Raw genomic sequence first — 288,358 nt, forward strand, 5'->3', positions numbered from 1 at the left:
AAACGAGAGTTACCCTGTTTGGAAACATAGCACGTAGTAAATGAGTGTTCATATTATCAGTCAAATGGTTCAAATGGCTCTGAGCACTATGGGACTCAACTGCTGAGGTCATTAGTCCCCTAGAACTTAGAACTAGTTAAACCTAACTAACCTAAGGACATCACAAACATCCATGCCCGAGGCAGGATTCGAACCTGCGACCGTAGCGGTCTTGCGGTTCCAGACTGCAGCGCCTTTAACCGCACGGCCACTTCGGCCGGCTATTATCAGTCCTTTGGTACTCAAAATTCGAAAGGCACACAGCAAGTCTGCCCTAAGCCCGGAACACAAGAATGGCAGCATCCATAAACCTCACCACTGACGAAGCGTTTTGAAAAATACAGGATGTTTCGAAAAGAATATATGTATTACAAAGTATTATTTAGTCCAAACTATCGATCACTGCGCCTTGGTTCAGCTATTGGAGAAACGAATGCATAGTCTAGTTCATGTTAATAGCCGCTACATGTCAGTGGTCTCCTGTTTTCTTTGGTAAGCTTGATATGTTTAAAATGGCTACTCCACAGCTGAAATCATTTTGAGTTCTAGAGTTTGCGAAGTGCAGTTCCGTGATTACAGTGCAAAGACGTGATGTGTGTGTAAAGGAAACAGTCCTGGCCGCCCTCGTGTTCTCTAGGTAAATGTTGGACGAATTCAAACTGCTCTCCAACGCAGTCTCTCAAAATCAACTCGTCATGCCAGTCGGGAGTTACAACTGCGTACAACAACAATTTGTCGTGTTTTGAGACGTCAGTTGGTTATGAAGCAGTACAAGTGACAGCTGTTACAAGATCTGCGTCCTGTTGACTAACGCAAACGCGTGGCATTTTGTAACGACATTCTCGACACTATTGATAATGATAACACTTTCGCACAACGAATCGTGTTCAGTGATTAAGCGACCTTCCATGTTAGTGGTCAGGTAAACAAAGAGAATGTTCGAAATTGCGGCCATAGAACCCGCATACAGCCACTGAACGAGATTCGCCCAAAGTCAATGTGTTTTATGTGATATGCGGATCATCTGTTTACGGCCAGTTCTTCTGTGATGGAAACACGGTTAACGGTCAGTATTATGTCACTATCTTACAAAACTGGTTGTTTCTGAGACTGCACGAAGACAACTTCACTTTTCAACAACACAGGGCACCCACTGGCTGGAGTCGCCAAGTACGTGAATATCTGAATGAAACTCTACCGAACCGTTGGATTGGACATCAAGGAGCTGGCGAGTTAGCATGTCCCAGCTGGGCTCCACAGTCACCGGGTCGGATTTGACACCCTCTGACTTCTTCCTGTGGGGTTTCGTTAAAGACAACGTGTATGTACGACCACTCCAACAGATCATGGAAAAGTTGATGAACCGAATCCGTACTGCTGTAACATCAGTGACGAAGGACATGCTTGCCCAAATATGGGAGGAATTTGAGTATCGAAGTGCTACTGTTCGTGTCACTGATGGAGGACATATTGAACTTCTTTAATCTGAACTTGAGAGGTTTGTTAATATGAGTGTAAATTTCATATTTGTATTTCGTAAGGTTTAATAAATATATGCACTCGAAATAAATATATTCTTTTTGAAACACCCTGTAACGTCGAAATGAGAATGTCTTGGTAAAATTAGTTTTATTCGGTTCCGTAATGTGAAAATTGCCAACATAATATCACACGCCAATGAGGGAAACATAGCATCTGAAATTAAAGAGAAAACGAGATCAGTACAGGAGGCAGAGGGCCGCCTCGTGCAGGGCAGCCACCTGTCGCCAGACACCCCTGCTGTGCTCGCGGGCCGAGACTGCCTTCCAGATCCATCGCTTACTTCACGCGTCGCTGTATTTCAAAACACGCCACTTCACTGAAGGCGAAGCCCGTCCTATCACTGGCGACCCAGCGTCCCCGATCCGTGACCCGGAAAATCAGCGTCTTCATTTTTTCCTCAGAGGAAGTCACTCACCAATGAAGTTCGCGAATTGCTTTGACTCAGACTCTGCATCTGCGGGTGAAAGATTTTCCTTCTTCTACGAAAAGCAAAGAATCCCTGAACGAGGAGAAAATCTTTTAAAAAATCACTTCTCCAGCATCTGTATTACAAGGCTAGCAATTCTCGCCGCTTTCATTTTATTAAGTCCATTCAATTTTTAGTACTTAAATTTATATTACACAAATCTGTTATTTAATAACAATTTTGAATATTTTCCGTGGAATTGTCTCCATGTTACGAAATACACACTTTTGTCCTGCAGACTTATGATAGGCTTAATTTCTACAAATATAATTTCATACAAATTATAAGCTACAAGTTTAGTGTGATTGAAAACAGCTCATTACACCAATATAAGTGACAACAGGATCAATTTTTTTAATAATCATTACACTAAATCATCTTGTTACTTTCATTCCACCTGAACCAAAATCACATGGACTCTACAGGAGAAAGCAAACAGACGACTGCCTCGAGCATCAGCCACGTCGTACAGTTAGGCATATCCTTTGGTGGAATCCTCATACGGCAGTCAGTTGGTTTCACTTTTCAAGGACAGAATAGCAGCAGATGCGTAGGACGAACAGCCCTGTACTTCTGCTCATGGATTTGAAATCAGGATTCAAGATACCAGTTTGCCTCGTTCCTTGTACTTTTGCAGATATTTTCTCCCTCACTGAAAGCGCAACTGAGGCAGATTTGATCACACTGGCAAAAGTATAATAACAATTTGTGCCTTCCAAGACGTATTGAAAAGAAATGTGACAAGTGTGAACGAATGTGGGAGAGCGTGTTTCACGGCCAATGTGCGGACGAAACAGCAACCAGACATTCTAGGCCTTATGCTGCCGTAAATCTAGAAGCAAAGGTTGCAAGAATCTATTGGTAATATCTGGACATAGAGATGGGACAGATATCAGATTCTGTACTTGCGTTCTGTTATATGTGCAACTTTTAAATGCTCATAATTTTGATCAATGTAAACAGTATTAACTGAAGCTTGGACACAATCACTTTAAGGTTGATTTGGACGATTTTTCTGCACTTGCTTCTTTTTATCCTTTTTATCGTTCGCTGCACAGTCGGTGGTTGCGCATATTTCCGGAGAAATGGTGCTGATTTCTTGGATTTTATCGTCAAATGGACTTCAGACAACTTTGCTCATACGTGTTGTGCAGTGTCTCTCGTATCCCGATATATCGCGCCTCGTCGCACTTTCCAGTTCTGAGCACAAAACGAACACGTACTGATGGCTAAAACAACAGACACATGCTCCAAGTGAGGAGTGTGTGCTGTAATTTGATTTCATTATGCTGAGGGATTCAGCCTGATTTCATGCGGCCCATGAGAAACAGCCGTGACGTGTGATATCAAGGAGTGGCAGTCATGCGAGATATTTGAAGCAGGATGTTCATGATGCAGGTAGTCAGGGAAAGAAGCGAATGTCAGCTGATGTTCTTGTTCACTGATTGGATAAGGCGATTCGAGAAAATTGACCGTAAGGGACAGTTCAGAACAAGCGAAGAGGAACGCTGTCTTTAGGCAATGTTCCTTTTCATGAGAATGCCCATCAGCACACTACAGCTGCTATGAAGACGCTCGTGCAGAGTTTCAAATAGGAAGTCTTTGGTCTCCCTCCACAACAGCCTCGATTTTGCTTTTCCACTGACGGCAGTGTGGGGCTGTGTCGGATGCCTCCCTGAAGTCAAAGAAAACGTCACCAACCTGGCCACCGGTGTATACACCGTCCTGGGCCTCACGGAAGAACACAGAGAGCTGAGTATTGCAGGATCTCTATATATGGAATCCATGTTGATTTTTATAGAGCAGGTTTCTGTGAGCGTAATACATATTCCATAATTCTTGGTTGATGTCAACGATACAGGCGTATCATATTTACCTCGGTCTTATGAACCTTCTTCGAAATGAAAATGCCCTGCGCTTCTTTTCAGTCGCTAGCTACTCTTGGTTGCTCCATGCGACCTACGATAAACAGCTCGTCCTTGTTCAGGTCTCAGCGATGTTCTTCATCTTCCTGCCATTGCCGTGTTATCTTCAAAAGATAACATGAGGCAAGGGAACCTTCAGATAGTCAGTTCTGATCTAACGAAAAAATTCGAATGTAAGGAAGGAGAAGAACACATCTAAATCCGGAACATGAAAGCATTTGGAACATCTTCCCCAAACCCTACCAATGACAACGCCGTTTAAAACAGGATAATGGCGTATGAGCTGATAAAACTCGTTTATTCACTTGAATATGATCGATCTAACGTGAAAATTATCAACATAATGTTGCACGCAGTTTAAAACGGCTGGACGAGAAAGTTTCAGGCCTGGGTCTAGGGGAGACAGCAATTTCACTGGGCGCCCAGCCATATTCTTGAAGAAAAAAATCATCCACCGCATGTTGTTTATCGATCATTCATATGATTTTGAAACGCATACGAGTTGTTTCTTGAACATTTTTGAACAATTTCTGAATTGATTTCTAAACGAATAATACACTCCTGGAAATTGAAATAAGAACACCGTGAATTCATTGTCCCAGGAAGGGGAAACTTTATTGACACATTCCGGGGGTCAGATACATCACATGATCACACTGACAGAACCACAGGCACATAGACACAGGCAACAGAGCATGCACAATGTCGGCACTAGTACAGTGTATATCCACCTTTCGCAGCAATGCAGGCTGCTATTCTCCCATGGAGACGATCGTAGAGATGCTGGATGTAGTCCTGTGGAACGGCTTGCCATGCCATTTCCACCTGGCTCCTCAGTTGGACCAGCGTTCGTGCTGGACGTGCAGACCGCGTGAGACGACGCATCATCCAGTCCCAAACATGCTCAATGGGGGACAGATCCGGAGATCTTGCTGGCCAGGGTAGTTGACTTACACCTTCTAGAGCACGTTGGGTGGCACGGGATACATGCGGACGTGCATTGTCCTGTTGGAACAGCAAGTTCCCTTGCCGGTCTAGGAATGGTAGAACGATGGGTTCGATGACGGTTTGGATGTACCGTGCACTATTCAGTGTCCCCTCGACGATCACCAGTGGTGTACGGCCAGTGTAGGAGATCGCTCCCCACACCATGATGCCGGGTGTTGGCCCAGTGTGCCTCTGTCGTATGCAGTCCTGATTGTGGCGCTCACCTGCACGGCGCCAAACACGTATACGACCATCATTGGCACCAAGGCAGAAGCGACTCTCATCGCTGAAGACGACACGTCTCCATTCTTCCCTCCATTCACGCCTGTCGCGACACCACTGGAGGCGGGCCGCACGATGTTGGGGCGTGAGCGGAAGACGGCCTAACGGTGTGCGGGACCGTAGCCCAGCTTCATGGAGACGGTTGCGAATGGTCCTCGCCGATACCCCAGGAGCAATAGTGTCCCTAATTTGCTGGGAAGTGGCGGTGCGGTCCCCTACGGCACTGCGTAGGATCCTACGGTCTTGGCGTGCATCCGTGCGTCGCTGCGGTCCGGACCCAGGTCGACGGGCACGTGCACCTTCCGCCGACCACTGGCGACAACATCGATGTACTGTGGAGACCTCACGCCCCACGTGTTGAGCAATTCGGCGGTACGTCCACCCGGCCTCCCGCATGCCCACTATACGCCCTCGCTCAAAGTCCGTCAACTGAACATACGGTTCACGTCCACGCTGTCGCGGCATGCTACCAGTGTTAAAGACTGCGATGGAGCTCCGTATGCCACGGCAAACTGGCTGACACTGACGGCGGCGGTGCACAAATGCTGCGCAGCTAGCGCCATTCGACGGCCAACACCGCGGTTCCTGGTGTGCCCGCTGTGCCGTGCATGTGATCCTTGCTTGTACAGCCCTCTCGTAGTGTCCGGAGCAAGTATGGTGGGTCTGACACACCGGTGTCAATGTGTTCTTTTTTGCATTTCCAGGAGTGTAAGTTTTTTCTAATGCATGCATAGTTTACGTGGTGTGTCTGCCAGGGAAATCCCTTCGCGTGTAGAAACAAAAAAAAAAAAAAGGGGTAGTGCTATACGAGCTGAGCCGAATAAACCCGAACGGATGAATGCCGATCACTGTTTGTTTATGTGGTTGATTGGGTGTGCGAATGATCAGCGTTGTTATTATTACCAGAGAAATTCATAAAGTCAGACTATCAGGTTGGAAAGATCACATATTATGTTCTGGGTGTATCCAAGAAAAGGAAATTTTGACAGAAAGTGTTTGCCAAATCGCTACGTTACCAGTTGTTACTGCCGGTTAGTAGCCGCATTAAGTTCTGTTCTCGACAAAGTGCGGGAAACGCGTCGTACGAACACGCAATGACACCTAACCGGCGAATAAAAGCGGGATAACTGAACCTGTGCTGCTGGCAGGGTTACTGAAATTAACCAGAGATTAAGTTTAGACAGTGGCAGCAATAGTTGTGGTGAAAAGATTATGTGTTAGAACGAGGAAGGAGAAGAAACGGGGACACCTCACAAATTATAAGGAAGAATTTGACGATTCCAAAATTGTATGAAAATTTCGGTACTACTCCTTGTCGATCTCATGCTTGAGGAAGTGGAGCGTATGAACGAAATGTGAAACTATTTCTTAATATAAGATTTCTTCCAGAATGAGATTTTCACTCTGCAGCGGAGTGTGCGCTGATATGAAACTTCCTGGCAGATTAAAACTGTGTGCCCGACCGAGACTCGAACTCAGATGCAAGTGCTCTACCAACTGAGCTACCGAAGCACGACTCACGCCCGGTACTCACAGTTTTACTTCTGCCAGTTCGAGTCTCGGTCTCGGTCGGGCACACAGTTTTAATCTGCCAGGAAGTTTCATAAGACTTCTTGCTTGTAGTAGGCCATAATAGCCATTTGATATTAGTACTTCATGAGTTATCTTCTGCTGTGTTATTTATTTAAATGAAGTACACAGAAATGACCATTTATGCAAAAACAGTGTCACTTATCAGGTGTGTTACAAATGCTGCAATATAAGAAAGGCCCATTTCCTTTTATTTAGCAGACAGTGGGGAAATAGATGTAATCAAATCGAGAAACCACACCGGTCTTGGGTAATATTTGTATTAACACAGCTTTTTCAGTATCAGACAGCAATACTTTCATTTTTCATGTAGCAAAACATTTGACGGACTTTGATGTGGTAATGGATTGTTCCACAAATATGCAATCACGGAGTGTAAAGCTGTAGCGAGATTAGTGACAAAAAAAGTGCCGGGACATTCGGATTGAAGAAATGTGTACTCTCTTGATTGTCTCTTGTTTTTACTGGTTTTATGTTTCCTATATTTAACTTTGTGTCACATTAATGAGAAAGTTATTAACAAGTAGATTGTCTGCAGATGAATGCTCTCATTTTCCGTCTTGTAAAGTCATCAGAGGACCAAAACGAATTGTAAAATGATTCAGATAAGATATCTGTATGGTGCGAAAAGTGGCAGTTGACCCTGACTAAAGAAAAGTGTGAAGTAACTCACATGAGTACTAAGAGAAATCAGTTAAATTTCGGGGGTCATAAATCACTCAAATCTGAAGGCTGTAAATTCAACTAAATACTGAGGGATTACAATAACAAATAACCTAAATTGGAACGATGACGCAGATAATATTGTCGGTAGAGCAAACCAAAGACTGCGATTCATCGGCAGAACACTTAGAAGGTGCAACAGGTCTACTAAAGAGACTGCTTACACCACGCTTGTCCGCCCTATTCTGGAGTATTGTTGTGCGGTGTGGGATCCGCATCAGGTGGGACTGACAGATGACATCGAAAAAGTACAAAGAAGGGCAGCTCGTTTTGTATTACCGTGAAATAGGGGAGATAGTGCCACAGACATGATACGTGAATTGGAGTATTAAACATTAAAACAAAGGAGATCTTCTCATGAAATTTCTATCACCAGTTTTCTCCTCCGATTGCGAAAGCATTCTTTTGGCACCCACCTACATAGGTAGAACTGATCATCACGATAAAATAAGATAAATCAGGACTTGCACAGAAAACTTTAAGTTCTCGTTTTTCCTGCGCGCCATTCGAGAGTGGAACGGTAGAGAGACAGCTTGAAGGTGGCCCAATGCACTCTCTGCCAGGCAATGTAGTGCGATTAGCAGAGTAACCATGAAGATGTAGATGTAGGCAACAAAGAGTGCAAATTTTCTGAAGAGTTCTTATTCTCCATGTCACAAATAACGCAACCAAGTATTAATTGGGAGATTTTTTTAAAGAGGGTTAGGATGTCAAATCGGTCGACTATGAGCAGGAGAGGCACCAGAACACTTTTCAACTTCCACTGTCCTGAATATACTCTTGATGGCTTCCAATGTAAAATATACACATTTGAATTGCATAGAGCGAAAGACAGCGTCGTGCGAGAGAAGACTGCTGTGTGAAGAGGCGTGGCACTGCACTTTGGCAGACTTAAGACCGAATAACAAGCCTTACATATCCTCGAACGTATATGTTTCATATTTCGAACTCATCAGAAAGATGCACGCTGAAAAATAAACACATGTTGAAACCTTCCCGTCTCCTCTATGCCTCTTTCGTTAATGATAACCTTCCCTTTTACAATAACCTATGTAACCTTCCCTTAGGGTTTCTACCTCTTGCTTAATAATAACAAATGAAATCTTCCCTTTGAAATTTATTCTCTTTCTCAATCTTCGCATACAAATTTAATTGCTGCTTATTAAAAGTGATTTTCTGATTATTTCGACGAAACATGGAATGTGTCGTCGTCGTGGCTCTCAGGCATTACCGGCAATAACCCAAAACTGTTCCTTACCTTTTTTACTGTTACTGGATCGCCATCTCATTCCTACATCGAACTGCGACATGAATATACTTACTTCGTTTTACTATACTGTATTACCTGTTGGTGGGCTGTCATAATAAGTGGGTGTATTTATTACCAAAGCTGACGTTATTCTTTAATAGCAAAGCTGACGTTATTCTATAATTAATTTGACTGAAGTTACGTAATTCATAGTTACACTTTTTCTTGACAACAATAAAATTTTTGCAAAGTTTTATGTTGATAGTTTTTGGGATGGATTGTAATCAGTAATGCAACATTGCTGGCAAAAATTAATTATATTCTGAAAACGCTTCAAATATTTACTGTTGGTAATGAAATGATTTCACAAACGTTCAAATGGGACTTACTTTTTACAATAATCTTACAACTAGCATTGCGCAATCATACCTTCAGTAGTCTTGAGTTTCGCAAAGAATTAATTCAATAATATTAGTTCCTCTTATTATAATAGTTAGCCGATGTCTCTGTACATCTGTTTATAATCTCTTGTAAATGATAGCTGGTGGCTGGCAGGCATACTACTCCTCTCAACCTCTCGCTTCAGACCTGCTACCGACTCGCTTCACTTTTCGCTCACTACTGACTTCCTACGAACGCTAAACTGCGGTCTCTTCTGCCAACAATGCTTTCTGGTGCAGACAATCCCTGCTACCTCTACAAAATGTATCAATGCGCGGTCTTTCCCGCTCTTTTCTTAAAATGTATCCATACGCCGTTTCTCCCGCCCTTTTTAAAATTATATCAACAATACTTTGATGCAGATATTCCCTGCTACCACAATTATTTCCAACATGACAAATATTAATTATACCTACTTAATCCTATTAATAAAATATAAACATATTTCATAAACTGTGATTTGACAATAGACAATAGAAATATACACGTCTTACAATGTTTCAAAAATCGATTTTTTTTAAATTTTTTGTGTCCTATCGCAAACAGACGATGGGTTGGGGGGAGGGTAGATGCCACTATCAAGTTTTTGCTCCAGTTGGGAAATATCGTCGACCTGGGTCTGGCAAACAAAAAGAAGAAACGAGTGCAGTACAAGGCGGATGAGCCGCTACGTCCTTGCAGCTCTCGTCATGTTGCACGGCTGCGAACTGGAACTGCCTCTCCGGTGCACTGCGCACGCGTCCGCCTTATCGGAGTGACGTAGGAAGAAGTCGATTTAAGGAAGGCGAGGCGCCCCATATCGCTAGCGAACCACTGCCCCAGACCGCTAACAGTCGCTATCAACGTTTATTTGCTTATTTTTTCGTGAGAAGTAATTGCCCACCAGTGCAGTTGAGCAACAGACAAACAGCGTAATTGTGGACCAATGATTTGTTGACTGTTCTTCCAAGAACGGGTCTGCGGAGGAGGAAAAGGATGTACAGAGGACTTCTGTTTGCATAATTTATGAAATGTTCAATGCACAGGTTCACGTAAAATTATTTCACCGGTTTACTTATACATGCTGTATCTGAAAGAATAATCCGATTTGGCAAGTCTACATTTTTGAATACTGACCCTATGACTTACCTTAGAAGGTAGGTCGAGGACAGATAAATCTACGTTTCTAACATATGTAGACTTAGAGAAAGCTTTAGACAGTGTTGCTGGAATTTTTTCCTTCAAATTTTGAAGGTGGCAGAGGCCAAATACAGGGAGCGAAAGGCTATTTTCAATTTTTAAAGAAAGCAGATGGCAGTTATAAGAGTTAAGGGGCATAAAAGGAAAGCAATAGTTTGGGAAGGGAGTGAGACAGGGTTGTAGCCTGTCCCTGATGTTATTCAATCTGTATATTGAGCAAGTAGTAAAGGAGAGAAAAGAAAAATTTGGAGTTGGAATTAAAATTCATGGAGTAGAGATTTGCCAATGACATTGCAGTTCAGTCAGAGACAGTAAAGGACATGGAAGTGTAGTTTAACGGAATGAACAGTGTCTTGAAAGGAGGAAAAGCAAAAAGAGGATAATTGAATGTTGTCGAATTGAATCAGATGATGTTGAGGGACTTAGACTAGGAATGAGACACAAAGTACTAGATGTGTATTGCTATTTGGGAAGTAAAATAACTCATGATGGTAGAAGTCGAGAGTATGTAAAATGTAGACTGCCTGTGGCAAGGAAAGCGTTTCTGAAGAAGAGAAATTTGTTAACATCGAGTATAGATTTAAGCGTCAGGAAGTCTTTTATGAAAGTGTTTATGTGGAGCCATATATGGTAGTGAAACATGGGCGATAATTAGTTTAGAGAAGGAGAGAATAGAAGCTTTGGAAATGTGAAATGTGGTGCTACAGAAGAATGCTGAAGATTAGATGGGTAGATCAATTAAACTAATGAGGAGGTACTGAAGACAATTGGGAATTTGTGGCACAACTTGACTAGAAGAAGAGATCGGTCGGTAGGACGTGTTCTGAGGCATCAAGGGATCACCAGTTTAGTGTTGGAGGGCAGCGTGGAGGGCAAAAACCATAGAGGATAACCAAGACATGAATACACTAAACAGATTCATAAGGATGTATTTTTCAGTTGTTACTTGAAGAAGTTTGTGCAGTATAAAGTAGAATGGAGAGCTGCATCCAACCAGTCTCTGGACTGAAGACCACAACAAGAACAACATTTTTGAAACTAATGTACATATACGAGGGTCGTTCAATAAGTAAAGCCCCACGTTATTTGTCTCAGAACATATTTACTGTTTAGAGTCAGAATTAGGTGACAATATACATCAACATGTCTTGTCCATGTGCTATGTTTCTACGTAGACTCCATCACGATCAATGGCCTTACGCCAATGTTGTGGAAGTGCATTTATTCCCTGTACGCGTAGTCCTGTTTTCACTGCATCACTGACACTCTCGTCGTCTTCGAAGTGTGTTCCCCATAGAGAATCTTCAAGTGGCCCAAAGAGATGGAAGGCCGAGGTTACCACGCCTGGACTGTAGTACGGATGATGAAGTGATGTCCCACCTAAGTTGCCCACATGTTCACGTGTTCTCTGCTTTTTGTGCGGGTGTGCATTATTGTGTTGGAGCAATATTTCTGCCGGATTCTTGTCTGATCGAACACGTCGGAAACGGATCTTGAGTTTGTTCAGAGTCTTTACGTATGCCTCTGAATTAATGGTTGACCGTCTAGGCATCACATCCATGAGAATGACGTCATTACAATCCCAGAAGACTGTCACCATGACTTTTCTGGCAGTGGGCATTGTCCTGAATTTCTTCTTTTGTGGTGAACGAGGATGATGCCACTCCATGGACTGACTTTTTGTTTCTGGCGCAAAGTGGCGCACCCAGCCTTCGTCCCCAGTAACGATCCGTGACAGAAAGGCCTCTCTGTCGGTCTCAAGACGCTCCAACAATTCAGATGAAAAGACCTTGCTTTGAGTCTTGTGGTCCGCTGTGAGCACTCGTGGAACCCATCGTGAGCGCCTCTTTCAATATCCCAGAGTCTCGATCACTGCAGACGCACTTCCATTGCTGACCGACAACTGTAGAGCCAATTGTCGAGTTGTGATGCGTCGGTCGGCACGAATAATGGCATCCGCACTATTCAGCATGTCCGGAGCAGTGGCTGTGGCAGGGCGTCCCGAGTGTGGCTGACCATGGAGCTCTGTTTTTGCATTTCCTGAGGCTGTAACCTTCTTTATCCATCGCCCAACTATACACCTATCAACTGCAGAATTGCCATACACTGCACACAAACGCTTATGGATGTTCACCACGTGTCTTTTTCTGCAAACAAGAATTCAATAAAAGCATGCTGCTTGTAACATGAGTCGTATGTAGATGCCATTTAGATGCTGTACTAAGGCTGCGACATCCGCCACAACTTCATCGGTACACTGAACAAACACAAAATGTGATGCAGCAACAAGGACGTTTGTTTACTTATATTAATGGCTTTTTTAAAAAAAGTGGGGCATTACTTACTGAACTACAATGTTACGAGGTGCATTCAAGTTCTAAGGCCTCCGATTTTTTTTTCTCCGGACTGGCAAGAGATAGAAACATGCGCATTGTTTTAAAATGAGGCTGCGTTCATTGTCAATACGTCCCAGAGATGGCAGCACTGTACGGCAGATGGAATTTTACCGCCAGCGGCGAAAATGAGAACTGTTTTAAATACTTAAAATGGCGACGTTTCCCTTACTTGAACAGTGTGCAATCATTCGTTTTCTGAATTTGCGTGGTGTGAAACCAATTGAAATTCATCGACAGTAGAAGGAGACATGTGGTGATGGAGTTACGGATGTGTCAAAAGTGCGTTCGTGGGTGTGACAGTTTAATGAAGGCAGAACATCGTGTGACAACAAACTGAAACAACCTCGGGCTCACACAAGCCAGTCTGACGACACGATCGAGAAAGTGGGGAGAATTATTTTGGGGGATCGCAGAATGACTGTTGAACAGATCGCCTCCAGAGTTGTCATTTCTGTGGGTTCTGTGTACAAAATCCTGCACGACGACCTGAAAATGCGAAAAGTGTCACCCAGGTGGGTACCACGAATGCTGACAGACGACCACATGGCTGCCCGTGTGGCACGTTGCCGAGCAATGTTGACGCACAACGACAGCATGAATGGGACTTTCTTTTCATCGGTTGTGACAATGAATGAGACGTGGATGCCATTTTTCAATCCAGAAACAAAGCGCCTGTCAGCTCAATGGAAGCACACAGATTCACCGCCACCAAAAATTTTCGGGTAGCCGCCAGTGCTAAAAAAATTATGGTGCCCACGTTCTGGGACAGCGAGGGCGTAATCCTTACCCATTGCGTTCCGAAGGGCACTACGGTAACAGGTGCATCCTACGAAAATGTTTTGAAGAACAAATTCCTTCCTGCACTGCAACAAAAACGTCCGGGAAGGGCTGTGCGTGTGCTGTTTCACCAAGCCAACGCACCCGCACATCGAGCTAACGTTACGCAACAGTTTCTTCGTGATAACAACTTTGAAGTGATTCCTCGTGCTCCCTACTCACCTGACCTGGCTCCTATTGACTTTTGGCTTTTTCCAACAATGAAAGACACTCTCTGTGGTCGCACATTCACCAGCCGTGCTGCTATTGCCTCAGCTATTTTCCAGTGGTCAAAACAGACTCCTAAAGAAGCCTTCGCCGCTGCCATGGAATCATGGCGTCAGCGTTGTGAAAAATGTGTACGTCTGCAGGGCGATTACGTCGAGAAGTAACGCCAGTTTCATCGATTTCGGGTGAGTAGTTAATTAGAAAAAAAATCGGAGGCCTTAGAACTTGAATGCACCTTGTACAATGAATATTCTTTTTTAATTAACAGGGTACTCACAAATTCTTTTCTTCATACCTTTTCTTAGGTGTTCATTTTACACCCCTTAGGTGAATGGTGTATGTCAATCCGGTATTCAAACTGTTCCACACTACAGCGAGCATGTCTTGAGTTACAGCTTCCACAGCTGCAGTTATGCGATGTCTCAGTTCATCCACTGTTGTTGATAACCGAGGCACTTAGTCTATTATAAATCCCCAGAAGAAATATCACATACAATCAGGTTCGGTGACCTTCGAGGGCTGTAATTTGTTGCTGAATCATATGGTCCATCGCGACCAGTCCATCGTTCGGTGATTCTTTGATTTAAAAATTCCCGCACTTTAGGATGCCAGTGTAGCAGTGCCCCATCCTGTTGGTTAATGAGGTCGTTTGAATATGGGGTACGGAACAACCACATGAAGTTGTACAACATGAGAGGAATTCTCCAAAATTGTATGTGTTTTGTGTAGTTTCACAGGAAAATGTGTACAGTCCATTTTTCTCTGCCGAGAACACTGTTAACTCAAGCACGTATCTCGACAGGCTTCAGAACTTTCTTTTCCTACAGTTTGAGACTGTTTAGGATGAAAGGGAGGGATGTTACAAGTCACTATTGGTGTTTTTATTATTTATTTTCATTGGTGGAAACCGGACAGCCTACCAGAATTCGATAACAGCCATGTCTGCGGGTATATAACAAACAATGTTTTGTCATTCAGTAGTAAACAAAAACATGCTGAAGAAGGTGGCTTACAACAGGAACGGAAACGTCAGTAGTTTTATGCATATTGACAATGCGGTCACAAACCCACAAAAATTTTGTTGAATGTGACCATGGCCGCGAAAGCCTACGTTTATAAATGTACCTGAGTACAGGCGTACGTGGAAGGTGGAACTACGAGTGCACTGGGTGTGTAATGTTTGGAGCCGAGTGGAAGGCCTAAACCAGAGGCTCAGACGATTCTGCGGAGATCTGGGGTGCAAATTTCCCGACCTCCGCTATCGGGTGGAGAAATGTGGGGTCCCCCTGAATAGGTCAGGCGTGCACTACACGCCGGTAGCGGCTACAAGGGTAGCGGAATACGTGTGGAGTGCACATGGGGGTTTTTTAGCTTAGAGAATCGCCTCCCTAGGCCCGACAAGACGCATCCTGAGACGCGGCAAGGTAGGTGTAGGCAAAATGCAACAGGGAATAACAATACTAATCTGCTAATAGTAAACTGCAGGAGCGTCTATAGAAAGGTCCCAGAACTGCTCTCATTAATAAACGGTCACAACGCCCATATAGTACTAGGGACAGAAAGTTGGCTGAAACCAGACGTAAACAGTAATGAAATCCTAAACTCAGATTGGAATGTATACCGCAGAGACAGGCTGAACAGTGAAGGGGGAGGCGTGTTTATAGCGATAAGAAGTGCAATAGTATCGAAGGAAATTGACGGAGATCCGAAATGTGAAGTAATTTGGGTGAAGGTCACGGTTAAAGCAGGCTCAGACATGGTAATTGGATGTCTGTATAGGCCCCCTGGCTCACCAGCTGTTGTGGCTGAGCACCTGAAGGATAATTTGGAAAATATTTCGAGTAGATTTCCCCACCATGTTATAGTTCTGGGTGGAGATTTTAATTTGCCGGATATAGACTGGGAGACTCAAACGTTCATAACGGGTGGCAGGGACAAAGAATCCAGTGAAATTTTTTTATGTGCTTTACCTGAAAACTACCTTGAGCAGTTAAACAGAGAACCGACTCGTGGCGATAACATATTAGACCTTCTGGTGACAAACAGACCCGAACTATTTGAAAAAGTTAACGCAGAACAGGGAATCAGCGATCATAAAGCGGTTACGGCATCGATGATTTCAGCCGTAAATAGGAATATTAAAAAGGATAGGAAGATTTTACTGTTTAGAAAAAGTGACAAAAAGCAGATTTCAGAGGACCTGTTGGCTCAACACAAAAGTTTTGTCTCAAGTACAGATAGTGTTGAGGATCAGGTGACAAAGTTCAAAACCGTCGTACATTATGCGTTAGATGAGTATGTGCCAAGCAAGATCGTAAGAGATGGAAAAGAGCCACCGTGGTATAACAACCGAGTTAGAAAACTGCTGCGGAAGCAAAGGGAACTTCACAGCAAACATAAACATAGCCAAAGCCTTGCAGACAAACAAGAATTACGTGAAGCGAAATGTAGTGTGTGGAGAGCTATGCGAGAGGCGTTCAATGAATTCGAAAGTAAAGTTCTATGTACTGACTTGGCAGAAAATCCTTAGAAATTTTGGTCTTATGTCAAAGCGGTAGGTGGATCAAAACGTCCAGACACTCTGTGACCAAAATGGTACTGAAACAGAGGATGACAGACCAAAGGCCGAAATACTAAATGTCTTTTTCCAAAGTTATTTCACAGAGAAAGATTGCACTGCAGTTCTAGATTGTCGCACAGATGACAAAATGGTAGATATCGAAATAGACGACAGAGGAATAGAGACACAATTAAAATCGCTCAAAAGAGGAAAGGCCTCTGGACCTGATGGGATACCAGTTCAATTTTAGACACAGTACGCGAAGGAACTTACCCCCCTTCTTGCAGCGGTGTACCGCAGGTCTCTAGAAGAGCGTAGCGTTCCAAAGGATTGGAAAAGGGCACAGGTTATCCCCGTTTTCAAGAAGGGACGTCGAACAGATGTGCAGAACTATAGACCTATATCTCTAACGTCGATCAGTTGTAGAATTTTGGAACACGTATTATGTTCGAGCATAATGACTTTTCTGGAGACTAGAAATCTACTCTGTAGGAATCAGCATGGGTTTCGAAAAAGACGGCCATGTGAAACCCAGCTTGCGCTATTCGTCCACGAGACTCAGAGGGCCATAGACACGGGTTCACAGGTAGATGCCGTGTTTCTTGACTTCTGCAAGGCGTTCGATACAGTTCCCCACAGTCGTTTAATGAACGAAGTAAGAGCATATGGACTATCAGACCAATTGTGTGATTGGATTGAGGAGTTCCTAGATAACAGGACGCAGCATGTTATTCTCAATGGAGAGAAGTCTTCCGAAGTAAGAGTGATTTCAGGTGTGCCGCAGGGGAGTGTCATAGGACCGTTGCTATTCACAATATACATAAATGACCTGGTGGATGACATCGGAAGTTCACTGAGGCTTTTTGCAGATGATGCTGTGGTGTATCGAGAGGTTGTAACAATGGAAAATTGTACTGAAATGCAGGAGGATCTGCAGCGAATTGACGCATGGTGCAGGGAATGGCAATTGAATCTCAATGTAGACAAGTGTAATGTGCTGCGAATACACAGAAAGATAGATCCTTTATCATTTAGCTACAAAATAGCAGGTCAGCAACTGGAAGCAGTTAATACCATAAATTATCTGGGAGTACGCATTAGGAGTGATTTAAAATGGAATGATCATATAATGTTGATCGTCGGTAAAGCAGATGCCAGACTGAGATTCATTGGAAGAATCCTAAGGAAATGCAATTCGAAAACAAAGGAAGTAGGGTACAGTACGCTTGTTCGCCCACTGCTTGAATACTGCTCAGCAGTGTGGGATCCGTACCAGATAGGGTTGATACAAGACATAGAGAAGATCCAACGGAGAGCAGCGCGCTTCGTTACAGGATCATTTAGTAATCGCGAAAGCGTTACGGAGATGATAGATAAACTCCAGTGGAAGACTCTGCAGGAGAGACGCTCAGTAGCTCGGTACGGGCTTTTGTCAAAGTTTCGAGAACATACCTTCACCGAAGAGTCAAGCAGTATATTGCTCCCTCCTACGTATATCTCGCGAAGAGACCATGAGGATAAAATCAGAGAGATTAGAGCCCACACAGAGGCATACCGACAATCCTTCTTTCCACGAACAATATGAGACTGGAATAGAAGGCAGAACCGATAGGGGTACTGAAGGTACCCTCCTCCACACACCGTCAGGTGGCTTGCGGAGTATGGATGTAGATGTAGATGTAGATGTAATGGAGGTGGATTGAAAACGTAGCTTTGTAAACAGATGGCGGATAAGCAAATGAATATAACGGGAAAAAAATCTTGAGGACACCATTACAGAAAGACTAGGAGAAGTAGGAGGAGGTGTGATAAGAGATACTATACTGGGATAACAATTTCACAGATCTGTGGAAGTCCTAAACTCGAAACAATGAACCTAGCGTAGACGTACATTACTTCTGAATTATTGAGGTGCGTGGGAGAGCCAGATATGACCAAATTATTCCACGTGGAGAGCAGGACAAATGAGGCAGGCAAAATATCCTCAGACTTCGGATATAATGCAATAAATGCAATACTAAAGAAAGCAGGTGATGGTGTGAATACTATGGAACCATCAGCATGGCTGCAAGATATGACATGATTATCTTCTGAAGAGAAGGCCACCTCGGGAAATATCAGTCTGGATTCCTGAGAAATGCTGGAAAACGTAACTTCAATAGAGGCAGCGAATCTATTTGAAAGTGCACACCGTTTTGTATGCAATGAGCACAGGACGGTAGGTCGATGTCGGGACGTGATAAATTGGCAAAAAGGTCCTATCGTGTTTGTACTTGCCTCTGTCCGTACTTTGAACGAAGCTGGTTCATTTGTACATAGGTATGCAAGAGGAATGGTACATTACACGGAGCCACGCATTAAGGCGCAAGGACAGTGCTCGTAACAAGGTCCTAACTGACAGGGACCCAACAAGAGGACCACACGTCAGTGGCAGTCGGTTTCACAGCCGACAGGAGTTGCTATTGTCAGTTAATACGCACCATTCTCAAAAAGTTTCCCAGAGAACATAGAGAAGGGAACCGCACAGAGAGGACAGTTGGAATCTGACACTTGACAGTAAAGACGTTTCACAGAGCAGCACTCACGACTGTACACCTCCTGTGGGCCAGCGACCACAGCGATCGGGCAGCAGCTGCCTGGGGCCGTGCAGTGTGCTCAGGCGTCTCGCCGTTTGGCCTCTTGTCAAACGATGCGTAATGTCCGTCCAGTCAACCGACGGCGCAAGGTGTGGAGGATGCAGAAGAGAGGGCAACACTGTGTTGAAATAAACACCTTGCTTTTGTTCACATTAAAATGAATTACTGGGACCACGATATACACACATTAAAAAAAATGTTGTGTCACCTCGGTTCCGAGAGTTCCGCATCCTATAGAGAAAATTGGAGTAAACATCAACATAAACAACATTTCCGGCCTTTTTATAGCTCATGAAAACCACACAATGCATGTTGTACCACCATACAGCGAGACCTTCGGAGGTGATGGTCCTGATTGCTGTACACATCTGTACGTCTAATACCCAGTAGCACGTCGTCTTGCATTGATGCATGCGTGTATTCGCCGTGGTATGTTATCTACAAGTTCACCAGCGCACTGTAGGTCCAATTTGTGCCAATCCTCAACGCCAATTCGGCGTAGATCCCTCAGAGTGGTTGGTGAGTCACGTCGCCCATAAACATCCCTTTTCAATCTATCCCATGCGTGTGCGATAGGGTTCATGTCTGGAGAACATGCTGGGCACTCTAGACAAGCTATGTCGTTATCCTGAAGGAAGTCGTTCACAAAATGTCTACGATGGGGGCGCGAATTGTCGTCCATCAAGACAGATGCCTCACCAATACGCTGCCGATATGGTTGTACTATCGGTCGGAGGATGGCATTCACATATCGTACAGCTGTTACGGGGCCTTCCATGACCGCCAGCGTCGTACGTCGGCCGCACATAATGCCACCCCAAAATAGCAGGGAATCTCCAACTTGCTGCACTCGCTGCACATTGTGTCTAAGGCGATCAGCCTGACCGCATTGCCTCCAGCCACGTCTCCGATGATTGTCTGGTTGAAGGCATATGGCCGGCCGCTGTGACCGAACTGTTCTAGGCACTTCAGTCTGCAACCGCGCTGGTGCTACGGTCGCAGATTCGAATCCTGCCTCGGGCATGGATGTGTGTGATGTCCTTAGGTTAGTTAGGTTTAAGTAGTTCTAAGTCTAGGGGACTGATGACCTCAGATGTTAAGTCACATAGTGCTTAGAGCCATTTGAACCATTTGAAGGCATATGCGAGACTCGTCGATGAAGAGAACGTGATGCCAGTCCTGAACAGTCCATTCGGTCCACCTGTACTGCACTGCATGATGTCGTGGTTGGAAAAAATGGATCTACTATGGACATCGGTAGTGTAGTTGCGCATCATGTAGCCTATTGCACACAGTTTCAGTTGTAACAGGACGTCCTGTGGCTGCACAAAAAGTATTATTCAACATGGTGGCGTTGCTGTCAGGGAACTTCCAGACGATAATCGATAAATAGCGGTCATCCACTACAATTCTTCAGGTTAAGGGGGGAAAGCACATTAGGAGGCTGTTTGACACTGATTGTTTGGAACTTTGTTTCGGGTGGGAAGAATTAATTACAATTTAATCAAATTTTGACACCTTTTAATTCATATTTCGAATCGTTTTTGTGATTTTTTAAAATAATTTCAGTCAAACTTAAGAAAGTTACGCAGTGATGTCCGCTGAAGGTTGTGAGTGTAGTTCTCCAAATGTGTGCAGTGCAGCCATTCCGATTTTCATCTGAAATCAGGAAGGTTTTGATTTTACATTAATAACTTATTTTATAAGAATATGAAGCTCAGTGCAGATGAAAATAATGAATATTAAAATGTCTGCAGGCGTTGGAACAATTTACTTCGATTTTCAGTATTATTTTCTTATTATGCAAAGAAAAATACCCTTAAAATCATGATATCATCTCACACGTTGGTTCATATATTTCGTAAAGAATCATAATATCAGTTTTCATAATGATCGTTTTTGTACTTTTTGAGTGAGACTGCACGCAAATGTGAAAAAAGTCATATCGAGCTGAACTCGTTTGAAAGATTAATTATCGGAAACTAGAAAATCAAGGAAGTTAACATTAACGTAAAATGCTTACCGATTAATCTGCGATTCCAGCAGACTATAGTAATCCTTCTTCTTCCTCATAGGCTTCGTTTTGCGCTTGCAGCGCCCCTTTCCGACCTTTCCGACTTTGCTTTGACTCCAATGCAGTAAGCGTAAAATCCGATAACCCGATAAAAATACAGTGGATTCACAGTCACATCTTCACGCGTTGAACAGTCGAGTTCTTCTCGCATTAGCACTTCGAGCTTTGTTGTTAGCACTCTGTTTATCGTCTTGCTGGTTCTCGAGGAACTTTCTGTCATGCGGCTTACTACGGCGTTCTTTACAAATGGTCGCCTTTCGGATGCGAATACATTTTTGTCTCAGTTACAAAGACACTCATTGATGGCTGAGATAGAACTGACTCCAAGTAAGGTACAGCGACGATGTAGCGAAATATAACCGAAATAATCCCTCGTGCTGATGCCTCTATTACCTTCTGTACCATTATTTGAAAAGAAAGATACAAAGGTGGAGTTCCGTTTCAAGGCCACGTCAGTGTACAAAGCGCCTGTGTGGTTGAGGCGGTCAGGACTACCTGAGCCTGCACCCCAGGTGCACTCGGTTCTGTGCTCATAAGCTCTAAACGAAGGCGAATTTCGCTTTGAGAGTATTCTTGGATAGTTGAGTTAACGATTTATGCAGTTGAACCTCCTAATGTGGTTTCTCCCTCAATATCAACAAGAATCGCGACGTTATCTTGAAAACAATCGTTGTCCAAATATCACTTTTTCTTCTGTATCTTCGTGGTAAATATAATGTCGGAATTCCCATCTTGCAAGATGACAACAGCCGTGATTACAGGGCTGCACGGACCGTTCCCAGTTTGGCGCACCCACTGGCACTTTATCTCGCACCGAATGGCTGCATAACGCGGCCACGCCAGGGACTGAGCCCCACCTCGAGGTCACACAGAGAACTCCACGTGGACACAGAGGAACACAGAGGTGACCAACACGGAAAGCATGCCATGATGTGCTAGAGAGATACAACACCAAGAAGAAGCGCTTCTCGACTTTTGGAAAGATCAATGTGTAATTCTTTTATTTAATATAGATAAGGACAAAGGACAGGTAAGAGGAAAGGCACTTTATTTCAATTTCTGTAATAATGCAACAACTTTATTCTTGCTACAGTTTAGAGCACCTTTCACCCATACTGACACAGACTACGACTCATTTCTTTTGTGACGGTTCCTGGTCCTAACAACTATTGGCATTGTAAACACGTAGTAAGATGTAGCGATGTCTCTGTTGTACACAAATCTGGAATATCCGATGAGGAATAATTTCTCGACTTTTGAAAGAGTCTGCTTTAGGTCCTCGTACTATATCCATAGTAACTCAGCCATTGCCGTGTTGTGCGGCATCATTCTTTGTAAGCGTAAAATTTAGTACACATCCTCAGAACAGTGAAGGGTCATGCAAAATCGCTTGTCCACCTTCACAAATCGTTGTTTAATGGGGAAACCAAATTAGGAAGTTCAAAAAATCCGATTGTTTAATACTATAAAGAGTTAGCTTAAATATCCATGAATATACTGTCAAAATTTCAAAGCGAAGTTCGCATTCTTTTAGATTTTATGACCATAAAACAAAAGCGAATTCTTCCAACATATGAAGATTTATCAAGGGATAAATTACTAGAGACATGTTTCCAGGGCTCCCGGGTGTCCAGCCGGATGCGATCTTTAAAGTCCCACGAAATGTCGGTGAATAGCCTTTCCGCCATCATCAGATGGTGGAAAGGTTATTCGCCGAAATATCGTGGGACTTCAACAATCGCATCTGGCTGGACACCCGAGAGCCCTGGAAACAACACATATGCCGGGAAAGCCTCCGACCACATACTGGAGAGATGTTTACTGACCACACACAAAATGCGAATAAAAGGTTTAATTCCACTATTTGGCTATTAGTTCCTAAACATTTACACTCCGGATTAAAAGTCGAGTTGACATCGTTTTAGCAGCGGGCTTATTCAACGAAGGAAATTCATCCCTTCTGATGGTCAAAAATGGGGAAGAAATTGTACAAAACACACAAAGCTTCAATTATGCCGAACAAATGGATAACTGTTCGAAATGTGAATGAAAAGACGTCTAAAGTTGCTTAAATTCTAATTGATTTTTCCCACAAAAAAAAAATCACAAAAAATCTGTGTCAAACAGCCTCGTCATGTGGTTTCGCCCCCCTTAATCATATGATTATCGACAGCTTTATACACTTTGAGGTGCGAACCCCTTCTCCTCCTATAGGAAGGCTATAAGAAAGGCCAAGGACTATTTGGAACAGCTTGTCAAACGTAGCAGTCAGGATCTACTCAATCTTATGATTTTACTGACGTTGCGTCAGCACGAGTGGCTGGTATTGTCAAAGCTTCACCCTCCATTGCCGGTGGTGAACTGGAGCCGAGCTCGCGGCCGCAGACTATATGTGCCTGGCGCGCCAACGCCCGAGGGCTTCTCTGCTGTCATTTCCGGTGTGGTTCTCCTCTTGCTGTCTGCGACGGTCGTTCGCTCCAGTACAGGAAGCCAGGATCCGTTTACCTTAAGGCTTTCCTCTTTCTTGTTGAAGCTATTCCCGTGTTTTTGTATTTCCACAGCTTCTCTGAACAAGCGGGTGTGATAGTACTCCTCTATAGCCACAACTCCCGTGTCGGTGAATTTTATTACGTGGTCGATCTCACTCAGCGCGTGGTCTGCCACAACTGATTTGTCAATCTGCCCCAACCTGCAATATCGCTTATGTTGTTTGATGCTGGTGTTGATTGATCGTCCAGTCATTCCGCATGTGCATGGTATTCAGTATATTCCCGACATTGTAAGTGGGTCCCTTTTCCCCTTTGCCGATCTAAGACTTTGATCTTCCTTGTGCTTTTCAAAGATGACTTTACGCCGCGTCTGTGCAATATACGGCCGATTCTGTCCGTTCTCTGAGAACAATACGCCGAGTGTTTGGCTCTGTTACACTTCTAATATAAATTGTGGAGTATCAGTTGCCCCTCAGAACACTTTCCATACGTTGTATTTCGCGTCTGAGGTGATGCGGCTCACATATTCGTCCTTCTGGCGTTACGAACGTATTAATCATACCTCTTTACTGGCTCGGGTGGTGGTTTGATAGTTTGTGCACAAACTCACCACCGGCAATGGAGAGTGAAGCTTTGACAATGTAAGCCACTCGTGCTGGTGAAACGTCAGTCAAATCATCAGAAGAACCCGAGACAGAAGCCAATAGGTAGTTTGTCTAAAAATCTAGTCATCAATCATATCGCTGGACCGGGCCCATTGTCATGGCTGGACGTAGTGTTGACCACAAGTGCGAGGCGCTTCCTGAGAGAGAACTATTTTTAGTCCGACGTGCGTATCTCGGAGAAGGAGAGAGAAAGGCCACTAAATGAACCCCTCGTGGTGGGCAAGTACGTCGCTGTGAGAATTCAGTGGGCTGAGGCCGGGAATGCACACCATATGATGTGGCGCACATGGCTTTGTGCTAGCAAGCGGCTCCAGCCACTCTGTTCCGCGATTGCTCATCTCAGTCTCTGCAATTTCGGTGTTCATGCAGTGACTGGAAGGAGGGACCGTATTTTGCGGTGAAACGTATTAGAAAGACCGAGTGCATCATCTTCCATTACGGTGCCAGTATGGCCACTGGGTGACACAATACGCGACTTGAATTCACTTACTGGGTTTGCGTAAGAGCAAGATTTCTTAGTGCTTCGACTAGGATCATCTGGCAGAAATACTTCGAACGCCAGACCTATCCAAGGGTTATCGTTGTCGGCGCGGAGGCGGGAGGGCGAAGGAGTGGGGGAGAGAGGGGGTCTCGAGGAAAACTGCGGACAGAGTGGGTGGGAGGCGGCAGCCCAGTCCAGGACAAGAGGCGAGTCTCGCCGCCGACCCACCACTGCACTGGCAGCCGCGACGCCCGACGTGTCTGGTGAGTCTCTACGTACTCCTTCCATCAACGTACGGTAGGTAGATACTGTGCGTCTAACTTCCCTCAGTTTGGCTGTCTCCTCTTCTCAGTGTTATCCACACTTAAAAGCGGATGCTATGAAAACGGGGGCCGGCCGAAGTGGCCGTGCTGTTCTAGGCTCTGCAGTCTGGAACGGCGCCACCGCTACGGTCGCAGGTTCGAATCCTGCCTCGGGCACGGATGTGTATGATGTCCTTAGGTTAGTTAGGTTTAACTAGTTCTAAGTTCTAGGGGACTAATGACCTCACAAGTTGAGTCCCACAGTGCTCAGAGCCATTTGAACCATTTTTTTGAAAACGGGGGAAAGCTAAAGTGAGACCGGGGTGTTTCTCTCTTTTCTCAATTATTTTCCGCGACCTCTAGGGCGACAATTCTTATTACGAACTGTTGTAATGGCTCACGTCAGATATGAAAGTTACTAATTACTGTGTCTTACAGCATAATTTGCCTGTTTGTGCTACTAGCAGTGGTTATTATTGTTACATGTTCCATGGTTTTGAAACAGGTTCTGGAACGAAAGTTGCTTTTGATATAAATAACAACTAAGGCAGGCGAAAGTTTCGCAATGAAACTCTCACTGTACAACGGAGTGTGCGCGGATATGAAAGTTCCTGCTGGGCCGAGACTCGAATTCGAAACCTTTGCTCTTCGCGGGCAAGTGCTCTACCAAGTTTGGAAGGTAGGAGACGAGGTATTGACAGAAGTGAAGCTGTAACGAGAGGTCGTGAGTCGTGTTTGGATAGCTCAGTCGGTAGAGCACTTGAAAAGCAAAGGTCCGAGTTCGAGTCTCGGCCCAGCACACAGTTTTAATCTGCCAGGACGTTTCAGAAATTAACATATTGCGCCTGTATTGGGTTTTCTTGCGTCCGTCGGCCGTCGTAATTTATTTTGTTATTTATTACACAGATTGATTGGTAATGGTGATTGTTGCCGACTTACGTGGTGGGCCTTGATCAAAACGATATTTCATTCAATTTTGAGTTACAGTTAAATGCTTTTCTGAAGTTCTCTTTTTTAACAATATTAATCTTCAGTGGAAATTATTTGTTACGTTAATGAACGTTAGCCGGCCGGGGTGGCCGAGCGGTTCTAGGCGCTAAAGTGTGGAACCGCGCGACCGCGAATCTGCCTCGGACATGGATGTGAGTGATGACCTTAGGTTAGTTAGGTTTAAGTAGTTCTAAGTTCTAGGCGACTGATGACCTCAGAAGTTGAGTCGCATAGTGCTCAGAGCCATTTGAACCAACCAACGAACGTTAGAGTCGCTGAATCTTAAAACATGCGCGTTTAAGTTGAACAATGGAATAAACTTTTCATATTGATTTCCTCGGCTAGTCAGTTTACTTTAAAGCAAAAATTCCTTAATTATTAATTAGAACTGCGGCCCACACACGCGCGAGAATATTCCTTCTTACCTCCGTTAACCATTGCATTGCAGTCGCAGTCCTGGCTCTGGCTCTCGGCTGTGATACTGAAAATAGGAATCTTAAAGCTACGTATTTTCTGCAACGTCGGGCGATAGTGGAGTAAAAGATATATTATGTTAATAGCTGGCGAGTTTTTCGCTTCCGCTAATTTTTAAAAGTTAACATAGTCACGTAATGGCGTCGTTGGCTGCGATTGTTCCACTGTAAATTACTCGAATGCACGTTAATTCAAAGGAAGGCGGACATGAAATCGGGATCACCTCTTACAAATTAAAAGTGAACAATAATATTAAATCAATATATTATCTGCTTATTTAGTACAAACATGCTTACATTTGCCAGCACTCGCAAGATGTCCGTCTACACGCAACCAAGACAAGAGAAGAAGTAAAGACGACTAAAAAATTAACAAAAGAGCGTATCTTGTCGTCTCTTTAGATCATTTTCTTATATTTGTTTGCCCTCGAAACTTACACGGAGAAATTATTATAATACGGATACATGAGAAAAATGTATGTTCGCCTAAGTGGCTGGTGTCTACTTATTATTCAATTTTTAAATTTCTCTTCTTTATAAATACTGTTTTTCAAGTCTTTTCTTATTATTTCACTGGGGACGCTATGGATTGTTACCACTGAATAAGTAACCAGCGTTGCTATGGCAGAGTTGGACACAGTAATACGTCGACCCCACATGGTAAATAGGTTCCTTATTAGGGAATTATTTATTATAGTAGGTACCTACTACAAAGATGTGACTCTAATAAACTGTTCTTCATAATTTTTGGTTTCACGTCGCAATAAATGGTGCTTTGTTTTCTCCACATTTTCCCCATCCTCAAAATTAGTAGGAATTGACGCTTAGCTCAGGTACTGGGTACGCACTTGGTAACAGCAGTTATGCTACTTAGCGACTACGGTAGGTCGACCATTATCTCTAGAATGCAAGGAAGGACTGGAAACTGTACCTCTGAATGTTGATAAACCGAGAAACGAATATGAGTATGTTACACTGTGTCCACAACACTCGTGATCACTCCGCTATGCATGTGGTGAACAGGCATGTGAGCCGACTTTAGCATTTGTGTGTTGTTGTAGTAATGGTGGTAGTAGTAGTAGTAGCAGTAGTAGTAGTAATAACAGTTTTTTATTACTAAATCACTTTTTACAGTCATATTGAACAAGTCTTGTTATTACTATTTAAGAACGACAAATTAAGGTAATTCGCATATAGAGACATTCGCAGGCTTATACGTCTAGAATGGCAAGAGTGCGACAAATAGTTTACCTAGCATTTACCTGAGATATTTAGCGATACCAAGAAAATCTAAATTAGATGGGCGGATGAAGAGTGGAGCATCCACCCTCCCGAATACAAGGCCAGTCTCTTTAAGACAGTGCTACCTCATTCTGTTTATCTCTTGCGTACAATACTTCAAGTGGCAGGGAGCTAGGTTGGAGGGATAAGGTGCTGGTGCCCAAATGAAACAATCTAGACACAATACGAATTCATCAAACTCGATAACTTGAAAAATTACAGAGGTCCGTCATTAAAGAATTTTGCATGTTACATGAGCCACAGCCTATCAAACGTTAACCAAATTTCACTGTACTAATTACGCTAAGGTCGTCAAGCAAGACTACTCACACTTCAAAGATCAACAACAGCGGTTGCTTCGAACTTAACACCGAGTGACGCATTCAGTTAAATTCAAACAGAATCAAATAATAGGTCAAAAAAATGAAAGACTCAATAAGTGAAATTAAATGTGTATGAGGCTTGTAGTCCAATAAATTCTTAGCACACTAACCAATGGCAAAAGATTTACTAGTTACATAGACAACAAAACCAAAATGTCTTCTTGAACAATATGGAGACGCTCTATACAAGCAAAATCTGAAATAAGAGCTGCTTATACTCATTAGATTTTCCAACACAATTGTTCAAGGAATCTGACATGATTTAAAATTTACAGTCCTCGGTCCGAGAGACAGTTTGAAGTTACAAATCAGTACCGAAAATCATGATAAGTCACTCAGTTCAAACTGGCGACCTATTGGCTCAATTTATTATTTAACACATCAAACGGGCACTCTAAAAGGCGACTAGTCTCTACAGTAATTAATCTTGGGTCCAGAACACAACGAAACAGTTTGCTAATGTAGAGATTAAGACAGTGGACCAATAATTATACCTGTTGTCACACACGCCAGCACTGTGTGGAACAAATTTTTACGCTCTCTCAGATTCAGCAACTTAGGTCACCAAACATCCGCACCAAGCCAATGGTCTACCTTGGTCCGCTTAAAAAAACTTCGTCGTAACTGCAACGTGTTGTTGTTGTGGTCATCATTACAAAGATTGGTCTGTTGCAGCTCTCCATGCTACTCTACCCCGTGCAAGGTTCTTCATCTCCAAGTATCTACTGCATCTGACATCCGCCGAATCTGCTTAGTGTATTCATCTCTTGGTCTACCTCTAAGATTTTTACCCTCCACGCTGTCCTCCAATACTAAGTTCATGATCCCTTGATGCCTCCGAACATGTCCTACCACCGATCCCTTCTGCTGGTCTAGCTATGCCACAAATTCCTCTTCTCCCCAATCGTATTCAGTACTTCCTCATTAGTTACATAATGTACCATCTAATCCTCAGCATTCTTCTGTAGGACCGCATTTCGAAAGCTTCTATTCTCTGCTTGTGTAAACTATTTATCGTCCATGTTTCGCTTTCATACATGGCTACACTCCATACAAATAATTTCAGAAATGTCTTCCTGACACTTAAATTTATACTCGATGTTAACAAATTTCTCTTCTTCAGAAATGCTTTCCTTGCCATTGCCAGTCTACATTTTATATCCTCTCCTACCATCATAAGTTATTTTGCTCCTCAAACAGCAAAACTCATCCACTACTTTAAGCTTCTCATTTCTTAATCTAATTCCCTCAGCATCACGTCATTTAATTCAACTACATTCCATTATCCTCGTTTTGCTTTACTTGATGTTCATCCTATATCATCCTTTGAAGACACTGTCCATTCAGTTCAACTGCTCTTGCATGTCCTCTGCTGACTCACACAGAATTACAGTGCCAACAGCAATCGTCAAAGTTTTTATTTCTTCTCCGTGGTTTTTAATTCCTACTCTGAATTTATCTTTTGTTTTCTTTACTGCTTGCTCAATGTACAGATTGAATAACATTGGGGTTAGGCTGCAATCCTGTCTCACTTCTTTCCCAACCACTCCTTGCCTTTCATGCCCCTTAACTCTTATAACTGCCAACTGGTTTCTATACAAATTGTAAATAGCCTTTCGCTCCCTGTATTTGACAACTGCCACCATCAGAATTTAAAAGAGACTTCCAGTCAACATTGTCAAAAGCCATCTCTAAGTCTACAAATGCTAGAAACGTAGGCCAGTATTGCCTCACGTGTTCCAACATTTCTACGGAATCCAGCTGATTGTCCCCGAGGTCGGCTTAACCACTTTTTCCATTCGTCTGTAAAGAGTTCGTGTCAGTATTTTGTAGCCGTGACGTATTAAACTGATAGTTCCGTTATTTTGACACGTGTCAACACCTGCTTTCCTTGGGATTGGAATTATTATATTCCTTTTGAAGTCTGAGGGTTCTTCACGTGTCTCACACATCTTGCTCACCAGATGGTAGAGTTTTGTCAGTGCTGACTCACCCAAGGCTGTCAGTAGTTCCAATGGCAAGTTGTCTACTCCCGGGGCCTTGATTCGATGTAGGTTTTTCAGTGCTCTGTCAAGTTCTTCATGCAGTATCATATCTCCCATTTCATATTCATTTACGTCCTCTTCCATTTCCTTAATAATGCCCTCAAGCACATCGCCCTTGTGTAGACCCTCTACATAGTCTCGCCACCTCTCGACCTTGCCTTCTTTGCTTAGAATTGATTTCGATTTGAGCTCTTGATATTCATTCAGATTCACCTTTTCTCCAAAGGTCTCTTTAATTTTCCTGTAGGCGGTATCTATCTTACCCCTAGTGATGTATACCTCTAAATACGCACATTTGTCCTGTAGCCATCACTGCTTAGCCATTTTTCACTTCCTGTTCTGGCGTTAGTAACTTGCTTATTTTGTATAAGAAATAGTAGTAAATAATAATAGTGATGCTGTCACTGTTGGTTGGTAATATTTACTGGCAAAATAAAACCTAACACTAGATTGCGTACTTACATCTGTCAGGAGACGTACTGATTGATTACGCGAAGGGGTTTTCTTAATTGACCTTTTGACCTGGATTGCCTTCACGCTATCAGAATCTTCGATGAAAATACCTAAGGGACCTATGTGAATATAAAAATGGAAATGAAAGCAAATTAGTCGAATTTCGTAAGAGAAAGCTTAGCAGATCCGAAGTTGAACACATTAGTGGTCTCCCATATACAATCGAGACACTGCGATAGAGAGCGAACCTGTACAAAGCTCATATACAATTTGAACATCATTTTTGTTTAGTGTAAGAAAAGAATAAGAAGAAAATTACTGCATTGTAAATATTAATATATCTTTAACAAATTGGCTTGAAACTTCTAGAGTCTGACAAGTACAGAATAAGTACATAACTTACATCTGATATTTCTTTTGTACATGGCGCAGTCCAATAATCGCTGCTTTGTCAGTCCGTTCCTTCTTAAAATTAAATGTCCTTGCGTGCGCGTAAGTACATTATATCTTCACCCGCGTTACCGAAGCGTTTGTTCGTCGTTTCACGTAGTTTTTACATAAGATAAAAATGCAATTGGTAGTAATGCTATGTAGTACGTCTTAACATGTCGGCGACCAAATGTACAAGGGTAATGAAGTCTCTAGATTATTTCTTAACAAAACATAGATTGTTCTTTCTTCTGTTTCGCTGCTTATTGTATCACGCACTGCGGCAATGATTTTAAATATCTGCGCCCAGCGTATCATAGTGTTTATTTAGAGTATTTAAACGCTGGACGCGCGTCTTGGTATAGGCGCACATTATAAAAAATATTTCTTATCTCTTGCGCTGTGATGCTTTGCCTCTTTACGAACTACTGCTCGTTGGCTGTCCTTTTCTTTTATGAGAAATACCTCATCTGAAAAGTAACTGAAATCCATTAATATTACATTGCTTCCCGAGTGAGGAGCATGACTCAAAAAAAAAAAAAAAAAAAAAAAAAAAAAAAAAAAAAAAAAAAGTGGTTCAAATGGCTCTGAGCACTACGGGACTTAACTTCTAAGGTCATCAGTCCCCTAGAACTTAGAACTACTTAAACTTAATTAACCTAAGGTCATCACTCACATCCATGTCCGAGGCAGGATTCGCGGTAGCGCGGTTCCACACTTTTGCGCCTAGAACCGCTCGGCCACCCCGCCCGGCGCGATGACTCCGTCAAGATCATCGCGATTCACGCGTAGTCGTCATATTATTGCTCTCGTGAATCAAGTTAGTATTACTTGCTACAATTCTTTACAATAGATTTCATATATGACATCAGACAAAGTGGTTGACATACAGAATAACAGTTGAATATATTCCTACGAATGAAACTGATGGTAAATTGTTCATGGAGTAATTATATGACAATTGAGCCGTACTCGTTGTAATGAATTATACAAGGATAAAAAATGTTCATTTCTTGGTAAGAGACAATGAAGTTAGGATAAAGATACACATACATGGATACATTATATATGGCATAATAAACATTAAAAAATAACAAAGAAATAAATTATTTGATTTCGCAGAAAGTCTGTGTGCAGTGTGCACTCCTGGAAAAATATATTACAAACAACTGACATTCTTGTTTTACAGTGACATTTACAGGAATATTTTTGTCGTGGTCTTGACGAAGATTTGTTGCGGTAAACTATTAGCACTTTACTGATTTGCAGCTTTCATGACCTGCAAAAAAATATTTCACTACACTTGGGTAGGTATGACTTGCACTGAGAGTGGTAGAACTTCGGGTATATATGGTAGCACTGCACTTGAGTGAGGGAAATTGATTGCTCTTTCATAGTGGAGGATATGCCGGGCATCACTTTGACTATGGAGGTTGAAGTGGTTGTCTGTATGTGATGGTGCGTTGGAAATACGTCGTGGATCAAGAACTGAAAGACTGGTTCTGCAAGGTGTTGAGCCGTTTGGTGGCGGGCTCTATTTCACTTGACACATGTTCGAGCTTCCATTCATGTTCTCGCACATGAAAAATACAGAGAAAATCTGTATTAGAGTGTGCTTACTTATTAAGAACTTAGTCTAAAAGAAAAGTGGATTAGGTAAGGATAACAATAATGCTTATGTACATAAGGTCTCATTCTCTTGGGAGTGCTTAGTTCTCGCATTTATTTATTTTTCTGGTTTTAATTGGGTCGACAAGATTTCCTTATTACTTGGCCTGGTCTATAAATCCGGCAGCAATTGTCAAAGTCGAGTTTGAGGCATTTCAGATTAGTGACTTGGTGATTTTATAAGGTATATAAGTGCTCAACTCATGGTTTTATCAGATTTTATATTGAAAGTATTTGAAACACATTTGGCGCCCGCGCTCGTTGTGCAAAGGAAAGTGGATTGTTGAGTGCGCAGCGTACTCTGTGTCACGTCCATTTGTCATAGTCACGTGACAGTAACTTGACGGCATCACAACGCTAGCAGCAGTGTTCCGAGAGAGGCGGAACGTTTGGTCTCTACTAGCCGTGTCGTGAGTTTTTACAGTTTTTCATCGAGTCGGAATTACGGCAGCGGCCAGACGCGGCGACACCCGCAGCTGTGTCGAAGGATGTGTCCGTGGAAAGGCGTAAATAAATCGGTTACGGTACGTACAACACTCGCTCACTGGCTCAGTTCGGCTTTCTACATCGTGGTACAAGTACTTATAACACTACTTCACACGTGGAATTCCACACGTGTCCGTGTAGTTATCACCTTTTCAGTTCACACGTTGTTATTATTTCGTGTCCACATGTATTTGGTCGCCATGTTAAAGTTCACCCGCACCCGTTTTATACGTGTCCGTTTATTGCTTGTCCATAGTCGGTTCACACGCAGCAGCATATATGTTTCCATTAGTTGATGATTGCATAATTACTAAAAAGTAGAGTTAACATTCGGTATACATATTGTGTCTAAAAATTATTTACAAAGGGAAAATAGTCTATGTCACTTCAAAACCTGACGAATAACGTGTCTCTTATTCATGATTTGTGCTTCCAAGGCACTTTAGGTTCACACCTTGTTCGAAATCTTGTTATTCTTTTCTTTTTACAATAACCACTTTTTCCTCAAGTTCAGCTCTTTTATTTTATCTGTGTTAATTACGTCGTTAGTTTGAAGACATAGTCAATGTGACTTCGTTTACGGTATGAACGGTTCATGTTCAAGTTTCTATTAGGGAAATTGGGAAGCTTAGTGTTCTCTGTCGTGCAATTGCACGTAACAATCGTTAATTGAATTCACGGTTCTCGGAGAATATACATAGCCTGTCAACAACTAAAGTGTCACGACCATCCATACGTTCAGTCTGTAGGTATCAAGCATGCAATCAGTCCGTAAAATTCACTTCTCTTCTGGGTAAGGTAGGAAGATAAGGATACTGATTAGAGGAAAACACAATAGACTTTTATGGGGTGAAGAGATCTGAAGAAAAAATTTTAATGACGTATGAAATGAGCCGAACATAAATTGTGTATTATCACCCTAGTTTTCCATGACAAGTAGTAAGCGTAATTAAATCGATACGGTAGTCTCAGTAGTGTGTGATTCAGCTCTCCAAGCATTTCTCTATACATATCTAAAATTACTTACACCATGCATTAGCAGCGAACAGAATCTGTTGGCTATCTTTTGTTCTGGTACTAAATTAGTTTATTTATAAGTGATCTTTGCAAGTATTTCAGCTGCACTGTGCATTAAAATTCTTATGAGCGGTGCAGTTTCCTCCGTACTGCAATAAAAGTAATTGAGTTGCGCACTTCTTTCCTGCTACCTGGATCGTTATTGATTTATCTGACTCTCGTATGCTAAGCTGCTGTCTGTGTCAACTGCTTTTCACAGGTGTTCTCATAAAAATTGTTGTCAAACACTCCTTATACATAACATAACATTTACCTCATAAGAGTTAACGACCTTAATAAACTTTTATTTACGAGCAATCATTCTTGTACGAATGATCATTTTCATTTATTTCATTGAAGTGGAGAGAGCTCTGCTGTACCTAAAACTAGTGGTAGCAGGTGGCACTTAGCACGTCCGTGCTATATTATTCATTTGTCAGCTCTTTGGCTGTGGCCGTTCATGACTCAATTAACTTAAAACTTACATGGAAAGCTAATCTCGCTTTCCTACAATAAACGTATTTTATTTCAGATGCTCACATGAATTACTTCTCTTGTGGAGGCAGATCGACATGGTGTTGTCCTGTGCATTGCTCTCATCTATGCTTATACTTCACACATAAACTGACTATATATATATATATTCATATGTAAGCAGCTTAGCTTAGCAAAGATCTTCAATGATTGACTCGGTATTTCTCTAAGTCTGCGTGATGAAACTATAGTTTTACTCGTCCACACACAGGGCACAGGGTCAGCTAATAGATAGCAACCAATGTGCGGCTTTCTTAGTATGATAAATGGTCCTTTATACAAGTGCTGCAACTTGCGATTCTTATGATAAGTCAAAACTGGTATGAAGTCGGTCTTTAATAGCACTCGTTCATTTACATGATACAACAAGACTTTGGTAATGTGTTTGTCGTGCGCCTTTTTTCGTAGGTTGGCATAAGTGGTTAAAGATATGAGAGCTTGTCTTAACTTGTCGTCTAATGTTACTTCAGGGTGTTGTAATTTTGTTCCGCAGCTTCCCCGTGGAGACATAAAGAAGCTGCTAATGGTTTTCCGACTTGGGTGGAGTTGAAATGTCAGTTATTTTCACTTGATTAGTATTTTGTGTCATACCAGGCTGAAAATTTGCGTTCGTGTCCCATGTGAACTGTGCATCACTGAATTGCATGTCATTTGACATCGCGTTTGATGCTTGTTTCGCCTGCGTGTGAAAAATGGTCGAATTTACTTTGCTATTATGATTGGCGGTAATAAGAAAATCATGCGACGGATTGTCCTGATTATTGTTCCTGAACTGTTGGTTAAGTTGGTGAGGAAATGTCGCATTTTGAGGCTGTAAAGAATTCATTTGATGTGATGGAGTGAAGCGACTTGGCTGACTGTACTGTTGTTTTCCCTTGTGACAGTTTCCATTATATTTCCTGTTGTTCGGATGCTGGTTATTACTTTTGTGATTCATTGGTTAATTGCCGTACTGTCGCTGTGTGTTTTGAGAATTCGGGTTATATCTATTCTGATTTCGATATTTACTATATGGTTTTCGATTGCAGCGGTTGAAATTATTATGATTGCTGTAACGCTGAGCGTTTGGTTATCCCGTGTTATGCTGGTACGACATTCCGTTGACACAGTTTGCTACGTGCTGTTGCGAAGCGGGCGGTCCATTATTGTAATTATTCCACGCCCTCGCACGCACGTCCTCATAGCTCATATCCAAATTGTCAAGAACGGAAAGAAAGGCTTTTTGGTCCTCTTCACTAACTCATTTTTTCCTTATTGACAGAGCAAGTTTTGACTTGTTTAAGATCATGATGACATCTTGGGTTGAGATGGGCGTGTCCCAATACTGAATTTTACGTAGATATGTTTCGAAATAACGCCTCAAACCGACTCCCTTGGTGTTGAAAGGTTCGGCTGCGTAGACCTCCTTTCGGAGTCTTTGTTGTATACCAGAACTCCAGAATTTATTAAAAAAATGTCTTTTGAACTCTGCGTAGGTGTGTCATTTGTCTATAATTTTAGTTCCCCAAACTGATACTTCGCCATGTACATACCCTAATAAAATGTATTCACTATCTGTCGTTCCATGATTCTGGAAAAGCACCTGTGAATGATTTTAAAAATACCACGCGATGTATATTTAGTTTTTTAGGTATAAAAGGCTGGAAAACTCTGTGTTTCAGCACACTCTCATCGCGCAGTAGTTCAAAGAGTGTCAGTTGATCGGTATGACTACGTCACGTTGAAGCTTTATGGCGCGTATTATTTACAGTCGATGAGAACTGTACTTGATACTCGGGATATTGACGAGTTTCTTGTTCTGGCGGTAGTGAATAATCGCTTTGATTGTCACCTTGCAGTTCTACAATTTACCTTTTCAGCTGATCTATGTCATTGGTCAGCCTGTGCTTCCATTCCCGAAGATCGTGGCTCAACGCTCGTCTGATTTCTCCTAATTCACTCTTTAAACTGTCAGCAGAAGTACTGGGAGCGGTTAGGATTTCTACTATGGCAGATTTAACTTCAGCCTTTAGATCATATTGTACAATACTCTCAATCTACTGATCCTTAGATTGTATCCACTTTCCAAATTCCTTATTAAGTGTAGTGGTTACTCCTGCAGTGACATATTCGATCCTTTTGTCAATATTGACATCGGATATTCGCTGAGCAAGGTTTTCTACTCGCTCGCCAATGTGGCTGACACCTTCTGTCAATTGGCCTACTATCTTTGAATCATGACTGTAATGCTTTAAAGAGTCACTCGCTGTTGATTTACACACATAGACTTGTGTCTGCAAATCTGTAAAGTCTCTACCAATATTGGTATCGGCGGATTCCACCATGGAACCAACACTGCCAGTTTTTGCATGTACGCTTGAGTTTGGCTCGCTTGCGTAAGCAGTAGTAATGGCTTTAATTTTTTCCTCCATGGTGTCATTCCAACTTTTGATTTGTGTTTGCATGTCGGTAATAAGAGAATTTATAAAGGTCATTCGCGCTTGAGTGTCCTCTATCTTCAATTCTAAACTGTTGAACCTGCTGTGTACAGCTCTGTTCTGCTCCTGTAATCTGGCATATCATATACAAGTAAGTTCTTCTGTACACACAACAATTATGCTGAAACTGCCCGGCAGATTAAAACTGTGTGCGGGACCGAGACTCGAACTCGAAACCTTTGCCTTTCGCTGGCAAGTGCTCTACCATCTGAGCTACCCAAGCAGTACTCACGCCGCGTCCTCACAGCTTTACTTCTGCCAGTAACTCGTCTCCTACCTTCCAAACTTTACAGAAGTCGTCCAAATCAATCTGTGTGATAAGAACGTTTTCAAGCATATCGTGATATGTACTTCTTGTAACAGAATTATCGGCACCGTACACCTTTTCCCGTGATACTGCACAAAACACATTCAATTTTGGACAGTCCCTCTTGTTGACCAATTTCATGTGGCTGTTCCGTACCCCATATTCTCACATTATGACGGTCCACCTTCCCATTTACATGGAATGTTGCCTCGTCACTAAACACTAAGCGTGGCAGAAAACTGTCATCCTCCATCTTGCCAAGAACGAATTCCAGAACTCCACACGTTGCCGTTTGTCACCTTCACGAGAAGCTTGCAGTAACTGAATTTTGTACGATTTCGTATGTAAACGTCTACGCAACACACGCCAGACGAACATCGGAGGCATGTTGAGCTGTCTAGCTGCACGGCGAACGGATTATGCGGACTCCTTGTGGATCTATGGCGGATGCGCTCGACGTCTGTGTGAGACACTCGGCGACGGCCCGGCGATTTCCCTTTACACACGCAACCTGTTTCTTGGAATTGTTCATCCCGTTGTCTAACGCTCGGTGCTATAGGATGATACACACAAAAGTCGCGCTGAACGGTTATTACTGACCTGCAGTCCCCAAAACATAGAACACAAAGCGCTTTCTGTTTTCCCGACGCCATTTTTACTAGAACTGAAGTGGGCGCACACTGTTGCTACCTAGCTGAAACCGTGTAAAACCCGAGAGTTTGCTCTTTCCACAAGTAAGCTGTTCGTACACACATGTGAAATAACTTAACAATCACGATAGTTTTGCAAGCGGATGACACATTTTCTTAGAGCACAGTTTCCGCCAGCACCACGCTCGGAAGTACCCGCTGGCGTGTCTCTAGCCGCCTGAGGCTCGTCTAGCCGGCTAACGACACTGCTGTAGGCGAGACACAGCCCCGTCCTTCTCTCCCTCTGCATACCAGATCACCACGTATTGACATACACAATGGTTTCATTTGAAAAAGCGAAGTTGATCGCCGTCTCCTACAACTAATATGAGTATTACAAGGGACTAAACGTCGCTCATACAGCAGTTTCTCAGAATTAATCAAGTGCAAATATCGTAACAATCTCTTAAATGGTTTCGACAGTATTTGTCTTAAACAGTGCAGCTGATCAGTCAGTATACATGGTGGTTCCTGAACATACTCAAATATTTTAATATGTTATTCTACAACTAAAACTAAAGAAAAAGTTCATACAAACATCGGTCCGCAAATGTTTAGTTACGGAGTTACGGCTGTAAGGTGTCAGCCAAATCCAACACCTTCCATGAAAACCCTGACATGGTAAGCAAATCCAGTAGTATGTCACATAGCTCCGAATAAATCGTGACATTAAATTAACCAAAGTAATACGAGTAACGAGTGAGCAAATGGAATACCACAGACTAACACAAGAATGCCTAAATGCATGTCATACCTTCCCACCGTGAGACAGACGCAGTTCCGAGGGGAGAAACGAGAACAGAAGCCGAGAGCAGAACCGTGTTAAGCTAGAAGGCCCTACGATAAGGGACACCCACGTCGCCAGCTAACCGCTAGGACCACACCACCCACAAGTTTTAGCGTGAGACTTTTCCGCGTCTCTGTTACGTCAGGACCACCCCCCAGCCCGTGTTAAAAGATAGAACACTCCAGAAGAACAGTATAGATCTTACGATACCAGAAAAAGGACCACACCAGCTGCAAGTTTTAGAGTGAGACTTTTTTGCGTCTCTGTTACGTTGCAATCTTTTAAAACATTGCCCCACCACGAAAAGCATAACGTTTCTCATTGGATGGACAGAATTTTTGTAGGTGGAGCTTAAGGTTAACATTGAGACCCTGATTGGTCAGATGAAAAGACAGCCAGATAGTTTTTTTTTAAACCAACTTCGGTAAATTGTAGTAAGGAGAAGTTAGGACGAGAGTTGCTTCCGAGACGGCGAGGTGAGCGGAGCTGTGCTGCCGCCGCCCCCTGACGAACACCAACAAGGTAATGAACGCACACGATGCCGAATAACAGCGCATAAAGCTTCACTCAGAACTGCAGAAATCTCATCTGTTACACCCCCTTTTTTGCGTAATACTAGTGTCGATCGTCAATTAAAGCTCATGGTGTTCACATTTGCCACTTGAAGTAAAAATCTGAAACGCGATGATTTTTCTGTTATATAGTTATTGAGAAGCCACATCAGCCACTGTAATTTACGACAAGTTAGATAAGTAATTAAAGATAATTGAGTGTCACTGTAGACGATTTTGATAGTTTTATCTTTTATGAAACTTAATTTAAACCTAGATTATAGATGTGATATGGCATAGGTCATCCTTCGATCCATTGTAGAACTTGCAAACCCATTCAGGGAATATTCGTTCACATTTTTGTTGAACGCAGTTGGTTTTTATCATCCTGTATTAAAACATTTCCTTTTATCAATAGTGCAATTTATAAAAAATGTCTTGTGAGTAGAATAAAATTTCCAAAGGTAAACTTAACTGCTTTTTCGACGTTATTTTACCAGCTAACTAAAAATAGGAAAGCCTTGAACCCCTTCCACTAAATTTAGTTAGTATTAAGATTCTTTTACCGATAATGCAGTGGAGCTGACGCTGAAATCATTAAGTATTTGGTTATATCATCGCTAGTCTCACTGAACTCTTCTGAATTCTACATGTCATGTGTGGTCTGGCGTCTCCTTACCAGTAACAGGTCCCAGGTTCAAATTAGTCAATTCCCTAAAAAACACGCTCAGAGCGTCGTTGCGCGAAAGTGGTAGGGAGACATGACTTAGAACAAACAGACCCCACGCAGAATGTTAGACGGCTAATAAAGGATTTTGACTGAAATTTAGCATCTTCACTAATACGAAGCCATCGCAAAACTGTAAAAGTAAAGCATGATTTCCATTTACTTCGTTGTCATTGATCTGGTGAATGTAATAAAAAATTTTCCCAAATCGTGTAATTGGCGAGACGTACTTACAATTCCTTCAAGAAGAAAATCCCCGCTTGCTCGAAGATGTTCCACTTGCTACGCGATCGCAAAGGTGTTTTCAACAGGACGGCGCGCCTCCACATTTCGCCAACCCGTCACTACACATTTAAATGAACATTTTCGCCATAAATGGATTGGTCGAGGTGCTACACGTCTGTGGCCACTCAGAACGCCCGATTTAACACCAATGAATATTTTGGTTTGGAGATGGGTGGAAGACATAGTTTATGAGGACATAGTCAAAACACGTGAGGCAATACTTGCTCGCGTTATGAATGCAATCGGCAAAATTAAGAACAACCCTGTGAAACTGAAACGAGCAACAAAATCAGTTCATACATGTGTTGCTAAATTCATTGAACTCAGTGGACACGTTTTTGAATATTTATTGTGAATGTATTGTGAAACTGTATGCCCACTGTACAACTTCCTTAACACTGAGCTTTGTTTTATCCGCTGTAACATGAAATCACGTGTGATATAGTATTAATAAAAGCAGATTATCTGACAAATTCATACAGTTTCAGTTAATGTTATTAGCATCATTATTTCAAAATTAAATTCTCTACAACTTCTGCTGAAAACTTTGTGCAGTCGCCTCGAATTTAAAAAACATATTGGGCCAAGTAATAAATAAAAAATTTTACGAAATTACTTCTTTGCTTCTCTGGATGTTCTGAAAAACTACTGCAGATACACGTCTGGAGCATCTCTTATTAGTTTCACCAGATGAATAACAAGAAGATAAATGGAAATCGTGCTTTACTGTAACCTCGTACAGTTTTGCGATGGCTTCATATTACCGACATTGGTAAATTTCAGGGAAAATCTTTCACTAGCCGTAACTCCGTAGATGAACATTTGCGGACCTGTGTTTACACGAACTTTTTTCTTTAGTTTTCCTTGTAGAATAACATATTGAAATATTTGCATACCTTCGTGAATCACCCTGTATATTCGGAACAACAGAATGACATCCATCTTGTAAAATGGTGTAGTTCAGATTAATTTACGCTTCTTTATTTACTATACAGGTAGTTGCAAAAAATTGTGTTTTGTGATTACACTTGTTTGTAAAATTTCAGGTTCTTCAGCAGACTGCAAGTTCGGTGAAGTTATTTTGAGGGAAAAGTTTTTTACTTGGCCCGACATCTGCGACCTTCCGTGATGTTCCGCAGAAACGCTAGTTGGTTCATCCGCATTTTTGTGGCGGTGGTCATATGTAGTGGCTACAGTCGCCCAGTTTCCGTTACAGGTAAAAATTATGTTTTTTTCGATTCCTATGAGGCTGGGTATGATAATGGACAGCAATTTTTTGTGAAGTAATGAAGTAAATGTTTAAGTTTTACACGGAGATCTTTACGAATTTATTTTCCGGAATCGTATACCGAAGTCTCTGGACATGGTTTAACAGCCGACAACTCAGGTAAGTGTTTCATCCGTTACTCATGGTCCAAGTGGTTCTTTTGGTGCTAGTTTATTTAATCACGGTAGCTTTATATCTGGTTTGAGATGTCCTCGCCGGCGCCGTGGGGAGACGAGCGTGTGCAAGCTTCCCTCTAGCTGCCTGCGCCACCTGTTCCCTGCTTGTCTTATTCAAACACACTAGAATAGTGGCCTACTTGAATATATCGAGGTTCTATTTTTAGAACAGCGAGAGAAGATATAAAATAAATATACATCATTTGTTCAGAAATCTCTCTCGTCCAAGGGTCGCACAGACTTGTATTCAGTACTGTTCGTTGCTCCTGCATGATAGGCAGTACGTACGTCAGACGCTATTGCTATGCAAGTAGCATAACTGGCAGAGTCGGGCGAGACCCATCCGTGGTACACACAGGCGTGAACTTGTTGGGGTAACTGCTTCGGGTCACAGGGCAGTCATAAGAATACTGCGAGGGAACTGCCCAACATCGTTGGGTATCAGTGTATCATTGCCTTTGGTACTGTAGAAAGCTCCAGTTGGAATGCCGTTTGGTCATCATGTTGCGTAGACCGGGTGATTTTTACGACTGTGTACAGACTCTATCGATTGATCGGTGAGGGGATATGGAAGAAAATTTCTACCGAACTTATGTCCGGAAATGCATAGTTTCCACACTAGAAACCATTTATTCAGTCATACACTGTTACTAAGACTGCAGTCTAATACTCGCTGTACCGCGTAGCCACAGTTACAGTATGTACTGGAAATGCTTTCCATGTGCCTGGACGCATGCGTGCATACGCGCCGTACCGTGCTCTGTATCACACGCTCACACCAGCCAGGCTGCATACGAACAGCGTCAAAGGCAGGATGAATACGCTGCTCCAGTGTCTCCACATCTGGAATAGGCTACGCGTGCACGATACTTCTGAGGTGGCCCCATAACCATATGTTTCTATCTCCTGCTGTCGCTTCTACGCGGTGTGCATGATCTGTCCCCACTGATCCACTTGGCTGTCATCAGCTTCTACAGGAAGTACATGATGTGTCACTACTCATCCACTTGGCTGTCAGCAACTGGTTCAGGAAGTACATGATCCACTTGGCTGTCAGCAGTTTCTGCAGGAAATACATGATGGATAACACATATCCTAGAATCGTGGTTGCCTGGTGAACAAATCAATGACAGAACTGTTCCCTATGTGGGAAGTCTGTCGCTAGTACGCCCTGCACACACTGTAAGTGATAACGGTAGCAACAGTCGTCATGGAGAATGTCCCACACGCTCGTCTGGCTTACCCTGTACAGGCCAGTCCACTGCCTGCTACTGAGATGGTGGTCGCCTTCCACAGTGCTGATTACATTTTCTTCCAACTCTAGTGTCTGATCATTTCGGGTACGTCCTTCACGATTTCCTGCATCCTAGGTCATGATGTGCGATAAACAGTACCACCCTCTATGAGGATATCATGCATACTGTAACTGTAGCTGCATGATATTACACTGCAGCTTCTGTAACAAAGTATGATTGAATAAATGGTCTCTGGCATACGGATCGTGCATTTCTGGGCATCATCAGACATTTTTTGTTCCTTATCCTCTCATTGTTCAATCACTAGAGGTTGTACATAGTTGAAAAAATCATCTTGAATATTCCATAGGCCCTTAAGGTGATAAATCTAATCTGTCTGTGTAACGTATCGGTAAAATTTTCGCAATGGTTTACTTAGCTGTGTTATGTTCCACACCGTAACTTTTTTTTTAGAGACATACTGATGTTACAGATTTCATCTTGGACATGCAAGTTCAAAATGTGACACTAAGCCAGCTGAATTGGAGAATCCCGCAGTTCCCATGGCTATTTACTCATAATTTCGTATACAAACTGACTTCCTCTATTTCCTTCGTGTCCAAGTAAAATCAGATATGACAGATAAATTCTCCTCTAAGAGTCACGTCCTAAAACTTCACATCAAGTTTAAACATATTTCGTGTTAACTGTATTTAAATCCTGCTTGAGTTGTAATATATTCCGTTTTCGTGCGCCATGTAGCATCAGATACGTATTTTGTGCTGTAACATCAGCTGCGATCAACATTTATCCTCCATAAAAATTATCGGAGTAGCAGCCTCATTCAAAGAAACATTTATCCAATCTTTAATTGTGTATCAAAGTGAATAGACGTAACTTTTTTAAAATTTTCATAAGTTACCAGTGATGTGTAGTACGTCTGTCGCATAAAATCAGTGTTTCTGTAGCGCTTGTTGTAAGTAACATGTATCCCATTGTCTGCATTTACTGTAAACTAACGATAATTTTCGTTTGGTTTTCGACTACAACCTCTAAAAATCTTACGAGATTAGTAGCGTTTATAGAAGATGCTACTTCACTATAAAGGAAACATCAATTTGCGTACGGACTGCTTCAGATCTTAACGGTAACTTGCTGTATTTGGAGCTTAACTGGCCCAGAACATAAGAAAGGATCTGCAGGCTTACTTCAATGATACTTGTTTACTGTTCTGTAAAACATTACACCAGCCACACTGCAGCCCCACTGTGCACACCGTCCTCGAACGTGGGAAGAGTTAGCTGACGTTCGTAAGTTACGATCAGTCGCCTGGAAGCTGCTGTATATGGGTGTCTCTGGAGAGTTACCAGCAGTGATGTATCAGATATACCACAGATACCTGTTACTATCTCCTGCTGTCGCTTCTACACGGAGTACATGATCTGTCCCCACTGATCCACTTGGCTGTCATCAGCTTCTACAGGAAGTACATGGTCCACTTGGCTGTCAGCAGTTTCTGCAGGAAATACATGATCTGTCACCGCCCATCCACTTGGCTGTAAGCGGTCTGTCAGTGGTAGGACTAGGCTGCATGGACAGTAGAGCGGGGACCAGGGAGGACCCAGCACGCGGTACCAATCACCCTAACCAACAAATAGGAGGTGCAGGCTTCCACTGAAATCGAAATTGAGTCACTGAGACTAACTTCAGCTTTTGAATAATATGGTATGTGCAGTGTCAAGAAGAGGCAAACACGAAAGGATAGCATCTGTTAACACTAGGGAGTTCAAATGTACGGCAAGTGAATGTATCCGTTAGGGAAATGCAAGAAACGATGCGAGGGAACACTAAGTGTACCCACTGTCCGTGGCTGGAAGCCTTATTCAGCCTGCCGAAGAGGTCACTCCGTCAACTGCTGAGGGAACGTGGTGCTACCGGCAGCTGACCGCGCTCTGCGGCCACACTGGATCATTCAACTGTCAGAGAAGGTTGAGAATGGTGGTCTCACTCATCTAATTTCAGTGAGACAATTTGCTGCAGTGCAAAACTGGTCGTGCCCCCCACGTTCTGAATCGAATGTAACTTCTGACTCAGAGTTCGAAGGTTCTGTGACAAAGCAGCCTGGAATTTCTTGGACTTGCGTCAAGGGGTTGAGAACTCTATGGACACCATAAATGGGTCAGGTGTTTGGTACACATCAGAGGCTGCTGCTCAGGTAGCTGTTTGGCTGCGGAGTGGACACAACGGTTTTCAGATTAGACTACTCTTCATCCAGTCCAGGTAACGGTAGGGACCAGAAAGTGTCAGTAATAGTTCCAAAGAAGAGTCACATACTGGCGAGAGTATTACAATTCAAGTGATTAACTTCTGAAGCACTGATAACAATGTGCCAGGGTTTGAATCTGGCCCAGTAGAGCTCACATAATACCCGGTACAGAAAGCTGGTGGAAATGCGGAACTGACAGCAGCGAGATACTGATAAAAATTTCAGCGTGTATCGAAAATATACATGGAGATAGTAGGGCATTTGTCCCAGGTCACAAACAAATTGTACCAACCAAAACAGAAACATAAACTGCATGTGAGGCTGTCTGGGAAAGACTCAGTATCATCGGTGGGCAATAATTTGGAATCAGGTCCCTCTGTCTACTTCTAGATCTACTCCAGATGCAACCAAAAATTATAGAGAAAACCGAAGCACTGTTACATAAGTTTCCAAGTCACACTCTCATTGTTGAAGTAGATGTTAATTGTGCAACAACCGACTGAGAAAATGACAAAGAGGTGGGGATGACAAGACGTCTGGTGAAACACCTCTAAATGAGTTGTCTGAGAATTACCTAAAACAGACTGTTTGGGAACCCACTAGTGATATTGGATCCGATAGTTTCAAAATGACCATACCTCTTTGAGGAAGCTCACACAGAAACTAGTATCAATGACCATGAAGCAACAATGATTTGCAACGTACAAATGGCAACTAAAACAAGTTGCAGAATACATATATGTTCAGCAAACCAGATATAGGAGCTCTGTCCGGCACACAGTTTTAATCTGCCAGGAAGTTTTAATCTGTCAGGAAGTTATATACAGAAGCAGTTGTGACCTATTTGAATACAAAACTCAAAATATTAAACTCTGGAGAAAAACATGTAGAAAAATTGTGGTTCAGGTTTACAAGAACAGTCAGCTGTGCACTTTGTACGTATGTAGAGCAGTTCATGATAAGAGGGACACTCCACAGTCTGGAGTCATTTTAAAGAAACATCTAAAGAAAAAGAGATAACTGGTCAATGAATGCTAGGCAAAACGTGGGGCTACATGTAGGAAGATGCTAAATGAGATGTATTTGGCTGATGAAAGAGAATTTCGTCTAACCTACTCAGACTACCGACTCGCAGATAGGCACAACAAAAGGACTCTCATAATTAAAGCTTTTGGTCATTAAAGCTGCAGTCAACAATAGAAAACAAGCACACACACACACACACACATATGCACTCACGCAAACGCAACTCACACACATGACTGCACTCTCAGGCAACTGAAACCACACTGCAAGCAGCAGCAACATTGCATGATGATAGGAGCCACAGGGTGGGGGTAAAGATGAGGTTGGAGTGGGGAGGGTAGGTGTAGTATGTGGGGGTGGCGGACGGTGAAGTGCTGCATGTTAGATGGTGGTAAGAGGATAAGTGGGGAGGAGAAGGGAAGTATCAGTAAAGGAGATAAATAGAAAGACTGTCTTTGGTGGTGAAATGATGGTTATGTAGTGATGGAATGGGAATAGGGTAGGAACTGGATGGGTGAGGACAGTGACTGACAAAGGTTCCCACAACCCGCCTGGCGTCCTCCTTTGCTAGTCACTGTTCTCAGCCATCCAGCAAGGTGTCCTGTTCCCACCCCAGCGCTACACAGACGTCATTCCACCACCACCAACCCCATATTTATTTCTCTACGTTTCTGCTACTTCCCCTCCCTACCCACCTCTCCACTGCCCTCTGTCTAACTTGTAGCACTTCACTGTCCACCACCCCACCATCCTGCTGCTCCCCTCCCTGCCACAGCCTCCTCCTTTCCCCACACCCAGTCACCACTCCCACCACTTACTCGTGCTGCTGCTCACAATGTGGTTTCAGTTGCCTGAGACTTCAGTCGTGTGTGTGAGTTGCGTGCGTGCGTTCTTGTGTGTGTGTGTGTGTGTGTGTGTGTGTGTGTGCATGTCTACTGTTGACGAAGGCCTTATTGGACAAAAGCTTTAATTCTGAGAGTTTTTTGTCGTGCCTGTCTGCAACTCAGCATTTCCGCTCTATGGTGAGTTGCAACTTTCCTTTTCGTAATATTGTTACGTTCCATCCTGGATTTATCATAATTTGACTCCTACTAAGAATACTGTAACAGAATAGGAAGGATCTCTCACAAAACCTAGAAAATTCCGGTATTACGTAAAGCTGGTACCAAAGTTAGTGTCAGACACTTGTGAACTGGGTAATGACAGCAATTATGAGTAGCAAATCAAAATCAGAAATTCCGAATGAGAATCTTAAAATGTTTCTCTAGAAATGGTACTGTGGGGTACTGCTCCAATTTGTGACGGTGACAGATATAGATGTAGAATTAGTGTCACTAATGTTGGGAAACAGCTGAGATTTAACAAGGCTCCAGAGCGTGATGGAATCTCTATCAGACCCTCCACCGAACTTGCACCTGAGTTAGCCCCTCTCCTAACGAAAATCTATTGTAAATCTCTAGCACAAATAAAAGTGCCCAGTAGTTGGAAGAAGTTCGAGGAGACACACATCTAGTAGAAGAGCATCAGGAGTCATTCACAAAACTACCGTGAAATATCCTTGCCATCCATTTGTTATAGGATTCTTGAACATATTCTCAGCTCAAACGTAATGAGATTCCTGGAATAGAAGGACCTCATTGCCAATCAGTACAGATTTGGAAAACTGTCACATTTCCTTCATGACATCGTTAAAGCCCTAGTCAAGACAGTAAGGTAAATGCAGTAATTTAGGATTTTCGATACAATCATTTGACTCACTACCACAACCACATTTATTATCAAAAGTAAGATTACATGGGGTATGATACGAAATTTGTGAGTTAACTGATGATTTATTTGGTAGGGAGGACTCAGCATGTTACCTTCAATGTAGTGAAATTGGTGTGAACAATGTAAGTGTATTGGGACTCGCAGTTTCTGTTGTATATTAATGGTCTTGCAGCAATTTAATGGTTTTAGAATTTTCACGGATGATGCAGTTGTCTATAATGATGTACTATCTGAAGAATTCTGCACAAACATTGAGTAGGATCTTGACTAAAAATTATACTCACCAATGAAAGAGTACAGCTGGTACCAGTTAATTCATACAGATCTCTGGGCGTTACAATTTGGGACATGAAACGGAACGATCATGTGCTCTCAATTGGAGATAAGACAGGTGGAAGGCTTTGGTTCATTGGTAGAATACTAGGGTGATGGAATCAGTCCACAGACATGACTGTTTACAATTGTCTCATCTGACGATGCCAAGAATATTGCCCTAGTGTGTGGGAGCTGTATCAAATAGGACTGGCAGCAGGTAGTGTAAAGATGTAGAGAAGAGCAACAAGAACAGTCAATGCTTCTTTGTCCATGAAGAAACTGAGCTGGCACACTTTGAAGATAGACGGATACTATTTCGAAAAAGCCTACTTTGGAAATTTCAAGAAGCTGCTTTACACCTTGAATCTAGGAATATACTACAACCCACCACATATCTCTCTCACGGGTGTGGTGAGAATGAAATTAGCAGACTTACGGGACGCACACAGGCAATTTAAACAATCATACCCAAGCTCCATATGTGAGTGGAATGTGAAGAAGCCCTGATAACTGATACAGTAAGAAGTACCCTCTGCCTGGCACTTCAGAGCGGTTTGCAGAGTATGGATGCAGATGTATACGTAGATTAACAGAGTTGATGGGGTTATCGAACAGAAACTGTATGATTTGTGTTTGAGAAATAACTTCCCTTTTTCTTAAGCATCTAAACTCAGTGGATAGTGACTTAAATTAAGAGGTGTATTGTATGTAAGATCTCCGTTTGACTATTCGCACTATACACGTTCTTATAAGTCCTTTGGTAGTTGTAACGTAGTTATCGTAGAGGAGGTGCATATAGTCTGAGGTCCCCCAGAGTTTCACACCTTTCGCTAGCCACACCTTCACGATGGTAGTAATTCTCAGTTAACCTCACAGATCACTGATCCTTTTGACACTGTCCTGGTCATACTGCCACCCTAACAGCTTCATTCTTGACACCAATGCAGCTGACCATTAGCAGCAGAAGAGCGGCCCACTATTACTAAAAGGTGACCAACTGACAACCTCAGCTGCAGACAGGTGTTGTTATACCCCAATGTGGACAGCTGAAAATGTGTGCCCCGACCAGGTCCACATTGAGTTATAACAACAACACCTGTCGGCAGCTGAGGTTGTCAGTTAGTCATCATTTATTTCAGTGAAAAGCTGCACGGTTATCAACAGTAACTGTTCTTTCGAGAACAAGTTACTGTCTTCGTATATATTACTAAAAGGCTGTGTGCCAACTCTCTAATACTGTCCCAGACTGTGAGGTACCGGGTTCAGATCCCTTTCTGCTGTTGGCACAGTGCAGAAATGCAGAGAACACTCGCAGTGTCATCCCTCGACGCCTCCTACCCTCCCCCCCATCCCCCCCATCCCCCCATCCCCCCGCCCCCTCCCACGGCACAGTTGCGCGGTCGAGTGTCTACAGGGTGAGTCACTAACTATTGCCACCAAGAAAAACTTGAAAAGTATGACAAGACCTGAAAAGGTTGTGGGAGAAAAACTGCATGGGCCAAGGGGGGCCGTAATGTGACGTTGGTTTTTTATTGCTAGGTGGGGTCGTGTCAGAGATATGAAGGTCTACTTTGTTTTTTTAAATAACATGCAACAGTTGGGTACTTATTGAGACGAATCCAATGATGTGTAACAGGAAGTTCTTTGAAGGTCAACGAGGGTCACAAAGGTGGCATGAACATCGATTTACAGAAGGTGTTCGAATTTCTCCAACCTTCTTATCATGGACTGAGTAGTACTCCTTATCACATCGGCACTTATCAAAGCATCAGCTCTGACATTTCTCTCTTGCATATCTCAGGTGTAGTTGCGACGTCTTTATAAACAGTGTCTTTTATGAAACCCCATAAGAAAAAATCCAGAGGTGTCAGGTCTGGCGAATGACCCGACAACGACACATCTCCTCCACGTCCAATCCAACAATTTGGGAATTGTCTCGGCAACTCATTTCTAGACATCAGCGAAAAATGTGCTGGACACCCATCGTGTTGTTACCACAATCTGTTCCTCGTTCCTAAAGGTATTTCTTCCAAAAACAGACCTAATGTTTCTTGCAGGAATGTGGTGTACTTCCTACCATTAAGATTTCCTTCGATAAAATAGGGGCAATCTGACTTTCAATAATCCCTACAAAAGAATGGCCCTGACTAACGATAACCTATACCTTTTATGAATCACTTAACTCACAAAAATTTTCGTTATTAGAACTACTGCAATACAGCGTGCACCAATACTGCCAGCTGAATAAAAGATTCTAACTACTGAAGGCACTAACTACTGATAGGCATAGTTAGCAAATGAAAGATTTTGATGGAGAACAATGTATTTACCTTAATAGTGTTCAAAAGTCATAATATATATATATATATATATCAGTTCATGACATCCAATCTTACAAATTTACTCTCTCTGATGGACACACGTCCAGATCATCCGCTGTCAAAACTCCCCACATCCACCACTGCTGGCGGCTCACCTCCAACTGCGCAACGCTACACGCTGTTAACAGCCAACTGCCCAACACTACAATAGCAACTATTCCAACAATGCCAACCAGCCACAGACTTCACACAGCACAGCCAGTGATTTTCATACAGAGCGCTACATAGCGTTACCAACATAAAAACCTAAATAGCCTACTTACATAGTTGACACTATAAGTATTCAGTCAGGCCAAGTTTTGACATACTCCACATATTTTTCATACAAGGATAGTTGATGTTCTATTAAAGTGTAGTTGCCAAGAAAATATTTGAAGTATTCAACTTAAAGATTGTTCATATTAAAATCTTAGTGCGGTGTAACAGTTATCTGTAAAAACTATGATAATTCATAGCAGTGACTGGTTAGCAGGCTTGAAAGGCAAGCTTAATGTTGATTGTGCAGGTCTGAAGTTAAAGTGTTTATAATGTCATGTATAGATATTTAATAGTGTTTCTCATATCGTGTTGTGACTAAAATGTACAACCTTCATCTGAGTCTATGGCTAGAGGACAAATGTAAGGATGGAGAGGCTTATCTCACTAGGGGTAAGATAGATACTGCCTACAGGAAAATTAAAGAGACCTTTGGAGAAAAGAGAACCACTTGTATGAATCTCAAGAGCTCAGATGGAAACCCAGTTCTAAGCTATGAAGGGAAGGGAGAAAGGTGGAAGGGGTATATAGAGGATCTATACAAAGGCGATGTACTTGAGGGCAATGTTATAGAAACGGAAGAGGATGTAGATGAAGATGAAATGGGACATATCATACTGCGTGAAAAGTTTGATAGAGCACTGAAAGACCTGAGTCGAAACAATGCCCTGGGAGGAGACAACGTTCCATTAGAACTACTGACGGCCTTGGGAGAGCCATTCCTGACAAAACTCCACCATCTGGTGAGCAAAATGTATGAGACGGGCGAAATACCCTCAGACTTCAAGAAGAATATAATAATTCCAATCCCAAAGAAAGCAGATGTTGACAGATGTGAGAATTGCCGAACCATCAGTTTAATAAGTCACGGCTGCAAAATACTAATGCGAATTCTTTACAGACGAATGGAAAAACTGGTAGAAGCCGACCTCGGAGATCAGTTTGGATTCCGTAGAAATATGGGAACACGTGAGGCATTACTGCCCCTACGACTTATTTTAGAAGCCAGATTAATAATTCTACATCTACATCTACATCTACATTGATACTCCGCAAGCCACCCAACGGTGTGTGGCGGAGGGCACTTTACGTGCCACTGTCATTACCTCCCTTTCCTGTTCCAGTCGCGTATGGTTCGCGGGAAGAACGACTGTCTGAAAGCCTCCGTGCGCGCTCTAATCTCTCTAATTTTACATTCGTGATCTCCTCGGGAGGTATAAGTAGGGGGAAGCAATATATTCGATACCTCATCCAGAAACGCACCCTCTCGAAACCTGGCGAGCAAGCTACACCGCGATGCAGAGCGCCTCTCTTGCAGAGTCTGCCACTTGAGTTTATTAAACATCTCCGTAACGCTATCACGGTTACCAAATAACCCGGTGACAAAACGCGCCGCTCTTCTTTGGATCTTCTCTATCTCCTCCGTCAACCCGACCTGGTACGGATCCCACACTGATGAGCAATACTCAAGTATAGGTCGAACGAGTGTTTTGTAAGCCACCTAACCTACGTTTCCAGCATTTGTAGGCTTAGATAAGGCTTTTGACAATGTTGACTGGAATACTCTCTTTCAAATCCTGAAGGTGGCAGGTGTAAAATACAGGGAGCGAAAGTCTTTTTACAATTTGTACAGGAACCAGATGGCAGTTATAAGAGTCGAGGGACACGAAAGGGAAGCAGTGGTTGCGAAGGGAGTGAGACAAGGTTGCAGCCTCTCCCCGATGCTATTCAATCTGTATATTGAGCAAGCAGTAAAAGAATCAAAAGAAAAATTCGGAGTAGGTAATAAAATCCATGGAGAAGAAATAAAAACTTTAAAATTCGCCGATGACATTGTAATTCTTTCAGAGACAGCAAAGGACTTGGAAGAGCAATTGAACGGAATGGACAGTGTCTTGAAAGGAGGATATAAGATGAACATCAACTAAGGCAAAACGAGGATAATGGAATGTAGTCGAAATACGTCGGGTGATCCTGAGGGAATTAGATTGGGAAATGAGACACTTAGAGTAGTATAGGAGTTTTGCTATTTCGGGAGCAAAATAACATGATGGTCGAAGTAGAGAGGATATAAAATGTAGACTGGCAATGGCAAGGAAATCGTTTCTGAAGAAGAGAAATTTGTTAACATCGAGTATAGATTTAAGTGTCAGGAAGTCGTTTCTGAAAGTATTTGTATGCAGTGTAGCCATCTATGGAAGTGAAATATGGACGATAAATAGTTTGGTCAAGAAGAGAATAGAAGCTTTCGAAATGTGGTGCTACAGAAGAATGCTGAAGATTAGATGGATAGATCACATAACTAATGGGGAGGTACTGAATAGAATTGGGGAGAAGAGGAGTTTGTGGCACAACTTGACTAGAAGAAGGGATCGGTTGGTAGGACATGTGCTGAGGCATCAAGGGATCACCAATTTAGTATTTGAGGGCAGAGTGGAGGGTAAAAATCGTAGAGGGAGACCAAGAGATGAATACACTAAGCAGATTCAGAAGGATGTAGGCTGCAGTACGTACTGGGAGATGAAGAAGCGTTCACAGGATAGAGTAGCATGGAGAGCTGCATCAAACCAGTCTCAGGACTGAAGACCACAACAACAACAACGATGTCTCAGTGTGTGTCCTATCAGCAGATCCCTTCTTTTAATTAGATTGTGCCACCAGTATCGGTTCTCTCCATTTCTATTCGTACTTCCTCATTGATTATGTGTTGTGGAACAGTGGGGCTCTGTGTGAGCGATGTGCGGTTGGAGAAGCAAAGTTTGCTAAGAAATTCCCAGACGTCACTCGCACAATAAAAGTACCTAAGGGCCACTTTAAAACTGGGTTTGAGGAATATTACAAGGGGGGAATATAAGTAGTATGTTAACGTCGGCCTCGACTGTTCTGTCCGCGCTATGACACGTCGGACACTGTTGGCTCTGTAAAAAAAACTTGGCACATTGAAAGTAAATGATTAACACAAATTTAGCGTAATTGACACTATAATTACCAACTTGGACGTAACGTACATATAACATGGTAACACTTACGTCAATAACAACGACAGAGCTTGAGTGGTTTGAAAAGTTTACAAATCATGTAGAAATGTCCATTCATTAACCACTCTGCGTTTTTCACATATGCTAGTCCCACATGGAACAAAATGACAGTATGTATCTGTAGGGTTTAACAAATTACAAGTCTAATAATGACCCCTATGTAATGGTGCTTCCGTATTACACAGGAGATGAAAAGAGACTGATATCGTTCGGCAGTGGTCGATGGGTTGCGCGCTTGTTTCTTTTAGTATTCAACTGTCTTCAGAGTCTGTCTTTAATATCGATGTTTTTACTTGCGCGCTGAGTTAGTCTATAGTTTCTTAGGCACGTCAGTGGTGCTAGATTCATTTCTCCTTGTACATCGTCAAAACACAACATTACTATGCGTAGTTAAATATTATACATTGGTACATAAATGGCTCTTGGCCTCTTTCATTACTCAGATCAGTGTTTTGTGTGACGAGATGTGGCAGTGTGAAAATACATCTCATCGTCTCCCATGTGGAGAACGAGAACAACTGGATTCACGTGATCCATGCGTAATTCCAGTGACGTAGTTGCACACAGTACATTCATTCATCTAAATTGTCAAAATCACACTCTTGAATTAATTAACATAACATACACATCATAATATCCACAATATTTATCAAATAAGTGAATAGAAGTGTTTATGCCTTGAACTTAAAATCCATTGTTTTCGCACTGTTATGTTTCAGTTCATTGTGGTCGGTACCACGGTTATTTGTGTTCGTCTGTCTATGCACAGGCGGTGACCTTCATTCTTTAAAAGTAACTGTACGACATATTGATCTAGCTTCCATATTACTAAATTTAATAAATTCAGTCCTGCTGAAAAGAGAGAAATTTATAATCAAACATGAAAATCAAACGTAGATTGCTTATACACTAATCATTGTCTGTACATTTGTACGATGTTTTAGTTAGTTCAGGGGTTTTGTCTCTTTTGTAGATTTTTTTGTCAATTGCACGGTATTTGCTTATCGCTTAAATTTACACTAATAAATTTTCATGTTGCACACGGACACAAAACACTTTGACGTTCTTCGCCGTGAGTTGTCGATGGTAGTTTGTGGTCTTGTCTCACCGCACCTTGACTGGTTACGTGGGCAAGAGAAGGACCTTGAGAAGCTAGCGTCTCATTATGTTAAATGTTCGTCCATGTAGATATATGACCGTGATTTGTGTTCCTTTTGGTGCGTATTTTTTCTCATGAAACAATAAAGAAAACCTGAGTTAGTTTATGCTTAACACTAAGCTTATATCACTAATAGGGTACGGGGTAAGAATGTGAACATCAGATTTACAAAGTTAACATTAGTACTCGCCCACTTCATTTATACATTGTTATCTTATTTCCGCCGAGATGACTATACCAGCCCACCGTTGTGGCCGAGCGGTTCTAGGCGCTTCAGTGCACAGCCGCGTTTCTGCTACGGTCGCAGGTTCGAATCCTGCCTCCGGAATGGATGTGTGTGATGTCTTTAGGTTAGTTACGTTTAAGTAGTTCTAAGTCTAGGGTACTGATGACCTCGGATGTTAAGTCCCATAGTTCTCAGAGCCATTTCTTTGACTATACCACTGTTCGTGTTTAGCGTGCACTCAATATTTGACATAAGTCTTTAGTTTGGATGCATTTATTGTTATACAGGTCTCTATGTTCGGGGAAATGTCCATGTACATATTTTGAATTGCGCTGGACACGCGGCTGTTAAAGTCAATCAGCTAGCATTCTCAGAGGTGCATATCTTTAAAGGTGGAAACTTTCATTTTGAACAGGCGTGGTCGCATTATCCCGTCTTCCTGCGCTCTGTAGTATTCGCTTCGCGCGGTGATCCGCATGTATTTAAGCTGGGCGTGTCAAGGGACAAATGACTGATAAATTCCGTGCGTGTTTCCGTCAGGGTCACATGGTACGTTGCCTTGTTTTCCTTCTTATCGCTCAGTCCACGTGGTTCATTATCTCACTTGCCTCTGGAGTTTCTTTTATCATCCGCACGTCTATATCTGTCGATACATGCGGTGGTTACGAATAATTACTCTCTCTCCATCGCGTCGCGCCTACTGTTCCTTCGTCTGACATCTAACATAATCCATCATGTAGAATGTCTGAAGCCGGCTCACCGGCTACGTCCTTCCTTTGTATTCAAATAAAACCTCAATATAAATCGTCATCCACGGCCAGCAGTCGCGTAGGACTTCATCTTCTTAATAAAAGACTTAAAACTAATCGCATAATTTCTCCTGTAAATCTGGTCGGCGATTTTCCTTAGTAATTTTCTTTTCTTATTTCCTGTTTTCTGTGCGGCAGTGTTTTGACTCATGGATTCATTCTTCTTCTTGTCTTTCAGCGGTCTTTTTGTAGATGTGATCGGCAAAATCTTCCTCAATGGTCGTTATTATTTTCTTGGCTCGAAGCATACTTCTTAATGTACTAATGGTGGTACAGATCTTTTATTCTTCCAGACAGGGGATCGAATATGAGATACCAACCATTGTGTCGTTTGGGCAAAATTATGTACGTACCCTCGCACAAGTACCTCCACTTTTTATTTAGACGGTACAGTAATGAAGGTTTGCAATGCGTCCTCACTAGTACTTTTTGATTAAGTTTGTAGTCTACCACTTTCCCGTTCTTCTTATCGCGTGCTCTCTTTCTGATATTCGCATGGACAGTATGTGAAATCATAGCCTGTTTGAGTTTTACATCGAGTTCTTCTTCATCGCTCTGAAGTTTAGGTATAGGATCGTTCCACTCGTTGTGTTCCCTTTGATTCGACAGTAGTTCTGGTGGCGTGTAACCGGTTGACATCTGGGGCCGGTTGTCGACTATCTGCTCCAACGGGGTTACAAATTCCACCCATTTTGTTTGGCGTGTCGAAATTTATGTGCGGATGAATCGGTTGAATTCCTTAAATACGCGTTCTGTCAAGTTTGACTGTGGTTTGAATTTCGAAATCAAAATTTTCTTGATGTTGTTCCTTGCGAGAAAACCTCTCCATTGTTTGCCGATAAAGTTCGAGGTATTTTCTGGAAGTATGGCCTCCGGTTTGCCGAAACGTGGGAAGTAATCCTGCTCTATTCTTCTTGTAGTCGGCTGCGTGTCTGACGACTTCGTCGCGTACGTATACGTTTTGTAAACAGATGTAGAAGTGCCACAAGGTATTTCGCACCTATTCTTACTGTCGGGAGTGGTCCTTCGAGATCTATACTTACTACGTGCCCTGGTTTCTGGGTTAATGTGGGGTTTAATGGCAAAGCATTAGACAGATTAAATGGCTTGGTTTTCTGGCATTCTAGACAACTTTTTAGGAGTTTGTGTACCCTTTTTCCTTGCATATTAGGAACGTAGCAGTACATCGATATTTTCTTCTTGCATTTTATAGGATCAAAGTGTCCCCAGGACAGGTGGGTATACCATAACAAATGTTCCACATAGGCATGGGGTATACACACGCACCTTCTTCCTGTTTCTGTTGTCCGATGAACTAATACTCCTTCAAGTAATTTGTAAAATTTCGTTAACCGGTGTTGAGGTTCAAATGGTTCAAATGGCTCTGAGCACTATGGGACTTAACATCTGAGGTCGTAAGTCCCCTAGAACTTAGAACTACTTAAACCTAACCAACCTAAGGACATCACACACATCCATGCCCGAGGCAGGATTCGAACCTGCGACCGTAGCGGTCGCGCGGTTCCAGACTGAAGCTCCTAGAACCGCTCGGCCACTACGGCCGGCTAACCGGTGTTGAGGATTTATCTTAAGTATTCCCTTTACTTTATTCCATTTTCTGTCGGCGTCATGCAAGGTCTTCGTTTGCACAGCTGTAGGTAGTAGTCTCAGTAAATCGGGTCTTCCATTAACGATATCTGTCCGTTCCGTAATTTTCCCTCAAATTCACAGTTTTCGGGCATTCCCTCCGGCATGCGTGATAGGACATCGGCTATGACGTTGTCGGAATAACCTTTTATTTTTCGACCATAAATATAATAACTGAATCTCCGAAATGCCCATACGACGGTTAAACCTTCCAATTCCGTTACTCAGTAATTTCGCTCACACTTCGTCAATACGCGAATCGCGAAACTGATAATTCTGATTTTCTTCTCTCCGTTTACTTGTTCTTCTTGGAAGAGACAAGCGCCTAGACCCTGAAAGGAAGCGTCGCAAGATATACAGAAGTCTTCATCTAAATTTGGATGGTTCAAGATATCACTAAAGAGTAATGCTTCTTTTATCTCCTCGAAAGCTCGTTTACACTCTTCCGTCCAATTCCACGGAACGTTCTTTTCCAACAGGTTGTGTAATGACGGGTGGTTAAGGCATTGTCTGGATAGAAAACGCCGAAAGAATGACACCATGCCAATGAACCCTTTAAGCTGACGTTTCGTGGTGGGCGTAGGAAAGTTTTCTATAGCTGAAAGTTTCTTGGGATCCGGTCGAATTCCTTCTGAAGATAACACGTGGCCTCAGAATTTGATCTCTTGTATCCCGAATTTTGACTTCCTGAGGCTGGCAGTAATTCCGTTGTCCGTGAACCCTCTGAACACTTTCTCGATCAGCTGGATGTGGTTTTCCCATGAAGTGGTGGCAATTAGCAAGTCATCGACGTAAACCGCACTACGTCTAAAATTTCTGTTTTCAGGCCTCCCGCAAACCGGTGATATTATTTTATTAATGTTGCTAACGTCCAGTACCAACCTTACGCTGACATCTTCCTTCATAACAGGAACTATGGGGCTGCAGTAGGGTGAAACAGAGTTTTACTATAATGTTACACTTGATCATTTATCTTATCCCGTCTCTAACAACTGACATTTTGGATTGCCAAACCGCATAAGTGGTTCAAATGGTTCAAATGGCTCTGAGCACTATGGGACTTAACATCTGAGGTCATCAGTCCCCTAGAACTTAGAACTACTTAAACCGAACTAACCTAAGGACATCACACACATCCATGCCCGAGGCAGGAGTCGAACCTGCGACCGTAGCGGTCACGCGGTTCGAGACTGAAGCGCCTAGAACCGCTCGGCCACACTGGCCGGCGCATAGGTGGTCTTGCAGTACGTACCTTGGGGAAGGATCATGTCGAACTCGAAGCCTCTTATTATTCTTGGCTTGGTAGAAAATACGGGTGAATATCTCATTAAAAGATGGAGTAAATCCTGCTGCTGGGCGTCTGTTAGTTCACGTTCTTCCATGGTTTTGCGAATTATTTCTTCTTGAGCCGGTATTTGCTCGTATTCTTCACAATCAGCAACGTGTTGGCTGAAATACAACAGGTGATCGCTGCGTACTTTACCCTTTCGGTACAGTCGGCGCATCAAAACATGCATTGTCGATCCGCTACTCCTATCTTGTCACGCAAATGTTGAACCGTGATTGCTTTGTCGTTGACCGTCAGCTTGCATGTTCCGTTATAAATATCAGTTACTGCTCTTGTCTTGCGGAGAAACTCCACACCGAATATGCAAGGAATGGATAGATTTTTCACGATTAAGCACACACATGCAATTGTCGATGATTCTGTTCGGACTGGATTACTCTTTGAATTATCGAACCGACAGCACTGGTGACTGTACAGCCTTGAACAGGTAAAGTGGGTACTTTGATTATGGCAGGTACTTTTCTGAAAACACATATTGACATTGAATTCACGTTCGCACCTGTATCAATAATTATTATGATGGGTACATCAGCGATATACAGGGTGTTACAAAAAGGTACGACCAAACTTTCAGGAAACATTCCTCACACACGAAGAAAGAAAATATGTTATGTGGACATGTGTCCAGAAACGCTTACTTTCCATGTTAGAGCTCATTTTATTACTTCTCTTCAAATCCCATTAATCACGGAATGGAAACACACAGCAACAGAACGTACCAGCCTGACTTCAAACACTTTGTTACAGGAAACGTTCAAAATATCCTCCGTCGCGTGGAATCGCTGATGCGCTGATGCAGCCCTGGAGAATGGCGTATTGTATCACAGCCGTCCACAATACGAGCACGATGAGTCTCTACATTTGGTACCGGGGTTGTGTTGACAAGAGCTTTCAAATGCCCCCATATATGAAAGTCAAGAAGGTTGAGGTCAGGAGAGCGTGGAGGCCATGGAATTGATCCGTCTCTACCAATCCATCGGTCACCGAATCTGTTGTTGAGAAGCGTACGAACACTTCAACTGAAATGTGCAGGAACTCCATCGTGCATGAACCACATGTTGTGTCGTACTTGTAAAGGCACATGTTCTAGCAGCACAGGTAGAGTATCCCGTATGAAATCATGATAACGTTCTGCATTGAGCGTAGGTGGAGGAACGAAACTAAAATGAGCTCTAACATGGAAATTAAGCATTTCTGGACACATGTCCACATAACGTCTTTTCTTTATTTGTGTGTGAGAAATGTTTCCTGAAAGTTTGGCCGTACCTTTTTGTAACATCCTATATATATATCTGCGCAGAAGCTTCTACTCGGTCTTCCCATAAGTCTTCTGTTGGTTTAGTCACCTTTTCTCCGATTAATTGTTCACGTATATCTGAGCATAGCGCATGAGATTTATTGACTCCGACATGAAGTCGTTCCCTGTGCATTCCGCAGCCAACCCACGGAGGCCTGGACCAGCTGCTTCCAGTTTTCCGCTTCCCTTTGTGCCGAGCTGATACCGTTTCATGTAGCGCTCCTGCTATTGTCTTCAGTTATCGTCACGGTGGAGCTTGAATACCGTGTTTCCGTTGGTACGAATCCCGGCTGGTTGCAAAAATTGTAGTTCGGCGGCGGCCTGACTTGTGTGTAGAATATGGTCGGACTGTATGTTTCACGCGGCTTCAGATTTTGTTTAAACTGTTGCTGATATTTTGCATTCGTTGCTTGCTGTGGTGGTGCATTTTGTTGGTATTGCATGACTTGGTTCTGCTACTGAAAACTGTTATGATTTCGCGACCCATTTTGGTAGCCTTCATTGTTTTGTTCGCCGTATCGGCTCCCACCGTAGCTCTTACGTTGGTAACCGTTGCCGTATCTACTTCGTTTGTAGCCATTTCCATAATTTTCGGATTGTCGTTACAAATGGGATCGAGTCTGTAATTATTGTTACGTCTGTACCGCTGGTTGCCATTCCCATAGTTGCCATTGTTCTTTCCGTCGCTTGACTGCCAGTTAGCGTTTACCTGTTGGCTGCCGTGTATTTCGGCGGCCGGTGCGCGTGGCGTCTGATATCCGTAGTTGTGGTTGTCCTGAACACGCGCGTCTTTATAGATGAGGTCAAAACTGTCCAACACGGATAAGAACATCTCCTGGTCTCCCTTATCGATATGGGCAATTTCGGCTTGAGAATCATCATTACATCTTTAGTGGTGATTGGTGTATCCCAAGAGCGAATCTTCCTCAAGTACTTCTCAAAATACCTCCTTAGCCTCACAAATTTGGCATGAAAAGCTTCAGCATTACTCACTTCTTTCCGAAGTCTCTGCCATACTCCTGAGCTCCAAAACTAATGCAAAAATTGGTGTTCGAATTCGGCATAGGTATGACATCTATCGACCATCTCTGTTCCCCATAACGCATTTTCTTCTTGAATGAATCCGGTAAAAAACTGTATGCTTTGGCTGTGTGACCAACTTTCTGGAAATACGGCAGAAAATTCTTTTAAAAATACGAGATGGTGAATGTTTCTTTTCCCTGGTATGAATATTTGAAAGATTCTATGCTTCAATATGCACTCTTCTTTCAATAGATTCCCGAGGCGATACTTGAGCTATTTGTTCCGGCTGTAAAGGTCGGTAGTCCTGCTTCGGTACTGATCGTGCGGAAGTTTGTTGCTGGCGGTCGAAATATTCCGTCGAGTTGTTTACGGTTGGTAATTCGATTTGGGTTTCCCCATGTGCGTTATTGTTTTGGAGGTCATTTAAGCGGTGTAGCATTGTCTCAATTTGACCCTCAAGTTTGCGTTTCCACTCTTGTAAATCTCCCATGAAGACATGTCAAATGTGTCTTAACTCGCTACAGACTGTGTCTCCTGAACTTCCGGGAGCAGCTAAGACTTCTAACGTGGCTGATTTTACGGTGTCTTTGAGCTCGTTCGTTACCTTGTCGGAAATTTCTCTGTCTTTGGTCTCCACCCAATCTTCGTATCTCTTATTCAGTTCCGTGGTGTACGTGTCTAAGCCATGCTTTATTTTACTTTCAAGTATTCAACTTAGACATGTCATCTGACAATTCTGTCATTTTATCGCCTATTTTCTTGATATTATCTTCAAGCTTGTTGACCTTTCCTGACACTACCTCGTAGTTTTTCAGCGTCTTCGCCGCCTCAGACTGGCAAGCGGTTACTTGAAGCTGAAGTTGGTTGGCGATTGATTTTATGCCATTTTCCAGCTTCACAATTTGATCTACCACTGTGGAAATGTTATTATCTATTTTTGCACGTACGTCGGTTTTAAACGAATCTACTTCACGTTTGAGACCTTCTTTTAATTCGTCCTTTACCGAATCTCTCTTGGGTTCCACTGTACCAAATTTGGTTTTCATAATACCCTTTACTGAGTCAATTTCTGTCCTTACTGTAACCATTTGTGATCCGAGTTTACCAGTAACCGATTTTAATTGGGCCTTCAAATTACTATTCATTGAGTCAAGTTTAGTTCGTACATCTGCCTTTAAGTTACTTCCCATAGAATAGAATTCAGTTTCCAGGTCCGATTTTAAGTTGGAGAACAACAAGGCTGGTTCCTCACCCCTATCCTCCTCTTCGTGTTGCCTTTCCTTCTCATCACGTTCCCGTTTTTCTCTCTGGCACATTTCAGTACACATGTCAAGTTTATCCGAGTGACTCATCTGAGATGTTTGTCCGAATCTTAGCTCACGCTCCTTGTCCTCTATATTTAACACGCCTTGCCGAGACTCCAGGCGATTAGAAATTACACGCGAGCGGACGTGGTATGTACCAGCGTTGGTTTCGGGAAGTTCAACTGCGGAATTATCCACTCGCTTGTCTTCTGCCGTGTTTGCAACCAAAGATTTCGCGATAGACCAACTGGTAATACTTTTAGATACACTACTGTACTGCTCATACGGGGTATCTATCTCTGAGTTACTAAAACAGTCATTGTCACTGGCGGCAATGGAAACTGAATAGCACGACACAAAAGAGACGATTTGGATTCCACTAAATGTAAACAATTGAAGACAACGGCGCCGTCCCCCACCAACGCTCTGTTTCCACATCTTGGATTTGAATGACAAGAATGACTACAAGAGAACATATACAGACAACTACAGTCAAACAATAAATATTTTGAACTTCAACAAAATCGACTTTAAAAATTTCAAAGAAAGGTTTTTAAGATAACTAATCTGAATAAATTTTCGAAATGAAGCGGGGTTTGGCGGGAAAGCTGGATTTTAAATGAGCGCAGCACTTGAATGCCAGAAAATGCACTACAGAAGCAGGGTTTTCACAAACACAAAAAGGATTCTACTCACTTTGCGTTGTCTTGAAACAGCGACTCGTAACTGTAATTACGGATACCAGTTGTATTTTATCGTTCTGTTGGTAGTCACCAGAATATGATCCACGTCGGGTCCCACATGATATTAAAAACAAGAGGATCAGCTATGATTTTGATTCATGTCGCTGTTTGGGCGCCACATGTGATGTAAGGAATTATTATTAGTATTATTATTATTATTAAGCATCAGACGGAGGAGGGGAAGCAACATATACTTGCGTGCCTCCCGTTCCCGTTTAGAAAATGCCGCGTACCATTGTGGAACAGTGAGGCTTTGTGCGGTTGGAGAAGCAAAGTTTGCTAAGAAATTCACACACGTCACTCGCACTAAAAAGTACCTAAGGGCCACTTTAAAACTGAGTTTGAGGAATATTGCAAGGGGGGAATATAAGCAGTATGTTAACGTCGGCCTCAACTGTTCTGTCTGCACAATGACACGTCGGACACTGTTGGCTCTGTAAAAAAAACTTGGCACATAGAAAGTAAATGATTAAGCAAACACAGATTTAGAGTAATTGACACTATATTTACGAACTTGGACTTAACGTACATATAACATGTTAACACTTACGTCAATAACAATGACAGAACTTGAGTGGTTTGAAAAGTTTACAAATCATGTAGAAATGTCCATTCATTAACCACTCTGCGTTTTTCACACATGCTAGTCCCACATGCAACAAAATGACAGCATTTATCTATGGGGTTTAACAAATTACAAGTTTAATAAAGAAGCCCATGTAATGGTGCGTCTTTATTATACAGGAGATAAAAAGAGACTGATATCGTCCGGCAGTGGACGATGGGTTGCGCGCTTCTTTTTCTTTAATATTCAAAAGTCTTCAGAGTATGTCTTTAATATCGATGTTTTACATGCTCGATGAGTTAGTCTATAGTTTCTTAGAAGCGTCAGCGGTGCTGGCTTCATTTCTCCTTGTAAATCGTCAAAATACATCATTACAATGCATAATTTAATTTATAAATTGGCAAATAAATGACTCTTGGCCTCTTTCATTACTCAAATCAGTGTTTTGTGTGATGAGATGTGGTGGTGTGGAAATACATCTCACACCACAAGCTTCTATGCTGTTCATGTCTAAACTCTTTATCGCCCACGTTTCACTTCCATACATGGCTACACTCAATACAAATACTTTCAGGAAAGACTTCCTTAGACTTAAACCTATACTAGTTGTTAACAAATTTCTCTTCTTCAGAAATGCTCTTCTGGCCATTTCCAGTTTACATTTTATATCATCTCCGTTTCGACCATCATCAGTTGTTTTGCTGCGCAAATAGCAAAACGCATCAACTACTTTAAGTGGCTCATTTCGGAATGTAATTCCCTCAGCATCACCTGATTTAATTCGACTAAATTCCATTACCCTCGTTTCGCTTTTGTGACTTTCATCTCATATCATTCTTTCGAGACACAGTCCATTCTGTTCTATTGCTCTTCCTACTCGTTTGCTTTGTCTGACAGAATTACAGCGTCATAGGTAAACCTCAAAGTTTTTATTTCTCCTTTCTTGACTTTCTTTCCTCATACAAATTTTTCTCTGTTTTCATTTATTGATTGCTCAAAATAGAGATTGAATAAAATCGGGTATAGGCTAGAAACTTGTCTCACTCCCTTCTCAATCCCTGCTTCCCTTTTGAGCAAGGATAGAAAATGTTTCAAGGACACTATTTTCCAACAAGTAAGCTGATCGAAGAACCTCTTGTAGAAGTTAGTATTGCTCCACAGTTAATAATTGTTCACTTGTAATAATCATTTGGTGTCTGCCTTAATATATAAGTGTTGTTGTGAGCCACTTGTTGCAAAAACGGTTAGTATCCTTTTGTGTTGTTCAAGCAAAACTTCTGTTACATTGCTTGATAAATTGTGCTAATCCTTGGTGTCTTATTTCCAAAACATAATTTCAGTACCAAGTCAAGTCGATCCCAATAGTGAACTCCCTTTATGAACCATGCTCACTTTTCATACCACTTTTCCTAATTAGGCTGGCGACCGTTTCCTTGCGTGTAATCGTAGTTTACTTTATTATTAATAGAACTGGGATTCTAGTCTCGTTTATTCTGTTATTGCCTCCTTTCAATAGGAATGCTTAGAGAAACGAAAATAGTCACATACCTTGACCATTAGACACAGTCACGGTCAAATTGAAATCCTTTGTCAGGAGGAACATTGGGGTATATTACTAATTGAGAAAAAACCGCTAGTGTTATGAACCTTAGGCTGCCTCTATAATCGTGTAGATATTTCTGACGTTTTCGTCACTGGGCGAACCAGTGCGTAAGCAGGTGTGGCGATTCGTGCAAGGCGACGGTTCCACCTTGCTTAAAATGCTCTGGTCAGCGCTCAGTTTCAGATAGGCGATGTGTGGTATATCTCCATCCACAAGTGCTACAACGTACAAGGGCCTACGCCACGTCGGGAAGGGTAACTGGTAGCTCACAGTACACACACTCAGATTGTGTACGACAGCCTCCCATTCCACTAATATGCCCGGATATTCCGCCACTAACTCCAAAGTTTGCGGCATAACCGCCCATCGCTAAACAAAACTATTCCACAAGGCCGTCACCACCGCCACTGGCATCCCAGTTGGAAAGAGACAGCCACCTCCCACTTTACAAATACGGCCCATACGACAATTCTTAGACAACATATGTGTATGGAGATAAACTGCGATTAATTTACTTATAATCAGTTATTCAAAATGACAGTCACAATCGCATTATTTATTTTGCCGCCAACCGATTTCAACTCGCGTTAGGGTCATCTTCAGGGCAATTTACACCATTTGGTCGCTTGCCGCCAACCAGGTCGAAACCGGTTGGCGGCAAAATAAATTGTGACTGTCATTTTGAATAATTGACTCAATGACAATGATTAACGCTCCTCCCAACTCCTGGCGGCTATAACAGGATTTAGGGTACAACAATGGAATGCGCTATCTGCGCTCACCAACGAAGATGTACTCACACAAGACCTTTGGATGTAGAAAACGACACTGGCAACCATCTCTGATACAAGTTCTCAATCTGACACTGCAGCCCCCTTTGGGGATATCAGGTATACTGAAAAGACAGGGAGAGAGACCGAGAAGGAGCTGCGCTCTTCACCAGTGGTGTGCTGTGCCACACACCAGTACTGAAGTACCACGACGCTATCGCAGCTTTCAAGCGGTAGCGGTCAGGTTCTCGTCTGCAGTTGGTCGAATCACTATTGTGACTGTCGGCTGTGGTATATTTCCACCGACGAGTCATATGCATTGCACAGCAGCTGGAACCTCCTGTTACTGGGTCAGCGACCCTCAGCCGCCTACCTTGCTTTCTATTCCCTCGTTGCTTGCACAGACTGCTATTCTCATCCTGTGGGATCGAGTCACGACGCTCTTCTTGTATCAGTGTTCACACAGATCCCTGTAATGGTCAACAGGTCACGTCTGAAATGGCTCGTCCTGAAGGCGGATTGGTCATGGTACTGTGCAGTAATGTATGCACCATTTCCCTCGTTCCCCAGCGAGAAGTCACCGCATGTAAGGTATATTATCAGATTAGAATAGTGGTTAAAAAAACCAGGAAAAGCTCCCACAGACGCAATACGGATTTTCTAAGCGAGAAGTCACAGCATATAAGGTATATTATCAGCTTAGAATGGTGGTTAGAAAACCAAGAAAAGCTCCCCCAGACGCAATATCGATTTTCTTAGGGTAGAAGTATTGTTGACAACTTCACATCCAGTGCAATGGACACTGAAAAAATCTTTCTGACTTGCAAGTACCTTATGGCTTAATTTCTTGATTTTTCAGGAGCTTATGACTGTACTACTGCTGCACCTCGCACTTTTACGAATTATCTATGATTTACTAGCCTGTTGTACCGTTTAATTCAGTGACCAGAAAGAAGTGTCATATGGGCCTCATGTGACGTCTTGTGGCAATCCCCAGGATGCGATAATGAGTCCCTTACTATACACACTTTATGTCGCCGACCTGAAGACTACTTATCCCCAACGCCAAAGTTCTTCAGTACGTGGATGATATTTGTATCTACACCCATTCACCATGTCACTAACAAGAACAAGTGTTCTGCGAATTCTACATTCAATCGCATTTCATTCTCTTCATCGACAACTTCATGGCAACAGATTGGTTACAGTTCTCTGAACATCATCTACAGAAAGTGTAAAGTGGTGTGGTGTACCTACGCTGAATTGTGTTAAAAGATAAACATCGTTTTAAACCACGGGCAAGCCAGTCTTTGCAAAGTGTACTAATCGTCAGTTCAAGTTCCACGCTAACTAAGGAAAAAAAACGGATAAAAACTGCCCTCTTGCTACATTAACGTTTGATGCGTGTTTCTCAAGACCTGCGTCGTTGGCCTCTGTTTTACTGATTTGCATCTAAGTACACTCAAGTAAGTTGAGTTCCGAAGATAAGCTGCTTCCGCAAATACTGGAACACATTCCACTGAAAACAAAGCAATGAGTGTGGTACCAACACGACGGATGTCCCTCCCATTTTGGACGCACACTGAAGAGCCAAAGAGACTGGTACACGTGCCCATTATCGCGTCGTATGATGACGCAGAAGTGCCGCAACACAACAGAGTAGGCAATCGACTGATGTCTGAACTAATGTTGGAGGGAACAGACACCATGAAACCTGCAGGGCTGTCCATACGAGAGGGTGGGGATTTCTTCTGAACAGCACGTTGCAAGGAATCTCACATATGCTCTATAATGTTCATGTCTGGGGAGTTTGGTGGCCAGCGGTAGTGTTTCAACTTAGAAGAGTGTTCCTGGAGGCACTCTGTAGCAATTATGGACGTGTGGGATGTCGCATTGTCCTGCTGGAACTGCCCCAGTCCGTCGGATCGCACAATGGTTGTGAATGGACGCAGGTGATGTTAAGTACGTGTCACCCGTGAAAGTCGTATCTAGACGTATCGCAGGTCACATATAACTCCAGCTGCACACAGCACACACCATTACAGAGCGTCCACCAGCTTGTACTGTCCCCCACTGACATGCACGGTCCGTGGACTCACCCGGTTGTACCCGTACCCATCCGTCCGCTCAATACTACGAGGGCCGTTCAGAAAGTAACCTCCGGTTGATTTAAAAAAATACACCAAGTTAAATAAAAATATTTTAATATATACATCTTACAACTACATCTTTGCACTATTTTTCTACATAGTCTCCATAGCGATTGAGGCACTTATCGTATCTCTTCACAAGCTTTGAAATTCCTTCTGTATAAAAATCACCCGCTTGTGCCTGGAGCCAGCCTGTGACCGCATCTTTGAGCTCTTCGTCGTCGTCAAACCGCTGTGACCCGAGCCATTTCTTCAAATGCATGAAGAGGTGATAATCACTTGGCGCCAGGTGTGGGCTGTTAGGTGGAGGGCTGATAACGTCCCACTTGAAGGACTCAAGAAGGGCCGTTGTTCTGCGAGCAGAGTGAGGATGGGCGTTGTCGTGCAAAAAAACGATACCGGAAGTCAGCATACCACGGCGTTTGTTCTGTATAGCCCGTCGTAACTTTTTTATTGTTTCACAGTACACGTCTTGATTAATGGTCGTACCACGTTCCATGAATTCAACCAACAACACCCCTTTGGCATCCCAAAACACCGTTGCCATCAGTTTTCTGGCAGAAAAATCTTGCGAGGCTTTTCTTGGTTTGATAGGCGAATTTGAATGTGCCCACATCTTTGATTGTTCTTTTGTCTCAGGGTTCACGTACTTAATCCAGGTTTCGTCACCGGTCACGATTCTGTTTAACAATGGTTCTCCTTCGTCCTCATAACGTGACAGAAAGTCTAATGCAGAGGCCATTCTTTGAGTTTTGTGGTGGTCGGTAAGAATTTTGGGCACCCATCGTGCACAGAACTTACGGTAACCCAATCTTGCTGTCACTATCTTGTACAAGAGAGTCTTAGAAATCTGTGGAAAACCAGTAGACAACTCCGACATTGAGAAACGTCGATTTTCACGAACTTTTGCATCAACTGTCTGAACGAGTTCGTCAGTCACCAATGATGGTCTACCACTCCTCTCTTCATCATGAACGTTTTCTCGTCCACTTTTAAATAAACGTACCCATTCACGGACAACTCCTTCACTCATAACTCTTGGTCCGTACACGGCACAAAGCTCATGACGAATAGCTGCTGCAGAATATCCTTTGGCTGTAAAAAACCTTATGACAGCACGCGCTTCACATTTGGCGGGGTTTTCTATTGCAGCACACATTTCAAACTGCCACAAAAACTAAACTAGCGCAGGTACGACGTTCACTCGACCACGGCCTGATGCCAACTGACCTGTTGAGTGCGTGAACGCACAGATGGCGTCGCTACTCCCCCCACAACCCGCACTGTGACCAATCGGAGGTTACTTTCTGAACCGCCCTCGTATTTTAAAAGAGAATCGTCCGACACGGCAACATGTTTCCGGTCATCAACGACCCCAAGAGAGGCGTAAGGTTCGTGTCAGGCAGTCATCAAGGGTACACGAGTGGGCCTTCGACTGTAAACCCCCTGTCGATGATGTTTCTTTGAATGGTTCGCACACTGACACTTGTTGAGGACCCAGCATTGATCTGCAGCAATTTGCGGAAGGATTGCACTTCTGTCACGTTGAACGATTCTCTTCAGTCGTCGTTGGTTCCATTCTTCCAGCCACATCGATGGCTTCGACGTGATGTTTTACCGGATTCCTGATATTCACGGTACACTCGTGAAATGGTCTTAAGGGAAAATCCCCACTTCATCGCTGCCTCGGAGATGCTGTGTCCCATCGGTTGTGCGCCGACTATAACACCACTTTCAAACTCACTTAAATCTTGATAACCTGCCATTGTAGCAGCAGTAAACGACCTAACAACTGCGCCAGACACGTGTTGTCTCATATGGGCGCTGCCGATCGCAGTGCCGTGTTCTGCCTGTTTGGATGTCTCAGTATTTGAATACGCATGCCTATGACAGGTTTCTTTACTCATCAATGAATAATGACACACATTCCTAAGAGGATATTTGGAGAGCATCGGAACGGTAGCTCAGGAAACGGAGATTGGCCTGCGCACCCACCGAACTTCTATACATTTATCCGTGGCGAAAATTAGAGCGAAACGTCTGTGATGAAACACCGACAACTCCCGAAAATATGAAATGCTTAATGACATGGATCCATATTGCCGTTAACTCCAGATGAAATTCTACCTGCGGTATTGTTTCTCCAGAATCACTTTATTACGTGTAGTAGCGATCAAGGCGTTTCTTAGCAGCTTCTCCCTGTATAGAGGAGATATCCCAGTTCATCACGCCCGACCAAGTTACCTGCGTCGACGGACTGCCCATGCGTTCGCCTGCATGGTGCACGGAAACGCGAAGCTCCCTTTGATCGTTCATGAGTCCACTTTCTCCCCTGTCGGTTCGCACCAAAAAAGTATATTTTGTTGTGTTTTGTTGCCAATTACGGCAGAATAAATTTCCTAGAGACTCTCAAAGCTCTCTACCAGAAGAGTTTGTCTTGCAAACTCTCTGCACAACTCCTTTGAATAAGCTGGTGGGATTGCTAAAGGTCTGCAAGAAAGAATGTGGACTGTAGTTACCACACTGATAGGGGAGGAAGAATGGGGAAGATACCTTCAAGTCCGTCGAGAACCAGTAATTTCTGCAACTACGTAGAACTCTATTGCTGTTGTCGCATGTGGTAGCTTAATGTGGCTCGAGTTGTGCAACCTTCGACTATTAGTGAATTATGTGTTCCATCATGCCAAAACACCTTAAAAACGAGCAGCGGATGCATTCATAAATCTGACAGAATGGCGATTGCAAAGCACTTTCGTAATAAGCATTTGGAGGGACGAGATTATAGGAAAGGTGGTGCACATATGTGGCTATTCATCGAACTAGCTCTCCATACCCGAAAACGGCGGTTCAGCTTTAGGTAACCTGATTCATGCGCATATTCAACTGCTTCCGTGGCACATATTACAAAAACAATAAAACTCCACACAAGAACTGTAATATGTATATGAATGTTTCTTTACTACTCGATCATATGCGATTAAACTTTGCAGATTTGTTGTGTGTCAACAAACGGAGATTTCTGGATTGTATTAAAGTTGTCGAAGGAAAATCTAGAAACTGGAAGTGTCGAGAAAAAAACACGCCAAGAAAAAACGTGAGCAATTAATGAAAAAAATTAAGCAAACATTTTAACAGCAATAACAGACATTGGAAATGTAACTAAGAGGCATCTCGGAAGCTGCCAACTTTCAACTGAATGCAAGTGGGAGAAGGCGAAAACGCTATCCGTGCGTGCCGGTACGTCAACACTGAGGCGTTACCATAGACATGTACTCAAATTTTATTGTCGAATAGGTGGTGCACGTGTCCTTTTAACATATTTGTGTGTGTCACATTCTTCAGCGGCAGTTCTTGCGTTTCCGTATGTATGAAGTATGTGAAGTGACTTAAACACAGATATAGACATTTCTGTTCGTGTGTGAGGTAGCAAGTGGTGTTAATTATAAACTTCAAACTACAACTCAGAATAACACAACTGACACAATTTTCTCTTCTTTTGACAAACTAATTGTAATAGTTTCCACGAAGCAATACTTTCACTATCAAGCGAACCAGATGATGCAGTCGTTAGCAAATTTTCTTATTCAGGAAGATGAAGATTTCGAATCTGCACATCCAGATTTAAGTTTTCGTGATTACCTTGTCGCTTCTGGAAAATACTGGAGTGGTTCCTTTGAAAGGGAACTGCCGGATTCCTTCCCCGTCATTGAAACATTCCGACCGTGTGCTCTGTCTCTAGTGACCTAGATCTCGACGGGTTTGAGCCCCAATTTCCTCCCTTTCTCCTTTAAATCAGTTACGCCATCTTTACAACGAGCTGTTGGTCAATATAGACCTCCAGCACGGAAGAAAAAGGCATCACGAACCGCAGAAACAAACGAGCAACGTGAAGTAAGACTGGAAAGCGGTCGACTACGCGTTTTTCGATTCAGACGAGCACTGCATACCGATCTATATCTTGGTGCATTACACTGTGGCGCTAATTATTATTTGAGGCATTACACAGGTGGGGTTATTGTAAAAACTGATAATTAAACTTGCAGTGCTCTCTAAAATGAAACACCAGCAATGCACTGAGCAGGTGGATAAGAGAAATAGACGAAATTACATTCATCACCCTCAAAATTATCAACGTTAGTACCAGGTGACATAAACCTATTGAATATTTGTATGCAGAAATGGCCACTCAGATTATTTTAACATATTCACATGCAGCCATTCATGGGACGAAGTAAAAGAACTCAGGTTCACTGCAGGGTCATCAAATGAATGCCATAATATATTCTGCGCCTGACTTTATACAAACATTAGTACAATTCACGTTTCCAAATGACATTACCCGGTGCAACATGTATCATGTGTGAAAATTCTATCACAACATTCAAAATACAAGGGAAAATTTATCATCTTACAGGATCTCTACTGGCCTAGACAAATAAAGATACAAATTATTTCGAATTTACTTCATGGCAAACACTCATGAATATCTTTGTTAACGTTCTCAGTTCAGTATAGGTGCTGAAGGAGAAATTGTCACTGCATTACAAATTTTATTCGATCTACAAACGAATTAAAACTATAGTTCATATCTGGCCTTGAATGAATGCCTGCTGATGCTACAAAGTTGTAGCTAGAGCTGGCGGAACACCTGTCAGCCAACGCGAAACAGAAGACATAACTCCAACAATTAATGAAATAATGACAGTTACAGCTGGTGCAGAGTTAAACTCGCATGTTCGCAGAGAATTTAACTAACTTGATGTAATTCTTCTTCGCAGATATGGCGATGTTCATCGAGTATCCAAATCTCATCCCTCATACGAAGGATTGCAGTATTGGCCTGTATTTTGACGAAGAGAACATGGATGTCTTCACGACATTAAACTAAGAAATTCAGAGAGTGTTAAGGAAACAAATAGGGAAATTAGACCTACGAATGATTATTCACATCAATTGATGATTCGTGAAAAAGCCGAAAATCAGATCTTGAAATGTCGACAATTGTTCCAATACTACATTCGATTAAATTTAACCAAACGGCGTTCCAGATATAGTCTGTCGGTAAACTGAAGAGCGAACGAGCGAGTCCCCACTCTACCAACCCAGCTACGTCACAGGGCGCTTCTACAGGCTGTTTCACAACGTAGTACCGGCCATGCCGTGGCGCGCGCTTTAAATCTGTGGCGACGCGGTGTACAAAATTACGTCTCAGCTGCGTTCATTTTTATACAACAAATGCATTAAGACCATAAGGAATACAAAAAACGATATCTTCTTCCGATACACAACATTACAGTGTAAATATTATTAACATAAGAACGGAAGTCAGTATTAGACTACAAACATAGAACCGAATGGTTGTTCATGTGAATGTATGTTCCGCTATTGCTATTCGTAAAACGAACCCCATCAGTCTGTAGAATTTAAGGCTTGTTCTTATTTTGTGTTTCTACTAAAAGGTTTTCTTTGAAGCGCTGCATTGAAACTTAACAACTCTTGCAACACCAAGAGTGTTTAAAAAGTAAGCAGAAATTTATAATTTTGTGTGTTGTGTTAGTCCGACTTGCACTGTCTTTGTAAACATGCCTCAAAAGTATGTGTACAATGTTGAGCATACTGGGTATTTACTGTGTTTTCAGCTTTCAGAAAGGTTACATGTGTTTCGGTAGCATCAACCATTATTAGTTTTGTATAAAAATAAATTAGAGAATCTGTATTAAATTTGTTTATAAGAATAGAATAAAGTGTATGAAACTTTTGGAAATGGTAAATATTGCTGTGACACTGTTATGAGTAAACGAAGGCAGACAAGTGGTATAAACGTTTCAAAGCAGACTTTAAAGGACAGCGGTTTTACAAGCATGGATGAGAATAAAAATGCACAGTTAAGAGATGTATAAACTGTCCCGAAGAAAGAGCTCCTGAAGTGTTTTGGAAATTGGAAAATGCACTGGGATAACTGTATAGCATGTATTGGGGAATATTTTGAAGAGGATAACATTGCTGTAGATTAACAAATGAAGTTCTTACCGAATAATAAAAATGAATATGTGGACGCACCTCGAATGTCAAGATTTTTGCCCAGAAGTCCAGAATCGGTGTACATGTTTCGAATGAAATTTCAGCAGGGTTTAGAATAGCTATTGCGCACATGTTTTGAGTAGTATGTGTTAGAATCAGGCGAATAGTGACCGAGATACAGATTTAGTCTTCCATAAGCATCAACGGTTTTGTGTGATTTTGAAACTGTTTATAACAATGGCTTTCCTCCCAAAATTATTAGTTTTTCCTTCGTGGCGATTCCACTAAACGAAAAGCAGCTTATTTTTCCGTTCCTAACTTATGTGTCCTACTGGGTGAGGCTGACGTTCGCATAGATTGCAGCCCTTTAATTGGAACTGGTAATGTTAGCCAACAGTTCTTTTTGGGCGGCCTCTTTAATACAGGCTGTAATAACATTAGAGACGATCGAACGCTCGTTACTCCACAAATACCTCTCTTCCTCGTATTCTGCACATTTTCTTCCAATGCTAGACGATTATCCATCACTTCTGGACATCGAAGTACATCAGTAAGCATACAAAGTTAACTCACTGATACTAACAACTAAGATCTCACAAACAGAAACGACGTATACCACCGCACGCCGATCTACACCGATAGACAGGTAACGGGCAACTGATTTTGGGTGCCCCTGTAGGCCGGTGTCGGCGTTCTTCCAGGAAGGCCACTTCCCCAACCAAAAGCGCTGCTCGCCCTTGAGTTTACAGACTATAGTTCCCTTATTTACGTCACTCAGTTGTTAATTATGTCAACGGAATGCCAATGAGCTAGGAAAAACAGTTATATTAGTGACAAGGCTTTCCACAGCACAAGAATGATACACGCAAGTTACAATGACATTTGTTTGCACAAATGGCCACTCAGGTTATTTTAACGTATTCACATGCAACCATTCATGGGGTGAAGCAAAACAACTAAGGTTCACTGGAGAGTCATCAGCTGAATCTCATATTATTTTCTGCGCCTGATTTAATACAAGCATTGAAATTCCGAATAATTTTCTTTGCCGATCATCATGGTTTTCGAGAGACACGCTGCTGGATGTATTTCGTTGAGCGGCAAAGTAGAGGAGTATCATACGAATACATTTCGATTTTATTGACCACAAAATCCAGGCCAGTTCAACCTCATCAGCAGAAGCACAAATACCAGAAATCGACATTGACCCATATCTAATGGAAGTCTTAAACAAAAACACGATTCATAGTCCATATGACTTCTGCAACACCGGTTATCCTTACACGCCCGTCGGGAAATGCAGGAAAAGTAACGAAAGGTGACTGTCGGCGAGACCACACCTGACAATGACGGATACCAATTTTGTCGTCGAACATTGACTAAAGATACCAGACATTCGATCACTTTAAAACTATGAAACAATAATACTGAAGTAGTTAATAATTAGGATATACTACATTGAACGTCGTCCTCGAAAACGTACAAGTCTCACACCAACAGCGAGTAGCGAATTTGTCAAAATGGATCATTTACATTTGCGAACCAGGCTACAAAAGGAGTGATAGGGAAGTGGAAAGCATATATCAATAAAATCGACCAATGTTAACTGGTACCCTGTAGCAGTGAAGCTGTATGGTGCATTTTTTTTTTCTCCTCCAAGCCACGATTGACATAATTTTTCCTTTGACAGTTCACATTCAAAATCGACAGAGCGTGTCTTTCACATACAGAAAATGCAGTGCAGTGGCATTGTCACCACCTTGAACTGTGTTACCTGCATTTTTTTCACTGTGCATGGCCGTTACTTTTGATAAGACGCAATTTTACTCTCACGTCGCAACTTACTACACATGGAAAATGTTAAATCCAGCCTAGTCGTCAAATACTGCTTTCTCAGATCGCTTGGCAACACTCAGACAAATCGTATTCATGAGTTTTATTACAATAGGAAAAGATAACAAAACTTTGTCAATTATACAGATGCGTCGCAAGCAAAGGGCGACATGTAAAATAAGCAACGATCTTCAGTATAAACGCCGACTGCTGTGGACGAATGGTTCTAGGCGCTTCAGTCCGGAACCGCGCTGATGCTACGGTCGTAGGTTGGAATCCTGCCTCGTGCATGGATGTGTGCGATGTCCTTAGATTATTTAGGTTTAAGTAGTTCTAAGTCAAGGGACTGACCTGAGATGTAAGTCCCATAGTTCTCAGAGCCACCTGAACCATTTTTTTTCAGTATAAACAATCCTAAGTTGCTGATGTGCAAGTGCCTAACCTCCAAGCTGCTGTAGAACTCGCTGACCTAGAAGCTACCACTCAACTGGGCCGCGACCAGTCGGGCGCGGCGCTAATGTCGTCTTCGCGTAGGGGCCGCCGCTCTTGCGTTGTCATCCTGGAGAAGCGTCGGCCAGCGTGTGATTGTCCGACGTCTTCTCACAGCCATCTCCTCTCTTCGTTCACGACTGGTATACCGGCGCTTGACTGTAGCAGAAAACATCAACGAACAAGTTGCAACGTCGGCAACAACATAGAACAGTTGCAGCCATCCTAGTTTGTAGTCGTCCAACGGTTTAGGCCGCTTGTATACTGGTCACCCAAACAATGCAAAATGCTTCTGTTTACGGTTACTGTTAATCAGCGTACGTAGACCGATATCCTTCCAACAACTAAGCAGAGAAAACGGTGAGGTAGGCTATGTTTCACTTATTTTGGAGCTCTTAAGGAATATAATCGCCTTTAAAACGAGGCACATAGGGACACTTCACTCTGGGATGCAGCGAATGTTGCTCAACCATAGCAAAAACACACCTTATCTGCAGCAAAGTTCACGCCATGCTTAACCGGAATCGTGGGTCATTTTGGACACGCCGGCAACAATAAAACCGTCAAACAACGGAAACGCATGGAGTTTGCTTCGTGCGCCAACCCCCCCCCCCCCCTTCCTTAGTTTACTCAAAGAAACGCCAATTTTAGAAGAATACCCGCTTTTGAAACCCCGTGCCACAAAACAATCGCGCACTGCGCTTCCTTGACGTAGTGAGCGCTATGGAGAAATGGGGCTGCACAAAATAGCTGTGCCCTGGGGCGGGGTGTCTACCCCCACCCTCACTACGTGTGCAACGGAAGTGAGTGCAGTCTTGCCAACCGTTGCGGAATTCCGCTAAGCGTATTGGAGGTTTTTGGCCTTCGTTGCGTAGCGGCGAAATTCTGAAATTGTTAAAAATGTAGCGGAATTCAGCTTTCTTTGGCGAAATGTAAAACCCTCGTAAATTTTCACTGCCAAGTACAAAACATGTAATATATGCACGGGAATGCAGGTACTTTCTCCATGATGACAGACATTAAAAGTGAAAGACTTACTAAGCTACTCGCAGAAACGTTAAGTGACTTGTTGAAAGTATGACTAGACATCCAAAACAAGAACCATTATTGATCATCATTATCTTTCGTACGTAATTACGGAGGGACATTTCCGTAAGTTTGAAAAACGTATCAATTATTATCTGAGAACTGAAGGTGATCAAAATATTGCTGCATCAACAAATTCATACAATTCACTGTGATTTTCATAAACATTGAAACGTTTCACACACACAATGCTAAAAAAATAAACCCTCGTAAATTAACTCCTTACGCCTTAGTCAGTTCAGATTCCATATAAAGAGGAAAATTCCCTGTCGGATCAAACTACAATTACTATATTAACAGCAACTATTTCAATGAAGCACGATATTCAGGTCCAGCACTGGACATTGTCGTCCTAGCTGTCGCTGATCGTTAAATGCCCCAACTGCAAAGATACGGAATATATTTGTTTATAGCTTAAATTATTTATTTAGCATGTATATCGTCAGGAATTATGTAGACTATATCATAAATTACATTTGAAACTGTAGTGGAATTTGGATGTGCTTATAGCGGAATTAACTTATTTTTGGCTGGCAACATTGAACGGAATAAATCCAGTGTGTTCTGTAGCTTCCCCTTGGGCAGTCACAATTAGAGTGATGAAGTTTCGGGCGTAGTATGTTAAGCCAGCTTAAACTGTGCGTGCGTGTGTTTAGTTGTTAAAAGAGTCGCGTTTGAAAAAAAAGAAACTATGAAATGGACAAGTCAGAGTTCCCTTCTGTTTTTTTTTTCTAAAAAAGAGACACAGAATTCTGACGCACTGTCTCGAAAGAGAGTGGCATGTCACCACGTGATGCGGAATCTCAGCATGAAGAAGCGGGACCATCCAGGAAAACTGAGGATGAACCAAAGAAAGGTGAGTCTCCTATTTACCATTATAAAAAGGGTTATATGATTTTGAGCCGCAGTTTTGCCAAAATTAAGAAGAACCTTCTAGTTTAACATTTAATTACAAATGAACAAACCGGCCTATCGCAAAATACGTTATACCGATTTTTTCAGTTTAATTCTGCGTTAGGATATTATATGAGAGAATTTGGTAATAATGTTTAATAACTATTTTCTACTTATATTTATAGTAACAATTGCCTGGATTATGGGCGTTTTCCCTAGGCACTACTCACTTCAAAACTCTTGAAACGTGTTAGTCTCATCTTAATGAAATTTCATGTGGTTACAGGCACATGTATTGGCAGAGTAAATCTCAACTTGAGGAATTATTCAATCACTTATTGAAAGTTTCTTATAATTTTTCTAAAATAAGTTTTCCATGGACAATATAAACATAGAAAGCGTGTGATTGTTTTGGAGCTCTCTTTTTGTGGTACCTAATCTAGAAACTACAATCACTGAGACTGTACAGTGTGATATAATTTTATGAAGTTTAATAATGAATAATAGTTGCAACTTTGTCCCTGTTGAAGTGGTTTCTTTGCCAGCAAAAATGGTGGACGGTTCATTGGCTGAAAAGTAAATGTGACAAAAAGTGGCGGATAAAAAAATTTTGCACCCCTGGTGGTGCAACTAGTTTGTGAAAAACCTATTAGCAAGTTAGTAGCAAGACGTAAAAGGCTAAATATAATACTTTAAATTAAAGTAATTAATGTTTATTTTTAAATTAACTTACGACCTGAAGTTGCAGCATAATGCCAAAGTGTCACAATTTAAATACAAAGACTAATATATTAATATTATTGCTTATTATAAATGATTAATAATGATATTCAAAAATATATAATTACCTCCAATGTTAGCTTAGAATTAGTTGCTTTTTCATAAATAAATACCTCAACAGCTACAATACATATGTTTTATTTAAAGACGCTTGCATCAGTTAATGTTTCTCTACAGTTATACCCGCATGTTATATGGATGCTATCGTATTTGTGGATTTTTAAATTTCTGCTTGATTGACTATTGGCGTTAATAGCAAAATCTTTTTATGTGGTGGGGCGAAGACAGGTTTACCTTCCTAAATGATAGCGTTACACCCCCCCCCCCCCCCCATGTAAAAGCTGTAGGTACGTTCCTGTCTCAGTACATTGTGAGGTGCACCAGGAACCGGGACCTCGCTGCTTGAAATTTACTGAAAGTCCAATGTGACCCACGATTGCAGATAAGGGCCTCTTTTAGTCAGTGTATATTGAATTATTTTGTGGGTTTCAGGGTCTTTGTTCCGAGAATGCAGCAGAGTGTCACTGAAAAAGAAATCTGTGAACTGTTATTAGGCGAAAAATATTCAGATACAGAACCTTTAAGCGATTTTGAACCTTGAGATTAAGAGAACATAAGTGCCCATGGACCTTGCCGTTGGTGGGGAGGCTTGCGTGCCTCAGCGATACAGATAGCCGTACCGTAGGTACAACCACAACGGAGGGGTATCTGTTGAGAGGCCAGACAAACGTGTGGTTACTCAAGAGGGGCAGCAGCCTTTTCAGTAGTTGCAAGGGCAACAGTCTGGATGATTGACTGATCTGGCCTTGTAACAATAACCAAAACGGCCTTGCTGTGCTGGTACTGCGAACGGCTGAAAGCAAGGGGAAACTACGGCCGTAATTTTTCCCGAGGGCATGCAGCTTTACTGTATGATTAAATGATGATGGCGTCCTCTTGGGTAAAATATTCCGGAGGTAAAATAGTCCCCCATTCGGATCTCCGGGCGGGGACTACTCAAGAGGATGTCGTTATCAGGAGAAAGAAAACTGGCGTTCTACGGATCGGAACGTGGAATGTCAGGTCCCTTAATCGGGCAGGTAGGTTAGAAAATTGGAAATGGATAAGTTAAAGTTAGATATAGTGGGAATTAGTGAAGTTCGGTGGCAGGAGGAACAAGACTTCTGGTCAGGTGATTACAGGGTTATAAACACAAAGTCAAATAGGGGTAATGCAGGAGTAGGTTTAATAATGAATAGGAAAATAGGAACGCGGGTAAGCTACTACAAACAGCTTAGTGAACGCATTATTGTGGCCAAGATAGATACGAAGCCCACACCTACTACAGTAGTACAAGTTTATATGCCAACTAGCTCTGCAGATGACGAAGAAATTGAAGAAATGTATGATGAAATAAAAGAAATTATTCAGATAGTGAAGGGAGACGAAAATTTAATAGTCATGGGTGACTGGAATTCGAGTGTAGGAAAAGGGAGAGAAGGAAGTGTATAGGTGAATATGGATTGGGGCTAAGAAATGAAAGAGGAAGCCGCCTGGTAGAATTTTGCACAGAGCACAACTTAATCATAGCTAACACTTGGTTTAAGAATCATGATACAAGGTTGTATACATGGAAGAACCCTGGAGATACTAAAAGGTATCAGATAAATTATATAATGGTAAGACAGAGATTTAGGAACCAGGTTTTAAATTGTAAGACATTTCCAGGGGCAGATGAGGACTCTGACCACAATCTATTGGTTATGACCTGTAGACTAAAACTGAAGAAACTGCAAAAAGGTGGGAATTTAAGGAGATGGGACCTGGATAAACTGAAAGAACCAGAGATTGTACAGAGTTTCAGGGAGAGCATAAGGGAACAATTGACAGGAATGGGGGAAAGAAATACTGTAGAAGAAGAATGGGTAGCTTTGAGGGATGAAGTAGTGAAGGCAGCAGAGGATCAAGTAGGTAAAAAGACGAGGGCTAGTAGAAATTCTTGGGTAACAGAAGAAATATTGAATTTAATTGATGAAAGGAGAAAATATAAAAATGCAGTAAACGAAGCAGGCAAGAAGGAATACAAACGTCTCAAAAATGAGATCGACAGGAAGTGCAAAATGGCTAAGCATGGATGGCTAGAGGACAAATGTAAGGATGTAGAGGCTTATCTCACTAGGGGTAAGATAGATACTGCCTACAGGAAAATTAAAGAGACCTTTGGAGATAAGAGAACCACTTGTATGAACATCAAGAGCTCTGATGGAATCCCAGTTCTAAGGAAAGAAGGGAAAGCAGAAAGGTGGAAGGAGTATATAGAGGGTCTATACAAGGGCGATGTACTTGAGGACAATATTATGGAAATGGAAGAGGATGTAGATGAAGATGAAATGGGAGATACGATACTGCGTGATGAGTTTGACAGAGCACTGAACGACCTGAGTCGAAACAAGGCCCCCGGAGTAGACAACATTCCATTGGAACTACTGACGGCCTTTGGAGAGCCAGTCCTGACAAAACTCTATCATCTGGTGAGCAAGATGTATGAAACAGGCGAAATACCCTCAGACTTCAAGAAGAATATAATAATTCCAATCCCAAAGAAAGCAGGTGTTGACAGATGTGAGAATTACCGAACAATCAGTTTAATAAGCCACAGCTGCAAAATACTAACACGAATTCTTTACAGACGAATGGAAAAACTAGTAGAAGCCGACCTCAGGGATGATCAGTTTGGATTCCGTAGAAATACTGGAACACGTGAGGCAATACTGACCTTACGACTTATCTTATAAGAAAGATTAAGGAAAGGCAAACCTACGTTTCTAGCATTTGCAGACTTAGAGAAAGCTTTTGACAATGTTGACTGGAATACTCTCTTTCAAATTCTAAAGGTGGCAGGGGTAAAATACAGGGAGCGAAAGGCTATTTACAATTTGTACAGAAACCAGATGGCAGTTATAAGAGTCGAGGGACATGAAAGGGAAGCAGTGGTTGGGAAGGGAGTAAGACAGGGTTGTAGCCTCTCCCCGATGTTATTTAATCTGTATATTGAGCAAGCATTAAAGGAAACAAAAGAAAACTTCGGAGTAGGTATTAAAATCCATGGAGAAGAAATAAAAACTTTGAGATTCGCCGATGACATTGCAATTCTGTCAGAGACAGCAAAGGACTTGGAAGAGCAGTTGAACGGAATGGATGGTGTCTTGAAGGGAGGATATAAGATGAACATCAACAAAGGAAAAACGAGGATAATGGAATGTAGTCGAATTAAGTCGGGTGATGTTGAGGGTATTAGATTAGGAAATAAGACACTTAAAGTAGTAAAGGAGTTTTGCTATTTGGGGAGCAAAATAAGTGATGATGGTCGAAGTAGAGAGGATATAAAATGTAAACTGGCAATGGCAAGGAAAGCGTTTCTGAAGAAGAGAAATTTGTTAACATCGAGTATAAATTTAAGTGTCAGGAAGTCATTTCTGAAAGTATTTGTATGGAGTGTAGCCATGTATGGAAGTGAAACATGGACGGTAAATAGTTTGGACAAGAAGAGAATAGAAGCTTTCGAAATGTGGTGCTGCAGAAGAATGCTGATGATTAGATGGGTAGATCACATAACTAATGAGGAGGTACTGAATAGGATTGGGGAGAAGAGGAGTTTGTGGCACAACTTGACCAGAAGAAGGGATCGGTTGGTAGGACATGTTCTGAGGCATCAAGGGATCACCAATTTAGTATTGGAGGGCAGCGTGGAGGGTAAAAATCGTAGGGGGAGACCAAGAGATGAATACACTAAGCAGATTCAGAAGGATGTAGGTTGCAGTAGGTACTGGGAGATGATGAGGCTTGCACAGGATAGAATAGCATGGAGAGCTGCATCAAACCAGTCTCAGGACTGAAGACCACAACAACAACAACAAGTGATGATGACATAAGTGACGATGAAAATACATAACAAGAAACTGCTTCTCATTCAAGTAATTCATAGTCTGGTGATTCAGTAGAGAGAGTTAGCCGGCTCTCAAGTAGTTCATATTTTTGAGGTAAAAATCGATTAAAGTGGTCTACCCATCCACCAGCTAGGTCCAGAGCAGAGGTCACATCATCATCACTCACCTGCCTGGTCTCATCGATACAGTTCCTGAAAAACGCATCATGTCACCAATTCAATCACGGCAGTTGCTGATATCAGATGAAATGATCGCACATATTTGCACTCACACTAATCAGAAAATAGCAGAATATTCAGAAAAGTATTAAACTAATTCGACTTTCACTAACAATGTGAGTGTTATGGAAATGAAAGCGTTCTTTGGGTTGTTACTGTTATCAGGTGTATTGAAATCTGACCATGAAGACATACAGGGTTTATGGGCAACTGCTGGAACAAGCCGAGATATATTCAGAATAACGATGTCGGTGAAGCGATTTATGTTCCTGTTATCAGCTTTGAGATTTCAAGATATGAATTCTAGGGAAGAAAGAAGAACTAATGAACGCGCTACTCTCACTCCAAAATACTTAGAGTATTTGACAGTTGATGAATTGCTTTGCTCTTTTAGAGGGAAATGTTTTTTCAGGGTTTATATGAACTCGAAGTCTGCTAAATATGGCATCAAGCTAAATATGGCATCAAGATTAAGTGCCTTTGCGAGGCTAAAACACATATTATTTATGTGGTCATAAAACCGACAGCAAACAATCACAAAACTGTGACACATGTTTTAAATTCATCTGCAAATGGCATGCAGGAAAAGAAGTGTTGTGTACCAAGTGTCATTCTTCGTTCATGTACTGATATAGATAAATTTGGACAGTTCCATGTTTCGTTTTCATTATTTTTGTTTCTGACTGATGGCATGTAGAGTCGTTATTATGTTAAGTGAATGTTATGAAAAACCCCATAGTGTATCTAGGTTTTTTGATATAAGCCTTTTTTGTAATCATATAGCATTCCAAAGTAACATACTAAAAATCTCATAAAACATGAAACATAGGTCTTAAAGCTAGACAAATAATACAATGTAAAATTTTTACTCAATAAAAGTTTATTTATATTTGAAATAAAATTTATTTTAATACAATCATTATGTATTGTCATATGAATTATATCTTTTATGGAGATCATGTTGAATTTTTATTTAAGGGTCCATTTGGACCCACGATTATAGTTATGTTCGATAAAATATTGCTTCCAAGGTTAACATCCATGCATTCTAATAATCAAAATCCGAACATTCGATTCACGCCAAACCTCTATAATGAGGTACTGGTTTCGATGGACGACGTATGCTTATCAGTCCCTAACAAACTATTGGGAATGGCTGCCGCGAATCGAGCCTCAAAAACGGTTTCCTTCACAAAAATATGACGTTGACTAATTAGCACATTTGTTGAAACGAATGTTCTGGGATTGGTTCCAGAACAACGTATAGGCTATGACACAACCATGCAGACAGTTACAAGTCAATGTCGTTGATAGTATATCCTACATGCCCCAGGAGGCAAAATCAGAACGTTGTCATTTCATTTATTTTGAAAAACATATGGTCGGAATAAAGTCGCACCCTTGCAGCTACGTCATCTGGAACTGCAGCAACTCCTTTCGATAGTGGCCAAACATCACATTCAGCAACAAAACTACTGTCGACTGTTCAGTCACTGTGATATCTTGTAGGGGATCCGTGATGCCACGAACACTGATGCTAGTATCCGATGCCCAGGTTGATAGTAGACAGGAGTCGATTGTCAAGCGCTGCAGTAGGCAGTGGGACTAGTGTCGAGTGCGGAGTAGTACTGGAGAATATCGAGTGAGAAGTGGTGCTGGAAAGACGGACAAGAATGGTGGTCGCATAAAATTCACCAGAGTATGACGAGTGAGCACGTCCCCCTGATTGTCGTGGGGTTGACCCTCACTAATACCGATTTGCGAGTGATATGGAATAGAAAGTGACAAGTGCCGAATTACGTGTTTCGCGTCAACCGCGTCGGCCAGCAACAACCATGGATTGCAGTGAGGATTGTTGTGAATGTTAACCATCAGCATTGGGTGTGACGAAGTACTGAAAATCAACAACCAATAAAAAGATATAACTGTGATTAGACGTGTAAGGCGAAGGTAGCAACTGCCTCAGCATTTGTGTGTTAGTAGGAAATATATATATCAGTTTGTACATCACAACCTTTGTGGTCCTTAATAATAGACAAACTTTCTATCATTTCCACTACTCAATCTCAGAACAGCCGCACTCGGTTGAAATACCCCCAAAACCAACAGAAAACCGATAGCCTTTCTTCCATTAAGCACATGGTCATATAATCGTAATAATTTACTGTTTGGCGGCTTCGGTAAATTACACAAAATCCAATAAGGCATTTTAATCGGGGGTGTTTCATTTTGGCTCCCGTAAAAAGTACAGTTGCAATCTTCGGATCCGATCAATGATTTATTAAGACCCATTTTTTGTTTCAGTGGAAAGACATTTGCAATTATCGGACGATTTTAGTGCAAGAATAATTCGGTATTGTCGTTACCGTGACAAAAATTATAGTGTTCCAACTAGAAACAGTGTAATGTAACGTATTTATGGTGAAATTAGAAATCACGGGAACGAAACACATTATTTAGACAATACAGTGCAAAAGTGACTGAGAAACAGTAAACAGTTTGTTTTTACGAGTTGAAATGACAAGAGAAGTGTTAATAAATAATGTACTGAAGTATGGACACGAAAACCAGCGTGAATTACTATAAAATTCGTTCTCTAAGAAAAGGCGCGTTTGTGCATAATAGCGAGTGAACCAGCCAAAATTCCTTTACAAGAGTATCAGGAACATGTTTTCAAGTGACTTTGTATCCGAAATTGTTTTTTGAATGGGGTAAATCCCTCAATTTGATGTGGACTGATAAACTGTTACTGCATTCGCGAGTGTTGTCTCTGGCGTAATTGTTGGATGACGTCACCCAGAGTGTGAGCGGCTAACGAAAGCATCTGAAGCAGTGAAGAGGTTCAACACGCCGCGACATCAAGGATTTAGACAGCGGAGATGTACCACATTGACCAGTGACTACAGCAGATCCAAGTGGCTGAAGTAGAAACAACGACGACGCGGAGTTCGACATCTAGTGGCGTACCCCGGAAGTACACGACGCCTGCGCCACCTACCCGCCGATGAACAAAATACGTGACAACAGCTCCATCCCGTCGCCAACCACCGAACTACGAGACTGCGTCAGCGCGATACGCCGCGAGCTTCGCTTTGCACATGGAACCACACCAGCTACAACGACGCTTCGCCTGACAGCCGCCGCTCCGGAGGAGCCAACGCCAACACGACTAGTAGCGCGACTTCAAACGTGAAGACATCGCGACTTCGACAAGCGTCGAGGGGTGAGTGAGGACGAGTTGCTGGCGCGAGACTAATTAATATTGCACTATCTTCAGAGCGTGGAAGGGACTTCAAAATAAATTTGACAATTGCAGAAATTATAAGAACAATATTTTTTAACATTTTTTTGCAGATTTTCTCTGAAGCCTGGTATGCTAATATGCGCTTGTGTTCATCCTGTACAGCGCAGAATGGTGCCTCATTTGCATTATTTATTGTAAACTACATATTTATATGTCTTATAAGTTGTGTGTATGTTACTTCGAGATTTTGTGTAAAAATGCAGTCATTGCTGTTTGATGTGGATAGGCTTCTGTAATTTATGGTGTTCAATGGAGAGGTCTATTTTGTCGGTCTGCATTAACCTAATACAGTGAAGGATTATTTCGTTATTAGCTAATTAGTAACTGTTTGGGTTACTTGGAGGTTATTTTAATTTTATTTTATTTCTCTTTCTTGTCTGTGCATAGTGAATAGTTAGAATGGATCCTGAATTGAAAGAAACGGTTGTGGAGGAGGTACTTAGAAGAATGGAGATAGGGCAGGAGGACAAGGATGAGTCAGAAATTGGTAGTAGTGGAATGTCAATGGACAGCCCATTGGGTCTTTCAACCAGTTACCCTGAGACAACAGTAAAAACAATTAGAAAGGAACTGAGTCATGAGGATGGAGAATCGCAGTCAGTAATACTTAAGGTGCTCCAAGAAATCGACAAGCATATGGGAGAGATGCTCCAAGAAATCAACAAACGAATAGAAGGGATGTCCAAAGGAAGTAAAGAAACCAACAAATGTATAGAAGAAATGTCCAAACGAAATGAAGAAATTAAGATAGAGTACAAAGAAAGCAAGAAAAGTATAGCAGAGATGTCCCAAGAAAACCAAGAAAACTTAAGGAAAGGACTGCAGAAACTCCAGGAACAGATGAGAATAACTCTTCAGGAGAGAGATGACAAGCTACAGGTGAAGATAGATAAACTCCAAGAAGGGATGAACGATATGAGAGTAGAGATAATCGGAAAAGCTGAGGGAGATGAGAAGGATGTCAAAACTAAATTGGAAGGGAGAATGCGAGAAATGGAAGCATATCATAACCAACGGATTGAAGATGTGATGCAAATTCAACAGCAGTGCCAAGTGAATATTGGTAAATTGGGAGTTTGGCAAGTGAAATTGGACGAGGCTGTGGAGCATGTAGTCACAAATGAGATCAAACAGCTGTAGGAGGGAGTCCAACAGCTAGAAACTAAAACCAAAGAGATTGATAGGAAGATAAATAGTGCCACCGTAACAGTAGGAGAGAGCAAGTTCGTTACATTAGTAAATGCTGATAATAGGTATACCCAGACCAACATGGGGCAAAAATACAAACCCAAAGGGGCATTACATCCAATGATATTTACTAAGTGGTTACGAGGAGTTTTCCCAGCACATTTACGAGATTCAGATAAAATTCAGTTCGCAATAGGCAGAATGGAAGGTGAAGCTTTCACCGGGGGAGTAAGGAAGAAAGAAGACGTTACCAGCTACAGTCAATTTGAGGAAGAATTTTTAAAGAATACTGACCCAAAAGTCACCAATGTGCGACACTTGATGATTTACTGCATCGCAAGTCCCTTAATATTTGGAGAGGTATCTTGAGAGAATTTGCTGAGCATCTATGGGAGTTGAATGAAACATTGGAGCAGCCATTGAATGACGACATAATGATATCAGCAATTAAAAGGAGGTTAAGTCGTAGGATGCAAGAAAACTTATCTGGAAGCCTGATTAAAGATAAAGATACTTTAATGGAAGTATTGGAGCAATTAGAAACTATTCGTTCACAGGAAAACAATCAGATATGTGATCAGAACCAAGGTGCAAATAATTACCGTCAAAATCAACTTAATGGCCCACCGAATTACAGAAGTAGAGGTGGAGGTAATGGACATATGAACCATGGCAATGGTCGACAGTTTTACCACAATCATGGGAGAGATTATGATGATAATGACAGGAATTATGAGAGGGGAGAAGATAGACGAAGGGATCATGAGGTACGAATTGAAGAAAGTTAGTTGTAGGGAACCAGCAACTCTTTTGCTGGTATACCAAGTGGCGATTGGTACACTCCCAGCCAGGTGAGACTTCATTTCTCATTTCAAGTTTCAGTCCTCTACCATCTTTCTCTATCCCTAGATTGAGAAAGTTAAAGTATAGTACTTAGAATAGGTAGTGGTCATCCAAATAATACAGTCAGGAACCATATAGCAAATTTATAGTTCACTCATATATGGACAAGTAGTTAAGGTGTAGGGAGCCAGCAACTCCTTTTCTGATATACCAAGTGGTGACTGGTACACTCCCAGCTGGGTGAGACTTTATTTCTCATTTCAAGTTTCACTTCTCTACCATCTTTCTCTATCCTTAGGTTAAGAAAGTTAGTGTACAATAGTTAGGATTGGTAGTGGTCATCCAAGTAATTAAGTCAGAAACCACATAGCAGATTTATAGTTGACTTAAAATAAGGATAAGTAGTTACTGTTCATGTAGAGTATGAGATGTCAAAGAATCAATAAGTCAAAAATCAGCTTAGTGTCAGTACGTTGCAAAATTATTAGTTCCAGAAGTAATAAAATGAGAACTAGATCAGAGAGCTAACGTTTATAAAATGTGCTGGGAAGCTAATTGGTCCAACAAGAGTTTGTGTAATCTTACAGAGTTGTTTTATGCGGCATGAAAAGGTCAAACAATTGTAAGAGAATTGAAGTAATGTATCAGCTTGTAAGTAGATGAACATATAAAGAAACAAATACATGAGGAAATAGTTGTTGAATAAATGATGTGAAATATTATGTACAGAGAGACTATGGAGTAGTATTTTTATGCAGTTATTGCAGCGAATATGGAGGATTGATGTAGGTTGAAGATATATATTTATTTGCAGTTGAAGTTGCTGTGAATTTGAGGGAGTTATGTGTAATGAAGTGTATTGAGTATGAGATGTTTGAAGTATTGAAGTATATGGAGGATTGATGTAGGTTGAAGACATATATTTATTTGTAGTTGAAGTTGCTATTAAGTTGAGGGAGTTATGTATAATGAAGTGTATTGAGTATGAGATGTTTGAAGTATTGAAGTACGTCATTTAGCACATGACAACATCAGTTTGCAAGTTACTTGTAGGTATACATGTTGATCTAAAGTGTGCTGATAAAACAGAAAGTGTAACTCATGAGTAATGATTAATTCATGTATCCAATTAGCTATCAGAGTCAATTATGGTTGTGCTTAGGTCAAGCTTTAGAAGCAGAAGTCTGGCACTGTGTAATGAATAATAAATATCCATATAGCAGATTTGAATTAATGTCAATATAACCGGAAATATTGTACCTCTCATGTAAGCTTTAGTGATAACAATTCACATATGGCAGTAATGTTTGGCAAAATGAAATGATCAGTAATTTAAAATTTTTCATTGGGTGACCACCTTAGTTATGGCGATGCAAATAGTTGTGTAAGACATATTTAGTGGTATAATGGAGCATTTAATATTATTGAATCTGTAGAGGTATGAGGAATTGTAAAATAATTGCATAAGTCAAGGTGTAAATGCTATATTTTCTTTTGATATTCAATTTTGCTTGTGTTAAAGACTCAAATGAATAAGTTGTGAATTTCTTCCCTAAGTTTGATGTGTGTTGCCCAAGTGAGTTATAAGTTAGAGTGATAGTAGTATGGACGGCAGGAACCCTGCTAAAAAGGACGGCATACCAAAAGGGTAGCTGGCATTCAACCTGTTTGTTTTCTTGTCTTTGCTGTAGTTAGTTATAAGAGATTAACCAGTAACAAATATGTAGTTAATGGCCCAGACAAACCTTTGAAAATGAAGATTTTTGGTAATTGAATGTAAGACAGTTTTCGAAAAATATTTACCATGCTATGTTAATTAAGATATATTGATGTTGTATAATGTTTCTGTAGGGGCAGTTTGCTACCAAAGTCAATAGGGTATTATTTGTGATACGATGTAATATTCAGTGTTTGAACCAGAACTTAAATGTTCCTCATTTTCATTTATATGCTATGTGATAATTTTTCCTATTATTCTTTTCCCCTGTGGCTACAAAGAAGGTTTTTAGGGCGGGGATGCAAGGGATCCGTGATCCCACGAACATTGATGCTACTATCCGAGACCCAGGTTGATAGTAGACAGGAGTCGATTGTCAAGCACTGCAGTAGGCAGTGAGACTAGTGTCGAGTGCGGAGTAGTACTGGAGAATATCGAGTGAGAAGTGGTGCTGGAAAGACAGACAAGAATGGTGGTCGAGTAAAATTCACCGGAGTATGACGAGTGAGCACGTCTCCGTGATCGTCGTGGGGTTGACCCTCACTAATACCGATTCGCGAGTGATATGAAACAGAAAGTGACAAGTGCCGAATTACGTGTTTCGCGTCAACCGCGTCGGCCAGCTACAACCATGGATTGCAGTGAGGATCGTTGTGAATGTTAACCATCAGCATTGGGTGTGACGAAGTACTGAAAATCAACAACCAATAAAAAGATATAACTGTGATTAGACGTGTAAGGCGAATGTAGCAACTGCCTCAGCATTTGTGTGTTAGTACGATATATATATATCAGTTTGTACATCACAGCCTTTGTGGTCCTTAATAATAGACAAACTTTCTATCATTTCCACTATTCAATCTCAGAAGAGCTGCACTCGTTTGAAATACCCCCGAAACCAACAGAAAAAGCAGTAGCCTTACTTCCGTTAAGCACACGGTCATATAATCGTAATAATTAACTGTTTGGCAGCTTCGGTAAATTACACAAAATCCAATAAGGAATTTTAATCGGGGGTGTTTGAATCTCCATTGAGGAGGGGGTTAGGTTAGTGGAGGTAGGCCAAATGTACAATCCTACACCATATGGTGGGTACTCTGGGTCCTGCCATCTTGATTGACATCACGGCCCCCATCTTGGATGATGTCACGGTGTCGATCTCTGCTGGCGACGATATGAACTAAGTCAGTTGGAGTCCAGACTCAGTGGCGCACGCACTTGTTTGAAACTGGTTAAATAATAAAGACAAGTACATTTTTCCCACAATTTTAATAGATGTGACGAATTATCATGTTGGAATTTGAACTTCCCGCCATTTCCTGGGGGAGGGGTGGTTGGGTTAGTGGAGGTAGCCCAATTGAACTTCTTCCCGCCAAAATCCGCCATCTTGGATAACGTCATCATGGCGCTCTCAGGTGGCAACGATATCATCTATACCAGTTGTGCTCTAGAGCTCGTGGCGAACACACATGCTAGAAAGTGGTTAAATAATAAAGAGAAATTCCTTTTTCCCACCATTTTTCCTGGTGTGACGCATTATCCTGCTGGTATTTGAATTTCGCGCCAATTTTTTTTTCTGGAGGGTTAGGTTAGTGGAGGTAGCCAAATTGACCTATCTTCCTGCCAAAATTCTAACTTCCCGCCAAAATCCGCCATCTTGGATGATGTCATGCACTGTTGCCAAGTCTACAGGCCACCATCTTGGATGACGACATGGCTGCCATCTTCGATACATCTGGCATAATGGAAAGTGTGGCCACAGCAGCCTTGGTTCTCTACTGCCCTGATACATTTGGACACGACTCTTGACAGGTGACACGTACATAAGCTTCCTGTCTGATCACCTGCATCCATTCGTGTCCATTGTACATTCCAACGGACTTGGGCAATTCCAGAAGGACAATACAACACCCCACGCGTCCAGAATTGCTACGGAGTGGCTCCAGGAACACTCTTCTGAGTTTAAACACTTCCACTGGTCACCACACTCCCCAGACATGAACATTATTGAGCATAAGTGAGATTTCTTGCAACGTGCTGCTCAGAAGAAATCTGCACCCCTTCGTACTCCTGCGGATTTATGTACAGCCCTGCAGGATTCATAGTGTCAGTTACCTCCAGCACTACTTCAGACAGTAGTCGAGTCCATGCCACGTCGTGTTGCGGCACTTCTGCATGCTGACGGGGCCCTACACGAAATTTCCTTGGTTCTTCAGTGTATATAACATTCAAATGCTTAGTGTGTGTAATTAGTTATACGTGCAGATCATTCACCTTCCTACATGTAGACATAATGTAGACATACATTGTGTAATGTGTATAACTGCAGATATCTCTACTGGTGACTGAGAACAGTATACTAAACAATATTATATCAGTACTTGCGCCATTTGCAGACTAATAATTACGGCTGTTAGTGGTCATACGTTTTAGATGGGTTATTATTCGCAAGTACAAATGACACAAGCAAGCCATTGAAAGTGTACTTTTCTATGGGCAGAAGATCAGGTATTGAAGGGTGGATGCGTAGAGGCAAAATGAAAGTCTATAGTGACAGGAGTAGTCCATTTTTACGTACAATTATGACGGTGAAGTACACAAGATATATAAAAAAACTGAAAAATGTATATATGGTTGCTAAATCCTTAAGTGCATATACAATTTAAGTTAATCTTATTAAACTTTATTTCGTGTGTCAAAAATCTTTAATTTTTGTGTCAGAAAAATCTGATAAAAAACAAATGTAATATGCATAAAGGAGAGACATCTTTCGTTATTCAGGAAAGAGACCAGATATTATAGATAAACCGTAGAGTATTAACAAAATGCACACAGCAGTATAATGTTCACTGACGAAAGAGAGACACTGGAGCAATCGACTGTTCTCTGTTGACCACACAGGGGCAGAAACGAAAGTAGGAGAAGAATTGTGAAAGCATCACGGTTTTTGAGTATCGAGGAACAGGGTGTGTAGTCTCCAGACGGACTTGCATTTAGAGCAAAACATCTTTCCAACTCTGATTCCTTGGCCACCAAGTTGTCTTGGCGTGGAATACGAGGACCACGGTGAGGTACAGCTATCTGTCCTCAGCAGGGAGCAGCCTCAACGACAACAACATTTAATGTGTAAGCACTGTAAGTTGTGTGTGGATAGATGTACAAAGAGACATAACCAACGAAATGTTTGACAGAACACAAAATATAAACATTTCCTTGTGGTTACAAGTGTGTGAAAGGAAAAGCCAACAGCCAATGCACAAAAGATGTGTATGTGAGTACGCAGTGATTCTGTATACCTGCTTCAATATTGCCTATATGTGAAAGGGAAGTCCATGGTGTAAGCTGTTCTGAATCAGCAGCTTAAATGTCCAAACGCCACCTCTATTAACCCTTTAGCGACAGGTAGATGCGAGTGCATATTTCGTCCAAGCTATCCCTTTCCATGATGTTAGACCTGGCGCACGGCTCAGCTCCAGAAACAGGTGTTCCTCCTGCGGCAGTGCGTGTCTGCGGCCAATCACTGGCACTGAAGACAGTTGACAGTGATCAAGGAACAGCGACAGGTCATACATAAAGCACGCCAGTGGCGAGACGCAATCAATACATCCACTGCACGATTAACAACAGTGAAGTCATTGACGACAGTGCCACTAAAGCAGTTATTAAACACGTTTTCGGAAACTAATTCACCAAAGAAGACGAAGTAAATATTTCTGAAGTCCGATAAAGAACGACTGCCTAGATGAGAAACATAGAAGTAGAGACATCCACGGTATAGCATAGCAGGTTAAATCACTTAATAAACGCAAGGCCTCCGGTCCACATTGTATCCCACTCAGGTTCCTTTCCGATTATGCTGATGCTGTAGCTCCATATTTAGGAATTATATACAACTGACTGCTCACTGAAAGTTCCGTACCTAAATTCTGGAAAATTGCTCAAGTCACACCAATACCCAAAAATGGAAGTAGGAATAATCCGCCGAATTCCAGACCCACATCAATAACGTCGATTTGCAGTAGGGGAACATACACTGTGTTCGAACATTATGAATTACCTCGAAGAAAACGATTTATTGACACATAGACATCACGGATGCAGAATACATCGTTGTTGTAAAACACAACTACCTCTTTATACTCATCAAGTGATGAGTGCTATCGACAGGGGATGTCAAACTGATTCCAAATTTTTAGATTTCCAGATGACTTTCGACGCCGTTCCTCACATGCGTCTTCTAACCAAACTGCATGAATATGGAAAATCGCCTCAGTTGTGCGACTGGCTTCGTGATTTCCTCTTAGTAAGATCACAGTCCATAGTAATAGACGGAAGGTCATCGAGTAAAACAGAAGCAATATCCTGCGTTCTCCAAGGAAGTGTTATAGGCCATCTGTTGTTGCCGAGCGGGGTAGCCGCGCGATCTTGGGCGTCTTGTCACGCTCCGTGTGACTCCCCCCGTCGGAGGTTCGAGTCCTCCATCGGGCATGGGTCTATGTGTCGTCCTTAGCGTAAGTTAGTTTATGTTAGATTAAATAGCGTGTAAGCTTAGGGACGGATGACCTCAGCAGTTTGGTCCCATAAGACCTTACCACAAATTTCCAAATTGTTCCTGAACAATATTAACGACATAAGAGACAATCTGAGTAGCCCTCTCAGATTGTTTGTAAATGATGCTGTTATTTACCGTCTTGTTAAGTCATCAGATGACCATAACGAACAGCAAAATGATTTAGATAAGATATCTGTATGGTGCGAAAAGTGGCAATTGAAGCTGAATAAAGAAAAGAGTGAAGTTATTCACATGAGTCTTAAAAGAAATCCAAAGAAATTTTGATTACGCGATAAGTCACACTTAAAATTAAGGCTGTAAATCCAACTAAATAATTGGGGATTACAATTACAAATAACCTAAATTGGAACGATCACGTATATAATTTTTTGCTTAGAGCCAACCAAAGACTGCATTTCATTGGCAGAACGCTTAAAAGCTCCAACAGCTTTACTAAAGGGACTGCTTACACCAGACTTGTCCGTCATATTCTGGAGTATTGCTGTGCAGTGTGGGATCCCCATCGGGAGGGACTGATGGACGACATAACAGTACTGCGCTCGTTTTTCATTCATAATTGACTCTTGTCTTCCAAAGCTGAAAAAAAAGTCTTTGTCTAAGGTGAAAGACGTAAGAGCAATACACTGGCGTATGTTTACGATTATTTGGTTTATTACGGAAAGGCAAGCCTACGTTTCTAGCATTTGTAGACTTAGAGAAAGATTCTGACAATGTTGACTGGAATACTCTCTTTCAAATTCTGAAGGCGACAAGGGTCAAACACAGCGAGTGAATGGCTATTTACAATTTGTGCAGAAACCAGATGGCAGTTATAGCAGCCGAGGGGCATGAAAGGAAAACAGTGGTTGAGAATGGAGTCAGACATGGTTGTAGCCCATCCCCAACGTCATTCAGTCTATGTACTGAGGAAGCAGTAAAAAAAGCAAAAGAAAAGTTCAGACTAGGAATTTAAATCCGAGGAAGAAATAAAAGCTTTGAGGTTTGCCAATGACATTGGAATTCCCTCAGAGAGAGCATAGGACCTGGAAGAGCAGTCGAATGGAACGGACAGTGTCTTCAAAGGAGGATAAAAGATGAACTTAAACAAAAGCGAAACGATGATAATGGGAAGTAGTCGAATTAAATCAGGTGAGCCTGAGGGGATTAGATTAGCAAACGAGGCACTTAAAGTAGTAGATGACTTTTGCTATTTGGGGAGCAAATTAACTGATGATGGTGGAAGTAGAGAGGGTGTAAAATGTAGACTGGCAATGACAAGGAAAGCGTTTCAAAAGAAGAGAAATTTGTTAACGTCGAGTGTAGTTTTAAATGTCAGGAAGTCGTTTCTGAAAGAATTTTTATGGCGTGTAGCTGTGTATGGATGTGAAACATGTACGATAAATAGTTTATACAAGAAGAGAATAGAATTTTTCGAAATGTGGTGCTACAGAAGGATGCTGAAGATTAAATGGGTATACCACGTAACTAATCTGGAGGTACTGAATAGAATTGGGGAGAAGAGAAATTTGTGGCAAAAATTGATTAGAAGAAGGGATCTGTTCGTCTGCCTTTTTTTGAGGCATCAAGGTATCACCAGTTCAGTATTGGAGAGCAGCGTGGAGGGAGACCAAGATATGCATACATTAAGTAGATAGCCGTAGGTACTTTGAGATGAAGGAGCTTACATAGGATAGAGCAGCATCAAACCAGTCTCAGAACTGAAGACCACAGCAACAACAACAACCACAACAACATTTTTACGATAGAAATCAGGAAGGAAAGTTATTCATACAGGGTGACAATTCAAGACTGAAATTTTCACACTGCAGCAGAGTGTGCGCTGATATGAAACTTTCTGGCATATCAAAAGGGTGTGCCGGACAGAGACAAGAACTAAAGACCTTTGCCTTTTGCGGGCAAGTGCTCAACTATCTGAGCCACCCAAGCAGGACTCACGTCCCCTCCTCTGGGCTTCAGTTCTACCAGTACCTCGTCTCCTACCTTCCAAACTTCACATAAGCTCTTCTGCGAATCTTGCAAGGCTAGCACTCCAAAAAAGAAAGGATATTGCGGTGACATAGCTTAGGCACAGCCTGGAGGAATGTTTGCAGACTGAAATTTTCACTCTGCAGCGGAGTGTACGCTGATATGAAACTTCCTGGCAGTAGTGCTAGTGAAGTTTGGAAGGCAGGAGACGAGGTACTGGCAGAACTGAAGCCCAGAGGACGGGACGTGAGTCGTGGTTGGGTAGCCCAGTCGACAGAGCAGTTGCCCGCAAAAGGCAAAGGTCCTGAGTTCGAGTCTCGATCCGGCACACAGTTTTAGTCTGCCAGGAAGTTTGAGGGTGACAATTATTGACCTACATGAAATGAAATCGTCATAGCTTCTGAACGGTTTGCTTTATGACGTTCAAATTGCACCGTTGGCTGCGGGGGATGATGGGAATTAGTTTGCGTATGCACGTGCGCCTTGTTGTTGTCGGCTATGTGCACGAGAAAACGTCACGGTACAGCGTACCTGAACATATACCACTTGTGAAGGCCTAATACACGAGCAATAACAGCCCAAATGCGGCTCAAAGGAAGTGGTGCCACCGAGATCAAGATGAAGACAACCGGTCCGCGTGTGCTAATAATCAAGAATATGATTCGCAAGTTTGAGAGAACGGGTAGCTTTCGTGCTGACAGTGTTCGCAATGTCGGTGGACCGAAACGGATGGAAACGCCTGAAAACATCAAGACGACAAGCGCTGTGTTTCAAACCAGCCCCAGGAAATCTATCAGACGAGCTGCACAACAGCTGGGAATAAACTGGGAGGCACTGCGACGTATAGTTGTTGAAGACCTGCATCTTTTCCCATACAAAATTCAAACTACTCAGCCATTAAGCCCGAGGGCCATGGAACAGCAGTTTTGTTTCGCCTACACTCTTGTCTCCAGAATTGACGAACAGGACTTTGATGTGAATATGGTTTCGTTTCGCCCCTAAGCCCACATTTATTTGGATGGGTTCGTCAATAAGTGAAATTGGCGCATTTGGTGGACTGAGACTGCGCATTCGGTGATCGAGAAGTCTCTTCACCCTCAACGGGTGACTGTGTGGTGTGCAGTCTCCAGTCACGGAATAATCAGTGCAATATTCTTTTGATGACTACCGAACGGTACATAAAGGTTTTGGAAGATGATATCATCACGATTATCCAAAATTACCCTCATTTCGATAAGATGTGATTCATATTGCTCGACCCCTTCGAAGCAGGGAATTGTTTGATGTACTGGAGGAGAATTCTGGGGACCGCATTCTGGCTCTGGTGTACCCAGGAGGCACGGGCATTGGCCTCGATTGGCCTCCAGGTTCTCTGGATCTGAATACATCGACTTCTTTCGGTGGGGCTATATTAAGGTCAAGGTGTAAAGCAATAGCCCAGAGACTATTGCTGACCTGAAAACAGCCATTCAGGAGGTCATCGCCAGCATCGATTTTCCGACACTTCAGCGGATCACGCAGAATTTCGCTATTCATCTGCGCCACCTCATCGCCAATGACGGCAGGCACATCGAAGATGTCATAACCTTAATCCGAATTTATGTAGTGACGTTTACATTTTGAATAAATTGTAACACGCCAAACTTTGTAACTAATTAACATTGTTTTTATTCTTCTTTATATACAGTCAGCAAGAAAAATGTATGCACACCATAAGGAACGAAAACTATTACTTATGTGTTTATTTTACAATTAATAATTCATCACATATGTTGTACAACTTTCAGCTTAGCATACGGTTACTTTAAGTGTTAAAATGTTTAGAGTCGGCGGCTATACACATAGCAGAATGACGAGCGGTCGTTAAAAGTCTCTAAGCACTATGGTACTTAACATCTGATGGCATTACTCCCTTAGACTTAGAACTACTTAAACCTAACTAACCTAAGGACATCCCACATATCCTTGCCGGAGGCAGGATTCGAACCTGCGACTGTAGCATGAGCGCGATTCCGGACTGAAGCGCCTAGAACCGTTCGGCCAAAGCTTCCGGCTCGTCGCAACTATGTCAGTCACTGTTACAGTGGAGAATGCTGCACATGTCGCTGTACTCTCCTGGCGAAGTTCTTCCAGCGTGTGAAGTTCCTCCAGCCCCTCAAGAAAAAGTCCGTAGGTGTTAGATCTGGCGACCGTGGAGGGAACTCAATGGGTCTTCTTCATCCAGTCCAATGCCCCAGCCGCAGGACACGATGGGAATTAGAATGGCCATCGAACACCCCATGTTGTTGTTGGCCACTTTTATTTGTATGGATTCGTTAGTAAGTGAAATTGGCACGGTTGGGGGACTGAGAGTCAGTATTTGGCGATCGAGATGTCACTTCACCCTCAATGGGAGACTGTGTGGTGTGCAATGTCCACTCATGGATTATCCAAATTCACCCTGGAGGTGCACTTTTGGGACCATTCTGGTTCTCATGCACACAGAGGCCACTAGCATGGGCCTAGATTGTATTCACTTTCAGATAAAACAGCTATGCCATGCATACCTGCTCTATTCTCCTGTATTACTACATGTAACACTTCTCCCCCTTCCTAAGTACCTGTTCGTTGAATAGATTAAAGGTAATTGTTTATAGTACACCACCCAGCCGGACTCATTTGTGAACATGCGTAGAACCTGAGTGCACTCCAATGGAAGTCTTCTCTTTTATTATACAGCTTCCACATAACATATCACTCTCTATGCCTATTCCTACTCTCTCCTGTATCTCAAACTTTATTTGGCCATTTTACATCATGAGACGTTTCCTGTATACCTACCAAAGCTATGTATTTACAATTTCAAATTAAGTTTAATGATATTACTCCTTCTTGGATTCTTCGTTTTTTTCCAAATCCAAACTGACATTCTGATTATCGTGTGTCAACTGTTCGTAGACAGTGGAAGCCTTTATTTGATAAGGCATTCACAACTAAGCTAAGACTTCGGTAATTTTCGTATTTTAAGACATTCCTCCTTTAAGGACAAATATCGTATAATGCTTTTTCCAAAATCTGAGGGCAAATTCCCCTGTTTCTATATGTTGCGCTAGGGAGTATATAACAGATTTCTAATTCCAATTCTTCCACATTCGACAAATTCAGCTAGAATGTTGTCTTCCCCAGGGCTTTCTTGTTTCTCGGATTTTCAGAGCTAGCTGATAGAAAATAAGTGCAATAAATAATAGTAATTTAAAATGTCAATTAAAGGATCAACCTGACCGTCTAACGTAGTAACTGGAACTGTGACTATTTTCAGCGCTAACAACAGCTTGTAATGAAGAACTTACACCAACAAAGGTCAGTTATCAGTACCATCTGCAACAATTTGGTAGGGTGTCATCAATTATCAAATGACGTAAAAAATGTGGGTTGAAAATATGGCATATTCTCTATGACTGGCCCTGACATATCCCCCTACAGTAATGGCTCCCAACCTTTCTGAGACTATTATCCCAGAGTGCAAACAGACACTAGCTAGAGCTCCACCTCCCCCACCCCACCCCCCTTCCCGCCCAAACACACACACTAAGTCATCGTCTTTAGCAATTAACTAAACTCCACTAAGAAGAATATTTCCTTTGAAAATTTTTATTTTGAAGGTGATGAAAGGTAAATGATACTTAGCTTTTGTAGACGTTTTATTAAACCTCAGACTAATGTGTCAATTATACAATTGGTACTTCTTATTTGTAATGATGTAGCCATTCTCATTGTGTCTAAGACTACTCAAAAATGGAAGTTAGCTAACTGTCTGCAGTGAAGTTATGCAGTTGTTACAAAACTTGTTTCCTCTACAGCACTTCTCTCTCTATTGACACTTGTGTCACCCTCACCCTGCACCTTTACTTAAATTCAGTCAAGTGAAAATTCGTGCACTCTACTTACTGTTCTGTATCACTTGATTGCTGGACTCCTTACTTCTGCAGTGTCAGAAACCGAACGATTTTAACTTGCCGACGCTTTGAGTCTGACTAGGTGCCACAAATAATAATAAAAATAAAGTACTGTACACATCTTACACTACAATAGTAGCCACTGCATAGTAAGTGTTGAGTTGAAGTTTAATATTTTTTCATTTATTATTATGAAGTGAGTGATGACGAAATATCTGGTCATTTGCTACAAATTTTTATGAGATATTTAAATATATGTGATCTATATGTCTCGATTTCTCCATCATGGTACAAAGTGAAAACTATTGCGTGCAGCAGGAGGATTATGTATGGAAGATGAAGTTCATATATTCGTTTGACAAGCTGTAGCATGCACCACATTATGTCATTCATTACTTCTATAATTTAAAAATAAAAATTAATTAATGTTAACTTATGTAATAACTATTACATTGTTGTGAAATAGTAATGATAAACATGATCTTTTAGAAATAATTTAGTATTGTGAGCGAAACACAGTTGGACACAGTTGTTTGTACCCCACATAAAATTTAATTTTATCCACTGGGGGAGGGGGGGGGAGGGGGCCGTTATGCCACTACCCTACAAAATATTGGGTGTTGTCATGTCGGAATATGTGAGAAGTTGCCAGCAAGCTATGCCCGCCACCTCTATATCATGTTTCTAGAAAGTCATTCCAGACTGTGACATCAGTTAGTTGATCCCCTGTATCAGTTCCTGGAGAGAAACATGCTGAGCTAGCGGTTAGGGGCAGAGGGATACAGATTTCAGACATAAAATATCATTGTTTTCTTACATAAGTGCAGAAATTGGGACTGTGTGTTGAATAAAATATGCTCTTAGTTTTATGCTAGATCTCCATTTTGATACTTTGAGCAAGTAATTGTACAGAGAGACAAATGATAGGAGGCCTGTATTCCTTCCGTGGCATTTTTTACAACCAAATGGGGAAGTTTTAAGAGGAGATGTAATAGATTTTCAAAAGTATTATTTCCTTCATCTACACACTTTAATCTATGTTGTGTGTGAATTTTATCCTGATGGAAGCTTTATAAATGCCTTTAAATTGATAAAATGATTAACTCTGCACTGGCAGCCACTCCTACCTTTTACTTTGGGAAACTGTGTTCCAGAATCCCTCACAGTGGGACGAGTTCAGGAGGCTGAGGAGGCCACGGCCGTGGATCTGGGTGCCCTGCTGGACGCCGGGGACGGCGCTGTGGTGACTCTGCTGGCCGGGGACACGCGGCTTGTGGCTCACAGGGCTGTCTTGGCCGCCAGGAGTCCCGTGTTTGCGGACATGTTCCGTCGCGTCACTGTAGAGGGCAGCAGCAGCCAGCTCGTACTCTCGGACACAGAGGGTCCTGTGCTGCGCCAGGTGCTGGCATACCTCTACACCCTGCAGGTGCCCCAGCTGCCCAGCATGGCCCCACAACTGCTGGTCGCCGCCGACATATACGGCCTGTCGGTACTGAAAGCGCACTGTGAGCAACAGGTGGTCGCCCAGCTGTCTGTCGAGACTGCGGCAGTCGCAGGTGTTATCGCGATTAGGCATTCCGCCAACAGGCTGAAGCAAGCTGCCGTCGCGTTCATAAAGGCCCACTTGCTCCATGTGATGGCGACCCAGGGCTGGGCTGAGGCTGTAGTCAACGACCCACAAACCGTTGTGGAGTTGACTCATCTGATTGCAGAGACACCGACAGACACCAGGTAAGCGTGAGACAAGTTACAATTCTACGCTACACAACGATAAGTGTGTGTACTGCCAGGCCTACAATGTCCACCACAAAGTTTAATTAGATGTGCATGTGCAGTAAAATACACTACTACTGATATCCATTTTCTTGTATACACTATGTGATCAAATGTATCCAGACACCTGGCTGAATATGACCTAGAAATTCCATGAAGCCCTCCATCGGTAATGCTGGAATTCAGTGTGGTGCTGGTCCACCCTTAGCCTTGACCTCAGCTTCCACTCTCGCAGCCACAAGTTCAATCAGGTGCTGGATGATTTGTTGGGGAATGGCAGCTCATTCTACGAGGAGTGTTGCACTGAAGAGAGGTATCGATGTTGGTCGGTGAGACCTTGCACGAAGCTGGCGTTCCAATATATCCCAGATGTGTTCTGTAGCGTTCAGATCAGGACTCTGTGCGGGCCAGTCCTTCACAAAGACATTACTGTCATGCAACCACTCGGCCACAGCCCATGCATTATGAAAAGATGCTCTTTCATGTTGAAAGATGTAATCGCCATCCCCGAACTGCTCTTGAACGGTTGGAAACAAGAAGGCGCTTAAAACATGAATGTAGGACTGTGCTGTGATAGTTCCACGCAAAACATAAAGGGGTGCAAGCACCTTCCATGACAAATACGGCCATATCATAAAATTTTACTGTTGCCACTACACATGCTGGCAGAGAGCGTTCACAGGGCATTCGCCATACCCACACATTGCCATCCGATTGGCACATTGTGTACCATGATTAGTCACACCACACAACGTTTTTCCACTGTTCAATCGTCCAATGCTTACGCTTCTTACACCAGGCGAGGCGTCATTTGACATTTACCATCGTGATGTGTGGCTTAAGAACACCCGCTCGACCATGAAATCCTAGTATTGTCACCTCCCGTCTAAATGTCATTGTACTTGTAGTGGATACCGATGCAGTTCCGATTTACCGTGTGATGTTCTGGATAGATGTGTGCCTATTACAGATTACGACCCTCTTCAACTGTCAGCAGTCTCTGTCATTCAACAGATGAGGTCGGCCTGTACTCTTTTGTGCTGTATGTGTCCCTTCACGTTTCCACTTCGCTATCACATCGGACCTACGCATGTTTAGGAGTGTGGAAATCTCGCGTACAGACGTATGACAAGTGAGACATCAATCACCTGACCACATTCGAAGTCCGTCAGTTCCGTGGAGCGCCCCATTCTGCTGTATCACGGTGTGTAATGTCCACTGAGGGCGCCAATTTGGAGTACCTCGCAGTAGGTATCAGCACAATGTACCTAATATGAAAAATGAATGTTTCTGGGGGTGTCCAGATACGTTTGGTCACATAATGCATGTCACACAAATACCGGCGTTGTCTGCATTGGATTGTCACACACTAACTGAATAGCTTGTCTAAATGCTCTCAAAGAACACGCATGCTCGAAGTAAGCCAACATAAAGACATTGTACTTCGCAACTAAGCAGGTTGAATGCCACAAACAAGTGCCGATGTCGAACATTTCAAATATGGTATCTCGTAAACGACTCGTACTTGGATCCTGCAACAAACACCACTGACATTCTGAACTACGCTACTCTTCGTTTGTTAACGTCAATAGGAGTAGGTCTAATTAGAAAAGTGTATCTTGTCACAACAAATACACTTCCTAAGTATTAGTACAATCTATGGATTGGCTAACTATACGAGCTCCAGACTACCAATCCACTGTATGAAAACAGCAGATGAATAGCACTTTCAATACCCGCAATATTTCTGGAGCAAGCATTAGGTGATTTACCCAATATATTGGCAAAATAGTAAAATTTCTTCCATACTGACACTCTAGCCTGGATCCTGGAAGTTGTTAAGGCCACTGCTCGCATAAAGTGGGAAATCCAGGTTCGGGTCACAGTCTGGCACCAATCTTCTAATGTCACCAGTAAATTGTAGAGTGAGAATCTCATCGTATTTTAAACTGCAAACACTTTTCTTATGCTAAATACAGCTGTGAACTGCAGCAGGGTCTGTACCTTCAGACATGCATCCTTGTCTGAAGGACATGCCATGGGAGGTTTTTAAACACAGGCACTGTAAGTAGTATTCATATGCCCAGGCAGAGGTCATGGCAACAATAAGTAAGTTTCTTCCTGAGTGAGAGTTACAGTGATTGTCCTACAGCAAGACATGGAAACTCGCGGTGATATGTGGAGTTTTAGGTCGGTCACTGAAGCATCCTCGCATAGACGAGGTTGTTCGGCGATCATACTTGCACATTGAGAAATTCAGATTCTAGTCCAGGTCTGAGATCAAGCTTTTGACATCACCAGTAAACTGTACAGTTGGAGTCTCATCGTATTCACGATTGTGAATACGTTTCTTGTTCTTCACGCAGCTGTAGCTCAAGCAGTACTTGTTTCTTAAAACATGCATGGATGTCTGAAGGCCATTTCACAGTAGAGCCATAAACACAGACACTGGAAATAGAAATAGCACTTTCTGATGGCTCACGATGCTTTCGTTGAATTCTAATAACATTTTCATCAAATTTTTGTTGGCAGATAAGTTAGCAAGAAGAGAATCATGCCATAGCCAAGATTTCCATAGCTACGTGGATTATTTAGGTCTTATTTTCAGTCAACATTTCTATTGAATTGCATGTGTACAACAAGCTGTTATTTACGTTAGCTCCTGAAATGTTTGAAGAAAAAGGAAAATTAGCTGTGGCCACTGCAGGTTACGTTCTAGTGATGGACACAATGATGGACTGCTCAGATCACAGACAGACACCACACTGACATGTGCTGGTGGCAGCTAGGGAAAGCCCACTCTGTTCTCTGTGGTGTACATGCTACCCTAAACCTCTTCCTTCAAAGTACCCTCTGTTCTCGTTTGTTGTATCCCCTGCTTCTGGGAATGAGATACCTATAAATGGCGTTATACTGTGTAAAGTGAAGGTGAAGAAGCGGAGCAGGTCTATCGCTCCTTACCAGGACCAGGGAAACATCTACAGTATGTGGCGAAAAGTATCCGGACTCCCCATAAAACATACGTTTTTCATATTAGGTGCATTGCGCTACCACCTACTGCCAGGTACTCCATATTAGTGACCTCAGTTGTCATTAGACATCGTGAGAGAGCACAATGGGGCGCTTCGCGGAACTCATGGACTTCGAACGTGGTCAGGTGATTGGGTGTCACTTGTGTCATACATGTGTGCGCGAGATTTCCATACTCCTACACATCCCTAGGTCACTGTCTCCGATGTGATAGTGAAGTGGGTACGTGAAGAGACACGTACAGCAGAGAAGCATACAGGCCAACCTCGTCTGTTGACCGACACAGACCGTAGACAGTTGAAGAGGGTCTTAATGTGTGATAGGCAGACATCTATCCATATGATCACATAGGAATTCCAAACTGCATCACGATCCACTGCAAGTAGAATGGCAGTTAGACGGGAGGTGACAGAACTCGGATTTCATGGTCGTGTGGCTGCTAATAGGCCACACATCATACCAGTAAATGCAAACAATGTCTCGCTTGGTTTAAGGAGAGTAAACATTGTACGACTGAACCGTGGAAAAACGTTGTGTGGAGTGACGAATCACGGTACACAATGTTGCCATCCGATGGCAGGGAGTGGGTGTGGCGAATGCTTAGTGAACGTCATCTGCCAGTGTGTGTAGTGCCAACAGTAAACTTCGGAGGTATCAAACACCTGTTCTTAATGCACGGCCTGAGGCGGAGTGGTTACACCTCAGTAACATCCCTGTAATGGACTGGCCTGCACAGAGCGCTGACCTGAATCCTACAGAACTTCTTGTGATGTTTTGGAACACCAACATCGTGCCAGGCCTTGCCGATTGACAAAGATACCTCTCCTCAGTGCACCACTCCGTGAAGTATGGGCTGGCATTCCCCAAGAAACCTTCCGGCACCTGATTCAACGTATGTCTGCGAGAGTAGGAGCTGTCATCAAGGCTAATGGTCGGCCGACACCATATTGTATTCTAGCATTACCTACAGAGGGCGCCACGAACTTGTAATTCAGTTTCAGCCAGGTGTTTGGATACTTTTGATCACATAGTGTATCTTAGAATGCTGCAGCACAGTTCGAGGTGTGCAGCAACGTATTTTAAATTCCCTATTCGTGACGTTTCCATTCTGTAAATCCTGAAATCTTCGTTGTAGTGGAGTAGTCAGTCACATTAGTCGCTACACCCATATCAGTACAACAGTTTTGTGTGTTTTGTATCTCCCTTTTACTTTCTAGATATATATGTGGGATTCGCTGACAATTTCTGTAACAAAATTCATCAACTCTAACGAACTATTCGAGGGGAATTAGAAAAAACGTTTTTGAAGTTTACTAAGCTCTAGGGAAAATGTCATTCTCAATCGGAACATATATGGAAAATTTCTCTTAAAGAAGGTGATATAAAAACATAATTCTTGAACACCACATGACCACCTCAGAAGAAAGGCGACAGGGTTTCACAACAGCTCTGCCGCTTCAGGCAGTTCCGCATAATTCTCTGTCTTCCTTCACATTTCCTTCCCACTTCTAGTCTGTGGTTTCTCGTGATATTGCCATACTTCAGTGCACTCCCTTGTGCAACACAAGAAGGAAGGCGCTTTTTTGTGTGAAAACTCCGTACTTGGCTCTTAGAGGAGGGTCTGTCAAATATCAACTGACCATTCTTTGCTTAATTTTCCCTGTGGCTTTTGTAAATATTAGTCTTGCAGTGTTTTCTTCTGGTAGAACTTAGTGTTTTCCTTTTCTGACCTGTTCCAATTATTGGTCCATCCCCAACCACGTGAAAATGAAAGAGATCTTTATATCTTTCTATTCCATTTTATGATCACATTATAAATACTCACTATAATGCTACTGACTAGTAATTACTTTTATTTTTAGATATAGCTGAATATTTATGCACCACTTATTGAGCTGCTTCAAAAACTGGAATTCATATCCTTCACATAATAATCCTTACATTCAATGATTCATTTCTCATTTACTTTTATTGTTACAGAAGTGTATTCCATAATTATAAACGAAAATCAATGTTTGAATGAAAATGCTTATCGCCACAGCCATGTTTTCAAGATGCCTATTATTTACACATTAACCTTAAATATGTAATTCTATCTGAATTATTTAGAAGTAAAGTTGGGAAATCCACTTCTTAACTTAAATAGCGTGCATGTCACAAGACCTAACCAGTATCTTCTTCATTGCCTCAAGCTATGTACACTATTGCATTGTACCTATTCATCTGCTTACCATGACAACCAGTTCACACACAAGTATCCATCCACGTTACGTGCATAGACATGAAGCCTCTCTTCTTATGTCAATCGTAAATTCATCGTCCAGTTTCTTCGTGAGAAATCACAAACGTTAACCAACACACTCACCCACACAGACACACACAGAAAAACACACATACACACACAACTACAAGAGCCAAAAGTAGAAACTGCCACATCTTCAGTAACATAGTTCTCATTTGATACACGTATCTCCAAACAGTTACTGCCATTGAACACCGCTGCTACATGTAGCATTGTTTGCAGAGCTCTGGAAATGCTTGTCTTTTTCCGTGACAACACTTACTTCATAAGCACCACTTGTAAATTGCACGTCGTCCAAACACCAACCAGAACTTTTTCACTCGTTATCACACTATATACAAATTTCCATCATCTGGCATATGTAGCATAGTTACTTTGACTGTGCATTGCACTTATATTTACATTATTATGCACTAATATAACACGCACACACACACACACAGTAATCACAGTCTGATGAATATCATTACACTGAACACAGTAAAGAAACAAAATTCTTGATTTCAGTGAGTGACAACCTGTGATCAGCCCTTAGGTGTAAATATATATTATATAATTAATGTGTCTGCTTATTTTACTGATCATACTCATAGACTCGTTCAGCCTCCCAGTCAGGTACCATTCAACGTTCACCTGTTCCGTGTGAGTAGTCATTGGCCAGTGTGAATCAAATAAATCTTTTGGCCGAAGTTTCAATTCTGGGATAAAGGTTTTAATGGAAGTTAAATTTTTACTGCAGTAGCTTCGTAATATGACAAATACTGTGCTACATTTTTCTCTGAATTTCCTTCCCCGGTCATTTCAGAAGTATCTGTCATCATATTTACTGTATGTTCCCCCTACCGCCCAGTCTGTAGCATATGACCTACGAACACCATCTGATGGACGTAGTAGCCAATTAAGTACATTTAAAAGTTTTGCCAATCTAACTTCTGAGTGACTGTAACTTGGTATGTTAAACTGCTAGTATGAGGAACTCAAGAGAAGCAGCGTGTAAACTGATTGTCTCACTAGTCAGTCATTTATCTTAATGGGTTAGTGGAGCCACTGTTGCCTTTGGCTGTATTGGTCCCATTATCTGTGGATGGATAGCTGCCCTGTGGTCCCTGTGTGAATACATGTATCGAAACAGTCTACATCGGAACTGTGGGCCAGCCACTGGACACAGCAGGACCAACCCCTAATATACAGCCACACAGTGAGCACAGCGACTGAGGCCGGACCGTCACAGCTGTGCAGACCACAGGTGCCCACTCAGCCCCCGTCTGTGGCATGTCGTGAGTTCTGTCACTACATAAGCATATCTTTAAACAAATTAGAGGAGGGTGGCGTTAGCGAAGTGTTATGGTGAAAAAATCGAATTTTAGTTTCTAAAAAGCAGAGATGGTGATGGTTAACAGTAAACTTATTGTGTTAATCGGAATCGACATCTTTCTTTGGATTCAGAGAGAAAATGGCGTTCACTTTCGAGATTTAATATCAGGACTTTGACTTTCCACTTATTAATCTGGACTGACGGTGTAGATTATTTTTATGCTAAATGTTCATTCAGTGTAGTAGTATGGGGATTGTTTCCTAAGCTAAAATTCTTTTCCAGAGTTTCTATATATATTAATGCAGCGGATGGAGCATCTAGTTTCAGTGTTGGTTATTTCATCATCATCATTTATTACTGATTATGCCTTTCAGCGTTCAGTCCCCTTATAAAATTCCTCCACGATCCCCTATTCAGTGCTAACATTTGTGCCTCTTCTGATGTTAAACCTATTACTTCAAAATCGTTCTTAACCGAATCCGAGTAACTTCTCCTTGGTCTGCCCCGACTCCTCCTACCATCTACTGCTAAACCCATGAGTAACCTTGCTTCTCCCATGCGTGTAACATGACCCCACCATCTAAGCCTGTTCGCCCTGACAGTTACATCTATAGAGTTCATTCCCAGTTTTTCTTTGATTTCCTCATTGTGGACACCCTCCTGCCATTGTTCCCATCTACTAGTACCTGCACTCATGCTAGCTACTTTCATATCCATAACCTCAGCCTTGTTGATAAGGTAACCTGAATCCACCCAGCTTTCGCTCCCATACAACAAAGTTGGTCGAGAGATTGAACGGTGCACAGATAACTTAGTCTTGGTACTGACTTCCTTATTGCAGAAAATGTTGGTTATTTATCTCCCAAATTAATCTTGAAGGGAATGGATGTGGAAGTAGGTTGGTGGTGCATTGCTATATGAGTATCATACATGAACATAAATTTATGGACTTTATCAGCTGCAAAAGAGAAAGGTAGAGTCTGGAGAAAGTGAAGCATGTAAGACTAGAAAGATAACTTCCACGTAAGAGTATGATGTAATGTTTAAATATACAGTGCATCAACAAGAACTGAAGTATTCGGAAGGGCTGACGAAACGAAAAGATACTTCACATGTTGATACAGTATGTGACATTATATCAGTCATTGAAAAATCGAGTCAAATTTACACAGAACTTAGTGGTATGAACCCATTTATAGTTCGGCATTGCAACCACACTTACCGGGAACATGCGTTGGTTCTGTTGGGAAGTAAATCTTAAAGTCATTTTATCCTCTCCTGAGGGAAAGTGGGCCATAATCGTTGCAACTCGTCCTTGATATCGCTGTTACTAGCACTGCGATGGGTTGACACCCGACATGTTAGATCTGGATGTCTTTCGGGACATGGGGGTATTTCAACATCAGGCAGACAATTTATGGAGATACATCCCATGTGTGGGTGAGCATTTTCCTGTTGATTGTTGATGTCACAATACTGTTGCATGAGAGGTAGCAAACAGGGACATGTGATGGCAGTGGCATACCATTGTGCCAACAGCGTCCTCAGTCACTATGAGTCTTGAGCTGAGGTCATCCCCAGCGGATCCACATACCATGACCCCAGAAGTAACACTGCTGCATGTCTCCAGAAAACAGAAAGAATGCGACCAAGGTCGCCGCCATAGTGCCTGACGATACTCATCTGGGCCAGTACAAAATGTGATTCATTGCTGTAATGCCAGTAGTCTATGCATTATATTCACAGCACCACTCCAGTAGTAGCCTTTTCTGTGTTGGTAGTAATGACAGCTACACGTGGCTGAATAATTCCATAGTCCATCTGCTAGTGGCCTCTGACACCAATGCAGGGACGAAGACATGCTCTTGGTCTTAGGTACTGTGAAGAAAACAATACATTACTACGATTGGCTGGTCCAATAACAAAAGTGTTAAGGGAGTTGACCACTTGTGTATCTAAGAAGATTAGAAAAATGAGTGAAATACAAGTGATACACTCTGATCGGTTGCAATGCTGTCTCGAGGCAGTAAAATATTGCCGGACATGATGGCGTGGCCAATCTGGCTCCAAACCTAGAGAGACCTTAGATACTTCTGTTAGTACAGTGTGGAGCAAATGAAAGTAGCCTGGGAGGTTGGATACGATTGCACGTGAATATATGCATATAGCCACACCCTGTGACATGCACGCCATGTGATCCTCCACGTGATCCACATCAGTCCAGATTGTAGTGCGGGCTGTGCCAGTGTGAGTGGAGCAGAGCAAAGGGGGCGATGGTACTCGCAGTGGAGCAGCAGGCGTTCGTTGTGAAAAGTTATGTGAGAACGAAGTCGTGGAAACGGTGTGGTCATTTGTTTTCTGCGAAATTTAGTGGTGTTAAAGTGTGAGCAACGAGTACCATGCAACGCTTAATCCGAAATTGATGTCAAACAGGATCTGTTTTGAACCAGCAAAAAAAAAAAAATGCCTTAACTCCCCAGCACACTACAAAACATGGCTGCAGTGCGCCAGAAAATGTTTCAGAGACCTACCAAATCAATCCAACACCTGTCACAAGACACCAGGATATCACACTAATTATGCAGACCTGCATATTCAGGGTGGTCCATTGATTGACTGGGCCAAATATCTCAAGAAATAAGCGTCAAATGAAAAACTTATCTAGCTTGAAGGGGGAAACCAGATGGCGCTATGGTTGGTCCGCTAGATGGCTCTGCTATAGGTCAAACGGATATCAACTGCGTGTTTTTTAAATAGGAACCCCCATTTTTTATTACATATTCCAGTAGTACGTAAAGCAATATGAACGTTTTAGTTAGGCCACTTTTTTCACTTTGTGATAGATAGCGCTGTAATGGTCACAGACATATGGCTCACAATTTTAGATGAACAGTTCGCAACAGGTAGTTTTTTTAAATTAAAATACAGAACGTAAGTACGTTTAAACATTCTATTGCGGTTGCTCCAATGCGATACATGTACCTTTGTGAACTAATCATTACTGAAAACGCATGCTGTCACAGCATGATTACCTGTAAATACCACATTAATGCAATAAATGCTCAAAATGATGTCCGTCAACCTCAATGCATTTCGCAATACGTGTAACGACATTCCTCTCAACAGCGAGTAGTTCGCCTTCCGAAATGTTTGCACATGCATTGACAATGCGCTGACGCATGTTGTCAGGCGTTGTCGGTGGATCACGATAAAAAATATCCATCAACTTTTCCCACAGAAAGAAATCCGGGGACGTCACATCCGGTGAATGTGCGGGCCATGGTATAGTGCTTCGACGATCAATCCACCTGTCATGAAATATACTATTCAATACCGCTTCAACCGTACGCGAGCTATGTGCCAGACATCCATAATGTTGGAAGTACATCGACATTCTATAATGCAGTGAAACATCTTGTAGTATCATCCCGTAATTTCTCTTGTGCCCAGTGGCAGAACTGTACAAGACGTTCAAAGTCGTCGCCATGCAATTTCTGGTGGACAGAAATATGGAAAGGGTGCAATCGATATTGATGTAGCATTCTCAACACCGACGTTTTAGAGATTCCCGATTCTCGTGCAATTCGTCTCCTACTGATTTGCGGATTAGCCGCGACAGCAGCTAAAACATCTACTTGGGCATCATCATTTGTTGCAGGTCATGGTTCACGTTTCACATGTGGCTGAACACTTTCGTTAAATAACGTAGGCTAACTATCCGGCGAACGGTCCGGACACTTGGATAATTTCGTCCAGGATACCGAGCAGGATTCATAGCACACGCCCATTTGGCATTTTGATCACAATAGCCATATATCAACAAGATATCGACCATTTCCGCAATTCGCAAACGGTCCATTTTAAGATGGGTAATGCGTGACGAAGCAAATACCGTCCGCACTGGCGGAATGTTACGTGATACCACGTACTTGTACGTTTGTGACTATTACAGCCTCATCTATCACAAAACGAAAAAAGTCGTCCACCTAAAACATTGATATTTCTTTATGTACTACACTAATATGTAATAAAAGATGTAGGTTCCTATTTAAAAATACCCAGTTGATATCCGTTTGACCTATGGCAGCGCCATCTAACGGGCCAACCATAGCACCATCTGGTTTCCCCAGTTCAAGCTAGACGAGTATCTCTCTTTGTAGTGTTTCCGTTTGATGCTTATTTCGTGAGATATTTGGCCTGATCACTATCGATGGACCACCCTGTATATCCCTATCGGATGTCTGTTGGTCATGCATTAAAACCAGCAGATGTTCCTAAGCACCTCCACATTTGTGAATGTCCATTCACTGAGATAACAATGAATGGCTTGGACATGGATCTTTCCTTTATGCCTGATGGAGACTAATTTCAGCTGAAAGTTACGTCAACTAACAGAATCACAGGTCCTGGGTAGCAGAGAGTCAGCAGAACTTCCACGAAACACCTTTGCACGATCATAAGGTTGGATTTTGGTGTGCAATGTCTGCACGCAGCATTACTGGTTTCACCTTCTTCAATCAGCTGTTGACTTTGGCCTATCACATTGCCAACATTTTGGAGCTATTTGTGGAAGCTTTAATGGAGTTACTTCCAAGAAGATGGAGCAACTGGTCATACAGCAAGCCAAACCTTTGATCACAGGTACACAATTTCATGATTTACAGTTGTTAGCCTATGTCAGCCTGGTTGGGGCCCTACCTGGCCATCTTTGTCACCTGATCTGTCAGTGTGTTATGACACTGCACGAGAGCCCTCAACAGCAGAGTCAATCACAACAACCCTCACAGTCATCAAGAACTGCAGCAGAACACTCCACATGAGACTGCAGCAATTCAAGCATCCAACCTTCGATCCGCCTTCAGCATCCTACCGACCAGGGCCCAAAAGCATCAAAAGATGAATGGTGGTCATTTTCAACAGCTGATATAGTCATCTTAGTGCTGCATTTACTTTCCTGTGTTGTATTGCTTTGTACTATAGAACTCTAATCTCTGGCTGCTTTTATTTGACCCCACCTTCTAATAAATTGCGTGTGTATGTGTGTCCACCTTAGATTACGGTACATGGAAAGAGCAAAGCTATACAAGGCAGTAAGCTAGTAACCTTTCTATCTGAGGCAGAAAATATAATGTTATCTTTTGTAACTGCAGTATAAGTATTTGTATTAGTGTTAATATTAGTAACAAATGTCAGTAGTAACATAGTAGTAACAGTAGTAGTTGTAGATTCTAGAGAAAATTCATGGTGATGCAGTATTAATAGAGGCTTTCAATAGTTGTAAGAGTTATATTGTTTATTACTGCAATTACAGTATCAGTTCTCATTGTGGTGTTAATAGCAATATGTAAAATGAAATAGCAAAATTGGGCAAGATGATTTGAAATAACGAATGCCACTATGTAGAGCACCACATCGATATCCATATGAATGTTGGAGCATACTAGTAGACAGAAATAAGGATAGTGAAAATCTTATATTGTAGACATACCATATTATAATGTTCAAAATAAGAAAGAAATAAGAGTTATTACAAGCTTGACATATTTGAGGTACCTAGTAGTTTCCCGAGAGCATGGCAGATGATGTCCTGAGGTGGTACTGTATACCAAAACCAGTAACCAGTAGACTAAATGAAAACTGCTACTAAGGACTAAAACATAAACACTCATCAGCCAGAACATTATAATCACCTATGTAATACCTGATATGTCCACCTTTGCAACGGAAAGCAGCAGTGACGCATCATGGTCTGGAAGGGAATTGGCGCCACACTGCCCACACAAGGCACCTAATTCCCAATAATTCCTCACCAGGGGAATGAGCTCTTACGCCACGTCGAGACACATCCCAGATGTGTTCGATCGCATTCCCATCTGGTGAGTTGTGGGACCAGCACATTAATTGAAACTCGCCACTCTGTTCCTCGAAATACTCCATCACTTCCATTCCTTGTGATATGGTGCATTACCTGGTTGAAAAACGCCACTGCCATCGGGAAACATGATCCTCATGAAGAGGAGTACGTGGTCTGAAACAAGTGTATATTACTTGTTGGCCATCATGGTGCCTTGAACAATCTCTACTGGACCTATGTATGTCAAGGTGAATTTCCCTAGAGCACATTGGAAAAAGCGCCAGTTTCTCTCGGTCCCACAGCATAGGTGTCCAGGAGCTGCTAATGTGCCCATTTTAGTCATAGTTGCTGATGTCATGATGTTAACATTAACAAATGTATGGGTTGTCAGCTGCAGAGGCACACTGTTAGGAGTCTTGAGGGCACTGTGTGTTCAGACACACTTGTAGCCTGCACCGTCTGTCGCGTTCTACCAGTCTGCCCGGCCTACAACATTCGAGAATGTAATTAGGGATGGCCACCCAACCCCATGACGTCTGGACATAGTTTCACCTTGGTTTCGCCATATGTCGAAGGCAATCACCACAGCGCTCCTCGAATACTCAACAAATCGTGCATTCCGAAATGCTCGTGATAAGCGTTCAGGTCATCATAAAATTCCCTCCTTCAAACTGGGACATACAGCATACCTTCCCCATCTACAGATGGACAGCACATTTGCTGATCCTACATCGACTGTGCATGCGTCTGACTAGCAGTCATTCCTCGTGAAGTGACGCTGCTATTGCCAGTACACATTTAATCGATGATAGGCAGGTGATAATAATGTTCTGGCTAATGAGTCTGTTATTTATAAATTGCAATGATCGCTGTTCCACCCAACAGGGTATTGCAAAAATGACATAAATATACAAATAAACCAATAAATGAATCTCTGAACCATGGTGCAGGATAACACATTGCTGATAAAAGACCATTATTTGGTCTCAGATGGTAGGCACAGTTGTAAAGGGATCACTGTGAGCCCAGTATGCAATATGGCATTCTTCCCTTGTCTTGACCAGACATGATAGACTGTAACCTTGACAACGATAATGCCTGCCCTCGTGGTCATGTGCAACTCAACTGTAACATCTAAATGCCCCAAAATCTTATTGCTGCACAATTATACCAGACACGCAACTGGAGATCAAGAGTAGAGCAGCTTCCAAATTATAACAGTTGCAGGTAACACATGCGTAGAAAGTGTCTCTGTATCCTTCACAAGTATCACACAACATCTGACACTGTTCATGGGCATTATATAAACGTGCTGTGGTGTCTGGTCTACCTGTCATGGAGATTTGAGACCCTGATCAGTTACATTGCAGCTGATGTTGCGTTTGTGTAAGAAGCCAGAATGACATCTCACCGTTTTTTCGGTATGCTTCAATTTATCTGTCACACATCGCATTATTAATTCTGAAACAGTGACTTGTAACAGTACACTTGTTTCAATCGGTGTCTTCACTCTTCTTTGGATTCACAGACTGAATAGCGTTCAGTTTTGAATTTGAATGTGACACCTTTTATTTCACAGATAAGAGAGACATCAGCAACTACCGACCTGTTTCACAGCTTCTATCATTTACCTACATTTTTGAGAAGGCGATGTATTGTAGAAGATTATCACATCTTGGCAACAATAATATTGTCACCAAATCACAGTTTGCCTTTCAGAAGGGGTGCTCTACTGAGAATGCCATTTAAATGTTCGCACACCAGATAGTACAAGCATTAAATAACAAAACAGCACCGGTGGGTATTTTCTGTGACCTATCCAAGGCATTTGATGGTGTAAATAATAATATACTGCTAGATAAATTTTGTAGGGTTGATGGTGTAGTCAACCAATGCATCTTATCACATCTAACCAAAAGGTTTCAAAAAGCTGTATTTAGTAGTAACTCAACCAACAGAATTCAGGGACATAATTCTGACTGGGTTGAAATCACATATGGGGTTTCCCAAGGCTCAATCTTAGGTCTACTACTGTTTCTCATATATGTTAATGATCTACGATCTAATGTACAGCAAGCAGAATTAGTTCTTTTTGCAGATGAGAACAGTATTGTTATCACTCTCAGTACTCATACAGAACTGGAAGAAATGTAAACAAAGTTCTCAAAAGTATCATTGTTTGGTTTTCTGCAAATTGTCTCACCCTGAATTTCACAAAGACACATTATATACAGTTCTGCACCTCTGGGGGTACTGCATCTGTGATAAGTGTAACACATGGTGGTGAAGTAATACATAAGGTGGAAACTTTTAAAATTCTTAGGTGTCCATATTGATGAGAATTTTAATTGGAAAAACATAAATTTGGGAACTGCTAAAAAAACTTTGTTTCGCTACATTTTTACTTAGAATCATAGCAAATTTTGAAAAGAGATAAATCAGTAAGTTGACATATTTTGCTTCTTTTCATTCAGCAATGTCATATGGAATAATGTTCTGGGGTGATTCGTCTTTAAGAAAGAAGGTCTTCATTGCCCAAAAACGAGTTGTAACAATAATATGTGGCACTCACGCGCGATCGTCTTGTAGCCATCTGATTAAGGAGTTGGGCCTACTGACTACCGCTTCACAGTATATTTATTCCCTCATGAAACTTGTTGTAAACAATCTACTACAGTTCAAAAGGAACCATGAAGTACATGATCACAATAATAGAAGAAAAAATTACATTCATTACTGAACATTAAGGTTTTCTTTAGGTTGCCATTAAGGTTTGAACAAAAAATTTTGAACACTTACCCTGTGATATAAAATGTTTAACAGACAGTATGGTAAAATTTGGAAATAAACTGAAAAAGTTTCTGCTTGAGAACTCCTTCTACTCTGTAGAAGACTTTCTATGTTTGTAATATGTAAAAAGTTATGGATGGGAACTGATAACTCAATCTGTATTTCTTGTTACCATTTTGGGGGAAAAGAATAGTAATTGTATGGTGATGTTAAGAGTAGAAATAGATGTATAAATTAACTGGCAATTTTCATCTAAAATGACTCATTCGACCACATGACGATCTATCGTGCAATTTTATGCAAGGAACATAAAAGTAAGCAACAAGCGTTTCTTTCTATTCACCGTAAGTGGGCGAAATTCACTTAAACATCTGAAAATTCGGTAACTGTCTTCTATTGTACCTCATTCGTTTCATATTATGCAACATTTATCAACGACATTGTGCCTTGTAGACATACTGTATTTGGCTATTTTGTCACCTCCTTGTGAGGCATTAAAATACCAACATACAGAAAAAACTCGCAGAGGAGCCATTACTCGGCAATGGCATACGAGCACTCTTTTTTAAGGCTCATGGAAGTCTAACAACTTGATGGAACAGTAAAGTGACAAGAATTAATCCCTACATGTTATATGTGTACTTCTAGTATTCATAGATCAACTTTTTCATTATACCATAAATACCTTATGCCTCAGTTGTCTTTGATAGCGAGTAGCGAGCGGCGAGACGAAAATGACGTCCCTTGTGACGGTAGTCTTCTTGGCAAAGGAGCAGTTCGGCGCTTTCGAGTTTCTCTCGCTGTTCACAGACATGGAGGTCGACCCCAGTTTTCGGCGCGGCATTCGCCTCACCCAGTGGTGACCCCCGATGCAGCCGCCGGGCTGTCTGCCGTTTACCCAGGGGGCGACGCGATGCCTGGGGTGGCTGGCGACTTAAGGCCAGTTCCCACTAGGGCTGCCGCGCGTCAAAACCGCGCGTCAGCGGCGTGGTTGCCATGGAAATGGCGTCAGCGGCAAGGCGCGGCAGGCTCTGCGTCGCGGTTTGACCATGTCGAACCGCTTCCGCTGCCGCGTGCCGCGCTCCAGGTGCGCGCCGCCAATCATAGAACGCGCTGAGCGTGACGTCAGGTACGGACCCCCGGGCCACACGAACTTTCGCCGAACCGCTGGCGCGGACGCGGCGGCAGCTATGAAATACTTATCATCCGATTCCAAGGAAACTATTCGGTAGAAAAATTTGATTCTTGGGCATGTTACAGCTTGATATCTTCTCTCGATAAAGGACCGAATTTCTTTTCGTTATTCGCCGTGGTTACTTGCTGTATCGCATTTACGTAAACCTTTACACGAAATTTGAATGAGTGTGCAGAGGTAAACACGCATTGCGTGGACTTTGCGTACAGTTCATTTTAGGTAATACATTATTGCGTATGAAATTTAGTCAACATATCGAAATTGTTTTCAAAGCTGAGAGCAGAACGTTAGCTATCACCGTTCTCGAGATATTGGATGATATGTCGGCGGACGGGCTGTGCGGTGACCGCGCGCAGGTCGCTCGCGACGCGACCGATACTTCGTCCTTCTCGTCGTAAACCATGTGGTTGTATCAACTGCAAATTTCGTAAACGGTTCAAGAAATCGAAACGTGTTTTTTTGCAAACGATAACTTGTAAAAACTCATGTATTTCGTCGCATGATAAATATCCAAAATCTGTTTAACTACCAAGATATGAAAGAAACTACAGTTTTTTCGGAAGGGATAGATTAATTTTTTTAAACAGCATTTAATAGCATGTGTATTGAGAAGTTAAACCGAAACTAATTTGCTGGTATGTCATAAGATGTAATTTGCTAATTACCTACAGCTATTGATTATTTCCTTTGGACGTAGCAAACGTTTTTTTCTTTATCCAGTGTACTTTATTGGTTCAAGACGCGTTTCGCCTTTTACTTTAAGGCATCTTCGGTGGAATCTAGAATGATTCAGTTTTGTTTTGATATGTGATACTTGCAGATTATAAAACAGTTCACATCTATTTTTACGTGAATAACTGATTACTCTGAACGGAATGGACAGTGTCTTGAAAGGAGGATATAAGATGAACATCAACAAAAGCAAATCGAGGATAATGGAATGTAGTCGAATTAAGTCGGGTGATGCTGATGGAAATTAGATGGAATAGATTAGGAAATGAGACACTTAAGGTAGTAAAGGAGTTTTGCTATTTGGGGAGCAAAATAACTGACGATGGTCGAAGTAGAGAGGATATAAAAGTAGACTGGCAATGGCAAGGAAAGCGTTTCTGAAGAAGAAAAATTTGTTAACATCGAGTATAAATTTAAATGTCAGGAAGTCGTTTCTGAAAGTACTTGTATGGAGTGTAGCCATGTATGAAAGTGAAACGTGGACGATAAATAGTTTAGACAAGAAGAGAATAGAAGCTTTCGAAATGTGGTGCTACAGAAGAATGCTGAAGATTAGATGGGTAGATCACATAACTAATGAGGAGATATTGAATAGAATTGGGGAGAAGAGAAGTTTGTGGGACAACTTGACTAGAAGAAGGGATCGGTTGGTAGGACATGTTCTGAGACATCGAGGGATCACCAATTTAGTATTGGAGGGCAGCGTGGAGGGTAAAACTCGTAGAGGGAGACCAACAGATAAATACACTAAGCAGATTCAGAAGGATGTAGGCTGCAGTAGGTACTGAGAGATGAAGAAGCTTGCACAGGATGGAGTAGCATGGAGAGCTGCATCAAACCAGTATCAGGACTGAAGACCACAACAACAACAACTGATTACTTACAGTGAATCGAGTTTTTGGCGGACATCTACGTTTCCCCTGACCTGGTCACATGCTGGAGGTTGAACTAAAACTTAGATTATGGAACATAAGCACATTTTCATATTCGCTCTTTTTTCTTCTGTCACTTGCTGTAGACATTTTACCGAAAACACTGATTTGAAGTCATAACTACAGTGTGTTCACCTCATGTCCCTTCCAGTTTGGTTTGTTTATGTGCATGTTGCCAATCTAAAGAATTATATGCTGAAAACTAATGTTTGTTTATTTCTGTCCTCCTTAAATCTTTATGTGTGTGTGGCTAGCCAGTGATAGTTATTGAAATAATGATTCAGTTTTGTTTTGATATGTGATACTTGCAGATTATAAAACAGTTCACATCTATTTTTACGTGAATAACTGATTACTCTGAACGGAATGGACAGTGTCTTGAAAGGAGGATATAAGATGAACATCAACAAAAGCAAATCGAGGATAATGGAATGTAGTCGAATTAAGTCGGGTGATGCTGATGGAAATTAGATGGAATAGATTAGGAAATGAGACACTTAAGGTAGTAAAGGAGTTTTGCTATTTGGGGAGCAAAATAACTGACGATGGTCGAAGTAGAGAGGATATAAAAGTAGACTGGCAATGGCAAGGAAAGCGTTTCTGAAGAAGAAAAATTTGTTAACATCGAGTATAAATTTAAATGTCAGGAAGTCGTTTCTGAAAGTACTTGTATGGAGTGTAGCCATGTATGGAAGTGAAACGTGGACGATAAATAGTTTAGACAAGAAGAGAATAGAAGCTTTCGAAATGTGGTGCTACAGAAGAATGCTGAAGATTAGATGGGTAGATCACATAACTAATGAGGAGATATTGAATAGAATTGGGGAGAAGAGAAGTTTGTGGGACAACTTGACTAGAAGAAGGGATCGGTTGGTAGGACATGTTCTGAGACATCGAGGGATCACCAATTTAGTATTGGAGGGCAGCGTGGAGGGTAAAACTCGTAGAGGGAGACCAACAGATAAATACACTAAGCAGATTCAGAAGGATGTAGGCTGCAGTAGGTACTGAGAGATGAAGAAGCTTGCACAGGATGGAGTAGCATGGAGAGCTGCATCAAACCAGTATCAGGACTGAAGACCACAACAACAACAACTGATTACTTACAGTGAATCGAGTTTTTGGCGGACATCTACGTTTCCCCTGACCTGGTCACATGCTGGAGGTTGAACTAAAACTTAGATTATGGAACATAAGCACATTTTCATATTCGCTCTTTTTTCTTCTGTCACTTGCTGTAGACATTTTACCGAAAACACTGATTTGAAGTCATAACTACAGTGTGTTCACCTCATGTCCCTTCCAGTTTGGTTTGTTTATGTGCATGTTGCCAATCTAAAGAATTATATGCTGAAAACTAATGTTTGTTCATTTCTGTCCTCCTTAAATCTTTATGTGTGTGTGGCTAGCCAGTGATAGTTATTGAAAGTTGAAAGAGAATGCAGTAGTTGTCAGACAGCGGTTGAAAGATTTGGTGTTCAGCTGATTTCAGTTCTGGTTTAAATGTTTCGTAGAGAAGTGCATGGAATAGTAAATTCACTGCTTACATTAATCGATAAAACAGCAGAATAGCATTTCAACAGATGATTATTATCAGAATACTATCACCCAACCCCTTTGTCCTCACTCTTTGACGCCTCATGATATGTCCTGTCAACGTACCCCTCTTGTAGTCAAAGTTGTGCCGTAATTTCCTCTTCCTCTTCCTGTTCTAATTCCGTTCCTCTTCTTTAGTTACACGATCCTCATATCTAATCTTCAGCATTCTTATTGATCACCACATTTTGAAAGCGTCCATTGTCTTCTTGACAGAACTGTTCATAGCCCAGGTTTCACTTACATACAAGGCTGCACTCCACACAAATACCTTTGTAAAATTGTACCCAATCATTAGAATTTATATTCGATGTGAACAAAGTTTCTTTTTCAGAACGCTTTTGTTGCTATTCACAGTCTTCATTTTATATCCTCTCTACTTCTGCCTTCTCAATTACTGCTTCCCTTGCAAGTCATTAAAGTCTTAGAAATGCAGTTTCGTTTCTGTACAAGTTGTAGATAATCTTGTGGCCCTATGTTTTAGAGCTTCAAAGAATGTTTTAATTAAGATTGTCAAAATCTTTCTCTAAACATGCAAATGCTATAAACACAGTTTCGCAGTTCTTCAGTGTGTCTACTTAACTAAGTGGTAGGATCAGTATTGCCTTGCGTGTTCAGACATTTCACAGGAATCTAACATTGTGCTTATGTTAGTTTGTACAATCCCTCCCCCTCTCCTCTCTACATATTCCTTCCACTTTCTAGCCTTCTCTTATTTGCTTAGTTCTGGCTTGCCAGATGAGTCCTTGGCAGTTGCTTCTCCTTTGAGCAAAGTTTTCTTTGTTCTTTCTCATTTTCATTCCCCTGTTTTCCAAGTGCAAAATCGCGTTGCAATTTTGGACTTTCTGTCAACGTCATGTTTAGACATTTCTATTTCCCATGGCCTACTTTATTTGCTGCATTTTTATATATTTCCCTCGTGTCAAATTTAATATATCACGTTTTATCTAACGATTTCTACTGTACCTTCTTCCCGTTCACATACTCTGCTGCATTCACCACTTTTTCTCTCAAAGATATCCATTCGTATTCTAGCGGATTCTTTTCTCTGTTTCAGTCAGTTGTTGCATTACGGTAACTTTAAGATTATCGAAAAACTGTGGGTCTTGACTTATTCAAGTTCCATTTCCTTAATTTGCTACCGTTTACTGTCTCTTTAGTTGTAAACCACAGCTCGTAACCAATAAATTATTGTAGGTTTGCGTCTGCACCAGGAAATATCTTATAATTTAAAATCTGGTTTCGAAAACTTTGTTCCAAGTATGTATTATTCTTTCATGATTCTTAAGCAAGGTCCTGGCGATGATTACATTATGCTCTGTGCTAAATTCTCTCAGGTGGCTTCCACTTTCATCCCTTCCCCCAAGCCTTTGTGTTTTTAGTGCTTTCCTGTACCTGCTACCATATCACATTTTAAATTTTTGTCTTGCTTAACTATCTGAATAATCTCTTTTATCGTACATTGTTTCAATATGTTAGGGGATAGTGAACAATCATGAACGGTAGTCATGACATCTGTTTATGTTGAAATGAGAAAACATGACTAATGAAATATGTGAAAGAGTACATTGTACAGAAAATGAAAAATTGGTATGTCTTCACCCAACTTCGTCTTTCCTTCATGTAGGTGTAAGATATCGTTATTCAAACACACCGGTCGTTTCGGTGGGTCCCAGCCCGTACCTCAGTGGCTGTCCGTCATTGGCTACCGCTAGCGTCTGCCGCTTCCAGGTGGGAACGCCAATTCCGCGAGCCGCCGCGTCAACGCGGAAAACGCTTGCCGCTGCCGTTGCCGCACGCCGCGCTGCCGCGCTGTAGTGGGAACCGGCCTTTAGGCTGTCGTCATCGTGGCCCCAGGGCGGAAATGGAGCCATTCCCCATGTGCTATCGCGTTACGAGAGCGTTGCGGTCCCTGTGTTGTTTTGGGCCATCAGTAATGTTGCACAACATCATATCACTGGCATAATTCATCCCCTTCTTGATTTATATCCCATTTCTTCGTGTTCTCGGTTTATTTTCGCATCATTCTGACAGACAACAGAGACGAAAGAACCCAAAGAGATTTTTAGATACCTATCTCCTATTTCTTCCCCCTATAGTCGGATTCCTGTCTCCTAAGCGGGTAGGGAGTCAAAAATTTAAAAAAAAATCGAGTTTTCGAAAATATGTCTCTTTTGTAATCTTTCTGAAAAGTTTGATGTATAAAACATATATATTTCAGTGATTATAAGGCACGCTATCTGGTCTTGTGTGTACCCAGAGTAAGCGCTACACCCCTTACCACAGACGTCTGCTGTCATACATACGTGTATTTCGCTGTGTAAAATTCGAATATTTATATTTGCGCCAGAGATGGTCATACGTGTAACAAAAGACTATTGACATAGAAGAAACGTGTTGATGGCGGCACCCAAACCCCAATGAAAGCTTTAATCAATGTGCATGGAAAAGATTGCCAAAAACCAATTTTTGTGTGGAAGAGATGTACTTGCTGTTGGTGTTTATGATGCAGTTTCCTTTTTTTATGATAGTGTGTAAAGCCGGATATGTATTTTAGAGAAAATGGGAATCAAGGGCAAAGTGAACTGCATCAAAGCTTTATATGCAATAAACACAGAGCGTGTAGTGAAAGAACATAAATCATTTTTGGAAGTGATAAATTCGGAATGAGTGAATCATAGGAGTGTGGAAAAGACGAAAACTGATTTACAAATTGGAAAAAAAACCTCTTTATGGTGCTGGACAGTTCTAAAAGATGCCAAATGCAGCCAGAAGCTTTAATGGCCATTTTCTGCAAAACACAAATCTTTGTTCTCAGGTACATGTAACACCCAAAATAAATATGCCATTCCTTTTCCAACGTGGTATCCTTATTAAACACAAACTCCTTAATGCAAAACTCTAGAATTTTCCATCTCTATTAAAAACTGTGGTAAAGTTTGACATAATTAATTATAAAATTTGAGTTTTTTTCTAAACATGAAGTTTAAAATGTAACAGGTCATTCATTTTCTTGAAATTGAAATAAATTCTAGAATTTCATACACCTTTATGTATGGATTGTATACTGCAAAGTTCATCGAAGAATCTCTCTTACTTATGAAGAAAAGTGTACCTATAGCAAAAAATGCAACCAATAGTAAGTGAAAAAATTATAAAATTTCACATGTAAAAATAATTTATTTACCTATGTTTTATGAACTTCCACTGTTATGATTGTGAATCCCGGTCATGCAGACAAAAATTCTATGAATTCATTTGTAAAAATATAGACAGTAGAATTTAGTATCTTGTGGTGCCTCTTCTGCTCCAAGTCGGTCCGTTTGACGTCCAACCCCCTTAACATACGAGCTACAAACACCATCTCATGACGGTAGTACCACATTAAGTGCATTTAAGGGTTACTGTCATTCAAATTTCTTAGTGATTTATGCTGTTGTATATTGAAATTATGTTGACCAATGGGTGTTGTAAGCACAGTTGTTGAGCTTTGCACGCATCTTATATTTATTTTGTACCAAATACTGTGTAATATGCTAGGCTACAGGTATGAGAAAATGAGGAGAAGGAAGAAGTATGATTACCTGAATGCTGTCATTCGTCTTACGCGGGCCACTACTGTCGTTGGCAGTGTGTGTTCTATTATCTGTGTGTGGACAGTACCTCAGATGTACAGTCTGTGGTAATCTGACCACTGGATTCGATGTGAAAACCCTTTTTGAGGCAGTGTTCCTCCTGTGCAGCACGCCAAGCGCTGGAGAGAGCAGGACCGGCCCCTCCTCGCAGCCGCACAGTGGCCACAGCGACGACGGCCGGAGCCCAGCCACAGCTGTGCCCCCCACCTGTCCCCAGACGACTCCCCAGCCTGATGACGTCGCCATCTCTCTCCTGCGGTGAGTTCAGTCACTTTATGTGTAGACTGTCCACAATCACAGTGCGACATGTTGGGCAGTTAGCCAAGTGATAAAGTCAAGAAATCGAATGTCGCTATTTTACGTTTTTGACGAAGCGGAAGTTGTAGGTCAGGTATAAAGTTCTTCCTTTCCTTAATTGTGACGTTCGACGAGGCAAGGATATAAGGGGATCTATACACCCTTCTACAGGTTTGTTGCATGACTCCTTTTCAGTTCCTAAGACAGCTGACTTGCGTAAGATAACACTAAATATTTCCCCAAAAATAACGACTTTGCTGGTGTGTTGGGATCAATTTCAGTTTTCAGCGAAATCTCTGCCTAGTAACCTCGCAGAAAGCCCTAAGATATTCTGGTAATACATTAAGCACACTAGTGGAAAGAAGCAGTCAATAACCTTCACTGAGTGATAACGATGGTGAAGTCACTGGTGACAGTGCCACAAAAGCAGAGTTATTGTTCATAGTTTTCCGAAACGTCTTGACCAAATAAGAAGAAATAAATATTCCTGAATTCCTATCAAGAATAACTTCAAAGTGAGACACATAGAAGCAGATTCCTATCAGAATATGCTGTCACAAAAGTTCCATATTTAGCAATTACATACATCAGCTCGCTCACAGAAAGATCCGCACCTAAAGACTGGAAAATTTTTCTTGTCACACCAATACCCAAAAGGGGAAATACGAGTAATACGCTGAATTACTGGCTCATATCACTAACGTCGATTTACAGTAGGGTTTTGGAACATATGCTGTGTCTGAACATTATGAATTACCTCGAAGAAAACGATTTATTGACACATTATCAGCAAGGGCTTATAAAATATCATTCGTGTGGAACATAACTAGGTCTTTATACTTGTGAAGTCATGAGTGCTATCGACAGGGGATGTCAAAATGATTCCATATTTTTAGATTTACAGAAGCCTTTCGACACATTTCCTCAAAAGCGTCTCCTAGCTAAACTGCGTGCTTATTGAATATTGCCTCAGTTGCACGACTGGATTCGTGATTTACTGTCAGAAACACATCGAGTAAAACAGATGTAATATTCGGCGTTCCCCAAGGAATTGTTACAGGTCCTCTATCGTTCCTGGTCTATATTAGTGGCAATTGACCCTGAACAAAGAAAAGTATGAAGTTATTCACACGAGCACTAAAAGAAATCCACAAAATTTCGATTACGCGATAAGTGTCACGAACCTGAAGGCTGTAAATTCAATTAAGTACTTAGGGACTACAATTACAAATGACCTACACTGGACCGATCACGTAGATATTGTTGTGCGTAGAGCAAACGAAAGACTGCGAATCATTGGCAGAACACTTAAAAGGTGGAACACGTCTGCTAAAGAGGCTGCTTACACCACTCTTGTCCATCCTATTTTGGAGTACTGCTGTGCGGTATGGGATCCGTATCAGGTGGGACTGACGGATGACACCGAAAAAGTTTAAAGAAGCGCAGCTCATTTTTTATTACCGCGAAGTAGTGGAGATAGTGCCACGGACATGATAAGTGAATTGGATTGACAACCATTGAAACAAAAGCGATTTTCATTGCGATGGGATCCTATCATTAAATTCAACTACCAGTTTCCTTCCTCCGATTGCGAAAACATTCTGTTGGCACCCACCTAAATAGGGAGAAATGATCATCACGATATAATAAGAGATCTCGCACAGAAAAATTTAAGTACTCAATGTTCCCGCGCCTCGTTTAAGAGCGGAACGGTAGAGACACAGCTTGGTGGTGGTTCATTGAACCCTCCGCCAGGCGCTTTATTGTGAGTAATGTCGTAGACGTAGACGTACATGGTTTCCTATCTCATGAATTACCCATGTAGGGAAGAACCCTTCACTTGCATTTCCACGATTATTCTCCCAACGGCATAATGAGAAATTCTCTCACAGGGTGTCTGGTAACACCGTAGCTGGGGGAGTTTAATGAGTTGAGATCCGTGGCTTATCCTACTACGAGAGACGTATGTGACAACGTCTATTGGCAGATTTTGGAAATCATTCGTGGCAACATGAGCTTATACGAAAGTGGAAGTCGGACCTGTCGGTGTCCAAGTGATAAAGGCGGCTATTTTGGATCAATAAATATCAGGACAATCCTATTGTGTGGGCATGGTTGAGTGGAGATGGACACAGTAGCCATATGTCGCCAGCTGTAAAACTTTCTGTAGCTCAGGGAGTTTTACAGGCGAAGTGACAGAAGTTTCAGCGTAAATTCGTCATCACTTCACTTTTCTTCTTTGAAATCATTGATCTATAGTGGTAGTCACCGATATTTTACTGTCGCTTTGTGAAATAGAAACCCTATCTGATAGTGAACTGATATTGTTGCAAGACACAGTTCAGTTGATGCCTGAATTCAACAGGCCCAAAAGTGGCCATTCAGAGTATTCAATGTGCCTTTACAATTAATCAGAGCAGAATCCAACAAGTTATTGGGCAATAGAGGAGTCTGTACCTATTCAGGAGAAAACACGGAACCCGACCAGGTATTTTAACAATGACAATGGGATCAGTAATGTTTCAGTGGACTTAAGAAAACTTATTCTCTCCCAGTGATTCAAGGATTTCGGGCTTTAATTACCTATTATGGTCAGCCACAGATGTGGCCAAATCATTTACTCGAGTGGTCCACAAATTGAGCAAATACTTCTCAGAATACTTTTCCCAGTCTAAAAGCTTTATGCACACAGGCAGTCAACAAAACTTCATCCATGGGTCTGATAATATAGAAAGCTGCAGAGAATGTACGCTGAAATTTTATAATATTGAGAGCCTGATAGGTATTTACCCAATTTGTTGTATACAAATAGCATCAGACATTTGATATAAGAAGCCAACCAACGAGAAGTAAGTGTAACAGGAAAGACTAAAGATAGAGAGTACCTCGAAGAATACTTTGTAGATAAACCAGAAACTCATCAATGTAAGATGATGCAGCATAATCAAAAATAATTAATGTCTATGATCTCAGGCAAAGTCTGTAAATTATGTTACACGTACTAGATATAAAATTAGCAGATTATCAGTAGAAAAGGAGCTGAAAAAAAATTAGAAAATAAAATATTGTTGTTGAATAAGAGACAAGACATGGAATGGGAAAAATATTTCTGCATAAAAAGACTAATACAAAAAGAGGAGATAGCTGGCTAAAATGCGACAGAGAAACATAAGCATGAGGAAATAAACTATCAAGAGCAGGAAATGAAACATATTAAGACAATACTCGATAATGGAGTGAAAAGTTTGTTGAGAGTGAGTTAAGAAAACCAGCCTGGAGAGCAGATCGTGCGTAACATGGTAGTAATGTGAGTAACAATGTACAGGGCGAAAGAGAGCCAAAGCTTCCTTTTTTCTTCGGCATCAGACGTCTGTGGTGACTAGTAAGAGGTCCTACATAAATATAGGCTTTGGAAGACTAAAAGCAAGAACAGCTTTAAACAAAAATAGTTTACAGTTATAAATACACGGATTTAAGAGAATCACAAAACCAAAAATTTTTTATATAGAACAGTGAAACGTCGGGAATAGATTTGCCGGGGTAACATATTTAACTGATTAACATTGCAGGATCGCAAGTTAATGTAAGTGCGAGATAAGCCACTGGACACGTGAAATGCTGGAGCACTGCCAAAAGGTCGAATGCAGGCATGCAAACATGTATGGATTGTGTTGCTCAAGTATCAGATATCAGTATTTAAAATGGAGTTGGATGCCTGATGCAGCTGGTTGGTCAGTACAGGGACGGTTAATGCTGTTGGTGAATGGTGCTGGAGTTACTATATGATGATGTCCCATATCTGCTCGACTGGAAACAGACCTGATGATGGAGAATGCCAAGAGCCTTGTCAACACTCTATAGAGCATGTTGGGTTACAAGAGCGGTAAGTGAGCGAGCGTTATCCTGTTGAAAATCTACCCCTGGAATCCTGTTCGTTAATGGCAGCAGAACGGGTCGAATCACCAGGTTGAAACAGACAAGGTGTGTGGGATAACCATGAGAATGTTCCTGCTGTCATACGAAATCGCACCACAGACCATAACTCCAGGTGTAGGTCCAGTGTGTTAACACACAGAAAGGCTGGTTGTAGGCCCCCAACTGGCCTAATCAAAACATGGCCATTACTGGCACCGAGGCTGGTGGTTTGGGATCAGTGAAACGCATGCTACAGGGCATCTGGTTCGGAGCTGTCTTTAAAGTAACCGATTTGTAAGAGTTCATTGTGTTACTTGGTGATAACTGCTGCTCAGACTGCTGCTGGAGATGTATTACAATGCGCCAGAGTAATACGCAGAACAGGATGGTCTTCCCTCTCAGTAGTGTCACGTGGCCGTCTGCAACCCAGTCTTCTTGCGACCGGATATTCTTCTAATCACCGCCGCCATCAGGCATGTATAGTGGGTACATTACTGTGAAATATTTCTACATCACGGAAGGAACAACCAGAATCTCGTAGCCCTAGTACAGACTTCGCTTAGTCTCTATGAGATATTATTAACAGCGTCTTTGTCGTCTCAAAGGCATTTTTGTCCTACATCAACTCACTGCGTACAAACTCAAAGGTAACTAACGCTCAAGCCCGTTACAGCGTGTTTTTAAAGCAAGCCTGATTGGCTTCCTTGTAGTGGTGCTACTCTTGAGCAACTGCATTGAAATTTGAGTCATCATCAACATCATCATCATTTATTGATTATGCCTTTCAGCGTTCAGTCTGGAGCCTAGCCCCTTTATAAAATTCCTCCATGATCCCCTATTCAGTGCTAACGTTGGTGCCTCTTCTGATGTTAAACCTATTACTTCAAAATCATTCTTAACCGAATCCAGGTACCTTCTCCTTGGTCTACCCCGACTCCTCCTACCCTCTACTGCTGAACCCATGAGTCTCTTGGGTAACCTTGCTTCTCCCACGCATATAACATAACCCCACCATCTAAGCCTGTTCGCCCTGACTGCTACATCTATAGAGTTCATTTCCAGTTTTTCTTTGATTTCCTCATTGTGGACACCCTCCTGCCATTGTTCCCATCTACTAGTACCTGCAATCATCCTAGCTACTTTCATATCCGTAACCTCAACCTTGTTGATAATGTAACCTGAATCCACCCAGCTTTCGCTCCCATACAGCAAGGTTGGTCGCAAAATTGAGCGGTGCACAGATAACTTAGTCTTGGTACTGACTTCCTTCTTACAGAAGAGAGTAGATCGTAGCTGAGCGCTCACTGCATTAGCTTTGCTACACCTCGCTTCCAGTTCTTTCACTATGTTGCCATCCTGTGAGGATATGCATCCTAAGTACTTGAAACCGTCCACCTGTTCTAACTTCGTTCCTCCTATTTGGCACTCAATCCGTTTATATTTCTTTCCCACTGACATTACTTTCGTTTTGGAGATGCTAATCTTCATACCATAGTATTTACATTTCTGATCTAGCTCTGAAATATTACTCTGCAAACTTTCAATTGAATCTTCCATCACAACTAAGTCATCCGCATATGCAAGACTGCTTATTTTGTGTTCACATATCTTAATCTCACCCAGCCAGTCTATTGTTTTCAACATATGATCCATAAATAATATGAACAACAGTGGAGACAGGCTGCAGCCTTGTCTTACCCCTGAAACTACTCTGAACCATGAACTCAATTTACCGTCAACTCTAACTGCTGCCTGACTATCCATGTAAAGACCTATAATTGCTTGCAAAAGTTTGCCTCCTATTCCATAATCTCGTAGAACAGACAATAACTTCCTCCTAGGAACCCGGTCATATGCCTTTTCTAGATCTATAAAGCATAGATACAATTCCCTGTTCCACTCATAACACTTCTCCATTATTTGCCACAAGCTAAAGATCTGGTCCTGACAACCTCTAAGAGGCCGAAACCCACACAGATTTTCATCCAGTTGGTCCTCAACTAATACTCGCACTTTCCTTTCAACAATACCTGAGAAGATTTTAGCCACAACGCTGATTAAAGAGATACCTCTGTAGTTGTTACAATCTTTTCTGTTTCCATGTTTAAAGATAGGTGTGATTACTGCTTTTGTCCAGTCTGATGGAACCTGTCCCGACTCCCAGGCCATTTCAATTATCCTGTGCAGCCATTTAAGACCTTACATTCCACCCCAGCTGCTTTATTGCACTGCAATCTATTGACCATTTTCTCCACTCCCTCAAATGTGATGCTATTTCCATCATCATTCCTATCCCGTTCTACCTCGAAATCTGAAACATTACTGATCGTATTTTCACCTACATTGAGCAACTCTTCAAAATATTCCCTCCATCTGCCCAAGGCATCCACAGGATTCACCAGCAGTTTTCCTGACCTGTCCAAAATACTTGTCATTTCCTTCTTACCTCCCTTTCGAAGACTGCTAATTACACTCCAGAATGGTTTTCCAGCAGCTTGACCCATAGTCTCCACCCTGTTTCCAAAGTCTTCCCAAGATTACTTCTTGGATGCTGCAATTATCTGTTTGGCTTTGTTTCTTTCTTTGAAATTTGAAAATACATAATATTCCAGATTTAGAAACACTCCTACCAACTTTCGTTTATGTCGCACTGCTTCTTCTTGGTGCTGTACTATCTCGAAAGTAAAAGACGTTGTTAACAATGTTACCAAAATCTCAAAAAGTTCTTGAACGACATACTTCACATTTCTATACGTTACTCTAATAAACGTTGGGACAGTGTCTGCTTTTATATACCAATGGCTTAGGAGTGCGCCATTGACTAGTGGTCAAAATTTTCTGTGTCCCAGGTTCTAGCACAGGCACTGCTTAACCTCTGAACAAAAATTAACAGCAGTGTCAGCAAAGACGACCAGCATAAGAAGTCGCCAATTTCCTGACAAAGGCCTTGTCAAATAGGGTGGAGGAACGACAGAGCTTCATGGCACTCCTTTCCCTTGGGGTGGGAAACTGTCCTTAAAAGGGTGAAGAGTCAGTAATGATCAATGACGCGAGGATGCAGGAGGCAATGGAATCGAATAAATTAAAACCACATAACGTGTATCCATAGGACATACGTCGTTAACAGGGAAACTGTCTTGATACAATCTGCATTGAGAAAAGATTCCGGACAAGTTACCCTTTTGGATCTCTGGGAGTGGACTACCAAGTTCGAAGTGACAACGGAAAAGAGACGGAATAATTTACGAAGGGCTAACCTTCTACGACTTGGAGCTTTGAATTCAGAAGTTTGATCGTAATTAGAAAGCTAGGGAGTCTTAAAACGGAAGTGCAAAGGCCCCAGTCGAGATACGGTGGGGGGGGGGGGGGGGTCATTGGAGTGAAACAGAAGAAGGCTAAGGATTTGTCATAAGACACATTGGGGTAAATCAACAGCAGCAGAAAATGCTGTAATGGGAGTAGGATTCATTATGTATAAGAAGTAGGAGAGAGAGTGGGCTACTGTGAATAGCTCTATGGCAGAGTTTTTCTCACCAGATTCGAAATCAAACGAACGCCAACAACGATAGTTCAGGTAAACATGGTAACGACACAAGCAAAATGAGAAAAGAGAGGAAGTATGCAACTGAAATGCAGTTGCAGGGGAAAGAAAATAAGAAAGAGTCATGGGGTATATGGGCTTGGCATAGGGATGAGAGGGGTGAAAGTCTAATTGATTTCTGCATTGAAATTGAGATGGTAATAACAAATACTCTGTTCAGCAAACATGTGAGGAAAAAATAAGCTTGGAAAAGACCCAGAGACACTGGAAGATTCCAGCTGGATTACATCATAGTGAGACAGAGATTCCGAAATCAGATAATGGGATGTAAGGTGTACCCAGATGTAAACATAGATTTAGTAATTATGAAGAGTAGAGTGAGGTTTAAGAGAGTCGACCAGAAGAATCAGTGTAAAAGGATAGCATACTGCAGTACTGAGAAATGAAACTTAAAGTTTACCAACGATATGGTTATTGCGGTAAGGACATCGACAAGGCAAGCTGTGAATGATGTCATCAATCTCATGTGGAGGCAATAACACCATTTCTCCCGCAGAGCTACTCGCAAGTCTTATGGAATTGTTGGTGGATGCTTATGTGATGCAACCCATCTCACTACTACATATATTTCGTATGCATACTATAAACAATTTACAATAAATCCACACATTATAGAATAATTTGTCCTCTATGAAATTTACAATAATGCAATTCTAATTTATAAAATAAAATTCATGGAAACCTATATACAATATAATAAAATTTTATACAGTCTTTGTTTCACATGTCATTCTTCCAGAAGTCCACATCTGCCCTCACTACTTCGGTGCATGTCATCAGGTCTTGGGCCGTGCACGCTCTTGGGTGGTTTACTAACGGACATCGTCTGGATGCTCCCACATGGACACAAAGCACTTTCACTAATTCCCCACTTGTGCAGATTTCTGTTACATCTGTCTATTCCTGAACGTAGCCTGTTCACGGTTTTCCATCTCTCCCACTCAAGTTCCGCACCTGATGGCAGCACTTCCTCAGAATCGTGTGCATGTTCTTGTTGTTCCTGCCACAGTCTTTTTCTAGAAGTTTTTGGTGAACCTGTGAGTGGTTGGGTTGAGTGGAGAAAACTACTTCTTGACGTAAGGCATTTAGGTAACATTTGGTACCCATGGAGCGGATGACGTTGATTTTGAACCTGTTTTGTTCGTTCAATTCTGCTCTGTATTGAACGTCGGACATTTGGCAGAGCAATTCCTGACAAGGATTGTAGGTGTTCTACTCTTGTTGGCTTAAGACATCCAGTAATATGTCTACACATCAGGTTCAGGACAGTGTCCTGCTTGTTTGTGTGGCATCATTGCTCCCAAGCAGGACTTGCAAACTCAGCAGCAGAGTAACAGTGTAATGTCTCTTGCAGCGGTCTCTCCACGATATTTTCAGAAATTTTATAAATTATATAACTCAGTACATATCTCGAAATATCTCTTCTTATCTTACCGATTATCAATGCAAAGTAGTTTCAACCCCCATTATTCCTTGGAGCGTCCATTTACTCCATGGAATAGCTTCTCTGCTATCTATGTTTTCTCTTATGAAAAGAATAGGGACTTCTTGCCGATTAGTCGTAAAAGAAGGATCTATATGTATGTATTGTTGAGCGAGTCGCCATCTTGATGAGATTCTGTATGGGAAGGAGTTTAATACATGAACTAAACTAAGTGTGTTTGAGTATTATTTAACGGATTATTATTATTGACAGTGTCTACTACGCCGTGTTGCACGGGATCAGTGGGGAACATCTGATTTACACTGGACGAACCTGCCGTTTTGAATGCTCAAGATATCCAGTTACTTCAAATAAATAGGCTAACACGGTCTTACCAGCAGATCTCCGGTCTTCCCCCTGTGATCACCGAAAAATAATAATTATTACAAATGTTTCCAGGAGATCGACTGACAATTTTCGTCGCACCGAGACTTCGAAATTGCTTCACTGCCTTATGGAATTTAAGCTTAATTTAATCAGGACAGAACAGTATTGAACTATGTGAATGTGATAAGCCTGCTTTGTCAATGAAAATTCCCTTAATATACGCATGTTTTTACTATCCTGATCAGTGAAGCTAAATCAGGCCGGTGTGAGAGAGGTTCTTTAAATTTAAGAAATATTAAAACAGAGTGCCATTGCGGTGGTGCGTAAAACTTTTGGATTAGCTCGACATTTTGATGTTGTCAGCTTGCCAAGTAGCTTATTCCGTGATTGGATTTCTGCCTTGCTCTTCTCAATATACCTCTTGAATAACAGTGTCCTATTAAGAGTAACTCCCAAGTACACAGGGAGAGGACAGTGTTTTAATCTTGTGTCATTCCACCAAACATTCAGTTCTTGCTTCGTCTCTCTGTTGTTAAGATAGAATAGGCAAGTTTGGGTCCTACTTGGATTGGGTTTCAACTGGTTTTCTTTGTAATAGTTGGTAAGATTTTCCAGGTTCTCAGCTAGTATTTCCTCAATATCCTTGTAGTTTTATGCCTGAGCTGCTATTGCCCTATCATCAGCATAAATAAAAGATCTTGACCAGGGACTAATAGGCTGGTCATTTGTATAAATATTGAATAACCTGGTGGCAAGAACACTGCCCTGGGGAAGCCAATCTTTTTGTAGTCACCATCTGCTCTTGTTACCTTGGAACTCAACAAAATACCTTCCATTAAATAGAACTGATTTGAGTACAGAAGTGAATTGAGGGCTTTTTGTTGTTTCTTGCACTTTTGCAATGAGATTTCTGAGACTGATGGTATCATATGCTTCCATAAAATCTATAAACACCATTCCTGTAGTTCGTCTTTTCTCAAGCCCATCTCCAGTATAGTGGGTTAGGCTGAGAGCTTGACTGGTACAAGATTTACCAGGTCAAAATCCTGCTTGCTCTTTTATTAGGGTGCCCTCAATCAGCTCATTGAATCTGTTTAGTATCAAACAGTTGGTATGTTGTGCACAACAGAGAGATTGGCCGATAACTCTTAGGATCTTCTTGGTCCTTACCAGGCTTAAGAATTGCAGTTATTTTTGCCTGTCTGCAGATTTCAGGAATTCATCCATTTGCCCAACAGCAGTTCATAAACTCCAACAGCCACAATTTAGAGCCGACACCAAGACGTATCATCTGTTCATTTTTAATATGCGGCCTTCCCAGTCTTTAAACTTTTGACTGCTTCTTTCAGTTCTGATATTGTAAATGTATGACCGAGTGTATCATTATTTTCTTTATGGAAAGCATCTAGTCTACTCGCATGCCCTTTCTTCAGTCTGTGTTTCGCTTTACCGTTTTTCAGCTACTGGAAGGCTATTTGGTTTGCTGTACTGCCAACAAAGCCTGGTGTACCTGTAGGTATACCACCTAATTTTTGAGCAGTCTCCACATTCCGACTACTGTGAGTTATGTTAATGCTTTCTACAGTGTGTTACCACTTCTGTCTTCTATTTTCAATCATTGTTGTTATGACTTCTTCTCCGTTGTTCATGGGGAGAATTGGTTGGCGTCATAGAGACCACAATACGTTTCGTATTTCTCTTTTGTCTCTTCGCTGTAGCCTTGAATGTACGATTTTCTACATCTTCTCGTATACTCTGCCGTGCAGAGTAAAAACAAACTCCCTGAAGTTTTCTGGTAGAGGTGTGTATCCGTGACATGCTCTATGGGATTCAAATTGGGAGGTCGAGCATACCATCCCAGATGTGCAATATCTTCAATTTCCAAGAAACCTTCAATCAGCTGATCTCTATGAGGCGTACCTTTATCGTCCATCAATACGAAGTGTAGGCCACAGCACCTCGCAACGACGGCATATGAGGTTCCAAGATCTCGTCACGATACCATACCATACAATGTCATGAAGAGGTGTTCAGGTAGTCCACGTAATCGCTGAGCATACCATTAAAGAACCTCCCTGATTTCAGTCTCTTTTGCACGATATTTGGGTCACGAAATCCTGTTCCACGTTCCCTCCATATGAAAATCCGTCGAGAAACACACTCCACACCATTTTGATACTCACGTGTGAAGATAACATTTGCCCACTGTTCGGCCATTCGGTGGGATGTTGACGACTTCACTCTACACATTTCTTTCTGTGAAGTGTCAGAGGTACATAAATAACGAGCCCCTGACAACAAGTGGCACTCTGGTGAGATCTTCTGTATAACGTTTGCCTAAATACAACACACCCACTGCATCCTGCAAGGTGAGGTGCCAGTTGCCGTGCAGTAGTAAGGCAGTGCCGTGTTGCCCTTTTAACCAAATAACGGTCCTCCCTTTCCCGTATCATACGTGGTCTGCCCTCGTCTTCGAGATACAGTTTCCGTCTCTACAAACAGTCGCCACATCAGATAAACAACAGTGCGATTCACATTAAGCCATCGGGCCACATCAGGTTGTGACTGTCCTCCTCCCATTCTTCCAATAGCCCTCCACTGCGGAGAGCCTGGGATGCGTCTTCTCTGTATTATACTGCGCCATCTGTGACTGTGTCTACAGCGATTGCGAATGTGGAAGTACCCAGCAAACACTACCCCATTGCTAGCTGCGCTGACTTCGTCGTGGGCGTGGTTATCCGTTGACTGGAATGCTAACTTCCGTGTAGAACACGGTTGTGCAGACATCTGTTGACAGTTTGCATGATTACATCGTGAATTGGCCACAGGACGAAAAATCGCAGTTAGAAGCTTTAATTTTGGACACCAGTGTATTGCGGTAACCTTCTTGACTTTTAGGGACTCATCACAGTTCTGCTTCTGCCATAGTGTTTCGTCCTCAGACGTGCGTGTTTGGAGATATTTGTAAGTATTCTCCGTTTGTTGCAGGGATCCTTCTGGAGGAGAGAAGGGCAAGATGCTGATTGCGGCAGCTAAGGAGGGGTCAGTGAGCAATGTGCGAGCGTTGCTGACAGAGGGGGCGGACGTGGAGGCGATGGACGAGAACCAGCACAACGCACTGGTCTGGGCAGCAGCCAGGGGACACGTGGAGGTGGCGAGGCTTCTACTGGAGAAAGGAGCTGATGTCAACGCCAGAGACCGCTGGCGGAACACGCCTCTGCATCATGCTGCATGGAATAACAAGGCGGCTGTGGTGCGGCTGCTGGCGGCATCTTCTGCCGACTGCAACGCCAGGGATAGCAGTGGGGACACACCACTGCACGATGCGGCACGGCGTGGACAAGCAGACGCGGCGACTGCGCTACTGGAGGCAGGGGCCGACAGGGAAGTCAGGAATAACGATGGGGACACGCCGCTGGCGCTAGCCGAGTGGAACAACCACCAGCGGCTCGTAGACATCCTACGATCAAGCTAAATATAGTGCAAACGACTCTGGAGTAAAATAAAAACAGCCTTCTATGCGATCTTTGTTACTTATAAAATAAAGAATACAGAAAAGTTTATCCTCCAGTCTTGGTTTGCACCCTAATTTACGTAGTACATACAACGACGCAAGTACCATAACACCAAGAGTGTTTATGGACTACCATAAGTTCAAAGAGGGACTCTCCTTTTGGTGAAAATTCAAAACAAACCGAATAATTCTCTATTACTAATGAACACCAGTTTTCTACAATATTTTCTTACTGAAAAATAATTTTTAGACGCATGTTTGGTGCTATGTGGAATTTATATAAAACTCTTATGAATTTCCTTATATCTAGATTGCCGACACATAAGCTCTGTACTTAAAATACATCTTCATTTGAGATCTTTCACTGAATTTACTTCTGTACCTAATGTGCTGACAGTCGAGCAACTTCTGTCTGCAGTTAAAAATTGGTGTTATTACCAGTACTTAAGACACATTAGTTCCGATTCCAGACTGAATTTTGTTGTATACTGTCAAGCCGTCGAATACCGGCGGCCTAGGAAACCTCCTTCTCGGATCACTAGACAATACTTCTAGCAAATAGTAATAAAGAGTTTTATTACGAAATGAATCAATGACATTACTTAACTCTGACAATAACACAGAAGTGCTGCAAACAAAGGGCGACATGCAAGAAAGAAATCTCTTCAGTATAAACAATTCCTAAGTCACTGGTCTTGATGTGACTAATCTCTGCTGTAGAAGTGGCCGCGACAAGTTGGGCGTGGCGCTCATGTTCTCTTCCCCTGAAGGCCGCAGCTGTCGCGTTGTGGTCCTAGATAGAGGTCGGTCAGCGTGATATTGGGTGACGTCTTCTTCACAACCCTGTCTGCTCTATCGTTCCCGACTGGGTGCCGGCGCTCGACTTTACGCCATAACATTCCTCCCCCCAAAACGACGGACCTTCGTCGTATAAGGAGCGCGACAACGGGAGGGAAGGCAGGAGTGTGGAGGCAGCGGTGGACTGGAAACTGTGGCTGCAGCGGACGTCAGGCTTCCAGTTGTAGCCCGCCATCTGGTCTGCGCTCAGGTGCAAACGTCCCCCGGAAAACGCACAGAAGGGCAAGCATCCAACTCCTGAGACCCATAACCAGATGGAGAAGCCGCAAGCTGCTGCGGCGTTGGCGGGTCCAGCTCCTTGGGTAGGACGAGAGGAGGAAGCGACGCCTCCGTCTCCACAGGGTCGTCCCGCGGTGTCGTGACGACACCCTTTGACAGCTGTTGTGGCCACAGCGTCCTCGGGATCTGTGAATCTGGACGATGTTTAAAAAAGAATCACACTTGTCCAGTCTACACTTTAGTCCTGCATCAGGTAACACCCAAAGCACGCAAACTTGCAGTGTGTTCTTCAGGTGTACGAACTGCTACAACGATATCGTCTAAATAGTTTGAACAGTTTGGCACTTGAGCAGTCAGCTGTTCCTAATAACATTGGAAAACATCATGTGTGGAAGCACTGCCACTAGGCAAACGCAAATATTTAAACAAGCACAAATGAGTATTCACTATACACACTTTTCGAGTTCTTCATCGAGCGTTATTTGAAGACGCGCATCACACAAATCAATTTTTGAAGAGTAGCGACCAGCGCCTAATCTATCAAAGAGATCCTATGAGCGAGGTAAGGAGTAAGTATGAATCAGTTTGTGGGTTGACCATGCACTTGAAGTCGAAGCAGAGGCGAATGCGACCTGAAAGTTTGGAAGAAAAACCAATGGGAACAATAGCTCCGGTAGGTTGCAATTCTTTATTTCCAGCGGCTATTTCGTCCAGTAATGCAATAGAAACAGTTCTAGCCTGGTAAAATTTCGGTTGACCATAGAAATTCATAGTAGACCAATATGTGGAACAAAACTGTTAGCCTTGCCTAAACGTTCAGAAAAGAGTTAAGGGAATTCTTTTAGCAAAATAGCTACACTGTCTTTAGCATTGAATGCATTGAATGCCAGCACATTTTACTGAATTTGAAAGCCAAACAAATCAAATGAGTCAAGGCCAAATAAGTTCTCACAATCGCATGATTGTAGCACACTGAAAGTTAAAGTTCGCGAATGTGAGCGACACATGACAGGCAAAGTACATTTACTGAGAACAGGAATGTCTTGTCTGTTGTAAGCCATCAGGTACATGCTAGGTGTATACAGTATGAAACGTCCCCTTTTGAACAATTATACAAGACTGTACTTATCCTGACACACAATATTTTTAGCGCAACGCAATCTGACTTTCAATAATCCCTACAAAAGAATGGCCCTGACATACAATATCCTATACCTTTCACAAATCACTTACCTCACAAAAATCTTCGTTACTCGAACTACTGCAATACAGTGAGCGCCACTACTGCCAGCTAAATAAAAAATTCAAACTACTGAAGGCACTAACTACAGATAGACATAGTTAGCAAATGAAAGATTTTGTTAGAGAACAAACAATGTATTTACCTTAATAGTGTTCAAAGGTCATAATATATATAGCAGTTCATGACATCCAGTCTTACAAATGTATTGTCTCTGTCCAGATCATCCGCTCTCAAAAATCTGCCATCTCACTTCCCCACATCCACCACTGCTGGCGGCTCACCTCCAACTGCGCAACGCTACGCGCTGTTAACATCCAGCTGCCCAACACTACAATGGCGAGTATTCCAACAATTCCAACCAGCCACAGACTTCACACAGCACAGCCAGTGATTTTCATACAGAGCGCTACGTGGCGTTACCAATAAGAAAACCTAAACAACCTACTTACAACAGGCGTGGGGAACCTAAAGGTTACGATTCAGCGATGTTACTGAGACACTTGTGTACAACTGAAATTTCACATGTTTTCTACTAATGTGCAAATGAACAATAAGTTTTCCCACAAACTTTTTGTGCCCACTGAAGAAACTGCACTGAAGAAACTGTTCGCTTGCTAGTTATGCTGATGCCTCCAGCAGGCTTTGACTAGACTGCATTGATTACATGGGCCTTGTGACTACAATTTCGTTTGTGTTTGTTCTGTTGCATACATACGGATTGTACACGACCTTTCTTTCCCAAGCATAACACTGTGCTTGTCTAGACAGGCAGTCTTGGCGTGTGTGAGTAGCACCAAGGGCATGACTTAACTCTGTTTACAGCATTTCTTCATTATAAATGAACATGTTACATCGCCAGGATTCAAAAAATCGACAGGCAAGGTAGAGTTCGCGTTATTGTGGCTATCAATTGTCTGATAACTCGCCAGACGTCCTTCGGTGAAGCGCACACAATCGTGTCTTCCTCTATGTCTATCAGGTCGCAATTCTTGCGTGTTGGCGAATTTCTCAGATGGATTTCATGTTTTGCTGTGGTTGCTACTTTCCTGTTTACCGCCCTGTGCTAGTAGTTTGCACAGTTGTTGGTACGGGAGGGCTGCTGATATTTATCCAAATGACCTTCTGGCCGTAGTGCAGCTCTTTTGAACAGTCACATTTCTGCTTTTGCTTCCCAATAAATTCCACATATATGTTCCTAACTTCTACCATATTCGATGGGTGAACTCTGTTTCGAGTATACCTGAGTTCAAATGAAAATTGTGCACAATGATAAAAGCCATTGGGGATGTGCTCTACATCTAGGGTTGGATTCAAGACAGTTGGAGTAATTTCGTCTGGTAAGTGGGACGTGAGGATCGTGGGTGTCTTCTTCCATAGCATCGGTGAGATTTTATCCCCCAGGTTTCCAGCGGAAATAGTCAACATGTCAAACTTTACCTTGAAAATGTTACCAAGAGTTACAAAATGACCCAAAGCTGTGACAAATATTGCTGCTGTTTCACGTTTTACTGGTAAAACCTGTGCCACACAGTTGACTTCAGAGACCATGCACATATCTGCAGAGTCTGGCTTTTGGATGTCGTCGAGTCTTCTCGCGCTATGTTCTCCGATGCTAGCTGGAACGCTGTGAAGGATTTTCCTAGAGTTTGCTGCAGTAGCACGATTGATATCAGACCTGTAGTCAATATCCTAAATTTTCGTATGGGCAACCACATTGAGGTCTCGTCTGTTTTGCAAAAATATTCCACACCCCACTTTCATGATGCATGATTTTATGTTGATTAGCTTCGCACTTGATGCAAGTTCAAATTTGCTGATGACCTCCAATACCTTCTCCCAGTCGCTTTCGCCAGTGATCACAAGACCCACATCACCTGCTATGTAAAGGGTACAGAAAATTATGTGGCAGATGCATTGTCTCAATGCTATTGATGAGGTAGCCAAGGAATGAAATGAAGATGGAACTTTACAAAATAATTACATGAAGGAAGTTTCAGGCAAAAAAGAAAACTGAACAAATTTACAAAAACATGAGGTACCACCAAAATGAGAATTCGACTTCTATGGAAGTAAATTTTGATAACATACAGTATTCCCAGATTAAGAAACATTCCAAAATTCTTAAAAATATCTTTTACATAAGGAATGAGTTCATTACTGACGAATGGAGGGTGTGTTGGTCTAGCCAATTTGATACAGATGCCAGATTATTTTCGCTTAGTGTCGGACCACAGTGAGCCAATGTACCGTCTAGATAACCTGGCTAATGTTATAGTGATTGCCAATAGTGCGAGTAGAAAGGTCACTGAATGTATTAGGTCTTGTGACATCTGCCAGAGAGCTAAGCTGAGCAGTGCTGCAGTTAACATCTCGCTAACAGCAGCTCATCATTATGGCTAATATTCTTCGAGTTTTGCGGCCAGGGGAGGTTAAGAGCGTTATTTATGGACCTTGGGTGCTGTATTTGGTGATACTAACATCATGGCTTGCTTTTTGGACCTGTAAAAATAAAATTCCGACGCCAAGGTCTGCAGCAGAGTGAGGCCAACAGTACTGCTATGACTACACCGCCGCCATGTTAACAGCCGCTGCAAATTATGCCACCAGTGCCACCTGCCTTCGACGAAATTGTTATATATGGCAGTCTGTAAATGGGCCAAGTATTTGTGAAATATGGTTGATTCTAACAATAATCATGGTGCTGCTAAAAGCTCCACCTCACACCCATGATTATCCCAAATTAAAAACCAATTCGGTGTGTCCTAACTTATGACAGAGACGTATTTGGCAGCTGTAAAAGTAGTTGTGATTGCTTTCTAATTTGTGGAGTTATAGTGTTGATAGTTCAGTTTTTTATTTTGAGAAATATTCCATTTCCAGTGCATTTTTACATCTATCTGCTGTCATTTCCTTAAATAATTTGCCTTTCCTGACCAGCTGCCCGAGAATATTAAAGTTCTTAGTTAAAAGATAAGTAATATGGCTTTGAAGTCAAAAAAGATTATTAATTGTTGCATTTATGCACTTTGATCATAATTACGAAGTTTTATCACTGTTCATTTCACGAGAAAGTGTCTGAACTAGATTTTAAAGTTGTGTTGGCATTTGCACAGCCAAATATATTTTGAGTATGTTAAAAGACTGCTTATCAAAGCACATTTGTTATTTAGAGAGCTACGTTTTGATTGTGCTTCACTTAATAAATATTGATGAGAATACTTACCATTTCCCATACATACATGTGAAGTTTTGTTAATAAGCATGGTTCTTCAAACCACAAAAGTTTAAGGGTCCTCATGTTGTAAGCTAATTAGTTAATGAAGCAAAGTAAAGGCTCCTTCACAGCCAATGCAGTTAGATTTGCATTCTGTTCAATTGCTTCAGACTGAGCTTAAAAAATAAATACTTCCTGTGTTAGCTGTTCTAATTCAAGTTGGTTAATGCACAGGCATACAGAGCCTGTACTAAGCAATGATGTTATATATTATGACTTTAAGAACCCTTCATTTAAATCAGAATCATTTAGTACTGCTATTAGTTTCATGTGTGTTGGTGATTGATTCTATGAACTGCTGCATCTAGTTCATTTAAGGTACATGTTGTTGAGAGGCATGTGTTACTGTTTGCTATCTTATTAGCCATTTGTTTGTCTGACTTCCAAGTTATTACTACATTTATCTGCAAGGTTTTGGTTACTGTGTTGCACTGTGAACAGATATAAAGAAAGAATTTGTGTGTGTGTGTGTGTGTGTGTCAAGGAAGGTTGGGTTAGCCTTAGTAACAGCCTTCTGCTTTATTATATTGTTTGATAGAAGAATGCCTAATTAGGCTGGTGACCAATATTAATACATAATGTTACTGCTTGCTTTTGTGCTGGGAGGACGTCTGTTCCTGACCCCACCTGTTTACTGTTGGTTATACTCTACTGGTGTGTTTCTGAAAAGAATCCCAGCCTGATTGTTCTGTTCTCACTAGGTTACCTCACAGCCACAACTTTCTCAAAAATTCCTCACAGATGTTTAACGTTAGCATCGCTCGCCATTTAAGGTCGTCGGTGTTACTGTTACAAGCGCTCCCTGTGGAGGAGCCCTCCTGCATCATTCCGCCACATGTTCTCGATGGTGGACTTGCTGCAAGGCTATACCTTGTATTCTGTGACATTTGCATGACTGCTTCTGTGTCTCAGCGTTTTCGGCTCTTAGGGAGGGAGGCGGAGGTATAGATGGTAAAGACGTTTCTAGCTGGAGTACATCACAACCAGACACACCTTCCGAAATCAGGCATTGAATTGTAAAGTGTACCAAGGAACCGATTTGCAGTCAGATCAAAATTTAGTTATGATGAGGAGTGAAGTGAATTTTAAGAGAATTGTCATGAGGAATCAATGTGTAAATAAATGGATACTGAAGTGCTGAGTAATGGAATGGAAATTTGAATTTCTATGAAGTTCTAGATAATGCGATAATGAATGCCATAGCTGGTAGTTCAGGCATACAGTGGTTGACGTCTCCGAAAATGTCAATAACGAAAGTTTGAGAAATAAATGTAGGTACAAGGAGAGGAACTCTGAAGAAATATTTGTAACAATATAATGAGAAGGAAAGTTGGCAGTCACCATATGGTGGACATGCTGAGTTGTTGATAGGCACAACAAAAAGACTCTCACAATTGAAGCTTTCGTCCATAGGCCTTCATCAACAATAGATACACGCATGCGCGCGCGCACACACACACACACACACACACACACACACACACACACATGGGCAAACGTAATTCACACACATGACTGCAGTCTCAGGCAACTGAAATCGTTTGAAATGTTTGACGAAAAGGAAAAGGACAAGGCAGGAATACAGCATTATGGGTTACTAAGAAATGAAATCAGTAGAAATTTGAGGGACGTAAAAGCAGAATGACTGCACGAAGAATCAGAAGAAATGAACGTAGGAAGCACACATTCGCCACATGAGAAAGTCGGAACAACCTTCAGTGAAACTAAATGCGCAAGTGTCAACAAGAGTTCGAAAGGAATTCCTCTGTTAAACGTGCAGGGGAAAACAGATGGCAGAAAACGGTACGTTAGAGACCTCTATAAGTGGGAGGAACTATCTGAAGACATAAGAAAAAATGAAAGCTTAATTGGAAAACGTGGGGGACTGTCTGTTAGAGTCACATTTTAACACCGCTACAGGAAAGTTGCATACAAACAAGCCAAAATGGTCAGTTAATGTTCCTTCGGAACTTACGTGACCATTGGGAACATGGCAATCAGATGAGTATTCACATTGGTCTTTATAATCCATGAGACATGAGTTATAACAACGGACTTGCAGAAAAGGATAATCCAAACATTCTGGAAGCGCGCAAGGCCAAATTACTGACAAGAATGGTAACAACATACAGGAGAATGGAAGACAAAGCTGAGGACCTGTTTGAGTACGCTAAATTTGGAGCAAAGGATCCAGGGCGGCCGAGCTGACCTTCGACTTGATAGAGGAAGAAATGAATAAGAAAAATCAAGAGATCTTTATTGGATTTGTAAATCTTTAAATGACGACCGACAATGTGAAACAGTGAAAATGTACGAATTTTTTCTTTAAAAATAGATATGAGACAAAGGGAGAAGCAGGTAACATAGTATGTACAATAATCAACAAGAACTGGTACTCTGATGAAAGATGGTGAAAGACAGGGATGCAGGTAGTCTCCACAGATGTTCAGACTGAACACTGAAGGATGGATGGTGGAATTGAAGAATCTTCCAGGAATTTAATTTAAATTGAAAGTGAATAGGACTATGTTGGTAAAATTCACTGGTGATATTTCTTTGTTCACTGGAAGTGAGAATGAGTTGGTGAATGTAATGAACAGTGCAATGAGCACCGAATTAGGATTAATGAACTGAAGAAAGAGGAAAGTATTGGGGAGTGGCAGAAATAACATGGTGGCAAAGTTTACTTCAGAATTAAGAACCACAAAGTAGACGAATTATATTTATTTTAATTCTTCTACCCATGAAGCCATTTCACGCTAAGGGACAAAGCATGGTTGTTGTATGGAGTAAAGTAGCATAGAAAAACAGGAATTTCCTCACAAAACAAAGTTACTAATACCAAAGATGCCTTAATTTGTGGAAGACAAATCTGAATGTACGATTGCAGCACAGTAGTGCATGAAAATGACTCGTGGATTACGGGGAAAACAGGACGGGAATTGGGGAATTCTAAATGCGATGCTATAGGAGGATGTTGAAATTAGGTGAAACTATAAAAGAGGAACTCTGGAACGTCTGTGCTGAATAGGTGAGGACGGTGATATGCGGGAAACTGTGACAAGTACAAGCATCTGGGTAATAGGTTACATGTAAAGGCATCAGGGAATAACTGCCATGGTGCTAGAGGTAGCTGGAGAGTGTAGGAGTGTAGGAGACTGTTGGGCAAGACAGAGACAGGAATGTGTACCACAAATGATTGTGGACTTTGACGTAACAGCCAGTCCCAGTAACCACACATATGCAAAGCAAAAGCTCTGCCCGCTGTAGATGATGTTTCTGTCAGTTTGAGCAACAGGTTTAGAGGGCCATGAGCACCAAAATTACAGAGGGGCGATCAAGGTGGTCCACACACTGACAAGTTGAGGCTCTGCTGACGTTTGCTTCTGTTTGGTGCTTGGCGAGTATATTTCTTTTTACTAGCAGAAATGTCATGGCAAATTATTGGGTTATTTCTCCTCTCTCAATCCTGCCAAGCACCCGAAATGGTCTCCTAAATGTATGTTTGCCTGACCCCTACTAGACCATTCCAATACATCTCTTGTGATGCAGCGTGTTTCACATTCAGTGCACTCATACTCTCTCCCTGCGACTAGATTTTCTGTGTACGGCATTGTCTGAATTATTGTTGGCATCGGTTTGCTGATTTTAATCAGATTAATCACTGAACTGTTGACAATAAATCACTATTTCCCCTACCAACCTGTTCTTAATTAACCCCTCTCTCATGATACTACGACCTGATCCTGTGGATACCACCCTATTATTCATCTGACTGTATGTTCTGATTTTATTTCCACTTCACTTTGATGAACCTAACTAAATTTAGACTGAGAATTTACACTTTAATGGGGGAACTCACCCCATGTGAGAGACAGCAACAAGTGACTGGCGGGATGCACCGGCATTGGTGGTGGCGGTGGGCCTACACACACAAACACAAACACACACACAAACCCAGAACACAAGCTGACAACAAGAGTAGCTGTCCAGATAGTGCAAACGACTTGCCAGTGACAATCACATCAAGTTGTACCATGCGAGTGGTTTGTGCCTATTTGTATGTAGCCCACAGAACGTAACTGTCTTGCAATTCGTCTGCTCCCTTTTCTATATTGTCTTTTACTATATATAATAAACGTCCTAGGATTGGGTGGATACGAATCCATGATGTCTGGCACCCGAAACCAAACAGTATGGAGCAAACAATGTGCTTCAGGTACAGGCATTTGTATGAGTGTCTATCTTTATAACTGTTATAATAGTAACAGATAGTAAAATGGTAAGGACAAGTGATATTTCGAAACTTCGAAAAGTATCATATTAACACATCGAGCGACTAAGAAAATTTCTTATTCAACAACAAGTTTTGAAATGTATATGATCTCTGGGACATCATATTCAGGAAAAATCTCAAGACATTTGGCCTAACATGTGCTGTCATTACTGAATTGTCCACTGTGGGATTTGCTCATCAGTACAATGAAAATGGTACGCAGAGCAGCACCTCCATGAGGTAAATGAACTACTGGATGAAGCCATAGGAGGAGGAATGAAAGTCGATTTGGGAAACATTAGTCATTATACCCAGAGAATAACAGAGGAATAACAAAGCTATGGAAGACTAGCATAAAAACCAAGCAGAATGGTTACATAACATTCCTTTGGAACTTATACGATGCTTGCAGAAGGTTGCAATGAAACGACTGTTCAACTTCATCTGTACCATCTCTGACATTAGAGATAAACCAGCAGCCTTCCCAAAAAATATCATCTGTACACTTGAGATACGAGGAAGGACCGGTAAATGCAAAAGCTTTTGCACAATGAGCTAAACAGCGAATGAATTAGAATTTCTGGCAAGATTAATATGTAGAAGAACGGGAGGAAAAACTGAGGATCACTTAGAGAACGAAAAGATTGTATTTAACAAAGGTAAAGGCTTCAGAAAGGTAGATCTGATCTTGCATTTGATAAGGGAAGCAAGGCGTAAGGAATATCAATGGAACCTTCATTGGATTAGCCCACCTTCAAAAAGATTGACAATGTAAAATAATGTGGCACGTGAAATTCTAAAAATACAAATTTTATAGAAGACAGGAAGATTATATACGTAACTGAATGTACAATAACCAACACAGAACAGTAAAAAATTTAAAAAAGTAATACGACTAAAAAGTGGCAATACAGGGATTCAGTTAGTCTCCCCAGTTATTCAAACTTAACATCAAGGAATCGTTTGTGGAACTGAATAAACTTCACAGGAATTAAATTAAAACTGAGGGAGAAGGTATTGCATTAATAAAATTCACTGGTGATATTACCATGTTCACCAAAAGTGAAGAAGTATTACCAGAGCTGTTGAATGCAGTGAACAGTTGGATGAGCACAGAATTGTGATTTAAACAAAGAAAGATGAAAGTATTGCAGAGCAGTGGAACAGCTCAGTGACAAACTTATTAAAATTAGAGACCACAACGTAAAGGAATTTAAATGATTCTGCTATCTGGGAAGCAAATTTACACAAAAAGACAAAGCCAGGTTGTTACAAGAAGTAAAGTAACACAGGAAAACATCTTTTTAGGAAAAATTGGGGCTTCTGGTACCAAAGATAGGCCTCGATCTGGTGACGAAATATGTGAGAATGTACATTCGGAGCACAGTATTGTATGAAAGTTAATCATGGGTTATGGGAGATACAGGAAGAGAACTGGAGCATTCATAATGGGGATGTTGAGAATAAGGTGAACTGAATAAAGGAACTGCAGAAGTTCTCTGCAGGATCTATGATACTGGTAGTACATGGAAAACTGTGAAAAGAAGGGGCTGCATAATAGGATACATGTGTAGACATTAGGAAATAAATGCCATGAAAGCAGTAGAGAGTAAAACCTGTAGAGGGAGACAATGATTGGATTATATCCAACAAATAACTGAAAACTTTGGATGCAAATACTGCTCTGGGGTAAAGAGGCTGCCCCTGCACCCCTCTTCCCAGCAATAAATGATGTGATCTCAGCACTCTAAATGTGTTGACAGAGAGAAATGTGATCTACTGTAGGCTGAGTTTCTGTTAATCATGCCTGTTGTTACTTTTTTCACCATTGTTTTAGGGCACAAAACAGCTAACGTCACAACCGCCCATTCTGTGGCTCAGTGAAGGGTAAAAACAGGAATATAAATCAGCAGCAATGGGAGCAAAACTGGAGGAGGGGCACTGAAAACGGAAAGATATCTCAGAAAAGTGCTACTGAAGTGGGATTGTTTTCCCAGAAACGAGCTTCAAAAGACGAATCTCACCTCACTAACACTTATAAACGCAAGGACGCCATCAGCTGAGCGTGCATCATCTTCTAAAATGGGAGAATATCAGGCGACAGCTGTAAACAGGCATATAGCGGATTAAAATAGGGGCACTCAAGTAAATGGTGTCCCTTGAGAGCAGTGGGGACAGAGCAGGGGAGAGTCGCCACTTAGAAACATGTCGATGGCTAAAAAGACAGTGCTGGAGACTAGTTTTAAAATATTCTCCTCCCGACAACGAGGCCGGGATGATGATGTCCAAGCACAGGGAAGAAGGTTTGTGTCCCAATATTTATTATCCAGATGTACAGAGCAATGTGTGTGTGTGTGTGTGTGTGTGTGTGTGCGTGTGTGTGTGTGTGTGTGTGCCATAAAAGAGCAACACGATGACATAACACGTTCTGTATATCGGCAAAGGGAACCATGCGAACAGCGGGCCGAGGAAGAGAGACAGCAGCCTTTGCTTCTGTATCGGCTCCCTCGTTTCCACACATACCAACATGCCCTGGGATCCAGAAGAATGCCACAGAGATGCCACCTAAGTGGTGTATGTGTAGGCAGTCCTGAATCCAGTGGACCAGTGGGTGGATGGGATAGAGAGATGGTCGGGAAGCCAAAATCTAATAGGGGTGTTGTCAATAATATAGACATTCCCAACACCAAAGGTGGTCTTGGAGCCGTCAGTGTAAATAAATGTGGCATCCTCCATTTGTGCAAACAGAGCAGCAAATGCCCAGCAATAAACAGTTGGGGGGTGCTAACCTTGGGAAGGTGAGAAACGTCACGGAGAAGGCAGGTCCGAGGGAGAAGCCAGGGTGGTGTGTAGCAGTTGACAGAAGCAGATTCCCGGTGGTAGTAGAGAGGAAGGGCTGTCAGCATACCCTAAATCCAAGGAGGGTTCGAAAGAAAGGGCATGAGTCATATGAGCAGGCACAGAAGATAGACGACTAGCATAACGACTCAGAAGGACAGCTCTCCAACTGAACAGTGGAGTGTCAGCAGTCTAAGCGTAAAGGCTCTCCATGGGGCTAGTGTAAAAAACTCGAGATGTTAAACGCTGTGGTCGTGCGGTAGCGTTCTCGCTTCCCACGCCCGGGTCCCCGGGTTCGATTCCCGGCGGGGTCAGGGATTTTCTCTGCCTCGTGATGGCTGGGTGTTGTGTGATGTCCTTAGGTTAGTTAGATTAAGTAGTTCTAAGTTCTAGGGGACTGATGACCTAAGATGTTAAGTCCCATAGTGCTCAGAGCCATTTTTTTTTAAACGCTGTCCACAGTGGTGGACAGAATGTAGACGCTGAAGAAAAGACACTCATGTAGAGACGTAAACTACGCTTTTATAATCCAATTTCGAGCGCACTAAGGCGCGATCTGGGCAGAGGAGGAACACTGTCTGCTCCCCAGTAGATACCACTCAGAACATGGAGCGTGTTGAGCGATCGGAGATAGTGAGCCGAAAGATTTGAAACGTCGGAAGAACAGCTCACTTTCAAACATGTCCCAAGAATTTGGCGACGTCAGTGAACGGAAGGCCTACAGAGCCTATGTGTAGGGAACGTACATAAAACTTCGTACGACTCCAAAAATTTACACAGACGATCTTACTGGAAGCCAGTGTAGATGCTTTATGAGTGGAGGTGATCGATATATCCTTGAAGATGAGGTCGGAAAAGGCTGGTCCATTGAGAGCTGTAGTAGACTGCAAAATCATCGACCAAAAGGGAGCCTGAGACATCGGGAAGGAGGCAATCCATAACTGGGTCTATGGCGATGGCAAAAAGTACAACACTTAGCATGGAGCCCTGGGGCACCCTGTGTTCTTGGGAGAAAGTACGGAGTAGTGTTCACACGCACCTTAAATGTACGCTCTGTCATAAATTAACGAATGAAAAGGGGTTGCCAACCACGAAAGCCCAAGAGAACGGTGTGCGGATTACGTCTGCCCCCTCCAGATCAAAAAATACAGCTACAATTTGGCGTTTCCTGAGGAAATTGTACATGATATAAGTGGGGAGAGCAACAAGATGATCAAGGACAGAACGATGCTGTCGGAAACCGCATTGGTCAGTTGTTAAAAGGCTTCGGGATTCCAGCCACCACCCTAAATGCCAATTTACCATAGGCTCCAAAACATTACAAACCGTACGTGTGAGAGAGATTAGGCGATAGCTGGAGGGGAGATGTTTGTCCTTTCCCGGTTTTGCAACAGGAATGACGATTGCTTCCCGCCATCTTATGGGAAAGTTACTGTTGACCTTAAGTCAGTTACAAAGGCGAAGGAGGTATCATAACTAGGATATGATAGGTGCAGCAACATTTGGACGTGGATATCATCCAATCCCAGTGCAGAAGAGCGAGAGGGGGAGAGTGAATGTCTGAGTTCCAGCATAGGAAAAACGGCGTTATAGCTTTCACGACTTTGAGAGGAAAAAGCAAGAGGTCGCTCTTCAGCTAATCGTTTCTTCGGCAGAAATGCTGGTGGGTAACTAGAAGGGCTCAAAATCTCAGCAAAGTGTCGACCCAATGAGTTATGCATTGCGAGTGGGTCCACTAAGGAATCCTGCATTACAGTTAGCCCAGATGTCAGGGAGAGCTTGACGTGCTGGTTATCAGTCGGATTCGACTCCAAACAATTGATGTGGGAGTGTAGGTATTAAAGGCGCTACTAAAGAAGTCCCAGCTTGCCTTCTTGGTATTGCATGTGATGTGACAACATTGCACATGTAACTGCTTATGGCAGATACAGTTGGCCAACATAGGATGATGGTGGAAAACGCGAAGAGCATGTCACTGCACACGTACTGCGTCACAGCACGCTTCGTTCCGCCAAGGAACCGGGGGCTCATGGGCAATGGGGTGGTATAAGGTACTGAACGTTTCATGGCTGTAAGAATAAATTTCGTAACGTGAGTGACCTGATCGTCAATGCTATGAAATTTATGGTCATCAAATGTTGCTAGAGAGGAGAGAAGTGTCCAATGGCCTTGGGAAGACTTCCAGCGCCTTAGGCACATAGATGGCACTTGTGGCTGTCATCGAAGGACACATGGAAAATGGTGACTCAAGCATGTATCAGCAGCGAACCATTCAAGGTCAAAATGAGAGTAGGTTGACGTGGAGGCAGACAAAAATGTGGGTTCCCCAGTGCTGAGGCAAACGCTTGGTGGAAGAGGTCAATCAATAGGGAGCATCTCGGATAAGGACACAGAGATCCCCAAAGTGGCTGGTCAGCTTTGAAGTCCCTTACCAGCAAGTAGGGGGGTGGGGGCTGACCAAGGAGATGAAGCAGATCGGGTATTGCCACTGCTGTGGACGATGAGATGTATATGGTACAAACAGAGAAGGGAAAGATGTACAGCGCCAGCGCCAGATTGGAAGGAAGTGTAAGTGAAATGGGTGCTCCTGGATAGTATCATAAGTCCCCTGTGTGCCAGAACACCAGCAACAGAGAGGAGATCAAACCAGACTGATTGGAAATGAGGGAAGGCATATTGCAAAGGATAATTGACATATGGTGGACGAAAAAAGGAAAAATCTCACTATGGTAGTCGTAAGCTTAGCGACCACTGAGAGCTGGTGGCCAATGAGATGGAATGGCATTTAGTCAGAGGCAGAAGATCCTGACGCATACATTGTAGCTCTTGCCGCCACTAATCAGGTTGTTGATCGGCCACCAGCTTTGCATCTCTGAGAACACAGAAGCTGGCAGAGGGCGGATATCGCTGGGTGGCGCTGTAGAAGAGACATGCCATGGCAGAGGAATTGTGTTACTTACGAGCCTACTTTGAAGCAGGATTTTGAGATGAAGGAGTAGTAGATGATTGTGAGGTCTGGCTACATAAAAAGTCTTCGAGTAGGCTCTTTTTGGAAGTCCAGGCGTCCGATTTTGGGGTCCATGATTTAGCAGGAGCCGATGAAGGTTAAGCTCTGACGACAGTGGCGCTAAAGGTGAGATCGCAAGTCTGCATGGCTACCTCCTTAGTAGGTGGAGGAGAGGTGAGGATCCTCTGAGAGAGCAATGGGCTTACTACTGGCGAATAACACATTTTCCTTCACTCAGGTTTCCCAAATAATTCGTTCATTTTTAAAAATAGGACGTTCTCTAGAAGAAGCAGCGTGGTGGCCCATACAGATGAGGCAATGAGGGGATAGTGGTGGACAATCACCCTCATGGGCATCTCTACCACAGGTAACGCATTTGGCCATATTGGAACATGACTGGCTGGAACGATTAAACCTCTGATACCGACAGAAACGCGTAGGATTGGGGGTGTAAGGGCGAACTGAAATTATCTCATATCCCGCTACAATGTTCAATGAAAGATGAACTCTGTCAAACGTCAGGAAGAGAGTGTGGGTTGGTACCAATTACTTCTCAATCCATTTCATTACTCAATGTACGGCCGTTCCTCCCTGATCACACAGGTAATTTTGAATGTCCTCATTTGATAATCCATCGAGTGATCTTGTATAAACCACACTGCGGGTTGAGTTTAAAGCATGGTGAGCCACCCAGACAGGGAATGCCTGCAACAGTGTAGTTCGAAGCAATTTTTTGCCTGTTTCTAAGAACAAGGCACCATTTCGTAACTGGAACCAAGACTTCACAGGATCTGCAGTTGTGTCGACACCTTTCTGAATAATGAAATTGTTTACTGTTGAGTAGTCTTGACCGTCATACCGAGAAACAACTAGGAACTTTGGCACTGATTGAAGAATTTTCTATGGCTGAGAGACATCCAGCTTTCTCTTGTGGACAGAAATTGTTGAAGTAGAAGGAACAATTGCGGAAATATCCCCCACGATTACTGGCGTCTCCGATGACGTGCTCCTTCCTAGTGGGGGCCCTCTCTGAGGGCACTTCCGCCGTAATGATTGTCCACACCTCAGTTCACACCTCCCAAGAAACGGACGGAGGGAACAATCGGCAAGTTTGGAAGGTACCAGCTCAAGTAATCACCCCTCCCTGGGTCTGGCCTTTACCAGGTGGTACGTATGTGTCTTACTTGTCTACCCGAGGTGGGGAATTACGCGTCACCCCGTCACTGGCTACGTATGAGAACGCGTGGGTTTGTCTTCAGATGCACAGGGAGGAAAGAAAGAAAAAGGGATGAACAAAGATCAGGAAAGAAAGTAAAATTTCTCAAACGCCGCAGCGGAGAAGGTAAAGGGAAGAATCAGCGAAAGAGAAGGATAAAGTAAGGATAGAGACTTTACATTATAGAGATGAGAAAAGAGAAACCACTTCATTCGTTCAAAAGTGTCAGTCTCCGGATGTAGGCGCAAAACCTAAAACAAGGAGGAGAAGGGGAGAAGGAGAAGTTGCAGGGAAGAGGCGAGGGGGGGGGGGGGAAGGAATGGGGACTGGAAGGGACATGAAAAGGGAAGGTATGCAGACTGGAAAGGAAAGAGGGGTGCACCAGCTCGGGGTCCAGTGCTTGCCACGAACGTATCCATAAAAGAGTTGTGGACCCCCTGGAGGGGCTGTGGTTGCTTGGACTACCTGTTATACAATGGTGCAATCAACGTGGTCCAGATCCTGAAGAGGTTAGGCAGTACAGACCTTCTCCTCTGACTATTGCTTTTGTTTTGATTCTTGAATAGTTTAATTCTTGTTACTAGCACAAATTTAATCAAGAACTCTAGGATTATTTCTTCTTTCTCATTTCTACCAACGACCCTAAATTGTCTCAAACCTACATTTACTCTTCTGCCTGCTACAGCATTCCTACACCCCATAATTTTTAAATGTTTACATCCTTTTAAATACAGAGTTACAGCTCTCATACTCTCTTTGACTCGATTTTCTGTGTTTGACGTTGGCTTACACATCTGAGTTAATGTTGGTTGCTTTACTGATGGTGATGGGAGTAAATCACTGAAATGTTCACAACAGATCACTCTTTTCCCTACCAACGTATTACAATGTTATTTCTCTTATGATACAAGTCCCTGGTTCTCTGGATACCATCCCATTATTCATCTTCCCTTACGTTTCACCTTACTGATTCCCTTTTAATCTAGAATGAGCCATTACATTTCATTTTTTTTATTTTTGCACCTTTTCCACAATGTAGAGCTAATGTGTAAAGGGGGGGGGGGGGGTTACTCACCACAGGATGGCAGGGACAGTGGCTTCTTCAGGTGGAGGAGACGTGGGCAGTGCGGCCGCAGCAGGTGTCTGGCGGGGTGCGCCGCCAGTGGTGGCAGTGGTGGTGGTGGTGGCGGTGGCGGTGGCGGTGGGCCTCAGCTGCGTAGCGGCTGGTGCGCTGCAGTACAGAAAGAGGCAGAGTGTGAGCTGGCTGGCGTGTCCTCGTGGGGACCTGGGGGTGGCTCACGGTAGCCAGCACTGCTGAGGGACCGTCCACACACTGGCAGACGAGACGCGCCGAACACGGGGATAGCGCTCTACTTAATAAAAATGAATTACCAGTAAGCTAATAACAATCAGTCGCACCATCTGAGCTCCCCACATCAGTCACTCACAGCACCATCCAACAGGTAGTTCAAACCCAGGTGCCGCCAGAAGGTACATACAACAGCCAACACTTGCACAAAACGTAATTACAGAGTTACGGGACAGGTCACTTCAGGTACCATCACCCTCAAAACTATCCGAACGGACTGAATTCCACTGCATCTAATTTGTAGGCACCCACATAGTGTTACTGTCTTGCAGTCCCTCTGATCTCTCTTTGGTACAGCCATTTCACTCTACAAAATGGTTACTATAGGCACCACTTGAAAAAACGGATCTGCAACACTGTGAGTCCACAATGAGACTATCACGATAATGTGAATATTACGGAACATTTTATAATTAGAAGAGTCTTCAGCGCTTATAAACTCTATTTATTTAAATAAATGACATTTTAGAAACTAAGTTTCAACTTTAAATAACATGACGAAAACTTTTGTACTAGTCTAGCATCCACAACTCCAATCTAGCAACTGTTCTAACTAAGTACGAAAGCTCTTAAATATTGTATCAGCCGCAGGTAAGCCTGTGTGTGCATGTTGAAATGACGTAGCATAAAGTTGTGTGTTCGTTGAGGATTCAACCCAGCACCTAATAGGACTGTTAACTAAGCACAATAATACGTAATATACCAAATATTTCGCTGGTAGCGAGATGACAATCTGAAATGTTGAGACAAAGAATTTTTTTCCTCTCCTGGGATTTGAATCCTACTCCTATCATTGTTTTCTAGCACCAAATACACGATAAACATCTGCTTAGTTCACCTGTAACGAGATGTGCACATGTCTGAAGTGGAAATAACTACGAAAAGTTCTGTGTGGGGTGGGAATCTAAGCCTGCACGCAGCAACGTTCTTGACTGCACACAAGGAGACGTTGATTAACGAATTATTTTGCCAGTTGCTGGGAGTGACATGTTCTAACCTGAAATGATGGCTTGAAAGGTTTTCTGTGTGACGGAGTATAAAACAACACCAATGGTCGTCCCAGACAAGAGACGCAGAGGCGATAAAAATCATAATTACTTTCCTCCTTTAGTTTGATGTGCACATACTACAGTTTCAAATGACACAATGAAAATCTTCGCAGCCAACCACGATTACAACAGATGGTAATTACTACGTACATACCTCTGGGAAGCATTTCTTAGCTCAAAAGACCTTCATTACACCAGATGCGTACTGTTACATTCTCAGGGCTCACATTAGCCTTTAATTGACATTTTTTCTCAGGACCAACATTTTCTTTTTATAAAGCCAAGGCCCAATGGTTCAAATGTCCACCAGGCCATCCTGATTTACGTTTTCCTTTATTTCCTTAAATCGATCAACAGAAATGCTGAGACTTTTCCTTTGAAAGGGCATTATCGATTTCCTTCCCCACATTTGGGATCTGTAGATTCTGCTTAGTCTTTCAAGGTCTTGCAATCGATGGACGTTTAACCCTAAATTACTTTTCTTCTTTCTTCCTCAACATTTCCCATTTAATTCAACTGTCACACGAAAGTTGATTGGTGGCTTGCCAATAATCGATTGGGCTATACTGATAAACCATCACATGAAAGCAATCCTATCGAAATGGGAAAACTATTTTCCGATGTGATTTCTTCGACACATTTACCACATACATGCACAAAATAATTCGTGTACTGCCGGCCGTTGTGGACGAGCGGTTCTAGGCGCTTCAGTCTGGAACCGCGCGACCACTACGGTCGCAGGTTCGAATCCTGCCTCGGGCATGGATGTGTGTGATGTCCTTAGGTTAGTTAGATTTAAGTATTTCTAAGTTCTAGGGGACTGATGACCTCCGAAGTTAAGTCCCATAGTGCTCAGGGCCATTTGAATTTGAATTCGTGTACCGTTGTCGATTGCGTAAACAACAATCCTTATTACCTTCAAAAATAATTCATCACTTCAAGAATAATTTAGAGCTTCAAATAAAAAATTACGATTGATAAATATACTTTTATGCCAGCCTGTATGAGAACACATCAAGCAAAATCTCTACGACCTTATGCATGGATCTCCTTGTTCTAGTTAATTATACCTCTTTAGGCTACATGTATCAATGTAGTATACTAAATGAGAAAAAAATTGTGCACTTTCTTACGCAATTGCATGATACTTTTTCCTAGGCCTCCTTCCACACCCCTACAGCCTTTGGTACATTTTTCCACGTGGAATCTATCCGGAGTGATCATCTGTGATATGTAAACTACATTTACTGAAGACAAGCCTCGTCTTTGCCAAGATCGATGGTGTTAATAATAACAGAAGAAACTATAGTATCGAATGACAGCTTCAAAAACCTATTAGTTTGGATAAACGAAGTTGCTTAGTAGCTTAATACCACCTCACACTGAAAAATAAATTCCTTCTGAAAATATAAAAAAGGAAAGAGACTACCAGAATAACAATGGACCCATTCTCAGAACACAATAGTGACTGTTTATGATTAACTTCCTTATAAACCAAATGCGTCTCTTCTCTTAGTAAAATTATAAGCCTCTACCAAAAAAATAAAACACTAGAAAATAATTAACTGCCCTTGACACAATTACACACTACTGCAGTTATAAATATGACAACATTATCTGAAGAACGTTCTGAAATTTGACTGATACTTGTTGCCGAGTTTACTTTGTATGATCCAGTACTGGTGTAACCATAAACTCTTATAAAGTCACAGCTGCTCAGATGGGAGACAACACTTCCTGCAGAAATTTCTGCATCTTACGATAATGCCAGTAGTGCAGCTGACCGTTATGTTGTTTTATTTCAGCGATTACAAAATCAAGTCGAAAGCACACACTGAGTAGCTGAGGTAATTAGTGAACATCGATATGGATTAACAAGGAAAAGAATGAACCTCCAGCGAAACAGAATGCTCATCCAATGAGGAGCATCATTTGTTAACTGCAGAGCAATGGTACAGCACTGAGAGTAGTTCAGTGGTCTGTTGAAATGACTCTAGCTTCATATGCATAAGGTCTGCGTTCGAGTCACCGATCAGCCAAACACTTAACACCTACGAACAGGCCCTCTTCAGCTCTGCTAACTTCTCTCATACGACTTAAGGTTGCACTTTTCTTCCTAACCTACAATAAACACGACGTGCCTTCACTACCTACTGGAGGAGAGTCAGTGTAGGTTGGGCCATGACAGAGGCAGAAGTCCAGCAAGTGGAAGCTCACCATTAACCTTCCTTATACCAGAAACTTTATTTCATTACTGAACCAGTTGTCATGTAAAGTGACAGGGGACGTATTCCTGAAATGTTGAAAACGTTGGTACTGACCTGGGAGTCCAACTCAGACATCCCTTTGCCATGTCTTACACTTTTCGGACAAAACAGTTCCATCGTTTTGTGTTGTTCCCAACATACCAAAGTCATCCAGGTTTCAATTAAAAGCGCAGGTAAGGTTTTAAACAGTGGTCGGGTACATAAATTTCTATTGGGTGATTTCAGGTTGTGGCATTTGCACTGAAAATCATAGGTGAAAAGCTATTATGTTTTTTTAATGTTTCTGCATGCAATGTCAACAACAGCGATTGATGCGGGTTTCGACTCTCAATCATTTCAGATTTATAAATTACACTCCTAGTTACAGGTGAAAAACTGTTTCACAGTGAACACCTCTTCGTGTGACGTCAGTTCGTTCAAAATGGTTCAAATGGCTCTGAGCACTATGGGACTTAACATCTATGGTCATCAGTCCCCTAGAACTTAGAACTACTTAAACCTAACTAACCTAAGGACATCACACACATCCATGCCCGAGGCAGGATTCGAACCTGCGACCGTATCCGTCGCGCGGTTCCAGACTGTAGCGCCTAGAGCCGCTCGGCCACAACGGACGGCACGTCAGTTCGTGATAGCATGTACAGTGTTAAGTGTCCCAGTCGGCGCAGAATTTTTCCTCGCCTAATTTCTAGGTCAGACAGGAGCATATCTCGCTAGTGGTGAAGTAAATCGACATTGTACGTCTATACGTGGCTAGGAAACAACGATGATATGTGCTGGGTTCGAAATGCACTAAGGCAACACGTTGTTATGTAATCATTTCAGTTTCATGATCTCTCTAGTGGCGAAAAATTTCGATTCGTACCATTTTATTGTGCTTCATTCACAATCCCTGCCCAAAACAAAACTTTATGCAACAAAATGTTTGAACATTCACACACGCTGGTACATGTAGTTAAAATGATTGTCAAGATCTATCGTGGTTATTTAGCAGAGACAGTAGTGCCTGGACTGGACTCCTGGATCCCAGTCCAGCACAAATGCATGTCGTTTGAAGCTGAATCTTGCCTGTTTCAAATGTCATCTATTGTGATCAACTTGAGTTGACAAGCATTGAGGACTGTCACCTCTAGTTACGGATTTCTTGTTATTTACGGTATTGTGGTATTGGTTTTCATATGGATAATAGCCGTGAAGGGCAGTTTTCTCCAGTGGTCTCTTGTGGTAATCATTTTGTATAGTGAAATGACTGTATCGGAAAGAGAGCAGACAAACTGCAAGACAGTTATGTTATGTGGTTGTGTACAAACCAAGTGGAACGCAGTTCAGGTCATTCGGCTACTCTGAGAATGATAACACGTCCATATCAATTGGACAGGCACGACACTGTTCTGGTTGTGAAAGAAATTTTAATGTAATTAATGTGACACTTCGATCATCAGACAGCGTTGAAAGCATGTTTTAAAGACTGGCAGATAGTGAAATGGTCGAAAAGATGTTTCAAGCTGTGTATGAGAAGGAATTCAGTACATCAGGCGGTGCAGGAGGGTGAAAATCATGATTTAACGACAGAAAGAGGCTGTGGAAGTTTGAAATTGACCTGTTATAACAGTATTATCACATAAATCTAAATGACATCCAAGAAATACAGTTGACAGAAAAGTAAGTGTTTTTCAAGCGAGCATCCTCTCTTTGTAAGCACACATGAAACCATGAAGCAGTTAAAGGAAGCTGTGTCATTCTCCAGTCATGGAAAAACTAACACCGTGTGTGTGTGTGTGTGTGTGTGTGCGATGATATTGCTGTCTGTCAGCTGTGCTGGGGACTTGCTACGGAAATAAAATGAAGTTTGTCCTCCACATACAGTAGACATGAATGGTAAATTCCATGTTAAACTGACGTCTAGAAGGCCTGCATGGAAACAAGGGGAGGAGGATGAACATGGGATAATGAGCCATGGCAAAACGAAAAATATAAAAGCACTGTATCAATACACTGGGTGAAGTAAAAATAATTCTGCCTGTATGCGGTTTGATGTATCTCATTGTAATTACTATTTAAATCGTAGGCACCTGTGGTGTATAAAATTTGAGCGTGATGCTAAGTATAATTTTTGAGGGAGAGCGGGAGGGGCGGGGGGGCGGGGGAGGGGAATCAGACACTGAAAGACGGTTGCAGCCCGAAAACTGAACATTGTATGTGTGTCAAACAGACACCCAATAGTGTGGGAAGTATGAGGCAGTGACCTGGGTGAAGATCACGAATTACGCCAAGGACCTAATATACATCAAGATAATTTGTAAAATGTACACAAAGATTACTGTTAGTAAAAAGATTACCATTAATAAAAACTTTCTCAAACTTAAGAACTCGTGTCATATCCCAAAGCGTGCAGGACAAGTCTGGAGTAATGTAGAGAAATACATTTACGTGTGTTGTTTTAAATTTTTTTCAAGAACGTAAACAGCAATTGTAATATGTTCATTGTTTCAATTTGTTTCATATTGATCTTTATTGAATAAAAGAGAAACACACTAAATGATTTACAATACAGGCTATAAGTTTGTTAAAATTGGTTCAGGGAATGCAGATAGTGTCACCTTAGACAACATTTCCAGTATCTCAAATAGCACATAAAACATTACGTAAATATTAAAATTTCGTTGAAAAATAAATGACGATTTATCAGTGTATGTGGCAATTACACTTGTACAGACATATGTAACTGTAACATGGTGCAGGAAAAAAAAAAGAAATTTTGGTCTCGGAGACTTTTAATGTTCTGACTATCAAAGGTGGAATAGCAACAACAATAGGTAGGATAGATAATGCCATAGGACGTGCCACAGTAGGACGAAAGTCTGTGGTACTCATTGGGTGGCTATAATAAAACCATAGAGCAATAGAGACAGGCAGACAAGGGTGGGATACCTGTTAATTGAAGACGCAGTAAACCATCTTATTCTGTGTGTCACAGAGGGGAATATATCCAAGTACTGCACGAGCTTTATATAACGGGTGAGCAGAGAGGAGAACGAAATGAGGTGGGAAGACTCAGTTTTACGGGACCAGCCGGAGCCGCCGCGACTCCTGGCTTGTGGTGCAGTCAGGTGGTCTCAGGCTGCGAGAGGTGTGAGCAGCCATACACTGGAGCACCGATGATTCCTCCACCTGGTTTTCATCTTCCATACAAGCCCTGACAGCGACCCATTATTCTCTCATATAACGTGCCTTTAGAGCAATTCAAAATCTTCCGTGTACTGTTTCGATTTACTGAGAACAAAGAATTATGTTGAGAAAGTTACTGACATTAGGCTTGCACGTAGAAAGAAAAGTGACACACAAGTATGCAACAGACTGAGGTGTGAATAGCGATTACTCTGTCTGCTTTACTACACAAAGAAAATTCTACAGATCAACATGAGCAACTGAAAACTGTGAAGATGTTGCCGCCCTCCTCGAACGGTTCTGCAATACGCTACCTTGCTCGTGGTGTCCGTCGTAAGTGACTTACTTGGTCGTCGTCTTTATGCTGCATGACACTATTCAAAGGTGTCTCATTGTCGTCAGCCGCAGAGGCAACTAAACAACTTTAAACGTTACTGTATGTGAACAGGCTCACAGCAACCCGTACAGGCTCCCGCCTGCAGACTACACACACCACTGTGTCTGAGCCTTTGCTGGGCACTGCAGCTTTGTGTCCACAGCAGACTGGCTCATGCCGTACTCACACGGTAGTGCACGTACCCCTTGTTTTGACACTTAACACCAAAACCTAAAGAACCACTTTTCATATACATGTAGTTTAACAGAGTAATGTCTACAAACTGACCGTCACCAACGAGCAGCCCTTACAGCTAACTATCGATACTTCTACGAGTGAAAGGCAGACCTGTCTCGAGCGACAGTCGATAAATGTGGTCCATCACCTGTCAGTTCCAGCACCGTCATATCCTGGCTGTGTCGGACTGATGACACTGGTGAACAGCTGCGTACCTTAAATAATACCATCTTCAAGAGTTACCTTTTCTTTCAGCACATTTTATTTGCACGGCCAGCTCCGGAAATGGTAGATATCTCATTTCCATAACTTTTTCTACAGCGGGATCTTACTTGGTCTGGAAAGCGCTTGAAATGGACGTATATCAAAATACTAAAAAGGTAGTAAAGAAGAATAGTAGTACTCTATTCGACGAGATATTCTACCTTTTACCCGTTATTCAAGAAAACAACATTGTTTTATGACTGGAATGTGTATCATTCGTCACTTAACAAGCAGTCGTGCATATAGCCTTGCAGGAGTTGTTTCACACAGGGGATCAACGACCTACTGAAACCCTGAGAGTGTTTCTGGGAAACACTGCACACGGGAAGCAGGCCTACTCAGCCTGTAACTCATTCTCGGCACTTCTCAAATAGTCGAACAGGACAGCACCCAAAAACCAAGCACAGCACAACATGTGATAGCCAGCCGTTGAGAATACCCTCTCCCTTCAACTAACATGTATACTATCATTTTCTACATGAGGTCACGGTACCTTGGCATTGCAAATGGTACTGATACCAGTAGATAAAGTTCATTGATATAGTTTCTCTACTACAAGGTCTAATTTTGGCTGAAGAAGTTCTCAAAATATGGTTCAAATGGCTCTAAGCTCTATGGGACAATATCTGAGATCATCAGTCCCCTAGACTTAGAACTGAGTAAACCTAACTAACCTAAGGACATCACACACATCAATGCCCGAGGCAGGATTCGAACCTGCGACTGTAGCAGCCGCGTGGCTCCGGACTGAAGAGCCTAGAACCGCTCGGCCACCGCGGCCGGCTAAGATATTCTCAGGTACTGCTTATTTTGACTGTGTAGACTGTGTGCATTACATCCCCTGACTCGTTCTCTGAATCACACGGGAAATCACTATCTGTTTACTGGATTTACTTCGCTTCACTAATAACAGTCGCTGAATAATCCATTTTAAAAACAACAATTCGAAACAGTTCCGTATAAGTCAAGAATTAACATGGGCTAGGTGTGAGCAATGAACGTGAAAGGTTGGCTGTATACTCTTATGTGATATATAAGTGTGTGAGAAAAACTGTCTCTGGATATTGAAAGAAACATTTTAATTTCTATCCATAGAAAGAATATTGACTTACAAAAGGAAAAGTTACTGAACATTTTAGATAGTTGTCCATCCAACCGAAATAGTAAATTTATTTCCATAAAAAGGTGAAGCCACATGTTCAGAAACACACTTTGGTGAAAAAAAAAGCGTTCGGGACTGCTGGTGATCACACACACACACACACACACAGACCACGCTGTCGTCGCACTGCTCCAGCGACAGCCGAGTCTCTCCAGACTGGAGGACAGCTGGCGCCACACATGCAGACAGACGTCGCTACTAGTGGCCACGCCCACAACACAGCCTAAAGCGTCCACACGTGACTGTTCAGACGTCGACGGACGCGTAGAACTGGGGGGAGGAGGTACGACCAAGCCTGGAACACTGCCAGACAAGCGTCACAGACGCCGCGAGGCCACACCTGCACCACATCATTAGCTATGAAGCTTGTCAACGAGCAGATTTGTTGAGTCAGATGAGCAACTGTCGGTTTGAGACGGAATAACAAGTAGCTTATGTTGATAGTTCTGCAAACTTCACTAGAGGAACGTTGTAAACGAACATGTGTTAATTTCACCCATGCAATCACACGTCGATCTTGTAACCGCCTCCTACAGCTGCAGACAAAACGGAATCTGAGGAGCAAATGTTAATTAATCTACATCTAAATCTACATCTACATATATATCTACATGGATACTCTGCAAATCACATTTAAGTGCCTGGCAGAGGGTTCATCGAACCACCTTCACCATTCTCTATTATTCCAATCTCGTATAGCGCGCAGAAAGAATGAACACCTATCTTTCCGTGCGAGCTCTGATTTAGAATATTTTATCGTGGTGATCGTTCCTCCCTAGGTAGGTCGGTCTCAACAAAATATTTTCCCATTCTGCGGAGTAAGTTGGTGATTCGAATTTCATGAGAAGATTCCGTCGCAACGAAGAAAGCCTTTCTTTTAATGACTTCCAGCACAAGTCCTGTATCATTTCTGTGACACTCTATCCCATAAAAAATGATTGAAATGGCTCTGAGCACTATGGGACTTAACTGCTGAGGTCATCAGTGCCCCAGACTAACCTAAGGACATCACACACATCCATGCCCGAGGCAGGATTCGAACCTGCGATCGTAGCGGTCGCGCCGTTCCAGACTGAAGCGCCTAAAATCACTCGGCCACCCCGGCCGGCTCTCTCCCATATTTCGCGATAATACAAAACGTGCTGCCTTTTTTTGAACTTTTTCGAAGTACCTCGTCAGTCCTATCTGGTAAGTATCCCACACCGCGCAGCAGTATTCTAAAAGAGGATGGACAAGCGTAGTGTAGGCAGTCTCCTTAGTAGCTCTGTTACATTTTCTAAGCGTCCTGCCAACAAAACGCAGTCTTTGGTTAGCCTTCCCCACAACATTTCTATGTGTTCCTTCCAATTTAAGTTGTTCGTAATTGTAATACCTAGGTATTTAGTTGAATTTGCGGCACTTAGACTGATTTATCGCTTAACCAACGACTTCCTTTTAGCACTCATGTGGATGACCTCACACTTTTCGTTATTTAGGGTCAACTGCCACTTTTCGCACCAATCAGGTATACTTTCTAAATCGTTTTGCGGTTTTTTTTGACCTTCTGAAGACTTTATCAGTCGATACACGACAGCGTCATCTGCAAACAACCGAAGACGGCTGCTCAGATTGCCTTCAAATTCGTTTATATAGATATGGAACAGCAAAGGGCCTATAACTCTACCTTGGCGAACGCCAGAAATCAGTTCTCTTGTATTCGATGACTTTTTGTCAGTTACAACGAACTGTGACCTCTCTGACAGGAAATCACAAATCGAGTCAAATAACTGAGACGATATTCCATAAGCACGCAATTTCACTACGAGCCGCTTGTCTGGTACAACGTCAAAATCCTTCCTGAAATTGAGAAATACTTAGTCGATCTGAAATCCCTTGTCAATAGCACTCAACACTTCATGTCAATAAAGAGCTAGTTGTCTTTCACACGAACCATGTTTTCTAAACCCATGTTGACTGTGTGTCAATAGACAGTTTTCTTCAAGGTAATTCATAATGTTCGAACACAATATATTTTCTAAAATCTAGCTGCATATCAACGGTAACGATATGGGCCTGTAATTTAGTGCATTACTCCTACTACCTACCTTGAATATTGGTGTCACCTGTGCAACTTTCCATTCTTTGGGTACGGATCTTTCGTCGAGCAAACGGTTGTATATGGTTCTTAAGTATGGAGCTAAGCATACTCTGAAAGGAAAGTAAGTGGTATACACTCTGGAGCAGAAGACTTGCTTTTATTAAGTGATTTAAAGTTGCTTCTGCAACGTGCGTGTGGGGCACACGATACTCCTTAAAGCCTATACTATGGTAAGTTAACGGGCTTCACTTTATGAGAAAGGCTTTTCGTATAGATATTTACCGCGTGTACCTGAATGGTGGCAAATCAGACTTACACCCACTCTGTAATAACAATGATACATCAAGTAAGTTCAAAATGCAATTACACGTCAGGATGGACAAAAAGCAATACAGAAGATGCTACCAATTTGTTAATAATACGGTCGCCAGCCTAATTAGGCATTAACTGAGTTTCTTCCCTGTACAAGATGACAGATATTCGTGCAACGCAACCAGTAGTAACACTGCATAATATAGTAGAATTTTAGAACCAGAAAATCTATTGAACTGATAATTTCACTTTCTGTACTGATATGGAAAAACCATGAGTACATAACACTACACTATAAAGTTTACTACAAAACTTCGTACTGTCTATTGATCTGATTAAAATCGGGCATAGGTTACCCTAGAAATAGCACTTTCGAGTCACACATACAATGTCAGTTTTGATAAAGATAAAACACTGATAAATTTTGGCTTTTATATTGGCTTTAACTTTTGCTGGTCAAATCAATTTAGAGCACTTGAGAATTCAAATGAATAAAAAAAAGGGGGGAGACCCTGAATCTGTTATGTTTACTGTAATAAAAAAATTTGATTATTGATATCATTATGGACTCAAGATTTCCAATATATGAGTTACTACTCTTTTTATCTTATTTCCTGCTCATTTAAATACCATTTTTACATAGTTAGGTCTGCAAGTAATTATTATTAACACAAAGTTTAATTTTTCATTTCGGGACACTCGGATTGCACAACATTTGGAAAGGATCCTATCTAGGTTAGTTGTGAGGATAATTAAATGATAGGACGGTTCTGGTGAAATTTAAGTTGTTATTGAACAGTGTGGAACAAAAGTAACACTGGTCCATACGAATACAGTACTAAAAGTTTCAACCTGTTCGTATCGATGCTGCGGTTGGCGGGCGGCGAGATGGCGAGGCACAGAGCACACATACAACCACAGCTATGGCTCTTGACGTATCGGCACTTTAATTCTTTTTAGCGTCGCAATGCTTCTCCATTTAGTGCTGTATGGGCGTTGGAACGGCATACCCGAGGCTCAATGAAACTACGTCTTCCAGGAGAGCCTCCTCGCTCCAGAACGTGTTGCTCAAACCAGTGCCAGACTCCTACTACTACTGCTGAGCCCGTTGTGCCGTACAGTGCCCGCGTGCATTTTCCCGCGCTCGCCTGCCATCCACCTTTTACCGCTCCCTTACAGACAGGGTATTCACCCGAGGTTTTGCATTCTACATATCCTAACACACTGCCTACGTATGGATCAGACGCACAGTTACAATTTTAAACATCTTACAATAGTTTCAACATTTGTTACATTTCAATTCTATTACAATATTGCTTGACACTTGACATAAACATTAATTTTCACATTGAAACTCGTTTACAGTTTTCTTAACACAATGGCATGAAACAAAAAAGAAATGAAAGTAGAACATCCATTACTCAAGTTTATCGAAAAATCAAATGGAGAAAAAAAATTTACTTATATGTACAGTAGTACAGCGTTGTTGTTGTTACTTCACTACTCCGAGGATGTTTACTTCTACGTTACTCATGTTGTCAGCTGTTCTCGATTCGAATTCTGGAATATTTACTTCGTCTTCTTTTGTGGAGGCATTTCGGAGGTCTGTGTTTAGCAACTCTGTTTTGGAAGCACTGTCTTCGATAGTATCTCCATTGCTATCGCGCAGAGAAGGCATTGATTGTTTCTTGCCGCTAACATATTTCACATACGACCGGAATCTCTTTGGCTGTTCTGCCAGGTTTCGAGACAAAGTTCCGTTGTGGAAATTGCTATAGGCATCTCGCATTGAAGTCCGCGGTAAATTTCGAGCTTCTGTAAATGACTACCAATCTTGGGGATTTTGTGTCTGTTTAAATTTGGTATGTTTGTTTCGTTGTTTCTGCAACTGCGTTCTAACGCGTTTTGTGTACCAAGGAGGAACAGCTCCGTCGTTTGTTAATTTATTTGGTATAAATCTCGAAATTGCTGCTAAGACGTAACAGTCTCCTGAAAACAATAACAGACGGAAATACGAATGGGAAAAGAAGCAGAGGAACATGGCAGCTGAAATACCTCATTGAAGTTATGAAAGATGTCAGCTGCAACTGTACCGCAGAAATGAAGGGACCAGAGACGTGGGGACTGGAGATGCACTACCAAACATGATTGGACTGCACACTAAAACACACACACACACACACACACACACACACACACACACACACACACACCGTTAGCGTTAAATTAATGTTGCTTTCGTCCTAACTAATTTCACTCTTTGTTTCCCACATGTGTAGTTCAGGTAACAACAAAAAATTACACATATACCAAATATTATCTATCCCAGTGTTAGATCACTCGTTCTTCAACACACTCATACAGAACTTGCAAAGCTGCGACTGATGACAGTTTTCTGACTCAGTATCTCACAGTTTGCAGTGACGTGTTATGCCTGCTCAGGAACACTACTGCTGTAAGGCAGGACTGAGTTCATCGACTGGATGTCAAAATGTTTTGATTCCTACACTGAAGGTAAATTAGCACGGGACCTTGCCTTTTAATGTCTTCTTGCACATATTTATAGTTCCGAATGATTTCTGTCACACAGACAACACATACAAACGAAAGTACTCCTGATAGATGACTAGCAGGTGTTACAGCAGTTTATAACTTTGTAGTCCACGTCGTGTGACTTCCATCATAGAGCCAAAGTCATGCTGTCTGAGGAGTTTGTTTGTCTTCGACCCTTTCTTTTTTTCTCCACTTGTACAATTAACGCTTCGATTTAGGATAGCGGTTACACCGAGACAAGCTGGTATTTGAAACACTGGAAGGTTTGCAACGGAGTAAACTGACGAACTGTGAGTACTCTTGTCGTTTAGGTCTTACGTTTGTACTGTTCTGCAGTGTGACTCATTCTGCAGTCCAGACCTATTTTGACAACGTGTGTGTAAGGCACAGTACGTAACGCGACACCCACCATCTGATCTCTGTGCACCTGAGACACGGTCCCAGACCAACACCACTGCGCAAACTTTTCCCAACGACAAGAGCGTAAGTCGATCCACTGCTCAAGTGAACCGAAAACCTTATAGCGACAGCTTCAACAGATCACATCACAAATAAGGAAGCTATACATCTCCCTAGGTGTAGCCTACACTTACGACAGATTGTCACACTGACCTCTTTCAGTTGAACGAAACACTTTTCCACTTTTGGAAGGTGAGACGGGTGGTCGAACACAGAGCAGACAGAAAGGAATCGCACAGTGGGTGCAGGGCAGGGGCCAGCGAGACCGCTGCAGAGGCGTCGCAGACGGCCGGCTGGCGGGGGCGGCCGCCCCTGCTGTGTGCAGAGCTCAGCTGGCAGGCAGACACACACACACACACACACACACACACACACACACACACGTGGAACTCACTGACAGGGGGAGGGACCGCGGCTACCCTTCAACGCCGGCATCTGTGGTATGTGCAGGCGTCCGCCGCAAATGAAAATGAGCGACATAGCAGCTCCATACAGCCAAGCGAACTGCGGCATGGTTCGGTCGCTGCGTGAGCCATTCATGGCAACCTGGTTCCCAGGTGGCGGTTGGGGCAGGGGGAACAGTTTTGAACAATAATCTCAGGATCGTGAGTACGAGTCCCTCTACGGAAACTTATCGATTTTTTTAAAATTTATTTCCATTTAACTTTTAAAGTGGAATTGATCTTCCTCAGTATTCTGAAACATTAATACTGTCTAATCAAGTCTGTCATGTGTTTATGTTCGTGCAAGAACCGACGGAATATTCGATAAGTAGCTTTCCTGTCACTCTCTGCGCTACTTACATTTCAAAAAACCCAAAGTAAGGCTCAGCACATGGTAAATGTTAACATTTTCATAAAACGGAAAGGCAAACAAATCCACAAATATACGACGAGATTTTTCAAGCTAAACGATCGCCGTCGTGCACTGTTGAAAGTGATTCTTCACGAAATGCAGTCCGCAGTCGTCAGGCACAGAATTTGATCAAAAAGCTTCACAACCATTCTTGTCTCATCGTGAGAGAAAAGGAAATGACATCCAAAGAAGACTGCGTCAAAATATATTCCATTACACATCACCAGCTATCTTCGGCAATATTTGGCGAAATGATGCATTACGTGTGGTTTGCTGCCAAGCTACGCACTGAGGGAGGACTTTTTATGTGTCTAAATCAAGTTTGTTTTCCTCGGAAATGCTAAAAACAAGCATGTAACTGTAAAAATTCTGCGTTTGCAGCATGTGTAAGATGCCGAGAATATCACTGCTTTCCGTATTTTTAAGACGAATATTGGCCCAGCACTTGTAAATCATCAACTGTAAAATGTTAAAAGTATCTAATTTTACACACAAAGTTCTCATACGCGCCCTACAATCCTTCCTAGAAATTTACGAGATCGTGCTGAAAAGCAGCGCCTCCGAATTTTTTAATGTGTTACCAACATCGGCTGAGGTATTACACGTCGAGCACGTTACTCTGTCACTTCACCGCTTCGCTGACACCTGTTACAACCGTCTGCCGCTAGAGGGCTGTCATTTGTAGCGAGTGACATGGCGCTGTGCAACGTAATTACATTCGAGCGTGAGAAACGGTGTGCTGTACTCCAGTTCCTGGCCGCAGCAGAGTCCGCCCACACACGCAGCGCCGCCTCCTTCCACGTCACACAGCCGGACCTCACACGGGCGCCGCGACGTTTCCGATCCCCCGACGCCCCGGAGCCACCGCCGTCCGTCATCCTCCGCACAGTCCCGACTTGGCCCACGACTATTTTCATGTGCGCCAGAAACTTAAAGAAATGCCTTCGAGGACTTTGCTCTGGTGGTGGTGAAGTGGTGCGTGGAGAACTGAGGTTGTGGGTTCGTCCAAAAAGTCAAACATTTTACAGTGGTGGCGGCGAGAAGCTGGTCTGTTGTTGGGAGAAACATGTTCGTCGCAAGAGTGGCTATGTTGATTAATAGATGCGTAGACATGAAGGATAAAAATGTAGGTAAAGTTTGATATATTTAAAGCGATTTAATTTACTTTCCCATTGGCTATTATGCATTTTATTAAAATATTAATAATCACAATGCCCTGAGTATTATTCCAGTTTATTTGCAGAGTGACATACATAATGGAAAAAACTAAATAGACTGCACGTAGAGACTCGATCCCAGGAACCTCGGATTAAAGCTCTGGGGCACCAACTGCTTGCTGTGAGCTGTGCTGACGCAGATAACTCATTCCTCGTCCGACCCGCGCCAAAAAACCTAATGTCTGCTAGGCGCTTGGTCTTCTGGAGCCCCCATTTATGTAATTTTGATTTCTGGCTGAGCCCTGCATAGACTATAAATTTGGAGAGAATCAGTGTCGACCAGCAAGTAAGCTGCCCTTGTGCGTGTAAAGTATTATACAGACCTCTGTTCGACAGGCAGAATAATATCTGGAGGCAAAAATGCAAACGATCTGAAATTATTCAACCTTACACTTTCCCAAATTTCCTCATTTATGTACGCATCTGGCACCTCTTGGAATATAAGAGATATCATTTTCTGCATTGAAGAGCAACCCAGCAGGCAGATGCAGGAGCTAAGTGACGAACATTTGGATCATCATTTATTTGTCATATTGCTTTTAGTGGCAGCAGTCTCTGAAGAGATGCCTGGCACACGTTTGATGCAGCTCTTTCCATCTGAGCAGAGGGGTGCGTGTTCAAGGGAACTGAATACTGTCAGGAAAGAAAGGCGTCCGGGAGCGACTGGCTGTGTCCTACAGTAAGGGACCAACTTTGGCGTTTGCCTAAACTGAAAATGAGAATCCACTGATAATCATTTTCAGCGTTGGCGGCGGATGGATTCAGACCATCTCGCCTCCCGAATCCAAGGATTGCTAGCTCAGCGATTCAACGCGCAGACCTACCGGAAGTCTGTGGACAATGTAGGAAAACCGGTTGTTGTACACTGTTTTACAATAAAATGAAATGCATCCTGTGCGGCTACTCCCGGAGGAGGTTCGAGTCTTCCCTCGGGCATAGGTGTAAGTGTTTGTCCTTAGGATGATTTAGGTTAAGTAGTGTGTAAGCTTAGGTACTGATCACCTTAGCAGTTAAGTCCCATAAGATTTCACACACATTTGAACTTTTTTTTTAAATGCATCGCAACAAACGATGGAATTTATTTTCCTTTACATTGCGTGTTTAGTCATTTGACATTGCATAAATGAGTGCTTATTTTAACATTTAATTGTGCATGGAATTGCTGGCTTGAGGGGAGAGATGAAGGGCGCTGCCGGCTTGGAGGAATTCAAGCAGCCCGCTTTTGGAAACGAACGAACTACAGAATGTGTTGTCATCCTTCCGCTCTCCAAACCCCCCCCCCCCCCCCCCCCCGAAAAAAAAGTTCCACATCGGAACTGATTTTCATAACTGATACTACCCAAGTGACCAGATTCGGTGATAATTTGCCATTTTCTCTACTAATGACAGAATACTCAGCAATTTTTTTTTTGAAGTAATACAGCCATCACCATTTAGGCGATATTTTTCTTTATCAGCGCGATTTTTGAGCAACATAGCTGAATCCAAGTGTATTTTTATGCACTGATTTTAATTTAATGTTATTTTCCATGATATTTAGCGCTCCTTAGCCTTGTGAAATACTGAAATATTGCAACCCCAAAGATGTACTTGCCTCCAAATAGCGACTCCATGCTAAAACTGAACTGCTATAGGCAGGTAATTAGGCTATTACAGTAGCGCGTACATACTCTCAACTTACCATAACGCTGGCGGACGAACCAAAATTGGCTTGTCTCTTGTTTCTTGTCAGTAACTTCAGCTGAAATTACCGATTGAATTGGTTAACAAAACCGAACTCAAGCAAGGCCAACAATTGGTTTTGGCTAAGAGATCGATGGGCGGTAGCGGTAGCTACAAATGTGTCGACAACTCAAATATATCTTTGATCTTACTGACTACTGATAGTGCGAATTCCCCTTTCCGTCATGAGATTTGAAAATCAAAATATCTTTCAATTTCACTACATGGCAACTACGTGGTTTAGATGATAGCGGAGGGTAGGGGGGGGGGGGGTTGCACCATTTCGTGTAGTTAATTTTGCTGCTGCAGGATGCGTTCCTTCTTTATTTGCTCTTAGTGCTACTGGGAGCGGCTGCCATCTCTCTCTCTCTCTCTCTCTCTCTCTCTCTCTCTCTCTCTCCCTTCCCCCTCTCTCTCTCTCTGTGCGTGTGTGTGTGTGTGTGTGTGTGTGTGTGTGTGTGTCTGTGTGTGTGTGTGTGTGTGTGTGTGTGTGTGTATAAATTCCCGTACGCATGGTCTAGGCGTAACGTATTTGACTGATAACCACGACGTCCTTCGTCTTCGGTACCAATCTCGCCACTGATTAAATTTTGAATAAAAACCATCAGCATAGGCGGCCGAAGACTTCCAGCATAGAAAGTCACCCTCGTTCGGCCAGCGGCCTTGTCAGAGAGGGCGGAGGAGGGGGCAGAGGTCCAGGGCGCCCTCTCGCTTCTGAAAGGCCGAAGAATCTGCCACGATCGACGGTATGAGGATGCAGAAGGCAATGGAAACCACTATGTTGGTACTTAGTAGGTGATAAAACATTTTGTCACTGCAAAAATTTGTAAGAGCAAGTACGGATTTGTCGGAAAAACTTAACTACAATTCTATATCATAAGCATTCTAATCATTGAGAATGACAGAAAAACATTACAAGAAAAGGAAAAGAAAATCGTAACCATCTTTTTTGTTACTCTTTTTTTGCGAGATGGCCTTCTGGCTTGTTCTAGCGAATGTCTGAACTGAGCGGAACTCTTGATTTGTGTGTTAATGTACTCCACACTGCATCAGAGACATCGTACAGTCGAAACCGGTTGTAACGACGTAGAAGGAACCGAGGGTTTACGGTAGTTACATCCGACAGTTGCGCAAACCGGTTTTTGCTTTGGTTTTTAACAAAATTTTCGTGTCGGTAAGTTTTAGGCTGTCATGGAGTTGAGTGTTGAAAAAGTAGCACAGATATAGAACACATACAGTACCTGAAAAGCACTATTTGTGGAGAGGGACTGAAGAATATTGTGCAGTATGTGCAGCAATAAAATGCCATCAAAACTCGAAAACCTTCAATAAGTGAAGAAAGAAGGAGCGACAATGTAAACTGCTCACTCACGTCGGACATGATCCTGGACGGTGAAAGAGATAAAGTGTTGGGCACTTTTAGAACCTGCAGTGACTGCTGTGTGGTAGAGCAGTCAGGAAGGACACACCTGAGCTTCAGTCACTGTTTCATGAAATTTAACCAAGAGTACCAAGATGAAGACAGACCACTGTGTACATACGTTACAGGCAGGCCTACACTTCCTCCTAAGTTTCTCTTTAAAATGTTCTACAGGTGTGATGAAGACTACTGAAACACTGGAAATACTTAACACATGTGACCACAAGACATCAATAACGAATACACTGTTACTCCATCTCTGTTCTATGAAAAAATAACACACATTGGTGTTTAATTTTCTAGTTTTCTATGACCACAGCATTGTCAATGTTGTTACATTGTTCATCAGTTGCCTTAACTTTAAATGCAGTACACTAACGAGTACTACAATATACTTTCCTACTGAAAGTAATCTGTTATAATAGTTTGCTTTTCGCATCTAAGATGTGCGTACGCATTTTGCATTTGACGATGTATTCGTTGCGACACCTGATTTGAAGAGAACAGTCTGCAGAAATCGAATGTTCGAAAGAAAGTGCTACGTCCCGAAATACCCAACAAACAAAAACTAAGATTTGACCTTACAACCGAAGCATTTCTTCGAAATTGGAACAAAAATCTTAATTTTATACCATAAGTCGCAAAAAGAGCTGCCGTACTAAGCGACTTTTTAAATATAGCGTTCACACACGATTTAGATTTTAGATTTTAGTGTTATAGCGAACAAGTCGTTAAAAGTGACGTCGTTACAAACGGTCTCGACTGTATGTATCCACAGGGACGTGTGGCATGTAACTGAGAAAGAGGCGTGATAATATCTCCATTGGCAAAAGATTCCGGATTAGTCCGCCATTTCCATCCACGGGAGACGACTATCAGGGGGAGGTGCCTGCAAGAAAAGGTGCAATAACGAACGAAAGGGTTGCGTTGTATGACCTGTGGCAAGAAATGTCGGAAGTTTGATCGTGGTGGGGAAGGTGAAAACTCTGAAATGGCAAATGCTAAGCCTCAGTCTGATAAAATGGGGGTCAGTGAATCGAATCATCGCAAACTGTCGTAGTGCAGACAATGTGAAAAGGCGTCAGTACTGACTGTACGTTACACTCCAGTGCGGGACCCACAGTGGCAGAGCGCTTCAAGAGAAGACCTGCAGTGACGTCTCAACCAAGTATCCTGACCGAGCTAAACTGTAATGGATGGCGGGACTTCAGTATGCCATGTACAGAGCGGAAAGTCTCGAGGTTAAAACTGTTGTCCGACAGCCAAACATTAGTTTGAGATTATCCTGAAGTTCTTAACCAAAATATGCTTCGAGCAGATAGATAGGCTGCTGACGCGTGAGAGCATCAGCGTTCTTAAGTCTGTTATAGCGTCAATTAGTAAAGGTGTTAGGAAAGATAGGATACACTTCGTTTAGCAAGAGTTACAGGAAACAAATTACGAAGGATGGCAGTACTCAACATCAAATATTCAGCTGTGGGAACCGAGATGTGAAGCAGGAATGGAAAACGTCAGAAGTATTGCACAATACGCCACAGTCGAGTATATGCTGAGTAATGTCGTGACGGATGGGGAAAAATCCACTGTGGTCCCATAACCATGTCGTCACATTTTCTACGACATCAAAGAGAGCTTCACCTCCGATTTAAGCGAATTCAAATTGTAGTTGATAAACAACAGCTCAACAAAACCAAAATAAGTGTTAAGATGGCACTGTAGGAAGCGTTCGGTTAGTTCGCATACGAAATATTGCCAACCGATCTGACTACAAACCATAAGAATTGTGGGTCTTACGTTGTCTATGGCGGTTTAGACGTCATCTGTGACCAGTGACCAGACTCAGACTGAAACGTGAGATAAAGAAAAACGAAAAGCGGAACTCGATCTTCGGAGGTTCTTTCACAGCTCTATATCTTAATACAGTTCCTCCTTTCAGTCATCGCAATAACGCCGAAATGCCCTTGATGGGATAAGTGATAGAATATAAGAATGAACTGAAAGTGCTCGACAGACGAAAGGCATCTGGACCAGATGGCATACTTGTGAGACGCTACAGCGATCGTACAACAGAACTTATTGCCCAAACACGAGTGGTTTCTCGTAGCTCACTGGATCACCAATGGGTGCCAAGCTGTTGGGAAATAAAAGCGCGGCTCATCCACGTTTTCGAGAACGCTCGCTGGACAGCTGCAATAAATTGTAGGCCTATGTCACCGACGTGTGTCTGGTGTAGAATTATGGAACACGTTTTACGCTCAGGCGATACTCCACACACACACTGTACTGATTCGCCTGTCAGAGCCAGTGCACGGAGCAGGAATATGCCGCCAACAGGGATCCTGCGCACCTCATCTCGCTCTGTTCGTTCACGAGATTCAACTCACCCCGGCCGCAGGCGCTTCGGCTGATTCCGTCTTCGTTGACTTCCGGAAGCCATTGGCTACAGTTCCGCACTCCGTTTAGCGAGCGAAATACGAGCCCGCCGAGTGTGGGACCAGGTGTGGGAGTGGATTCGGGACTCCGTAGCAGATGGGGCTGGACGCGTTGTGCCGGCCGGGACGACATCGACAGGTGGAAAGGACAGTCCGGCAGTGTCACGAAGGGGGCGTTACAGGGCCTCAACTGTTTACAGTGTATGTACACAGGGTGAGTCACTAACCACTGCCACCAAGAATAACTCCGAAACTATCATAGGAACTGAAAGTTTTTTGGGACAACTGTTGCATGGGACAACTGGGGCCATAATTTTACGTTGTTTTTTTGTTGCTAGGTGGGGTCGCTTCAGAGATATGGAGCTCAACTTTGTTTTTCAAATGGGATGCTAGAGTTTGGCAGTTACTTTCTGATAGCGGCTATCGAGACGAATCCAATTATTTCCAACAGTAAGGTCTTTGAAGGTCAACAAACGCCACAAAGGAGGAGGAGGAGACCAAAGTTTTAGATGAAGAAATGGCTGCAAGGAACAGAGGGGACTCTCTCACTTAAAACTGTTCCCACTTTTAGAGTGTAGTGATTTCGACAATTACCTAAGAATAGAGGAAGAAACACACCAACACTTGCTTTCCTCTCGTCAGCCTTTTACTACAAAGACAGGATGACACGGATGAGAAGAGCTGTGGCACAGCATGACAAATCAGCAAGCAACATTACAGTACTTGGCTAGTGGCCCTACATAGCGTCATCTGAAGTAAAGCGTTGCTATTTCACAACCGAGTCTCTCGAAAACTCTGCCAGAAACTTTTGGCGCGTTTTTCAGTGCTTTGAGAAATGGATCCATGAGGCCAAGTTGTAAATTAAAAAAAAAGAAACTGCCAAACTAATTATTCAAGGCTTGCGGTTCTCTGTAGCTCTAGCTGTAGCCTTCCCATGTTTCAGTTTCCAAGGTCTCAAGAGAAATGGATTTACATTGCAAATTGGTTTGAAGGAAATTGACAATTTCCGAAATGTCTTGGTCGTATCGATGGTAAACACGTGCGCATTAATCCTCCTCCCAGACAGCCGTAACTACAAGGCCTGCCGCAGCATGGTGTTGCCTGCGATGGTAAACGCAAATTACGAGATTTTAATGGTAGACTTTGGAAGCAACGACCGGATATCTGATGGTGGCGTTATTGAAAACACAATATTTTACGACAAGCTGAAGTAAAGCAAGTTAAAAGTACCGTGTGAATCTTGTGTTACAGGCCACAAGCTGCCGTATGTTTTCGCAGGAGATGAAGCCTTCGTCGTAAGGCGCGACTTTATTAAGCTCTGTAGTCTGAAAGTACTACATCGTGAGAGGATCATTTGCAACTATCGCCTGTCCCGTTGCCGAAGAACTGTGGAGAACGTGATTCCGATTGTGTCTTCCACATTCCAGATCTTTCATAAAACTATTCACTCAAATACAGCAAATATCTAGAGTGTGGTGCTCGCCTCCTGTGTACTCCGCAACTACTTAACGACGGGCATGCAGCACGCTCTACACAGCGCCAGGAACGTTTTACGCAGAGAACGTGCAGGAAGGTGCTTTCGCTGAAGTAGAGGTGCCATGTTCTCAATACTGCCACGATTGGATGCGGGGAGCAAACTGGACAGAGGATGTGTTGATCTACGTGTTTGCGAAGCTAAAATTTCGTGCTTCATACTTCTGATACTCACACTTGATTATTACGGCTATGTGCAGTTTAATTTTTACACGACATTTCTGAACTCTTCAAAACGGGTCATTTTCGGTACTTTTTGTCTTTCTGAAGCGTCAGGAAATGTAATGTCAGAGGCTGTCCATGTTTCTGAAACAGTGTCTTACCATCAACAACGGATAAGCTTTATACAACAGTAAGGTCTAAGATAAAATTTGCTATAGATTTCTGTCAAACATATGTAGCTAATATCTGCACAAATGTTTTAATTCTGACGTGATTGAGTCCCTTCACGAAAAGTAATAACAGAGAAATCTATCCCTGATCTTGCCGTTATTGCACTCAAAATGATAATTTAAATTGTACCGTCGTTATAGGCTGCACATAAAAATTTACACTGCTCTTTAATCGTTTCATTTGAACCTCAAGTAAAGAAGTTCGTAAGTGGCAGCGTCACAGTCAAAGGATGCTATTAATGCGCGAGCACGACGGCAGCAACTTTTCTACACAACAAGCCGCACAAAACTTGACGAGTCTGAAGGAGGATCCGTTTCTTTGTCAACACACCGTGCTATTATCAAGCATATTTTAACACGAGAACAGGTAAACAATGCAAAGCAGCGTTGCACAGTACAAAAAAAAAAAAAAAAAAAAAAACTGTGGTGTCTGATCGCTTCCCTTCATCAGCAAATCTGAAAAGTGGATACGTGACGTCACAGACGATAAAAAACAGGATATGAAAGGCTTTATTTTATGATGCATGAACATTACGATAACCTCTCGAGAATTCACCAGCTACTAACGAAATCATCGCGTTAGTATAACCAAGGTACAGGGGAACGCAACAGCTCACTCGTTCACCACAACCTCAATTTCAGAAAATTGTAAAAATACTGAAATGAATGGAAGAGCTGTATTTCATCGCCAGAAACATGTCGGCATGACGCCACGTGTTGTGATTCGCGAGTGGATTACATGATTGGCAACGCCCACGCGCAAAACAGCTTGCTACATCTGATTACTTTGCAGATGAGTTAACGTTTGTAATATCTGACTTCAAGCTTGTAAATGAGAAGTTGAGGAATGGTTCGGAATTATTCTTAACGTGTGTTTGAAGTCGCCGAGTGCTCTTATTCCGAAATACTGGGTAAATACAGTCCCGCCAGATTGCGATCCTTTTTAGGGAAAAGCAAGCTTTTCGAACTGCTAAATGTTTGAGGCGTCATATTTCTTGCCGTGTGTGTGTGTGTGTGTCGTACAACGATATAATTTTGCAGATTCTTTCTATGCGGTAAGTGGATACTGTCTGCAAACTATGCTGCGAATAGAGTCTGTACTAATAAATTAATAAATTAAAACGCTACGTCTGATGCCGAAGTTGAGTGCATGAACAGCGATAATCTGTCACTTCACGTGTGTGTGTGTGTGTGTGTGTGTGTGTGCGCGTGTGTGTGTGGCGGGGCGAGATTAGAGAAAATTATCACAGGTGTTTGAAATGTCGTCTGGAGTTTGTTGCGAGTCGCTACCTTCCTTCGTTCTGAAATACTGGCTGAATAACGTCCGCATATTTCAGCGCCGTGCGTTACGTTACCTCGCGACACGCAAAGTTTCCAACTGTGGTACATTCCTAACTGTGTGAAACCCGTAGACAGACAACCACGGCTGCAGGAATCAGTGGCGGAAGACACCGCGTCGCACTAAGACCCACTCAATCCCAAGTGCTGACTTTGATGGTGTTCGCATACTTGCGTTCTACGAACATTGGATATTTCGTTGCAGTGACGAGATCAGGACGTAATCAACGACTGTGGTACGAAAATTTTGTTGGAATCGACACTGGCACATTGAAACACTGCCCGACTGACTGTGGCGGTGCCGGCCGCGGTGGTCTAGCGGTTCTAGGCGCGCAGTCCGGAACCGCGCGACTGCTACGGCCGCAGGTTCGAATCCTGCCTCGGGCATGGATGTGTGTGATGTCCTTAGGTTAGTTAGGTTTAAGTAGTTCTAAGTTCTAGGGGACTGATGACCACAGTAGTTAAGTCCCATAGTGCTCAGAGCCATTTGAACCATTTGAACTGTGGCGGTATTTTCCGTTCGTTCCACGTCACATCCGCTCAAGTTGTCAGCTGTTATATGAATGCAACAAGGCGATAAATAACGAGTGATAAGTAATTAAACACTCGACACGCTAATTTAACACATTATTCGCCATCCCTTTGTTCTCAGTTGTTCGACTGGATATGTGATTTCCTGTCAGGAAGATCGCAGTTCGTAGTAATAGACGGAAAATCATCGAGTAAAATTGAAGTGATATCAGGTGTTCCCCAGGGAAGCGTCCTGGGACCTCTGCTGTTCCTGATCTATATAAATGACCTGAGTGACAATCGGAGCAGTTGTACACAGATGATGCTGTAATTTACCGTCTAGTAAGGTCACCCGAAGACCAGTATCAGTTGCAAAGCGATTTAGAAAAGATTGCTCTATGGTGTGGTAGGTGGCAGTTGACGCTAAATAACGAGAAGTGTGAGGTGATCCACATGAGTTCCAAAAGAAATCCGTTGGAATTCGATTACTCGATAAATAGTACAATTCTCAAGGCTGTCAATGCAACTAAGTACCTGGGTGTTAAAATTATGAACAACTTCAGTTGGAAAGACCACATAGATAATATTGTGGGAAGGCCAGCCAAAGGTTGCGTTTCATTGCCAGGACACTTAGAAGCTGCAACAAGTCCACTAAAGAGACAGCTTACACTACATTCGTTCGACCTCTGTTAGAATATTGCTGCGCGGTGTGGGATCCTTACCAGGTGGGATTGATGGAGGGCATCGAAAGGGTTCAAAAAAAGGGCAGCTCGTTTTGTATTATCACGTAATAGGGGAGAGTGTGGCAGATATGATACGCGAGTTGAGATGAAAGTCATGAAAGAAAGACGTTTTTCGTCACGGCGAGATCTACTTAAGAAATTTCAGTCACCAACTTTCTCTTTCGAATGCGAAAATATTTTGTTGAGCCCAACCTACATAGGTAGGAATGATCATCACAATAAAATAAGAGAAATCAGAGCTCGAAGAGAAAGGTTCAGGTGTTCGTTTTTCCCGCACGCTGTTCGGGAGTGGAATGGTAGAGAGATAGTGCGATTGTGGTTCGATGAATCCTCTGCCAAGCACTTAAATGTGAATTGCAGAGTAATCATGTAGATGTAGATGTACCGATCCTAATTTTTTGAAGCGAGACAACGTGTTACACAGGAGCAGTACCTTGACGTTGCTCCGTCGCGAGTTATACGACGAACCGTACAAAAGCGAGCAGAACAACATCCACAGCTTCCAAGTAACCCTGTGGAGGCCGGCTGCCCGCCTCACCTGTCTCTGCTATTCTCGCGGTGAGGCGGGACTGCGCCGCACGCCGCTAAAAGCCTGGCTGCTGCGTCACAACTGCGCCGGCGCCGGCGCCCTGCTGCAGGAAAACAACTGAGCGCCGCCTCGCCAGCAACAGAACTGGCGGGGCAGCGGCTCTGACGTCATACGACCCCCCCCCCCCCCCCTCCGCCCACCCATCCTGTCCCTGCCGACAACGAACGCTGCGAGCGTGACCTTTGCGCTCCGTGTAGTTTTTCGAGGAAGCGAGAATACGCAACACTTTCTGCGACAGAATGCTGCATTCCGAATAAACAATTCCGTCCTCCGCTTGCCTGTACGCCCGCTCAGCCTTGTTCAGTAACGACACGACTGAGATCGTAATCGCGTATTTCAAGACCTTAGGCCCTACTTTGCAGTTTAACGCAAAATATGCTTTGCGCAATCTACTTTTCTATTTGCTCAGTACAGAAATTATCTACACAGCTCCATATGTGTAAATCCCATACGATCGTCAGGCCTCCAACGAATCTTAGGTTCAGAACGTACCCTCAAACACTTTAGCTGCCCCTCCAGCTTCTATTTTCCATACTTATTTTGATTTCACTCTTACAGAGAAGCTGATAGGTCGCAAGTACGTAACGTAATTAATTCGTTGAGATTCAATTTTTCTGTCTGTTCCCTTGCGCTGTGCCAAGTACGATGACCGGAACGGTTATTTTGTGGCAGCAAGGTCTGCAGTACGCGTCATTTTTGCACTGCTTACTTATAAAACTTTGTAATACGAGGGCGTTGTCTGTGCTCTGATTGGCTGAGGCAGAACACACTGAGCAGTCGGTATATTCGGTTTTATATTATCGGCGCTTTCGTGCCCCATTTATTGACTCTGTGTTGAAACACAGGTCCAAAGAAAAAAGTCCACCAAATACTCAAGTTATGTGCGCGATTACCTACAACACAAGAACGCAACAATATCGGTATACCAACACGCCATCCCTGCAGCTGCAATTGCTTTAGGGTCCAATACAGAGCTTAATTTCTGCCGTCTGAACAGAGTAAGCTCAACACTGTGGGTCACCACACGAAACTTTTGACATCATACTAGTTTTGTTTAGTCCTGTCTGAAAGATGTCGTTCAACAAAAGCTTCGATAATAAAGTTTCTCGCGAACTGACCACTGGACTGACGTGAGGGGCCGTGCGTTCTCTCCCAGCAGCTCCTCTTCTATTCAGAAATCCGTGCCTCGCCGTGAGATCCGAAATGTGAAATAATTTGGGTGAAGGTCACGGTTAAAGAAGGCTCAGACATGATAATTTGGTGTCTCTTTAGGCCCCCTCGCTCAGCAGCTGATGTGGCTGAGCGCCTGAAGGATACTTTGGAAAATATTTCGAGTAGATTTCCCCACCATGTTATAGTTCTGGGTGGAGATTTTAATTTGCCGGATATAGACTGGGAGACTCAAACGTTCATAACGGGTGGCAGGGACAAAGGATCCAGTGAAATTTTTTAAAATGCTTTATCTGAAAAATATCTTGAGCAGTTAAACAGGGAACCGACTCGTGGCGATAACATATTAGACCTTCTGGTGGCAAACAGACCCGAACTATTTGAAACAGTTAACGCAGAACAGGGAATCAGCGATCATAAAGCGGTTACTGCATCGATGATTTCAGCCGTAAATAGAAATATTAAAAAAGGTAGGAAAATTTTTCTGTTTAGCAAAAGTGACAAAAAGCAGATTACAGAGTACCTGACGGCTCAACACAAAAGTTTTGTCTGAGGTACAGATAGTGTTGAGGATCAGTGGACAAAGTTCAAAACCATCGTACAGTATGCGTTAGATGAGTATGCGCCAAGCAAGATTGTAAGAGATGGGAAAGAGCCATCGTGGTACAACAACCGAGTTATAAAACTGCTGCGGAAGCAAAGGGAACTTCACAGCAAACATAAACGTAGTCAAAGCCTTGCAGAGAAACAAAAATTACGCGAAACGAAATGTAGTGTGAGGAGTGCTACGCGAGAGACGTTCAATGAATTCGAAAGTAAAGTTCTATGTAATGACTTGGCAGAAAATTCTAAGAAATTTTGTTCTTTACGTCAAAGCGGCAGGTGGATCAAAACAAAATGTCCAGACACTCTGTGACCAAAATGGTACTGAAACAGAGGATGACAGACTAAAGGCCGAAATAATAAATGTCTTTTTCCAAAGCTGTTTCACAGAGGAAGACTGCACTGTCCTTACTTCTCTAGATTGTCGCATAGATGACAAAATGGTAGATATCGAAATAGACGACAGAGGGATAGAGAAACAGTTAAAATCGCTCAAAAGCGGAAAGGCTGCTGGAACTCATGGGATACCAGTTAGATTTTACACAGAGTTCGTGAAGGAACTTGCCCCCCTTCTTGCAGCGGTGTATCGTAGATCTCTAGAAGAGCGTAACGTTCCAAAGGATTAGAAAAGGGCACTGGTCATCCCCGTTTTGAAGAAGGGACGTTGAACAGATGTGGCAGAACTATAGACCTATATCTCTAACGTCGATCAGTTGTAGAATTTTGGAACACGTATTATGTTCGAGTATAATGACTTTTCTGGAGACTAGAAATCTACTCTGTAGGAATCAGCATAGGTTTCGAAAAAGACGGTCGTGTGAAACCCAGCTCGTGCTATTCGTCCACGAGACAGAGGGCCATAGACACGGGTTCCCAGGTAGATGCCGTGTTTCTTGACTTCCGCAAGGTGTTCCATACAGTTCCCCGCAGTCGTTTAATGAACAAAGTAAGAGCATAAGGACTATCAGACCAATTGTGTGGTTGGATTGAAGAGTTCCTAGATAACAGAACGCAGCATGTCATTCTCAATGGAGAGAAGTCTTCCGAAGTAAGAGTGATTTCAGGTGTGCCGCAGGGGAGTGTCGTAGGACCGTTGCTATTCACAATATACATAAATGACCTTGTGGATGACATCGGAAGTTCACTGAGGCTTTTTGCGGATGATGCTGTGGTATATCGAGAGGTTGTAACAATGGAAAATTGTACTGAAATGCAGGAGGATCTGCAGCGAATTGACGCATGGTGCAGGGAATGGCAATTGAATCTCAATGTAGACAAGTGTAATGTGCTGCGAATACATAGAAAGAAAGATCCCTTACCATTTAGCTACAATGTAGCAGGTCAGCAACCGGAAGCAGTTAATGCCATAAATTATCTGGGAGTACGCATTAGGAGTGATTTAAAATCGAATGATCACATAAAGTTGATCGTCGGTAAAGTAGATTCCAGACTGAGATTCATTGGAAGAATCCTAAGGAAATGCAATCCGAAAACAAAGGAAGTAGGTTACAGTACGCTTGTTCGCCCGCTGCTTGAATACTGCTCAGCAGTGTGGGATCCGTACCAGATAGGGTTCATAGAAGAGGTAGAGAAGATTCAACGGAGAGCAGCGCGCTTCGTTACAGGATCATTTAGTAATCGCGAAAGCGTTACGGAGATGATAGATAAACTCCAGTGGAAGACTCTGCAGGAGAGACGCTCAGTAGCTCGGTACGGGCTTTTGTTGAAGTTTCTAGAACATACCTTCACCGAAGAGTCAAGCAGTATATTGTTCCCTCCTACGTATATCTCGCGAAGAGACCATGAGGATAAAATCAGAGAGATTAGAGCCCACAGTGAGGCATACCGACAATCCTCCTTTCCACGAACAATACGTGACTGGAATAGAAGGGATAACCGATAGAAGTACTCAAGGTACCCTCCGCCACACACCGTCAGGTGGCTTGTGGAGTATGGATGTAGATGTAGATGTAGATGTGTAGATGTGTGGATGTGGCTGTATCTGTTATGCTGTGTCCAAACACGAAGCACCTAGCATTTTTCTTTGCATTTTCGATTATTATTCACTATCGTTGTTGGTTTGAGTATTTACCTATGCTGGTACGTTCTCCGCCCACGATGAACTGCTACAAAGGTAATAATACTGAAATGAACATTTGATCAAAAAAAATTAAAGGCACCTCCCTCACTCTCATTTCAAGTAAACAGAATTTTCGCTTATTAATCTCGAATCACACAGAAAAAAAATTTTAAAAAATTTTTAAGACAGCTACAAAAAAAAGGAATTCCAAAGATGATACTAATTCTCTTTCAGCCGCATTAGCGAGTAACCATCCACTGATACAGTTCGCGTGTTTTACGTCTATCTAGGCGTTAATGATCACTTGATTTTTTTTTTATGTAACGAAGTAAAAATAGGAAATAATTAATTTGCATAGGCGATATATATATATAAGGTAATATTTAATACTAATTCTCATAACAGGAAAAGACAAAGACAAACTGCTATTTGAAACAGATAAATAAGGAGACTAAAATTATATCTCTGACTTGACAGTGAACTTGTTTGCTTGGAGTTGGAAAGATTTACCTGACAAAGGAAAGAAGGTATGAAGGTCGAGGGCATATTTTGTTGTACTGTAAGTAGAACAATATTTGCTATCACTACATTTGCCTAAGTATTCAGCATTTTAACCGTAAATAAACGGGAGACGGAACCATTCGTGAGTGGTAACGAAAATTAAGTTTATTATCTGTGCAAGTCAGAGATAAATAGAGGGCCAACTCCGGTTTAAAGAACATTAGGTCACAAGTTGTAATCGGAGTTTTACATAAGGAACCACGCTTCAATGACGCCATAAACGAACTAAGGATCGATAAGACGTGAATTAGAAGTTAATGAATAGCAACACTGATAGCTCACCATACGCTAGGTATTTACGTGTTACATAAGTCTGACATAAATTTTTCAGCATTATTTTGCAAGAAGAATGAAGCATTGGTGCAGTGGTTTTTCGTACTTTAGTCTGTACAGAATGTACTTCTCGATCTAATTTTAGAATTCAAACACCTACATGCAACCTATTAACGATAGCTGAGTCTTTGTCAATGTATACGTCAGTCACATGAGAAATTGCGATGGTTGCATGTACGTACACAATGAAACTGTGCCACGAAGAGTAATATGGGTCCGATAAAAGGAAGCATACACTTACTGTGTACGTACGTGGTTATTGATTGCCAACGGAAAGATTCCCGACAGTAACGTACACCATGTATGTACTGACATTAAAGTCAGTACATAAATTGTAAACACAGTGTGGTCAGAAAGGACCAAAGTGCTAATACATTCTGGAAATTAAATTTCAGGCGATGCTGTTATTAACTGAAAGGGCACAGAAGTACTTGGTACTCCGTCTTCAGGCCACAAGAGGCCATCGGGACCATCCGACCGCCGTGTCATCCTCAGCTAAGGATATGGATAGGAGAGGCTTGTGGTCAGCACACCGCTCTTCCGGTCGTTATGATGGTTTTATTTGGCCGGCGCCGCTACTATTCAGTCGAGTAGCTCCTCAATAGGCATCACGAGGCTGAGCGCAACCCGAAAAATGGCAACAGTGCATGGCGGCCCGGATGGTCATCCATCCAAGTGCCAGCCACGCCCGACAGCGCTTAACTTCGGTGGTCTGACGGGAGCCTGTGTAGCCACTGCGCAAGGCCGTTGCCCACAGAAGTACTTTGATTGCAAACATTGCCAGGCGGTATTCTTGGAGGAAGATAATGTGTACAAATATTATGTGCGTTATTCAAAGAATTCGTAAATACAATATTGCAGACCGTTCTGAATATGAATTTAAAGAATTTTAGGCCTTATATAAAATCAGCAAGCGGACCGGAATCATGAGTTTAGTCACTCAGTGACTACACTAGCACTGAAACGGAAGGCGACAGGCAGAAGGCGAAATACAGGACTACTATAAATGATTCACTCGGTTTCAGAATTATAAATTTTCCTAAATATGACATGCACAGTATCACAGGATCACGAATATAACCGCAAACTCAGCGAGTTTAAAGTGTGCCGACCACCTAACATTACTAATTCTAGCTCGTTACCAAAATGCCGAAAAAGCAAGGACAGACATTTCGTGTGTTGGAATATGGGATACATCTGACGAAATGTGGCAGTTCAGCCGTGGGGGAGGGGGAGGGTGTAGTGGTGGGGGGAGGGGGGGGGTTGAGCGATATTTTTGTACGCAGTACAACGAAGTCAGCAGCAGGTACAAGCTGCGAACTGTCAACACCGCAGCAATGTTCGTGGAAGACGGTGCATCGGCATTTACTCTTCAAACCGTACCATCTGCAGCTCACCAACAATTAAAACGGGAATGTTGCCGATGGCGGCTTTCGGTTTGCACCATAACGCAGGGACCAGCTGAAGAGGACAGACGTTCCGCCTCCACGCCGATATGCAGCGACGAAGCAACCTTGCATTTGTCTGAAAAATTTTGATCTCCGCTATGTGAAATGGCGGCGAATGAACGGTATTCACCCAAGGTTAACATCTTCTGTGCCATGTCACAGAAGAAGCTGAATGGGTCGTTTGTATACCGCGAGAGAACTGTGGCGGGTACCTCTTACCTCAATATTTTCTAGTTTTGGTTGTGGTTTTTTTCCACAACTGATTCCGGATCCCAGGAATTTCATCTTCGAACAAGACACCCCTCCCTTATGGGAGCATCGATGTTTCTCGCTATCTGTCGACAAATTTTCGCATCGCTGGATGGGCCGTAGGGCTGGAAGATGATGTGGCTCTGTTGCTTTCGACCTCCAGGTCGCCTGACCTAACGCCTTGTGAATTTTTCCTTAGGAGGTTCATCAGGGGACCGTGTTTACGTGTCCCCACTGCCAGGAACACAGCTCAGAAAACGGGTCAATGTCTCTGTGCTGACCACTGAGAGGATGTTGCCAGATAAGTTACGGAACGATGTCGACTACCGCTTGGATGTGTTTCGTGTCACCAGAGAGACACTGATAAAACATTTGTGGAGCACAAACTGTAATGTTGGAGGGTTTACAGTTCTATTCCCGCATCGATCAAGTTTTTATACGGAATACTTCGCAAAACGTGGACCTGTGAAAACGCATTAGACGTTAACAGTAGTCCTGCAGTTTCTTCCGTCTTCCTAAATTATTTCGCAGGGGGAGATAGTAATGCGGTTCGTCCTTTCAGTCAGCAATTTATGTTCGAATGGGGTATATGTGCAACTTCCCCTTTGAACAATTATATATAAGACTGTCCTTAAACTGATACACAATATTTTTTAGCGCAACGCAATCTGACTATCAAAGATCACTGCAAAAGAATGGCCCTGACTAACATTAACCTATACCTTTCACAAATCACTTACCTCACAAAAATCTTCGCTACTCAAGCTACTGCAATACAGCGAGCGCCACTATTGCCAGCTAAATAAAGATTCAAACTACTGAAGGCACTAACTACTGATAGGGATAGTTAGCAAATGAAAGATATTAATAGAGAACAAACAATGTATTTACCTTAATATCATCACAAGTCATAATATATATATCAGTTCATGACAAATTACAAACCTCCGCCATCTCTCTCCCCACATCCACCACTGCTGGCGGCTCACCTCCAACTGCGCAACGCTATGCGCTGTTCACATCCAGCTGCCGCTGCCCAACACTACAATGGCGAGTATTACAACAATGCAAAGCAGCCACAGACTGCACACAGCACAGCCAGTGATTTTCATACAGAGGTGGCGTTACCAATAAAAAAACCTAAACAGCCTACTTACATAGCCCCCATGCTCCCCACAAAAAATTTTACAAATTGGATTGGGCAGTGGCCAATACAGATTTGAAAAAAAAATTTCATAATTACAATAACAAAGAAATCAAATGCACACACTTATTGATACAATGTTGGTCAAAAGCTAAAATTTTCTCACAGTCTATAAAGACAGTCGTGATTCATCACAGTAAAATTACAGTGTTTTTCCTTTTTTTTTTTTCAAAGTCTGAACAGTAAAAGAGAATGCACACAAAGGAGTGGATTTCCATGCAGTTTTGAAGAAGTAGTGTTGTCCTTCCAACGAAAAGACAATGCTGACTCTTGACATGCAGACAGGTAATGGGCCACAACAGAGCAAACCCACAGCAGAGTCAGTCGAAATTTTGAAGAGTATTGGTAGGTAGGTCATCACAGAGCAGACCCACTGTAGTCCTGGTAGAGATTGTGGTATTGGTGGGCCACCAGAGGTGTAGACCCACTGCAGTCCTTGTAGAAATAATGGCGTTGGTGGGTCATCATAGATGCAGACCCACTGTAGTCCTTGTAGAGAAGGCCAGCAGCCATCTGTTGCGATTGTGCAGGTGCACATTCACCATCGAAGAGTCTTGCGGAGAATATAGCAAGTCCATAAACCACCAATTGTGCACTCACAAAGTTTTTGGAATTGTCCTTAGAACCAGCAATGCTGTTATCCAGTCCCTTGCTGAATTAGTAACACATGTGCAAACACTAACAGTCCCTACTTCTCACATATTGTCCATATACTATGACCAACAGAAACGTGTGCAGTGAAATGTAACTTACAAGTTACTTAATTTGATGAACTGGTGTCAAGTACAATTTTATAACATGAGAATACAATTACAAAGATACAGAAAACATCATTGAAACATAATAATACAGATAACATTTGTAGATAATAGGGGCTTTACAAAAGAATAGAAATAAACATATACTTCAATGTTACAGGAATTATGACATGAGTACATACATAAAAGATCGGAATAACTTTCGAAACATCAACTTCACACATGAGCATTAACACAAAACAGAATAAATAATATCTAACATCTTTACAAAGTAAATAACATATTATTAATGCCAATTATATTCGAGGATAACAGTATTCCTCATCATAGTGAATGTAGCTTAATATTAAAAGAAGAAAAAATTCTATGAAACTACACAGAGACAGAAAGAAAACAAATACACAAGGGTACACAAACACATAGTGGGATAACACCAATAGGAAAGGACAGGGTTCGTTTTCAGTGTAATATTTGGTACTGCAGTCCAACCCAAAACTTCATATATCTTTCCTCTTATTTCATCCTTTGTTTCCACCAAAAAAATTCTATCTAAGCATGCTTTCTGTATTTATATGTTCACACATTTCTTACCTCAACATTTATTTCCAAGAAAATCCTACCTAAACCGGTTTTCTGTACTTCTTTTTGTATAACTTCTCAATGCATTTCTTCCAATTCATCGCAACTCATTCTCTTAGAGGCTACCCCCTCTTAAGCTAACTTAAATCTACTGAGCTCAGATGCTAAACTAAGGGACGAGGCAATGCAGCAGCACATAAAACAATTAATATAAACAGCAATGAAAAAAATGGGAAATCGCAAAGCAAGCTACAGTAAATCTAAATTACCAAGCAATTCAACATTACAACTAATATGAGGCAATGTACAGCAACAAGAAAAATAAATGAGTAGTAAAACTGGCTTAGCAGAGTAACACAAAGTCAAATTCAGTAACACTATGCCTGGCAAACAGCAGTAACTTATACCTAAACATGACATAGCTCAAGCAGAAAAAAATATTACAGTAAAAACGACAATGCAGATAAGGGAAATGTATATTCACATCTTAATGTCTATGTAATTAAAGTGGTGCACCACAAATTATTCTACAAAAGAAATTACCAAGTACTTGAAAAGAAAATTATAGATGCAGTTACTGGTATTAGTCCCTTCTTATTGTTCTCTCCATTCCAAGAGCTCCTTTTTCGAAGAATGTGGATCAGAAAATAATTATTTAATAAATCTGTTGACAGAAAGTGTTCACATTAGCAAATGCATTTAATTTTATTTTATGAAACCAATGCTGCAACACAGCTGGAAAACAGATGTCAAATGAAATAAGCAATTACGCAAACCAAAGCATAAAAACATCATTCAATAGCTATGTGGCATTTCGTAAGTCAGTAACTCTCGTAGAAAGACGCTTGTCGTAATCAGGTGTGCAGATGTAAAGATATTTCTCGTCATTTCATTAGGCATTTCAGTAAATATCATAAATTACGAGCTCCACAGTATGCTTTCAGCAAGGAAATGTCAATAGCGAGGACAATGGCCTCCCCTTTCTTTTTTTTCTACCTGTGCTTCTGATGAGGCACTCACTAATGACTTGTTCTCCCAGCGTCTGACACAGCTGCGTGCCCACGACGCATTACGTGCAGGTGGTCACTTAACTTTCTTACGGAAATATTTACGACAGCAGTTTCCGCTACAATGACAGTCTCATATACAAAATTTCACGGGTCGAGAATTTGCGTTGCAAATGTGTAGAAACAAAACCCTACAAATATAACAGTGTCCAAAAAATTTTCTCCGGCATTGTGATACATTCACGCATTTACACACATTTCATAACTCTTAAAGTACGATTCTTGGTTTCCAACATTCTGTTTCACAAGTCCAGAGTCCCTACCCACTATTCATTACTCCTTACCTTATTACACATATACGTATCCATCGACACTCGTCAATATTTCGTCATTATAAATATGAAGCATAATCGAATAACTCATATAGCCTCAGCCTATTAATCATAAACATACCTCAGCAGCATAATACACGTCGTCATCGTAAAAATAACATCATAACACCTCAGTCAAATCTCAAAATCGTCGTAGCTTCCTCCAATAATTAAAAAAATTCTCTGCTCATGTCGAAAGTGTCATCTGCCTCAAACGTACTTTAAAAATCATGAATCCATACCAAATACATCATTCAAAGCTCTCATAGTATCACAATGGTTACAAAAAAATATGAACAGTTTATAAAGCACAGACAAAATACAATTTCGTAAGTGTGAAGTTATCCAACTGTGTAATTACGTAAACATCTGTCACTGATGTAGTAAAAAAAATGTTTATCTCTCAGTTAAATGATCAGATAGCTGTGTAATTTGTGTGTTAGAGAAATATGGTACCGATGTGTAAATTTGTATAAGCAAATACCATATTAGCTAGGGTTCCTTGTGCTTGCCAAACACATGGTACACAAAGTGAACGTGTACCCCCCTGAGGATTAATGTAATTATACCCTCAGGTGTTACAGATTACAGCAATGGAATGAAATGTATCACGGAAAACTTTCTTTGTAATTCAAAAATCTTTAAAGATAATTGTTTTAAGTACAAAATTAATCACTCAAATACGTGTCCTGTAGCGCTAAATATGCGTCTTGCTGTAAGATAATCTCTGTGGAAGTGTCGTAGTTATCGTCCCCCAAAAGCTAAGTTCTGCAGAAGTCAATGTACTGACCTCATGATAAACAAAGTGAAATGCTTTACGTATAGATATCATACTTATTACACTTTTTGCCATGATGAAGAAAGTACTGTGCTGTAACGTATTGTTGTGCTACAGAAAAGGCTGTCTCCTTGTAGCTATACCACAAAAGTTACTACTAAAACATGTTTTACTTTCCAGAATAATACAGAAAAACTGTGCAGATATAAAACAGATACTCCGCAAGAGCAACAATGTAAATTGTGTCACACATTAGTAACGTCGTGATATAGTCGTGTAGCTGTCAAATAAACTAACCACTGTGTCACCTGGTATCTCACAGAAAGTACTTTAAATCCAGAATATATTTTCAAGTAAACCAAAATGTTGCATTAAAATCTCATTAGCAGTACCAGTATGTGTCCTAAGTATGTAAGCCTGATAGTCGTTACGTAGTCGTGCAACTAACAAGCAAGAATGTACAAATGCAACACTGTGTAGTCTGTTCACTATAACAATGCATTCGTAATTTCTGTTTAAAAATGTTCCCTAGGTTCTATACTGGATACTTAACTTCAAACATTGTTGCATGTTAACAGATTCTCAGTGTGACAAATTGTACAAGTAGCGTGAAGTGAAAATTGCAAAGACTAAGTTAAAAAGCAGATTATCTGTCAATAAATGGTTTCACATGTGAAATGTGGTGTAAACCTTTACTCTTCATAGTACTCACAGTTTGATTTGAATGCAATTATCATGTTGTATACGTCGGTAAGAAACGCTAAAATTTTTCTCAAGGTTAGCGTGTATGCTATTTTTCCCTGAGCCAGACGGCGCAGGTGGCTGCCGGCGGTGCGAGTCATTGTCTGTTTCTTTGTTGACGCGCGCCGTTATTGGGATTAGGAGACCGAACTTCTACAAATTCACCTTGACGAGAAGGCCCTGCTCTGTTTGAAGCTCGCCAGTTCTGATGGAATCCAGGTGTGTCGTTTTGTCGGTAGTTTCTGTAGTTTCTTTCTTGTCGGTTAAGTGGTGGAGAATTTCTCCCTGAATTATCACTGCACGGTGGACCGTTGCGTCTGAAGTTATTCTGTCTCCCGTGATAATAATTATTTTGGTTCCCATATTGCCTGTTTCTCTGATTGTCTCTGTGATAGTCATTACTGCGGAGAGGTGATCTTTCCCTGTAATTATGACTACTCTGCCAATGGTTGTCATACGGGTGGTGTCTATTTTGGTCACGATTTGTGTGGTGAGAATAGCCTTGTCGCATCCAGTTATCATTTCTGTTGTCACGGAGTTGTGATGGATGTGACCTGTAGTGATTGTTTTCCTGTTTTCGCATCCCGCGACTGTCTGTGTCAATTTCTAATTCTTGTAACAGTCCCTGAAAAGCTTCAATGTCGTCTTTGCAACGTCCTGCTAAAATAATACGCCGTAAATATTCAGGTAATTTGATTAAGCAAATGCGGATGATTTCTGAGGGGCTGTATGGGTTTGACAGGTACTGATTCTTGTGCAACATGTCTTCAAAATATTTCACAAGACTGGAAAATTCAGATTGTTCGAAGTGTTTCATCATTATGATGCTATGTTTTACTCGGTCTTGTGTAGCTTGAGACCAATATGCTGAGAGGAAGGCATGATAAAAATCTCCTTCACTGTGACAATCGTGAATGACCGATCGCATTCTTACAGCTGGTTCATTCTCTAAGTAGCCACACATAAATTCTAATCTGTGTTCTAACGACCAGTTGGGAGGAAAACAATGCGAGAATTGATGGAGCCATGCTTGTGGATGAATGTCGTTGCCAGAATTCTTAAATGTTTTGAATTTACGTGTAGTAATGAACAGCTTATAGTCAAAATCGTCATGTCGCCGAGTCGCATATCGGTCATTGTTAGGTTGTGTCGGCCGCTCCATCTCAAAATTCGGTGCACATTGCCAATTTCTTTCATAACTTCCGAAATGCCCTGTGTTATTATTTTGTGGCTGTTCCGTATTTCTGTGTCCCTCTTCCCGTATTGGGGCGTGAGTATCCTCTGAAATACGTAATTCTTGTATTACCTGTGTCAGCTGATCTTGTACTTCCCGGATATCTCTTTGGTGTTGTGTATTAATTTTATTCTGATTTTGTTTGAATTTCCTAATTTGTTCGTACTCTTCCGTGTCATTAAAGACTACCGGTCTTGCGTCAATCAGATTATCATCTACCTTCGTAGATAAATTAGTGAACTGATCCAAAAGTTCGGCTACTTTCTCCGATAGTGTACTTATTTCCTCAGTGTGTTTTTCTGAACCAAGTTTCAGAGTATCTACTGTGTCCTTAAAGTTTTCCTGAGTTTTTGCAAGTTGCGTAACCGAATCGGTAGATGCAACTGAGTCAATTTTAGCCCACAAGGTCTCATGATTTTCATGAACAATGGTTTGCAGTTCTTTTATGGCTGCTTCGTGATTCTGTAATGCATTTTCATGCCGCGAAAAAATAGGTTGAAAATGCTCACAAATTTGTGTTTTTACATCATTACAGACTTTTTGACATTTCGATTCAATGTTATGTAACTCAGTAGTTAAATCTTCACGTGTTTGTTCAAGTGTTTGTTCCAATGAGTCTAACTTTTTAAGATTTTGTTCCACTGTGTCTAACTTTTGAAGCTTTTGCTGTGTTTGTATCTGATTTTGTTCCACTGTGTTTAACTGTTGCTGTGTTTGTCTCTGATGTTGTTCCATTGTGTCTAACTTTTTAAGATTTTGTTCCACTGTGTCTAACTTTTTAAGATTTTGTCCCATTTGTCTCTGATTTTGTTCAATTTGTTGCATTAATTGCAATAATAATGTATTAGTGTCTGGAATCTGTTTCTCTATGCTTTTCGGCAGTGCATTTGCACCGGCAACATTCACATTTTGACAAGCAGAAAATGTGTCTTGACTTATTTGAGAAAACGGTGAGGACGCAAAACCTGAATCTACAGTATTTGTAAAATTGTGTCCTGTCATTTCGGATTCCTGAGGCGAGCTGTTGCCGACCGATCGATCGATAATGCTTCCCTGTTCACTACCTGTTTCACTGTCTACACCATTATTTACCGCCCACTCCATTTCTCTATGCACAGTTACCAAATTACTACTCGGAACATCTGTTAATTCACTACACAGTGGTGCTGATAAGCTACGCTCGTCGTCACTATTATTTCTCAGTTTACTTTGGAGCCTAGTGTTACGTTACGTTAGACGCCATTATTGTGACAATATTTCACATGATAACACAGAAAAACACAATTTGAAGATCAAAAATAAGAGAACACATTAACATAGCACTGAAAATAATATCTAGTTAATTGCAGCTGCGAAATACTTGGTGCAAATCTACATGCATGCCACAACTGTTTTACCGTACAACAATGAAAGACTGTAACTACAAAGGAGATTTTCTCTACAATTACGTGCTAGGAATAAACAATAGCTACACTAATTACACAAACTACAAGAAAAAATCAGAAGATTCCAGTGAGGTATCCTGGCAGGGTCGCCATATGCAACTTCCCCTTTGAACAATTATATATAAGACTGTCCTTAAACTGATACACAATATTTTTTAGCGCAACGCAATCTGACTATCAAAGATCCCTGCAAAAGAATGGCCCTGACTAACATTAACCTATACCTTTCACAAATCACTTACCTCACAAAAATCTTCGCTACTCAAGCTACTGCAATACAGCGAGCGCCACTACTGTCAGCTAAATAAAAGATTCAAACTACTGAAGGCACTAACTACTGATAGGTATAGTTAGCAAATTAAAGATATTAATAGAGAACAAACAATGTATTTACCTTAATATCATCACAAGTCATAATATATATATCAGTTCATGACAAATTACAAACCTCCGCCATCTCTCTCCCCACATCCACCACTGCTGGCGGCTCACCTCCAACTGCGCAACGCTACGCGCTGTTCACATCCAGCTGCCGCTGCCCAACACTACAATGGCGAGTATTACAACAATGCAAAGCAGCCACAGACTGCACACAGCACAGCCAGTGATTTTCATACAGAGGTGGCGTTACCAATAAAAAACCTAAACAGCCTACTTACATATGTTCCAAAATTCTACCGCAACTACACTCCAGTGACATGGAGCTGTAATTCATCACATTACTTTTATTTCCTTTCTTGTGTGGGGTGTGGCATAGATTTTATGAACTTTTCATCTAAAAAGTTAGCTACACATTGCATAATGAAATGAATGTTTTTGAGGCTAAGTACCCGTATTTATGCCGCAGCATATTGTGGGGTCCGAGGCGCTTTCCTCGATACTACACCCTGATTCCCCAAAAGACGCGAAACTTATGTGTATGTTAGGAGTGTCTGAAAATATCATCTCTGGAACTATTCGATAAGCTTACACTTCAAATTTCATACACATTTCGTGCATGGTGGAAGAGAAACGTCACCAGAAAGACGTCCACAACGACTAAAAATAATCGAGGAGTAGTTTTTTTTCTAAAGTGCAGTGGACGAAGTGAAGTATGATCTAACTGCATAATAAAATTTATTTAATACTTACAGCTGCCGAATTATGACACAGACTAGTTTTTCACTGCAACATCATAACTTTCCGCGACGAAACAGTAACAGGATAACCGCTCCCCAATCCACTTTCCCTCGGTCAGTAGAGAAGCTCTCACACAAGCCTGCCCTGCTGTACTCTGTATGCCAGCAGACACGAGACTCGGGTGCGGCCCGCGTGTTTGCAGCTGTGGCTGTCACGTAGTCTTCTGAATGTCGTCGTGGAGCGCTAATGAAGGCCATAAAGGGATTCCGGGCTGACACCAGTGCACGTTGAATTTCGTCTGGACCTCGGCAGTAAGGGCCGTGTCGTACCAGGTGTCATGTCGGCGGTGGCGTTTACTCCCAGACCTGTTGCTTTAATTTGTCCGGCGGACGTCGTTCATGAGAGGCAATATCATGCGGATTTTCAGTACACTGTGAGTACGGGACGTGAGTCGTGCTTCGGTAGCTCAGATAGTAGAGCACTTGCCCGCGAAAGGCAAAGGTCCCGAGTTCGAGTCTCGGTCGGGCACACAGTTTTAACCTGCCAGGAAGTTTCATATTTACGAATTCTTCGAATAACGTAGATTATATCATAACACGCGATATGCCTTCAAGGATATCCCTGACAATGTTTACACTCAAAGTATTTCTGCGCCTCTGTAATTAATGCATGCAGCGCCTGGTATTTCATTCACAGAATGTACTAGCATTTTTCTACTTCCTGACGACACAGTGCCGAAACTCAATGTACTGACTTCAATGGCAGTACATACACTGTGTACGTCCCGTGTAATACGAGTCAGTTCTCAACAATACTGCAAAAAATGACTTTGAAGTTTCCCGAGCGCCATTAAGCGATACTGTATTTTTATTTACCAATAGCGAGATAATCCGGATGTTAATTATTAATTAAAATTTTGTACCAAACTGCAAAATTTCTTACTGTCAAATGAAGAAACTATAGCATATATCAACAGTGCTATTCAGCATCGAGGTAACAGAAGCCAAAAATAAAAATGTTCTGTAGTCGTTAATTAAAACTTCAAACTGATTATAAGATTAGAAGTTAAATAACACAGAATGTTATTAGCGAGAACTGAATTAGAGTTTACACAATTATAACATTACGATGCTACGTTCTCAGATGCAAACGTTTGACTTTAAATGCTCTGAGTGTTTTGTACTTAAAAGCTGTGCAAAGTCTTCAACGTCGATATTCTCGGATGTAACTGGAAGTGTGTCGTACTACTGTAGGAGGCTGATCCCTGGGCGCTGCACATAGATTACTATTTTTTTTTTAATATTTGAAGAAAGTCAGCCACACGATTACGCACGAAGTGTGTCCCATTATGGAGTGTGAATCGGTGCAGAGATCATCCTTCACTTGGCGCGCTTCACAGTGGAGCATAATTTAACGTTTTCTTCGAGCACCAAGGGAGCTTGGGAAGAAAAATGGTCGGTGTGGACTACGCAGCAGCTGCTGCACCAGCGCTATTGAAACAGCAGACCTGTTACCAGTGGACGTCTGGAATACAGTTACGAAGGTTTATTGGTATCGCAACTGATGCGTTAAGACTGTGGTATTCACAGAGAGGCTGTGACACGTTTCTCAGCCCTTCCTGCGGTGGCACACACTACTATTATCAGCCATACTTTTGGAAGTCATTGCGTGCGAGTGACATAGTTACGAAGATTTATTCGTACTTCTATACACACACAGAGCGTGTAGAAGCACAGTCAGTAGTACAATCAGTTCCAAACATATAATTCGCTTCAGGGGAAACAACGTCTGCAGTGGACAGACTTACCTACAGTCTGAGGTGCAGGTGTCTGTGACGGCTGCGTGTGTTATACACTGAAGAGACAAGTGAACTGGTACGCCTGTGTAATATCGTGCAGAGCCCACGCGAGCACGCAGAAGTGCCGCAGCACGACGTGGCTTGGACTTCACTAATGTCTGAAGCAGTGCTGGAGGGAACTGACACCGTGAATCCTGCAGGACGGCCCACACATCAGTAAGATTACAAAGAGCACGTAGCAAGGCATGTGCAGTAACGTTCGTGCCTGGGAGTCTCGTCGCCAGAGGAAGCGTTCAAACTCAGAAAAGTGTTCCTGGGGCCACCCTGCAGCAATTCTGGACGTGTGGGATGTCGCATTGTCCTTTTGGAATTGCGCAAGTCCGTCGGAATGCACAATGAACACGAATGGATGCAGGTGATCAGACAGGTTGCTTAAGTATGTGTCATCTGTCACTGTCATATGTAGACGTATCAGGGGTGCCATATTATGAAATCTGCACACGCCCCATACCATTATAGAGCTTCTACGAGCTTGAAAAGTCCCCTGCTGACATGCAGGGTCCATGCATTCATGAGGTTGTCTCCACACCCACACACTTCCATCCGCTCGACACAATTTGAAACGAGACAGGTGACATGTTTCCAGTGTAATGTCGGTGTTGACGGGCCCCGGCGAGGCGTAAAGCTTTGTGTCGTGCAGTTATCGAGGATACACGAGCGGGCTGACACTTATTGATGGCCCAGCATTGAAATATGCAGCAATTTGCATTACTTTTACGTTGAACGATTTTCTCCAGTCGTCGTTGATGCCGTTCTTGCTGGATGTTTTACGGGCGGCAGCGATGTCGGAGATCTGACGTTTTACTGGATTCCAGACATTCACGGTACACCCGTGATATGATCGTATGGGAAATTCCCAACTTTATTCTTACCTCGGAGATCCTGTGTCCCATAGCTCGTGCGCCGACTGCAACACCGCGTTCAGACTCACTCAAATCGTGATACCATGCTGTTGTAGGAGCAGTGACCGGTCTAACAACTGCATCAGACACTTGTTGTGTTATATAGGCGTTGCTGACGGCAGCACCGTATTCTTCCTGTTTACATAACTCTGTATTTGAATGCGCATGCCTATACCAGTTTGGTTGGAGCTTCAGTGTAGCTGGAGACACAAACGACGGCGGTCGGCCCTACGCTCGTTCTGCGCGCCCGCGCCACGCACTCTGCGACAGCCAATGAGCGCTCAGTGGTGTTGTGGGAGCTCTGCTGTGAATATGGTACCCTGTGTGAGCATCAAACGCGATCCAAGCGAGTTATTTACTGAATTTTTATCCCATTCGTTGGGACTCCTCATGCCTGATGGTGGTGCTAAGCAACAAAGTCCACACAAGCAGGCGAGAGACGCGATTTGCCAGACACTCGACGCTCACGTGGAGCGCGGAGCCCGCACCGCAGCCGCCGCCTGGGGCCGCCGGCAGTGTGCAGCCGCCGTCCGTCTCTCCACCTGCGTGAACCGCCGTCGTCCGTGGGTCGTACTATAGTCGAACGCAACTTATTCGACGAAGTAAGTGACGTCACAAACCACGTGGACCATGGCGCTCTGAAGAGAGAGGCCGAGGTGGAGACCGCTACAGAGAAACAGTGGTTAGAGGAGTTCAGAAGACTTGACGCACGGCAGACACCAGAGACGGCCGGCCTGGTCACCGTCCAGCGCCTTCTCTGTCTGCCAGTGACAAACCTCGAGTCGGTCAGCAAATAAGCAGCTTGAAGCAGAAACGCTACGTCCAACGCTTACTGTAAAATTTCATGAGGGGAGCTGTAAAAGATGCAATGAAATCCTAAAGCAAAACCCAGACTTAATAAAATTTCACTCGTCCCTTCCCTACTTTCAGCACGTCCGACACTCTCAATCGCTTATCCTCAATCCGTACGGACGTCTGCAACATTCTCCCGCATTTACTTTCCATAAAGTCGGCTGCCTCAGTAAAAGAGAAGTTCTGGCAGAAAAGACGTGCAAACCAGATGTGTATTCCACCCAATTAAAGGTGAGGAACGATTTGGTACCGGAGACAGCAACAGGTTCATCAAAAACAAGACTGAAGTAAGAGGAACCAGTATTTGTGCGACTACGAAGTAACTCTGAGAAGAGCCAGAGCCAGAAGTAACCCACTGCAGAAACACATCGCAAATGGAAACCTCAAGAGAGCCCCATCGCATCTTTGTGAATATTGTGGAAGAGGTAAGAAACGGAAAATATTGGTACACACAACGTGAAATTCTAACAGCAAAATACGGAAACGCGCTTTAATAACTAATTTCTTGTAGACGGCGTACGTTTAATAAAGAAAGTCGCCCGAAATGATGTGGATTTTGAAGCACGAATTCTTCCCACTTCCCTTCGATAGCGCATTTTCGAAATTAATACTCATGGCGTGTAAGCAGTAAGCAATGATTTTTGGGTAGAAAGTTAAAATAAACGTTTCGGTGATCCGAATTTCGACAAAGTTACCGACTGAAGAAAAATTACGGTTCAGTAACACTTGTCTGTGAGTCAATGGATGTGTTAAGTTATGGAAATGCATTCGAGATTACTAACAACTACGTTAAAAAAATTTTTCTACTATTCACGTCTTTTGCTCTGCTGCATTAAAAACGCTTGATAACATACGCGGGCCGGCCAGAGTGGCCGAGCGGTTCTAGGCGCTACAGTCTGGAACCACGCGACCCGGTCGCAGGTTCGAACCCTGCCTCGGGCTTAGATGTGTGTGATGACCTTACGTTAGTTACATTTAAGTAGTTCTAAGTTCCAGGGGACTGATGATCTGAGAAGTTAAGACCCATAGAGCTTAGAGCCATTGAAACGTACACTTAGAAAAATTATAAATGACTGTAGTTACACCTATACACAATATTTTTTGCGCAGCGAAATCTGACTTTCAACAATCCCTACAAAAGAAAGGCCCTGACTGACAATAACCTGTACCTTTCACGAATCACTTGCCTCACAAAAATCTTCGTTACTCGAACTACTGCAATACAGCGAGCGCCAATACTGCCAGCTAAATAAATGATTCTAACTACTGAAGGCACTAACTACTGATACGCATGGTTAGGAAATGAAAGATTTTGATAAAGAACAAACAATGTATTTACCTTAATAGTGTTCAAAAGTCATTATTTATATATATATATATATATATATATATATATATATCAGTTCATGACATCCAGTATTACAAATTTACTCTTTCTGGCGCACACACGTCCAGATCATCCGCTCTCAAAACTCCGCCATTTCTCTCCCCACATCCACCACTGCTGGCGGCTCATCTCCAACTGCGCAACGCTACACGCTGTCAACAGCCAACTGCCCAACACTACAAAGCGAATATTCCAACAATGCCACCCAGCCACAGACTGCACACAGCACAGCCAGTGATTTTCATACAGAGCGCAACGTGGCGTTACCAATATAAAAACCTAAACAGCCTACTTACACCATTTAACATACGCGAGTGGTGGCATCAACTCCTGGTTACGTCATCTCACAGGGTCTTGACTGATCGGCTTCTTCTGTTAGGGGAAGCAGGAACAAGAACTACTGCAGTCACTTCAAACGGCAGCGAGTCAGATGAAATAATTTGAAAATATATACGGATTTCGAGAAGAAAAAAATTTAGTTCCTTATTCGAGACCGAACACCGTTCATGAAGTCAAAGGAAAATTACTTTTCAGACGACATTCATTTAACAAAATGCGTAAGGAACAATTTTTGTTATGAAACTGGTACACTTTTTAACGATGAGATGGCCGACTACAATGCTCATGGACTATGTTATCTACAGGATAATTACAAAGAATTCGCTGGACCAGAAATTAATTCCGGACCCTCGTGGATCAGACGTCGGTCCAATAGATTAGATTGGTCACTATCTCAGCAGCAAACAGCACAAAATTCTCGAGCGGAAACAAAAGCTGTGGTATTCGAGATTAGTCAGTCAACGCCATGACGGACGTGGGGTGAGAGCAACGTAAGGGACGTGGTGGTGTTTTGTATAAAAACGGCAGTTCAGAAAAAATGTTATCAAGTCTAGAAAGTTTATCGGCGATAATACAAACCCCTTTGCCTTTGGAAGAGCCCTAAAGGCCCTCGTGAATGTCTGAATATAGTTGTGAAAAACAGAGGATTCAGCTGTGTGCTGACAGCAGAATTTAGTGTCTTCGCTTGAAACAACATGGGTGTTTGATCATCTGACGTCTGAGTTCCAATGATCAAACACCCGTAACAGATTCCATCAGTCTGCACGTTCAGCTTCAAATGGTTCAAATGGCTCTGAGCACTATGGGACTCAACATCTTAGGTGATAAGGCCCCTAAGAACTACTTAAACCTAACTAACCTAAGGACATCACACACACCCATTCCCGAGGCAGGATTCGAACCTGCGACCATAGCAGCCTCGCGGATCCGGACTGCAGCGCCAGAACCGCACGGTCACCGCGGCCGGCTCAGCTTCAAATAGGTCATTATCTTTCGGTGGACGCTATGAATACAAATGTGAGTCTTCGTTGACAACATATGTAAGCTAACTGCGGACTTTACCGATACACTTGGGGCGAAAGACAGGAGCATTAGAACTGGAAAATATCGTTCAGGAAACGCCGCGTGTTCCAGACGCGGTACCTGCGCCGTATCTTAAGACGTCTCCTGCAGGCAGTCCAGTGACGGAGGACTCGTTAAAAGTTTCCACGAATCCTAAGTACTTGAAAGTACTAACCAGAAATAAAATTAGACAACTGCGATAGAGAAAATGAGCACCAACTAGGAATCTACCGAAGTACTAGAAAGAATTACTGCAAATGAACCGACAGCTGAAGAAGGTGCAGTAGAAAGCTGGAGCAGAATTACTGCGTGTAAATTAAGCTGTACTGTGATAAAAAAAAAAGAAAATGAGAAAGAGAACGGGCTGGAAGTACGAAACGGGCTGTGGCAACGCCACGTTAAACAGCATCTTTGGTTGACTCGACGCTGCCGTCCGGGCTCGCAGCTGTGTAAAGGACAACCTACAGTTCACCTCACTTTGCGCAAACGTGACGTCATTTTGAAGACACAGGCTGTATCGAAGACGAAACGAGCTGTCCGTCCACTTTCGCGATCACTCGGTCACAACACGCGAGGCGAACGTAACGTTCACAACAACAACAACAACAGTCATCTCCAGTGGAGGTTAACTGGAAGTTACGCTTTTTCTTGATAGCAGGATTCGTCAACATAAAGTTACATCCTTCATAAATGTGTTAAGTTCTGCATTGACGTGGACGCGGCTGTCGATAAAGGAGAAATTAAAATGTTGGCAAGAATTAGCTACGAACCCTACTGAGGAAATTGTGCTGTTTTTGCAAAACGCCTTCATCAACAGCGAAAGTGAGAAGACGTACAGATTTAAAATTTAAAAAAAAGAAAGGCTCAAGCTAACCTTCACTGAATCCAATAACGTGTGTATTCGACTGTGTTCATTACAGTGTCTCAACAAAACAAACTTGTTTTTAGAAACTGTAAGAACTAGTGTCCGGAGTTTCTCTGTAGTGAGGAAGGGCGGGCAGCCACTCCAGGAGGCGAGGTAAGGAAGCAGCTCACTGACCTGATGTCCCACGAGCAAATGCCGTTTCAAATCACCAACACGATGAAGATCTCTCGAAAACAAGTCGCTATTGGTAGAAATTTGTTGTAATAAAATGACGAAAAGCTTAATATTGGTGGTTAAAGATGTACTTTAATTGGAGACGTTTGTTTGGGAAGAAAGTGGCCTAGAAGAACTAGCTCGTAAATTGTCATTTATACACTTTATATATAGTTACATTTTATACATTACAGACTAAGTTACCTTTTAATTGTGTTGCAAGTAAGTGAGCTGGTTCTATAATTTTTATTTTCAATAATGATTTGGTTTGCGAGATGATCAACGTGTGAATATGCATTCGCATTTGCAAGTTCCGCGCTGACTTTGTAAATTACTGACAAAGACAACTCACACCTGAGAGAGAGAGAGAAAGAGAGAGAGAGAGAGGTACTGTATGTACACAACATGAAATATTACAGAACATACTTCTGTTGGCTTAATAGAGAAGTCTCAGGACCTTTTTACAAACGTAAAGGCGAGAACAATTTTTGCATATGGTAGGACGCGAATCACCCCCATAATTAGCCTGTGCTCAGTAACTGAACGGTCATAACCGCTACCTGACAATGAACTGATCAAACAATAGAAAGAAAACAGCCCTCGGTCAGTATTTTTAACGAATTAACCGGGATTCAACACAGCTAGGAGTGTCTTCCTTAGAATTTAAATCAAAGTATGGTCTATAACATGATGACAGAATTATGACTAAAAACGTATGGTACAGAGTATAAGTACAGAATCATTGTGAAAGATTGGCAGTACTTATATGTCATATTGTATAAAATAATAAATATGTCAAAAGGGCATTAGTCACAAAGAAATTTAAGATAAAGAAAACTAAGGGCTGCTGGTTACTAGCGTGGTGCAGGTTGCAAAACGGACTGAGGTTAAAAATAGTGACCGAGGGCTGTTTTCTTTCTATTGTAACTATTCACGGTCTCTGAACGTGCTCCTGCAAGTTCAGCCTTCGTACCGAAACTTTAATGAAGGCTTTAACGGGCGATGCGTCCTTATATGACGTTCAGTTATAACAAATCTGAAAGAAAGTGAAGCGTTTTTACAAATCTTGAATGTTCCGTTACCTTGAAACGGTATACTTTTATAATACGCAATTTGGGATGCGAAGTCCACTACGGTGTCTAGAAGCACCCCCCACCAGACGCTGACAAGTCTAATAGCAGCTCCTGCGGTCTTCGATAGCTGCCTGCGACGCCGAAACCCCGTCACGTCTGCACAGTGACGTGTGGACCGTATAAGTTGGCCCTGTCTTAACTGGACAGGGGAGACAATTAACGCCTTACTCACACCTGCTGAGATTCACTGCCGCTCAGTGCCGGCTTCTCTCGTGCACACGGCGACCGGACAGCAGGGGGGCGTTTACGGACGTGTCGCCACGTTTTAAGGGCGAGGGGGCCGCGGGGGAGCGGCGGGGCTCGCCAGACCACGAACTGCTCTTGATGGAGGTACATCCGAACAACAATACACACAATTCGTAATGTCAAACTATCCCCAAAAGGTAAGGCACTATTTGTCAAAGAATAAGAAAACATTACTCTATCTGACGAGTTTGTTTAGCGTACCCCCTTGTCATTACGCCGCAATATTTTTCTTGTAATTGTGAAACATCACTCTCAAACGATACGAAACAAACGAAATGCACTGTAATGAGTACCCTTTCATATTCTGACCCATAAAATCATAATTTTATTGGATAAATCGAAGTCTCGCTGATCATGTACCTTGTGTACAAGTAAAGCATAAGAAATCAATAGCTGTGCTCGAGTGCGTCGCTAAAATGAAAACACCAACTGCCGGCCAGCCTATGGCAAGGATGAATTTTGCTAGTTTCTGTCCCTAGGCAGAGAAAAATATTTTCACCCTTCATTTCGACATAAATTCATCACCTGGTAACGTACATGTGTATGTGAATTAATACTACGACTGCTGCTGCCGCTAATAATAATAATATAATAAAGACATACTTCCTGAACTCTTCACATTCAAGTCAGGCAATGTTGTTTATTTTGTCCCTTATTTATAGCAAATTCGTCGATCACATCTTCACATTCTGGTTGCTGTGTTACGCCAGGGTTCACTGAGAGGATGGCAACACTGTTGACTCAACCCTGTGACGTCGACGACCGCAAGTAACTGCCGAGTCTTTTGAGGAGTGAGAGAGAGAGCTCTGGGTGTTCACGCAACACTCTGCACAGAGGACTTGGGGAAGAGGTTTTAATTTTGTTGCTCTTCACGCACGCTTTAAAATGAATAACCTCATCACTCAGTTCTACCAATTGACCTTTTCAATCCATTCGCTGTTTTCTAGCACATTTCAATAATTCATTGTTGTCTCAATCAGAAAAATTACTTACGAACTCAATATTGCTTAGCACATCTATTTTTGCAAACTTTTACAAACTTTCCTCTTTCTTTGTTACCTTGCCTTTCAACAGTTTCAGGTACTGAGAACCAGTTACTCTTCCCTGACTATCAACTTATTAGTGAAACTGGTACACTTTTGTAAGGTGGCGGAATAAATGGCCAGATTCACACCTCACAGAAGACCTTTACAAATCGCAATGAAAAGGTGAAGATGACACCTAACGTAAATCGGCAGTTATGAGATTTGCCTATCAATATGTAATGCAAAAAGGGATGACTGCCAATGGACTGTAATTAACACACAATTCTTATACAATGTGTGTCTTTGAGCGGAAGGCAGAACAGGGAACATGGGTCGAGTCGCTTTTAGTTTTGAAAAGCCAGCTCTACAATGGTGTAGTGAAGCTGCACTGCTGGAGTTACGCTGGAAACCACTTAAAGGGGTGGCAGGAAGGAGGGCAGCGACCCCGGAACAGGTGATTCAAGCCAGAGGTCTGCCTGTAGCGAGGCACGAGGCATCAGCTCAAGGGCAGAGAAGAAGCCTTAGAAAACTGCTTTTTGGAATTCTAATGGGATACAAACAAAAGCAAGTGACACATTTTCGTCCAGCGAGTATAAGACATGGAAATGTCAATGTACTTTAGGCATCTAGAAAGGGCACAAAACGTCCGATTGACGGAAACACGCTAGGAAGGAGAAAAATACTAGTGTTTCGATGCAGTTTGATAGAAGGGACATTCTGTTTGGTAGAAGGTGTTTGTACAAAATAAGAGGAAAGCTCCTATTGGTTGAAAAAAGCCGTGACGTGAAAAAGGAACCCAAGTTGAGGGATGCAGTTTTGCCATGAGTAGGACAAGAGAGAAATTTTTTGGGGGGCTGTTGTCTGATCTGGTGTCAAGTGCAGAACGGAGCACTTGACGCTCTGTACGATGCAGAGAAGAAATTTGTGTGGACACTGCGTTCACAGTGGCTGCACTCCAAGAATCAGCTGTAGCAACGTTTATCTCCAACTGTGGAGAAACGAACCAGCCAAGTAGCGAGAACTGAGAGTGCACTATAATATGCATGCTGTTCCAACCACGCGCGAGTATATCGCCACATAATAAGACTAGGGCTGAGTACATGTTTTCTCACATAACGAGAAACATAGGGAAGGTTTCTGCTGGAAAGTTCAGCAAAGGCCAGATTAGTTTTGTAGGAATTTCAGTGTGAGAGGGCGGCCTTGCAGACAGCAGGACGTCGCAGCTTAAGGTAAATGCTGCGCGCAGAGGCGTAAACTTTGTCGGTTCAAAAGCTTGCGTCCACTGTAAACTCGAGCGGCCTTGGGTAACCTTGCGCTCAAATTTGTCACTTGACTAACCATCCACCGTAGACTTGATTGTCATCCTAAATAGTACCGACCTTTGAACTGGAATCGGACGATTTTCGTACTACTGACGAATATCATAATGTATGTGTAGGAACAGTTTTGTAAAGAAACGTCTAATTAAACTTTCATATTATTGTGCTTAGGATTAAGGTAAAGAAACTTTGAATTAAACTTCCATAATATTATATTTAGGATTAATGTGCTTTCAGAGAGTTAACATTTAACATTGTTGTGTATAATCTTATATCACTTTTTCATGTTTGCAAGATGTGTTATGCATTACGCTGTTTTTATGTTGGCGAGTTAAAAACTGTGTGAAAATCTGCAATTTTGTTGAGAAATATTGCGACATTAAACTTGTCATTTCCCCTCACACAGTTGTTCCCTTACAACCTGCTGAATATCCTGTAGGGCCCCGGAGAGCACGCAGAAGTGTCGCAGCACGACGTGGCGTGGACTCGAATAATGTCTGAAGTTGTTCTGGAGGGAACTGCAAGGCTGTATCTCCCTAAGAGTATAAAAGGGTGGAGACCTCTTCTGAATAGTGCGTCGCAAAGCATCCCAGATATGCTTAACAATTTTTCGTGTCGGGAGAGTAGGTGGCCAGCGGAAGTGTGTAAACTCAGAACAGTGTACCTGAAGCCACTATTTAGCAATTCTAGACGTGTGAGGTGTCACATTGTCCTGCTGGAATTGCCCAAGTCCGTCGGAATGCAAAATGGGCATGAGTGGATGCAGGTGATAAGACAAGATGCTTATGAACATGTTGTAGTGGTACATAGGTGTAACCTTACATAGTATCTATCAAACGCTCTGTGCAGCGATCATAAACTGAAGAAAAGACTGCACTGCAGTTAACAGTGTGGGAGTGGGTGAGCGGGAGTGGAGTGTCAGTCCTTGAGTTGAAGTCGCGTCTGCGAGCGGCTAGAGACGGTTGCTCGGTAGCGAGGCCGGAGTATAGGTGTAATGGCGCACAGTATTGCATTTCTGTGGAGTGTTTATAAATGCTGGTTTACAAACTGGTGTTGTAATTAATTAAAACTCACAAACATGATAGTGATTTTGTATGTAAGAACGACGTGTCAGTGTTAAAATAAATTTATATTTTTAGGTAATAAAGAGCAAACGATGAATGCACCAAGAAGCAAGCTTTCTGGGCTTAAAACAGAGAAAGAAATAAGAATAAAATTGAAGAAAGAAATAAATCGGCTTCTAAGATGAGAAGATGGCTTCACAAAGCACACGTATCATCAAGCCCCTCTGATACTTCTGATATTATGATTTCAGGTACTTCGAACAATTCTTGTAATTGGGACAGTAACATAATTCGACTGAACAGTCGAAGGTTCAGGTCTCAGACGTCGGTAAACAGACTCTTCATCGTCAGTACTATCTCAGGAGCAACATGCCGCTGAGCTAGCATTTGTTGATTTATTGCAGACGGGTAGCAAAGACAAAATTATAGATCTAATGGACCCACGCACATGGCCGGACCACGAAAAAATTGCAAATCAACAGAGGTCATTCTTCAGCAAACGAGCTGTATTACGAAATGATAAACAACCAGAAAACAAAGTTTAGGTCCACTGTATGCAACGTTAGTCACTTGACATATCACATGTTGCTGGGAACAATGGCAAATCTGGAAAATATTGGAAGATCCTGACTTGTTTGTTCGAAAGCAGGAAATGCAGAGCTTACTGTACGGCAGCTCTTCTACATCAGCCCTGTGTAGGGAGGGACTCGTGAATTGGGAAAAAGCTTCAGAGAGATTGTCTGAGCACGAAGCATCACAAACACATATAGAATGTGTTATAAAATGGAAGACCCGTTTGCAGTAAATGAAATCGTGTCAGGGCATCGATCGCGAAAATAATTCACTCTGAGAAATCGAAAACGGAGACATATTCTGTGCGTAATAACGAACGCTGTCATCTATCTTGCCACAAACTGTCTTGCCTTTAAGGTTCTGAAGAAACACGCAGTCATCTCGCTGAAAATTTTCCTCAAACTAGTAAAGCAACTTTTCTTAATTTCATAATCCTGTTCGGCAAATTCAATCCTACTATCAAGTATCAGTTAGATCACGTAAAAAGGCAACAGGTATCCTATTTGTCGAGGTCAATGCAAAATGAAATCATCCATATAATGGCAAACAAAGTTCGAAATACCATTATCAATGAGATCAAGGAGACCAACTATTTCACCACCATATTTGACTGCACTCCAAATGTATCTCACGCACAACAAATGAGTAAAGTGAAACGTTATATAAAAATAACAGAAGCTGGATGTGAAATAAAGGAAGTTGATGGGGAGACTGGATAATACATCAAAAAGTTAATACTAGAAATACTATAAGCCGATGGTTTGGATGTGCAAAAATGTCGTGATCAGTCTTACGATAATGCGTCTAATATGGTCGGCATATGTAAAGAAGTCCAATCCAGAATCATGGGAATGAACGAACTTGCAGAGTTTGTACCACGTATGTCACACTCCTTAAAATTTCTGGGGGTTGCATTCTGCGCCATCGTGTCCACAAACGGTTAGCCTATTTGGGGCTGTGTCGGCAGCTCGTGGTCTTGTGGCTAGAGTTGCTGCCTCAGGATCACAGGGTCCCAGGTTCGATTCCCGGCCGCGTTGGGGATGTTCTCTGCCCGGGTATTGGGTGTTTGTACTGTCCTCATCATTTCATCATCATCATCATCATCATGATTCGTGCAAGTAGCTGAATTGGACTGTGTAAACATTGGGACTTTGTATGGGCGCTGACGACCATGCAGTTGAGTGCCCACAAACCAAACATCATCATTATCATCATATTTGGGGTTGTACAGAAGGTTGATTGCTTTTTTGTTGGATCCAACATGCGGTGGAAATTAATGCAAAAGTGTACAAAAACAAACTTAAAAAGAAGTAGTCGGACAAGATGATCGACTGACGCCTAGCTGTAACAGCTCTAATTAAATAATTCATATGTTGTCAACGCTCTGGAATAAACTGAAGACTCTTCTCTTGCCGCAGAATTAAAGTATGAAGCTGGTCATCTACAACATGGATTTTATATTTATCCTCAACTTCACAATTTGGGCTGGTATTCTTCCAGATATAAGGGAAATCAGAGTTCGCACACAAAGATATAGGTGTTCGTTTTTCTCAGTGCTCTGTTCGATACTGGAATAATAGAGAACTATTGTGAACGTGGTTCGATGCACCCTCTGCCAGGCACTTAACTGTGATGTGCAGATTATACATGTATACGTAGATGCAGAAAGCAAACGAGCTTCCAGAAAGAGGAGGCAACACGACGAAATCCGCGAGTACGAATCACGAACACTAGACCCAACTAACCTGTTATTCAGAGACATCAAAGTAACAGTTGACAAAATTTGAAGGTAAACTGAAACAAGGGTACTCAGCGCAAAGGGCCTACATAAAAATTTCGCCTTCCTCAGTGACCACACAGTGGCAGACTGAGGTCTGCAAAAAAGTGAGTCGATCCAATACGAAAATATTCCAAAGACTTAATTGCAGCTGATGTTAGGCAGGAACCCAACCCATTCAAGAAGTTAGTGACTAAAATTAATGAAAAATCATTTGCGTTCGTCTGTTACAAGATCTGTGCAAGCATGACTTGTGAGAATTTTTTCCTGGAAGTAGTTTTTTCCTTACATCAGTGCAGCTTTACGCATACACTGCACTGCACGTCACTTCTGACATCAGTAAGCTGTGAACGAAGCTGCAGCAAACTGAAAAGAATTAAAAGCTATCTGCGTTCGGCAGTTAGTGAGGAACGTCTTTCTGGCCTCCCAGTCCTAGCCACTGACAATAAAATTGCCTATGAGGCGGACTTTCATGAGGTAATAGGTGCTTTTGCATTAAGGAAAGCACACAAGAAGAAAATGCTGGAACCTAGGGATTGAAGAAATGTGTACTGTATTGCTTGTCTCTAGTCTTTACTGGTTTAGTGTTACCTGTATTCAATTTTATGTCACACAAAAGAGAAAGTTATTAGCTAACAGGCAATGAATAGTGAAAATTTTCTGAAGAGTTCTTATTCTTCCCGTCACAAATAATCCCACCCAGTATTAATTGTGAGTGTTTATTTGAAGGGGGCTTGGATGTCAAAGAGGCCGACTGGGAGCAGGAAAGGCACCACAGCACATCTTGATTTCCACTGACCTGAATGTACACACATCAAAAAAAGTTTTGCACCACCTCGGTTCCGAAAGTTTCGGAACCTGTACAGAAAATTGGAATAGAGATTAGCATAAACATCGCTTCCACCCTTTTTATTGCCCATGAAAACCACTCATTGCATGTTGTACCACCATACAGCGAAATGTTCAGAACTGGTGGTCCTGATTGCTGTACACACTGGTACCTCTAATACCCAGTAGCACGTCCTCTTGCATCGATGCATGCCTGTATTCGTCGTGGTATACTATCCACAAGTTCATGAAGGCACTGTTGGTCCAGATTATCCCACTCCTCAACGGGATTCGGCGTAGATCCGTGAGAGTAGTTGGTGGGTCACGCAGTCCATAAACAGCCCTTTTCAATGTATCCCAGGGTTCATGTGTGTAGAACGTGCTGGCCACTCTAGTCGAGCGACGTCGTTATGCTGAAGGATTCGCAAGATGTGCCCGATGGGGGCGCCTGTTGTCGGCCATGAAGACGAGCGCCTCGCCAATACGCTGCCAATATCGCTGCACTATCGATCGGAGGATGGCATTCACGTCATCGTATAGCCGTTACGGCGCCTTTCATGACCACCAGCGTCGTACGTCCACCCGAGAAATGCCATCTCAAAACACTAGGGAATCTTCCTCCACCTTGCTACACTCGCTGGAAGGCACGTCTAAGGCGCTCGGTCTGACCGCATTGCCTCCAAACACGTCTCCGACGGTTGTCTGGTTGAAGGCATATGCGACACATCGGTGAAGAGCTGTCCACTCGGCATGTTGTTGGGCGCATCTGTACCGCACTGCATGGTGTCGTTGTTGCAAAGATGGACCTCACCGTAGACGTCGGGAGTGAAGTTGCGCATCATGCAGCCCATTGCGCACAGTTTGAGTCGTAACACGACGCCCTGTGGCTGCACGAAAAACACCATTCAACACGGTGGCGTTGCTGTCAGGGTTCCTCCGAGCCATAACCCGTAGGTAGCGGACATCCTTGTGCGGCCTGAGCGAGGCATGTCATCGACAGTTCCTGTCTCTCTGTATCCCCTCCATGTCCGAACAACATCGCTTTGGTTCACTCCGAGACGCCTGGACACTTCCTTTGTTGAGAGCCCTTCCTGGCACAAAGTAACAATGCGGACGCGATCGAATTGCGGTATTGACCATCTAAGGCATGCTTGAACTGTAGACAAAACGAGCTATTGTTGTTTCACATCTTTGGGCGCATTTAGTGACATCTCTGAACCGTCAAAGGGACTGTGTCTGTGATACAATATCTACAGTCAACGTCTATCTCCAGGAGTTCTGGGAACTGGGGTGATGAAAACTTTTTTTGATGTGTCTAGGTTTGATAGCTTCCACTACAAAATATACACGTGTAAATTCCACTGAGCGAAATACAGCGACGTGCAATAGAAAAATGTTGTGGGAAGAAACGTGGCACTGCAGTTTGGCACACTGAAGACCAAATAACATGTCTTAAATTTCCTCGAACATATACACTCCTGGAAATTGAAATAAGAACACCGTGAATTCATTGTCCCAGGAAGGGGAAACTTTATTGACACATTCCTGGGGTCAGATACATCAAATGATCACACTGACAGAACCACAGGCACATAGACACAGGCAACAGGGCATGCACAGTGTCGGCACTAGTGCAGTGTATATCCACCTTTCACAGCAATGCAGGCTGCTATTCTCCCATGGAGACGATCGTAGAGATGCTGGATGTAGTCCTGTGGAACGGCTTGCCATGCCATTTCCACCTGGCGCCTCAGTTGGACCAGCGTTCGTGCTGGACGTGCAGACCGCGTGAGACGACGCTTCATCCAGTCCCAAACATGCTCAATGGGGGACAGATCCGGAGATCTTGTTGGCGAGGGTAGTTGACTTACACCTTCTAGAGCACGTTGGGTGGCACGGGATACATGCGGACGTGCATTGTCCTGTTGGAACAGCAAGTTCCCTTGCCGGTCTAGGAATGATAGAACGATGGGTTCGATGACGGTTTGGATGTACCGTGCACTATTCAGTGTCCTCTCGACGATCACCAGTGGTGTACGGCCAGTGTAGGAGATCGCTCCCCACACCATGATGCCGGGTGTTGGCCCTGTGTGCCTCGGTCGTATGCAGTCCTGATTGTGGCGCTCACCTGCACGGCGCCAAACACGCATACGACCATCATTGCCACCAAGGCAGAAGCGACTCTCATCGCTGAAGACGACACGTCTCCATTCGTCCCTCCATTCACGCCTGTCGCGACACCACTGGTGGCGGGCTGCACGATGTTGGGGCGCGAGCGGAAGACGGCCTAACGGTGTGCGGGACCGTAGCCCAGCTTCATGGAGACGGTTGCGAATGGTCCTCGCCGATACCCCAGGAGCAACAGTGTCCCTAATTTGCTGGGAAGTGGCGGTGCGGTCCCCTACGGCACTGCGTAGGATCCTACGGTCTTGGCGTGCACCCGTGCGTCGCTGCGGTCCGGTCCCAGGTCGACGGGCACATGCACCTTCCGCCGACCACTGGCGACAACATCGATGTACTGTGGAGACCTCACGCCCCACGTGTTGAGCAATTCGGCGGTACGTCCACCCGGCCTCCCGCATGCCCACTATACGCCCTCGCTCAAAGTCCGTCAACTGCACATACGGTTCACGTCCACGCTGTCGCGGCATGCTACCAGTGTTAAAGACTGCGATGGAGCTCCGTATGCCACGGCAAACTGGCTGACACTGACGGCGGCGGTGCACAAATGCTGCGCAGCTAGCGCCATTCGACGGCCAACACCGCGGTTCCTGGTGTGTCCGCTGTGCCGTGCGTGTGATCATTGCTTGTACAGCCCTCTCGCAGTGTCCGGAGCAAGTATGGTGGGTCTGACACACCGGTGTCAATGTGTTCTTTTTTCCATTTCCAGGAGTGTATATCAAACTCTACAAAAATATGTGAGATACAACAACGATGGAAAGGCGGGAATGGAGGGGGGGGGGGGGTAGGGGCGCCATCATCGAGATTTTGCCCCGGTTCGGAAATATCGCTGGTGCTGGATTAATCATAAACACTGAGCTGCGTGTACATCAAAATGCAGGATTAAATTCGCTAGAGATTCAGATGAAATGCGTGTACCAATACGTGCGAAATATGTGTGAAATATATTCGACATGTGCACATGTGGGCAAGCCACAGGTAAAAATTCATCCCAAACCCCTGGACCGATTTCAACCAAATTTGGTACAAACAGTTACAATCTGGAAAGAAATGCTGTGGGGTTCAGAACCACCAGCCTCCTACTGGCGTGCGCGTGATGACGTGGAGAGAGAAGGGCGGAGCATGAGATGTGCAGAGAGAGAGGGGGAAGCAAGAGATGGGCAAAGAGAGAGAGAGAGGAGGAGGACAGACAGAGAGGACAGGACAAAACGCACAGTCAGAGGGCAGGGGGGAACTAACAGAAGACTGGAACAAATACATACGCAGGCAACACTGCGTATTCAGGTGGTTATAAAATTCTAGAACCTTCAAGCGTGAAGAACAAAAAATACTAACAAAGAAGCTCAGAAGAAACTCTGCCGACAACTTAGCAGTGGGGGCACACAAACCCTCACCTCACGAAAAGGCAGGCTGAATAAGCGAGGCGTCAGGTGAAGGAGTGTTTTACAATCACCGCCTTCCAACGAATTTCATCCTTCGAACATTCAGCTCCGTCAACAGCTTCGTGGCAATGACTTTCAGAATCGGTTACACTCCTAATGCTGTACAGGAGTGGTGCCTGGTTTTTATGCAAGATTTTGCTTGAGGGTGAAACATCATTTGCAAACCGCAGGGTAATCACTCTTCGCAATATACACGACTCGTCAGACGAAAACCCTCGCAGAAACAAGAAGTTGTTACAAGACTGCTTTCAAGTGCCAACCCGCTGTGCAGACTCTACGAAAACCACATCACTGGTACGTGTTTCACTGATGGGACTGTAGAGAGGCAGGCGTATCTTCAGATTTATGTGCAGAAGCAGTTTCGGACCACTTACCTATCTTCAGTTACACAAGCAATAAGAGCAGAATATATGTAGTTACAAGTGTCACTGTCTCGTACAATATCATTGTAGGAAATAGTTACTTGGTTTGGAGTCGTGTGTTTATACACTCAGTGACTACTGCATCCTTTCTTTTAGTAGCCACTCTCTCGCCTAACACGACTCACGTACAGGGTGCAAAGCACAGCCGTTCGTAACGTACCTCAGTGTTGCAGCGAAATTCGGGGCGGGCAGCCTGACAGGGGCACCTGCGGTCTGCGCAGCCGGCAAGCGGCCTCAGATTAGCACACGAGAGGAGCCGCCCGAGCTACAGCGCATGCGCACTGCGCTGCAGTTTCACAGCCCCCTCGCTCTCTTGCGCCGCCGGCTTAGTCGGCTGATTCGTTAACATGGTCAGTTTAAACTTTGTCGTGAGAGGAATATAAATGAAAGAATACTTTTTGTAAATACTATGCAAAAACAAATTCCTTGTACAACTCAAAGTTAACCCTTACAAAGACAGTAGTTGCTTAGTAAAAAAAGGGCCGGACAAAAAAAAAACTATGTAATTCCTGAATTTATATTACAATTCACAAATATTTCCAGGTGAAAATTTCACCAACGTCAGTTTTATATTTTGTGAGTGCAAGAGCAAGGGGGTTTTAATATTCATGCACTATTTTAGCCAAAATTTCGCGTGCCGCGCATGCACCGTGCAGATGATTTCACAGCGGCGCAACGTACCTGGAGCGACGTCTCCGGAAGACCTCGCAGAGTAATCAGACTGGCGCCGCGTCCGACCGTGACACGTGACACGCCAGTCTCCAGCCACGCCTGCGCAGGTGCGTGCCTGGGCTGGCGCATGCGCACCACACCGCACCCCCACAAGCCACGTGCTCCGTGTTTGAATCAGTCCTGCTACTGCGTGCTTCACTGTGCAGTATGTCTCCATTAATTGATCAAGAGCGAAAGTATCTAGTGCTCTGCGACCACGCAAAGCTGGAGTACAGGGTTATCAAATGAAATGAGCGTTTGGCGTCATTGGCCGGGAGGCCCCTTACGGGGCAGGCCCGGCCGCCTCGGTGCAGGTCTTACTACAGTCGACGCCACATTGGGCGACCTGCGCCCCGGATGGGAGATGAAAGCATGTACAATGGTTCCATTGCACGCCACAAATGTCGCACACTTCGTTTACAATCGACGGTACAGTACTAATGCCGACCCTGTAGCGGAAGCTTATGGCAGCGTACAAGACTCCAGTAGGGAGATACCTGTTATAAAAACAGAATAGAAGTAACTGTGAGATGCCCATAGTAAAGAGAGAGACAAGCAGTGATCAATCTGCCACAAATTGAAAACCTGGGAGCAAGAGAAAGAAATGGAGTTTTTACTGTTCGCATTGCCAGATTACAACTCGTAAGTATTAACATCATGGAACTGATATTCTTGAACGGAATATCCTGCCAGAGTATGGAAGTCTTGCATTAAAGTACAGTGTGGAACAATTACTGCCTTGGTGGGACCTTTGGAAGTAAATAACAGAGGCGATGTCGCCAGGCGAAAGTGATTATTTATCTGATTGTTAACATTATTTCTTTCCAGACATGACAGGAATATTCGTGCCGTCATGGGTGACTCACAACTTGCTGAGAAGTAAACGATGACGATACTGTTAATTCTGAAGCTTTCGCTGCTGCTGATGACAAATTTGTCAGCTCTGACCACGATGTCAACACAGTCTGGAACAAACCAAAAGGAGTCGACAGAGTTCTGAAATTTTTGAAAATTAAGCAGGAAACTAAAGCTATTCGTTCTGTCCCTGAGGAAATACATTTGTTTTTTGGCAGCACGTCAATGTGGGTGGGAAATATTGTCTCTAAGGTTACAAAACGGAGTAAAGAAAGAAGTTTTAGAAGCACTAAACCGAGCTGAACATGAAACTGAGTCATTCGTGACTTTAATAACGCCGGTGGTGCGTCAGACTCGCTCTCCCTTGTTGTCTCCAAGTACCTCCTCTGGCAACTCATCAGGGTCACGTAATAACTATTGCAAAGGTCCTTCACCGTGAAAATGATAAGACACAGATGTTGATTTGTTAGTGCAAAACTATTGAGAAAAACAGAAAAACTTTAAATATTCTAAATACAAATTTCGAACTTTAAACTCAAACTGTAAATATCTATTTTTGTGGTTACAGCTTGTTAACATACTACATAATTTTTTATATTTTGTCTTATCACAAAAGGGGACAAATACACTCGTGTAACTCAATTGTAGTTTACATACACTTTTACTCCATTTCCTACAACATTATTCACAAAAAGGCTATATTTCAATTTTGACATTACGGACAAGGAATTCTTACCTACAACACTATTCACAAAAAGGCTGTATTTCAATTTTGACATTATGGACGAGGAATTCTTACCTACAACTTTATTCACAAAAAGGCTATATTTCAATTTTGACATTACGGTGAAGGAGTTCTTACCTTAGACAAATAGCTAGCCGTTCTCCAGGAGGTAGTGATTTTCTGTAATGTGTGTCCTGCTCTTTAATACCACTGCCTGTGAGTGATAAAACTCCACTGAACTGTTTTCCATTAATTCTAAAATAAGTTTTCAATCTTCCATCGTCAAGGCGTAAATCTTGCACTAGGTTGTGGCATTCCCCATACACTGTTGTTCTAACATTAACCGGATGAACAGAATTCTATTTGATGCCGAGTATAACAACAGCAGTTACCGACTATAACAACAGCAGTTCATCGTCGCTACCGCTGCCTGAACTACAGTCCACCCGTGGCACACTAGAGCTGAGGCCTGGCTCACACCACGGCACACTGAACGCCATTTCCAGAACCATCCGTAAACTGCACTCTAGTTAGCACGTCGTATCAACACATGAGCGAATACCAAGACAAGACAGAAAACGTAAATCACAATAGGTGGCTTTCGGTTTTAGGGGTACGTGTATCTCGAATCGGGGTACGTGCCACGTACGGCGAGTGTGGGCGTAGCTCGAGATACGCCACGCAGGTGTGACACGACCTTACCTTAGGTCGCTTTTTTAGGTCCACCTGACGTGCTGTTTTCCACCTCGATAGACCACAAACATCGTACGGTAACCTTGACCTACACCTCTGTGGTGCGTTGTGAGTGGTTTCCCTTCATGCTGTCAGAGTCTAGTGGACAGGAATCTCTAGTAGCTGTAGATGTAGGAAGTAAGCAGCAGACCTCAGCAGTTACGGTGGCTAGGACAGTTGCAAAGTCTAAGATAAAGAAGAAGGTTCAGTTGTTAGGTAGTTCTCATGGTAGAGGTGTAGGCCAGCAGTTGCAGGATGTGTTGAGGACTGAGTACCAGGTCACCAGCATTGTGAAGCCTAATGCAGGTGACTGTTAACATAGGGGGGTTAGGTAGGGATTTTACTAAAGAGGATCAGGTAGTGATTGTGGGTGGGGCTGGTAATAGTATTGACAGGGATGGGTAGTATGACATAGATGGTGACCTGGAAAAGATAGCCTCTCAGACTGGCAACACGAATGTGCATTTCGTGGTACTGCTTCAGCGTCACGATCGGCCTCATCTTAATACAGCCGTCAGGAGTAATAACATGAGACTTGGGGGTGCGCTGATGACAGAAGGCATGAGTCACATTTCAGTGGTGTCGGTGGAGTCTATCAGTAGGACGGGTTTCACTAGACACGCCTGCACCTCTACAGGTATGGGAAGGGGAGGTTGGCAAAGCTTATAGGTGACAGCATAGGTGGGGGTCGTGGGATCACTCATGGGAAAATTCCTGTAGTAGTGGGTGTTAGAGCTGTACCTTTTTTAGATTGAAGTCAGCTGACAGGTATTCCTGCTTAAGGGAAGTCTCTCTAACAAAGAAAACACTTTCGACAAAGCTTAGGTATCCGATTAATGAGGGAATTAGTATATTTCATAAAAATATACAAGTTATTAGAGATAAAGTTAGTGAACTGCTTATAGATGTTGACTCCGAAATTATTGGTATATCTGAACACTTCTTAACTAAGGAGATAATTCAGAGGCTTCCTTTACCAGGATACAGGTTGGCTGGCAGCTTTTCGAGGAGCTCTTTGCAGTGTGGGGGAGTAGCCATGTATGTGAAAAACGGTATCCCATTTGAGTCAATTGATGTTTCAAAGTACTGCACTGAAAAGGTGTTTGAATGTTGTGCAGGTGTGGTTAAATTTAGTCGAGCTAAACTTCTTGCTGTTGTTATTTATTGATCCCCACAATCCGATTTCACAACATTTTTGCTAAACCTAGAGGAGGTTCTTGGTTCACTTTATAGGAAATACAAAAAGTTGGTTATATGTGGTGACTTCAATATTAATTGTATAAGTGATTGTGCAAGGAAAAGGATGCTGGTAGACCTCCTTAATTCATATAATCTTATGCAAACCGTATTCTTTCCAACGAGAGTGCAAGGGAACAGTAGAACAACCATAGACAATATTTTTGTTCATTCGTCACTACTAGCAGGGCATTCTGTCAGCAAAAAGGTGAGGCCTTTCAGATCATGATGCACAAATTTTAACTCTAAAAGATTTTTGTGCTGCAACACATGTTGAATATAGTTACCAACTTTTTAGGAAAGCTGATCCAGTTGCTGTAGAGACTTTTGTAAACCTTATCAAGGAACAAGAGTGGCAAGATGTTTATAGTGCTGATACAGTAGACGATAAATATAATGCTTTCCTCAAGACTTTTCTCGTGCTCTTTGAAAGTTGCTTTCCGTTAGAACGTTCAAAACAGGGTACTAGCACAAACAGGCAACCTGGGTGGCTAACTAAAGGGATAAGAATATCTTGTAGAACAAGGTGGCAATTATATCAAAACGTTAGAAACAGTCACAATCTAAATGCAGCAGCTCATTACAAACAGTATTGTAAGGTACTTAGAAAAGTTATTAGAAAGGCAAAAAGTATGTGGTATGCAGATAGGATAGCTAAGTCTCAGGATAAAATTAAAACCATATGGTCAGTCATAAAGGAAGTGGCTGGTCTGCAGAGACAGGTCGAGGATACAGAATCAGTGCGTAGTGGGAATGTCCGTGTTACTGACAAGTCGCATATATGTTCAGTATTTAATAATCAATTTCTGAATATAGCAGGTGAACTAAATAGAAACCTAGTCCCAACAGGGAATCATATAGCGCTCGTAGAAAAAAGTGTTCCGAGACTGTTACCTGAAATGCTCCTCCATGATACTGACAAGAGGGAGATTGAGTTAATAATTAAATCACTAAAGACCAAGAACTCTCATGGATATGACGGGGTATCTAGCAGAATACTGAAGTATTGTTCTGTGTATGTTAGCCCAGTATTTAGCCATATCTGTAACTTTTCCTTTAGGAGTGGTCGGTTTCCTGACCAATTAAAGTACTCAGTAGTGAAGCCACTTTATAAAAAGGGAGACAGGGATAATGTTGACAGTTATAGACCTATTTCTATGCCATCGGTGTTTGCTAAAGTTATCGAGAGGGTTGTGTATACAAGATTACTGGAGCATTTAAATTCACATAATTTGCTGTCAAATGTACAGTTTGGTTTTAGAAATGGTTTAACAACTGAAAATGCTATATTCTCTTTTCTCTGTGAGGTTTTGGACGGATTAAATAAAAGGTTGCGAACGTTAGGTGTTTTCTTTGATTTAACGAAGGCTTTTGACTGTGTTGACCACAAAATATTACTGCAGAAGTTGGACCATTATGGAGTAAGGGGAGTAGCTTACAATTGGTTCGCCTCTTACTTTAAGAACAGAAAGCAGAAGGTAATTCTCGGCAATACTGAGAGTGGTAATGATGTTCAGTCCCAATGGGGCACTGTTAAGTGGGGCGTTCCCCAAGGTTCGGTGCTGGGGCCACTGCTGTTTCTTATTTATATAAATGATATGCCTTCTAGTATTACAGGTGATTCAAAAATATTTCTGTTTACTGATGACACCAGCTTGGTAGTGAAGGATCTTGTGTGTAATATTGAAACATTATCAAATAATGTAGTTCATGAAATAAGTTTGTGGCTTGTGGACAATAATTTGATGCTAAATCACAGTATGACTCGGTTTTTACAGTTTCTAACTCACAATTCAACAAGAACTGATACTTTGATCAGACAGAATGGGCACATTATAAGCGAGACGGAACAGTTCAAGTTCCTAGGCGTACGGATAGATAGTAAGCTGTAGTGGAAAGCCCGTGTTCAGGATCTTGTCCAGAAACTAAATGCTGCTTTATTTACCATTATAATAGTATCTGAAATAAGTGACATTTCAACACGAAAAGTAGTCTACTTCGCATATTTTCATACGCTTATGTCATATGGTATTATTTTTTGGGGTAATTCTTCTGATTCAGAAAGGGTATTTTTGGCTCAAAAACGAGCTGTTCGAGCTATGTGTGGTGTAAGTTCGAAAACCTCTTGTCGACCCCTATTCAATAGTCTGGGAATTTTGACATTGCCCTCACAGTATATATTTTCTTTAATGTCCTTTGTTGTTAGCAATACTAGCTTATTCCCAAGAGTTAGCAGCTTTCACTCAGTTAATACTAGGCAGAAATCAAATCTGCATGTGGAATGCACTTCCTTGACTCTTGTGCAGAAAGGAGTGCAGTATTCTGCTGCATCCATTTTCAATAAGCTACCACAAGACCTCAAAAATCTTAGCAGTAGCCCAAACACATTTAAGTCTAAACTGAAAAGATTCCTCATGGCTCACTCCTTCTATTCTGTCGAGGAGCTCCTGGAAGAGCTAAAAAATTAAGCAAATTCCAGTGTTACATTGCTGATTTTCTTTATTTAAACCTACAACTTGTCGCCTGAATATGTTTTTATATTTCATTTTATCTGTTTCTCCAATCATGTTATAATTTCATGTATTGACTCGTTCCATGACCATGGAGACTTCTCCTTAATGTGGTCCCACGGAACAATAAATAAATAAATAAATAAAGTGAATAAGCCAGACGCACGGAAGTTGTGTGTGTCGTGACTGCGTCTAATGTTCCTCACCTTCACGTACCGTGTACTGACTGTTGCGTCGCAATTTCACTGCTTCCTCTCTTATGGTGCACTGTTATTTGCGCAGTAGAGTGTTTTATGTGCTACGTGAGCTGTAGAGAGTCAACACTTCCGTGCACGCCCTTTATAACAGAGTCATCTGCCTCGTTTGAACTGTTCAGTGGTATCCGCCTTCTGTGCGTGGTATAACAGATGTTCTATTACAACAAAGTGTACAGTGTGCGCTTGACAGCTCCTAATTTCATAACACGCACTGTGCAGGGCGTACGCGTCAGTGAAACTTTGCAGTGTTTGTTTCTAACACAGCACTGTTGCTCTAAGATATCGTCTTTATTTGTCGCACCAAGGAACTGTGAGGTTGATGATACAAATACTGCAAGTAACGACGCAGCGCACCGAATCTAAGCCAGCTATGCAAAATACAAACGAACCACTCCAAACTCTACTTCTACCCTGTGTTCACTTGTTTATGGTGTAGCAAGCCATTTCAAATGCTTATTACATAAAGTCTGAAGAACTCTTTGCTACTTTAGTTATCTTTGTACGTATCCAGCTGAGAGTACAAAAAAAGCAATCCGTCTTCAGGCCACAAGTGGCCCATCGGGACCATCCGACCGCCGTGTCATCCTCATTTGAAGACACGTATAAGAGGGGCGTGTGGACAGGACACAGCTCTCCTCGTCGTTACGATGGTATTTTTGACCGAAGCCGCTACTATTCGGTCGAGTAGCTCCTCAGTCAGCATCACGGGACTGAGTGCACCCCGAAAAATGGCAACAGCGCATGCCGGCCTGGATGGTCACCGATCCAAGTGCCGGCCACGCCCGACAGCACTTAACTTCGGCGCCCTCGCGGAAACCGCTGTATCCACTGCGGCAAGGCTGTTGCCGCCTGAGAGTACAGTCTTGCATAGTTGTCTGGAACATCCATGTTAACTTCTAGTATTAGGTACTTTCTTTAAAAAATTCCTATCCTGGTGAACAATACGCACCTTGAGAAAAATCAAGTAAATTTTTATTTTTGAAGATCTGTAAGTAATTGACAGGTTTATTTACTTGCTTACTTCTTGATCTGCGTACTATACAATTATCATGCTTCAGCTTTATTCATTAGCTAATTCTTAGCACTTTGTCAAAATTATAAAAGAAATATTTATACAGAGCACTGTAGGAATATTGACGAACGGGCGTTGTGCGAATGAAGCCGTGATTCAGTCGCTCCCACCTTTTCTAGGCCCGTGGCGTCAGTCAACGCTACGACGTCCTCTAAAGCGAAGGCGCCTGAGCGTGCGTCGCCAGTCGGCAGAGCTGCGAGCCGAACCGCTGGCGGCACACCGGCGCAGAAGCAGCGTGTTGCCCGACTGCAGCCTGCGTGTTATCTACACGTTAAGGCAACGAATGGATAAAATAAAATTACGGCTTGTGCCACAAGTCTGTTTGGCCGCGCGTGATACAGAATTACTGACATATAACTATGGTTTGGTCTAACTGCCTAATTTGTCCAATATGTGTGGCCTCCGGCGTGTTTCTTGGTTCTCCTCCCATGCCTCGCCACCTGGTAGCGTGTGAATCTCTCTGAATTGGCGTCTGTTTGGTCAGAAGCTTTCCCCGAATAGTGAATCAAGAACTTCCTTCTGTACGCAACATGTATTTGCCACATGTTTTACACTTTCGCACGCACCTGCTATCCTGTACAGATGTTGCAGTGGTTTTATGTCGACCCTGCAAGACAAAGAAAGTTCGAATCAAACTGGTGACGAAAACCTAATCACACGCAGATGTCTGCGGTGGCCACTGCCCCCTCCCCCTCCACGGCGCCAAACCCCGGCCACCACTGGCCCTGAGCTCAACTGTCTCTGTGACGTCAGCCCGCGTGGCACCAGTGCCAGACTGCCACAGCGTTGCCACGTCTCAGTGTGTTTCACTACAGCGTCTGATGCACCGCAAAGTTCATGGCTCACCATCGGTAACCACATTTCGAACGAATACTGTGCCGAGAAACCAACCATATGCTTACTTCACCTTTGGGCCGTGTCGTCTGACACGAAGCTGTGAGACGTTTTTCACGAGTCATTCACTGCACAGCCCACTTACTCTTTCTCCTCCCTCGTTCCTAGTATCAAGCCCACATTGTCCTGTAACACTTTCTTCTACTCCTTCCCCTACAACCACATTCAAATTCCCCATGAATATTAGATTTTCATCTCCATTTACAGACTCTATTACTCGTTCTTTATCCTCATACACATTCTCTGTATCTTCATCCTCAACTTGAGACGTCGGCATGTACACCTGAATGACTGCTTCCCGAATGAGATTTTCACACTGCAGCGGAGTGTGCGCTGTTATGAAACTTCCTGGAAGATTAAAACTGTGTGCTGGTCCGAGACTCGAACTCGGGACCTTTGCCTCTCACAGGCAAGTGCTCCAGCACTGAGCTACACAAGCACTACTCATGACCCGTCCTCACAGCTTCCGAACTTCACAGAAGCCCTTCTGCAAAACTGTTCCCGTGTTCGAGTCTCGGTCCGGCACACAGTTTTAATCTTCCAGGAAATAGACGACTGTTGCCAGTGTTGGTTTGCTGACGACGTTGATGAGAAGAAACCCTACCACGGAAATGTTCACAGAAATTCTTTTTCTGCCTTACCTTCTTCCTGCTTGTAATAAATCCTCCCCCTGTTTTACTATTTTCTACTACTGTTGATATCAGCCATACTCGTCTGACAGGAAATCCTTGCCCTCTTCCTATCTCGCTTCACTGACCCCCACTGTATCTAGACTGAACCTTAGCATTTCCTTTTCACATTTTCTGTTTCCCTACTACACTCAGATTTCTGGCATTTAACGCCCCTATTCGTAGAGCATTATGCTTTCACTGGCTATCCAATCTTTTTCTCATGTTCGCCTCCCCATTGGCAGTCCCCTCCATGGAGAATCGAATGGTGGAAGAGTCCGCAATCTTCTACCAATGCAGACATTATCGTGAAGCTTTTCCTATAAATACACGACACAAGCTCAGATAAACAGTACGAGGTGTGTGGGGGCCGCCTTCTGCGGTTCCAGACGTCAGCCTGCCAGAGGACGGCCGAGAGCCGGTCTCTCCAGTGTCTGGACAGCTGCTCCAGTCTCCAGTCCCACTGCCAACAGGCGGCTGTAGTGGTTAGTAAAAAAAATAAATGGGGAAGAGAGACCGTGAAAAAGGGAAAGAATGAAAAGCAAATCGGATTTCGTATTACAGAAAAGCTATAGTTGGGGTGGTCCTTGTGGCGTTTTTGAGCAAAAGTTAAACCAATTTCCACTACAAAACTTACTGAAAAGAAACAGAAAATAACAAAATGTAACTGACATGGGGAAGTGGCGTAGATAAATCATCCTTTACCAGGTTAACTTGTCTTCTTTCGTGCGGCGTCCAGGTCTTCAAAAATCTCCTTCATTTCTGTGTGAAAAGTCGGCTCCGAAATCTTGCAATAAGTTTCATTCTCCAGGAATTTCTAATGTACACAAAACCGTCTTGCTATTAAATGCAATTTATTTTAGTTGCTTCTCTCCATCCTCCGAATTTCATAACAACTTCCACAATGTCTACACATTAATAAGTTTTTTCGTCTTAATCAGATCACGTCTGCCTTAAGCTTCGGCTATCAAGAGACAATTGAAACGGATAGAAAACAAAAAACAGAGTTACAATTTTAGTAGTTTCTCTGCCGTCGAGCGCTCATACCGCTGCGACGGGATATTTTTTATCTGAGGGAACGAGTGTAGCGCGGCGACATTCAAAGTCCCGCTACATCGCCCCCTCTACTGTCACGGTAAAACATTTAGCGTAGCAGGCTGGCAAACAATAGAATAGATATACCTAAATGTCTATTATACATATTTTCCTAGGAAACGCCGAGTGCATACTTAGGGGATTATCTTTGTCAATACTTGGTTTCTAAATCTATATGCTACATTCAGTTGTTACAGTTTTGATCCTTATTACACAATTAATATATATTTACATACAGTTTGTTTGAACAAGCTGCTCGCCAGCGCAGTTAATGTTGTGCGCTTCCAGCGTTGGTTTCCCAATGCACCTCTGGCAGCACGTAGTCTTTGCGCACGCGCAGTAGCATCACTGAAATTCGCGTGCGGCAGTTTCAAAATCGCTGTGTTATGACAGTCTTGAACAGTATTCACTTTCACATAGTGTTCATTACAAGTTGTTATTCCAGCATAAATGGCGTGTTAAGTCCGATGACACCATAAGATTGAGCGTGTGCGTGATCTGAAGCAACGTCCATGTCTTCTGTTACGACACAACACTCCAGGTCCTTGTGGGTCTTCACGACTATTGTTCCCGGGGCATATATGGTCGATGTAGTTTTTAGCCTCCACATCGCCTACGACAGGTGCTGAGTTTGTTGTCTCCAAAGCATCTGAAGGCCGGCCAGGAACAACGGCGTCGATGTTCGCAAAGGTAGGTGTTTCACCACATTGTTTACACATGCCAACAAACGTTCATTTGCAGTGTGACAATCCTCATTATCGTCGAAGTAAATTGCAGTTTATATCGATTTACAAACAGTTATTTGGTTTATGCAACATAAGTTTCACAAACAACACAAAATTCGTCGTTTATAACGTTCACAGTTTAACACAGTTTGCAACACTTTTTTGCCATATTTACATTTTAACAGTTCACTTTGTCCAAGCATGTTTACATCGTTAATTATGAAAGCTTACATTTCGTGGTCACGTTTCAAAATATGTTGACAATATGCAAAGTTTTAACACATATACAAATACATATAAATTTACAAGAAGATGCATGTGAAATATTTACACTAAAAAAAATTATACTAAGTCCCATTGACTTTCTTTTATTGGGGTATTAATTTTTTTTTTATTCAGGTTTGGTGCGTGCCAAGGGACAGCAGACTTAATACTTAAAGCACGGGTTTTCCTTCATTTATTATTTCTTTCTTTCTTTTGATTCCATATCTTGGCTAGTGGTCGACCAGGCTTGTAATGCCATCAATATTCAGTTTTCTTCATGTCTTTTTATTCATACCTGAAAGTTTACTGTCACACAATATATTCTTACATTCCATAAACAAACAATACCCAGCTGCAGGAGGTGGTAGGATAATGGAGAAAAAAAAAAAGATAGAATGGAAGAAACTATTCACTACCTATAAACTGTCAAATCCTACAACTACTACATACAAAGAGAACATAATACATTATAACATTTGCATCACCTTCAAGGGGTGTGTGAAAGGAGGTGCTTACCATTTACCAAATCATAGATAAATGTAAGTGTCCTTACGTCAAGTCTGCATAGTGTAACATCATGACAGATTCTGTGTTTGTGTTCTGACTGTTCATGTGACTAAGTGTATTATCCATTAACAAATCCTTGCATGAGTAAATCACATAGCTACTCAGTACTTCCTCGATATCTCCACTTGTTGTGGATACCGTCTATACAAATGGAAAATATATCTCACAGAGATTGTTTCTCTCATAATGTGTATTACATAATAACATATCAAATTTCCTCTCAACAGTTCAACCATGAACTTTCTTCTACTTTAGTGAAGGTTAAACATCATGTATGTGGTGTATATATATCATTTCTTTGTATAAAACATAAATAGAGAACATAGTATTATAATTGACAGTAAAATGTCTCTTTCTCAGTGTCCGTTGCTCAATGTCGGCTGCACGGGTGGTCACTGCTCCTTTGCACTTACCTTGCATAGCCTGAAAAGTCAAATGTCTTCAACGTAGATGTAATTTTGTCATCTGTTCGCTTAAGTGGAGGTGTTGTACAAATCCCAAATAGCCTTAATAACTCTATATTTTGCTTCCTCAGGGTTTTCTGTCTTGTGTAAAAAAAATTTTTTCTATACAAATGTATTCACATGAGGGCTGTGTAAAAACTATATTTCAACTTAAGTTCCTTAAAATATCATTCTCTTGTCTGAACACAAACTATAAATGTTTTCTTCCACACAGTGGCTTAACAAAACTTAACAAAAGGTTACCAAGTTACACTTCTGAAAAAAATTAAGGCTAATGTGTTTCCAAGTTACATTCTTATTACGCTTTCGACAGCTGTAACCACCATTATGTTCACGCTGCTTTCCTTACATTCGTTCATTTTCAAGGGCACTGTAAATAGATTCACATTTAACGTCTTGTACTCACGTGTTCTAACTCATCACAAATGTTTTCTTTCAAACTGAAATCCTTATGTAATCAAAAGATGTAGACTATTTACTCACTTTTCTAGGTAGCACAATATTACCAAAACATTCTCACTCATTCCTTACTCACATATTCATCATAATATATATATATCCTTATACATTAAACATATTCCTCATCAAACATTAATATATCACATACGTGGGGCCATTTGGCACTTCTATTCTCATAAAACTCCAATAATTTTTTCCTCAAATTATCTCTTGTCTCCGTCAATTACTTCACAGTAAATTACCTTCTTATATTAACTTAAATATTAACTCATTCATACTGATCATTCATTCTTACGTCCTCATTCATTCTGCTACATACCTATGTCATTACTGATCTCAATAGCTATTATCTCCTGTCATTAGAGTGCCTTGAAATAACTAATTGTTGGTTCACCTTATAATTTACAATTAAGAACAAATGTAATCTGTGTAGATCTCATTCCAATATGAATATCTTTTCTCATTCAGTAAGTGTACTCACCTGGGTTTACGTTCTCTTCATAACTATGTGTACAAGTGTAACTGCGGTATATAATTTCCATAAATGAATGTTTGTGTTCTTAGGCTGTATAACTTAATGTTCGTGTATTCAATACAAATATCTATGATCTCGTTTTCACAGCAACTTGCTCATGTTCAACTTAGTTATTATTATATTATGTTGTTTTAGTGCACAAAGGGTTTCAAATGTTAGTGGGGATGCAGCCCCCTCGTCTTGTGAGATAACGGGTATTCTAGGGAGTAACAACCTGGGTGAGGTATGCTTGCTATTCTGAAAGGACCTAAATATAATAGCTGCCATTTTCTGTTCAGTTGTTTTAATTTTGGTAGACTTGGGATGTGAACGCAACAGAACAAGGTCATCAACCTGATAGGTTTGTGTATTTGTAACATGTTTGTCATACTTCTCTTTCCTGATCTTGGCTTTATTGCACAACGTAGTGTATGCCTGTCTTACTTTCTCTTCCAAAGGTGTATGTGTTGTGGATGCGGTTAGCTTTGGAATGGGCATAGCCCACTTGTTCAGTTCAGGTTTGTTTAATAATAATTCCTGTGGTGGGTATCCTGTTGAGGCATGAGGCAAATTGTTTACTATCTGCTCAAAGGGTGCTAAAAATTCGATCCACTTTGTGTGTTTGCGAGGTGAATGTATTCTCATAAATTGACCAAATTCTCTAAACATCCTTTCTACGGGGTTCCCTTCCGGGTGAAATGCTGATGTAAGAATATGTTTGATGTTATGTGTGGCAACAAAAGATTTCCATGTTCTTCCCGTAAAATAGGGTGCGTTATCCATGATAATGCTGTGGGGCTTGCCAAACCTTGTAAAGTAACTGTTAGTCAAACGTCTAGCAATAGCAGATGCGTTGACAGTGCGGATAGCAAACAATTTTAAGTATTTTGAGAAGACATCAAATATAGCAACGATGTATTTCACACCTCCACGAGCTCTGGGATAAGGTCCGGCGATATCCAACGATACTATCTCCAAAGGTCGGGTTGGTACAATAGGATGTAATTCATTCAAAGATGATCGGTTGGAAAATTTTGCTTTTTGGCAGATGATACATTTACGAACAATTTGCAACACTCTCGGACGCAGATTGGGAAAATAACAGTACTGTACTATTTTATCAGTGCATTTGGTGACTCCGTAGTGTCCCCAAGTTTTGTGTGTGAACAGAATAAAATCGTCAACATGCGCGTCAGGTAGACAAACACACCAATGGTGCGAGTCTGGGGTACGCCTATGAAAAAGTACATTGTTGTGTATTGTGTAATATTTTTGTAAATGTGAAGAAGGATCTGTACGTAATTTCTTTTTGATATTTGACCACCTGGGGTCGCTGTCCTGAAGTGAAGCAAAGTTCTTGCACATATTGCGGTAGTATGGGGCGTATGTACCATCATACATACGTAAGATGTTAAAGTCTGATGTTTGCTCGGAAAGTTCCGAAAAATCCTGTATGCCTTGGGGCAAACGGGACAGGGCATCGGCTACTACGTTTGATTCACCTTTAATGTAAATAATTTCGAAGCTGTATTCTTGCAGTGAAAGGCACCACCGGGCGAGCCGTGAATGAAGCAATTTGCATGATAGCAAGAAAGAAAGGGCTTGGTGGTCTGTGTATATGCGAGTATGTTTACCCCAAAGAAAGTAGCGAAACTTACGGAATGCCCAAATAATGGCAAGAGCCGCCCGCTCCGTCACCGAGTACGACCTCTCGCACCCAGTGAGCGTGCGGCTCGCAAAACTTATCGGTTTGATGACAGATCGTCTTGATTCGGATTGAATTTGAAACAGAAAAGCTCCAAGGCCGTATGATGACGAATCCGTGGCTAGGCAAAAATCTGACGTCATGTCAGGGTGGAAGAGGAGGGGTGCGTTCACCAATGCATCTTTAATAGCCTGAAAATCAGCTTGGCAAAACTCTGTCCATCTCCAAATTGCGTTGTTTTTCAGTAAAGTTAGCAGGTGAGAGCTCTTCAGAAGCTGTTTTGAAACAAACTTCCGAAAGAAAGAAGATAAACCTAAGAATGCTTTCAACTGTTTGCGGTTTTGTGGAGGAGGGAAATTACGAATAGCATCAATCTTCTTAGAATCGGGACGAATACCTTCCGGCGAGATAATATGGCCTAAAAACTTGATTTCACGCCTTCCTACTTTGGACTTCGAAAGATTTACTGTGATTCCAGCTTGTGAAAATTTAAATAAAATTTGCTGTAACAGATCAATGTGTTCCTCCCACGTATTTGTTGCCACGACGATGTCATCGACGTACGCCGTGACGCGTGACAACAAACACGGGCCGAGAACGGCGTCAAGCGCCTCGATGAACACGCCCGCGCTTACGCGCAAACCAAAAGGCAACACACAAAACTTATAACTGCGTCCTTCACAAAGGAAAGCAGTGTATTTACGACTGTCATTGTGAAGGGACACCTGCCAGTACGATAAGCGGAGGTCAATATTAGTTAGGTATTGTACATTATAAAATTTTAGCAACTGTTGGTCCAAGTTGACGGGTCTTGTGTTAACTGGTATAATAATTTTGTTGATTTCACGTGCGTCTAGCACCAATCTGACATTGCCATCTTTCTTGCCTACCGCCAGGATAGGACTGCAATAAGGGGAATGTGATTTTTCTATGACACCCCAGGTCAACATACGCTCGATTTCACGTAAAACTGCAGGTTTCTTCGCCCATGGAATATTATAATGTGTACTACAATAAGTCTTATGTGGCTTAACATCCATTTTGTAGCTATAACCTCTGATTACACCAGGCCTCTCACTGAAAACTTGTGCATAATCACATAATAATTTGTACAATTCTTCTTGCTGTTGTTTCGTTAAATAGTCAGATTTGACACATTTCTGATACAATAAATCCTGCTCAGTCTCCTGATAGTCTGAATCTTCAGGTGTTAAATTACATACACTAACTATGGTAGGATATACCAATTGAAATTGACTTACTTCGTAATGTTTTTGTCGTGGTTCAATCGTCTTGTTAAATTCAACATTAATTAGTTGTTCTCCTACGGATAATTGACATATGCCATTACTTAAATCTATGATTGCTTTGTGTTCGTTCAAAAAATCCATCCCTAGGATGCAGTGTACGATAAGCTTGTCTACAATCAGAAAATTACACTTGAACTGTGTATTGGAAAATGTGAAGTTAACAAGGGCTTGCATGCGTATGTTCTTAGATTTAGTACCTGTGGCACTAACCACGTAGCAATTCTGTACAGTTTATAATTCGTTTTAATTCATTATAGAATGCGCTTGACATCACACTTGCAGCAGCACCAGTATCGAATAAAATTTGTACATCATAATCGTTAAACTTAACCCATGCCGTAGCTTGTATGAATTCTTTAACACAACTGCCTGATTTAATGTTTATCTCGTCGGTTAATTCCTGTTCTGCTGTCATTTTGTCATCGTACCTGAGGAAACAAACCGTCTCAGCCGTTGCGCTCTTACAACACCTCACGACCGAAGCACGAGCGCTTAGCTCGGTCGTCGACTGTTTTCCGTCGTCTGCTGTGTTTGGCCGGGTTCATTGACCAGCTCCACTATGTTTACATTCCGGCCGGTTGGCGCCCACGCGTCAGCTGATGGCGCGCCGCAATTGTTATTGCTACTTCGTGGCGGGGAGTGGATAACTGTACTGGGGAACGGCGGCGGATTCCGTGGAGGGTTATGATTTGTCAGGCGTGAATTTTGTGTGTTCCACATATTCTGTCGGTGATTGTTGGGATTGTTGTTGTTTTGGTGGTAATTATGTCTGTTATATGTCATGTTCCTGTCAAAGTGGCCCGGGTTGTACCGGTTATTCGCACGTCTCCTATTGTTGTTGTTGTTGTATTGTCTGTAATTTTCATTTTGCTTGTAGTTACCATTTTGATATGGGTGATAATTATTGTTATTATTATTATTCCACGAATTTCTGCGGTTGTTCCTACTGTCATACAGGTTTCCATTTGAATACGTTTCGCGCGCAGGCATCGTATTGTGTCGCGGCGCGGACGGATGGTTCCACCGACCACCGTCACTACGGTTCCTTTGGGGTGGGTGCTGATTTTCGTTACTAATATGAGTAAAATGTGAATGGCGTGAATCGCCTCTGTAAACTACGTCCATTTGATCTAAGAAGTTTAAGAAAGTCTTAACGTCATTCTCCGGTACTCCTATTAATCTGTCTCGGTATGGAAAGGGTAAGTGGCTCTTTAAAGTGTCAATTATCGCTGGCAAGTCGGCTGGTTTGGACCAGTACAGTGTCTTGTCTAGGTACCTCTCAAAGTATTGTCTTAATGTCTCTTTTTTAGGGTCATAGGTCTCGGGGTTGCACACTTCTCTCCTTAGACTCTGTTGCTCATTCTCGGACCAGAATTCGTCCAAGAAGGCTTGTTCGAACCTTTCAAACGTAAGGCACCGCCGTTTCATAGCGGCACCCCACTTAGCTGCTCGTCCTCTCATGAGATTGGTGATGTACCTGATTTTATCGACTACGTGGAAAAACACCGTCAAATGATCTAATAAACACAATAGGGTGGACTTTGTGCTTGTCCTCACTGGAAAATGTCTGGAAATACCCATGTCTTGCAAACATGTCGTCGGCCATGCCGGTTGGCATACCTGTATTGACGTAGTTTGTGTCACTTGCTACTCTAGGTGTCGTACCGTAATATTGCTCGTTTGGTGGAAAAGAAAGCTCCACATTGTAATTTCGATTGGAATTGGTGATTTCACAATAGGTGGTGTTCTGTCTGTGTCATTAGCCATGATTTTAGCTGTTTTGTCGTTTCCTAACGATGCATTTGCACCAATCGCCAAACACGGCACAACATTGTCTCGTAATTTTGTCACTTCGTCTTCTACGTGTTTTGTCTCGTCTTTAACATGTGTCTTTGTTTTTGAAAGTATGTCTTTTGTAATTGTTTCAAGTTTTTTGTCCAGATAGTCGTCACACAATTTACATTCATGTACAATTCTCTCGGCCATGTTTGTGTCGTTGTTTAGTGACGCGAGGTTCGCTCGGTCTTCTAATTTTTCTATCTTTTCTTTGAGGTGGGTTTGTTCAAGAACTACCGTTGTGAGTTGTTGGGTAGGATTTCCCACTTCTTCAGTCAGCTTTTCTTGGGTGGAGCTAGCTGAAGTGTGGGCCTGAGCCAACTCTTCCACACGGGTGTTCACTTCCTGCTGCACATTAACTATTTGAGTTAACTGATTCTCACATCGGGCGATATTGTTTTTTGCTTCATGTGTGAATGTAACCAAAGTTTCTTCCTGTTTAGTGACTCGGTCGGACAATGTCTCAAATCGCTAGCTGAGCTGTTGAGTGGTGTTATATAATTCTGTCATCTGTTTTGTCGTTCGTTCAAAATTTTCGGTCATAGTACGGTTTAATACGTCAAATTTTTCGTCGCTTTTATCTAGCCTTTGTTTAAAGTCCTGACCAAGTGCGTCCAGATTTGCGTCAATTTTCTGACTAACGTCTCGTTTCATGTCTGCAAATAACGCTAATAGTCGGTCCAATTTGTCAGTTTCCTGCGTCCGATTTGTGTCACATTGCTGAATTTGTCTCATATTCGGTTCTGACATTGATGTTAACAATGGCGCTAACGGTCTAGTCTCGCGTCCATTCCACATTTCGTCATTCAAAGTCGCCATCTGTGTATTATCACAAATGTTGCGAGTTTGAGGCAAAATCATTGTATTGATCTGTGAACTCGTCCATGGAGGGAAACGCGGACTTTCTTGTTGGTTGAAAGATGAATCTACTTCACTTAACTCATCTGCCGAAACTATCTCTACCTTACCGCATTCCATTGTAATAGGATGTATAATCGTAAATCAAAAAGGGAGTAATATAAGTCTGATTAATAAAGATTTGACTCATATTTATGTTGAAATATTTTCTCGTCAATGTAAATGATTGCTCTATTGCAAACAATGGTTGGGAAAGATGCAGCAGGGTGGACAAAAGTTTTCGTAACAAATGACTGTTTGGCGGGCAAATTCACGATCTTCACATGCTACAACAATACTACAATTACCACAAACTACAATAAAGATAGATAATTTTGGAAAAATCTAGAAGAAAACTACAGGATGTGTGGAAAGGGAAAAATGGATTCTGCAGTTGGCTATTGAATGTTTGAATGAAACATAATTGTGTGACTCACCATTAAATTTTCTGTCCTGCATCGGCTGGTCAAACACTTCTGCGTAAATCGTATTCGTCAAAATCTGAATTTTCTTAATACATCTCCATCGGATAATCACCAAAAAGTCTCAAAATAACAGTTTTGCATCAATATATGCCATGAAAAGAAAACAGATTGAATTAGTTACAAAAATTCTTTACAATATTGTTGTATAATCATTTTCTTAGGTACAATGAAGTTGGTCTTTTCGTTACCCTTTAAATTTCAGGATTTTTGGTTATTCTCTGTTGGGAAAAAATACAAATTAAAGTTTCAAATTTGCTCAAAAACGACACATCCGAAAATTGGGTCCTGTCACGGTCGCCAGTTGTAGTGGTTAATAAAAAAAGAAAAGAGAGAATAAAAGAAAAAGAAAAGGAAAAAAAGGTTGAAAATGTGGGAAGAAATCGTAAGTGAAAATGTTTTATTTTAATCGTTAATGACCGTGGAAAAAGGGAAAGAATGAGAAGCAAATCGGACTTCATATTACAGAAAACCTATTGTTAGGGGTGGTCCTTGTGGCGTTTTTGAGCAAAAGTTAAACCAATTTCCACTACAAAAATTTTTGAAAAAAAACAGAGAATAACAAAATGTAACTGACAGGGGGAAATGGCGTAGCTTAGAGTTCATTCTTTACCAGGTTAACATGTCCTCTTTCGTGCGGCGTCCAGGTCTTCAAAAATCTCCTTCAGTTCTGCGTGAAAAGTCTGCTCCGAAATCTTGCAATAGCCCAGGAATCACTAATTTATACCAATTAAAATCATCTTCATACTGTATGAAATTTAATTTACTTTGCTACTTCCATCCTCCGAACTTCTTAACAACTTCCACAATATGTCTACACACTAAAATCAGATCAAGACTAGCTAATAAGTTTTTTTTAACATCTTCATTAGATCACGTCTGCCTTAAGCTTCAGCTATCAATAGACAATTAAGAAACGAATAGGAAACAAAAAAAAAGCTACAATATTAGTAGTTTCTCTGCCATCGAGCGCTCATACCGCTGCGACGGGATATTTTTTATCTGAGGGAACGAGTGTAGCGCGGCGAAATTCAAAGTCCCGCTACACCCTGTAGAAGGATATGGTTCAGTTGTTCCAGTTCAGGATGGTACTGGATGACAAAGGGGACACTTCTTTGTTGCTGGTTTTTGGGGGGTGTTGGGAGGATTGGGGTTATGAGGAGAAATCACATGCATGAGAGATCTGTTTGTGGACTATGTCTGGAGATAGTGCCTGCCTGTGAAGGCCTTAACGAGCATCCACATACTGAGCAAGGGAGTTTTTGTCACTGCAGTTATGCTATTCTCAGGTAGCCAGGCTGTATGGTGTGATCGGGATGACAGCCGTCAAAATGCAGGTACTGTTGTTAGTTGCTGGGTTTATTGAGGACAGAGGCACAGACGGAGCATCATAGAAGGGGAGGTCACCATCTTGGAAGTTGGCACACTGGGTTGAGGAAGACCACATGAAGTGGTTGTGAGAGAAGGTGTTCAGGTTGTGAAGGAACGAAGATAGGGTGTCTTGGCACTAAATCATGAAGATATCATCAATGAACCAGAATGAGACACCGAGCGAGGTGGCGCAGTGGTAGCACACTGGACTCGCATTCGGGAGGACGACGGTTCAATCCCGCGTCCGGCCATCCTGATTTAGGTTTTCCGTGATGTCCCTAAATCGCTCCAGGCAAATGCTGGGATGATTGCTTTGAAAGGACACGGCAGACTTCCTTCCCCATCCTTCCCTTATCCGATGAGACCGATGACCTCGCTGTTTGGTCTCTTCCCCCAAACAACCCAACCCCCCCCCCCCCCAGAATGAGACTAGAGGTTCAGTGTTTTGAGAGGCTAGGAAGATCTCCTCTAGGTGCCCCATAAAAAGGTGGGCATAGGAGCGTGCCATGCAGATGCCCTTAGCTGTACTGCTGATTTGTTCATGTACCTCCCCTTCAAATGAGAAGTAGTTGTGTTTTGGGATATAGTTAGTAAGGTGTGTGAGGAATGAGGTAGGGGGCTTGGGAAATACAGCATTCAATAGTGGTAAGACCATGGGCATGAGGGATGTTGGTTGATAGGGAGGTGGCATCACCAGTGATCAGTAGGGATTCAGGAGGTAAATAGGTGGGGATAGAGGAGACTCAGCGAAGGAAGTTGTCTTTCACTTGTGAGGCTAGATTATGGGCAATTGATGGGAGATGTTGATGAATGAGTGCCAAATAATCCAATGTCAGAGCTGTCACTGGAAGGCACATTGAATCGGCAGGAGTCTCAACAATCTAAAACCCCATTGCAGCTGAGGGGATGAATCCATAAATAGTATGAATCAGAGTGTTGTTGAGATAAGAGTTCATTGCAATGTTACACTTGATAAGGATTGTACTGATGGGAAATATGTCCACAGTCTGATCTGACTTGTAAAATTTACTACGTTCCTTCTTCAAACGTGCCCTTTCGTGAAACCCAGTAGGCGCCCTGTTGAACCTTTCTGGTTAAAGTCAATCGTTGCATTTACAGTCCTTATTTCAGATTTAAGTGTATTGATGTCTGCACATAGCTAAATACCTTTTCCAGACTGTTTTAAGACTTTATTTAAATCGTCGATACCGTATGCACCCGGTTGTATTTACACAATATCTTTTTCACAATTAATATCCAGGTGCAGTTTGTTGTTAGTCTCGGTGATATTTTGGATGCTGTTGTACATCTCCAGTCCATTCAGTGCAATACTACATTCACCAATACTCAAATCAATAGGCGGGAAGCAATTTGCATGCAATACAGATGATCGTTCCTTTAACATCAAAGTTTGCGACATTGCATCTAAACTTTAACTGATGAAGGAATGGTTAAAGCCCCTCCTTATATAGTCTCCTTCTCCTTCTTTGTAAACGTCAAGAGAAACATGATACATAGTTGTACACAGTGCTGTGTATTAAAGTCCTGATAGCGCCGGAAATTGTAGGACACACGTCTTCTGTGAGTGACGTGTCGTGGTAACTCTCCTGGCAGTTACCGCCGATGCAATATACCTTCCAGTGACAGCTCAGGTATTGGATTATTTGACGCTGTGTATTGTGCACCAGGTTAAACACCTTGTGGACTTTCGTGGTGAGGAAATCATTGTACGATTACATCCAAGGCAAGATGGGCATACAGCATAAAACCAGTGGTCGCAATCTACAGAATGTCACTACGTTTCCAAACTGCTAAGTGATAACGTGTGCGAACTATGAGTTTCTTAAGTCAGTTGGCTTGAAACCCCGCAATGACGCCCTCACTCAATATAATCAGTCCAGTAGAGAATGATGAGAGAATTATACCTCAGGAATACTTCTCGCGTAAACCTTACGCTTCAACCACATTTAATAAGAACGACGTTCCTGTTCCAGGTGATACTCTATGAACTCAGTGGGTCTGAGATCGACTGTACACGCAGTGTCGGCATAGCATCAGCTCTGCATCACGTGCAGATTTGAATAGTTTAGAAATTGCGGGATGATTCATAGATGATACATAGGACAGAGCAGTTGCAGAGTATAAGCGATTTACTGCATGCATACCTCTAAAAGTGCTTATGGGGTACTTTGGGGACATGAGGCATATTATTATGAACGCTAAACAGGAACTCATTGTGGTGCGGAGTGCGACAGATAACAAATCATACACTCAAGGAGCTCAAGAGGAGAAAATTATCACAATCAGAAAGATAATATGGAAAATGGCTCACATCAGCGTATCAGACGAGGAGCATTTGAAGCTTTTAAAAGTCCTGAATTCTGGTACATTTCTGTCACTGACATTTCGCTCGTGGAAGTTTTTCGAGTACCCAGTGTTACCGACTGCGAGCAGTGAAACAAGGGCTATTAAAACCTCTTCACAGCTAGAGACACCTAAATATATCATACTTGTGTTTCAAATTGATAGACGAGGGAATATAGCATATGATTCCACCGTGTCCGACAAACGCAAGTTAACTAATGCCAAAGTCTACCTGAATTCATATTTCTACCCATATGACATATATGCAAGGTTTCTCGCTTCTTACTATGAAAGTGCCGAAGAAGAATGAGGAGGTTGTCTACTCAGCCCATGGAAGTTCAAAGAGCTATCACGGATCATCGTAATAGACTGCTCGAAACAGAACAAAATAATTAAGTCTGGACTGATAGACATGCGAAATGAAATTGAATCTTCGACAAATTCCACAGAACACGCTGCTGTGTATGCTCTAGTTCTATATGACCGTGTGATCTACTACTGCCCACTCGCCAGTGTTGTGAAACAAGCTGCGCAAATGAACAGGTGCTACACCACGCCTAGAGCATTTTACAGTGACGTCTCAAGGTGTGAACATCATTGCGGATGCTCAGGGTGTGTATGATGGTGAGCGTAGACAGTTCGTATTTAAATATGTTGCGTTTTTAGCATACACAGAAGATGCAGGAATAATAAAGACATTCTCAGTAAACATTGCATCACTTATGTCTTTCAAGTGTGTGAATTGTGCTAAGACATGGAAGAGTGCAAAGTGGTTAACACATTTCTACCATAGAATTGACTGGGATGATCATGGCATACCCTGTAAAGATATGGTGACATCGCTTCAATTATTCGACCACACGGATACCATCACTTACGTGAAGGGGAAGGAGAAGGGCTCATGGATGCATAGAATCTTTAAGTTCGCTGCTACTCAAGACCTTGAATTCTACAGGTGTCCTTCTCTCCATCGACTCAAGAAGAAGAACAAGAAGATGTGTGGAAATATTGTTGCTGTGGCTACTTATGAAAATGTAAAATTACTTCCAGGTTGGATTACAAATAAATGATCTTTTACCTCACAACCTCTGTGTTCTTGTTTTCAACCGTGTTTCCACTTTCATAGTGTACACTTTTAACCACATGCTATGTCTGTGGTTTCCTTCAAGCACAGAAGATATAATTTTAGAAATGTGATGGTACGCATTTCTCCTCCTTACACGAGGCACCACAGCAACGTTTCACCAAGCAATGTTGGTCAACTGCTGTTTGTGTATGACAAATCGGTTGGAAACTTTCCTCATGTCAGCACGTTGTAGGTGTCGCCACCGGCGCCAACCTTGTGTCAATGCTCTGAAAGCTAATTATTTACTTATCAGAGCATCTTCTCCCTGTCGGTTAAATTTCGTGTCTGTAGCACGTCATCTTCGTGGTGTAGCAATTTTAATGGCCAGTAGTGTAATAAAAATGAATTTGGCACCCCTGAAATTCTCACCGAAGGCAGATCCCCCCCCCCCCCCCCCTCCCTTCCCGTCCGCCCTTAGATCCGGGCCCAGCTTATGAGAAGCACATAGGCAATTACATGTCATCATTTTTCATTCTCTATGCGCAGTTGTTTTGCTAGTTGTACTGCTGTCAGCACTTTGAAGCTCACGAGTGATTCCTTTCACTGATTTCATGCGATTGTCTATAACCCCCTCCACAGTGCTCGACAGTCCCCGTCCGTCACTACATGTGGTCTGCTCGGTCACGCTCCTTACACCAAGCGAGGCGCTCTTTGGCATTTACCGGCGTGATGTATGGTTTATGAGCAGCCGCTCGATCATGAAATCCAAGTTTTCTCACCTGCCCCGTGACTGTCATAGTACTTGCAGTGGATCCTGATGCAGTTTGGAATTCCTGTGTGATGGTCTGAATATATGTCTGCCTATAACACATTATGACCCACTTCAACTGTCAGCGGTCTCTGTCAATCAACAGACGAGGTCGGCCTGTACGCTTTTGTGCTGTACGTGTCCTCTTCACTACCACATCGGAAACAGTGGATCTAGGGTTGTTTAGGAGTATGGAAGTCTCACGTACTGACATATGACACAAGTGGCACCCAATCACCTGCCACGTTTGAAACCCGTGAGTACCACGGAGCGCCCCATTCTGCTCTCTCACGGTGTCTAATGACTACTGAGGTCGCTGATATGGAGTACCTGGCAGTAGGTGGCAGCACAATGCACCTAATATGAAAAACGTCTGTTTTTGGGGCTATCCGGATACTTTTGATCACATAGTGTATACTCTATATTATATTACACCTAAATTCAATTTAGATAGTGTACAACCGATTTCAGTGTTTCCAGTTATACCTAATTATTTCATTAGAGTACGAACACTGTTCATAAAATATGATGGTTACGAGAATTACTCACTAGGTAATGTTATAAAATGTTCCTTGCTACTAATATTTATTACTAGGTCCAGGTATCTACGCAGTGATGTTTGATGGAGTTTTCTTTTCTTTTTTTTCCCACTTTCGGAAAGCGTTATCGGCAGCATAAAGAAAGCGACGACATTCATTAAAGGACTTGTGATGCTAACAGCCAAGTTCCTTGCATTATATTTGTTCTATGCCGGCTTAATCATATTTGGGTTTCACTGAACTTTGTTCCTGTAAACATTATATGCAGTGTTGTTTTTCTGGGGAAAGCTGGGGGATGCGTACCCCTAAACATTTTCGTCGACAAAGTAATTTTTTTAAGATGTTGAGAACTTGGAAGAGTGCCAAAAATTTATTTCGCGGACGTAAATTTTTTATTTCTTTTTGTCGCGTTGGCAATTGCAATACGAACGATACCAGTGCAGTTTTTGGTGGGAAAATCGATGTCATTGACTATTTCAAGCATTTCGAAGCTGCGGCAACCGTTTTCGACATCTGAATCGCTGGCAGCCAGTTGGACAACCACGTAATGCCTTCGTCCGTTAATAGTGGGCGATGGTAGTGCTAAACGGATTTGCGTACGCTCAGACCGCATGCTTCACTTGAGGTGATGTAAACTGAAGTGTTCGATACAACTTTCTCTTGAATGTTTCTCGGCATCGCCAGCTTCATTTGAGCTGTAAAGTCAACTTAAGAGTCCGATACCAATTTTTGTTTTCGTAGTTCGACATGCTGATGACGTCATGGCTAAAAGCTGACGGTGGTATCCCATGCTTCAATTATAACTATTTTCCGCTGCATTATATCCCATGTCGGAATACCCTCAAACTTTTATTTTTTTTAAAAAAGCACTTATTATATGTAATTCGAAATTAGTGTCGAACAGAGTTGCAATCTAGGGCATAGGTTCATCAGGCTACTAAAAATAAACTGACAGAAAAAAACTGCAACACCAAAAAATATTTAATGTAGAGTAATGATATTTCGCGAATACACTTGTCTAGTAATATGTGTAAGTGATTAAGATTGCGAGACCACACGTTGATGTAAGTGCGAGATAATTGCAGCCACACATTAACAAATACCTTCTCAGAAATGATCACGAAACGTAAGACATCTACCATTCATTATATTATGACAAGAGATTACGTAACTGATAGAAACCCGCGTTATATTTGTGACCTGAAACTTGTAACAGAGGAACACGAATTTTTCATTAAAATGCCGTTGAAGTTGCATCTAATGTTACTCCGTGAAGAGGGGGCTGTGACTGTTTCTGTGATGGGGAGGGGGGATTTGGGGGGAGGGAGTGCGCAAAATTCCCATCTTGAGAGATACACACACACGTCCGTGCGCGCACATGAGAGCGTGTAGGTGTGCGCATGCGCGAGTTTGCGCGCTCAAATACACTGTCGAAAATGAACTCATGAAACTTTTACGCAACCTGCTAACAAATAATTTACATTATTGCACATAGTCCCAAGACTGACTAAACGCATTCTGGAGAAAACACCTCACGGAACTATAGCACCAGCTGAGTGGTACTAAACGTACAAGGCAGTCATTGCCATCAACAGCATGTTTGTAAATTTTGAAAAAAAAATGGTTCAAATGGCTCTGAGCACTATGCGACTTAACTTCTGAGGTCATCAGAACTAATTAAACCTAACTAACCTAAGGACACCACACACATCCATGCCCGAGGCAGGATTCGAACCTGCGACCGCAATGGTCGCTCGGCTCCAGATTGTAGCGCCTAGAGCCGCACGGCCACTCCGGCCGGCTGTAAGTTTTGAACATTAACTCGACAGGCAGTAGATCATGAACATAAAACTGACCAGGAACTCACTACGGAGCAGCGACACTAAAGACACACGCAGCTAGTTTTTTACTAATCCAAGCCACTGACAACCAAAAGAAACACCGTTTCAGTTATCGCAGCGATTTTGCTTATGGGTGATCACGAAGGAAATGACTGTCCCAGAAGCTGCAGAACACGAGAAACTGCGTGCAGTTAGACCACGTATGTTTTTCATATATGTTGACATGTCTAATAAAGACGCAAAAACCTTAACATCCTAGAATAACACAAACATCACACATATTCGCAACTACCTATGAGCACAATCGCTATTGATTACGCGTCAGCCACATCTTGCGCTACAAAAGTTGAGTATCTCTTACCTTTTCGCCGAGAGAATTTTCTGCTGGACGCTGGAAACCTAAAATAAAAGCTTCTGTTACAGAACTCTGTTATAGAATTGTGCAAGCTTCGAATTCGCGTCGTTTGTAACTCTCGAGGGCAGCGCAACAAGACAAGTGTCGCAAACCGACAGCTGCTCGTATAAATACGCCATTCAGAGAGCAATTATTCGTCGCGGGAAAACGCTCAGAGAGTAAATAATACGTGGCGGGAAAAGCAATCTCGCAGCGAATATGACTGAAAGATGCGTATCAGTCGTACAGAATTTTGACATGAGCTAAAAATAAAATATATTAACTGAAGTAATGCATAGTTTTGTAAATAGCACCGCCGATTGCACCAGCCCTCTGTCAACCTGTATGTTTACAGAAATAATCCTCCAATTTTTTCCAGCCATTGATATGACGCAATTTATACACACCAAAAAAAGTTTTGCATCACCTCGGTTCCGAGAGTTCCGGAAACTGTACAGAAAACTGGAATAGAGGTCAACATAAACACCATTTCCGCCCTTTTTATTGCTCATGGAAACCACACATTGCATGTTGTACCACCGTACAGCGAGACCTTCAGAGGTGGTGGTCCAGATTGCTGTACACACTGGTACCCAGTAGCACGTGCTCTTGCATTGATGCATGCCTGTATTCGTTGTGGCAAACTATCCACATGTTCATCAAGCCACTGCCGCTGTCCCACTCCTCAACGGTGATTCGGCGTAGAACCCTCAGAGTGGATCACGTCGTCCATAGACAGCCCTTTTCAGTGTACCCCAGGCATGTTCGATAGAGTTCATATGTGGAGTACATGCTGGCTACTCTAGCCAAATGATGTAGTTATCCTGAAGGGAGTTATTCACAAGATGTGAATTGTCGCACGTGAAGACGAATGCCTCGGCAATATGCTGCCGATACGGTTCCACTATCGGTCGGAGGATGGCATTCACGTATCGTACAGCCGTTACGGCACCTTCCGTGACCACCAGTGGCGTACGTCGGCCCCATATAATGCCACCCCAAAACATCAGGGAACCTCCACCTTGCTGCACTCGCTGAACAGTGTGTCTAATTCGATCAGCCTGACCGGGTTGCCTGCAAACACGTCTCTGACAATTGTGTGGTTGAAGGCATATGCGACACTCATCAGTGCAGAGAACGTGATACCAAACCTGAGCGGTCCATTCGGCATGTTGTTGGGCCAATCCCTACCGCACTGCACGGTGTCGTGGTTGCAAAGATGGATCTCGCCATGGACATCGCGAGTGAAGTTGCGCATCATGCAGCCTATTGCGCACAGTTTGAGTGGTTACACGACGTCCTGTGACTGCACGAAAAGCATTGTTCAACATGGTGGCGTTCCTGTCAGGGTTCCTCCGAGCCATAATCCGTAGGTAGCGGTCATCCACTGCAGTAGTAGCCCTTGTGCGGCCTGAGCGAGGCATGACATCGACAGTTCCTGTCTCTCTGTATCTCCTCCATGTCCGAACACATTGCTTTGGTGCATTCCGAGACGCCTGGACACTTTCCTTGTTGGGAGCGCTTCCTGTCACAAAGTAACAATGCGGACCCGATCGAACCGCGGTATTGACGGTCTACGCATGGTTGAACTACAGACAACACGAGCCGTGTACCTTCTTGATGGAATGTCTGGAACTGATCGGCTGTCGGCCCCCCGACGTCTAATAGGCATGGCTGTTTACACCTTTGGGCAGGTTTAGTCAAAAGGACTGTGTCTGTGATACAATATCCACAGTCAACGTCTATCTTCAGGAGTTCTGGGGATCGGGGCAAAAACACATATTTTGCACGAAGAGGTTTGACTTGTCGTTCGCACTTCGTTCCGGCAGTTTTGAGGAAAATTAACTAATGACAATCATCGCAGCACAGCATAAAATTTGTTGTACGACATATAAGTTGACAGAATTAATTAATCCTGCCACCTTATACCACTAACAGATTAATATACTGATCCTGTGAAGATATAGGACACAGGCCAGGAGAAAGGAGAGTAATTAACTTAAATTTGAATACCATCATAGTTGATATGTTACGGTTTCCAACCGGAGACATTCCAAAGCATGTTTAACCGATTTATTTTTCATAATGTGGGGCCACAGTCATAATATATTTCCTTAAAGTCAGTATCGCCATTAGACTGTCGTTCAGTTGCAAGATGGTATACTCAGTAATGAAACAAAGCAGTAGGCTTTACCAGAAATATCGACCCTTAGACAATGTGTCTAATAGCGTATTTTAAATACGAGAGCATCTTAAGCACTTTATAACACTTAAAACACTTGATAATGGCACTTTGAAGCCGAAATTTATCTTGTAAGTGTAAATGTAACACCAAATAAACAACAGTCTAATATCGGTACTGACTTTAAAGAAAGGTTTAACAAATTTCAGCTCTTGTTTTACTACAAGCAATGACGACTATGGCGTTTGGCACATGGCGCACAGTACAACTTGAATGCGAAATGAATCACTTATCAGCAGCTGGAATTTGAGCAAACGCTACCACTTCATTACAAAGGAGACCAGCAGCCAAGGAAATGTGGGAGCACTAAACTGTTATTAAGAATGCGAACTGCACTATCACAAAGGTGATAAAGCACCCCCACCTTAGTTAACGACACTTAAATGGACCATACCGTGGTTCAGGTGGAAAAAAGTCGATTTTCGGTTTTCATCATATTTCGATGGATTTAGGTTTCATTAAAAAAATCTGAAAAGGATTGCGCTGAAAAAAAATTTTTTCGAGCCTTTTCCTACCACGTGTGTTCATGTGCCACGCCCACTTTTCTGTCACCCACTTTTCTGAATATATTTTAGATCTTTATATCCCCTACATTGCACGTTAGGATTTTTTTTACTTCCGAGTGTGTTGGCTATCCTTGGAATGCAACGGTCGGTGTTCTTTTGTTTCTGCTGTTTGTAAACAACACACTTTCAAAAACGCGGTTAGTTTTGTTCAAGTGTGATTGCGAGTAGTTGTTATAGAAAACTTGCAGGTATACTATGGGCAGGCAATTAGGAGAAATAAAGGAAATCTGCAGGCAATGAGAGAGAGATCTTTGGACCACATTCTTCCGTAAGTCCCCTACTGATGATAGGCCATGTCATGGATTGTGTCCATCAGGAGGAAATTCGTGGTGCAAATACAAAGGGCTCAGGCAACTGGAGAATCTTATTCTCACCAGCATTTTCTTTCTGCTGCTGTTATTACAGCAATTAAACCTATTTTCAGAGACTTGGCTCATCCTGACCTTCTAACGAAATGTCTGTAGGGGCAGACACAGAACCCAAATGAATGTTTCAACAGCATAACTTGGAACCACTTTCCTAGAAGTGTATTTGTAGGCATGCATACAATGAAACTAGGAGTTTATGATGCTGTTATTACATTCAGTTGTGGTAATATTGGAAAGTGTTGAGTACTGGAAAAGCTGGGAATTAGTCCTGGTGAAAATATGATCATGGGCTGCAACACTGCGATAAAATGAGGATAGCCGATGCAGACAGGTCTGCATCTAACATGACCAAGAAAGTTAGACAGACATCCAGCAAGGTGGAAAAGAAGCTGGAAGACCTGCTAGAGGCCAACGAAGGGCCATCATATGCAGAAGGACAGTTTTAATTAACTGTAAATAACAAATTTCAAAAGTTTTTTTCTTTAAAGTCAATATTCCGCAAACTAAAATTTTCAGTACATATGCCCCTTATATCTGAAACTGTCATAGATAAATGAATGAAATTTTCAGAGACTCTGCATAACATAAAAAGCCACCTCTGATAGTACATTCATTAATACTCCTCCATTAGGAAGTTAACAAAAAAATATTTTCTGCTGAAAAAACTTAATATTTTTTGTTAATAGATTTAAAAAGTATTTCATAAAGATTATAAAATGGATAAAGTAGATTTTAGTACACTTCACTCTATTAGCATCATGTAACATACAGTAAAAATATTAATGTCTTGCATCAAATAATTTTTTTCAGAAATGGGTCAAATACTTGCCTAAATTAACATGGGTTAGATAGGCAGGGTGTGGTCCCCTTGAACAGAAAAATAATTTCGAAAGGCATTTCGCTCCATGGAGTAGACAGCAATGATTGAAATGGCAAATAAGCGTTCTGTCGAAAATAGAGGATAAATTCTCGCTTCCGTTTCCAACCGTCGGCTTCCACCAATGACGTCATACCTAAGTCAAGGTCGCTACTTACAACGTTAAGTGCCTATCGCACCCCCGTCATAGTTAGTGGTAAGATGGCCCAGTGGATAGGATAGCCCGTCAAAAACTGAACACAGACAAGGCATGAAAACAGGAAGACGCTGTACTGGACTGGAAAAAAAAGCAAAATAGATACAGTGAACGGTTGAAGAACAAGAAGTGCAATATAGGGCAGCCTGAAACATTAGCGGCGCCGTGCGAAGTGGTCATGGTGTATGACTGTATGGTGCGAAAATTGGGAATTGACCCTGAATAACGAAAAGTCTGACGTCATCCGCATGAGTGCTAAAGGAAAACCGTTAAACTTCGGTTACACGATAGATCAGTCGAATCCAAGGGCCGTAAATTCAACAAAATACCTAGGAATTACAATTACAAACAACTTAAATTGGAAGGAATACACACAAAATGTTGCGGGGAAGGCTAACTAAAGACTGCGTTTTATTGGCAGGACACAAAATGTAACAGATCTACTAAAGAGACTGCCTACACTACGCTTGTCCGCCGTCTTTTAGAATAGTGTTGCCCGGTGTGGGATCCTTACCAGAGAGAATTGACGGAGTACAGGTAAGTCCTGAAAGAACTAGGGACTCACGCCTCCTGAAAATGACGTAATAAAGTAACGTGGAGTCAATAATTAGAGCGACACCAACTTGAAAATTCTAAAAGAGTGGATAGCAGGTGTGTGCAATGGTTTGTTATACGATGCCAATCTCTGGACTGTAGACCACAACAACATCTGTTTTGGTGTTGCTTTCGGTACTACTATTGTTACTGTAGCTGTGTGCTGTCTATTCTTTGAGTATTGCCCTGTATGGTATCACTCCATTTGTTGATTCCACGTTCTGTTATTTTTCATGATTTTTATTGGCTGTTAATTACTTTGTCAAAGGTTTAACCTTTTCATATCGCTTGCTATGCTCATGGAAGCACGAAAAACATTAGTAACTTTGGAATCGACAACTACACTTAACCTAGCGTATATCAGACAATAAATAAGTAAATAATCCTAAAAGAAACAACAAACACTTTTGAAAAACCACGAAAAATAACGAACCGAGGGATGCAGAACTACAATTGACCTATGTAGCTGTCGTCTTTGGTTGCTGCCACACCTCACCCTCGGCAATCGTGGCACATTCGGAAAAAAACGGCCAAATATTTGTGAGGAGCAAGATTATAGATACGACTGAGGATCGCCTCACACGCAGCTATTTCAGCTACACTCTTTAAGTTCCTGTCTAACCCCGCCTTCGGAAATCATGCCGTATTAGGAAAAAATAGCCATATATATATTTACGAGAATATGATTATAAATACGATTGCTACTTGGTTGACACGCAGCAACTTAAGCTGTGCACTTAGGTTCTTGACTAACCACAACCTTGTAAATCGAGATATGTTTATAATAAACAGCGTAGTTTACGTCAGTCACTAAGACAACCTCAGATAAAATTTAATAACAAGCCACTTGAACATCGTAAACTCATGGCGTCCTTCACTCGGGATGTCATTGGTCAAAGCTGACAGGTAGAAACGGACACTAGATTTGTTTCAACATAGAACTTAATGCCTGAAATTCATTTAAATTAAGTTAGAAAGTGTTTAAAATACGTTACTTCTCACGATATTGCCATGGAAAATGTGTGTTTCACGGCAGCACGGTGATGTACTGAACACGTCACGTTGTCTACGCGAGCGAATACAGCAAACACTTCGGATGGGCATCTTCGTAGCAGCATGTAAAATTTGTAGTAATTCCGAGCTTACTCTGATTACAAGATTTATGAAGTTAACGGTTCTCCAACACAAACTGCTTTAGACGAACCGTAATAAACAGTCCGGACGCCTGTTTTGCAAAACTAAATTACCTCGAATATAATTGCTGTGTCGAAGACCGTATTCACCCAACATACGTGATGTGAGAAGTAATGTTATGCGTCCGCGGAATCGTGCTGCGATTTAACGCCTGTGCTTTGGCTGCCAAGGATTGGCGGAAAACAGATGCTGGTTCAAGACTTACCAGAGACGGCTATTGGCGTTGCCCGTGCCGCTACAGCATTTCACGGTTTTCTAAGGTTTTGCTGAGCGCGGACAGAACCATTCGTGATGCTCGACATTCGACTCGTCGTCTCAGACTGTTGCTAAGACACGACACGGGGCGTCGAAGAGGCTCCTGTATTGTTGAAAACTGCGTCACGTCGCGATTGCTGTTGTTTGCTCTAAGAGGGTATGAGGACAATTATCGCCATATAATTGCAGGAGGCGTATATGGGGTGTTGTGTCCGGGGCAATTTCGCCGAAAACAACGCCCGCACAGCCTTACTTCCTGCCCCGTCCAACGCTTTCCGAACATCACAGAGACTCTCCTGCGAAACATGCAAGACCGGCAGTCCTGAAAGAAAGGATATTGCGGAGACACGGCATAGCTCCAGGCTGAAGCCAAGCAACGCCTCCGCAAGTTTCTTTCTTCCAGGAGCGCCGGTCTTGCACGTTTCGCAGGAGAGCCTCTGTGAAGTTTGGAAGGCAGGAGCCGAGGTACTGGCGGGAGTACGGCTGTGAGGGCGGGGCGTGAGTCCTACTTGGGTAGCTCAGCTGGTAGACCACTCGCCCGCAAATGGCAAAGGTGCCGAGTTAGATTCTCGGTCTGGCACACAGTTTTAATCTGCCAGGAATTTCACATCAACGCTCGCTCTGCTCAGAGTGAAAATTGTATTCTGGCAAGTAGTTTATTTTTTTTTTTTTTTTTATTTTACACGTCTAGTTCATTAGGACCAAATTTACGAGGAAATGTCCGTGGTCATGGAACGAGACAGTACATGAAATTAACATCAGAAACGTTGACAACAGATAACATCTACACGATGATGAGCAAAAACTAGCATAATCAACAATATAACACACTAATTTTCATTCTTTTATCCAGGAACTCCCTGACACACTAGAAGGACTGAGCTGTTTTCTTCGTGGCAGCTTACCGAAAATGGATGCACAGGAGTACAGTAGTAAATGAGGTGCGGGCCAAGTGCAGACTGGATTCCTGCCTGGCATTAACCGAGCGAAAAGCTGCTGCTTCTCGGGAGTTGGCTCATGTTATTAACAGCGAACGGAACTGAAGGAAATGCCTGTAGAGAGGCCGGTGTCAGAATTCCAGGGGTCGAGAAGAGGTTCGCGATCGTGTACCACGTTTTGCCCGAACTGCCCATTTCTGAGCCAAAAATACCCTTTGAGAACGGGTGGAGTTACCCCAGAGAAAGTAATAACAGATGGCATAAATGAATGAAAATTAACAAAGTACACTAATTTCCACGTTCGACTACCACTTACTGCAGATACTGTACTAATAGTAAATACAGCAACATCAGGTTTTTGAAGACGGGCTTTCCTTGACAGCTTATCTCTTAGGAATTTGGAGTGTTCAGATTCCCTTATCATTTGCCCCTTCTGTGTAAATCAGAACGACGGTTTTGTTTAAACTGAGTGATGGAAACTGTAAAAGAGTTTTAATGTAATTTAGCATAAATTTTATTTCTACAAGTCTTGAACTGCACCATTTGACACTTTGCCTATGTTGCACTCAACATCCTTCTCTATGAAGTTAGTGTCATCAGTAAACAGAAATATCTCATAATCACGTGTCATATATAAACATATATCATTCACATATATAAGAAACGGGAACGGTCCCAGCACCGACCTCTCAACCCCGCCCCCCCTCCACCCCCGCTTTACATAACAGTCTCCCAGTCAGACTCCGTATTACGCCCGTTCTTATTTACTATGGACACATCATCTTTCGCTGTATGTTCTTAAGATATGAGTGAACTAGTTGGGTTTTATTCATATTATTCCATAATGGCCCAACTTCTGTAATAACATTTTGTGACCGTCCGCCCCCAGTAGCTGAGTGGTCAGCACGACGAAATGTCATACCGAACGGCCTGGGTTCGGTTCCCAGCTAGGTCGGAGATTTCCTCCGCTCAGGGACTGGGTGTTGTCTTGTCGTTATCATCGTCACTTCATCCCCATCGACACGCAAGTCGACGAAGTGGCGTCAACTCTAAAGACCTGAACCAGGCGAGCGGTCTACCCGACAGGAGGCTCTAGCCACACGACATTTCTATTTTTTTCCATTTTGTGACCAACGCAATCAAATACCTTATTTAAATCAAAAAACATCCCTGCTCTTCGCGAATATTTGCTTAGCGCGTCGAGTGAGTCAGAGAGAAAAAAGAATACAGCATTTTCAGTTGTTAAAGCACATGAAGCTGATGGCTTGACAGCAAATTTTGTGAACTAAAATGATCAACTAAGCTTATATGTACAGTCTTTTCGATAACTTCAGCATACATCGATGGCATTGAAAAGGTCTAAAATTGTCGACATTACCCCTTTCTCCATTTTTATAAAGTGGTTTCCTTCTGAGTACTTAAATCGTTCAGGAAACCGACCATTTTTAAAGGAAAAATTACTAGTATAACATACGCATCACAGTGCTTTAGTATTCCGCTACGTACCACGTCATATCTACGAGAGCCCTTAGTCTGCAGCGATCTAGGTATTGACTCAGTCCCCCCTCTGTCAGTATCACTGAAGAGTGTTTCAGAAAGCAGTCTCGAAAACCCATCTTCTGTGAGAGTAATGTGATTCCCCCTACAAACTAAATTTTTCTTTAATTCACCTTCTATATTGCTGAAATGGTTTTAATTTTATGCGGAGGATTAGGTACTGTATTTGCATATCACGCTTTTTGCCTCCCTAATAACACTTTTAAGCAGTTTACAGTTCTGTTCGTAACGGACTATTGAAACTCGATTGTGGCTGTTTCTAACATTATAAATTCCCACTAGTCAGCCACCAAGATTGCCTGTTAGTGCTAGTATCCTGTTTTCAGTGTTCTAATGGAAAGCGACTTCCAAACGCCATGAGAAATGTGATAAGGAAAGCGTTTATTTGTCAGTCGTCTATGTTACCAGCAGTGTAAACGTCCTGCCACTCTTCTTCTTTAATGAGGTTCGAAAAAACGTCTGTTGGCGCTGGGTTAACTTTTCTAAATAGTTTGCAATTATATTTAACATTTGTGTACGCACAGATTTCTTTTACCATTAACATTTGCGTGTCATGTTTTGAAGGCAATTCACCCTTTCACAAGCAGAATGCCTCTCTAGCAATGAAGAATGAACCAGAATGTTGTCTTTGGTTGTGCTACCGTTCCCCTGCACTCTTGTCACAAGGAATATAATGTGCATTAGATGATGTGAATTTAGGATATCTTTCAGCGTTCTTTTAGTTGCACAGTCACTTAAAATTAATATTAAAGTCACCACGTAAACTGCAAGGTGTACAACTTTTGTTTCCGCCGTCTTTTTCCCTAATATTTGAGGCTTTCATGAAACAAATTGGTCACGCATGTATCATTCAAAGTATTTTCCATCGCTGGCCACTACTTTCTCCCATCTTTCGGGCAGTGTACGAATCCCACGTCGAAAAAAATTGTTCATCTTTTGAAGCGATCCACGAACCGATCCAGTTTGGACTTCTTCATGAGACCGGAAGTGTTGGTCAGCCAGGCCGTGCGCCATTGATCTAAACAGGTGATAGTCAGAGGGAGCAATGTGTGGAGAATACGGCGGCTGGGGTAGGACTTCCCATTTTAACGTTTCCAACTACGTTCTGACTTCTTTTGCAACGTGGGGTCGAGCGTTGTCCTGCTGCAAAATCACCTTATCGTGCCTCTCGCTGTATTGTGGCCGTTTGTCTTTTAATGCTCTGCTCAAACGCATTGATTGCGTTCGATATCGAGCACCTGTCATTGTTTCACTTGGTTTTAAAACCTCACAGTACACGACGCCGAGCTGGTGCCACCAAATGCAGGGCATGATCTTGGAGCCGTGAGTATTCGGTTTGGCCGTCGACGTGGAAGCATGGCCGGGATATGCCCATGATTTTTTGCCTTTGGTGTATCGTAATGAACCCATTTTTCGTCCCCGGTCACAATGCGATGCAGAAATCCCTTCCGTTTTTGCCTCTGAAGCAACTGTTCACAAACACACAAACGTCGTTCAACGTCTCTTGGTTTCAGCTCACAAGGGACCAAACTTCCATCTTTCTGAATCATGTCCATAGCTTTGAGACGTTTTGAAATGGCTTGCTGTGTCACTCCCACTAATTGTGCCAATTCTTCTTGAGTTTGACGTGAGTCTTCAGTCAGCAATGTTCCCAATTCTGCGTCTTCGAAAACATTCTCTCTTCCACCACTATGCCGGTCTACGACCTTAAAATCGCCCTTCTTGAACCGTTGAAACCACTCACGACACTTTCTTTCACTAATAGCGTCTCTCCCAGACGTACTTGAGACCAGTCGATGAGACTCAGCCGCTGTTTTCTTCATACTGAAACAAAACAGTAACGAGTCTCGCAAATGACGATGATTATGCTCGTAAACTGACATTTTCAATCGAGAACAACTTTATGATGCAGGCACAAATAGACTAATGTTTGAATGAGGTTATGCTGAACGAGTTCTAAGCTAACTGCCTGACGTCTGCTATCTGTTTCTTTCGACCGCTACTTACCGTTGTAGCCACCTATCGGCAAACGGCGGAAGCAAAGTTGTACACGTTGTAATTTTTGGTGCTTTCTGTAAAGTGAACCAAGAGCTCTTCTTAGCTGGAACGAAAATGTCCTAAAATCAGAGTTAGGGGACCTATCAATAACTGTAATTAAAACTTAAATTTCACTAAATTCGACTGCTTCAGCAGAACACTCGTAGACATAAAAGGCGCAGTGCTTTGCTGTGTTAAAAGACTGAAATAGAATACCATTTTTCACGTACATGTCCATACCCCACTCCGAGAAGAGCTCCTTGAAAACTAGCCAGCTAATCTGTAAACTGGTAAAGGACGCCTATGAACTTTCACATTATTTAAGTGATGCTCTGATATTCCAGCAATGGCACTATCAACATCTATGTGCATTTCACTAATTTAAACCCTATTACTTCTTACATTTGATGAAATGTGCTAATTCCTTCATTATGTAGACACCTGACTTTTTCTAAAGGTGAATTCTTGATTAGAGAGACTTCCCTTAAGCTGAGATACCTATCAGCCGACTTCAAAAATGGTTCAAATGGCTCTGAGCACTATGGGACTTAACTACTAAGGTCATCAGTCCCCTAGAACTTAGAACTACTTAAACCTTACTAACCTAAGGACGTCACACACATCCATGCCCGAGGCAGGATTAGAACCTGCGACCGTAGCAGTCGCGCGGTTCTAGACTGAAGCGCCTAGAACCGCTCGGCCACCCCAGCAGGCCAGCCGACTTCAGTCCAAAAAGGGCACAGCTCTAGCACCAACAACTGCTGGAATTTTCCCATAAGCGATCCCACCCTCCCCCACTACACTGTCACCTATAAGCTTTGCCAACCCCCCATCCCATACCTATCGACACGCAGGCTCTGCCTAGCAAAACCCGATCTATCGATAGATTAGATTTGATGAGATTAACTTTCATTCCAATTGATCCGTAGTGAGGAGGTCCTCTAGGTAGTAGAACATCTCAGAAAAGCAGTAACACATGACAAATATTTACAACTAAAACAAATAAGCTAGTATACCTTCCACAGGACCCAAGTGGAATGATTGTCATTTTATTTTTTATTTTTCTTAGAAATGAAACTATATGAAACGAGCACTTTACAACACTCATTTACTAAGATCGCATTAATCACTGAATTTAAAATTAAAAAAAATGTTTTTATATGTAAGGTAATAAACATATAATAGAACTACAACAATACTTATTTACAGTGAACACATTACTGCACCAAAATGATGCAGAAGTTAGATTGTATATATTGTTTTGGAAATCTTTCATTTGTTAAGGGGACCACATCCGGCCTATCTAACCCATGTTAATTTAGGCAAGTATTTGATCCATTAATGAAAAAACTAATTCATGCAGGACCTTAATATTTTACTATATGTTACATGATGCTAACAGAGTCAACAGTACTAAAATCTACTATATCCATTTTATAGTTTTTAAGAAATAATATTTTTGTTAATAAAGTTAAAAAAGTAAGTTTTTTCTGCAGAAAATATCTTTTTGTTAACTTCCTAACGAGGGAATATTAATGAATGTAGTACCAAAGGCGGCTTTTTATGTTATGCAGAGTCTCTGAAAACTTCATTCATTTATCTATGATAGTTTCTGATATGATGCGGCATATGTGCTGAAAATTTTAGTTTGTGGGAAATTGTAAGTAACAAATTTCAAAAGTTTTTTCTTTAAAGTCAGTTAATTAAAACTGTCCTGCTGCACATGATGGCCCTTCTTTGGCCTCTAGCAGGTCTTCCAGCTTCTTTTTCACCTTGCTGGATGTCTGTCTAGCTTTCTTGGCCATATTAGATGCAGACCTGCCTGCATCGGCTATCCTCATTTTATCGCAGTGTGGCAGCCCAGTGATCATATTTTCACCAGGACTAATTCCCAGCTTTTTCAGTACCCAACACTTTCCAATACTACCACAACTGAATGTAATAACAGCATTATGAACTCCTAGTTACATTGTATGTATGCCTACAAATACAGTTTTAGGAAGGCAGTTTCAAATTATGCTGCTGAAACATTCATTTGGGTTCTGTGTCTGCCCCTGCAGACATTTAGTTAGAAGGTCAGGGTGAGCCAAGTCTCTGAAAATATGTTTAATTGCTGTAATAACAGCAGCAGGAAGAGAATGCTGGTGAGAATAAGATTCTCCAGTGGCCTGAGCCCTATTGTATTTGCGCCACAAATTTTCTCCTGATGAACACAATCCATGACATGGCTTATCATCAGTAGAGGACTTATGGAGGAATATGGCCCAAACATCTCTCTTCATTGCCTCCAGATTTTTTTTGTTTCTCCTAATTGCCTGCCCATAGTATACCTGCAAGTTTTCTATTTCAGTTTTAGTTAACCAACCCTGTCCGGTGAACAGTTTTACAAACAATTTTACAAACTGCCGAAACAAAAGGATATCGGCCGTTGCATTGCAAGGATAGCCAACACACTCGGGAGTAAAAAGAAATCCCCAACGTGCAATGTAGGGGATATAAAGATCTAATATATATGCATAAAAGTGGGTGACAGAGAAGTGGGCGTGGTTCATAAACACACGTGGTAGGAAAATGCTCTTTAAATGCTGGGGAAAAAAATTTCCAGAGTACTTGAATAAAACCGTGATCTATCGAATTATGATGAAAACCGAAAATCGTTTTTTTTCTACTTGAACCACGGTGTGGTGCCCTTAATATAGCAGAATCATTTACCTCTATTACCCAGGTCAGAAACCGATCTCGGACATCAGTTCATTGAATATATAGAACGAAAGGCGTCCAGACGTGAGCAATTGTTTTGGCCAACACAATGATGATGATGTTTGGTTTGTGGGGCTCTCCAGTGCGCGGTCATCAGCGCCCGCACAAAGTCCCAATTTTTACGCAATCCATTTTTTTACGCAGTCCAATCTAGCCGCTGTCACGAATGATGATGATGAGGACGAAATAATGAGGACAGCACAAACACCTAGTCCTCGGGCAGAGAAAATCCCCAACCCGGCCGGGAAACGAACCCGTGATCCACATTCAGCAACGCTAGTGACTAGACAACGAGTTGCGGACTGGCCAACACTATAACGGAACATTTATCATGAGTGGTGTAGAATATCTACAAATTTTTTGGTCTAAACGTGATACAGAGACGAGAAACAATGTGTGGGCGACGTTTTATTTTGTCGGCATTGGGGTGGACAAGCAGGAGACAGAGGGGTACTCACTGTGGGTATTCACCCCACGATCCTCAAGACTGTACGTAGTTACGCTCCTGTAGCAGGTCCAATCTTTTTTGAAATAGTTGTGTTTTTCACTATCAGGTATCAGCATTGTTCAGGCACCACCTATCCCAGTATAGTGTAGCCATTGAGCGTTTCTTACCACATTTCCGTTTTTATGTAGTTCTTTTACTGCAATATGAAACTGTACTAGTTTTCCAATTAATAGTAATAACAATGATAATAATAATGGCAAACCGAAAAAATCCTGGATGACTGGAAGATTGCTCTATTCATCCACTACATAAAAAAGTTATAAATCAGATGTAAACAACTATAGGCGAATCTCTCGATTACCAGTCACCTACAAAATTCTATCAGTTTGTCTCTTGAATACAACACAACAGCAAATAGAACCCTAAGTAGCAGAATATCAAGCAGAATTCAGACTGAACAGATCATGCTTGGACAAATTTTCAACCACAAAACCATACTCAAAATGCGAGCTCTCAGACAAGAACGGGTGTAGTATGCACATTTGTAGATTTCAAAAAATCATGCGATTCAATAGACAGGCCCTCACTATTCCAAATTTTAGAAGAGAGGGGATTATATCCCAAAACACGAGAAATCATAAAACAAACACTAATTGGCACGAAATCCGAATAAAAATGTATGAGAGTCGTCTCAGAATCCTTCGACATTCAAACAGGTGTCAGACAAGGTGATGGATTCTCTCCTATTCTGTTCAACGTAGTTCTAGACAAAGTCATGGAAGAATGGGGGAAAGAGCTCAAGAAATGTGGGTTTTGGGAGCCAATCCGACTGGGCGTTGCCAAAAACAACCTCTACATACCATATCTTGCATTTGCGGACGACCTGGCGATACTAACAGAGGATGAGCAGACTGCACTCAAACAGCTGGAAATACTCAAATCATGTGCAGAAAAAGTAGGTTTACAAACTTCATTTGAGAAGACAGAATTTATTTGTTTAAAAACAGAAATTGCAAGCTTGAAAACAAAACATAGTAAACTTAACAGGGTCCCATACTTTAAAACCCTGGAGAATTCACCGAACCGACAGGTATTGAAAACATCTCAGAATAACGCCTCCAAAAAATTAAAAAAGGATTATGGTTAACGCAAAACATCTACAACAAAATGTCAGTGTGAAGAGGGGCAAAAATTCGACACCACAATACTGTCATCAAACCAGCAATCCTCTATGCAAGTGAAACACTAACCCCTAACAGAAAACAATAACTTGAAGACATCAAAAAAATAAGAGAGAAAGATCATCAGGAAAATTCTAGGAGGAAGACATATCCAAGACGGTTATAGGCTACAATCACGTTCCCTACTTCTCAAAAAGATTGTTCGAGTAGGGCATCTTCCATTTGCAGATAAAATGCAGTCATCGGCAGAGTAGACTAAAAGACGTCCGTTAAATGCTGATAAAGAACAGCAGAATACCCCCTGTTACCACATTCCAAATAGGAAGCTGTAGATAATAGCGTATGACGTTGCACAGAGTAATATTAAAAAAAATGTTAACCACATGTAATTACTTACCCAGTGCTAGAAGGAAGTACTTATTTCTCTTCATTTAAAAACCTCCTTTCGAGCAGGGCAGGGCATCTTCCCTTGGAAAAAAAATAAAAATAAAAAAATGCAGTCGATATCACAATAAATGGCGGCAGCGACGTGGCGCTCATTAACCTGCTGGTAAGGAACAGGAGACAGTATTTGAGGCAGCAGGGTCTCATATGAACAGTGTCTAACCAAACGGAAGAAGGGAGGAGCAGCTGCGTCGCTGGAGGGTGTCCACGTGTTTGTCGTCGCTGCCGGGGAGAGAGAGGGGCGCTGGAGTTCCAGCGTCAGGGGGGTAGTTGTGAGTTGAGACGCCGAGCAGGGGACTCTGGGCAGTGCAGGCGTAAAGTTAAGAGCGCCTGCGTTTGAGTAAAGTGCTTTGTGTTTGAATGTTGTGAAACAGAGGAGAGAGATACGATTAACGGTTCAGAGTGAAATGAGGTGTAAGGATATCAGAAAAGAGTATGATGAGGAATGAAGGTAACTTTTTTTTATTTAGTGGTACTGCAGTCGCGCTAGTTACATTAGTTTCATTGTTGAATTAGACAGCCATATCAAGGAAATTGAGATTTTTCATTAGAGGTTGTTTAATTTTCACTGTGAGGGTTTTTTCATGTCTGTCAATTATTTCACTGACGTTTGTGAGAGTAAGATTTTGGTATCGGTGTCTTCCTTTGACAATATTAATAAATGTTGTAATATGAAGTGCATACAGCTATTAATATATCTGATAATGTAAAAACATTTTGTTAAAGGCGTATTTCACCACATCCTCGGTCCAAGTCACTTTTATTCAAAGCAGTGTCTCACTCAGTGGTGTGTATAAAACAGTTTGCCCGCTGCCTGGAGCATTCAATTAGGCTCTCAGCAACTGGAGTCAGAAATTTGCAACTGGAGCGCAGAGAGCAGCCAAGCACTGTGTTTCCAAGCAATTACATTACGAGGTGAGATGTTTCCATTTCAGGATCTCTTTGTTACGAAAATTATCAACGCACAGGCACCATTTCACGAATAGCATTACTTGCAGACCATTAACACACGGGGACCACTTTGCTTTTATTAAAGAGATTAATAGTAAAGTTCAGGATTTAATCAGTTTACACTTTTTACGGTATCAATACAGTAAGACAACATATTATCACGTTGGAACACATAAGAGACACGTTATTGCAGGGAAAAGAACAACCACAAAAGAATGTGCATCATGCGATTAGAAGCATACCAACAGACTTACATAATTTCACCGCACTGACTGACTATGGATCTCCAGTTACATCGATTAGTGATGCAGCGGGCAATAAACACAATGCGAATAATTCTTGCTCTACAATCCCATTACAAAAGACTACAGTTACAGGAGCAGTTTCACGAAAAAGAGTAGATGTAAAAACCACACACACACACACACACACACACACACACACACACACACACACACTTGAAATTTATTGTTCTCAGCCAGACAATTTATGCAAATTTTTGGATGCTTCCACTTATAAGAAATGAAGTTATGCTGGGTATGGATTTCTTGACAGAACATGAAGCGATTTGGGACTATGAAGATGGATTACACTTTCAGCAGAGCATTTCAGTACACGAATAGGAAATTAACAGATGGGAACATTTTCATACACAAAGAATACAGAATGGTGCACATCATTTTTCACTGACACGTATTTTGCCACAGTCAATGCAGATAAAGCATTAAATTTCGACGTTTCGCAGTCAGTCAGACCCAAGGAAGACAGTTGTGAAGCAGCAACAGACGAACCAAACAACACACTCCATTGGATAGATTTTTCAGATCACCACTAATTCAACTGCTATTGATACAACTTTGCTCTCGCCACATTTAATTTTGAAGGATAAAAATCAGCCAGACAAAATAAAAGAACTTGTGTCTTTCCCCAAGTCACAGCGTCTACGTCATCGTTAACACAGACACTGCAACAGTTAATGCAAAAGAGGCAGCTGAGAAGAGGAAAACGCTACAAGAGAAGGTAATTCACACTAAAAAATTTCAAGTTGGACAGTAAGTTTTAGTTCAAACACGCCCATTGTCTTAATAAAGCAAAGAACAGGTGTCAGAAATTTGCATTGCCTTATAACGGACCATTTCGGAATCGACGAATCCCACTTCGGAACGTAGGACATCTTGAAACACTCAGAACGAAAGCTTCGACAGGTCTTCATCACATCACCAATACAAAACCGATCACTGTGTAATTGTTTGATTTTGTACTCCTCATGAAGACAAAACCATACCGATATACTACACTTCGTTTCCTTATAACGCCAACCGTTTGTACGTAGTAGTTAAACTTTTTCTACAAATTTTGTTTCATTGACATGTATGAGTACATGACAATAACATTTTTATCTCATACAGCACAAGCCATTTCGGATGTTTATTTTCACTGTGTCATGATTGTTACAGAGTATATACCATTCCGTGTTCTAACATAACTGACCCCGATCGTTACAATACATCATTTTAAAAGCAAAGGTTACGTAAAAGAAGACAGCAACGATTTTTTCCCCAAAGACGCATCACAAAAGATAAAAGCAACATGAGAAACATTAACATCGAATTTTGCGCGTCATAATGCATTTTCTCTTACAGGCTAACGTACAGAAGAATGCAGTAACGGGTTCCAGATAGTACTGATAAAACAGGTAGAGTATGAATATTTGCACAGGTATGACACGAACTGGCAACTATCGGAGAAGATATTTAATTTCTTCGTCTTCCACTGGGATACTCTAATCCTGAGCTATAACCAGGGTTTCTTCATTGACTGTAAGAATTTTACTGTGTCGTACGTGAAGACTTAAGGATTAATTATAGATGGAGCATTTGTAGCAATGACTTATGGATTTTTGCAACAAAGATATGGTGAGATAATAGGAAGTGAGGGTAGCGAACTTTTCATGATTATTATGCAGACGTTTATGATTTGTCATATGAAGTGTGGTACACTGATGTTTAGGAGTGTTAGGTGTTACGAGATGATTTAACCTTTGGAGCATGTTTTGTCCATTATGTTTTGGTCTGTTTCTCTGATGAATAGAATTTCTAATGAAACTTGCGAGCAGATAAAAACTGTGTGCCTGACCGAGACTCGAACTCGGGACCTTTGCCTTTGGCAGGAGAGCTTCTGTGAAGTTTGGAAGGTAGGAGACGAGGTACTGGCGGAAGTAAAGCTGTGAGGACGGGGCGTGAGTCGTGCTTGGGCAGCTCAGATGGTAGAGCACTTGCCCGCGAAAGGCAAAGGTCCCGAGTTGGAGTCTCGGTCTGGCACACAGTTTTACTCTGCCAGGAGGTTTGATATCAGCGCACACTCCGCTGCAGAGTGAAACTCTCATTCTAGAATTTCTAATGGTTTGCGATAAGGTGTTACAAAGCGGTAAGACAAAACTATGAATTTACAGGAAGATAAACACTTTCTTTCATATGCCTTTTTTTCTTTGGGAATAACAACCTGAAGGTTTGAAGACGCTTATTACGATTTACTTGCTTTGATGAAATTTGTGACTTTGCTTCCACTAATCGACTTTCTTCTCATTCACAGAATAATATCATTTACCATTTTTTTCGCCCACATTTAATCGACTTCATCGGAAAGAGATAATTTCTTAATTATTTTCTTTCTGCACGTTGACTTTAGTTGTTCATAAATATTAAGTACTCTTCTTGATAACACTTAAATTTCGCATTTGGGGTAATTATAAGTAACTGGCACGTGCATAGGTTAACGTTTTGTGCACACATTTTCATTTGCTTTATCTTTTTTTTTGTGACTGACTGACAGACAGCAGAGAAATGCAAAATATTGTTCAGATTCCATTCCTTTCCTTTAGCCTGTATACTTCTGCGCATTTACTCGAGTACGTAGAAACACACACTGCAGAAATCACTATTGTACTCTTGCATAACAACACAATGTTTACCTATTGATATTTTGATAATGCATTATACATGTAATGATTACTGTATTTTAATGTTTCTTTTCTAGCACAGTGTAAAACCAATTTCGATTATGATTTTTCAGTTTGACATGTTACTACCGACACATCTGTGTAAATTGTAATGTCGATATTCGTGGGAAATGTTTGTTAGTCTTTGTCATTTAATCCGAGAATCTACCATACGTAGTTTTAGATAAACGTCTTAGCTTTATTTTCTTTCACTGTATTGTAACAGAATATACGTACTTTGTAAAACCAGCACATTCGTGGACTCGAGTATAGTTATTGTCTGCGCTGTGAGAAAGTTGGAGGTATTATTAACGTTTTCTTTACGACGACATGCCGCATCGATTATCGTGATTTTGGGTGACTTCACAGACATTTTGTTAAAAGTAACATGGAGGTACCTTCTGTGAGCGGTCTGGCTCTGAGTTGACACTGGATTTGTCACTGACACGCACGGAGTGCCCCAAGTCTGCTCTCAGCCGCCTCCCAAACAATCACGATACGACGCTCTCACCTGGTGAGGCGTTACAACGTCACGAGTGCTGGAAGACACTCCAACATGTGCTGCATAGCGTGCTGGGTACACCAACAGCATCGTGTATGAAAAGCAGAAAAAGACATTGCTTCGACGTAATCACAATAAGTCTCACGAGATTTTGTGCAGAATAACGATAAAAAATAAAGCAATGAATGTAATTTTTTGCCTCAATTCATGACTTTATAGCTAATGCACAATAATGGAGGAGACCATTTTCTCAACTTGCGCACACTTCTTTCAAACGAAATGTAACGTATTCTGAGTATACCTGAGCACCAATGTAAACAACATTTGTAACTTGACTTGGCGTTCACCTGAGCACGAAATGGACGAAGCTTTCTGCAAAATAATTTATGAGCGACTAGGCGCCACTACTTAGAAAACAATTACATTACGAGGTGAGATATTTTCATTTCAGTATCTGTTTGCTACGAAAATCGTCAACGGACGGGGACCATTTCACGAACAGCATTTTTTCCAGAGGATTAACTCATGGGGACTAGTTTGTTTTTATTAAACAGATTAATAGTAAACTTCCGGATTGAATCAATTTGCACACTTTTACAGCATGAACACAGTAACAGAACGTATTATCACGTTGGAAGATATAAGAGACGCGTTATTGCAGGGAAAAGAACAGCCACAAGAGAATGTGTATCGTGCTATTATAAAGATATCAATTGACTCAGAAATTCCACCGCGGTAATTGACTATAGATCTCCAGTTACATTGATTAGTGACGCAGCATGTAATAAATGCAATCCGAATTGCCCTACAGTCCCATTAGAAAAGAGTAAAGCTAGAGCAGCAATTTCAGGAAAAGGAGCAGATGTAAACCTAGAGGCACACACCTATAATTTGCTGTTCAAGTCGACATATTTTATGCAGAAGTGCCGCAACACGACGTGGTATGGACTCGCCTAATATCTGAAGTAGTGCTGGAGGGAACTGACACCATGAATCCTGCAGGGCCGCCCATAAATCCGTAAGAGTACGAAGGGGTGGAGATCTCCTCTGAACAGTATACTGCAAGTTTGACAGCCGGCGGAAGTGTTTAAAATCACAAGAGTGTTCCTGGAGCCACTCTGTAGCATCTCTGGACGAGCGGAATGTCGCATTGTCCTGCTGGAATTGTCCAAGTCCGTCGTTGTGCACAACGGACGTGAATGGACGCAGGTGATCAGACAGTATGGTTACGTACTTGTCACCTGTCAGGGTCGTATCTAGACGTGTCACGGGTCCCATATCACTCCAGCTACACCAGTACAGCACCTCCACCAGCTTGAACAGTCCCCTGCTGAAATTCAGGGTCCATAGATTCATGTGGTCGTATCCACACCCGTAAACGTCCATCCACTCGATACAGTGTGGAAGGAGATTCGTCCGACCAGGCAACGTGTTTCCAGTCATCAACAGTCCAGTGATGGTGTTGACGGGCGTAAAGCTTTGTGTCGTGCAGTCATCAAGGGTACACGAGTGGGCCTTCGCATCCGAAACCCCTTTTCGATGATTGTTCGTTGAGTGCTTGGCACGCCGACACTTGTCGATGGCCCAGCATTGCAATCTGCAGAAATTTGTGGAAGGATTGCACTTCTGTCACGTTGAACGATTCTCTTCAGTCGTCGATGCTCCTGTTCTTGCAGGATGTTTTCCTGTATCCCGATATTGTAGGTACACCAATGAAATGGTCGTCCCGGAAAATCCCCACTTCATCGCTACCTCGGAGTTGCTGTGTCCCATCGCTGGTGCGTCGACTATAACACCACGTTCAGACTCACTTAAATGTTGATGAGCTGCCATGGTAGCAGCAGTAACCCATCTGTGTAGACGAACTACACTTCGTATAGGAATCTGTACATATCATTTTTATCAAAGTAAAGAAAGGAGTACTCATTTCTCTACCTCTGAAAGCCAGCTTTCGAGCCGAGCATGTTCTGTTTTCAGATAAAATGCAGTCGACTGCAGAGTTAATGGTGGCAGGCAGGTGGTACTCGTTATGCTGCTGATGAAGACCAGGAGATAAGCGTATTACTGCATGATGTGTATGAATCTGTAATGAGTGTGTGAGATAGTGGCATTTAATTTGTAAAAAATTTTTCATGTAATTACTTACCAAGTAACAGAAAGTGGTATTGAGTTATCCACATGTTAAAGACAACGTTGGTGTAGTTTATCTTCTCTTCGCAGAATTGCAGTAGCGCGGTCTCTAATATAATAGAGTTGTGGTACCCGTTGTGGATGTCCTGCAATGTAAGTCGGTGGGTGAACACACGCCATGGGTTCTCTACCATCTGAGTGCAGACCTAAGTGAACGAGACACGATGAGTGTGGAATTACTTGTAGAAGCACAGGCTGCTCCTGCAGGGGGAGCGGAGATAGAAATTAAATTTTGACCTTTCGCTTGTAAGTAAAGATTCGAAAGAAAATGTTTGACGGAAAATGTGAGGAAGTGCTGATGACGTTCGGTCGTATTACCATATATCGAATCACTCCCGTCTCCGTTAAGTATTCAGTTTCCCCTGAAAGTATTCCAGCGCTTGCTCTGAACAAGGTACATCCCTTAATATGGGCAAAAGTAGCGCACTGAATTTCCATAAAAACACCGAGTTGTTTTAAAAGCTTCACGGTTTTAAGGCCATTGCCATTCAGCTGCACCCGCAGTACAACTGATCGAGGAGAAAGTGTGTCTCTGACTCTAAATTAAGTGGTTTATAGGTCGCTGCTCTGTTTCACTAGGGCAAGAATCTTTTCTCTAGCATTATAGAAGCACTAAATATTTTCAGTACTATTCCACGGAAACGGTGGCTATGGAACGATCCTTCAATACCCTACGACCAGCAAAGACTTGGCTTAGAACCGAATCGAGACAGACGAGGGAGACTGGCTGCGTTGTTCCTGCTGAGCGAACACCGAAACTACGTGAAAGAATACGGCGAGATTTAAAAAAAAAGGAAGTGTCAGAAACATCTGAGTCCAATCCAAGAACTTAAATTATTGTGTTGTTACGCGAGTGCATTCTTATGTTTAAAACGTTTATTGAAAGCAGTTTGTCGCCAGTTTTCTGTTTTCTCTATGAAGAAATGATTCTTGGTTTGCCTACTCCCAATTCTTTGCGAATAGTACGACCTGCCCCCTCCCGCCACAATTGCTCTAGTTTATGTCGTGGGTACGCCCTTCGATTTCACATTCATGGGGAGAAATCGTGAGGATAAGGAGTCGTATACATAAAAAGACATCTTTCTCCGGAGAAGATTATCAGAGCAAAAGAATATTCTCTCAGAAAGTTTTCAATTTCGCATGAATGAAAAATCGGAAGCGTATTCTGTGGCGAGAGAGTTTCCTCCCCACTGCCTCCCCACCTCCCTGAGAAGGTTCTCTGTGTGTGTCGTATGCCGTGTCACGCACAGAACGCACGTGTAACGTCAGACTTCATTCAGCTCGCTCAAACAGGCAAACTGTTCAGTGTACAAAGATGGAACTGGCGTCAGTGTGTTCTGTAAAGAGTTGCACTACGTTTAGATTTCACTTTTATGTGCGGCAGCAAATTGTTAAGACGATTAAAGACCATTTAGGAAAATTGCATTTTCTGCGATCGTATTGAATTTACGACATGTGGGGAACCTTTTCTGTTGCTGAAGTTAGGTGAACACATTATGTGAATGAAATCTTAAAATTACATCATATTTCATCGACTCCAAACCGGAACTATGGCCGAGTTTTCTAAGAAGAGAGAATTTTGTTTAAATACGACGCAGAATGGTGTGCTCGCGTGTCAAGGACGCAAGTGATCGCCCGCGGGGTTCGTTACGAGAAACCGATCGCTAGCTTTGTAATCAACCAGCTGTTAATTTTTCTGATTCGTCTATATTTCGAACTTAACGAAGTGTAAGATTTAAGGTGTGAGAAGACATGAATATCCGGAAACGTCAGCGGCTCAGGTGTTGTGTGTATACCAAAGTCTTCTCGTACATCAGTGTGAAAACTTGGGTCTGCTAAATAGCAACAAAAACATTTTAATTTTCACTTCTTTTGAAAGGTCGCTCATCTCTTCTTTCTTGATTTTTTGGAAGGAAATTCGCCATGCAAATAATGTTTTCATTGTAAGGCTCGTAGAAGTTTCTACGGTTTCTCTCTTCTGTATTTCTTCGGGTACGTATACCTTCTTGCCTTACAGGCAATATAAACTTTGCCTTTACTACCAAAAAGTCTGTAAAAGCTAACGTCAACAGAGCTTACTCAGCTCGATGTTATGTTACAGAGCACACTTCAAGAAACGGAGAATGTTCTCGGTTCGTGATTCGGTCCTCCAGTTTTATTCATACGAAATGGGAGGATGATGTTTGCTTTTACCGACTCCACCCACTCATTTACTCAAGCTGAGAAATTTCTCGGGTGAAGCATATTCTCCGACTCGCTTTATTCGTGCGAACCTGGGAATGTTCTCCACAATTTCGAGTATAAAGTACATTCTCCGTTTTATTCATACGACCGAAGGTCGCGATTCTGTAAGTTGCACCAAACCATGATGACGCACACTTAGAGAGGTAATTCGCCTCAAAAAGTTTTCGCTCTGGTCGGCGGTAAGTACTGGTTGTCCAGCAGGTTGTTTCAGAAACTGTTACACTATTCACTCTGAAGCTGCAAATCGAAATGTACAATTCTGTCCCAAACACAGCAATACTGGTTGTGACGAACGTTTACCGCACAGGAGGCAATGTACTGTTTTTCTCCGACGTTAATACCACATACCTGTCAATTTCTGCGGGCTTTCGGCAGAATCTGGTCGGGCCAAGAGTTATTTCTGTCCTTTTCAATTAATGGGGTCCAACACTGGGTTGCCAATCGCCAGAAACGTATCAGATAGTGTTTCCGTGTTTATTTCTGTTTCCTTTCTCTTTAATCTTTACTCCTCCCACTTTGGGATTCTGAGATCGACCATTTTTGCTCTTCCATTTTCCTCATCAGCGACGTCCCTGCAACAGTGCCGGCCTCACTCCAGCCTGGAGAACTGAAGTCGGCGTCTGAGCGACATCTCTGTCGCTGCTGCAGTTTAGCGTGGAATACGACTGAGTAAGTTCTGCCAAGCTTAGCCCGAATTATGCACAACTTTTCTCGTGTCTTTTAATTTACTATTTCCGAAGACCATTTGAAATTTAATTTTCAAGGTTACTGCGACCCCATATGGTGATTTAAGTACTTTAAAGAGAAAGCGTGTAATCCATTTGGAGTTGTGGATGATAACAAATCGAACACCACATTGCATTCCAGAATTGCTGATGGGGGGGCGCCACGAACTTGTAAGTCATTTTCTGCCAGGTATCGCGATACTTTTGACCACATAGTGTATGTGAAGGCATCGTCAAGATCTGAAATGGATGTTCCAGCATCAAGAAAGTGCTTAATGGTCTAAGTGAACGACAGACAGGTAGCAAATGTGTTTTCCAGTCATTAAACAATCGAGCCACGGAATGAACATCAGTACAGTAGTTACATGTGTAATGAGTTTGATCTGAAATTATACTATGGAAGATACTGGTTGACATGGCCAAAGATGAATAACATGTCTATGTTGGACAATCCATGTTCACAGGAAGATCATAGATACATGAAATCAAACATCTTTGGAAGAACTATGTTATCTGTGAATACATTTATAAATAAATACATATTTGGAAGAAGAGTATTATCTGTGACCACAAGGTGTACACATTATGGTTATAGCACAAAAATATGACATCATGGCGAAGGAAATACCCACATCATATACTGGTTTAAATGAGAGAAATGTCCATGTGTCATACATAAGCACGGTACAGAAAATTGGGAAAGTTTGCCATTAAAATACTTTATGTTGTAACCAATATGTGGCAGATCACCAAAGTGTCAGGCCTATGGCCTGAATGCCAAAGTTGACAGCGACATGAGTCAACATAACGGCAGCTCGAATTCGCGCAGTGTCTATAATTCAGTTCAAGGGAGATGAGAAGGCAAGGTAACGTGGCAGTACTGCACTGGTGTTAAGGACGCGAATTGCATTGGCACAAGGACGATAAAGGCGCCTCATTTAATGATACATAAACAGAAAAAAAAACAATGAACAAATTCTAGTGCCCGATTTCACCCTCCACTTTGACCGTAGAGTGAGGATTCACATGCACAGAATTTATTTTCTGTTGTCGACACACCTTGCCACAATGGTTGTGTATTCTTGGGGTGGCATAGGTTTGTGCGTAAAACGTCCTATAGATTTTGAATGTCGCCAATCGTTAGTTCAGATAGATTCCAATCGTATGTGCTGTGTATTAGGGACAGGCGTTTTGCAGACACCATAACAACTTGCATTTGATACCTGCAATAAATTGATCTCACAGTTTTTATGAGCAAAATGAGCAGACATCACGTCGCAGCACCGTCACGTCAGCGTGTATTCACACTGTCTGTCACGTCATGTAACGTCAATTCGCTTAGTCCGTGTCAGAGTATAGTATTTCAACTGAGGAACTAAGGTTATTAATGGCCAAAGCAAACCTCATAACTTGTGTTCTTGATCAGTGTTGTTTGTTGAAGTGCTGAGGCGTGAAACAACACCTCAAAACATCGACATTTCTATGTTATGGGTGAGTGGGCGTCTCTTCTGTTATTGCCAAACCTAAATAATTTTTCGCTTTCAGATATCTCACATTGCTTGTGTGAGAACATCCAGTGCAAGAAACCTCCAAGTCGGCATCGAACATTTACAATTTGCCACGAAATCAAAGCACAATAAGAAAATGAAGAGTAAAAAGTTACAAAAGCACAATATCCACTACTATACATCGAGTTAACTTACGCTGATAGCAGATGATGATACCGTCGACACTTCATTCCCTCGAAACCGTTACCTGCCGTGACGTGACGTGACGTGACGTGACGGTCTGTTGACGACTTGTCTGAATGCCGCCATTTGAAATGCATCGTGGAATGTTTTCACATGACGAGACTTGACGGCATCCCGAGATCATGCGACAATTTCAGCTTAATGTTGACAACATGCACACCACGCAATGCTCACACCAGAGATTTTTCTATGGCTTTGATCGACGTCATATGTGACTCACAGATGCTACTTAGAGGCGACATCTAAAGGCAATGAGGTTCACTTCTAAATCAAAGGCTGTATCACAAAAAGGAAAGATAATACACACACATACAATAAAATTCGATTGCAGCTCATGCGATTAATTACATAGCTACAAACTATATCGCAAATAAATTGAGGTAACAAAAAGGAAAGTAACAACATAAAAAAACCATGCATGCATGAAATAAATTATTATTACACTTCACGCGTTCAAGTGAGAGTACCACAGACGGCCTTTAAAGTCCAGTACAATATCACTCGTAGTAAACTCGTAACTTACATCTACATCGACAGTTTGCAAATCACACTTACATGCTTGGCAAAGTGTTTATCGAACCATTTTTCACAATAATCCTCTATTATTCCAGTCTGAAACAGAATGCGGAAGAAACGAACAGATGCATCTTTCCGAGAGGGACCTGATTTCCTTATTTTATGATGATGATCGTTTCTCCCTGTAGATGTCGGCAAAAAAAAAAAAATACTTTCGCATTCGGAGGAGAAAGTTAGTAATCGAAATTTCGTGGTAAGGTTCTGCCGCAACGAAACATGCCTTTGTTTTAAATATGGCCGCCTCAAATTCTGTATCACGTCAGTGACACTGCCTCCCCTATATCTCTACAATACAAAATGTGCTGCTTTTCCCTGAACACTCTCGATGAAGTCCGTTAATTCTACCTGGTAATGATCCCACACTGCACACCAGTATTCTAGAAGAGGACGGACAACCGTAGTGTAGGCAGTCTCTCTAGTAGATCTGTTGCATCTTCAGCCAATAAAACGCAGTCTTTGGTTCTCCTCCCCTACAATATTTCCTATGCGTTCTTTCCAATTTATATTCTTCGTAACGGTGATTCCTAGGTATTTAGTTCAATTTCCGGCATTTAGATTTGACTGATTTTTCGTCTAACCGAAGTCTAACCGATTCCGTTTAGCACTCTTGTGGATGACCTCACACTTTTCATTATTTAGTATCAATTGCCAATTAATACGAATTGTGAACCCTGTGACAGGAAGTCACGAATCAAGTCACTGGCCAGCCTGTGACGATATTCCATAACCACGCAATTTGACTACAAGCCGCTTGTGACGTACAGTGTCAGATGTCTTCAGAAGCTCTAGAAAGACGAAATCAATCGGAAATCCCTTGTCAACACCACTCAATACTTCGTGTGAATAAAAGCTAGTTGTGTTGACTGTGTGTTAATGGACCGTTCTCTTCGAGATAATTCATAATGTTCGAACACAATATATGTTCCAAAATCCTGCTGGAAATAGACGTTGGTAATATGGCCCTGTAAACTGATGGATTACTCCTACTGCGTTTCTTGAGTATTGGTGTGACCTGTGCAAGTTTCCAGTCTTTGGGTTACGAATCTTTCGTCAGGGAGTTTCAACACTTCGCTACGACAATCCTGTGCTCATTGATCTCAGTATATGTTTTGGTGCTCGTTATGGGAAAGAGGGTGTTTCTGGCAGGGACAATTTAAAATCAAACATAACAATGGCAAAATGACATAATTAGGAACATATGGGAAACGGATATATACAGCCTTCAGACAGAACAACGCAAGGAATTCTAAAAACTTTTAAAAGGAGAAATAACAGGGTACAAGCAGTTGTACTTCAAAGATTCAAAAGGCAAAATGACTACCAACAACAAACACAACTCTGTATTACTAGCAAAATGCTTCAACAACCTTCTAAAGTGCGAGGAACCAACACAAAGACAATCTTTCAGACAGCCTCAAAAGGAAATCCCGCCTTGAGAGCCATATAACTGCATTAGACTCAACAATACAGTGGCCAGCCGAAAAACAACAGGGCGCCAGGAGAAGACGGGGTATTGGCTGAGATGTGAAAACTAGGAGGGAGCGGGCAGCTGAAACATTTTGCGAGGTTACGAAATACTGCTGGGAGAAAGGAGGAGTACCGGACGACTGGAAGGAAGCCATAATCCATCCGCCACATAAGAAGGGAGACAGGACTGGCTCACACATGTATCCAACTTCATTGTAGGACCTCTATTGGTTAAGGCAGAAGACCAATCAGAACGCACAACTGGGGTGTACCAAGCGGGATTGAGGAAAAATAGTTTTTGCCCAGAGGAAATTTCTAACTTGAAAAGAATTATCAGGATCAGAACAATGTAGAACCACAACACAGTCGTTACACTCTCTGATTTCAAAAAATAGCCTACGGTTCTGTAAACGGTCAGACAGTGTCCTTAACAGAGGACAATTAGTCAAACAGGCACTTACAGACGCAAGTTCAAAAGTTGAATTCGTAGAGAAGTTTTTGAACTAACACAGGGTTGGGCAGCGCGATGTGCTCTCATCGATTCTCTTCAGTTTGACCTCAGACAAGGACATGGCAGGGAGGGACAGAGAACTACAAGTGGAAAACGTCGAAGGAATCCATCTAGAACAAGAAAGAGCATGATCTGACTTGAAATATCTGACAATATTTCTATGATTTCTAAGGACAAAACAGATGAAAAGATAATGATAGAAACACTGTACAAAATTGCAGCTACAACCTGATTACAAATGTCGGAAGCGAAAACGGAATACGTTGAACATATACACAATAGAGGAAAATAGATACAAGCACAAAATGGAAACGTCAAAAGAGTTGATAAGCTTATGTGGGAGAATGGATACAATCAAATGGTTAGACAACATCACAAGTAAAGAAAGTTCGAGGAAAATTGAATTAGCAAACAAACTCACGCAAAACCGATATAATAAAAAATCAGTATCATTCCAGGCAAAAATTTAACACCACGCAACAGTAACTACACCGGATGCACCATGCAGATCTAAATGCCTAACACGAGTACAAGAGGTGAAGGAGAAGAACTGGAAATGCAGAAATACTTCAGGGCCACAAAAGAACTAAACTAATAGCTTGACGAAGAGGAGAAATGAAGAGCTATAGGGAAATATAGGAACAGTCGCAGACACAATAAGAAAGAGGAGATGAAAGTTTTACGGTCATTGTACGAATGACTACAGGCTATTGGAGAAAAATTTTAATCTCGTATTTCCAAATTAAAAAACATCACGAGGTGGCTGGAACATCCAAGAAAGGATATGACAAAACCGAACGTCACAGAAGACACCAGGCAAGACAGGGAAAATTTCAGGCTACAGGTCAGTAGTGCAAAATTTCTTGTCCGACAACAAAACTCACAACCTAGGAGGCTGATGTCAAATGAACAGAGCCAAGCCGCCAGCATAACGAGATTCTGGGAAGAAGAAAAACGACGTACCATTGTCTTAGGTTCTAAGCTATCTATAGTTGATCAAATTCAATTGTAAAAAGAGGTCATAAGCAGGAAATGAGGAGAAATAAACACAGAATTCCAAAAAGAAGCACTCCAGAGGTAAGGAAAATTCACAAAAAGTGACAAATGTTCGAACCGGTCACGAGAATTGAGCTACATATTTCAGTTCAACATATCGAGTCCAAGTTTCATTATTTTCAGTGTTTTTGCAATTGGTTAGTGCTGTTCTGTGTCACTGTATTTCTGTTGCTACTGTCGCATTCTGTAGTACTCCGACAAGTAAGAAATTCTGGAATCCATAACTAAACTTGATCTAGACAACTCAAGTACAAAGACAAGAACAAAAAAAAAAAAACAAAAATCCTAAAATGTAATAACAGTACACACTTAATGAAATGTCAGCAAAAATAACGCACCGTGCAGTAGAGAACTACAATTTACCCATATAGGCCTATCTGTCCTCTTAGTCTCCTGCCTAACCTCACCCTCATAAATCGTGCAGTTTGCGGAAAAATGCAGCCAAATATTCGTGGGAATCAAGATTATAAATATGCGTGCTAACCGTTCCATTCGCACCAATTATGCTGTTCTTTCGATTCCTGCCCGACCTCACCTTCGGAAATGATATATCTTATTGGGAAAGAAGTTTCTAAATATTTTATGAGAACGAAGTTTAAAAATACGATTGCTGCTTGATTCACTGGCATCAGTTTAAGCTGCGCGCTTAGGTTGCGGTGCTGCCTAACCATACTCTCGGAATTCACGACATATTTACAATAATCGGCACAGCTTACGTCAGGCACTGAGACAACCATAGATAACATTTAATGACGGGACGCTTTCATCTTTCGCATCGTAGACCGCTGATGTCACGACGTCGCTAGTCAAAGCTGACGGGTGGGATAGGACACTAGAATTGAACCAAAGTAGTACTTAATGCCTGAAATTCATATCTAGGCTGGTGGAAAAACTTGTAAAAATAAATTATGCCTTACGATAGGTCCATGGAGGACGCGTGTTTCAAGAAACCATGGCGGTGTGCTAACGTTGTCGAGCATTATCCAATAGATCGAATGAAGAAAGCACTTGGCATGGTAGCTTTGTAGGAATATTTATAATCTGCAGACGCCCGATCTTCCTGTCATTAAAAGATACATAAAATTAATCTTTCTCCTACAGAGACTGCCTTAGATAGATTCGTACGAATAATCCGCTCGACTGATTTGTAAAATTATATTATTCTTAATATATAAGTGCTGTGTCTAAGATCTCCATATTTATGAAACATGCACGAGTGTAGAATTAATGTTACGCATGCGCAGAAAGGTGCAGTCATTTCGGTGGCCGTGCTTTGGCAGACATCAGACGCTGGTCGGTGACTCAGGCACAGACCGCTGCCGCTGCTCCGTGCTGTTGCCGCATTTCTCTGTTTCTGCAGACTCTGCTGGCAACGGGGACAGCAACAGCCGCCTTGCTCCCCTTTCGACTCCGACCGTTGCTGGGATACGGCGTGGGCCGATGACGAGAGCCGTGTATTGTTGACAACTGCGTCACGTCTTCATTTGTCTTGTTTACTGTAATGGGGAACAGTTGACTGAAGAATCATTTTTGAAAGGGCTTTAGTCCAAATTTTGACAAAATGAGTTAAGCACGGTCACAGATCCTATATACACATGAAGATATTTTTGTATGAAAATGGCTTTATTGTGTAACTGCGACTCAGTTACAATGGCATCATTTATGAAAGGGCTTTACTCCTGGAATAGTGCCCTTTCAATGGTGATTGTAGTAGCATGCCATCTACCGAATACTTAATGCACTATATCTTTACGTTTCTCTTTCCGTAGTTGAACCGTTGCTATTTCTGAAGAAGCGTTGTGAAATGTAAAATGACTCCAAGTATTGTGTTGGAGAGTAGTGACAGTACCAAGAAAGAAATAAAGAAAGAAACAAAAACGTATTGTAGGAAAACATGAGCAGAACGCTATAAGAACAGCCACAGTAATTTGTCATGAGTACACTAACCCTTTCAGCCATGTTCCTTTATACATTTTGAACACAGTAGTTACAATCAGATGTGGCTTCTAAACACACACATTCACGTCCGATTCCAAAGTGGAGGAATTTTTGAAGGCTGTCGCCCTGTTTCCTGTATCTTTTTGTTTTTCGTATTCTGTGCTGTACTCTACGATAATTCATCATTACTTGGGCACGAATCAGGGTTGCACAGTCTCCTCAGACATGTAGATAGCGGTTGCACAGAATGTATTGTTGTAGTAGAGAATGCAGGGCCGATGGGGGTCGACTACGTAAGTCGTATACGTGACGGCGCAGCAATAAATGCGTTTAGGCAAAGTGAGACGCGTACAGCGCGTGTCACGTGACACGACACTACAGCGCGACACGCACGAGTGGCGCGGGTGCAGCGCAATTGCGACGTGTACATTACACCTCGCACGCGCCGGCTGGCGACGCTCTGCGCTGACAGAACCGAAGCGCGCGCAACCTGGTATTTTCCTCAAACGATTTTACAGAAACTATTCACTGAAAATATTTGATTTTTGCCTTACTTGTATCGTTATGTATCAGCTTCGTGTCGAAGTGCCCATCATCTCGCTAATGACCATTCTTATTGTGATGTACACGGCCGGCCGGTGTGGCCGTGCGGTTCTAGGCGCTTCAGTTTGGAACCGCGTGACCGCTACGGTCGCAGGTTCGAATCCTGCCTCGGGCATGGATGTGTATGATGTCCTTAGGTTAGTTAGGTTTAAGTAGTTCTAAGTTCTAGGGGACTGATGACCACATATGTTAAGTCCCATAGTGCTCAGAGCCATTTGAACCATTTGTGATGTACACGTTTTAGTAAGACACTACGCAAAACTCAAAAAGTTTGCAACGAAAATTAGGGGTCGCTGTGATTTTGCGTTTGGTACGTATCACACCATATGTTGCTGCGTATGAAATTTAGCTAACATGCTGAATTTTTGTTTAGACTTGGGAGGGGGTCTCTATCTGACTCCGATCTCGAGAAAACGTATACCATGTAGCGCGCTCACTTCCGATCTCACGCCCGCGAGAATAAAATACTCGCAACATCTCTCATATCTGCTAAACTGCTCGAGACATCGAAACGAAAGTTTGGCGAATGGTAGCACACAAGGAGGAGAGTGTTTTGCCAACTCTTAAGCACACGGAACTTTCTTATCTATGGCCATATATCAGTACTTATGCTTCCTTTTCTATTTATTTCACTCCAGTGACTATAATTTTTTAAGAGTTATTGACAGCTAGCGAAACAAGAGCTTCCTAGTATAAAAAAAACATGAAATTTCTTCTTGTATGTTACTGCAAACTGACACTATGAGGTTTTTCGTAAGCTATTGTTGCTCTGTGATTGCCAATTACTTATTTAATGAGGCACTCCGTTTCGGAATTCTGTCGCAATAGCTGCTGTGAGATGAGTTTGGCAAATTACACTGTGACAAAGGATGTACAATTAAACCAGTCACCAAGAGACGTGTGGCCGTTACTCACAAACGGTAATGCTTCTTCGAATGAGAAAAGGTTAACAATTAACACGAAAATAGTGTGGTGTCACCGCCAGACACCACACTTGCTAGGTGGTAGCTTTAAATCGGCCGCGGTCCATTTAGTGCATGTCGGACCCGCGTGTCGCCACTGTGTGATCGCAGACCGAGCGCCACCACAAAGCAGGTCTCGAGATACGGGATAGCACTCGCCCCAGTTGTACGGACGACGTAGCTAGCGATGCACACTGACGAAGCCTCGCTCATTAGCCGAGTAGATAGTTAGAATAGCCTTCAGCTAAGTCCATGGCTACGACCTAGCAATGCGCCATTAGCCTTACATAGCAATTGATAGTTTAATAGTTAACGTATGAAATGTCTCATCAAGAACGCTGTATACAAATGGTGGATTAAAGTTAAGTATTCCAGCAGCTACGTACTTTTCTTTATAGCATTCATAAGTATCCTGTTTCAGACCATCAAGTCCGCCTGCTTGCTTAATGGCCGCCTCCCTTAAATAATGTGCGTAGTGTTGGCAATCTGTCAACACTGCAAATAGATTGCCAATTCTATTGGAATTTTGGTGGAATTCCAGTAACCCATCGTATTTTTAACACTGAGCCACTGGAATGGAAACTTACCAAAGGATTTTATTCCTTCTCTTCATCGGAGTTCCTTCAGGCGGAATGATAGGCATATGCCACATATTGGTTACTTACGTACGGCTTACCAAACTGAACTTGAAACACCCACAAATAATAAGAAAAACATTGGAGATGAAAAGAGACGACACAGGACAAGAAAGACACAGACAGAGACCAGAAAAAAGGAATTACACTACTGGCCATTAAAATTGCTACACAAAGAAGATGACGTGCTACAGACGCGAAATTTAACCGACAGGAAGAAGATGCTGTGATATGCAAATGATTAGCTTTTCACACCATTCACACAAGGTTGGCGCCGGTGGCGACACCTACAACGTGCTGACATGAGGAAAGTTTCCAACCGCTTTCTCATACACAAACAGCACTTGACCGGCGTTGCCTGGTGAAACGTTATTGTGCCTCATGTAAGGAGGACTTTGATAAAGGTCGGATTGTAGCCTATCGAGATTGCACTTTATCGTATCGCGACATTGCTGCTCGCGTTGGTCCAGATCCAATGATTGTTAGCAAATAAGGAATCGGTGGGTTCAGGATGGTAATAGGGAACGCCGTGCAGGATCCCAACGGCCTCGTATCACTAGCAGTCGAGATGACAGGCATCTTATCCGCATGGCTGTAACGGATCGTGCAGCCACGCCTCGATCCCTAAGTCAACAGATGGGGACGTTTGCATGACAACCATCCGCACGAACAGTTCGACAATGTTTGCAGCTGCATGGACTATCAGCTCGGAGACCATGGCAGCGGTTACCCTTGACGCTGCATCACAGTGCTGGTGTTCTCGACGACGAACTTAGATGCACGAATGGCAAAACGTCATTTTTTCGGATGAATCCTGGTTCTGTTTACAGCATGGTCACATCGTGTTTGGCGACATCGCGGTGAACGCACACTGGAAGCGTGTATTCGTCATCGCCATACTGGCGTATCACCTGGCGTAATGGTATGGGATGCCATTGGTTACACGTCTCGGTCACCTCTTGTTCGCACTGACGGCGCTTTGGACAGTGAACGTCACATTTCAGACGTGTTACGAGCCGTGGCTCTACCCTTCAATCGACCCCTGCGAAATCCTACTTTTCAGCAGAATAATGCACGACCGCATGTTGCTGGTCCTGTACAGGCCTTTCTGGATACAGAAAATGTTCGACTGCTGCCCTGGCCAGCACATTCTCCAGATCTCTCACCAATTGAAAACATCTGGTCAATGGTGGCCGAGCAACTGGCTTGTCACAATATTCCAGTCACTACTCTCGATGAACTGTGGTATCGTGTTGAAGCTGCATGGGCAGCTGTACCTGTACACGCCATCCAAACACTGTTTGACTCAATGCCCAGGCATACCAGGGCCGCTTATTACGGCCAGAGGTGGTTGTTCTGGGTACTGATTTCACAGGATCTATGCAACCAAATTGCGTGAAAATGTAATCGCATGTCAGTTGTACTATAATATATTTGTCCAATGAATAGCCGTTTATCATCTGCATTTCTTCTTGGTGTAGCAATTCTAATAGCCAGTAGTGTAAAATCACACAGAGTGTAACATTGGATGGGAAGAAAAAGCCAACCACCAAGTAACGCACTAAAAAACCCAGTCTAGAACCGTAGGCCAAAGGCCAGACTTCACACAAAAAAGGGACAAACGCTTAGATCGAGCTATAAAAAAACCCTGCACGAATAAAACTCAAAACTAAATCTGCCATTGCAACATCGTCCGATAAAAGTGCAGGAAGCGCACCCGGCAGTGCAAACGTCAGCCAGAGCGGAGTTAAAAGCGGGCAGTCCGACAAGATGTGGACCACCGCCGAAGCTGACCCGCAGAGGCATAAAGGTGGATCCTCGCGGTTCAGTAAATAGCTGTGCGTCATCCTGGTGTGGCCCATGCACAGCCGGCAGAGGACGACAGGGGCCTGGAGGGTCTCTCGCCACGCACCGGTAGCCTCCTCGGTGGCCCGAAGTTTGTCGGATAAAGGAAGGGCGCGCCATTCTTCACCCCAGGTGCGAAGTACCTTCTGCCACAAAACTGACCCGAGGTCACTCTCGGAAAGGCCGACCTCCGATGCCGGTGCACCGACAGCCCGTTTGGCGGGCGCGTCGACACGTCCGTTTCAAGGGATGTCGACACGACCCGGGGTCCACACAGAGACCACACAGTGGCAGCAATGGACAAGAGTATGGAGGGTCTCCTGGATAGCCGTCACCAGTTGATAATGGCGTCGTTCTCGCCTTAAAGGCACTCTCGACTAACATCAACTCGTCACGTCCAATCTCAAAGGTAACTAACGCTCACGCCCGTTACAGCGCGTATTTACAGCAAACCCGATTTGCTGTCTCGTAGTGGCGCAGCTATCGCCACTCCTATGCGACAGGCAAGAAATTGGAACATACATCATTTTTCAGATGTATGAGACAGGTGAAATACCCTCAGCCTTCAAGAAGAATATAATAATTCCAGTCCCAAAGAAAGCAAGTGTTGACAGATGTGAAAATTACCGAACTATCAGTTTAATAAGCCACGGCTACAAAATACTAACACGAATTCTTTACAGACGAATGGAAAAGCTGGAAGAAGCCGACCTCGGAGAAGATCAGTTTGGATTCCGTAGAAATGTTGGAACACGTGAGGCAATACTGACCATACGACTTATATTAGAGAATAGATTAAGGAAAGGCAAGCCTACGTCTCTAGCATTTGTAGACTTAGAGAAAGCTTTTGACAATGTCGACCGGAATACTCTCTTTCATATTCTGAAGGTGGCTGGGGTAAAATACAGGGAGCGAAAGGCTATTTACAATTTGTATAGAAACCAAATGGCAGTTATAAGAGTTGAGGGACATGAAAGGGAAGCAGTGGTTGGGAAGGGAGTGAGACAGGGTTGAAGCCTGTCCCCAATGTTATTTAATCTGTATATTCAGCAAGCAGTAAAGGAAACAAAAGAAAAATTTGAAGTAGGAATTAAAATCCATGGACAAGAAATAAAAACTTTGAGGTTCGCCAGTGACATTGTAATTCTGTCAGAGACAGCAAAGGACCTGGAAGAGCAGTTGAACAGAATGAACAGTGTATTGAAAAGAGGATACAAGATGAACATCAACAAAAGCAAAACGAGAATAATGCAATGTAGTAGAATTAAATCGGGGGATGCTGAGGGTATTAGGCTCGGAAATGAGACGCTTAAAGAAGTAAAGGAGTTTTGGTATTTGGGGAACAAAATAACTGAGGATTGTCGAAGTAGAGAGGAAATAAAATGTAGACTGGCAATGGTAAGAAAAGCGTTTCTGAAGAAGAGAAATTTGTTAACATCGAGTATAGATTTAAGTGTCAGGAAGTCGTTTCTGAAAGTATTTGTATGGAGTGTAGCCATGTATGGAAGTGAAACGTGGACGATAAACAGTTTAGAAAAGAAGAGAATAGAAGCTTTAGAGATGTGTGGTACAGAAGAATGCTGAAGATTGGGTGGGATATCACATAACTAATGACGAGGTATTGAATAGAATTGGGGAGAAGAGGAGTTTGTGGCACAACTTGACTAGAAGAAAGGATAAGTTCGTAAGACATATTCTGAGCATCAAGGGATCGCCAATTTAGTATTGGAGGGTAGCGTGGAGGGTAAAAATCGTAGAGGGAGACCAAGATATGAATACACTAAGCAGATTCAGAAGGATTTAGGTTACAGTAGGTACTGGGTGATGAAGAAGCTTGCACAGGATACAGTAGCATGGAGAGCTGCATCAAACCAGTCTCTGGACTGAAGACCACAACAATAACAACCTTTTTTCAGACGTAGTGCGATTTTTCTCCGTCAGTATGTTTAGCTAGCTGAAGTTTGTGATATCGTAACTCTGTAATTACGATCACGTATTCGTTGATTACGCAGACATTGAGTTAAGCGCCTTGGCTGCACAGAAAAGAAAAAGATGGTCTATGACCTTATCTGATGTATGTATGATCAACACAGAAACTCTGTTGCAATATTATTGCTAAATTATATTGGTGGATTAAATTGATAAATATGTCTCACTTTCGTATGAAATGCTGTCGTTTAAGGTTAATTAGTCCCAGTCATAAATTTTCCCTTTCTCAGTAGAACGATGATCGTAGTTAGTGATGCTGACATTACTCGTATTAAATGATCCTGACAGACTGCCCAAAATGTGCGTGAATTCTGGCACTCAGACTTCTGGGTTGCCTTAGTCGATGAGAAAACAAATATATGATGTTTGTGCACGAATTCAGCAATTTTGGGACTTGGATTGCATGCACATACGCTATGTGATCTAAAATATGCGGAGATACCTAAAACATACGTTTTTCATATTAGGTGCATTGTACTGCCACCTACTTCCAGCTACCCCACATCAGCGACCTCAGTAGTCATTAGACATCGTGAGAGAGCAGAAAGGGGTGCTCCGCAGAACTCACTGACTTCGAACGTGGTCAGGTGATTGGGTGTCATTTGTGTCCTAAGTCTGTACGCGAGATCACCACACTCCTAAACATCCCTAGGTCCACTGATTCCGATGTGATAATGAAGTGGAAATGCGAAGGGGCACATACAGCATAAAAGCGTACAGGCTGACTTCGTCTGTTGACTGACAGGCACTGCCGACAGTCGAACAGTGTCGTAATGTGTAATAGGCAGACATCTATTCAGACCATCACACAGGAATTCCAAACTCCATCAGGATCCACTGCAAGCGCTATGACAGTTAGGCGGGAGGTGAGAAAACTTGGATTTCATGGTCGACCAGCTGCTTGTAAGCCACACATCAGGGCGGTAAGTACTAAACAAAGCCTCGCTTGGTGGATCAAACAGTGGAAAGACTTTGTGTGGAGTGATGGTACACAATGTGGCGATCTGATAGCAGGGTGTGGGTTTGGAGAATGCTCAGTGAATGATATCCGCCAACGTGTTTAGTGCCAACAGTAAAATTCGGAGGCAGTGGTGTTGTGGTGTGTCGTGGTTTTCACGGAGGGGGCTA

The 288,358-nt window shown here is 42.3% G+C and overlaps 2 protein-coding genes across 3 annotated transcripts; one reads left to right on the forward strand and one right to left on the reverse strand.

The window, feature by feature from the left end:
* Window positions 1–24,968: 24,968 nt before the first annotated feature.
* Window positions 24,969–140,141, forward strand: LOC126442770 (ankyrin-3-like). 2 transcript variants are annotated; one of them, XM_050090799.1, is made up of 5 exons: window positions 24,969–25,031; window positions 41,738–41,907; window positions 102,991–103,567; window positions 127,099–127,248; window positions 139,602–140,141. In XM_050090799.1, the coding sequence occupies exons 2-5, from the start codon at window positions 41,820–41,822 to the stop codon at window positions 140,086–140,088; spliced, it is 1,302 nt and encodes a 433-aa protein (XP_049946756.1). In that variant the 5' UTR covers window positions 24,969–25,031; window positions 41,738–41,819; the 3' UTR covers window positions 140,089–140,141. The 2 variants fall into 2 exon arrangements, with proteins under 2 accessions (XP_049946756.1, XP_049946757.1); XM_050090800.1 differs by lacking the exon at window positions 24,969–25,031 and adding an exon at window positions 25,037–25,065.
* Window positions 140,142–141,289: 1,148 nt separating this feature from the next.
* Window positions 141,290–221,071, reverse strand: LOC126442767 (uncharacterized). Its single transcript, XM_050090797.1, has 4 exons — window positions 220,952–221,071; window positions 185,052–185,170; window positions 158,134–158,289; window positions 141,290–141,398 (listed from the first exon to the last, which is right to left on the reverse strand). Coding segments are annotated over exons 1-4 (396 nt in total). The 3' UTR covers window positions 141,290–141,397.
* Between the last annotated feature and the right edge of the window lie 67,287 nt (window positions 221,072–288,358).

The sequence above is a fragment of the Schistocerca serialis genome, unplaced genomic scaffold (assembly GCF_023864345.2).
Source record: "Schistocerca serialis cubense isolate TAMUIC-IGC-003099 unplaced genomic scaffold, iqSchSeri2.2 HiC_scaffold_1406, whole genome shotgun sequence".
NCBI classification, from domain to species: Eukaryota; Metazoa; Arthropoda; class Insecta; order Orthoptera; family Acrididae; genus Schistocerca; species Schistocerca serialis.

Excerpts from the sequence above, each read along its gene's own strand:
- LOC126442770 (XM_050090799.1), top strand. The coding sequence starts at position 41,820 with ATGTTCCGCAGAAACGCTAGTTGGTTCATCCGCATTTTTGTGGCGGTG. Across the intron at positions 41,908-102,990 it reads TCGCCCAGTTTCCGTTACAG|AATCCCTCACAGTGGGACGA; the intron begins GTAAAAATTATG and ends ACTGTGTTCCAG. Across the intron at positions 127,249-139,601 it reads GTCGCCATCTCTCTCCTGCG|GGATCCTTCTGGAGGAGAGA; the intron begins GTGAGTTCAGTC and ends CGTTTGTTGCAG.
- LOC126442767 (XM_050090797.1), bottom strand. The coding sequence starts at position 221,071 with ATGCGCCAGCCCAGGCACGCACCTGCGCAGGCGTGGCTGGAGACTGGC. Across the intron at positions 185,171-220,951 it reads TTCCGGAGACGTCGCTCCAG|GCGGCGCTCAGTTGTTTTCC; the intron begins GTACGTTGCGCC and ends GTTGCTGGCGAG. Across the intron at positions 158,290-185,051 it reads CGCGAGAATAGCAGAGACAG|CGCACCAGCCGCTACGCAGC; the intron begins GTGAGGCGGGCA and ends TCTGTACTGCAG.